This window comes from Podarcis cretensis (assembly GCF_951804945.1).
Source record: "Podarcis cretensis genome assembly, chromosome: 1".
Taxonomy (NCBI): domain Eukaryota; kingdom Metazoa; phylum Chordata; class Lepidosauria; order Squamata; family Lacertidae; genus Podarcis; species Podarcis cretensis.
The window spans coordinates 60,021,631-60,309,988 of NC_137170.1; the positions used below are offsets into that span (position 1 = coordinate 60,021,631).

General features: G+C 42.8%; 3 protein-coding genes and 1 long non-coding RNA gene across 10 annotated transcripts; 2 read left to right on the forward strand and 2 right to left on the reverse strand.

Moving 5' to 3' along the window:
• Positions 1 to 599: 599 nt before the first annotated feature.
• On the reverse strand, positions 600 to 4,075 carry FADD (Fas associated via death domain). 3 transcript variants are annotated; one of them, XM_079973787.1, is made up of 3 exons: positions 3,948 to 4,075; positions 3,315 to 3,623; positions 600 to 1,010 (listed from the first exon to the last, which is right to left on the reverse strand). In XM_079973787.1, the coding sequence occupies exons 2-3, from the start codon at positions 3,610 to 3,612 to the stop codon at positions 730 to 732; spliced, it is 579 nt and encodes a 192-aa protein (XP_079829913.1). In that variant the 5' UTR covers positions 3,613 to 3,623; positions 3,948 to 4,075; the 3' UTR covers positions 600 to 729. The 3 variants fall into 3 exon arrangements, with proteins under 3 accessions (XP_079829913.1, XP_079829912.1, XP_079829914.1); XM_079973786.1 differs by having other exon boundaries at positions 3,944 to 4,059; XM_079973788.1 differs by having other exon boundaries at positions 3,940 to 4,038.
• A 7,659-nt stretch (positions 4,076 to 11,734) lies between these two features.
• ANO1 (anoctamin 1) lies at positions 11,735 to 165,397 on the reverse strand. Of its 5 annotated transcripts, none has more exons than XM_079963448.1 (27): positions 165,302 to 165,397; positions 101,430 to 101,608; positions 93,687 to 94,013; positions 84,992 to 85,090; positions 82,707 to 82,858; positions 80,690 to 80,744; positions 76,347 to 76,398; positions 73,036 to 73,101; positions 72,478 to 72,533; positions 70,227 to 70,268; positions 66,332 to 66,396; positions 64,074 to 64,208; positions 52,232 to 52,392; positions 44,494 to 44,576; positions 39,558 to 39,629; positions 36,021 to 36,098; positions 33,733 to 33,807; positions 32,535 to 32,736; positions 31,721 to 31,832; positions 30,454 to 30,511; positions 30,009 to 30,109; positions 28,842 to 28,987; positions 26,385 to 26,537; positions 25,748 to 25,800; positions 21,958 to 22,142; positions 19,626 to 19,731; positions 11,735 to 17,549 (listed from the first exon to the last, which is right to left on the reverse strand). In XM_079963448.1, the coding sequence occupies exons 1-27, from the start codon at positions 165,324 to 165,326 to the stop codon at positions 17,289 to 17,291; spliced, it is 3,099 nt and encodes a 1,032-aa protein (XP_079819574.1). In that variant the 5' UTR covers positions 165,327 to 165,397; the 3' UTR covers positions 11,735 to 17,288. The 5 variants fall into 5 exon arrangements, with proteins under 5 accessions (XP_079819574.1, XP_079819573.1, XP_079819575.1 ...); XM_079963447.1 differs by lacking the exon at positions 165,302 to 165,397 and adding an exon at positions 147,625 to 148,313; XM_079963449.1 differs by lacking the exons at positions 73,036 to 73,101; positions 165,302 to 165,397 and adding an exon at positions 147,625 to 148,313.
• Positions 161,463 to 165,342, forward strand: LOC307216750. Its single transcript, XR_013839296.1, has 2 exons — positions 161,463 to 161,837; positions 161,980 to 165,342. It is a non-coding gene; the product is annotated as an uncharacterized lncRNA (long non-coding RNA).
• Positions 165,398 to 272,675: 107,278 nt separating the features above from the next.
• On the forward strand, positions 272,676 to 287,774 carry FGF3 (fibroblast growth factor 3). Its single transcript, XM_079953372.1, has 3 exons — positions 272,676 to 272,963; positions 282,798 to 282,901; positions 285,864 to 287,774. Exons 1-3 carry the CDS (start codon positions 272,684 to 272,686, stop codon positions 286,194 to 286,196), a joined length of 717 nt encoding a protein of 238 aa, XP_079809498.1. The 5' UTR covers positions 272,676 to 272,683; the 3' UTR covers positions 286,197 to 287,774.
• The last annotated feature ends 584 nt before the right edge of the window (positions 287,775 to 288,358 follow it).

A 288,358-nucleotide genomic window follows, 5' to 3' on the forward strand; every position in this document is an offset into this window, starting at 1 on the left:
GGTGTGACAACCACTGTTCTGCATGAGCTTCATGGTATCCCACACATTGCATGTAGTGGGGAAGAGGGATGCCATGGCGGTATTTTCCTGTTTCTGGAAATGGATTGGCTCCCTATATGCCTGACCAATGTAGGAGCCTACTTGTTGCTCAGCAATTGGCAAGAACGTGCAATATTGCTCTGGAATTCAGCTGATTGGCTCTGAAAGCCCATCTTTGAAGGCTACTGTAGCTCCTGCTCAGGTGAACTCTGACAGGTGTGGTTCCACTTGCTATCTATGTAATAGCAGCTGACTTGGCTGGTGGGTGGTTCCACCTGTCAAAGGTGGCCCACAGAGAGTGGAGGATTAAGGAATCCAGCCTGCAGTCTGGCCCATTTCCCATCCCAGTACTGGATGCTTCTATTTGCTATGGGCTGTGTGTTTTGGAGTGCTTGTGTTTTCTCCTTTTCAGCTTTTGTGCTGGGAATGTATAACATCCTGACTACATGATGCTAGTTAGCATAAGCCAAGCATAAGCTTGCTGGGTGAGACCTTCAGATTGACCCATAAATCAGTCTTGGAGCAAAGCAGAGAGCAAGAAGAGAAAGAACGAAGCAAGGTTAAGTGCAAATGCAGTTCTGTAAGTGGTTTGTCTATAGCAGCCACAGGCCCCAACCAATTTGTTTTTTTTTAATGACAGCTCAACTGTGTCTTTAATTTTCCATTTCATGTCATCTTTTCCCATTGATTTCATTGTTCAGTTTCCCGTTGCAAAGCTTCTTCAACATAGTCTGCCGCAAGTTTCATATGACAGTTCTTGAGGGCTTTTATTACATCGTCAACCTTTGCTTCCTTCCCCCTTGATTTCTGCCACTCTAGAAGCGATTGCATCATTTGTTCATGCATGTTATATGGATTGGCGGTTACAATTCTATCGATTTTGACTTCTGAGATGCCAAGTTTTCGAACGAGCATTTTCCAGTTTTTCCCAACATGATCACATATGATCTCAAATGCTTTGTCCAGCTTACCTAAAAACAAAATCATAGTTTGCGTCAACTTGCTAATTCACAATGGACCATTTAACGCTCCTCCTGCCATACTCCAGAGAATACTCTGTCTTGACCCTCCTACTTGTCCTACTGTGAAACACTTGGGGTTATGGCGTAACACTCAAGAGATGGGACAGGACTCCAGTCTGGGTGCTACTTCCCATATTTGCCACCCAGCCAACCTCATTTTTCACCTTGAGGTGTGCAGGGCCTCTGGGTATCTACATACCCAGCAAGATGTTCATTGGCCAACCTTTGACTGTACTTAAGGAGTAAGGAGCCTCCAGCCTGGGGGCCTAAATAAGCCCATCAGGCCTCCCCATTTGGCCCATGAGGTCTTTTCGGCCAAGCCACACCCACATGCCCTACACCTGACATCATACATGATGCCAGATGTGGAGTGGAACATGCAGTTACTTGGCTGTGATGAAATGAGGTTTGCAGGCATTGCCAAGCAGTTGATTGGTGCTGCCTGCAAAACCCCATGCAAAGCACTGGGCCCAGGGATTCCCAGTACTTGACAATCAGCTGATCGCTGGTACTTTGTGCACGGTGCATTTGCCCACACACTCTGATTTCAAACCAGGCTTGCATGTGTGTGTATCACCTGCCATTGTGACATCAGGTGATGGACAAGTGAGCAGCCTCACTCCTCTGTCAAACTTGGCTAATGGTGAAGAGGTGGAGGAGAGAGAACCATCAGGCCCATTGGTCAGATTTGAGAAGCTCAGAAAAGGCCATAGCTCAGAGGAGTTTCTAACTGCCTTCTGCCAGCAGCAATCAGCTGATTGTCGAATACTGGAAATCCCTGGGCCCAATGCTTTGCAGGCACCACTGATCAGCAGCTTGGCGATGCCTGCAAACATCATTTCCTGCAAGCATACACAAAGTGTCTGTTTATTTCTATATTGGGAAACAGGAAAAGAGTTACCATCTTTTTTCCTTGCAGGATATCTTAAAGCAAAAAAAGTTTAAGAGGAGTTCTGGAATGCAGATGGCATTGGCCCTATTCAGGGGTTCACACAAAGCCTTAAAGCAGGGAGGAGGCAGAGGTGCACATACAAATGCTGTCCCCAATATTTACATAGAGGCTCCTCTTCAGACTTTCAAGTGTTCAGTGTGAAGGGCTGAAGAGGATGTCTGAGCGTGTTGGAAGCATCATAATGCCTGCATTATTAGAACTCTCAATCATAGGGAAGCTTCTTTATGCGTTCAGTCAAATGTATGCAGAAGCCCCCACAAGTCCTTTATGCTGAACACGTGAGGGCCTAAATATGAGCCCATGCACAAGGGAACATGGCTTGGCAATGCATCTCCTCCTCACTCCCTCTGACAGTCTGGAGCCTCCATTTGTTTCCAACTACAACTCCTATCAGCCCCAGTCAAAATGGCCACACTGGCTGGGGCTGATGGGAGTTTTAGTGGTGAAAGCACCTCACGTGTACAGGTGTGCAAACACCTAAATAAGGCTAGTGAGCTAAGCAAATTGCTTCAAGTTGTTAAAAGCAAGAACCCTAGACAAGACAGCTTGATCAGCTTTAATAGCAGCTTGATCAAGATGAAGCTAAAGTTGAAGGTTAAAAGGTAAAGGGACTCCTGACCATTAGGTCCAGTCGTGACCGACTGTGGGGTTGCGGCGCTCATCTCGCTTTACTGGCCGAAGGAGCCGGCGTGCAACTTCCGGGTCATGTGGCCAGCATGACTAAGCCGCTTCTGGCGAACCAGAGCAGCGCACAGAAACGCCGTTTACCTTCCCACCAGAGCAGTACCTATTTATCTACTTGCACTTTGACGTGCTTTTGAACTGCTAGGTTGGCAGGAGCAAAGGCTGAACAACGGGAGCTCACCCCATCGCGGGGATTTGAACCACCAACCTTCTGATCGGCAAGCCCTAGGCTCTGTGGGTTAAACCACATCACTCAAAAAGTTGAAGGTTAGGCAATGCAAAAAGGTGAACTGAGCTGCTCCAGGTAGCATTATTATTATCATTATTACTATTAGTAGCAGTAGCATTAAGAATTTACCCTAAGCCCTACGGTCAAGTCACAACAATTAAATGATATAATCAATATTAAATCACAAATTTAAAAACTGTGCAAAACAACTTAAAATTACAAAACTAAGGTGGGTCCTGAAAATATACACCTCAAGTGTCAAAAGCCAGAGTAAGGGTGTCGAACACCTTTAGCTCCTTACAGGTTACAAACACAATAATAAAGAAACAAATTTTCATATGCCACAGCCCACTTCCTTCGATTAAACAAAAAAGCCACTTCCACCTACGTTTTTCTTGTGCATCCAGCTGATCTTCCGGGTCACCACTTCCACCTTCTTCAAACTGCCTGAGCAAAGTCAGCAGATCTTCTCTTTGCAGGCTTTTGAACGCGTGCTCCAAGAACTCAACCTTGGTCCTCGTAACTATTTCCTGTTCCAGGAAAATGTTGAATAGGTCGAGGCCACTTTGCACGGCCTCGAGCTTTTTTTTGCCAATGCGATCCCGGCAAAGGAACTTGAGATCGGCGAGCTCCTTTGGAGAAAGGCTCCTCGAGAATAAATTCAGCAGATCCAAAAACGGATCCATTTCTGGGGAACCTAGGAAGAGCAAGGCGGGAAGTTAGGGTGTCCATATTAAAGGCATCAGTATTCAGGAAACCTTTCTCCTTTTTAAATACAATACTGCTTTAATGCAATTTTTTTTTATGAGCAGAGAAACATCTAGCAAAGATGCATTTGAACCCTAGCGCGATCATTGGGCAGAAAACGCAACTTTTTAAAATCTGACTTTCTCTTTCACTTTGTTTTCTAAACTTCCCCCCCAAAACAAACGCTAGGAAACTTTTTGCGCGGCGCTGAAATCTCGATAGGAGGTTGGAAAGAATGGAAAACTTAAGTTTTTAGAAAGCTTTACATACTTACTTCCTGGTTGAAACTTCCTTGTCGATCCGGAGGCTCCGGCGTCATCCGAAGGGAGGTCGCTTCCCTTTCGGGGCCCTCCGCCCACGCCGCGCAACTGGCCTCTCTCCGGAAATCCGAGGCGAGGGAGAGAGTCGCAGGGCGCTCCGCGGACACCAGGGGGCAGCATTGGCACGGCTTTTGCAACTAGCGCCGCTGTTAACACGACCCAAGCCAGCCAGAGAAGAAAGCTCAGAAATAAATGTACGGCTTTTCTAGTTAAGCATTTCACTTAAAAATATGGAGGTGTTGTTACACACCGCATTAAAATTCTGGCTGCTCCGTTGCAGAAACATTGTTTATGCATTTCTGCAACCACCAGTTCTCCGCTCTGCATCATTTTATTTTCTAAGTTGTGGACACTGTATTGTATTTTCTAATAATAATAATAATAATAATAATAATAATAATAATAATTTATTTATACCCCGCCCATCTGGCTGAGTTTCCCCAGCCACTCTGGGCGGCTCCCAATCAAATGTTAAAAACAGTACAGCATTAAATATTAAACACTTCCCTAAACAGGGCTGCCTTCAGATGTCTTTTAAAGATGGGATAACTGCTTTTCTAAGTTGTGGACATTGTATGATGTCAAAAGGGCAAAGTCGTTGTTTTATTTCTGCACTTCTCAAACATTTGTATTGCTATATGCAATAAAAGAAAACAATCAAAATTATTAATAAATTGATTGATTGATTAACCACTACCCCCCTCCCGGTACCAATAATCAAAATTCTTTTCAGGGATTTGTATTTTGTGCATATTCTTAATTTTAATTCAGTTGTACAGTCTTCCTTCCTTCTTGTATGTTATTGAAATGTATGTCCTTTATTACATGGTTAATTTTTTTTTAAAAAAATTATTGCACATTCTAATATATGTAAATAAATACAATGGATAAAAATGCTTTGGGCAGTCAAAGCCAAGCACTTTAAAGTCACATTGCTTTCCAAGCGGAAATATTTAGAGCGCAATGTGTGCAGGTGAGTGTATATTTTTGGGCCAAGATCTATGGCTCAGTGTTAGGTGCCAGGCTCAATTTCCAGAATACCCAGATAGGGCTGGAAATGTCCCCTGAGTTCCTGGAGAGCTGCTGCCAATCCGTGTAGACAATAGTGAGCTAGATGGAGCAATGTTCTGACTCACTCCTATGTTTACAGGGAAGCAAATAACACTATTTTCAATGGGATTTCAGTACGTAAAAACACAATCAGAGGCGGATCTTGGGGCCTCAAATTCCAGCAGCACCCTGTGCAACGCCAAAATTCAGTGCCCCCCCATGCTTCTTGCCTTCCATTCTAAATCATAGTTTAAAAGTCAGTTTTAAGAAAGAAAGTGGGTTTGTTGCACTAGGGAGACTAAATCCACTTTAGTTCTGTGCTTCGTGGTCTAGCATTCAAAAGTCTAGTTTTCCGCTAGCAATATCTGTTCAAGTCCAGCAGAGGGAGTTCAAAGAACTGGAAACCACAGAAAATATATTCCTTTCTTTGGAATAACCATTAAAAAGACCAACATTTCACACAGTTTCTTCCTCTTGCAGCAATTGTAGTGTCGGATGCTGTATGATTTTTAATTGCCTTTTCCTTGCTTCTTTTATTTCTTATATTGAATGTTATTGTATTCTATAGAATTCAGATTGTAAGTGTTCTTCACAGGTGTGCTGCAGATGACCTTATGAAGAATGATCTGCTGACTACAACTTGGGAAACTCTGGTACAGGGAAATCCCTTTTGATTCAAAGGTTATATAAAGTTAGGTTATGACGATTACGTGGTATATAAATCCTGTGAAATGAAATGAAATATTCAACTGTGTTGAGCCCCCATCTGAAGAGTTACTATCCAGTCACCATTTTGCCATAGGCATTACCTGAATGACAGGAGAAATGATCTCTCCTTAACAAACATTTCATTTGTTAGCTCTTTAAATCCTACATCTAAAGCAGCAGTGGTTTGTATGGTGGGACAGAGGAGCAGCCTTCATCTCCCAGCAGCATCATTCCCTCTTACCAGTAGGGGGAGACAGTGGCCACACCAGGCCAGCCAATCCAGTGCTCTTCCTGGTGAACCTGTCTCCCCCTCCTGGTAAGCAGTGGTAAGGCAGTTGCTGTAGCTCCCTCCCACTAGGAGATCTGCTCTTGACCTAAAGCAGGCCTAGCAGAAGCAGGGCCAGTCTTGCCTTGAAAAATCTCAAAGAAAGATTAAATTGGCCCCTTTTCTTTTTTAATAGGTTCCAATACCTTTTGCAAATTGCAGTCAAGATATAGAAAGGAAGGCAAGCAGGCATGCTAGCTACATTATTTTCGTCACTTGTTTTCAACATATGTGTGTATGAATTAGGTAAAGGTAAAGGGACCCCTGACCATTAGGTCCAGTCGTGACCGACTGTGGGGTTGCGGCGCTCATCTCACTTTATTGGCTGAGGGAGCCGGCGTACAGCTTCCAGGTCATGTGGCCAGAATGACTAAGCCGCTTCTGGTGAACCAGAGTGGCACATGGAAACGCCGTTTACCTTCCCACCAGAGCGGTACCTATTTATCTACTTGCACTTTGACGTGCTTTCGAACTGCTAGGTTGGCAGGAGCAGAGACTGAGCAATGGGAGCTCACCCTGTCGTGGGGATTCGAACCGCCAACCTTTTGATCAGCAAGTCCTAGGCTCTGTGGTTTAACCCACAGCGCCACCAGTGTTAAAGACCCCCAAATCTCTCTGGCCACCTCTGCACTACATATTTAAAGCACCGTGATGCTGCTTTAACAGTCATGATTCCCCCCCCCCCCTAAGGAATCCTGGGACCTGCAGCAAAAGCAGCTGTACCTGTCAGGAGTCAGAGGTATTTGCTGAGTGAGAATATGGAAAGTCTCTAATTCCGATTTTTTAAAAAATGGTTAGGGTGTATATTTTACACTGTCTGGATATGAGCTGAATGTAAGCAGATACCCTGATCCTTTCTTTTCCTTTTTCATGAGTCACCACTTCTCCTTCCCAGGAAAAGGAAAGGTTTGTTAATATTCTGTTAGAAAGGGCGTTGCCCTTTCTATTCACAGGGAGCAGATTATCTTCAGTCCTGTCAATAAGCAGTACAGGATATGACTATGGTGGTTACTCATACCAGTTCAGAAAGAATGAATAAGAAAGGAATTCCTTTTTCATTGCAGAGCTTGCATTCAACTTTTTTTTTTCTAAACAGAAAATTGTTTTTATAATTTATTTTGCCACCAACTTCAAACCGATATTGAAGCCCTGGAAGTAAGAATCCCAGTCTTTCCCACCCAAACTTGTATTCCAAGTTGTGCAAGTAGCCAAACTGGTGTTATGGTGCAAGCGGACAAAATGACACACTAATCCCCACATCTTTAGCACAACAAATTGTCACTGTAACTTGAATTGCATGCATGCATGGCCCAGGGCAGCTTTCTCCCACCTGGTGCCTTCCAGATGTTTTTTGGACTACAACTCCCATCAGCCTCATCCTGCATGTCTGTAGGAGGTCCAGGGGCCAGATCAGGACCAATCGCCTCCTAAATCCAGCCCACGGACGGTCCGGGAATCAGCATGTTTTTACATGAGTAGAATGTGTGCTTTTATTTAAAATGCATCTCTGGGTTATTTGTGGGGTGTAGGAATTCGTTCATTCCCCCCCCCATATAGTCCGGCCCCCCACAAGGTCTGAGGGACAGTGGACCGGCCCCCCGCTGAAAAAGTTTGCTGACCCCTAGTCTAAAACATCTGAGGACATCAGCTTAGCCTAGGGAATGCATTGATAGAGAAAAACATCAGCAGTGGCTCAACCAGAAACAGCATTTTGTTGTATGCCTTACCTTTATGACCTTTATAACCCATTCTGTGTTGAGATTTGTGCATTGCAGGGGATGGACTAGATTATCCCTGGGGTCCCATTCAGCACTACAATTCTATTATTCTTCCTCCAAGAAGCCCAGGATAGTGTACATGGCTTCCTACCTCCCACCTTTTATCCTCACAACTCTGTGAGGTAGGTTAGGCTGACAGCAGGGATGGAAGAATGCGTCAGTTTCAGTTCTCCCAGTTTTGTTTTGTTTTTCATTTTTCCAATCTGAAACTCAGTTCTACACGTTATACTTTTGTCATACTAGGAAATAATCTGTAATCTCCCATAGAATTGGAAGGAACCAGAAAATATGAGGTGGCTACACCCCAGCCCAACACTGCCGACACTTGAGAAAATGGTAGGATGTCAGAAGAGGCACCACCCCTTTTCAGCCACCAGGGCATGTTTCTCACCTGCTTCAACCTTACTTTTCAGGGAAATGGACATATCAGGGTCTTAAGTCTATCCAAGAATATGTGAGCAGATCTTGAAAGTTGTGATTAATATTCCAAGCATGACCTATAGATACATTTTTAAAGGTCCTTACGACTTTCCCCTCATGGTTGTTTTGCCTAAAAACATATTTATTTATTTACTATAAAGATTACTCTTCCATCAAAACTTTGTTAAAATTGGCAAGCCATCATGAGGAAAAAAAAAAATCTCCCCCCCCCCCCAATATTGCATACGGAAATAATTGAATAAGAATAACAAGGATACATGTGAATTTGTAAGCAGACATGAAGTGATATAAATGGTTTTTAAGGGTGAAAGACAAAGGGGAGAGGTTTTCTTTGAAAGCTCCATTGGGAAGATGTGATCTCTGAGGGAAAACATCTAAAAATACTCTAGTGCTCCCACTTCCTCAAACTAGGAGGAATTTAATCATAGTTTGTTTATTCCTGGTTCCTAGAATATGTGGGAGTTTCGCCATTCTTTATTCACTGGAATTGGGATAAGCATCATGCAACAGTTAACAATCTTGTTGTTTAAAGCTATTTTAGATGGTTTCATGCTGTGTGTTTTCCCTTTCTTTTCTGGACTGTAAGATGGTGAGGAAGCCCATTGAGTTGATCAACTGTGATGGAAGCCCATTGGATTGATCACACACACACACAAACCCCTGTATATTATGCTATGTTGTGCTGCAGATAAGTGTTAAAACGCTGAGGCGTAGTTGTGTTGACTTGGGATTTATTCACCCTCAAACAAAGTAAGACTGCCAATAATTTGTGTGCTGTATCTTAGAAACACAGTGCTATGGAAATCAAATAGGGCTAGTCAAGCAATGCTAACAGAACAGGGTGTGAGTAATTTCTGGTTCAAACATACAAGCAGAAGTCAGCGCCTTTCCCACAATACTGGCTTAGGTTGGCAAACAAGTGTGTGTGTGTGTGTGTGTGTGTGTGTGTGTAAGTGATCAAATGTTCCAGCCTAGTATTTTCATCCACTTTCAAGTCCTGCTTGGCACGAGTGACTTACCAAAGAAACCAGCGTAATTCATACCAGCATAGTTCTTAATTTCCACTCAGATTGTGTGGTTTTTGCATTATAGCTGTTGCATGGAATTTGGTATCCTTGCATGCAGACAACACCCTTTCAGTACTGAGCAGAGGGTTCACTGTTTGGGACACTGTCATAACAGCCTCTTGCCTGCATGCAGGATAAAGTTGTGCTCCTCCTTTAGCAGTATGCTTCAAAGGCGAATTTATTTCTGTAGATTATGTGGGCTAATCTTTCATAAAACAAATCCTTCTTCAAACTAGCCCTTGGAAGGCACAACGACGAAACTTGCCTCCACTCGCCAAAGGGAATATTAGCTGAAGCCTCATATCTGAAGAACTTTTCACTAGGATAGCCACAGTCAACACAGCCACCAGCTTATCTGAGCTGTATCTGATGCTTTGAAAAGGTGCCCACAATGAGCTGTTCCTCTTGCTTATAGCTTGAGATTGGAACTAAGGTCAGTTAGCATCTTGATAATGCACATTTCGCAAACAGAAGCTTTGAACACTTAGCAGCCCACAGCGTTACCAATTTAAATGCAACCATACTGATTCGTGGATGCTTTTCTATAATATTATTATTTCTACCCCAGCTGCTCTGGGCGGCTTTCAACAGAACATTAAAAACAGAATAAAACTTCAAACATTAAAAACTTCCCTAAACAGGGCTGCCTTCATATGTCTTCTAAAAGTCAGATAGGTGTTTATTTCCTTGACATCTGATGGGAGGGCGTTCCACAGATCGGGCACCACCACCGAGAAGGCCCTCTGCCTGGTTCCCTGTAACCTCACTTCTCATAGTGAGGGAACTGTCAGAAAGCCCTCAGAGCTGGACCACAGTGTCCGGGCTGAACGATGGGGGTGGAGACGCTCCTTCAGATATACAGGGCCGAGGCCGTTTAGGGCTTTAAAGGTCAGCACCAACACTTACCTGTGCTACCCCTTGGGGTCATAGTGGACAACTTGATGAAGGAGTTTACTCATCTTTTTTCAAAACTAAAAAGTCCAAGTTGATGCAATTTTTCATCACAAGTTACTCCATCCTCTTGATAATTTGGGCTGCCCTTTTCTGAACCTTTTCCAACTCTACAACATTCTTTTCGAGTTGAGGTAACCAAAACTGTATGCACTATTCCAAATCCATAGACTTGTATAACAGCATTATATTAGCAGTTTTATTTTCATTCCTTTTCCTCATTGATCCCTATCATGCAATTTGTATTTTTTTTACAGCTGCCACACACTGGGCTCTGCTTCAGCTGGTTCTTCTAAAAAGCATGGTTATCTTTAACAATACTTTCCACCAGTTTTCCCAGGACAGACATTAAGCTAATCAGCCTGTAATTTCCAGGATTCCCCCCTGTTGCAAATTCAGAGTCGTAAAGTCTTTAAGTGCTTATCAGTCCCTTGTTCAGTGACAAGAAATTAGTCTCGGCCTCCGTGGTAAGAGCAGTCTTTACTGGTCTGTACTATTGCCAATGTGGGATCAAGCTGTGCAATGTTTTGGAGGAGAAAAAAAATCCTTTGTATATGATTGTGATGCCCTCATGAGAAGAGCAGCAGCTTTCAAGGAAGGTTGTTTTATAGACGTCAGGATTCATGAGTAAATTTCAGCATTATTAGAGGGGCAGTAAGACTGTGATTCTGGGATGAGAAAGCACATGTATTCAAGAAACTTAGCACCACCACAACATGGGGCAAAAAGGAAAAATGCCATAAATATTGGGAAGAATTCCATGTTGTGCCATGTTGACAGTTTCATCAGAGCAAGCATTTCAGCTTGACAAATAGAATGATTCCTCTTTTCTCCCTCCATGTATGGTTCTGTGCGTTCTCCTGAACCCCACAGAGCAAATTGTAGGGGCACAAGTGGCACACAGGGGAGGGGAAAAGCCCGGCTGCACAAGCAGAAGTCCTTGTGAGGGCTTTCATTGGTGGGATTCATTAGTTAACTGAATTCTATCAATTATATGTTGGTATGGACATAGCTAGAGAATAATCTTCAGATTTTTGAACAGGTCCAACTTTTGTTCAGAGAGCAACAGAAAGATCACACTACGTGGTCGGGATCTCCTAAAATTTCAGACTTTAGAGGAATATAGCAATAGTGTCAAAGCCATCCCAAATTTAACAGTCACTTTATATTGACATTACAAGTCCAACAACCCTTTGTTTTTGGTTTTTCCCTATTAGATGACTATAGAGTACTGTGAAATGGCATTTGCCTGAAGGAACCAATGAAGGAATATTAACTATACAAAGAAATATTCAACAAAAAACTAAAGCAGCTTTATATGCATTTACTTTTCTTTTCTTTTTAAAAAAGGAAGCATTATATAATTTTCTAGGTAGTAATACAATATTATATACAAACCCCATTGAAAAATAGTAAAGAACTATAAAACAAGTAAAAGCATTTATTATTATTTAATGATCTCAAAATAATGAATGTTTATAAGTATATAGTCTTAATATTTACAGGAATGTATTAGGACAACATTTTAAGATAACTCTTTACAATTTCTTTATTTCCCATCGCTTGTATTCAGCATATAATTCTAAACTGGGTAATCCATCTACAGTACTTATAAAATTACAAGCTGATAGAGCGTGAAATGGAATATACATTTTCTATGGGTGTGTACATTCATCCTGGTTTCTAGTTAAACTAATAGCTCAGGATACATTTTACATGAATGTAGGCTACCTAGAGAGAAAAACAGTAAGATGGAAGTCACAAAGGGATTGATTTTTTGCTCATGAGAAGAAGAGGCCGGCACCTCCTGCATTCTGTTCCTGCTGCCTTGTTTCCCTCATATTCATCCCAATCCAACAAGCATAATCTGCACATGCAAATAGGCTTCTGGAATCATGTCCATGCCATGAGTTCAGTGTGACCAGCTCCCATGTAAGTGTGCAAAGGGCTGCAGCCTACTTCATGTACATTGCTCTTTTGAATATTGCCCCATCAACGCAGAAGGAAATATCCATCTGACACCTGCACTCTGTGTGAACTTTGAACAGGTGGTCAATGCTAACAGCTCGAAGGTTGCATACAGATGCACCTGCAAACAGAATCGGGTACAGGTTTCTCCCCTCCGAGGTGAGTTCTGCTGCTTTGATTTTGCTCTTCAAAGAACACACATGCAGCCTCCAGGTCTAACGCCACACACATTGATACACATTCCATATTCTCACTCAGATTGTGCATTTGCCAAAAAAACACTTAATGTGCTATCCTGGCTGGCTCATCACTGATATTTTGTGCATCGGTTTGCATACTAAAAATACTGACCATTGGTTGGGAAGGGGTTTGATGGAACTGATTTTCAAACATTCTCTCTCTGTCCAGTAGATCATGAATGGGGAAACCTTGCTCCCCCCCCCCCCAGGTTTTGCTGAACTATCATTCTCAATATCCCTGACCATCAGCCATGCTTGCTGGGGCTGATGGGAGTTTAACTCCAGCAACACCTGGAGGGTGAAAGGTTACCCACTCCTGGAGTAGATGATGAACATTTAAAAGCTGAAAGAGCTGGCTACTGGTTTGGTGGAATGTTTAGGTAGAGATCTCTGGATTTGGGATGGCATCCAATGCTAGATAGACCCAATGGAATAAAATCCACAGATTTCAATGCATCTACTCTGGATGTGGCTAATAATGGATATCACTCTTTGCATCTGGCCAGTCCTAGCACAACCTGGGGTGTGTAGTCTAAATCGTGCCTTAACTACATTTTAAAATGTAATAATTGAAGTTTACAGGCCAAGAACAGAGCAGTTCTGGCGATCACACACAAGACTTTCTAGCCCAATAGATAACTTTTTCACCTCGATGCCAGATGCTGTGGGTAACTAGTAATATGCAATGAAAACGTAGCACCCAAATGGCATCTGGCGAAACACTCCTATCAGTTTCAAGGGACAGATGGGAATGTCAACTTGCATTCACATTATACATGCAATGTCCATGAACGGGTACCACCTCTGCATCTCATATGCATCCTCCCTGCAGATCTACATCAAAGCCCATACCTATAGGTTGGCAGCAGGATCCATAGCCAATAAACATGCACAGATGCTTTCCCATGTTGTAAAAAGCTCTTACCGCTGCCAAAGGCCATTGTTGGATCAGGGTAAAAGTGAGAGAAAATTTCTATTGTCTTCTGTGAATCCTGTATCAATAAAGGTAGACAAGGCTGACTACAATGGTAACAGACTTTTAAGCAAGTTTTTTTTAGATATAAAAAGGTGACATTCCTGCAATTCAATATATAAGAAGCAATTATAAACAAAAACAAGCCCTTTATTAAAAACAATCTTTGGTTAGATTGGTATTTTAAACATGTTGGACAACATTTTGTTAACTTCCACGTAAAGAGTGTTTCGGACAAATTATACTTAAGAATAAGTTTGCTGCATACTTTGTATAAAAACTAATAAGTACTACAAAACTATGTGATGATTTTGCTTTTATTTTCTATAATTCTGCAACAATGCTCTTTTAATTGAAATATAACACTCTTGGACATTTGGTTTTGCAACAAACCATACAGTAAGTTAATTTGCAATATAATGCCAGGCTTTGGCAGTTGTGGATGAAATTGATTTTTGTTCTCTATTAAAACTAAATTTCATCCTCAACTTACACAGCATAGGATTTTTTTTGGTATATATGATATGATGCACTGCAGTTCATAACTAGGAAGACTGTTATATGAACATTTCATATTGTAAGTAACATGAAGCAAATGTTCTATATTTTGCTTTGTTGGTTTTGCTCAAGATACACGTAGAAGGTGCAGATTAAGAGGGAGCTGGTGCCCTGTCAAGAACATACATAATAAATAAATTTAAAGACTTTTCATGTATATGGGGCAAAATTAAGAGGGGGGGGGTCTGCTCAGGGTACTTGCCCTTTTGATTCTACTTTCATCTTTGTGTCCACCTGCATCACTGGGGCTATCTATCGAGGATGCCATATTTTTGGAGCAATCGTATCCTAAGCACTAGGCCTGACACTAGATATAACTGTGGAGCGGATGGACCTGGCAGGTATGTTCTAGCTCTCGGACTTGTTATCCGGAGCTTCCTCTTGGGTTACTTTCCCTGGAGACTGACATTAGAAGGAATGTTGTCATGTGCCTTGGCTGCCCAAACCCTGTCACCAGTGCTATTTGTTGCCAAACGTGTGCAAATTGTAGGGAGGGTATGTGATGGTTGCTTAGCAGCCACTAAACAGATTCTCCCATTTCTTTCCTTCTCCATCCCAGGAGATGGAGTTATGTTGCCAAAAAGACCCAAATGAGGCTGTTGGGCCCTCAGCCTGTAGGAAGTAGCAAGCGTTACTTGTTGGGGATCAGCAACAGGTTTTTTGTTTTTAAAAATCCCTTTACATTTTGCAGATGGCATTCAAAAGGTACACTTGCTACTCATCACATTTCCACAACATAATGCACCTGAAGATTTTTTGTACTCTGGAAAGTGCCATATAAATGCTAACCGTTACTATCAAGTCTGAAGGACGCCCATGTGATCTGCTTCCAGTTGCTGTTATTTTAAAGAGGCATGCACTAAATTTTACACATACATGCCCTTCAGATGTGATGAGCGGCATGCATATCTTGTACTTGGCTGTCCGTATCCCAGTACAAACTGTAAAGTGACAATTGCAATCGAGGGCTAGCTAGGTGTTCGTAGAAGGATTTCTTTGACTTTGAAGTGTCCAGAACAATTTGTGTATGGTAGAATTGCAAAGGCAACGCGGGCTTATTTCTTTCTGCATGGCACTCGATAGGGTCATAGGGAAAACTGAACAGAAAAAGGGGATTTGGCAGGAGATGCAACATGGAAGTATTTATATGCTGATGCCTAGAAGCCTCCGACACAAGATGAGGGAACTGGAGAGCCTGATGTTAAAAAAATAAATAGTAGGCACATCAGAAATATTCTGGAATGGGCAGAATAGGTGGAACATCATAATATAAACTTTATAGTAAGCCCAGAGAAGAGTGTATTTGGGGTAGTGTTGCTCTGAATGTCGAAAGTGGACATAGAGTCCTAAAAGCTAGAAAAATTAAAAGGACTATTTTCATCCACAGAATCATTGTAGGTGGAAATAATCTGGTCCAAAACACAGCTTAGAACTCGAGTTCTATTATCCCCACTTCATCAAAACTCCAAAGGTAATATTAAGTTGCAGTCTTATATGTTCTTACCCGGGAAAATTTACTTCCCAGGTAACATGCATAGGCTTGCACTGTTGATCTTAAACTTGATTTTAAAAAAAATATCCTCAAGGATTCTCTGGAATAACTCCATACCAGAATCTATACTAGATTTGCAGAGGGACACCCTTGGCCCAGCACATGCTCTGATGGGCTCTTCTTCCCTCAACTCAGTCCGCTATGCACTCTTCCTCATGCATTTCACTTGCTGATCCTTCCTTTCTGCCATTCATTCCTACTCCTTCCACACTCCCTCCCCCTGTCTCTTTTGAGCCGACAGAAATTACAAGCTGTCACACAAAGAAACAATTGTGTGAAAGAGTACTTTCTTAATATCTCTTAATATCATGCTGCTTGTTAATTTCATTGAGTGACCCTGAATATTATGAGGGAGAAATCTCTCTCTCTCTCTCCCCTCATGCCAGTCATAATTGTATAAGATATCCCAATTTAGTAAAAAACAAAAACAAAAAAACAAAGCCTCAAATAGAGAAGATGTTCCAACCCTTTGATAAGAGCAAGAGAACTGAAAGCAGCAGAGAAGCTGGAAAGTGGCAGAGAACAATATTTGGATACCTTTGTCAGGGAACTGGGCAGTTGAGTCATCATAACTGCTGAACTGAAGGATGCTTTGAGTTACGATGCTCTGGTCAGTGAAATGATAGGGGGCTGTGGTATCTGGAAGTATGAGATGTAATCAAAGATGGGATGACCAGCTACACTGAGCAGGATGACCTGTGAATGTAATTGCTTGGGGAATAGGTTTGTTAAACATATTCCTTCAGCAACTAGGTTCCTAGGTTTGTGGAGGGCAGTGCAATTTGCTAGCAGCTGTGTGTGTGCTCTTTAATTCAGGGCACTTTTGAAAAAAGGCCCCTCAGTGCTTGGGGAAATTGTGCTGTTGCTAATATTCTTTCTTGTCCTCTGGACCCCCTCTGGAATGTGCACTTAGACACTCTGGATTACTAAACATAAATGCCCTTTTCACAAATCCTTCATCTTTCACATCGGAAGGAATGAAAGATATTCAAACAAACTGCTCTCAGTAGTGCTGGGCTGATGGCCCCACCATTTTGTTCACTGGCGTGAGTGAAGTGATGAATTGGATTCTACCCAAGGCGTGAGCCCCAGATGAGAAACAAAATCTTCTTGCCACTGCTTTTGCTTAAGAGAAAATATTGCATGTTCAGCATAGAGCCCAGGAAACACAACAGGATTTCTGCTTGCAAAAAGGCCAGCAGATTGAAGCACAGTTTTTCTTCCTCTGTCTTGAAAGGAAGAACTCCACAGGATGCTCTTTATTTGCTTTGCAAACTGTAAAGCTCCCATACAGCTTATCAGGAATGGGGAGCCTCTAGTTATTCAAAACCCTCAGCCATTTTTCAATAAATAAGCTAAAGTAAAATTCCCAAGAGAATAGCCTACCTGTTCTATTTTTTTAAAATATAAAAACAGTGATAGTTATAAGCTAACCATGAAATATAGATATATGTAAAAAAAAATATCCCTGCATTGCTTTTTGTGCAAATAAAACCCCCAAAAGATCCTTGTCAGAAACAGAATATGGTCCTCCATTTTTGTAAGAATGTAATTTCTTACATAGATATAAGCAAAATGGTTGCATATGCTTAAACATGCACCAGGCTGTTAAAGAATCAAGTCCTATCCTTTAAATAATGGCTTGCTTATGAGTGGAATGCCCCGGAATAAAACCACTTCCTCTTCTACACTTCAACATGGCATGAATGAATGGAAGACGCACTCCCTCTATGGCTCATTGACGATCTGGGGCTATGGTTGTTACAGTTTTCACCTTTCCTTTTCTCCTTGCCCCCCCAGTTTTCTAGCAGCTGCAGCTTTCCCTGTTCTTCTTTCATGAAGACTTCCACCATCAGAACTTTCTCCTTATGAATTTGCTGACTGATGTCCTTGGGAATGTCTGGGATAATCCAGTCCACAAAGTCACTCATAAACATGACCAAGTTCTGAAAAATAAGAATTTCAGAGCCAAAATTAGCAGACAAAACTAAGCACTTTGAAGTCCCAATTATTACAACAGAGAGCTCAGTATTTGCAAAAATTTGTCCCATGGAAGTCTGCGGAACATATACATTGCTTAACTTTGACTAGATTGTGTCCTAAATCATGTTCCTAAACAAGCCTGCTTGGAAGCAACCTTGATTGAGATCAATGGGAATTACTTCTACAATTATGGGATGCGGGTGGCGCTGTGGGTTAAACCACAGAGCCTAGGACTCGCTGATCAGAAGGTCGGTGGTTCGAATCCCCGCCACGGGGTGAGCTCCCGTTGCTCGGTCTCTGCTCCTGCCCACCTAGCAGTTTGAAAGCACGTCAAAGTGCAAGTAGATAAATAGGTACCGCTCTGGCAGGAAAGTAAACAGCGTTTCCGTGCGCTGCTCTGGTTCACCACATGACCCGGAAGCTGTATGCCAGCTCCCTCGGCCAATAAAGCGAGATAAGCGCCACAACCCCAGAGTCGGTCATGACTGGACCTAATGGTCAGGGGTCCCTTTACCTTTACCTTACTTCTACAATTAGGACTGATATGCTAGACATATATTTTTTATTTAGAAACCAGAGTTATGTAAAATTACTGTGCAGTTTACAAGTCTCTGGCATACATGGCCACAGATATTTAAGGCCCACTCCCAAACAAAACCAGCCTGTCATGAATAAAATTCCCCAATGTCTGACTGCATGCAACTCTCTTTTTCTAATTGTCACTTTTTATACATAAAGATTAAGAAAGAAAAAGTAAAAAGTCTGTTTTGTGACACATTAAGGACACACACGGTTTTCCTCCCTGGCTTCTCTGGTCACATGGCCAACATCTGCCTGATCTAATACATCTGTAGCAGAAGACACATGTAACACTCTTCATATGTTACAACACATGTACCTTTTCTTTCTCAGAAATTAATTTCCTGATGGGAAGTGGTAATACTTAGGCCCTCAACTCATAGAGAGTTAAATTCAACAAATATTGGTTCAGAGAATTTATTTATTTACTCTGTTTTTATCCCGTCCTCCCCCATCCCACCAAAAGGAGCCCAGGGCAGCCACCCAATACCCATAAATAAAACAACGTAATTCAAACACTACTAAAGTCAAAACTATCAAAGCACATTTCAAACAATACGTAATTCTAGCTGCTAAATGTACCACCCCTTCAAGTACAAAATGCCTGGCCAACAAAAATGTTTTAAAATGATGGCAATGTATGTGACAATCATCTTTCATCGGGGGGCTGGGGGATTTGCTAGTAGGGGTGCTGCCAAAGAGCAAGGTCATGCTGTGGGCTACCGCCCACCCCCAAATCTATCTCCATTGGTGGCACTACAAGCAAGGCCTCAACCATTGATCTTAAGGCCTTATCTGGTTGCTATTGCAGGAAGTGGTCTTTTACATACTTAGACTCTGAGCTATTAAGGGCTTTGTGATTACCAACATGTTGAATTAGAACTGGCGGCTTTACAGGAAGCCAAGGCAATGCTAGGACAGGTGACACATGACCCAGTCTGGCAGTCACAGACTTCTTTACCATCTTCCAGGGAAGTCCCATTTGGAGCACTTGACCTAGTACAAACAGGTCGCCAGAGCATGGGTTACTGGCACCAGGCTATCTTGGTTCAAGAGCAGTTGTTGCTGGCACAACAGTCAAAATGGGGCATAAGCTGCCCTAGAGGTCATCTAGCTATACAGTGATGCCTCGTATCAATGAGTACTCTTGGAGTACTAACAGGGTTTCATTCTCCCCATTTCTCTCCTGATAAACATGACTAAGGCTATTTTGGTGACAAAACCAGACCTGGAGCCAGAGTAAAATGGCTCCAGATAATATTGTTATCAATATGTGGGTGCTAAATGCTTGGCTTTAATAAATGTTAGGATTTAATTAGAACTGGATGTGAAAATGGCATGTCAGACCCTTATGTTTAAGATACGTGGATTGGGTTATATTATATTAACAAAGTATTCTCTTTTCCAAGCTCTGTCTGTTAATACAGAGCCACCTTAAATAATTTTGGGATATACTTTACCTGAAACACTATTACAAACGCTAGTCTTGCTGCAAGCACAGCCCAGAAATCCTTTGCAATATCATATTTAGTTTCAGACCACGGGGGATCTCGGTAATCTTTGTATCTGAAAAGCAGAACTGAGAGTCAGTATGTTTAAGATGGGGATCTTGACTGAATATACACAGTATGGCTCTTGCAAAAAGCATGAAACTTTGCCAAAGTTTTGTTGCTTTGTTGTACCCTTATCATATCCACCTGTTGGTGTTGCTTAATATTTCAGTTGTAGCCTTCTTAGAGATGCTGAAAAAAAATGTGTGCATGTATGTTTTGCATACGTATGTGTGTGTGTGTGTGAGTGTGAGTGAGTGAGAGAGAGAGAGAGCGAGAGAGAGAGAGAGAGCGCATTGACATTTCTTGAACAGAAAGGGCTTATTCCATGCAAGCCTCAAAATACATGTTATTATCACCAGTTATCTATGTAATAGTCTGGGTTGATTTGTGAGAAAACCAATCACAATCAGATCCTTCAAAAAGAGAATTTTGAGCTCTTTCTAAAACTCAAAGTAAGCTGATGCCTATTAAGTGATGTTATCATGATGGTAATAGACCTAACTTTGCCATTAGCCCCTCCCCTGCATATTCCATCTACTGTAAGTGAAAAATTAGGGTAGGGGGAAAGGATGCAGGTTGGCGGGGAGGTGAAGAAATGAGATGGAGCCCTTATCACCCAAAGTCCTATGAGACTTGCAATAAGAAAGTAGGCACAGACTCTTTTGGACCCATTCCTGCCTTCTCCAGCCACCAGTTGGGGAGGGCATAGAGTGCTGCCTCATTGGATGGACTGAAGCAAAATATGTAATAAAACAAATAAACCATCTCCCATTTTAAAATAGGAAGAGCTGGCTCCAAATGGAAATCTTATCCAGGAAAATATTTGCTCTGGGGCAGAAGGGTTAACACGACTTTTTAAAATGATTGGGTTGGAGGCCAGGGAGAAGCTTACTAGGAATTTTAATACAGTATATTGACTGGGAGTTGTGCAGTATATTGAAAGGTGTTCTCAGCCCTCCTATGTCATGAGCACGGAGGTACAATGAAGCCTTGAGGCACAGGAGTGCAGATTTTTGCACTCTAAATTTTCTGGACTCCAACTCCCACCATCCTTAGCTAGCACTGCCAATGGTCTGGGATGCTGGGAGTCCAGCAGCATCTCAAGGACCATAGGCCCCCCACCCCTGTCCTAGGAGATGAGTGACACCAGAGATAGCAGGGTGTGTGGGGTGGAAGATATATTTTGGTGAAGGGAAGGAAGGGGTGCTAGCTTTGGTAGACCTGAGTGGCTTGCACGTAATCCTGGAGAGATTATGCGGGATGCTTACGGCAGGAGATTACATTTGGGTTTGGGACCTAATGAAAAGGAGCGCTGTGGCTTAGAAGTTCAGATTGGCACAGGGAATGGGCGAAGCTTATGTGGTAATGAGTTTGTTCTAGCACAGGTGGAGTTGACCATTATATTTTCAACAATGCTGGGATAACTAACGAGACAGAACAGCCTAGTTTCTGGTTTAGATCTTCAGACTCCAGTCTTTGGACCCGAGGCAAAAAGCATATCCAACAATAATAGGATTATGGATATATGTTCTGAGGTTGACGGCAAGCTATCAAGCTTTCTGGGCGTTCTTTGATTACAGGACTAGATGCTGTGGTAGTAAGTAGAGCCTCGAGTAGCTGAGCTGTACTGTGTATTTGAAAGGTTGAGCAATAAAACAGTCATAAAGACAAAGGGGAGTAAGCAGCAGCCATAGCTTTTCATGCAAAGGCTGTGGGAAAGCGGGTCCTCCTCTGGGTTTGGTGGGTGCTAGACAAATGGAGGAGTCCTGTGGATAATGACCAGTTTTGGCATGTGTCCCCTAACAGGCTGGGGTTGTTAGTGTGGACACTACTAACTAGAAATGCTTCACAGTGAAGGGGGTTGTTTTAGATGGCTTTGTTATTCTTCCTTGGGTGGCAGTGCAACGGGAGGAAATGAGATCACTTCGAGGCCTCAGGTGCACTCTTATGGGCCATAGCTTTGGGGAGAGCTGGAGAAGCTCTGAAGTCGACAGTTTTCAAGCTTCGAGAAAGGTGTCAAGGAAAGGAAATGGTATGGCTCAGACCATGACAACTGAGACGAGATAGTGGATATACACAGAAGGAAGATTCATATGCAAATGGAAGGTGGTAGCCACAAATCCATGTTCAAATACATACAACCTAAGTACATGGAAACTTAAATATGAGTCCTTCTGAGATGCATGAATGGGTCAACATCCCAGGGAAAAATCTCTTTTAAGGAAATAACAGTATGTACCTGCATATTTGGACTGGGTAGCCAAGCTCCATAGCGTCATTTGGAGCTGTTCCATCTTGAAAATCGCTGACATTAAAATAGGATAGCGTATGGTTCACGAAGCCATGCATGGTGCCACTTTCACTGTACATATACAGGTACACGAGGCGTGGAATGAAGTCAGATGTGAATGAGATCACAAATGCCTAAGCCATAAGAGTAAACAATGAGCGCAATATTCAGGCAATGCTTGACTGATTTCATAACCAAACTCAACTGTCTCCTCCCCCAGTTGGGCTTATGAGCAGATGGATTGCTATAAATCAGGCTGGTTTCTGGCCATAATCCGCAGATTAATGATTTTCTTCACTCCATAGAAGTTTTGATATTCGAACTCTAGAACTGCAGCAAATTGAGAATGAGCAATTGAGGTTGGCTGAGGACATAACATCATGTGGACAATAAAAAACAGGTCCTTCATTGTTTTCTAATTTCAATATGGTTCTGCTTTCAGTGTAAGTGCAACATTTGCAGTGTTCTGCTCTCTCTGGTTCTATATCCACATTTATTTATTTATTTACTAAGGCATTAAGGGGCATGTATGTTTAAGAATCCCCTCTTGCTTTTGTTGTTGTGTGCAGCAAGCCATTTGAACCACTTTGCATTGATGTGGTCTGAAAGTAATAGCAGTTTGGGTCAGCCTAGGCAGATGCTACAAATCAAGGGCACCTAAATTTATTATAATCTTGTCAAACAATTATAATGTTGTCAAACAATAATGAATGTCCATACCATAAAGGGGATGACACACAGTAGTTGTTTAAAAAGACTCAAACGTTGAAAAATGTACCAACATTTTTGGTCCTTTATAATATTAATAAATCTTATATAATTAGATTTGCTGGTGTGAGCACAAATGGGACCACCAGAAAATTGGGGGGGGGGGAGCATTTGGGGAACATATAGTCATTTGCTCGGGGCCCAAACAATCCTTTGCCAAAGGATTCTTATAAAGCAGGAGTGGGGAACTTGTGGTCCTCCAGATGTTCTTGGACATCTGGAGGACTAAAGCCACAGCCAGCATAGCCAATGGACGGGGACAACAAGAGCTGTAGCCAAGCAACACCTAGAGGGCCACAGGTTTCCCATTTTTGTTGCAAGGGAATATTGCTGTTTTCTCCTAGCTTTCTCCACCAGTGGCTTCCGAATCCAATGTACCGATTCCATACTCAGACCCATTTGGAAGCTTAATAACTGACACATATCGCATTAAGGAAAAGGACAAAGAATGTCGTGCTTAACAAGCTTGGAAGCAAAAAGTCAAGAATGAACGTGGACACACAGAGGTGAGCATCAACCGACACAGCTTCTGACTGAGCACAACTGGGAGACAGTGCAAGAGTGGCAGAAGCGGGGAGACTTTCTTGCCTATTTCTATTCCACAGTTTCACATATTTTTCCATCACTGGATGAGCATCTTACACACATGGGTACAGGGATGGGCCACATCTGAAGGGGAAAAGGGAAGGAGGTAAGGGCCTCACATAAAGATGCAAATATGGCCGTGACTCCTTGAAGGACCAGAAAGACAGAGGAAGTAGGCACCCAGAGAGAAAAGGGTGGGCAAAGCCAGCTGGAAATAGAAGTTTAGCATGGCACTTGCTTTAGCTTCAGCTCATCTTTATGACTGCCTTCCCAAATATATTCCTAACTATTTGGTGGACATCCCGCTAGTATGTTATGAAATAATTATTTGGTGAGTTCAAGTTTTTTTTTACACTGCAGTGTTTTCCTCTACTCCAACTACAACAAATGCCAGCTGAATTATGTGAGCTTCGAGAGACTCTTGGGATGCCCTTTAAAGCGTGGCAAAGAACTGAAGACAAACCAACTCTATAAATAAACGATTACACAAAAACATCCATTTTAACAGGGCTATTAGATACATCAAGATAAAACGGACTGGCCCACTGGGCCACATGGCTTTTTCTAAACATGAAAAGTCTAATGATGGTAACTAGTTTTGTTGAGATGTTTTAAAAGAAGTAAGACACATAATACAGAACATACAACCTAGGTCAGTTATGGTTTCAACAACTCTCCCCCCTGCCCCTTTTAACAGCTATTGCAGGAATCGGCAAATTTTTTTAGCCGCAGGCAGGTCCACTGTCCCTCAGACCTTGTGGCGGGCCGGAGAAGCAGCACTGGGAGGGGGGGAGCTGGAAGAAGAGGCAAGGGGGGCAAGTAGTAGACCTCCCCACCCCCAGCCCTTACCTTCCCTGAGGCTGCCACCGCCACCACCGCCGCTTCTTCTCATGGGTAGGCAGAGCAAGCTCGTCTGCTCCACTCTCAGGCCCATAGGAGCACCAGGGCGGCGGCAGCGGTGGAGGGAAGATGAGCGGTGTGAAAGGACTGCCTCCGGAGAGGGGCTGCTTAAAATGGCACTCAGCCAGCCCCCTTCCTCCTCTAGGCAGGGTGGGGAGAAGCCAGGAGGAGGGAGGGAGGAGGCACTGTGTGAGGGTGTGTATGGGGGGGGGGATGGAATGGCGCAGAAAAAAATTGGTGCAGGCCGAACGAAAAGAATCCTCATGCCGATCCACGGACAGTCCACAGGCCAGATCCTGAAGGCAATTACGCCTGATCCGGCCAGCGGGCCTTAGTTTGCTGACCCCTGAGCTATTGCCTTTAAGAAGCAGGTGTTAGACATGAGATGGAAAGAGTCACTGTCGGACAACTGGTTGTTGCAGGTATCTGGAATGAGAGCTGCAGTCACCTGGTAGGATAGGAATGGAAAGAAGTTTTGTCAGATTTGGTACAGGGTCTAAGAAGTTTGTGAGGGGAGGCAGTCTCAGGTAGCAGGCAGTCTTTTGGGTCACACCGCCTACCTATGTGGTTGCTTATATGCTTCTGTAAGGCCTATGCACATTTGCAATGTACAACTGTACATTTGTAAAAAGTGCAAATAGAATACTGCAACAAGACGAGCTCACTGTCTTTTGCAAAGGAAACTGAAACCCTGCCCTGTGCCTGGGAAAGGGGAGTATGAGACAATATGCAGAACAATACATGTCTGCTTTCTTCCATGAAAGCTAAAATAGGGTAGGGTGAGTCAGAGGAACAAAAACATGACATTTGTCATTGTTGAAGAGGTTGCTATAAGAATTATGAAAAAGCAGGAAAAGTGTCCTCAGAGAGGAAAACAAGATTTATTATTATTATTATTTTTAAATGGAGAAGACACTGACTTCCACTGACTTGGAAGCCTCCAGATAGCACCCAACAGTCAAGAAGTATAAAAATTGGGCTGACATGTGCTGAAGAGCAGCTCACACTTTCTCTGTCAGCTTCCCACCTGCTCTATAGAACTTGCTTCACATGAAAAACTATCTGCCTGAGTGGGAAGACTAAACAACAGCAGTGTCAGGAAAATCGTTACCACACTTTACTGACAAATAGTCCTTTGCTAATAAAAGTTTCGAAAGTTATAAAAGCGACTTATATTATTTGAGCTTCAAAAGAAAGCTTGTGAAATTGAGAATAAAAGTTTCTTTATTTTTGTTCCATGAAAGCTGAAATAGGGTAGGGTGAGTTAATTAAATAAATCAGAGCAAGGTATTAGACTCACAACAAAACTTTGACAGTGATTTGCCCATGGCTGTCCAGTGAGCTTAATTGCTGAGTGGGAATTTGAACCGAGGATTCACTGCAGATTCCACACCACACTAGATGTCTATAATGTTAACATTTCCAAGTAACTGAAAAGAAATTAAGAAACGGCGTGATCAATCACTATTTGCAAAGAATTACTTACATTTATGATCACAGCAAGTTTTCCTACACCTCTGAGGATATTATACCATATTCCTGGAGGGAAAAGACAAGCAGAAGGTTAAAAGACTTTAAGATGGCTACCTATAAGAATGGATAACTATAAATAACATCACTGTACAAGTTCAAGGTGCTGGTTTTTATCTCCATAGCCTAAACAGCTAGGGGCTCAAGTACTCTAAATACTATCTTCTTCCACGTGTACTGTCTCATACACTCTGCTTCATATGTGATATCCTGCTTCAATCCCCTAATTGTTGTTCTTATTGCTATTTAGTTTAGTGATGGAGTTGTCCATTTGTTTACACTTTGTCCATTTGTGTGTTTGTGCGCGTGTGCGTATATAATTTTCCACATATAGATATATTTCCATTATTTTATTTATTTGATCCCTGCTCTGGGATTGAAACATTGACTAAAGTATCATCTTCACCACCAGTGTCATCATCTCATCACCTTATGCAGTTAATAGACCTGAATTTCCCTGGTAGAATAAAGGAGGATCGAAATTTAAGACACAAAACTAAAATAAGAGTCCTGCCTCCTCCATCACAGATGGCAAAGTGACATAAATAAGGAATAATATTAACTAGTTACTGTGCTGTTAGTGAACTGCTTACCTATATCTTTTGCTCTTACTGCAACTGGCCTTCTAAGCTCAGTAACAAACTTCTTTGCATCCAGACGTATTTCAATGATGTTGTTCAGGAGCGCAAACAAGGGAGCCAGTGGGAAAGATGCAACAAACAGGGTTACAAACCCAAACTGGATGACTGAAAATTAAAAAGAAAACACACTGTAGTTTGCATATTATGCTGTTCTAGATGGAATGTATTTTTGGAAACAGCTCCCCACAAACAACTACTGAAACCACAATACTCTCAGATCATATGCATATGAATGTAGGTAGGTGCTGACCCTGTAATGTTAACCTACAGTAGGTTGCCTGCTGGTTTATGTTTTCTAGAACTTCATGAGATAGCAACTTTCTTTGTAGGAGGATATAATACCTTTTATTTCAGCGAAAAAACAGGATCACATATTGTATAAAAATGGACTTCAAAGTTAAAACGACTGGCAGTTTTTAGAAAACCAACAACTGGTACATTAAAACTACAAATGCTCTGGGCTAATTAGTGTAGCTTGGAATGGAAATACCGTATTTTTCGCCCTATAAGACGCACTTTTCTCCCTCCAAAAATGAAGGGGAAATGTGTGTGCGTCTTATGGGGCGAATGCAGGCTCCTTGGCTTCAGCGATAGCAACGCGAAGCCTCCGAAGCCTGCGCTCTGGAGGCTTTGCGTTGCTTCCGCTGAAGCCAGGAGAGTCTGCTCTTTGAGGCTGGCGGGGGGGAAAGCAGCGCCTCCTCCATGGCCAGCCCCAGAGGATGGGGGGCAGCGGGAAGGTGCGCGATGCCTTCCCGCCACTCTCCGACCCGGGTTGGAGACTGGCGGGGGGGGGAGCAGCGCTTCCCCCATCACCAGCCCCAGAGGATGGGGGGCAGCGGGAAGGCATGCGACGCCTTCCGGCTACTCTCCAACCCTCCTGTGGGCTTTTGCGGGAGATGGGGGAATTCCCCCACCTCCCACAAAAGCAGGCAAAAGCCGCGCGCTCTTTAAAGGGGCTCCGCGGCTTCTGCTGGCTTTTCTAGGAGGTGGGGGAATTCCCCCACCTCGTAGAAAAGCCCGCAGGAGCCGCGCACCCCTTGAAGAGCGCGCCGCTCTTGGGGGCTTTTCCCCGAGGAGGGAGAAGGGACTGACTGGCTGTTTCAGTCCCTTTTCCCTCCTGGTCGAAAAGCCCGTAGGAGTTGCGCACGGCTCCTGTGGGCTTTTGCGGGAGGTGGGGGAATTCCGCCACCTCCCGCAAAAGCAGGAAGAAGGTCTTGGAGTAGCGCACAGGCTGCATGCAGCCTGTCCGCTGCTCTCAGAGCTGCGGGGCGGAAATCATATTTCCCCCCCTTGATTCCCCCCCCTGAAAACCAGGTGTGTGCTATGGGCCGGTGCATCCAATAGGGCGAAAAATACGGTAGGTCTGCTTTATTATGGTCTGAGAATGATCTTTCAAACCAGGGATTTACTTTTTTAAAATCTCACATGGTGTCTATTTGCAGTGGCCTCTATCAGTCCCTTTGGTCATGGTCAAATGCTGTACCAACACCATCCAAATAACATGTTTGTTGACATATTTATGAATTATATACAGTTAATTGAATTGGTGATCTCTTGAAAGTTTATTGAAGGCATTTTTATTGTCAGGTAATTGTTCACATTTTTGCCTTTTGGTGTTAATTGTATTTGTTTCTGTTTGATGTTGTCAGCCACTTTGGGATAACATTTGGAGACAGAATGAGGTACAAATATAAGGAGTTCAGTGAGTGGATAATATGGATTCACCATATTTTGCTTAGAAGCCTTCCAAAAAGCATCTGTTTGTAATCTTGAAGACAAAGTGTTGGACTAAATGGCTCTTTGTTCTGAACATGCAGCATCCATGTTTCACATGGTTTCACCATGATCTGCTATAATCACAAATTTAAAGCACAGGATATAGTTCTGAAAGGCAATTGCCTCAACCTCTCCTCTCCCTGCAATGCTGTTGGGCAGAAGCTGACTGGATTGAGTGGCAGGAACCCGTTGCTCAATCCAAATCATGACTCCACCAGCCCAGGGCAAAGGGTGTTTAGACTGCAGTTCAGATGTACACAATTCTGCATAGTATCAGAACTTCACTATGGGTGTCACTTTGAGATATCAAGAACATGTGAGAATTTACAATTCCAAGCAGAAGAAGGAATGATTGCTCAACTCTTAGAAAGAGGCTCTCCAACATTTTTCTTACATATTCCATCTTATGCTAACAAATCATATCCAAAATAGTTTAGAAATAAACAATCCTGCCCTTGAGACTGAGTCTATTTATTTAAAAAACACATTCCCCTACTAAAACTGACCATGACCATTACTCATCTATCACTGATTAAGGGTGTGATTCTATGCTCACTTACTCTTTGTATAGGATAGCACTGTAAGCTATTAAAAAACTGAAACCCTAGTTTAAACACTTGAAATCTCACTCACTCATTTCCATGTATTCTGGAGTAAGACCAGCAAAAGGCTCCAGATTATAGTCTACTTCATAGCGTTGTTTTTTCTTCAAATATTCCTCGTGGTCTCCAGGACGCCGTCGTTTCGATTTCAAGTATCTTATGAATTTTTTCATTTTTCTAAGACGAAACATTAAAAACAACTCTTTTAAAAGTCTCAGTAGTTTTGTAAGAGCAAAAGGCCAAAAAAAACCAAACAAACAATTTGCTGATTATGAAATTAGTTATATGGGGACTGTGGAGGGGAACGAAAGGGTCCCTCGGATGTGCACAAGACTTTCCATGAGTGCCTTCTGAGGCTTCTGTGCTTCATTTCCCAGTCTACAGTTACAACAAGGGGTCTTCCTGAAGTTTATTTGACCTTCAGAGATGCCTTGTCTGAGAGGCACACTGGAAGGGTAGGCCTCAGAAGCCTTACTGTAAGTAGGGCTACTCCTTGGATTCAGTCTAAATATTTGCAAGGCATCTGAAAAATTAAATGGGATGAGGTCAATACACTTTCTCACACTAGTCCCTAAGGATGGCAAAGCTTGGTATTATTAATAGGCTATTTTGTAAGAACTAGGCCATCATTTCTTTCAGTACTTAGGATTATTTTCAGCTTCTGCTATTACCTGTTAACAAACAAATTTAATTTAATTTGTTTTCACTGTACAGTGGTACCTTGGGTTAAGTACTTAATTCGTTCCGGAGGTCCGTACTGAACCTGAAACTGTTCTTAACCTGAAGCACCACTTTAGCTAATGGGGCCTCCTGTTGTCGCCGCGCCGCCGGAGCACAATTTCTGTTCTCATCCTGAAGCAAAGTTCTTAACCTGAAGCACTATTTCTAGGTTAGCGGAGTCTGTAACCTGAAGCGTATGTAACCTGAAGCGTATGTAACCCGAGGTACCACTGTAGATTCAGAATTCTTTTTTATTGTCCAAGTTCTGTTGTATACCACTCTAGGAACCATATGATTGAAAAGCAAAATAATAAATATTGAAAATGGTATAATAAAGCAAATGCATGTTATTTTATAGTATGTAGCATAGCTCTCTTCTTGCCTTTTGGACAAACAAAAAACAACAACACAGCATTTCTACTTTCAAGTTGATATGCAAGCATTTTACAGCAGATGGTCTCAGTCCTTGGCTACTTACGGAATGCCAATTTCGAAAAGATTGTTCTGAATCAGCTGTTTCCCCAACATAATAATGCTAAGTTGTATACACAATTCCATTAGGCAACCACCAGGAGCACACTAAAGGAGAAATAGAGATACATAGATTAGGGGGATCTAGGTAACGTAACACAGGCTTATATCAAGACTTTGGTTCATTCTCCTTGTGCCTCTTAATCTCTGTTCCTGAAAGCTGGAGGACCCTCTAGAACAGTGGAAGTAGAAGTAGAAGTAGCTGCAGGGGGTGGGGGTAAAATCAGTGAAAACTGCTTTCTCCCCACTTGTGTCAGTGGGATCCCTCAGCTGGATCAAAAGCCTTCTGTGGAATGATGTTGACCTTCTGTGTGCAGATGGTTAAATTTGTATCCACACCATGGTTGTTTTCTAGATCAGAAATAAGCACGCACAAAATGAACTGCCGTTACCTCTTCCATGCGAAAAGAATGAAAAATGTAGACATAATCTCCTGGGCGTCCAACGAATCTAGGAAAATTCAGAAACAATTATTGGTCTTTTGTTCTGCCTATTTTAGAGGAACAAGCTGTCACACTCCTCCTGCAACATCTCCCATACATCCAGATAGAATCTTTGGGAGGAATTCAGTGTGATGGTACGTCAATCGTTCCCTTGGGGCAAGAATTTCAGCATTGTTTGTCTGTTTGTTTATAGATTGTTATTCAATAATAATCATCATCCTTCTCTATCCTCCATGTGCTGTTCTGAGGAGTTATCCTGCCCCATCCCAGAGCCACTTTTGGGTGTGTGGGGAGCATGCAGGAACAGAAGACAGTGTCTCTGTGTGGTGGTGGTGGGTAAGCACCATTGCACAAGTGGATATTCTTAAATGGGCTTCTACCAGTGGGACTTATTAGTTGAAACCAGTTATATAATCTGCAGTGCATGGGCTCCTAGTCCTCATTGAGTAGAGATCCTGATATAAATGGGTGAATTTATCAATTTTTGTTTCTCACAGTTTTTCATTTTTGTAAACTTGAGTTTGGTTCTTCGCATTTCTGCATCAATTTGTGAATTTTTGTAGAGTCATGGAAATTAATCAGCATTTTGTTGCAATTTTCTGATAATATACACATTTTACAAATACAGTCAAACCTGTTCTGCGTGCGCCTCTGCTTGCGTCCGCTTCGGCGAACATCTGCAGCAAATCCGGAAGTACTGGAATGGGTTACTTCCGGGTTTGCCGCTCGCAGATAAGTGCTAAATCGCGCATGCACAGAAGCGCTAAATCATTGCGCTTCAGCGTGCATCATTTTTGACTTGCAGATGTGCCTCTGGAACAGATCCCGTCCACAAAATGAGGTTTGACTGTAAAATCTGCTTGAAAACAATGCATTTTTCTGTTATTTTCAGTACTATATGCAATTCTACACACATATTATGCTAATATATGCATTTTTGTGCGTATTACTAGCAGGCTTCCTTGGATCTCTGGGCCCCAGTAACCTTTCCACTCCCATGCCTGGGCCCTGACTTTATCTCAACAAATGTTCAGAGTCAGCCTAGGTAACTATTAAATATTTAATTAATTTCTCCTGCTACTTACTGGTTCTTGTATAAGGTCTCAGAGTCAGCTTGAAGTAGTAGTTGCAACACTTAAAGTTAAACATTTAATTCACCTTATGCAACTTACTGGTCCTTGAAAAGAGTATTGAATTCACTGCTTGTATAACTCACCGGCCCTTGAAGAAAGCCACATAGAAAATAGGCGTGTAGGCATTGACAAATTTCAAAAGGAAGGCCTTGAAGATAAGACGTTCTTCAAAACTCTTGTCTGTTTTTGGAACCTCTGTGTAAAGAAGATTAATGGAAGAGTGCTTGAAAAAAGCATTCAAATACCTAAATTTTAGAGCCTGTTAAGATTTAAGATTTTGGAAGACTTCTCTTGATCTGTTTAGCTGTTGTTGCTTTTTAAACAAGAAAGGGTACAACCCAATGGTCCTTTCTGTATGGTGATGGTGGAACTAGAAAACTTCCAGCTTCCAGCAGCCCTCTCCATGTCTGGAGCTGCATGCATTGTCATGCCTAGGTATGGACTACATTCATTGGAAACATCAGCCTGGTCTGATCACAAGAAATGTAACTCAGGGAAAATTCTGTGTTTGATGAAACCCTAAGAAGTTCATGCTCAGCAATAGCTGGACACCTCATTTTTCCAGTTCTTGATTTATTGTCCCTATGAAGAAAGCAATGACTGTAAATGAAGATGAATTACGTTACTCAGCTTCTGAAAATGGTTTGGTTCTCCATAGCAAGTGAAGAGGCTCTTGATTAATCTAAGTCCATTTCCCCCATTTTATAATCAAACCAATGTTAGTTGCTGAAAGAAGTTCATGTAATAATACCAAGTGATTATTTTATATATATCATTGGCTAGACATGCTTTGTTCTTGGCTGTGTGGCCAAAGTGAAATAATTGTGCTCTTTTAAGACAGGCCATTTAAAGAAACTGTAGCTTTAAGTCAAAATAACTTTTAAGATTTATACCTACCAATCTGGGTCAGCCATCTGGCTATGCAGCCGTATACTTCATCCAAGATTATTATCACCACCAGATTAATAATCACTGCAGTTGCTGTGACAGTTACTCTAACATTAGACCGGCCACCAGGAGTGGAGCTGATGGCTAAAGCTGCTGCAGTGGAGATTCGGTATATTATGACTCCAAAAACAATAGCAAATGTCAGTCCAATCTGGAAAGACAAAAGTAGTATGTCTTAAGAATATGCAGATGTCAGTAAAAATGTCTAGATGTCAGTAATTGTTAAAAGGGTGCCCAGATCTGGATTGAAAGGAAATGTTTAACAGTGAAACGTACTAGAGGAATAGTTCTATTCTAGGGCCCAATTCATACATCATATTTGTCCTTTGTGTGCAGTAGCATTTTTTCAGGTTGCCACCACTGCAAAAATTGCAGTAGCAATATTCAGCTCTCGTGTAAAGGAACCAGCTCACATAGGTATGCGTATATAGAAGCACTGCCTTGCTGCAACCCTAGTTGTGGGCCATGCTTTGTCAGTGGTGCAGGTAGTGTGAACCAGTCCGTGGTTTTAAAGAAAATTGCTGCTCCTAACTGAGATTATCGAGGCCATTTCTGAATGCTACTGTATCACTTTTCTCAGAAGGTGGTGTAATTCAATCAACAGTGAACCTAAGGGCCATGTAAGCTACAGAGGAATTCTGAACTGCCAAGGAAATAACTAAATCATGGCTGAGAAGCATGTCCACAGTTACACTACATGATAAACTGTGGAATAGAAAGAACAGCAAGCATATACAACTCTACTGAATGTGACCAATAATTAGCTGAAAGGCTTTAGTCTATGTGTGCGTGTGTGGAATTTGTTTCAATCCTCTTCAAATGTTTATTTGTAAAAAATAGCGCAGGAGTTCAGGTAGCATATGGCTGGCCATTGCAAGGACAGAATGCTAGACCACAGAGGTCTTTCCTGCAGAACTCTTCTTATGCTCTCATAATGGGGATGATACAGTAGTCATGACTATCAACTATAAAATCACAGTATATGAACTGAAAAAAAAAAAAACTGATTAATGAAAGTGGACCCCAAAAAATCGACTTGAGAGAAGTCAGCGAGAAGCTTGGTCCTCCAATGTTACAGAAGCTTTGCTCACCCTTTGAAAAATCTTACATTACATTTAACCGTAAACATTTACTAGGTGATACTTACCATGAAAATGATGCTCACAAAATTTGTGAAGTATGCTGGAAAACGATCTTTCCACGTCAGTTTTTCTTTTTCAGTCTATGGCATGAAAGAAAACAAAATGACCCTGCAATGTAATATAGCCACATATACTGTAGCGGCGAAAGCATTTTCTTTTTAATTTGTGCCGGTCATCCAAACTTTGATGTGTAGGAAAGCAATCAAATGCATAACTTGATAGTAGTGCAAAGACACAGGAATGGAAGTAAACATTTTAGGAGGCAAACATCAGAACAGTGTGGAGTCAATTCAGTTAACTACAACTATATAAAGGGGTCAGTATATCACAATATTTATTTCAAATTGAGCTAGTTTGTTTATCAGTGTTATGAGGCCAAGCAATTTTATTTTATTTTTTACAAAAACACAGATTTTTAGGGATTGTCAAAGCACATTTATCTCTATCTCTATTTTAGTCTATTTTATATTGGCCACTATGAAAATCCCCCCCCCCCTTCAGAACAAGCATCACTCTTGAAAATCCATTGTTTGTGGGAAAAGATGAAAGTGATACTAAATAAGTTGATTAAAGAATGCAAACGAGGAGTGTGCTCATTTGGCTTGTCTTTTCTGTTCCAAGTCAGAGGAACAGGAGCTACTTTCCTGAATATGGTAAAATTTAGGAAACTGGTACTGAGGCAAGCATATGGAACAATATACAGATATACTGCAGATGATCTCAAGGGCAAGACAGCATGAACTGGGCCAACATGAAACATGATGTGTGTGTGGATATGTGTTTGCCAAGAAAAATATGGTCAATAACATGGTCAGCGATGTGGAATCTCAGTGCCATGGTGCCTTGATACTTGTCAAACCAGTCTTGCCTGCATTAGTTTACAGCTGCTCAGTCTCAACTAAGATATGATGTAGTTCCTTTAAAAGCCCCATAGCAGAAGGACAGAATGAAACCACTGCATCTCCCATCCTATCCATCCACTGGCTCCCTTCTTCCATCCTTTTGTTTATTTTATTTATTAAAAGTAGTCATGAATTGCCTTTTCTGCCCCCAAGGCAATATACAACAACTATAAACAACACAGATTTTTAAAAAAACACCAATTAACAAAACCAATTAACAATGTGGGATTGAAAACCCATCCAGAGCCAGGTGGAACAAAATAGTTTTTTTAAGCTAGGCAAAGATAGGGACAACCTTGTGTCCCTCCTAGGGAAGGCGTTCCACAAGCCAGATGCTGCTATAAAGAAGAGTTTCTGTCCTGGGCCTTTTCACCTAGGAGTCTAGTTGTTGCCCCCTACATTTGGCAAGGAAGAAAGGTGACAAAAAGAAACGGTGGAGAAACAGAATGGGAAGCAGAGTGGCAGCACCTTCTCCTGATGTTAAAAAGGTAAAGGTACCCCTGCCCGTACGGGCCAGTCTTGACAGACTCTGGGGTTGTGCGCCCATCTCACTTAAGAGGCCAGGGGCCAGCGCTGTCCGGAGACACTTCCGGGTCACGTGGCCAGCGTGACATCGCTGCTCTGGCGAGCCAGAGCCGCACACGGAAACACCGTTTACCTTCCCGCTGGTAAGCGGTCCCTATTTATCTACTTGCACCCGGAGGTGCTTTCGAACTGCTAGGTTGGCAGGCACTGGGACCGAGCAGCGGGAGCGCACCCCGCCGCAGGGATTCGAACCGCCGACCTTTCGATCGGCAAGTCCTAGGCGCTGAGGCTTTAACCCACAGCGCCACCTGCGTCTCCTGATGTTACAGGGCCTTTAAAGGTTTGGGCAACATCTTTGGGTTCAGATATAGTAACATTAATATCTGATCGTATCTTGTTTATTTTCATGGTCTGCTGAGTGATCACCGTTGTATTTCAACACACTGTGTCATGGAGATTATTTGATTTTTAAAGCCTGAAAACAGGGAATGATGTGTTAATATTGCGATGTCATATATCATTACAGAAGGCCACTTCAAGAACAACAAGCATTTAATGTCACATGCATGTCACACGCATGCTGTCTGAGGAAAAACAAACAGCCACAGGCAACTCTGCCAAGCATCTGGCACGTGCAGAAGTGCCACACCAGTCAATATGTAAGGATTAACCATGCAGTGCCATTCTAAACAAAGAGGAAAACCAGTCCCAACAAGAGTGCTGAAGAAGGGGGCAGGGGGAGGGGGGGAAATACATATATGTGTATATTAGACAATGAACAGACAAAGTTTGGAAAACAAATCAATTTGTGTTTTCTATAGTTATTCATAGTTCAGAAAGTTTCCACAAATTTGAATGAAATGTACCAATTTCACCCCAGCCATGACTCTCTTAACTCTTTGTCGCCATTTGTTGGCTGCCTCTTCTGGCAATTGCGGGCCCTTCTGATGGCATTTGAAGGAAACAGAAAAGGGTCATGCAATATGGTTGTTACAAAGCATTGACTCATATAGGCAAATAAATCAATACCCTCAGCAAAATATGGACACGCTACAGCTTAAAAACAAATAGAAGCTGCCTTTACTTGTTATGGGCCAATGCTATGTCTTCTGAAATGAAGTAAATTACTATAAGGAAGAAAGTACAAAATAAAACCACAGGAAAATGACCAGTGTTATCTAGTAAAACAACAACAACAAAAACAACAATGCAAAGGATAAAAATGGATCTGTATTATTTTAAGGTGTCACAATATGTGTCAGACAGGAGTCTGATCTCCTTCATAATGAAAGTTATCAGCAAAATCCCACAATATTTTGTAGTGGGATGACTAGAGCCATTTAACTAACCAATGACCTGGAGTCAGGAATGAGTAGTGAGTTTGCAGGTAGAATGAACTTTTTCAGAATGGTGGAACCCAAAGGAGATTGTGGAGAAACCAAGAAGGATCTACCTGTAAGATCTTCACTTTTTTAGTTCATTTTTGAGATAGGGTGACTGGAATGGAATACAGTATTTCAATCATGTCCACACCATAGATGTACATTTAGAACATTGGCAGTTCCTGCCCCCACATCCACGTTAACTACAATTTAATACCCCCTCACCACCACCACCAATGTTGCATACTGAATAAAAGTTTTCATTGAGATATTCATCATAAACTGTAAATTTCTTGCTTGGCTAGTCATACCAGTCTATCTCCCATTAGTACATACAAAATACTTTTGCTCTTGTTCCAATCTGCATCACTGCATACATACTTACAATGAAATTTAGCTGCCAATTTGTGGCCCACTAGCCTAAGCAGTTTGGTGTTGTTTGCAAACTTGAGCAGTTTACTCCTCTCTGCTGTTGAACCATATGGTTATAAATTTATAACACCTGTCCTCTTATTCCATGCCTGCTAACTTTTATTCTCCCCATATGAACCAACTCAGACCCTGTGATCCTCATCCAAGGCCCTTCACTGTGTGCCTCCTCCATGAGAGGATTGGAGGGTGGCAACCTAAGAAAGGGGCCTTTTCTGTGGTGGCGCCTGCTTGTGAGATGCTCTCCCCAGGGAAGCTCACCTGGCACCTTTGTTACATATCTTCAGGTGCCAGGCAAAAACAGCCTTATCATCTCAGGCCTCTGACTAATTAAACAATCTATGGCCTTTTAAACTGTGGGCTGGGGGTATTGTTTTTGTTTGGTACTATGGTATGTATTTTTGTGTTTTTATATTGTAAACCTTGTGGGCCTCAGATGGAGGGTGGTATAGAAATTTAATAAATAATAACAACTTTACACAGGAGCATTTGGTGAGGGAGTTCTTTGGCTCTCACAAATTCTGTAGTAGTTGAATTTTTTTATTTATTTTTTAGTGCCAGATCGACACTGTTACAGACCACTGCATACCATGTGGCACCTAGAGATCTGTATCAGTGAAAGTGTGTCAAATGTCTATTCTTCTTCTAGAAAACCAGGACTGTAGTTGTTGTACAGGAGTTTGGTTACAAAGGAGCTTGGAGATGTTAGAAAGGGGAAACACTTAAAATGTAAAATTAAGGACTTCAAAATTAGGCAAATCATTCCATAAACCAGTTTGGGTTTCTGCCCCCCTGGTTTTAAACTAGGTTCACGCTGAAATAAATGGAACTAAACTGTTTTAAACCCTTGGTGAATTAGAATGTGAAGTACATGCTTACGTTCTGATCCTGAGGTGACAAATATCTGCAATGGTACACACAGGGCACTGATATATAATGGCCTCACAGATGGGCCATACTCATACCAATCCATGATAAAACCTTACTGTCAAAATATTACATGCATAGACACAAATGTAATTGGTTCAGTCACAGCAGAAGTGCCTTCATGTTTAAGCAAATAATCCCCAAAGTTGAACTTAACCTACTTCAATTTCACCCAGTTCTACAGCAAGTAATATTTATGTCTGGCAATGGTTGTTTCCAGTGCAGCACAATTCCAGTGTTGATGAGGCTGCTTCACTAGTCTATCTTCACAGGATATCAGGGCAAAGCCATACAGCAAGATGAGTGTTCCTTTTCTGGAGCAGTGGCTCAAATAACTGAGCCTTGCAAGCATTAACGAAACTGAAACCCCCCACAAATTAAGGTGCCAATTCTGGTATTACAGTCCAGACACATGATAACCCATTCACAACACCCGTCCAACATATGTAAATCTATTGAAAATGGCATCTCATGTAGACTTGAACCTGGAAAATAAAGAAAGTCAATGGGAAACGAAGCAAGAGAAAATAATTACTAAATAGAAATGGTCAGGGAGGGGGAAGTTTGTGGCTTCCTTGGAAATAACTGGACTGGGGTGGGAGGGAGAGAAAATGGTGATTAACCAGATGCAGATCCACTAGGCAGCTATACAGTGCAATCTACCCAGGTGTGTTTGGGCCATTTCACACATTATACAGAGGTAAGCTTGGATTTGGCATGGAGTGTATATTCAACAGACAGCTGCAGCCAATCACGGCTTTCTTATATGTGTCCCTGTACAATACATCCTTCGCTCTGGTCACAGTCTCTTTTTATGTGCCCTTAAGTACCTAGCTATGGAGGAGGCTGCCCACTGTATTCCTCCATGTAGTCAATTTTCTTCTAATAATAGATTTAAGGCAGGGTCCCCTGGAGTGAGCTCGTCAAGAAAAGGCAATTCTTATTCTTTTACATACTAAAAGTAGATCTTTTAAAGTATACCTCCAATTTTCATTCCGGGGGAAAAGACCCAGCTATCAGAACTTTGGGAAACACCAATATAGTGCGTTCAATTCTGCACACATATATTAATGCTATTTTCACAGGCTTCTGTAGTTGTTCTGGCTTTGAATAAACTGTTGTTGTTGTTGCAGAGATGCAAACTGCTATTCTATTCACGCGCCATGATTTAGGTGTGAGAACGTGCACAGAATAAGGATGCACGCGCTCTAAGGAATTATTGGAATCTTAAAACAATTCCTATGGTCACTACGCCTGTGATGAACCCACATCTGAATTAACCCTACAGAGCTCACATTATTTTACTGCAGCAATGGTCATCTAAACATTGTCGGACCCCAACTCTCACCAGCACCAGCCAACATGGCCAATAGTCAGGGGTGATGGGAATTGTAGTCCCAAACATCTGGAGGGCTGGAGTTTGCTTATGCCTGATCTAGAAGGTCACATGTTCTCCCCGTTTGTGTAGCTACCCTCTCTTGCTCACCTGTCCTTGGGTGTCCATCTCTTTGGGATCTTTTTGGGTGTCCATCTCTATCTGTCTTTCTTTATATGTGAAGTTAAAGAATGGTAATGGGGGTGGAGAGTTGTTGTTTGTTACTGTATGCCATTGTAAATGGGGAAACCTCAACTATGAATAAAAAAAAATCTACATTGTTAGCTTACCTCTTTATTTTTGGATTCTTTCCTTAGTGATTTTTCTAACACTTTAGCTTCATATTCAGCCCTGGGGTGATCCTGCAAATAAGTCAATAGGCTAGTGAGCCATGAATCCCATTTTCTACCCATTCAAATGTTCAAGAACAAAAACAAATAAAGGTTCCAGTGTAATTTAATTTAAAAAAAAATTAAATGTTAATCTTATTTGAAAAATAAAATGTTAGGATTTAATTTAAAATGCTTGCTCATGTCATTGCTCTCTGTTGGTGTGCCATTGTAGCTAAAGACCTTAAACTATAATCTGCAATGCTGCTGGCTCAGCTGATGTCCTTGCCTTGATGGTGACACTGCTGCTGCAAGATTGGCTGCTCTCCTCTCTCATATGACACAGCAGCTGCACCACACAGTTAGGGATGGGACAGAGGCAGGATTATGGCCAGCAGCAGTGCAAATCAAGTACAACCCTGCAACAATTTCTCTAGCAGCAAATGGTTTATATTGCATAATGTGCTGATTTGCAGCCTTGCAATTCATTTTAAACTGGAACCTTTCATTTCAGTCATTGCACAGAGGCCATTTGTAAGACTGTTCATCTGAGCTGATGTTACCATAAATGACCCAAGAAGGTGCTAGGACAGCAATAAGGTGGTTTAAGTTTAAGCATTCAGTTTATGGACACCTGAGATGCTCTTTCTTATCAGTTAACCTCATCAGTCTTGCCAAAAGAATGCATTTCAGATTTGCCAAACATACTGGGAAAATATGTGAAAATAATCAGAAGTTGAAGGAATGAGACAGCCAAAAGATTCAGAAAGTGCCTTAAAAATGCATTAGATGGATATGGGAATGGATATGAAAAAGTCCCAACAGGGATATATATATATATATACAGTATAGGAAGAAAGAATCATTGCAGTGGAAGGAAATCAGATGCTAGGAAAAAAGAATGAGGTGAGATCAGAAGGCACCTTTCACCACTCGACAGATCAAAAAGGTAGAGAAATTTCAAAAAAATAAATAAAAATAAAAATAAATCCAAACCTTGACTGCCTCCTTCAGGAAACCATAAAAAACACAAACAAACATAAAAATTAAAATTACTTCACTGTTGCACAATTCTGCACTGGATACAATTGTTTTTATTCATGTGAATGTGGCTGAAGGAATCAGAAGAGACATGGCTGCATCTTTGGGGAAACTGTCTTCTTTTGCATTTATATTAATGTTAAATTGGTAGCATGAAAGGAAACATATTATTGCATCAAGATGAATGAGTTTAAGTAACATGGTGGTATACAGTCTGGATGGTGACATGTGATTAAACCCTCAATGGAATAAACAACAACTACATGAAAGAACAGTTGTGCGCTGGAGTTCCAGCCAGTGTTCATTTCAATGGGACGAGAAGCTCCTGGTGATTTTGTCTCACACTATTTAACATCTTCAGTCTTCAGCAGGATTTAAATGCATGCTAAAGAGCTTGGCTCATAGGGCTGAATTAGTGGGACTGGAGTGTGTTAAGTGAAAAGTAAAATACATTCTATTAACAGCAGTTATCTCAGGTCACAGGCTGTTACCATTGCAGAGAACACTGAACATAACCCTGAAAGATATTTGCCACTAGAAGGATACAGTTAATCCTTTCCACTTTCATGTAAGCTAACAACAAGGTACCAAAAATAAAAGAACAGTTGTCTTATGGTATCCATAAAAACATCCTCCCATTGTTATCCAATAGGTTACGTCTCAGTCCTAGGTATGCATGTGGGGTTCATGTTTGCAAGCAAACAACAGGATCAGGGCCTTAGAACACTTTGATGTCACTGAGGACCTTTCAACACAATGGTCAAAAAATATTAAGGCTGTAATTTATATTTATTCATTTCAGTATGTATCACCTTTGACATTGAGTGTAGAGGCTTGATAAAGATCAGCTGACAGTGTAATCCCTGTCACGTTTGGGTGTACATGTAGACATCTGCAGGAAGCAGATGACCCACCCTAAATTCCGTTATCCCAGCCCTAAATTAATGATTACACTAAAATGAATATTTAGTTTGATAGACAAAATTGTGCCTCTGATTAATTGTACAGCATTTTAAACATTTTAATGTAAGCACTGCAGTTGGCAAACATTATCTTAAAAGAGGTTTTCCTTGTGCTCTCTCATAAAAGAGGAAATGTCTCTTCTAAGATGATGCCTAGGATGACACACATATACACAACTGAAAAACCAAGTACTGTATGCATTTGCTTCAGAACTATCGTTTTTCTTCAAATGCAAATTCAGTTGGTTTACTCAGCTCAGATTTGTTTAACTGTAAAGCAAGCCCTCAACTTAACTTACACAGGGGTTCTGGGGATCGCGCCTAAAGTTGAAATTGCGTATAGTCCAAACACAGTGCATACAATTGGCAAAGTCTTTTTGCCCTGGACACCTGCACCTTTTTATTTTATTTATATATTTTTGTTTGGCAAGTGCATAAAGCTGAATGTGCACAAGTTAAATGCTCATAGGTTATGGGTTTGCTGTATACTATGCTATGTTATGCCAAAACTAGCTGTGATTTATGGTAGTAGAAGAACCTCACAACAGTTCAATGGAACCTTGTCTGCTCACCAGTTTTAAAATATGAGAGATATGAACTCTAACCCTGGAGAGGTAGAACACACAGTGCAAAAATAAATTTAAAAAGGAAAGTGGAGGGATAGGAAAATTGCAAAATGGGAATGTTTGTTGGAGAGAAGGGAGTAGCCTCAGGGTAACCGATTAAGTAAAGGTAAAGGTAAAGGTACCCCTGCCCGTACGGGTCAGTCTTGACAGACTCTGGGGTTGTGCGCCCATCTCACTTAAGAGGCCAGGGGCCAGCGCTGTCCGGAGACACTTCCGGGTCACGTGGCCAGCGTGACATCGCTGTTCTGGCGAGCCAGAGCCGCACACGGAAACGCCGTTTACCTTCCCGCTGGTAAGCGGTCCCTATTTATCTACTTGCACCCGGAGGTGCTTTCGAACTGCTAGGTTGGCAGGCGCTGGGACCGAGCAGCGGGAGCGCACCCCGCCGCAGGGATTCGAACCGCCGACCTTTCGATCGGCAAGTCCTAGGCGCTGAGGCTTTAACCCACAGCGCCACCTGCATTAAGTAGCCTCTCCTTAATCACACCCGTTCTACTCCTGACTTCAATGACCTGGTTTTGGTTAAAATATTTGGTGCGGTTCTAATCTAACGCTGAGTGTGAGCAAAACCCACCAACTGAACCTTCCAAAAATAAATTTGAGGGAAGTTGTGGCAAGTCAGAAAAAGATAAATCCTTTAGGTTCACGGGCCTTTCCTAACTGCAAGAGGCAGTGATTGAGACATCCAAACAGAAACCACAGAAGTCCTCTTCAGGCATTCAGCCTGAACAGGCAATGGCAAAAACAATGACCAATTTTCCTGCAATAATAAGGCAGGTAATAAGAGGGAGGCTTTTAAGTACTCGGCCCTCCAGCTGTTTTGGGACTACAACTCCCATCATCCCTAGCTAACAGGACCAGTGATCAGGGATGATGGGAATTGTAGTCCCAAAACATCTGGAGGGCTGATTTTGCTTGTGCCTGGTCAAGCCGAATGTGCTCTGAAACTCCCTTCAGACACGCTGAATGAGCAAATGGTGGGAGTGAAGGAGTAGGGCAGGACATGCAGGGGTGTACGTGAGGGCTGAAGTGCATGCCTCAAGCTCCCTATACACATTTCGCTCTTGTTTAGGCTACTAAACACCTCAAAAATGTATGCAACTCTGTCTTGAACCTAGTCTAGTGTAGTAATTTCATCCACTGTGGCCCAGTTTGCATGTCACAGCAAACATAGGTAAATGTTGATCGTGAGCACACTTTTCTTAGGCGCTTATGTCCTTCCTGTTTGCATACTGAGGAAACAAATCATGATTCCTAGCTTAGCTTTATGTAGGAACAAGGGAACATGGTTTGTTTTATTCCAGGAAACCCTGATTAGTAAGCTACAGAAAGTGGTTTGTTAGGAGTAAAATGAACAATCTCTGGTTCAAATCCCCAAACTAGGGGTTATGGTTTGTTTCCTTTCAGCGTGACCTAGATCGTAGGGTTCATCGTGACATGCCATTGAAACCAGTAACACACTCAATTCTAATTTGGAAGCTCAGAAGTTATTTTATAAATAGAAGCTCACAACTAACACCGAAAAGCTACTTGATTTCCTTATAAAACTTTTAAAGCAGTATTTTAAGCAGTATTTATTCACTTTTTGAAAATGGAACTGTAAGGGATGGATTATACAAACACTGGATTGATTTACAAACTATTTCTAGGGAAATATACATTTCAGGGGAAAAATTGAAAAAACTAAACATTAAAACATAACAAAAGGAAAACAGCAGAAAAACACTCTTTCAAAACAATCAACATTTTCCTTTTTGCAGTTCTTAAATTATGTCAGTGCTCTCTAATATTTTCTACATAATTTGCTGTCTTGAATTATTTTACCTTTCAATCAACGTTTGATATGCTGAATACAAGCTATAGTTTAAAAATCTAGGCTCACACAGAAAAGACAACTGAAGTACTTGCCACCCTGCATTTAGGAGAGAATTATTCTCAAAACAGAGCAAATCACACAATTTTTTCTTACACTCCCCCTCCCGTTCTCCTTCATGGGTGTGCTCACTTAATATGTTTCCTGTATCAAGGGAGTCATTTGCAAGCTATATATGTTTTAATGCCCACAACACTAGGCGTGACCCTTATTTTATAGTTCTAACGTTATGCTTCCATGGTAACAAGACATGCTACCGTACTACCACACCCTTCCCAAACTTAGAAATAGTATATGTGCAGGATTTTCCTTTCCAATGGGTCAACAACTAAAAATGAAAGACCATTTGGCAGATGTAACAACCAATGAAACAGCACATAACAAAATTAACTTACTTCCTCTTCTTCAAACCCAGTCAGATCCCATCTGTAGTTCAGACGCATCTGTTTTCTCTTCCAGTGTTCCATGAATGTAGCAGCTGGGTGGTTAAAAGAAAAAAAAATACTTAAGAAGAGCAGGCTAATTCTACCACTTGCTATTTGTTATGGTTTCCATTAACAAAACCAGAGATGGTTACATATGCTATACAGCACACTACTTTCTTTCCTCTCCAAATAAATTAAAACATTTCTTTCAAAGCCCAAAGTAGAATGGAAGACCCTACTGCAGGCATGGCCAAACCTGGCCCTCCTGCTGTTTTGGGACTACAATTCCCATCATCCCCAGCTAACAGCACCAGCAGTCAGGGATAATGGGAATTGTAGTCCCAAAAACTGCTGAAGGGCCAAGTTTGGTCATGCCTGCCCTACTGTCTTTAAGACTGATGATTGTAAATAATTGTAATTGATTTGATAACATTGGGTTACTAGTAAGTCTAAACACGAGAGGACACTTTGCAATTTTCATTTACAAATATTGTAGGAATAAAACAAAATAAAAGTTGCCTTGACTTTATTTACAAATATATAAGCAGTACATAAGATGAGGCACTCCTAAAAGGCAGAAGATTCACTATGGCATACCAGATCCCCAGACAAATGTCTCAGCTCCCATTAAGCCTTCAGCCAACTTACCACTCTCTTTCCTTTTGCCAATTCCACAAAATCTGCCTTCCTCTCCCCATGGCTGTGTATGTGTGTTTCACCTGTCTCAAACTCTGATGGGGATCTCATTTAAACACAGGTGTTCCCAATTATTCTTGAGCAATTAGCATCCATGGAGGCTCAAGCAAGTATTCTGGGCTATTAACCCACAATTTTCAAGAGGGGTTTAATATTCAAGCTGTACAAAGGGTGAGGATGGCTCAAAATTGAAATGCCCCCACTTGCAACCAAAGCTGTGGTCCATTTTGTTTGTCAACCCAGACCCATGTTTCCTAAATCTGGATTCATGCTTGAAATGGGTCACAGAGCCCCTCTTCTCTCCTATGCCAGTTCTCCCTTCATAGGCAAAGGGATGGGGAGACTTCAGGGAATCTAGCTCACTAATAGGCAGGTTGACTGATTGACTGGTTAACTCAGACATAGGCAAACTCAGCCCTCCAGCTGTTTTGGGACTACAACTCCCACCATCCCTAGCTAACAGGACCAGTGGTCAGGGATGATGGGAATTGTAGTCCCAAAACATCTGGAAGGCCGAGTTTGCCTATGCCTGGTCTAACTCTAGAATTTGACATAGTGCTTGTGAGAATGCTCAGAAACTTATAAACCTTTATACGCTTCGAAGCATTTCAATTAAAGCATCATTTCTTGTGAGAACAATGTTGGAGAATGGAAGAACCTGCTCTCTGACACCTGAGATGTGTATTTTTGGAACCTACCTCACTTTTGTGATAGTAATTTGTTTTAAACTGTTTGGCATGTTATATTTTAAATTGTTGTAACCTGTCTTGGGACCTTAGGGTGAAGGGTGGGTAAATAGAAGGAGCAATAAATTATTTATTACACACACACACACATACATACATACATACATACACAACCACCACCACCATTTATCAAAAGATCTCAGGGAGGTGTGCAACTTTAGAAACACATTACATTATATTCCCTTGTTGCCACCTTCTGAACCTCTCTGGGAGTGGAGACATAGAGAAGGGCCTCAGATGACAAGTGCATGGTCTGGGTTTGTTTGTATGAGGAGGCAGTCTTTAAGGTATTGAGGCCCTGAGCCATGTAAGGCTTTATAGGTCAACACCAGCACTTCGAATTGAAAACTGATCAGCAGCCAGTGCAGTTATGCCAGGTTTGGTGTTATACGCTCAAACTGTCTTGTTCTGGTGAGCAATCTGGCCATTGCATTCTGCACCAGCTGAAGTTTCTGAATCGTCTTCAGAGGCAGCCCTGCGTATAACGCATTGCAGTAATTCAATCTAGAGGTTGTTGGAGCGTAGGCCATAGAAGTTAGGCTTTCCCTGTCCAGATAGGGGCATAGCTGGGCCACCAACCGAAGCAGGCAGAAGGCACTCCACACCACTGAGGCCACTTGGGCCTCAAGTGACAATGGCGATCCAGGAGCACCCCCAAGCTATGTACCTGTTCCCTCAGAGGGAGTGTAACCTCCTCAAGAGCAGGCAATCTTCCACTCATCCAGCCTAGGGAACCACCTAATACCAGTGCCTCAGTCTTATCTGGATTGAGCTTCAGTTTATTGGCTCTCATCCATTACTGAAGCAAGGCACCAGTCCAGCACATCCACTGCCACACCTGCAGATGTAAAGGAGAAATAGAGCTGTGTGTCACCAGCGTACTGCTGACAACACACACCAAAAGGCTGGATGACTCCTTGCCTCAAACTCCTTGGAGGAAAGGCAAGATATAAATGTAAGACATACATACATGAATTGGAGCACCCACCTCTTGCAGGTTAGCCCATCGCTTCATGAAAATAAGACTGTAGGGGCAAGCTATTATCTGGGTTTCCCCCCATTCTTTGAAAATATTAATAAAACCTTGAATTTTTGTTAAGCATTTGCAATGAGTGATCACAGGGGAAACCTTCCCGATAAAGTAATTGTCAGCCCGAAGCTGCAATAATATGTTTGGGGCTGCTGGAACCTCTGCATCAATCCTCAATTCCATTACTTGCAAATTTCAGCAGCAGCACTATTTGGGACTTATGCAGATTTCCTTAAGGTGAAATCATCTTAAATCCAAGCACTTCAGCTTAACTGGACAAATAACTTACAAGAAAATATGTAAAGAAGGAAATGTAAAGCAGTAATTGCGCTGGAACCTAGAGTGTGGCTATAATTTCATTTTCAATGGGGATGCTACTATAAAGGAGGGGCATAGCGACAACTCTTAAGCTGCAGCAAACACAGCTTGTGTACATCAATCTATGTGCCACTGAGGTTGGGGAATGCCCTGGGGACATGGATTTGAATACTGGGAACAGACCAGCACAACACAGTAAATAAGTAATTGTGAAAGAAGTAAGCGTGCTGAGAAAGCCTAACCCCAGGGGAATTGCTCCGAAGTGACTGCTAACAGATGTGATCAACAAGCTGTACTGAGATCCCAGTAAAACCCCGGAGAAAAGGAAAATGGGAGGAACTAGGCAAGGTCTCCACGTATCCTAATTACGCAGCAACAATGGAAATTTGCCAACATATTTTAATCATGTTTTATTCAGTTCTGTTAATCTGTTCTGTATCTCCTGTGCATAAATCTTAGAAACTCATTGCACACTGACATCATAATTATATATAATAAAAAGTATAATCCTTAAAATGGTGCTTTTGGCTTTCTGTAGCTTGTTGATAGCTTTTTTGGGGATGCTTGGTATACTTGCTGAATGGTACATGCATATAAAGTGAGAATTATGGATAATGAAAGACTTCTCTCCCCCACCCCCCTTTGCTACCAGGAATCCCTCTTTTACAGCGTTAGCTTACAAAGCCATAAATGAACTGTATCACTCTCTAACATGCAGATATCCTAGGTCCAAGGAGATGATCAGGATGTGTCTTTGTAGCTGGATGTTTGTGTTTGGGTGTGGACCAGGCAGTAAAACATTTTTTTAAAACCCTACTCTCCAAACCACTGGTTGTGCATGCATTTTTGTCATGATGTCATGCAACCTTGGCCTCAGAGAACAGAGCACAGCCACAAACCATCAGGCTGCCACTTGAAACCATAGCTCAGTGGGAGAGAACGTGCTTGAGTGCAGAATGTCTCCAAGTACGCTCCCTGCACAGCTTCAGCTCAAAGCAGACTCATGGGGAAAATGGGAGCCTTCACCTTAGACTGTGCAGAGCTGCTGCAAGTCAGAATGGATAGTACTAGACTAGAGACCTAGAGAGACATACATACCCTTTGAAAAATAAGATAAAATCTTGCCCTGTACCAAGTAGCTCAAAATGACACACACGTTTCCCTTCCATTTTATACTTGTGAGGTTGGTCTCTTCAAGGTGGACGTGGAAGACTTGCATTTGTCACAGTGATAGCAACATAATTTTTTGAAAGGCTTTAGAGAGCAAATATCAGAGAGGAAGTGTGGGGCAATAACAAGGACTAGGATTTTCATTACTAGATTACAAACTGCAATTTAGTCTGTTAGCTACTGAGCTTGACATTCTATTCATATATACTCCCTAAAAATCTGACTTCCCTTTGCACTAGCTTACAATGCTTAGCTTGCAGCTGAACCACCATGGTTAAAATGACATAAAACACAGAAAACTATTTGGGTCCTCTTTTATGCAAGAGCAGGGTGGTCCAACTTTTCACGCAAAGTTGACTGCAACAGTACTTTGACATGAGACCTGTGGGCCACATGCTACTTTGCTGTGCACACGTGGGGGGGGGGGGGGCGGGGGCGGAAGCGAGGCCAAAATTTGATGACCCCCAACCTTCATGCTGCCTTCCCAAAGCCAGTTAAGCAAGTTGCAAAGTTCTGGCAGGGACCTAGAGTGCACCCACCTCCTTCCCAAAGCTGGGAAAGTGCTAACTAGGCTTTGGGAAGGGAAAATGGTGGACTCTAGGACTGTATCAGAGCCCCTCACGTCTCCTTTCCAAAACCCTGAGCCTTGCTTACTCTCAGGCCACATGTTGGACTGCCCTGTGCTAGAAATAGCCAACTTAGCAATGCAGTGTGTGTATGGGTATGTACATACAGACTTCCCAATGTAACCAATGGCAAAAAAATTAAACACAAAGCTGAACAATCCGTCTCTGTAAAAATAAAATAATAAAAAACAAAATGAAGAAGCTCCAAAGCTATAACATATAAATAAAAAACATATAAATAAAAAAATCCCAACTAAGACCAACTAAGTTTGTTATTGGTATGAGCTTTCGTATGCATGCACACTTCTTCATAGTGATTTTGAGATACTGCTCTCCACTGTCACAGGAGAAGGAGAGAAGGGTCAAAGTGATGCCTGGCCATATAATTCATGCCAAGCCACATAAAATTTGATAGCATAGTCTCTTCTTTCCCTAAACAAACAAAAATAACAGCAGGAAATATTTTTAGCACTTACAGTTGTGGAGAAAAGTAGCATAACACGAGATCAAAATCTGCTTTAAAAACAGAAAAAGTACCAGAGTTGTCCCTACAACCAACCCTGCAACCCAGGATTCCAGAATGCTCTCTGGCCTAAGCCTAGACTAGTCCACCACAGGGCTTAGAGATAATTCTGGAAGGTGGAACACCAGTTTGTATGCAAGTGTGGACATGGAAAGTACTCTAAAATAAGAATCTTTATTTAATAACCATAGACTCAGCCGAGTTTCTTCTTGAATTCAACAGCTGCAGCTGATGGGATTTCAAACCAACAACAACATGGCAGGGGGGGCTAATGTTTTCCCACTCTGGTCTATAGGATTGTTTTGACTAATAGACTAGGCAATGGCCACTTCTGATTAGAGGAGTGCTGTTTTCAGTGTATCATATATTCTGAGTATCTGGAGACTAGACTGAGGGACTTGCAAATGTATTGGAAAGGGAGGGAAAGGTGAAAGGGAGAGAATGGATATTTGATTGCCTGGATGAAGGGATAAGACTATTTAAAGACATGACATTCTGCTTTGGCTTATATATCACATTTCTCAATACATGTAATGTGACAAGCCACTCTACATGATAACAAATCATCGATCTCTGTGGCATAGGTTGTTTTGCTCAGATTCATCTTCCTTCCTTTTTGGCTTCCCTCTTGCTGACTGCAGTATAAAATTAAATCTAAACTCCATCAGTCCATATTTCAGCTTGCCATTATCACACAGACACCCCTTACCACCCCACTCCTATTAAGTAAAATATACAGTTGTGTGTGTTAGCAGTATAAAAAAAATGATGATTTAGTCAAAAGGGGTGGTGGTGGTGGAAGAAGCCAGGTCCTGAACTCTCACAGAGGTAACTTGACTGAAATGCATTTTAATAGGAAAAAAATTGATTCCCTGTACAGCTGAGCAAATGGAAACTTGAACTGTATTTCTCATATCAAATGGCATAATACATGTCATCAATAATGAAAAAGTTTTCTACGTGGCAGGCAATTATCTTAATTTAAAAACAAACACAAGCACCATGCTACAATTTCATGCAGGGTAAGAATAATTGCTGCAAATTCTGTTGTCTAAGCTGCTGTACTTTACTCTCCATATATCTAATATTTGAAAGTGGGGCAACAGGGTGCAGACATCTTAGACAAGTGCCTACTTGCAAGCATACGCAGCAACAAGTGTTTGACACTTTTAACGTGCATTTATAATGGATTTCTACTGGACCATCTGCTCCTCCTGCTGCTGCTACATACGTGTTCTTCAATATTCCTACATTATTGACTCCACACTGGCTTTCCTTGAGTCCTCCCGGGCCACTGTTTCCATTTCCATAATCCACTCCCCTTTTTCAACAGTGGAAATCAGTTGCACTATCATGCCTTGCCACCATCCCAGTTTTTCTACAGCTACAGCTCATCAGCCCAGATCAAGTGATCTGGGGTCCTAACCAGGTGTGTGTGCTGGGGGGTGGGTGGGAATCTGGGTTATGACCACAGCCAATGGATGTGACTCTTACTTTTGTACACAAGTCTATATTTCGGCCATACAAAAGCCAGAGGTTTTCAGACAAACATCTGTCCATGGTGCATGCAGGCAAGCAGAAGCCATCGTCCAAGAATACAATTTAGCCAGGCAAAAACACACAAGGAAGGGGTGGAGACAGCATTAGCCAAATGGCTAGATACTATCAGCCAAGACAGGAAAGAATCATGCAAACAACTGCTAGTGGCCCACATGTCTTTAAGTACTTTGTCTATACCCTCAGGTTGCAACAACTGAAACCCACTCAGGCAATAATGGTGATGCAGTTCTATGGGAGCATCTTGCTTATGGACCGCATTCAACGCCACCTCCAAATTGGAATAGGTGTAATAGATTTCATTATGTGCAAACATTCATATCACATTATCCCAGGTATGTGCTGCATGTGTGAGAATGCATGTGCAAGATCCCCCATTGCACATTCAGGATCATGTCATGCTATGAAGGCAAATCCTTACTCTTTTTGAATTTTAATAGCTAGATCTCAGGGTTGTTGTTTTTTGCCATTTTACACAATCTGCTTGGTGCATAGCTTTCAATTGCTACAGCATCTCAATACCTGGATCATGGAAGGCTCTTTGCAAAAGTGGGATGCCCCTCAAAAATAAAAGGACACCTTGAGAGGTACAAACAGCATCCTATTGATAACACTAATGCACTTAGCAGCTTGGTCATTATTCAACTGTACTTTGTTAAAGGCCATTTCTATAAGAACCGCCCCCCCCAACAATAAATCTTTGCTCCAATGGTCTAATTTGGAAGCCAAGTCTGCAAATAGATTTTGTTGGCATGCTCTGCAATCCCCTTAATGCTATCTATACATGCCATGCAGCAGTTTTATGACAAATGCTTCATTTTATATTCATCCAAGCAGCTTTCTATTTTAACCTTCAGTTCAAAACATAAATATAAGGGTGGCAGTTTTATGGGAGAAGGAAAAAAAGGGGGGATCTACAGATAATTAACTGTTGAATTGTATAAACACTGATTTATCCTCCTGCTTGTTTCCTTCCGCAAGTAAGCAGATTAAAAACCGCAGCCAATGCCCGGGCCAACCAAAGTCGTGCAGACATTCTTACCCCACAGAGCCATGAAGACTGAGAAGAAGACAGTTGCTGGGTTGTCAAAGAGATGGCTTGCCCGAGATGTGGCACAAGCGGAGCTCAGCTTCCAATAGCTACAGGTTCTATCACATAAGGGACACATAGTAATATTGTTCCTCTGGTCACACATCTCCATGCTGAGGGAAAACAAACAGTGCATGTCAGGTAAATACAAACCATTCTTCAAACTTGGTGTTTTCTTGTCCTGCTTCTCCCCTGGTCCCAATCTGTAATTTATACAGATTGTATATTCACCTGACTGACCTGCCAAAAGCTCTTTTCATGAATCCACCTCCTCATTTCAGACTTACCTATGGCTGTTTATACACCATACATTGAAAACATGCACCCCAAATCCTGAGAACTGAAGTTTGCTAAGAGTTCTGGGAGCTATAGCTTTGTACACTTTAAATTTATAGTGTATATGCAGCCTATATGACAGTATTAGCTGCATGAAGTTACAGTACAAAAAAAGGAAGAAGGGAAATAGCTTTGATTCCTTTATAGAGACTCTGCCCTTAAATGTTTGTCTATTATGCTGGTGTGGCTCTGCTATTGCTGCATTTTGTGATGTCATACTGGTCTAAGTATTTTTGTGCTGGTACAATATTGTATGCTTAGGGCATGAAATGTCTTTCCCGGACACCTAGGAGCCTGCAGAACACCAGTGCCCTACGACATTCTACTCCATTCTCCTGAGACGCAACTAGTGTTGTTGTAGTTACTGAGCTATACTGGCCCAGTGTCAATGTAAAGTGGCCAATATAATCTAACATGTAGCAACAGTTAAGGAAACTGGGACAGGCCACAGAATTGTGCTCTCCCTCAACCTTTCCTCCGCCCCCTGCATTCTCCTTTTCCTTCCCTTTTCAGCATTAACTACTGCTGCACTGACATTAACCCTGGTTAATACTGGCCAGCGTTTGCTTTTAACCAGAGCTTGAAAGCAGGGTATGAATATGGTCTCCAGACACCAGTTAAAGATAATTGAGGTTAATGTTATTAACTATTACTGATAAACAACCCCTTTTATTACAGACCTCCGACGTACAACGTGCTTTTCAGAGCATTAATATTAGGAAGGCAGCTGGACCGGATGGAATTATGGGACGAGTTATTAGGGACTGTGCTGCAGAATTAGCTGGTGTATTTACGGACATTTTTAATCTATCCCTGTTGCAGGGTTCTGTCCCTACCTGCCTGAAGACATCGATTATAGTGCCAGTCCCTAAACAGTCAGTGGTGGTATCTCTCAATGACTACAGACCAATAGCCCTAACATCTGTCGTTATGAAATGCTTTGAGAGATTGGTGCTAGATTATATTAAGGCTGGTCTTCCATCCACTCTAGACCCGTTCCAGTTTGCATACAGAAGGAATAGATCTACTGATGATGCTATTTCCATCGCTGTCCATACTGTACTGAGTCATCTAGAACGACAGGGAACCTACGCAAGGCTGTTGTTTGTGGACTACAGTTCTGCCTTTAATACAATTCTACCAGACAGGTTATTCCTTAAAATGACCAATTTGGGTATACACCAGAAGATCTGCTTGTGGGTAAGGAATTTCCTGACCGATAGGCCGCAGACAGTGAGAATGGGACCTTACCATTCTTCTACTCTAGTACTAAGCACAGGAGCCCCTCAGGGGTGTGTGTTAAGCCCTTTCCTCTATTCCCTGTACACATTTGACTGCACCCCACTGTATAAGTCCAACACAATCATCAAATTTGCGGATGATACAACAGTGGTGGGGCTCATTAGTGAGAATGATGAGGCTGCTTATAGGAAAGAAGTACAGGGGTTAATTCAATGGTGTAAAGAAAATAATCTTATGCTAAACACCAAAAAAACCAAAGAACTCATAATTGATTTTAGGCGAAAGAAAAGTGTATTTTTACCATTGCACATAAATGGCGAGGAGGTGGAGAGGGTTGGTAGTTTTAAATACCTGGGCACTTACATCTCTGAGGACCTCTCATGGACTGCAAATATTAATATGGTTGTGAGGAAGGTGCAGGGGAGGTTGTATTTCCTGAGAATGCTCAGAGGATTGAATCTATCTCAGCACCTACTTCTGTCCTATTATCATAGTACCATTGAGAGTGTCTTAACCTATAGTATATTATCGTGGTATGGGAGCAGCTCTGGAATGGATAAAAAAGCCTTACAGAGAATAATTAAAATTGCCCAGAATGTTATTGGGCTCCAACTACCAACCCTGGATGAGATCTTCACGTCTCGCAGCTTGAAGAAGTCACACAATATCCTGAGAGATCCCACCCATCCTGCTCACAACCTCTTTGAACTGTTGCCTTCGGGCAGAAGATATAGGACAATGAAAACACGAACTACACGCCTTCTGAATAGTTTCTATCCAAGAGCTCTGATTGCACTAAACAATGATCTCAGGGCCAGTTGTAAGAAATAGCAAGCAGTGAGTAGTAAGGAATGAGATAGGTTTTAGGTTATGCTATGCTTCTAATAGGTTGTGTTATATTCTGGATTATGTATGTTTTAATAGATTATGTCTGAATAGGATGAGAGTGTTGGAGATACGTGCAAATGTGTATGTGAATCCGGTCTTGGGTGTTTGATTTTCGTTGTTGTGTATACTGTGTATATACGGACAATGACAATAAATTTATCTAATCTAATTAACTTTGGCTAGCACAATGCAGATAGAAAGCCATAAGATGGAAGGAAGAAATTCACATTGCAGCTAGGGAGGAAACACCAGCTCTGTAACCTGTTCTCATTCCATTTACGTACATGTTCCATAAATTATTTCTGTACCAGAACATTGCCTATCACTAAATTTCCCTCCGTCTAGGAATTATAGCAAGTAAACAAGTCAAGGCAGTTTAGGCATTTCAATGGAATTTGCCCCAGGTTGACTCCTATCTCCTGGTACCTTCATGGCACAAAGAACTTGTTTAGGCAGGCATTTCTATAGGAGTGAGGAAGACAGGGCAAGGGTGAGCCTTCTCTGGAAACAGACTTCAGAGGAACCCTCACTATGTACAAATGTACGAAGCATACATGGACTCAGAGCTTAATTTGCAGCACAGCTCTCTGAAGACCTGCTTTCAGTGCCATCCCTTAAACATGTGTACGTAACAGAATGCTTTGCAAAACGCATTCCCCATCCCATTAGTCCTCTTCAATTTGCAGAAGGAGAAAAGCATTTCCAGGCTGGTTGAGGGTTTTTTTGACACCCACTCCCTTCAACTTTTTAGCATACGTCCAAGCAGTTTTCAACTTGACCAGCATTTTCTAGGCATGGGGCTGGGCAGTTTTCTCCTTTCCCAGGAAAAACCCGCTCTTTAGCTTTAAATCAGAACAAACAGCAATCCACGGAAAATTGGGTTGCTGTTTGTTCTGAGTGAGCACTAGAGAGCAGTTTTCTCTGGGGAAAAGAAGCAGGACAAGAGCAAGTATGGATAAGCTCATAGCCTCTCCAGAACTCCTCCCAATGTGTAACCATTTTTCTTGAACTATGATGCTTAATAATAAAAATAACCATTAGAATCAAACTCATGCTTCAAGGAATATGAGAAGTCATGGGGGAAAGGGTTGTGGTGATCTACTATGTATTTTGGTAATTTGTTTGTTTGCTATGCATTTGGACACCTTTTAGAATTCTGGACTGGATTACTTCAGAGAATGACATTTCAGAAGACTAGTTCCAGGGATGCCAGTACAGATGTTTCTGGACTCCAACTCCTATTATTCCTGACCATTGGCCATTCTTACTGACGGGGTTTGTAGGCCAATAACATCTGGAGAGCATCACATTGGCTATGCCTGGTCTATACTAAGGAAACTCTTTCCTCCCACATGCCACACTAAGTTCTGAACCCCTTATGTCTAATCTTTGCAGCGATTCCATCAGCCAGATACCACAAGGAAACAAAAATGTTGAGGAAAAACAGACATTTCCCATAAATTAGAACTGCGTCGCAAGTTGCAGCACTTAACTAATATACATTATTAGCATCCTTCTATTTCCTGTACCCTATATTGATCTATTTTCAATTAAAGATCTGAAAGCTTTAAAAAGCAGCCACAGAAAATGTGACTCTTGAGAGATATAAGGCAAGTAAGCTGATATCTTTTTCCTGAATAAGACCTGTTGGTGTCAGAGTATGCAAGCTTTCAAGACTGATGACAGCAAGTTACATATAATGGATTGTCAGGGACTCAGCGGGAGCGCAGGGAGGAGAGGAGATGGAAAGCGAGGGGGAGCAATCCGAGGGCAGCGTAGGAGAATATGACAGCAGCCCGATAGATTCCATGAGCCTCTCCAGCGAATCGGAAGATTCACAGAAGGGGGCGCCGATGGGCAGGGCAAGGGGCGACCCAAGGGGGACACCCCAGAAGCAAGGGGCCAGCGGGGACTCCCAGAGCACCAGTTGCAAATCAGGACCAGCTTCCCCACCAGAGCGTAGTGGGGGGGAGGAGTCCCAGGTGTCAGAGCCCACATATGCACCACCAGCGAGAGAAGATGAGTCAGGGTGGACCACGCCTCCATCGGAGAGCGAGTTAACGGTTAAGAGGAAAGTTGCAGGCTGGGCGCGCGCGCCAAGTTCAAAGGTACAGGCGAGCGGCACAGAAGGTAGCCCGGATAGGGAACCAGGTCCTAAAGCCCGCCGGAAGGAGGGGCAAGAATCGTCAGGGTCAGCGTCAGAGGAGTCGAGGAAGGATGAGACCCTAGCGGGCAGGAGGGCCCAGAGGAGAAAGGAATTTAGGAAGAGGTGGAGCAAAGCGAGAGTCTTAAACTGGTGTGGAGGGGGAGGAGACTCAGACAGGACTTCGCCGGTCTAAGCTCGGGACGTAGAGCTGCACGCTGCGGCTTTGAAATGGAGACTGAATCTCAATAAAGACTTTTGTACATAACTACAGCCTAGCGTTGGTCCTCTGTGAGCTGGGACCTGGAGGCAGCTCTGACAGTAAGTCCTGTCTCAGATTTCAAAGAACCTCGCAACGTGAGAGGACGCAGCGAGGGGCGAAGATTGGTGCTTCGCGAGCTCACAAAAGCAGCACAAGATGACTACAGAAGAACGACTGGCAGCTTTGCAAGAAGCCGTGGTACAACTTAACGCAGAAATACGAGCGGCAAGGAGGAGAGAAGAGGAATCAGATGCTGTCTGCAAGGATCTGCAAAACAGGTTGGAAATGTTGACTAAACAGGGGCCACCGGCAGCCAAATCAGAAGGGATCGGGCTCGGGAAGAGAGGGGGGAGCCTGGTGTCGCATTTCGATGGGAGTCTGCAGCAATATCCTAACTTCAGAGCAGACGTAGTTTTTGCGCTAAAGTTGCTGGAGAAGGACTTTAGAGATGAGCAGGAGAAAGTAGGCTTCATACTAACGCATCTCCATGGAGAAGCTAAAGCGTGGTTGCGCAATCTGTGGAGAGATAATGATCCAGCCCTCCAAAACGCAAAAGCCTTCATTAAGGCGATGGACGATTGTTTTTTATCGGAGATAGATGTCGATGTCGCTAGAAAAGAGATTCACGGTCTGAAACAAGGCAGAGCCACTGTAAGGCAATATCATTCCCGCTTTTTTGCATTGGTCAATGCGCTGGGATGGGAAAAAGACTCAGCGTCCGTCAGGGACCTGTTCTGGGAGGGGCTGAACGGGGCTGTGAAAGACGAAATCGCAAGGGGGGAGAGGCCACGGAGCACTCAAGAAGTGGTCCAGAAGGCGTTGACGATTGGTGTGCGGCTGGAAGAACGTCCCTGGAGCAAAGATGAAGGGCGTTGGGGACGCACGCCAGCAAGGGCACCTCCTTTCTTCCCCAGAGACTCAGCACGCGCTCAATCCACGCCTCCACTGGGAGGGGGAGAGGAGCCGATGGAGATAGGTGGTGCCAAGGCTCAGTCAGCGACCAGAGCCCTCACACCAGGAGCAGCCAAGGTGAAGCCTCCTAGAGGGAACAGGAAGTGTTACATCTGCGAAAGTGCTCAGCATATGGCAAAAGAGTGCCCCCAGAGGCTCCGCAAGCACAATGCAGCCTCAGCAAAAGTAACAGAAGCAGCTCAGCAGAGGGAACCGCAGCAGGGAAACGACGAAGTCTGGCTGGAAGCAGAGCCACTGGGGCCCAGCCAGACGAATCAGTGAAGCAGTCCCCAGGAATCTTACAGCCCACAGACCCCCTCCCGCCCAAACCAGTGGTGCAGCTCACCGCAACACTCCAGCTTCCCAATGGGCTCACCATGGAAGTGCCTATTACCATTGACTCTGGTAGCAATGCAGACTTTATGGGGGTGGATTTCATCAAGCAACATAGCATAGCGCTCCTGCCTGCCACGATGCCCCTGAAAGTAGTGACAGTCGATGGAAGAGAATTGCTGGGGGGACAGGTGGTACAGCAAACGCCGCCAATGGTGATGCGCATTGGAAATCACCGCGAAGTCATCAGCTTCAACGTCACCCAACTGTCAGACACGCCCATAGTGTTGGGCATGAGCTGGTTGGACAGGCACAGCCCGGCATTGGCATGGTACCAGCGTAAATTGACCTTCTGCTCCTCCTACTGCGCAGAACATTGCATCATGACTAACCAGGAGGACGAGGGGCAAGAGGATGACCCACAGCTACAACTGGGCATGCTGCAAGCTGTACCCGACAAGTACAAGGCGTTTTTGGAGGTCTTCTGCGAGAAGGAAGCGGACAAGCTGCCTCCCCACAGACCCTACGACTGCAAGATTGACCTCCTGCCGGGGGCAACGCTGCCGACCGGAAAACTGTACTCCATGTCTGAAGACGAACTGCAAGAGCTCAGGGAGTTCATAGATCACAATTTGAAGCGGGGATTCATCCGAGAATCCAAAGCAGTGGGGGGCAGTCCTGTTTTCTTTGTGAAGAAAAAAGACACGCCCCAGAAGAGGCTTGTAGTTGATTTCAGAATTTTAAATTCGAAAACCAAGCCCACGGCTTTCCCGATGCCCAAGATCGACGACTTGCTCGCGACGGTGAGAAAGGGACGCATCTTCACCAAGCTGGATCTACGAGGGGCGTACAATCTTATACGCATGCGGGAGGGCGACGAGTGGAAGACGGCCATGTTCACGCCCTTGGGCACCTATGAGTATAGGGTTATGCCTTTCGGTTTACAAAATGGCTCCCACTGCTTCCAAGCCTTCATGCATCACGTGTTAGCGGGGCTCCTATACAAGAAGTGCGTCTGCTTCCTGGACGACATTCTGATCTTCTCGGAATCGCAGGAGGCTCACGAGAGAGATGTCAAGGAAGTCCTGCAAAGACTACGGGAGCACAGGCTTTACGCCAAGCTGGAGAAATGCCAGTTCGACATGACGGAGGTGGATTTCCTGGGCTACAAGCTGTCCGACAAGGGAATCGCCATGGACAGCGCCAAGGTACGATCAGTACTGGACTGGAAGAGCCCGCGCAATCGGAAGGAGGTCCAGAGGTTTGTCGGCTTTGCTAACTTTTATCGCAAGTTCATCAAGGGTTTCGCTATGCAGACGGCGGCCATCACGGACACCCTCAGCTCCAAGAAGAAGAAGTTCATCTGGACGGACCAGGCGGAGCAGTCCTTTCAGAAACTCAAGCGTCTTTTCGCTTCCGAGGAACAACTGCTGCATGTGAACCCCAGCAAGCCCATGAGGGTGGAGACGGATGCCTCCGACAGAGCCGTGGGGGCAGTCCTGTTGCAGCGAGACCCGCAAGGGGATTGGAGGCCGTGTGCTTTCTACTCCAGGAAGCTCAGCAAGTCGGAGCAGAACTACACCATCTGGGACAGAGAGTTGCTGGCCATTCATGCAGCATTCAAGGCGTGGCGGCACTTCCTCATCGGAGCCAAACACACGGTGCAAGTTCGCACGGACCATAAGAACCTGGAGTACTGGCGCACGGCGCGGTTCCTGAACCAGAGACACATCCGCTGGGCGGAGTTCTTTGCGGATTTCGACTTCAGGATAGAATATATCCCCGGAGACAACAACGTCATGGCTGATGCGCTATCCAGGAAGCCGCAGTATCTGGAGGAAGCAGCACCGGTAGCGGCCAAACACATTTTCGCACCCAAGGCGTGGGCATGCGCTTCTGCCACAATAGACCTGGAAGCGATACGGCGCGAGCTGTGAACAGATTCCTTCGCGCGCTCCAAGATGGAGGAGGTGCGCAGCGGCACGGCAAAGGACGACGAGTTCCAGATACGCGACGGACTGCTCCTCCGCAAGGGGGCCATCTACGTACCGGGAGATGAACTCCGCGCGACAGTACTGCAACAGCTACACGACGCGCCCAGCGCCGGACATTTCGGCAAGGAAAAGACGGTGGAATTAGTAGCCAGAGACTTTTGGTGGCCCAAGATGCGGGGAGAAGTCGCGGAATACGTCACGAGGTGCGACACCTGCCAAAGGGCCAAGCCAGTACACAGACCGCCGGCGGGACTGTTAGAACCGCTACAGACCCCGTCCGAACCGTGGGAGAGGGTAGCCTTGGACTTTGTCACTGACCTGCCCAGCTCGAGGGGCAAAACAGCAGTACTCGTGGTAGTCGACATGTTCACCAAGATGGCGCACTTCATTCCTTGCGCGAAGGTGGCCACAGCGGAACAGACGGCCAAGCTGTTCATAGACCACGTGTTCAAGGTACACGGCCTGCCACGGTCTATCCTGTCTGACAGGGGGCGCCAGTTCATCTCGAGTTTCTGGCGGAAGCTGATGGGGATCCTGAACGTCAAGGTCAACCTAGCGTCGGCAAGACACCCGCAGACCAACGGACAAGCGGAGAGGGTCAACGCCGTCATGCAGCAGTACCTGAGATGTTACGCCAACCAGCAGCCCTCGACCTGGGTGGACTATCTGCCCCTGGCCGAGTTTGCCTACAACAACACACAACACGTGTCCACGGGGGTGACACCGTTTTTTGCCAACCACGGGCGACATCCCAGGACCTTCCCGGGCTTAGAGAAAGAGGGGGAGGGGGAGCCACAGGGAGCAGAGGCATTGGCAGAGGAGTTACAGGAGGTCCATGAACAGCTCCGTAGACAGTTAGACCTAGCAAAACACGTATACAAGATGCAAGCAGACAAACACAGAAGAGTGGGGGAGGACATACGGGTAGGGGACTGGGTCTGGTTAGCGGCCCAGGCAGTGCCGGCCGGGTCCTTAGCTAAGAAGAAGCTAGGACACAAGCAGTTGGGCCCTTACCTAGTCGAGGCACAGATCAACCCAGTGGCTTTCCGTTTGACACTACCGGAGGGTTCCAGAATGCACCCGGTCTTTCATAGATCGGTGCTAACGCCCTACAAGGCACCTCACAGGTTTCAGGAGCCAGGAACAGCTCCCAGTCCGCTTAGAGATGCACCCATGACAGGGGGGTCGCCGAGGGCGGGGCCACTCAACGAGGTGACGGAGATTTTGGACTCGAGATGGGGGGAAGAGGGAGTCGAATATCTCATCGCAAGGGAAGGTGCCCCGGCCAGCGCCAACAGCTGGGTGCCGTACTATGCGGTGGAGGAGCACTACCTCAAAGACGAGTTCCACGCACTCTTCCCACACAGGCCCATGCCGGAGGATTATTTTGACGAATATCTTTTCACCCCCACACTCTCAGCCAGTACGTTTCAGGGGTTCTCCTCGGTTGAGGAGACGGTTCCAGAGACTACCTCGCCGGAGGGGTCGGTCTCAGACTTGGGTGCGGAGCGCTCTTATTGGTGGGACGCTCAACCCGAGGAGGAGTGGCGCAGGAGACTGCTCAGAGGGCCCTGGCACGCAGACTACCCAGAGGAAATGGGGGAACAAGGGGGCATGGACGGGTTGGGGGAGGATCCTGGTTTCGAGCACGCCGGCAACGAGATGGAAGCGGAGGAGAGCGACGTCGATGTACCCGTCACGGACTGGCAGCATGCCAGGGGGGAAGACCGGTATCCGGCATGCACCCCCACAGCATTGGAGCACCCGGAACCCACGCCAGAGGAGGGGGAGGGGGGAAGGGGGGGCTTCGAGGGGGGGATGGATGTCAGGGACTCAGCGGGAGCGCAGGGAGGAGAGGAGATGGAAAGCGAGGGGGAGCAATCCGAGGGCAGCGTAGGAGAATATGACAGCAGCCCGATAGATTCCATGAGCCTCTCCAGCGAATCGGAAGATTCACAGAAGGGGGCGCCGATGGGCAGGGCAAGGGGCGACCCAAGGGGGACACCCCAGAAGCAAGGGGCCAGCGGGGACTCCCAGAGCACCAGTTGCAAATCAGGACCAGCTTCCCCACCAGAGCGTAGTGGGGGGGAGGAGTCCCAGGTGTCAGAGCCCACATATGCACCACCAGCGAGAGAAGATGAGTCAGGGTGGACCACGCCTCCATCGGAGAGCGAGTTAACGGTTAAGAGGAAAGTTGCAGGCTGGGCGCGCGCGCCAAGTTCAAAGGTACAGGCGAGCGGCACAGAAGGTAGCCCGGATAGGGAACCAGGTCCTAAAGCCCGCCGGAAGGAGGGGCAAGAATCGTCAGGGTCAGCGTCAGAGGAGTCGAGGAAGGATGAGACCCTAGCGGGCAGGAGGGCCCAGAGGAGAAAGGAATTTAGGAAGAGGTGGAGCAAAGCGAGAGTCTTAAACTGGTGTGGAGGGGGAGGAGACTCAGACAGGACTTCGCCGGTCTAAGCTCGGGACGTAGAGCTGCACGCTGCGGCTTTGAAATGGAGACTGAATCTCAATAAAGACTTTTGTACATAACTACAGCCTAGCGTTGGTCCTCTGTGAGCTGGGACCTGGAGGCAGCTCTGACATGGATCATTAAGTGAAGTTAGTAAAACTCCCATCTTATCAGCTTTGGACCTCATGCAGAACAGTTCTGTATGTATATTCAGAAGTCCCATTGACTTCAATGGAACTTACTCCCAGGTAAATGCGTACAGAGCATTGAAGCCTCATTCTTAGAGAATATCACTGTATATAACAAGCTAAATAAAAAAAATAAAAAAGTTGTCCAGAAGTGCCTTAGAGACCAACTAAGTTTGTTCTTGGTATAACTAAGTTTGTTCTTGGTATAAGCTAACTAGTGCTTCTAATTTCAGCAGGGTGTAGATATTTCGATACTCAAAATTAATTCATCTCCCATCTATGAAATGGTCAAGCAGTTTCTGTGCATGGAAGCTGAGTACCTATTAGCACTCAATAGTTTTTTGTATATAAGCATCTCTGGATTTGGGGCAGTACTTGCCCCTTATATGTACAAGACTCATCAACAGGCATGAAATAAGCTAACGCTTATACTTTCATCTAATGTTATTTATACATTTATCTTGAGTTCAGCAGTGTTAGCTATGTGCGAGAAGTTAATATACCTGCACAGTTCATACAGCTGTACAGTGGTGCCCCGCAAGACAAATGCCTCGCAAGACGGAAAACTCACTAGACAAAAGAGTTTTCCGTTTTGGAGGTGCTTCGCAAAACGAATTTCCTATGGGCTTGCTTCGCAAGATGAAAATGTCTTGCGAGTTCCTGCGGGTTTTTTCCCCTTTCCCCCCCTTTTTCTAAGCCGCTAAGCCGCTTATCTGCTTATCCGCTAAGCTGATAAGCCGCTAAAAGCAGCTAAAAGCCGCTAAAAGCCGCTAATAGCACTAATCCGCTAAGCCGTCAATGGGCTTGCTTCGCAAGACGAAAAAACCGCTAGACGAAGAGACTCACGGAACGGATTCTTTTTGTCTTGTGAGGCACCACTGTAATCAGATGATAAACTTATTTCATGCCTGAGCATGACTGAGCAGACTGGACATGGCCTGTGTCATAAGAGGAAATGAGGACGTTTTGAACACGTGGAAGATGGAAACCCACAAATGTGTATGTTACCTTGGTATGTTCTCGTCCACTGTTGCACAGCCATACAGGAACACGATAATCCCCACAATGGAAGCTGGAATAAGCATTTGTGTATAAACGCCAAGCCAGGCAAAATACAGTCCAATCTTTTCACCAAAGTACTTTCTGAAATACATTGAAGGGGAAACATTGTGCAATGTTTACTATTTCTTAAATTGTACCATGCTTAAGCTTATGAATCACACAGCAGGGTTGACTTTGAAGGAGAAAATAAGCCCTGTTGATTAGTTGGAATGCATTTCCCCTTGGAGGATTCTTGTCTGCATGCTGCTTGGAACAGATCCAGGACTGGAGGCACCAAGTAAGTCATCCATTCCTGCTTATCAGGCAGCTTTGCTGATCTGTTTCTGTAGCTATCTTGGTCACCACAGGCTTGGCGAGGATCTCCTCACACTGGCTCAGTTCAGACACAATGATAAACCATGGTTTATTGTTATGAGGACAATAAGGCATGTCTTCTTTCCTCCCTGCCCCAAGTGCAAGGCAAGGGGATTGGGAGGCTCATCTTCCACTTAGTGGCAAAACACAGTACACTGTTTCCTTTAAGCCAGGCATGGCCAAACTTGGCCCTCCAGATGTTTTGGGACTACAACTCCCATCATCCCTAGCTAACAGGACCAGTAGTCAGCGATGATGGGAATTGTAGTCCCAAAACATCTGGAGGGCCAAGTTTGGCCATGCTTGCTTTAAGTAAAGCATAGTTTGCAAAATCCAGACACCATAGCAAACTGTGGTTTGCCATTAAGTAGAAACAATAGCCTTCAATTTCCTTCCCTCACACATGTCTGAAATGAGCTTTCCTTTTAGTGCACAGACTCTCCTGTTCCAAAAGCAATAAATGAAACCCAGATTCTAAGTGTAGAGTCTTAATTTAACAAAGTCTTCCTTTATTTTGTGCAGATGAATGTGATAAATGGAGCTGCGCAATATATTGAAGTGTCTGGCCAAAAGCTGAAAAAAAAAATGAAGTAGGAGGTTAGAGAGAAAAATATATTCCCTTGCTGATTCTTTCCAGTGAAGCTTTCATTAAGTCAAAGTATATTGCTAATGGATACTGTTCCATTCAGCCTTTTGTAGTAAGGTGGTGTCACTAGAATTTGGTGGTGGTAGCAGAGCATTCAGGTTTTTCCCAAGCTGCATCTCCCTGGGAATTGCTGAAAAGGGTGGAGTTGCAAAATAGTACCTGCTACCTGCCTTGTTACCTTTGGGGCCTTGCTATACATTGTGTTAAAAATGTGATTGGCAGTTTTGTCATTTTTTAAAAAATACAATGAAATACTAGGTATGTGGGAAGGGGGGGGGTATCCGTTTGGCATTTGTGGAAGTTTGTGGAAGTTTAGGCCGCTCCTCCCCAGCCATGATCCCATTTTCTCCACTCCTATTGTTGGACGCAGCATGGTGTAGAGGTTTGATTGTTGGATTTGGACCTGGAGGGCCAGAGTTCAAATCCCCACACAATTATGAAGCTCACTGGGTAACTATGGACCAGTCTCTATCTCTTGGTCTAATCTATGCCACAGAGTTGTTGTGAGGATAAAATCTGAGTGTGGGGGAATAACCATGCATGTTCCTGGAGAAAAGGTAGGATATAAATTGAATTAAAACAAAATAAGCATGATCTTAAGTTTGTGGAAGGATCACAGTACAGTAATAGAGAACATTATTGCATGCAGAAACTTCATTCCCAGGCATCTCCAGGTAAAAAGGTAAAGGACCCCTGGACGGTTAAGTCCAGTCAAAGGTGACTATGGGGTTGTGGTGCTCATCATGCTTTCAGGCTGAGGGAGCCAGTGTTTGTCCACAGACAGCCTTCCGGGTCATGTGGCCAGCATGACTAAACCACTTCTGGCTCAATGGAACACAGTGACAGAAAACAGAGTGCATGGAAACGCCATTTACCTTCCCACTGCAGCGGCACCTACTTGCACAGGTGTGCTTTCGAACTGGTAGGTTGGCAGGAGCTGGGACAGAGCAACAGGAGCTTACTCCGTCATGGGGATTTGAACCACCAACCTTCAAACTGGCACGCCCAAGAAGCTCAGTGGTTTAGACCACAGTGCCACCTGCATTTAGAACCACTCTTGGTTGTCAAACTGAATACAGAGAGAGGATGAACATATGACCTGGGCAGTTTGACTTTTCTCTTGAGCCTCAAGCTGTAAACAAACATTTGGAGGAAAGGGGCAAGGCAATATTTTAGGTTTAATGAGGGACCACATTCTCCTTACCTCACTAGGTCAATTGGTTGGTACTTATAAAAGACTCCATAACTTGCCCATTCCTCACACAGGAGCTGTAAAAGAAATTTAAAATTAAAACTAAAACTAAAACTGCAAGCAAGCAGTTCCTTCCTTGCTTCCACTACAGAGTTCACATTGTCCTCTGGTGTCACCATCTTGTGGGTTTATGTTCTTTAATCCACCAATACATATAATTTGCATTAAGTATTGAACATGAGTTTGATGGTTTGGCTCACTGACAGCTTCTTGTATTAATCTACAAGAGAACTAACAGACAGATATAAAGGTGCTGGGGGGCGGAGGGCGGGAGGCAAGAGTGGCCTTGATGTATGATTTGTAGCAATGCACATACTAGAAAGGCTCTTAATAGATCTGGAGGATGTTTGTTCTTTGAGTTATTAGTGTGGGTTAAGACGAAAGAACCTGGCTTATAGTCTCTGAACTAATATTATGCACTATATGAAAGATGCACACTGAACCTAAGAGTAGGACAAAATGATCTTTCTTTATTATTCTTTCCTTCTTCTATTTTTACCACGATGTTAGCCAAATCAAATAAAGACCACTATAAGTATAAACCCATAAAATTAGAGAAAACTGAGCTGGCCATTTTCTTTCTTTCTTTCTTTCTTTCTTTCTTTCTTTCTTTCTTTCTTTTTTTTAAAAGATTGATTATTCTTGTCACTGTGTAATGACAGGGAGAAAAATAACAATATTTGTGCTTGGTGCGTTATTGTTGATTGCTGCAATTCTGCCCCACCCTCAATTTTGTTCAACACCCCTTTAAATGATGGCTATTGATTTTGACTTGTGCAAGTTTGTTGGATTACAGCCAGTGAGTTTTAATATTCCACAGAGGTATGCATTTCAGTACCAAACACTACCTCCCTGAATTTACATCCAAGCTCCTCAGGACACAGGGATAAGTCTGGAGGTCAGTTGGGCCAAAGCTATGACAGTAGAATGTGCAAACACAACCCTATCATGTTGTGGGAGAGGTGAGACTCTGGAGATCTCGCCACTGCAGCATTTATGAAAATCAGAGAACCATCATGAATTTGTTATGCTTGGCATGCAGTTAATCTCAATTCTTAAATTAAACTTCTGAAATAACCAAATTCTCCAAATGTCAATGAAAGTGTTTCAGTTACTTTTGTGTGTTTGTATCACTTTTTTCATTTAGGACTTTTGGACTGACCACTTGATTCACAGTTCATAATTGAAGGTTTTATACTGCAATCTGCAGAGTGAAAAATTGCAGCTGAATGAGGAGGCCATGAGGCCTCCTTGCTTAGTAGTGTGGGAAAATGGCCCGAATGGAAGAGATGTTCCACCACATCTGTCTATGCAAGCGGACATTTAGTGGAGCACTGCTTTTCTTCCCAATTGCTGGGTGGCAGATAAAGGAGTTGCATTTGGTATAGGAAACCTTATGCAGGCTTATTGGAAGTAGCAATGCTGACTTGGACACATCAGAGCAACTTCCTGACTATACCTTTTACAACGTGGAGCAACAGTACATTTTAATCTCTGTTCTTAAATCAAAGTGCACCGAGGGTGAATACCAACACGGATATTTAAGGTCACAGAGTTCGTCTGGATTTACACCACTGTGGGGTATGTGCAAAATCTCATAAGGGCCGACAACAGCAAAGAGCGTTAATAAACCGATGCAAATGTGTCTAGCGCTTGAAGCTACATCTAATTAAACTCTCTATTATTTATTATGGAATCACAAAATGGATTAAAAATGTTGGGAAGCCAACATTTTCCACCTTTTGAGATGCTCTTCAATTACTGGGGGAGGCCAGTATGTTCTGGCCTTCAACTTAAAAGAGGCTTTGAACCCTTACTGGAGCCAAGTAATAACAAAGATACCAGGGATCTTCGCAAGACTGAGATTTCCTCTGAGCGGAATGATCTAATCTGAAGCTCAGTTATGTAAATCGCTGCTCATCCATCAGCATTTTTTAAAAAAATAAACCATAACCCAAATTTAGCCAAAGTTTTGATTCCTAAAATGCTTTGCATGTTCACTCATGCTGTTTGGAAGGCACTACCATATTCCTCTCATGTTATGTGCTCTTAAACAGCTGCGTGGCAAGCCTCTTTGGCTGCATTCACACATAACATTAAACCAAAGACAACACAAGCTTGGCAGTAAAAATACAACAATGGTAAATTAAATAGCTAAAAATGTGGTGTCCTTTCAGGGTACCCAGAATCAGCTGCCTAAAGCAACAGCATCAATTCACAGAAAGGCCAGTGCCATTAAAGCAGGAAGAGTATGTGCCTGTTAAATTTGGCATGTTTCTCTTTTAAATACTTGAGAGAATATGGTGATCATCTGTTTCTTAATATTTTAAAGGCACAGATTCTACATTTTTGTACATGTGTGCCCTTCACATTTAACCAGAAGTGTGAATATTTGGCACACAGGTAACCCACACCTGAGGATAAAATTGAGCATGTGAAGCTACCTTCAGTGGTAAGGATAGTTCACTCTGTGTATTCTAAAAGAAACTCTCTTTGCTGCTGTTTTGTTTCATGTGTCGGCAATGAGCCCAGGCACTGAAAATAGGCCAGAGGATGCAGGCCTAAGCCCTACCGGAAAAAGAAGTGAAGATGGCATTGGGAAGAGGCATGCATCAAATCCTTGGCCAGGTAGTACATTCTTCTCTCTGACTGAATGTCCAGATAGCACAAAGTGACAACTGGCGTGCTCAGATAATAGCATCTCCTTCATGAGAATCCCTCTGCTATTTATGCAGGGAAGAGAAAGTGTCGATGGAACAGAGAAATCACAACAATACCTTCCTCTGTCTGAAGGAGCAGCAGTTCAGTTATATTTAGCTTTCAGATGAATAACGCAGCAGTTAGCAATGAGAAATTGCTTATTTTGTGAAAATGTCCCCTACATAAATGGAATTTTGAAATTAGCAAGAACCACCCTACAACTGCAACTGGAAAATCATACGGCATGTGCCCTTAAAGGGGTAACATTTCCTATGACATTTGGGACAATTGGCAGGGCTTGCTCAAGCGATTTTGCAACATTAGATGGAGTAAGATTTTGTCATTTGTTCTCACCCCAACCCTTTGAGTATCATCATGTTCAATGCCTGAGTAGCAAAAGACCACACTTTTAAAATAGATTGTTAGCAATCTAGTACAACTATGTTTTTTCATTACATTACTCAAGGTAGCACATGCCACTCAAATACTGAATAACATATAATGTCTGGTATTATTAGACACATGTACTTGCTAAGGTTATTGAAAGTTACAATTGGTGGAACGTGAAGTGTACACATTGCTTTCTGGCTTCCTTTCGGCTAACAAACAAGAGCAGAGGAAACAACCAACACCAACAAAAAGGTTACTCAGGAATGGGGAACAGGTCAGCAATGGAATCTGTCTCAGAATCAGAGTTTCATGGGAACTAAGAACCTTGTTTTCAGCCTGATATCCTAAGGATATTTATTCTGATATCTCACTCATTTCTCTTTACATTTGAAAGGCTGTTAACATCCTTGTTCTATGAAGACTTATTGCGAAATAAATTTAACGAGACTTGCTTGCAATAAAATCTGCACAAAAATTGCAGCTCTAACAGTCTGCTTAGAAAAGGCTGTGGTGTCTCACACACACGCAGAAACCATCTGCCACAATGTCCCTGCTGCTGCAACATTCCCATCCTGACTCTGCAATTCTGGAATATGCTTCCAGAATACTGTTCTCTCTCATTTGCTACCCCAACCAAGCAATCAGTTAGGTGGGTTGGCTGGGCCCGAAACTTGACATGTATCCATATGATCCATACTCCAAGAGGTGACCCATAAAGCTGACACTCTGAGAGGTGAGTCCTCAAGTACCAACTTACTTTTCTGTCATTGTGCTCAACGTGTTCACCTTCATAATCCCCCTTTTTTAAAAAAGAAAAGAAAAGAGATATTATGCAACAAATCAAAAATGACATGTGTTCTTTTTTTCTTGTATACACGCAAGACCAGTAATTATGACAGAGAAAGACACAACTTCCGATTTAGCAAATCATGTCCTAGGCAAGCCTTTGCTAATCTCATATCATCCATTTTTTTCAGCAAAAAGGGAGCTGTTCAAAACATCTAGAGGACACCAGGTTGGCAAGGGCTAAGGCCCTCCCTTTGCAGACTGGGCAGCTGCTCTAGGGGGAATAACATATTTATTCATCTATTTTAAAAAGTATATCCCACTTTTCACCATGTAGGTCTCAATGCGGCTTACTACAATAAAAACATGCACAATTAAAAACATGAATCAAATCTCCAAAATTTAAAACCTCTAAAATTGAGAAACTCAAAAAAGAAGGGAAAAAAGAAGTAAAACATCTGAGAAGCATTCAGGTGCAAAGGGCTCCTGAAAGAACACAATATTGACCAGGCAACTAAACTAAAGAGGAATGGTGCCTATCTGACTTCTTGTGGGAGGGGATTTCATAGAACTGAACCCACAACACTGAAGGCATGTTCCCTTGTTGGCTTGTAGCCCACAGGGAACCACTAATAGTACGCCCACCACGACCTCAGTGATGGATCTGGGGTGCTCAGGGTAAAGTGGTCCTTAAGGTATTCAAGGATTTGCACTCTAGTACCAGAGCCTCTTAACCTGGCCCAGTGGCAGACAGGAGGCTAGTGCAGCAGTGTCATGTGTTGGCAGTAGTCTGTTCCCATTACCAGTGTAGCAGCAGCATTCTGCATTGGCTGAAATTTCTAGACCAGACCGAAGGGCAGCCCCACATAGAGAGCACTGCAATTATCCTGTCTTGAGATTACCAATGCCTGAGCTACAGTGGTCAGGTTATCCCTATCCAGGAATGGGTATCCCTATCCAGGAATGTCTGTTGTTTGAGCCTGAGTTTTCCCACTGCATGCTGGAAGTGATTCACAAGAACAAGACGACTAAAGAATGCACCCTTTTAAGAGCATTTCATTCCTTCATCTTTTAAAGTCACCAAATGACAGGTGTAACACAGCAATGCTGGAGATCACCACCTTAGTTTCTGTAGACAGGAGTGTCTATATTGTCAGTTGACACATGCATGAAAGCAAGCTGCTGCTAATGAGACCTTCTCCTACAGTAACTCCACAGAGTGTCTAAGCTGCTACAGGTTTCTCTGGCTTGGTTTGAAAAAGCCACGAAACAGCAGTCACAAGGTGAACTGGTACAGGAAAAGGAAAAGGGGGGCAGTAGCAATATAAGGTGATTCTTTTTTAAGTGCAGAAAGGAATGAAAGAATAGGACCAGAGGCATATTTCCACATTAATAATAAAAAATATTTATACCCAATGCTTTGAAATGCATTCATTTTTAATATAAAGCTGGACAACCTAAAGTAGGGGTCCAGGTACAGCCCCAGGATCACTGAAAAGCAGGTCTCAGTCTTCTTTGGGAATGTATTAATTCGACTTTAGTGTTAATATTTAAACTGTTTAAACGTATTGCTGGGTAAACACATCACATTCACACATAATAAACACATGTTGTAGTTATTATTGTTATTAGTACCATCATCATCTTCAAGCACCCAAAGTAATTAATTATATTGTGAAATATGAGTATACAATCTGCAGCCTTTAGATAGTTGATAACGATGCAGCAACAGGGTGGCCACTCCTGTATGCATGTAAATATGATTTAATATGTAGCCTGTGTTTCAAGTCATATATAAGCAATCCACCTTTACAACAGAAACTGCCCATTGAGAGCATGTGTTACATTTATTAGGAGTATGTCAAGGAGATTTAGATCAGGAAACCAGCTACATGGTGCCACAGATATAAATATGTATCAGCAATCCCAGTGTCCTTGGCAGAAGAAGGTCAAAAGCATGGTTATTTGCTGAGCAGGTCATTTGCTGAGTCATTTTTACGTCTCTGATTCATATACAGCTAAAGAAAGTTATTATTTGTGTTACAACACCCGTAAAAAGTTGGCCTGAAGAAATTGCTAAAATGTAATATGCAAGCAGAGCGGTAGGATGCTGGACTCATGAAAGGCTGAAGATGTTTAGGATAGTGTCATTCATACCTAACATGTTAAGGATTCTTGGTATCAGCTTCTAGAAACATAAAATATATTCCAAGACCACTTACATCATGCAAAGGATATGCAGCACTGTAAACGCCATTGGCAAGCAGACTGGTGATCCCTGGAAAAACAACAGAGGATATCTATTTATGCTTCCAAGTCTGAATTCCCTCACATAAACCCACTTTTCAGTTCTGGAGATTTCTCTCTCAGAACATCAGCAATTTTGTTAGAGAATGAATCTGCACCCATTAATTTGCCTTCACAGCTTTTTGAATGTATAGATTATTAAACATGATTTGTTTTAAGAAATGGAAAGCCGTGGAGAATCAGAGGAAGTCATACACTGCGGAGTCAAGAGTTTAGTCATTGCAATAAATTACACAACCTGAAGCTTCAAGTTGGATTTGAAAAGCAAGCCCATAGGTTTGGAAGTAGCAAAAGGCGAGGTTATCAGAAAGAGGAGAGTTCAGCTGGGACTGACCACCAGGGGTGTCAATAATAGCCATCCCTCCCACTCTCTTACATACACATCCACAGAAAAGAGTTTTAAAAATCAGATTTAAGCTTGATTAGAGAAGCTGTTTGGAAAGCCTTTGGAAAGACCTTGGTATTATACTTACCATATTTACCACATTTTCGTCTTTTATTTAAAAGGGTAGTTTCCTTCTTTCTTCCCTCTCCTTGCCCTGTTTACACATTTGTCTATTAGTTGTATGATTGAGCAGTTACAATGTTTGTGCGATGGGGACTCAGAGGGATGTATATTATTTCTTCAGGGGAATCATCTTTAAAATTTGAAATTGAATAAGAGAGTATATATCAGGCGCTCCTGTAAGTATAGCTGGGATTTTGCAATGGGTGAAGAATGTGCTTAGAAATTTTAGCTTGCCACAGAATTCCAGCAACTGCTTACTTACAGACTCTTGGAGACTGCAGTATTTGATTGCTGGGTGTGTTTTTCATTACAGCTGCTGGCATTAATATAGCTGCTTCCAAATACGGGATACCTGACAGACTTTGAAAGGGTCATGTTACCTCAGAAAACATGCATGCTGATTCTGATACCCTATCTACAATGGCTTGGATCTAGTCAGCAAAACCAATATTAAAAAGCAATATGAAAACAGCAGTGTGGATATTGACATGATAACAAGGCATTGGACAGGAATATGAAAACATACAGTGTGATGTATTCTGTGAGGGGAAATATTTTCAGTTTCGCACCCCTAGGTTCATTAAGTCCATTTTTTACTCTCAGAGTTATTTCACTGATAGGATACTTTACAACAAGAAGAAATACTAATGCCACAGTCTACAAAAGTTATTTGTTGCCTCTTGCAACAAACATTTCATCCAATTCTGCATTGCTACTTAAACCTTCTGCAAACTATTTAGAGCATTCATGCTCAATAACTTGGAACCTGGGATACCCTGAACCAATTTACTTCAAAGACTAAAGCATGGAATTCACTTGAGGGTGAATTTGTTGTATTTGTTGTACAAAGAGTAACATACACATACACATGAAGCAGTGAAACCGCAATGGAAGTTAATTTCTTTGGCTAAGCAAGTCTTTTGCTATTGTTTGTTTAGAGTATTTAAAAGAGTGAAGGTGTAGGTGAATGCCTGACCATAAGAAAAATTATAATCAAATTTTATTGCCTAAGCACTGCTGGCGTATTGTTATGTTTATGGCTGTAGATGGCAAATGAAGGGCTGAGTCTATTAAATGCCAAAGACCATCTGTGCAGTTGTTACTAAAAGCTCCCAGTTCATCAGAAGCTTCGATCATGCTCTGAAGAAGAAAGAAAATGCCAACACTGCTCATTTGTCTAGCATCATTAATTATTTGCACAATGGCTCCCTGCCCCCCCAGCGCCCACAGGAAACAAATCAGTAAGTATTTCTGTTAAGCATTAAAGGGTTGGGAACAACAAGCCCACACCTTGACAAAAGATTTGACAAAATGTCAATGGATGACCTACTCAAGTGGCAGACTTAGGCTAGTTTTATTAGAGTGGAAAATCTATTGCTGCAAATCCACAAGAAATCACTTCATTTAAGTGATTTTTCCTGGTTTGACAAGCCCCCACCCTACACTGATGCTGTTAGTCAATCCATTCAAATGAGGATCATATAGGAATATAGGAAGCTGCCTTATACTGAATCAGACCATTGATCAGCTACATCTACCACTGTCTATGCTGCCTGGCAGTGGCTCTCCAAGATTCTCTCGCAGCCCTAAATGGAGATGTCAGGGACTCAACATTGAATCTTCTGCATGCAAAGCTGATGGCTAGGGCCTTTCCTCATTGGGGGGCTCTTAAGTTTCCAACCGGAATGAAGGTTCCGAGGATGAAATCTGCTGAAAAGTGCTCTGGGTGTCAGTCGCCTGAAAACTGAGAAATGTGGACGTGTCTTGTCAGATTTTGGAGTTAGTGACATCTTGGAAATTCATTTCAGATTGGCTCTTGATCCTAACCAACTTCACACTTTGATATACTGTTAGGATTATATAAAATGCAGTCCCAGATGGCATTACATCACTTTACATCATTTGAAGAAAGTGCCCAACCATTATTTTTTAATCAAGCTGTGCACACTGGTGTTCCCCACCCCCACATTCACTTCTGATGGAAGGAATATATAATTTATCAGACCACTTTCTCTGTTAATGTAGTCATGATTGTTAGGCCACTTTGTGACCACAACGGCAAATTGATTTGTAAATGCTATGATCAGACACAGGTAAAGGAAATGATTTCTTAAAACCTGATTTCTCCTGAAAGAAAAAAATCACACTTCCTTTCTTAAAACAACACACAAGCTTTTAAGCAAGGGTTGATTCCATGAATATTCCTGGCTGGTTACAAAATCAACCAGTTTGATTACTGTTGTTGTATAAAGCATGCCACCAATGCATCAAACTCTACAGTTTCCTCTAACACAGTGCCAAGACTCAGGCATATGTCTGTATATTCCAATACAGGCTGTAAGGTATTTCCTCCAACAAGTTTCTCAATAACATACCACTGAAGGAAGAACCTCCATAAAAAACCCCCACATTACAGTGTCTTAAAGGCACAGCAGAAGCCACTCAACTTGCATTCTGATTTGATTTGTACTTTGTAAGTTGCCTTGATAGGGCTTTTAAAAGCAAAAAAAGCAGGGCATAAATTATTTTATAAAATAAATGAAATACTTAACAAACAAATAAAGAAGTGTATAAGAGTGCTATGGGAAATGTTGATCAAATGGCCCAGTTTAAGCCAGGGATTGATAAATAATCAAAGCTTAGTCTTCCATTATTCGAAAGTTGTTTAATCAGTCTTTGTGCCAATATTTGCACATGCATGGCAGTAATCTGGTTTCCCATACTTGTTTTCAACACCCTGTGGGTGAATGGCTTGCCAGAATAGAAATTACAATAAATTTCAAAGGTTAGCTTTGATTAGAGTAGCACAGTGAGAGATGCACACAAAGATTAAAAGCCTAAACACACTTACTAGGGAGTAAGTCATATTAAACACAGTAGGACTTACTTCCAAGTAAACATGCATAGGACTGTACTGCACATGTCTTGTTTTGAGACCTGGCAGAATTATATCCTAAGAGCATGGGAAATATGGCATGTATCCATAAAAGGTTGATGGCCTAAAAACAGAGAGATGCATAAACAATGTGAGTGTATGCAATATATTGGTTTATCATATACCGGTATGTATAAGTATATCAGCTGAGTCTTTCTCCACAAAATCAGTTTAAGCAGTTCATAATCTCTGCAAGTTAAAATCTCACGCAAATCACTCTCGGTTACACGAACTATATTAGACAAGAGAATAAAAAAACTTGCAAACTCTTCACACGTAAATTTCAAATATTCTGGAATCTGGAAAATATGCTGATCTGCAAGCTAAATAAACTTTCTTACCCATGCTATATTTGGCTTTGGTGCATGTAGTTCTTTTCAATATTTCATAAACCTACAAGGGGAAAAAATGGTTTTATAAACACCAGGTCACTTGTAGCCTTTGGGAAATTAGCAGTAAGATTTTGATTGCATACAGATCAAATTTAAGCACTGGCACGTTTAAGTTCTTGAGCACCATCATCGAATATTAAGAATTTGCAATTATTTCAGCACACAGGAATTAGTAGCTTTGTACAGTATGGGTAGAATTCAATGTAGTGATAAGGTGAGCATTCCTTCTCCTTTCCCTGCTGGGTGCCCCAAATCTTTTCTAGGGGATCTCCCAAATTTGCTGAAGGTGCAGGATGCAAGCAGGGGTAGGAGTAGAGGAGAGGGAGGGAGGGAAGTCTTGCTATGCAAGCAGAGATCCTTGCTCTAATGGGGCATGGTAGGTGAATACCTCTCCATGTCTCTTGCTTTGAATGCCATTACTGACTCTTCGGTTGCTCTCCCCCGCCCGAAGGTTGATAACCATACCTTCCCATATGTGTACATTCTCCTCTATGAGTTAAAAATCACTGCAAATGTCCACTTCTGGGTCACCATCCTATAAACTATAGCCAGTGCCATGTATGCCAGATAGTTACCATACATATATTGTATTATTTCTATCATATTACTCCTATTATTCAGGAGTTTCCTGAACAACAACAACAACAACAATGGTTCGCTCGCAACTGCCATCTGCCCAATTGAGTTGGATGATTCATCCATGTTTGTGGTTCCTTGACTTCCAAGGTGCAGGTTCAAGCCAATTAAAACATTCCAAAACAATAGGCTCTTTTCCCACTCTAATGAGCCCCAAAGTGGTGTACTTACCTTCAAGTCTAGGTATACATTTGGAATTATGCTGAAGTCATTCTTTCTGTTTTGCTAAGCACTGTTTTGTTTAAACACGTACCGTTTTAGCATTGTGGCCAAGTTTGCATTTTAGATAGATTTTTGTGTGTCACAAATAGAAGTCATATAATTAGTGGATTGCAGCTGGATTATCACGCCATGGAAACAAACAATAAAGAACTATACTTACTAACTATTCTTCCTTTGCAAAAAAAGAAAAAAGAAAAAGAAAATAAAACGAAAATAAAACCACAAAGGATAGTATTTTTGGCAGAACTGATACTTAAAAGAGTTTTGTAAAATGAAAACTAAAAAAGGGTTATTTATATTTTATAAATGTTAACATTTTAAAATACAGATATAGAGAAAACAGCAGTAAGTGATTTTTGCGAGTTATGGTGTTGATTGTAAGGTATATACCGGTACATATCTTGTCTTTTATATTTATTTGAAGCTTGGTATAAAATCAAGAGACTTTTTTTCAGCTCCAATCTTAAGTAGTTTCTGCATTCATTTGCTCATTAATTTAAGCCTTAAATTTTAAAGGGAGTTTTATGCTGTCCCTCAAAATACAATATTTGCAAGGTGGAAAATCTAGAAAGAAATAGTTTTACATTATACAGAATTAAGAATTCTGATAAGCATCTCACCAGAGGATTGTTCTTAAAAGATGCTCCACATATTAGCGACTTCTGTTCAGTTATTTAAAACAAAATTAGGGCTAATGGCTTGTATCTAAGTCTAGTCCTACACAGAGTAGACCCATGGAGATTAATGGAACCTATTGATTAAGGGTCATTAATTGCAATGGTTTTAGTCTGAGTAGGAGCAGCATACATTACCTACGTTCCCAGTTAAAGTGGCAATAGATAAACGTTGTTAACAGTTTACTTTTCTCTTTGCAAATAACAGAAAGGAAAGAAGGCAGCGTGAGAAAGGCTAGGTAACTCTATATGGGAGAAAAGGACCAGTACTGGATTACTGAAGGAGCCACAGGAAGTGAAAGTTGACATCAGCATACGAAAAATGTTGATGTTAGGAGCAGGATAATATGAGAGTGTTGGATTATTGAGGACTGATTAAGGAAAGGAGGGAGATGGAAGGACTCCACAGAGGAAGTATTTAAAAAGCCTTTGTACAGACCCTTTCATCCCATAACTTCTGACAAGACAAGAGGACCAACCACAAACTGGATGCCATTCATTAGTGACTCATTAAAGGGCATGGGAGTGCCCCTTGAGTTTACAAAAAAAAAAGTCCCACCATTATAAATTCTACTGTTTATAAAAATGACACTTACTGAGCTAATAACAGAAAACCTGGTGTACATGATCAAGCTGATCCACAGCAACAGCAAGTTTAAAGGTGCTGAAAATCAGCACATTGATATTTTTTACTCCAATTTCAAAACGTATTTCTTTCCAGTTTTCCTAAAGTGGCTGATGCATTTTATTCAGGCTTGATGGGGCATGTGATCCTTCAATGGCTTGGTGAACTTCTGAGCAGCCGTTTTCTTATTTCATTCAAGTCTATGACAACTTCTGGTACAATAAGGTGATGCGTGCATAGATCCATTTTTGAAGTTAATTTTTTTGGCCAGGAATATAATGACTGTGGAGGGAACCATATTGCAGATGCTATGTGCAATGTCTATTCTAATATAACATGGCCACATTTGGAAATGAGAAACTCCCATGGGCATGACACAAATTCAGATGGGGAGGATGCAGTGATGGGGACCAACAAAGATGTCTCATATACTCTTGATTCTGCACGTTTTATCTCCATCAAGAACCTCAGATTCTAACGCAATTCTAAATGCCTTGCAACATGCCTGCTGGTGGAAATCTTAACATAGCAAAGAATGAAAGCTTTTCTCCTGATCACAAGCACCTCCAAATCCTTTGCACATCATTGCTGATCATGGGTCATGTCTGTTAAGGCATCAGCCTTAACTTCCAGCTTCCTTGATTTGTGGAGCCAACATGTGTTAACTCATGACTTTAAACCAGCAGGGTTTTTAAAAATAAATAAATCACTGAACAGTTATCCCTCTCTCATAGAGCTTCTTCACTATGCTAATAGTCCACTCAAGAGTAGACAAGAGCAGCTGGAAATTGGAGCATTCTCTTGTTTCTGAGAAATGGGGAAGACAACAAAGGACCCTTCTTCCATGTTTAAGTTTGCTATGGAACGTCACCCGTCACGACTGCAAAATCATGAAGTCCTGGGAGGTAAGAAAATGTTCCCCTCAGTTGTCAGATGAGGAGCTGAGAAGAAAAGACTTTTAAATGAGAAAACTAAATGAATGTTTCTGAACTGTCTGTCACGCAGTGCTAGGGATGGGAGTGACTAAATATTGACCTATTTAGTTAATATTACAGTATAAGAGAGCTTAGAAATGAATGCTGGATGACAACTTTAGGGAAGAAGGAAAACAAGTGACTAAAAAGGGGAAGGGCTGGACAATTGCTGTCCCCTGCTGAAGAGAATGTCTTTACATAAGCGCATAAAAAATTATACGCTTCAATTACAGTTATGTATTGTTTATTGATAAATGCAAAAGGAAGCAAAGAAAATGTTATCTCTTTCCCACGGATTCTTTCTATGGTTGTCTTTCCACTTGATGAGAGTAAACACACTATGGAAAGAAAGGCTTGGTTCTACTCATCCTCAGCCCTTATTTGTCAGCAGTGCATAACTAGGCCTGGGTATGGGTGATTTCTTCCTATTTTAATGGATCAGTGGTTCACATGGTTGTCCAGTGTTCACTGAATTTTTCTGATTTCAAATTCAAAAAGAGAGCTGTTGTCTGGGGCCACGCTGGAACATGTGTTTGTGGTGGGGAATCTCTTTGTTGTGAATATGCCCAAGAGCCAGCTCACAGGTATTCTATGTTACATTGTGTGTGTGTGTGTGTGTGTGTGTGTGTGTGTGTGTGTAGGGGGGCATTTAGGAAATGTTTTAGGAGCACTTCTTGTCATTACTTTCTGTTCCTATATTTCATAGTAATTCTGTACAGAGGACAGGAATTCAATTCAGGATGACCTGGCTTGAGATTCATACAACACTGCCACTGACATTTCTGTGACATGGAAATGACTCATGTGATAGGGGGAAGTGAGCTCCACTAGCAAGAAAAAAAGAAAGCACTGTTTTAAGTTACTGTACATCTTTATTAGCATTTGAATGTTTTTAAATATCTGTTTTTAAGAAGGATTTTGATTTTGCATTTTATAAACTGCTTACAGGCTTACTTACAATCAAGTAGCATATAATTTTTGTTAAATTAAATAAATAAATAAATAAATAAATAAGAAATTAACTGGGAGGAAGCTCTATTGAATTCAAGCCATATTGGACTTTTTCTGAGTAGACATAGTTAGGGTTGGTTTGTAAACTGGGAATACAATATTTTTTATAATGTAAGTATTATAACATAAGTATTATATTGTAATACTTACAATGGTACTTCTGGTCTTGCTGTCAAAAAAGGAATCTCTGTCAGAGAGGTCAAATCTGTCAAAACATTGAAAGGGGGGGGGGGAGTGATTAAATGTATAATATGGATTTCAAACAAGTCAACTTTATTTTCTGGCTTTGTGTGTCTTTCAAAGGGTTATATCAAAAGAAGAGATGGCACATCTTAACGATGACTCTTTATTTCTCTGCATTTCCCTGAAAAAGGACCAGTAGCATCTTAAATGTGTTGGAATACCTGTAATAAATATCTCCTATGCATTGCTTTTTTGCTTCTAGTTCCAGATCTTTAGACAGCAGCCATTCCTCTCTAGAAATCTTAGAAGCCCCCAAATATTCTGTAGCCAAACTGAATGTGCACTCTGATGGGCAGAATAATAAACTCTGTTTTCTAGACAATGTGTGGCACCTCTTGCTGCTCTTGCAATATTAAAGTAGCTGTCTGTTGATTTCATATACTTCTGTCTGCAAATCTCTTTCTCCCCCCCCCCCCCTTTCACACAAAATAAATGGTGCAGTAAGCACACAATGGGTACAGTACAAGTGCGTCTCTACAAAACAAAAGACACATTTGTTACTCTGTGGAGAATCACTATCTATCCTATAATGATAGCTAAAATCTGCACTAATTGTCACACAGAGATCCCAAGGACACATACTTCTTATACAGTGATACTTCTGGTTATGAACACTTTGGGTTACGAACGCTTTGGGTTACGAACTCCGCTACCCCGGAAGTAGCTGCTCCTGGTTGCGAACTTTGCCCCAGAATGCAAACGGAAATCAAGTGCCAGAGGCGTGCGAGCAGTGGGAGACCCCACTAGCGAAAGCACGCCTCAGGATAAGAACGGTTTCAGCTTAAGAATGGACCTCCGGAACGAATTAAGTTGGTAACCAGAGGCACCACTGTACTTTTACAGTTTCCCAGCTATGAGGATGGGGTCCCTAAGACAGCAAAAGCTTCTCTCTTATCTCCTGCTCAATCTACATTTGGAGCAAATCCATACAGTGACTTAGCATGTGATAGTTGCAGGGGGAAAGAACTATGTCAACCACCACTCAACAACTTGGAAAGCTGGTCATCTGCAGCTTCGGTCATACAGTTAGGATTCCTAAGCATTACTTCTTGGTTCACTGCATTACCACTGGCAACCAAAGAAGCCCTTCATCTGCGGACAGTACATGATAGTTTTTTAAAGTTTTGATAACATTGAAAGCTGATTTTTAGCCCTGGAGTGTGCTGATTAGCCCAAGTCACTGAAGTTTGCTGTTTTATTTGCCACAGTAGGTGGTACCAATGGGGAACCTTAAAGGATACAAGAGACCTGAGGTCGTGTCAGGACAAGGATTGTTGCTTGCACAGCAGGACATTCTCCCCCTTTTCTGTCTCTTGCGTCTCCTAAATCTGTTCTGGGGTTCCCCAACAGATTTGGCGGGGGAGTGCAAGGTATGTGAGGATTCGGAGTCCCGTTGTGCAAACAGAAATCCTTGCACTGACAGGACTTGTTAGCTGAATTACCGCCCCTACGCATTCCCTCTCATGCCTGCTTCGGGCAAACACTGAGCATTTAACAAACTGGTTGTTTTTTCTCCCCTTGATTATACTTTGCTCCTGGCAAACATGAAGACTGAAACACAGGATGGCCACTCTATTGTTTGGGCCGCTTTGGCAGGCAAGTGACATAACCCAATTGTTTTTAGCTTTCGGATGAGAACAATTATAGCTATATGAGCTGTCTTTCTTTATTGATGTTGCTAATTTCAAAGAGGCACAAATGTTTCTTTGTTTAAGACTTTCTTAGGGAAGCTGACTAAGACAAGGCTCTTCTTCGAGTCGTAAGAGATCTTGTTTATTTGGAAAAAATGATCATCTTAGTGCTAGTTGCATCTAAACACTGGCCTACGTATTTCTATTAATATTCTCATGATTTATCTTCAAGTTGTATTCCCAGAGGCCGAGTTTGCTGAAAATGACATTAAAGATGACGAACTTTGACTTACAAGTGTTGTTTCTCCCTGGAGAAGGGGTAGGAGAGGCGTTTCACTGTCTGATGTTTGTGTTCTGCCACTTTAGGTTGGATGGGTTCCGTTATTTTTTGAATTACGGAATTGATTTTTTTCAATAGGCCATGAGGTTGATGAATTTGATATACCTGAGGACCAAACAAACAAACAATCCATTATTTATTTCAAGTCATTGACAAAGGATACCAAGGCATCAAGAAGAGAACATTCTTCAAGAGAAAATCAAAATCAAAATCTGTACAGTACAAGGGGCAATGAAAATTAGAAATAGGTGATAAGTACACCCTTTGCATGCCCTCTGCCAGTGGGAGAGTCTAGTTAGTGAAGTTCTGCTCTGGGGAACTCTGAATTGAACCCTGTTAATGTTTAAAATAATAATAATATACAATAAATGATCCCCAATAAAGGATTAAGTAAATTAGAACAATTTATACAGATTGCAGAATTTTCTTTATCTCCCACCACCCCTTTTCAGCAATGAGTATACATAGCTTTAGTTACGGTATAATAGTACTTTCTGCTTTGGTTCATGATGCTCCCATCTATTTTGGGAAAAGAACAATCCTACTTCTATGCAGTTGGACAAGATCTAATCCCTTTCAACCCTACACCTCCATAATTTAACATTCTTCAGTATAATGGCAGGGTATTGTAAAATTTAGAAACATAATTAAAACAAGTAGCATGATAAATGGGAATGGATCAGCTCCTAATCTAAAACTGAAATCCCAAAGTTTAATTTTAGTTTTACTTGCAATAAATTACTATGTACTCTCAGGCTGTCTCCTGTTCCAATAGAGACATTTCCCTGCAGAGTCTGCTTTCTGCACTTAGCATGTCATTAAATATTGATCCATTTCTCAGTTTTGCACCCTGAACAGGTACAGATACTTCCCTCAGAAGCTTCACATTCATCACATCCTCCTGTCATCTGGTGACAATGTGCTGTCACTTTTATAATGACAATTCAAAGATTCATTGGGAAGGCAGGAGTAGGTCCAACCAATCCTTTCATGCTCGCCAAATGTTGGGCACAGACATGGGACTCTTCACATGCATAAATCTATATACGGAACCACGACCTTGTTGTGTTGTTGCTGGTGGTGATAGGCAGCGCTGGAGTGAAGGACACAAAACCCACCTTATTCGTATTTGCACTTTCACATCAGAGTGGGGGGAAATCATACACAGAGAAAGGAACTCTTTCCCTGGGTCTTTTCTATCACCCAAGCGTTGCAGCTGCAATGTCCCACAGCATAGGGAGCAAGGGTGGCCTTGTCATAGACAAGAAGACATGGGATTCAATTACACTGCTGCAGCAAGACCTCTAGCACTGATGGAGAAGAAATGTCATTCACCTTGTGACTTGTTACAAGGCTTCCCCTCAGAGGATATTTAGAACTTCACTCCTGTTGGGATCCATGCAGTTGTGTCTAACAGAGAACAATTTCTCTATAAGTTGCCCTACATGAGGAGAAGCAATGGCATCTAAAAGGATACACAACCATTTTAGGTTTGCATAGCAGATGTGTGCTGTTCATGTTAGGGTTGCCACCTAACCCTATTTTGGTTTACCTGATCATGCAGATTTATGGGCTAATAGCCGTAAATAAAGATTGATTGATTGATTGATTGATTGATCATGCAGACTGTTTCTTTTCTTGGGAGAAGGGTATTTTTTGTTTGTTTCTTTTCTTTTCTTAAACAAAATGCCTCAAGTATGTGCAGAGGGCTGTTCCTTGATGAAGAGAATATTCCCTTGTTGGTCCTGAGGTTGTTTGGACATGCCATGGAACCTGGCATACTGTACTTGGTTATCAGTCTGTCCGTAAAAGGCTGTGGTGGCCTCATTAGTGTTGTGAGGCAGTCAAGGAAAACATAATAAGCAGTCTCTTGACTGAGTGTGAGAGGTCAGCTCTAGAATGGGTGGATATTAGCAATAGACTAAGGTGCAGCCGTATTAAATGCAAACCTGGGCAAGCTGCTTCGGTGCAATTCATGGGAAAATGGATATAAATGTTAATAAGCAAACTGCAAAATGGCAGCAATTTCCCCACGTGCATCTCAAACCACACATTTTTATGTCACTGTGCACAGAATATGCATTCATACCCACAACTCACAGCATTACATTATAAATTGTATAGCAAATTATATTAAGTAGAAAGCTAATTTCTCCACTTCTTGTATTTTTTTAAAAAAACACTAAACCATAAACAACTGTTTTATGTTTCCTAGTATAAAATAATATTTAAACTAACCTTTTTTGTGGGCATCTTCAGTTTCATAAATTCTGCTTCCCGGCACAAAACATTCCAAGGTGCATGTATTTTTACAAATCCAAGCCCATGTATTTTTGTCTAAAAACATTTGGAGGGAGAGAAAGGGAAAACTTTTTATCAAAGAACCTGAAACACAAATCTGCTCATTTTCACACAGGCCTGGAAGGCCTATGAGCTATTTTCCAGAAGCTAGTTTATTTGATATGTGGATGAAACTAATGACTACATTTCACAGAAAACAACGGAGGGATGCGAGAGAGATAACTCTGATTCACGTAAGACATAAACAAGTGAACAATCATTTAAAGGATAAGTCAATATCCCATAAAAATAGTTTGTGAGCATAGCAGTGACATTAAACAGCCCAGATTTAAGATTAAATAATAGACATTTTGTAAAGGAAGTGGCATCAGTTCACTTTCCACAGTGGCTAAAGTTTTCTTTACAAGGGCAGAAGGGTTCTAAAACTATAGTGGCCAAGAGAGGAAACACTTCAGCTATGTGATTTTTGGGAAGCTCTTTTGTATCTTGGGGGAAGTTGTAGAGCACCTGGTTGAATGCAGAAGGTCATGGGTTCAATTCCTGGCATCTCCCAGAGAGCTGCTGTCAGTCAGTGTAGTCAACACAGTGTTGGACAGACTGATGGTCTGAATCAGAATAAGGCTCAGTATAAGGCTCCCAATGTTTCTATCCCCTTTGGACAAGAACCAACACAGGGGTTGGGATGAATCTTTAGAACAGCTGTTGAGCCAAAACTAACCATTATTTCACATTTTCTCTTTTTAAAGGCTTGTTCTGCACCCAGCACAGTTCCTCCTGTAGCGAGTGTATATGCTGAAAGGCTCAACGACACTGCCAAGTGCTGCCTGCTGCGCAAAGCAGATCACATCAGTGCAACTGACATGTTTAAGGCAGCAGTGCTTGATTCAAGGTCTGCTGCTGGCAATCTCTGAATGTAATTAGTCTCAAGAGGAAGGCGCAATGATACCTGTTTTTAAATAGCAATATTTGAATCTGCACATACTGTATATTACGTTTCCTGGCATGACCAACGTATTTGTCTCATCAGCAAATAAACAACAGAAGCTTTCATGCAAGTTAGTCCACATAATTGACAAACGATGTCAAGAACATTGCAGAAAACTTCAAAGGACAGCTCTGTACAAAAAGCAATTCGAAGAATGGGTGTATACAGAGTTCCTCCCCCTACTTTTATCAGTTTTCTGTAAGAGGAATTTCAAGCCTTTCTCCAGAAGTCTGAGGTCTACAATGATGCTTTTTTAAAAAAAAAATCTAAAGTTTAGGATTTATTGAATTTTATTTTAGAATAATTATATATATTTAAGGGGCTAATAAGGTAGCATATACATTTAAACTACTGTGTTCTATCCAGTGTTCCGAAGCAAAGAATTATCAATGAACACATTTCCTGCATCACTGTATCTACCAAGAAAAGCATTTTCTACTGAGTTTCTGTTTCTTCCACACTTGTTGCAGACACAAGAGTCCCACTAAAAAAGGAAGAAGAAATCCTTGCTATATCTACTAGTTAAAGATTGAAATGGAAAGTGGCAATGCACTAAAAACACTGGATTAAAATTCATTACTCATTTACTTCACAGCAGTCCAATTCACTGAATAGCTGATAAACAGAAATGTGTTTTCTCTTTATAGTGCCATCTATTCCTGGTCTTGTCTATAGGATGATCGATTTAATGTCTGATTGGTTGCCTAGCGTAAATCTGGGTGTTTAAAAGTCTGCTCCTCTGCAATGTTAGTTTTGCTTGCATTAAGGAGCTGTTGGATTAGGCAATACTACAGATTTGAATTTTAGTTTTAAAATTGTTTCCAGTCTAGTAAGTAATCTACAACCAGTTTGTGAATACCAGCTCAGAGGCAAAGAGCATCTCCTCTCAGCCTTTTGTTTCACCGCTGTTGCTGCTGTACTAGTTTGCACAGGCACAAAAGCCTGTTTTCATCCTGCCGTCCTGTGCACCTGCTTACTAGAAATACATTACTCAAGGGACATAAATAGCTGCCGATCTCCAATATGGCAAAGCTTCAAAAACATGTATTAGCTTACTTCACAGAGCAGAATTTAATCAACTTAATATATGTCTTCCTTGAACAAGCTTTTACTTTTAACCAATATTAAAGTCAGCAGTAAGGCTTCAGGGAACTCTCAATGACAGCCAATCAAATGACTGCAAGCCTCCATTTTGCCCTATTTCTAGAACTGATCTCTCTCTCATTTTCAAACACTTGCTTATTGTTGATATTATATGTGGATGGATAGCGATATGTGCAGCTGCAGCACAATCACCATATGTGTCTACTCAGAAGTAAGCCCCATTCAGCATAGCAGGACTTACTCTCAAGTAAATGGGTATAGAATCCCAAGCTTAGGCTGCAATCCTGTGGCCCTCCAGATGTTGTTGAACAACAATTTACATCATCTCTGACTACTCCACAAGGCTAGCTAGCGCTGATGGGAGCTGGAGTCCCATACCTCTGGAGAATATACCCACTTGGCTGGGAGTAAAGTTCCCTCAAAGTCGGTGTGACCTACTTCAGAGTAGACATGCATAGAATTCTGCTGCCAGTCAGAATGCATGGAATTCTGCTGCCTTGAAATACTACTATTACTGTAAACATTGTATTTGGTAAAAATGATAAACTAAAGTGAAGAATACCGTCTGTCCAGGAACATGTTAATGTGCCTCTTATCAAGACATGTATCACAACGATATCAAGACATGTATCATAGTTATACTCTGGGATTACAGAGAGTAATGGTGTATCAAACAAACCTTTAATATCATCTTCAGATTTGTTTGATATAGACTGTATGTATATACAGACTGTATCTATAAAAATTTTTTAGTCTGCCTATATCATTATTGGCCTCATTTATTTTCAGTGGAAGGTTCAGACCTCCTCCCAATTTATTCCTCTTCAAAAGTGGTTTCATTATTTATTTTTTGGCTGTTGGGTTTAGAGCTTCCCTCTTCCATTGCAAGGTGGCCAAGGGGGTTGTTTGAGCTCCGCCACTCACCAACCCAGCACACACCCTGCAGCATTCCTAGCTGCCCATACTTCCTGGTATGAAAAAGCCCCATGGAGATGTTACCTTATGAAGTCTTCTCCTGGGTTTTGGTTAAACTGTGGGCACTTGGGAAGGCTGCAGAGTGCAGACCACTGGTGAAATGATTTGTAGAAGCTAAGGGACACTCACAAGCATCCCCCAGCCACTTAAAAGTAAGGTAAGTGCTAAAAAAAAGACCCCTAAACGTCATTCATTTCTGAGATTTTATCTCCCCTCTGATCATTTCAAATGCCATTTCTTTCCCCATCAACTTATGGGCACTGGTGGGGGATGGGGAACACAGGAGAAATTTTGGGCACAGCAAATATGATTAAGACTTGATGGAAACAAATTTTATTAAAATGTGCTGCTAACTTTGTAGGTTGTTTAACACATAATACCAGATTACAGATTGCATGCTCTCTCCCCTACTCCTTACTCCTCCATGCTCCAGTTCACTTAGTTATTTCTAATTTAGTTCAAGCCATAGTTTGCTGTTGCATCCAAACTGGCAAACTATGGCTTGTTCATGGCATCCAAACCAAAACTGGAAATTACATTCAAATCAAGGGCAAACCATAACTTGATGATTTGGATGTACATTAACTGGAACACTGGGGTTTGTTAACTTGAGTAATATTAAAAGACCTTATACTGTGTAACTGAATTTACCATGGTTGAATGGCATCTCCAACATTTAAATTTGACATATGACTCTTAAAATCTGATTAATTTAAATACTGAAAATGTGATTCAACCTTCACCAATTTTCTCTGTGTGGGTGTAAATGTCCATCAATCCAGACATATTTGACTTCAAACAGTAAAACACACCACTGAATGATAAGTTGTCTGCTTTAGATTCAACTAGCCATTTTTCTACCTTGTGTTCGGTAGACAGTACATCAGTCACTAATTACAAGTTTATTCATGGCAGTCTAAACCTGTTTCACTCTCCAAAAAAGAACGGTTTGGTATGTCTAAACTAATGTCTAAGCTAACTGCTAAATCCATGGAGTTAAATCTAATACTTTTTTTTATAGAACTAGCTTCTGTTTATTGCTTTCTGGAAATGAAAAGCATAATGCTGATATTAACCTATACAATTACTTGCCAATATCAAAGAGATTATTGTAAAATGTTAGCAAGAATTGCTTCAATTTTATTGTATTTTAGATATGTAACTTAAAACAAAAAAGTGCAAGACTAATAACCAAAAATAGTGCCTTAGGGTGCAATCCAAACCTGCCCACTACCCTGACAGTGCTCCACTGCCAGGGTCAAAAGAGGCAGTAAGATTGCTTGCAGGTGACATAGTAATCAGGCTCAAATTGGACCATATGCTGTTGCTCAATGGCCCTGAGACTGGTTATGGGTCCTTCTGCTGGTGCGCATCCTGCCCATGGCACTCCATTTGCCTGGCAGGCAGAAGAGGGAGGTTGGCGTTACCCAAGTGATGCTTCCAGGGTGTTGGCAGCTTAGCTGGGAGAGGTGGATGGAGACACCTCCACTCATTCCATCCCACCTCTCTGCCAGCCTAGTGTAAGGGGAGTTAGGTGGGTTGGATTGTCCTGTTCATCTGTACAAAGCAGTACAAGCACATTTGTAGAAGTAGTCCATAGTGTGGAAGACTGAGGACAGGATATCACTAAACTGCCCTAGCTCTTACCACTTGTTCTCAGATAGATTTGAAGAGAATGTTGATTGTTTGCTGTTTTCACAATCTGAGGAGGGGTTAGCAACCTCAGGCCCAGGGGCTGAAAGCAGCCTTCCAAGCTTCTCTATCCTGGTCCTTGGAACTGTCACTAGGCCACACTCCTTCACTGGCCCTGCTTCAGACTTTCCTCAAGCTCATTTGCCTGGCTAGAATGTGTCCCTGAACAACAACAATGCTTCTTGCTTGTCTGGACAAAGTTTGGAGAGATGTGTGGGTGTCCTTTTGCATGCAGCTTACTGAACAAAGGGAAGTGTCAAATCCATTGCCCCACCCACTTGTGCCTCCAGCCCCTCAGAAGGTTGCCTGTGAAGGAATGCAGTTCTCATGTGGAAAATGTTTCCTCTGCCCTGGTTTAGATTCAGACACTGAAGTTCAAACACAGCTCCTCAGTCCTGTAAATGCACACACAAATGCATATTCCACTTTCCCCTTCAGCTGATGTGTTGGACTCAATTTATGATAATATTCCTGTACCTTTAATACAGCATGAAAATGAGAGAGAGAGAGAAAAAATATGAACTGCTCGGATTTTCTGTTCTGTGAACTATTGTACACAAAAGAGTTCTGGTTCCATGTTGACTCTGGCAACCTTTAACGTGGAGTCTGAAGGAAACTGACTTCAGCAGCCAATTGAAATTGAGCCTCTGCCTTTGAAATTAGTATGTCTGGGATTCTCTCTGTTAATCATGCTGGCATTAGTTCACTCATGCCACAATTATTATTTGAGATAGGCACTCTTTTAATAGAACACTTTGCTTTGGCTAAGCAGGTGAAAGGAGCTATACTGTACCACTCCTCTTTAATCACAGCGTAATTGCATCTTGGAGCCCAGCATTTAATTTGGAACTTTTGCTAAAAGGTTCCCTTGAACAAATGGAGGTTAAAATAGCAGTATCAATACTTCTTTTTGACGGAGAGTTGGAATTCCTATAGCCGTTAGAGAAATATGTGGATCTTTTAAATACTGCTTCAGACCTTATGTGGAAGAAAGCTTGAGCATGAAATTCTAAATGCAAATTTTCTTGCTTCAGGCTTCAGTTTTAAGTCTAGTGGAACTATTTCTGTGTGCAAATGCCTTTAGTATGTGAAACTAAAACGGCACAGAATCCCACCCTACCCCACCCCATTCTGCACACCCTTATCTGTGCAAAGGTAATATTGCAGGACATTTTAATGTCATAATTCTTTTTATAGCACTTGTTGGTGGGGTGGGGGAGATTTATTCAGAGCCCTCTCTGCCCTATGACAAAGGCCACCAGATTGATGTGGAAGGAACTGGGGTGATTGTCATGTTCCAAACTTGGTGGAATTTGAGACTTGATTCTAATTTGCTTTGGGTCTGTTAATTTAAAGGGGTTTTTTTTGGTCAGTTCATCAGATGGGAACAAAAGACTTGCTCTGGATCTGCTATCATCATCAGTTTCTTAAAACACTTTTAAAAGAAAAATTATTTTTAATTATAACTAATATCTTCTAATAAAGTCATTGTAATAATCCTATGAAAATGGGGGTTTTCAGCACTGGTGTATAAAACTCTACTCAGTTTCCTATATATAAGGGTTAAGTCAATGGCATACTAGACAGTCAATTTAATGGGGTTCATCTTATTCATTCCAGGTTTTTTTTTGGCTAGGTCACAGTATTAAACCTTGGTATATGGGCTGAGGAAAATGGTGGAGAGTTTAAAACATGCTGAAGTGGTCATCAAATGCTGAACAAAAGACAGCAGATACAGCTTTCCCCGTCAATGCATCTGTTGGACTTCTGCCTGTAATGCAGCTCCTAAAGGCATAGGGCCTACGTCAAAGGATGGACAACTTTACCAATATATACTGAGTTCCCACAGCCACTAGTAGTGTGGCAAATTTGGGTTATGAGATGTGAGTTTGAAAGAGTGGTGAACGAATCACACAAACATTTTGCAATACTCCAGACTTTCTGCTAATACACACCCTGTATGTACTCATGTGAATGGACCCTTGTTCTGATTAAATGAAAAAGGTTTATGTAAGGTTAGAAAAAATCTACTGCAGGGCAAGGTCTACAGTTCTCAAAGTACAGCTGGGGTCCTGAGGGAAAGGAAGCAGACCTGGCAAGATTAAGTAAGAATATTCCCAGATCTGCAGAGATCCGCTTACAGAAGTGTGGGTGTCTACAAAGGACTCTGCTGGGATTAGAAAGCACTGGGATCTTTGTACAAAACCACAGGCCTTTCTCTTTACTTCAGTAAATAAGATTCTTGTTAAATTTATTTTGCTTTTCTGTTGCTCATCCTCACCCTTGCACGACTACCCTTCTAAGAGGCCACTAGCAGAAAGGGACACGTCCTTGTGGGAGATAGTGCTGACAAGGTCAAAATATACTTCCGTGGGAAACTCTCTTTGCCTTGGAACCATGCCCCATAACTGAAACAATATCTTCCACCTATCTGTCTCCTCTACCACACAAATTCCTGACACTATGCTGTTCATATGTAAGGTGAAACATAGGTTCTTATTATCATACAGATGTAATGTTTTAAAGCTCATAGCCATGTCCACTGTTTGTGTAGACCGTTTCTCTGGCTCAAGCACCTTCCCCTAGAGGCATGGATATAGACCTTTAAAGTTTACTCTGTGCAATCTTTTGCATGTCTATTCAAAAGCAAGCCCCGCTGAGTGCAATGAGACTCGGCCTGTCAACACATTACCAGTTTAAAACAAAGCCAGATCGTTCTTTTTCTCAATTCAGAAATTAGGTGGCTTGGGGGAAAGCACTTCAAAATGCAGCATTTCATGACATGTCTAAACCATTTCCCAAACCAGCAGTGGGAGCACGCTGGGTGCAGAGTAAACAGGAGTGTGTGCTGGTCTTACTCCCAGGTAAGTAAGAACAAGATTGCAAATAATCCTGTAATAACAGTTCTTTTGTCAGGATGAGGTTTAGTATTTTTAGCCTGTCTAGTTTGAGCCCTGGAAATATTCACATTTTTATCACTAGAATATAGTCCTTAATACAGCTGGGGGGGGCAGAATCTGCATAATAAGAAATAAAAGGGAATTTTCATTTTGCCGATAAGAATAGTTCGCTTTCCCAGTGCATGTATTATCAGCAGTATTTAATACAATACAGCAAAGTCTGCTTGCATTTATACACACAGATACACCACCTCAGAATAAATGTGGCATATATGCCATAGCTCCACTATGGCTGATATTTTTAAAAACTTTTTTTGGGGGGGCACACAAACCCAGTCTTACGAATTAAAAGTAGTACTGCATGGGAAAGGCTGGACTTGATTGTTTCTATTTGCAGAGATTTTTCTTTTTATCATGGGGGAGCACTGAAAAGTGATACCCCAACCCCAGCCCCAGTAGTAGGCAATGCTATCGTGTCTTCCCAAAGGTGTCTCGGTAGGAGAAGGGAAAGCTGTATCACTTTTGTTTCCTACTCCACATACTTATACGCCTGTCATCGGAATATGCCCAAGGCCCAGTGCTCAATAAGGTACGGCTCTGGAAATCTGGCTTTCTACACCTATAGTATGGATGGAGCACCTGTGGCACTCTGGATGTTGTTGGACTCCAAGTGTGAGCAGAACGGCAGAGCCATTATGTGTTTTCCCACCACCATAGCTGCACCACACTGACCTCTGCTGCCTCTCCCCTCTCCCTGTGTAGCACAGCTACACAGCTGACACAAGGCCAGGTGTGTGGCGCTGCCCCTCCCATCAGGACCCCTCCTGTTGAACATACATAGGAAGGTCATAGCTGGACCAGCTCTAAGTTACAGACTAAGGTTTCTGGAGCTCAGGAACCTTCCAGTACCTCACCTACCAGTCTTGGCAAATACATAGCCCAGTTAATTTTTAAAAAGAATGTAGGGAATAATTACGTCTTCATCTCTTTCCAACTCAAGGCCGGCCTGCATAAGGTTGTTTTCGTACTCTTCTCTGCGGACTCTTTTGTCATCTTCATGGTAATCCATGTGGGGCTCACTGTCGTGCATATTAACCTGCCCTGCTTTCCCAGGAAGCGGCTGGTCCTGTTTGAGGCTCCGAGGCCCCAGGTCATTGAAATGGATCCGCCTGGTGAGTGTTCTGCTGAAGGAGGACTTCTTGTAGTGGTAAACCAGGATATAATCCACTTTCCTTTTCCCGTCTCTGAAATAAAGTCCATACTTGCAGTTGGCATCAGGATCTTGCGAGAATGAATTCAATAACTGCAATGAAAGGAAAGGAAATGTGTTCAATCATCTCTTTGACTAAGCATTAAAATAATCAAGTATTAAGTATTTCTTTTCAGCCACAGCAGAAATTACGAATTTACTCAACAAAATGTTACAAGTTAATATGCTTGCTGGTTGATTAGTCAATAAGTTCAGTTATCAGATATATATTTGTGCATGTATGTGTTTTCTTGTAACCTGTGCTAGTACTGCCTTTTGCAATGAACAGTGGGCTTAAAATGTGTTAAATGGATTAATAAAATAAGCAACTTTTTAAATATATATTTATACCCCAGCTTTATTATGTGATGAATCCCAGGTGAGCCTAACATGTGTCTCCCTGGTGGTCACCTTTCTAGGCAGTGACCAGCCCCAAGTTTGATAAGGCTACCTAAGAATCTTGGAAGCTGTGCTTTGATCAGTGCTGGGAACTGTAGCTCTGAGAGAGGGAAACTACAGGTCACATGATCCTGGGGCTCTTAAACAGAAAGCGCATGTGTAGCCTAAGCCTCAGCAAGATGGTGGCTTCATGTGCCTTCAGACTATATCTTGGATGCAACTCAAGCTAATTCAGACAACCAATCTGAGGTAACTGATCAACACAAAGTGACTTGCCTCTTCAGCTTTGCACAGTGAACTGGATGTGAACTCGTCCTCATGGGGCCAGATCTCAATTTACTACATCCTAACCTTCATAATCTGACCTTTCCAACTCAGAAATACTTGTGTAGATCAACTTTAATTTCATCACCAGTTTTATCCTTCAACCAGTTTGTGAGTTCTCTAACTTTTTGTGCTTTAAAGCCGGCTGAGATCCTTTGCCCTTCTCCACCGAAGGCATCTGTGTTTTACTACTGACAAACAGATTAATAATATGCTCAAACATTTGTCACTTCTCTGCATCATGTGAAAAAGAGATCATTTTTAACAGAGATTGAAAGGAGCCAGCTGGTCATATAGCTCAGCCAAAAAGGCCAGTGGACCACAGCCAGGGTTCAGTTTTTTCATTCATTACTCTTTCTCATGGAAAATTAAAATGGAAATGCATTTACCAGTCCTGCCCCCCCCCCAACTCCATGATAACAAAATATGGATATTGCAATTAAAACTTGCATTGTTAAATGAATATGAAATTCCTGAAAGATGCATCTCCAGATGAAAAGGTAACATTTGGTTGTGCATCCAAGTGTATATTCCATTAAAAGCAATGTGGTACAGATAAACCACGCTTACACTGCATTTGGCTGTACATCTGAATTACACGTTGTTCTTTAAGAAGGCACTGCCTCCATTGCAATCTAAAGGCTCTTTTAGGTGGAAGGAGAAATTAGGCTTGAAAGGGAATTCCTTCCACTCCACACAATTCCAGGGGGGCTTTGATAATGCTTGATTGCTGTTCTTCCTTGCTTTGAGAAGAAAAATAGATGTTATCTTATATTGTCTTGTTTTGTTTAAAGGGATATGTGCGAACTCTGCTTTTGAAAAAGACTCTCTGTCCAGCCATAGACCACTTCCAACGTTGCCTCTGATGGTGTGCTAACTTCTACAGCATGGTGTAGAAGCTCCTTGTGCCAGTTGGTAATGTTCGAAGGAAACAATTATTATGTGAGGAGAATCCATTCTGTGGCTCCTTCCCCATGGCACTGCTGCTTTAGTTACAAAGACAGGAAATTATTGCACAGAATGACCGCTCCCCACATTAAATGGGGGGGCACGTTTTGAGTGGTCACACGCAGCCCCCCGGACCCTATGCGGCACCATTAGCACAGGCTTGGCTTCGCCTTCCCCAGGTGGGATACCTGGAGGTCTCCGCTGACCACAGCCAGTTGCCCAATCCCGCCTGGAGAGGCTTTGACAAGGTGATCAAGCCAGGTAGGGGGAGGGACCACCTGCCCACACAATAGGGGAGGATCCTACCTGGGAACCGTCAGTTGGCTCCACAGCTTCTCCCACCCTACCCACCCTCAGTTAAGACTTCTTTTGCAGGTTAACCTTTTCTCCACAGGTACAAGGGCGCTTTTGAAGGACCGGAAAGGAATTCTCCTGCATTGGCAGGTTTGCCTTTCCCCGTAGCAAAACGTTACAACTTTGGCGGTATCAGGCCTTGGGCGGAATCCTTTAGTCTATCTTTCCTAAATGGGGGTGGGCGTGTAGCGGTGGCCCACGTCCCCCTCCTCTTTGTGGCAGCGATACCAGGGTTCCCCGTTAAAGGGGTTCTGAGGGGAGGCTTTGGCCATACACCTAGAGGTTGTTATTGCTCTCCCCTGCGACGGCGACGTAACAGGGGCGGGCTCTCTCTGCATGAACATATGTTCTCCAGAGCCAGCCCATCTCCCCCACTAGATAACCCTGATGTTCCCCAGATCCCTGGCGGGGGACTGGGAGGGATAAATGCCCAATGCCTGAGCCAAGGCCTACCCATATCTGAAGCATAATAAGTTGTGGCCAATTTTAATCCCATAGCACGTTGTCTTGAGTCTTTATTCCACATGGGAGCTGCCCAGGGTTTGGGGGACTCCGCCTGTCCACGCAAAGGAACTGTGGCATGGACTCCTTCCAAAAAAAATGAGAGGCACAAATACAAGATGGGTGACACCTGGCTTGAGAGCAATACATGTGAAAAGGATCTAGGAGTCTTGGTTGACCACAAACTTGACATGAGCCAACAGTGTGAAGCGGCAGCTAAAAAAGCCAATGCAGTTCTGGGCTGCATCAATAGGAGTATAGCATCTAGATCAAGGGAAGTAATAGTGCCACTGTGTTCTGCTCTGGTCAGACCTCACCTGGAGTACTGTGTCCAGTTCTGGGCACCACAGTTCAAGAAGGACACTGACAAACTGGAACGTGTCCAGAGGAGGGCAACCAAAATGGTCAAAGGCCTGGAAACGATGCCTTATGAGGAACGGCTAAGGGAGCTGGGCATGTTTAGCCTGGAGAAGAGGAGGTTAAGGGGTGATATGATAGCCATGTTCAAATATATAAAAGGATGTCACATAGAGGAGGGAGAAAGGTTGTTTTCTGCTGCTCCAGAGAAGCGGACATGGAGCAATGGCTCCAAACTACAAGAAAGAAGATTCCACCTAAACATTAGGAAGAACTTCCTGACAGTAAGAGCTGTTCGAGAGTGGAATTTGCTGCCAAGGAGTGTGGTGGAGTCTCCTTCTTTGGAGGTCTTTAAGCAGAGGCTTGACAACCACATGCCAGGAGTGCTCTGATGGTGTTTCCTGCTTGGCAGGGGGTTGGACTCGATGGCCCTTGTGGTCTCTTCCAACTCTATGATTCTATGATTCCTTCCATCACTTTGGACAAGGCTAGTGCAATGAGGCATGCAGCTTCTCCCATGCCACTAAAGGGAATGTCAGCCTCGGACAGCCAAGGGCAGATGTTGTTGTTGTTGTGTCATCCAAATATCTCAAGGCAGTTCACAGGATAAAAATGTTGTTGCACTGTATACTTGAAACATTAGTGCCACACTCTTGCTAATTAAGTGCAAATCCTAAAGCAGAAGAGGCAGACCCAAGATTAAGTGCAGATGCACTGATAATTCAGTTCCAGCTGTTTTAAATAACATATAAGCCTGTTGTTTTGGTCCCTTCAAACAACCACCAGCAGGCAGGCCAGTGGGGACACACCTGTTCTTTGAAAGGAGTATAGCACTTAGTGCTTCAGCCATTCCCAGGCTAAGTTAGCAGATGCTAGCTGTGCCTCAAACACAGTTTTCCAGCTGGGTAAAGTTGACACCTTAAGACCACCAGAACAGAACAAAGGAACTAGGAATGCAAGATGGATTTGTATGGCTTGGGTGGTAAAGACAATACGGATGTTCCAGATCAGGATCTTCATGTATTACACCCACTTTTTCTTAATTAAACAAAGTACTCAGAATTATTCCTTTATTAGGCTGTAAGAGGAAAGAAAGTCATTGATGCTTCCAAGTTTGCATGTGTGGTCTCTCTCAAGAGACCACTTTTATATAAATTTGGCTGTAGTATAAAAAACAGATGCTTCCTTTTGAGAAAGAAAAAACATATTTTTGTGCCATTTCTCAAAGATGTCTTGGCCTCCTGATCTGCAAAGTGTTTTGTTCAAGAGCTTTTAATAAATTCTAGTCTTAGCTGAAGTGACTAAATGCTTTCATAATGTGGAGAGATGTAATTAGTTAAGTTCTAAAACTGTGCCAGGCTGCTGAAGAAGCATGAGAACTACATGAAAGGCCAAACCAGACATTATAAGAGGCACACAGGGATGCCACCACTCTGCGCCTCTTCACTCTATTTTCTTTGTAACGTATAATATAAATGTAATGTCTGATATGACGTCACTGTGCTGATCACATTAGACTTTAATAATAATAATAATAATAATAATAATAATAATAATAATAATAATAATTTATTATTTATACCCCGCCCATCTGGCTGAGTTTCCCCAGCCACTCTGGGCGGCTCCCAATCAAGTATTAAAAACAATACAGTGTTAAATATTAAAAACTTCCCTGAACAGGGCCGCCTTCAGATGTCTTTTAAAAATAGGATAGCTACTTATTTCCTTCACATCTGAAGGGAGGGTGTTCCACAGGGTGGGCACCACTACCGAGAAGGCCCTCTGTCTGGTTCCCTGTAACCTTACTTCTCACAATGAGGGAACTGCCAGAAGGCCCTCGGTGCTGGAACTCAGTGTCCGGGCTGAACGATGGGGGGTGGAGATGCTCCTTCAGGTATACAGGACCAAGGCCGTTTAGGGCTTTAAAGGTCAGCACCAACACTTTGAATTGTACTTGGAAACGTACTGGGAGCCAATGCAGATCTCTTAGAACCGGTGTTATGTGGCCCCGGCGGCCGCTCCCAGTCACCAGTCTAGCTGCCGCATTCTGGGTTAATTGTAGTTTCCGGGTCACCTTCAAAGATAGCCCCATGTAGAGCGCATTGCAGTAGTCCAAGCGGGAGATAACTAGAGAAGTGCAGGGGGAGGGAAGTGAACACACAATCTCCCCCCTGCTGCCCCAGTTTTCCATACAGGCTTCTCTCAGACCTTCACACGTTGAAGGTCTGAATGTGACTTCTAAAAATACTTAGACAGACAATACTGGCCTAATGACGAGTGGTGAATAAATACCCAACCTTTTTATGCACCATTCAAGGGAACATACACCATAAACAGCATGGATTTAACCAATAAGTTGACACTATATATAGTTTCAATTTCAAATGGTGCATTTTTACGAAGCCCTTCTAGTCGCTAGAATCTAGTGCCCCTTTCTGTGGCAGTATCTGAAATTCAAAGCCCTGTCTTGGGTGCCATAGTTCAAATCTGGACAAATTTCTGCTCCTAATAGCCCATATCTACAGATGATTTGAATCATCTTTTAAATTTATTTAAATGGTTGTTTTTAGCTTTTTTAAAAACAAGAATTTTAATGTTTTATTGTATATTTTTGTAAACTGCTTCAAGGTTTTCTTATACACACGTGTTATATAAATTTTGTTAAGTAAGAATAAACAAATATGTAGCATTTTCCGAGCTGAGAGATGATGTCTCTGACTTCTGCTTGTATGCATACAGCTCTACAACCCTCTTTGCACACTGTGTGCTCATTCACTGGAGTCACCCTATAAGTCTTCCCGGTGTTTATACTTGTACTTGGGAAGAAACAAACATTCACCTTCTTGCTCTGACACAGGCACACTGAGCGACTCCCAGATTCTTGCCCTGTAGCCAACTAACTCACAAGCAGACAAAGGAATCAATTCTTTCCACTGTAGAGTTTTCATCGTAGGAGTTTCATGTGAAAGAATTAATAAAAAAAACGAACTGCAATATGGCATACACCCCTAAGATTATGTTTCCATGCTAGTCCCAAGCCATTATGCCTCTGCAGGTCTAGTTGCCTGCTGCATTAAGGTTTATAAGCAGCCCATTTTTGAAACGGTGCCCATCTAAAGAAGTTCCAAAGGTGAAAGATTTGAATAAACCTGAAGGAGATAAATACCAATAAATCTGTATTCAGTAACTGATCCCATTTATACATGTAATTACCAACATGTGATTTTGAATAAAAAGGTTTCTTCTTCTTCTTCTTCTTCTTCTTCTTCTTCTTCTTCTTCTTCTTCTTCTTCTTTTATTTGTACCCCACCCATCTGACTGGGATGCCCCAGCTACTGTGGCAGCTTCCAGCAGATTTAAAAATATAATAAAACATCAAACATTAAAAACTTCCCTATGCAGGGCTGCCTTCAGATGTCTTCTAAAAGTTGTATAGTTATTTATCTCCTTGACATCCGATGGGAGGGCATGGTGAATATTTTCTCACCACAATTTGAAAGCCATACCTCAAAAGGCAACTCAGTATTTATTAATATATTCCCTAATGGAGAGAAAAAGTTCTGCTTGTAGGACGTTGCTCGAGAACAAGGACAGAGTCCTAGTTCATCCGAACTTTTTTCACTTGCTTACTAGTGCCAAGAAATAATCAACACTGTTTGTGGTCATTGTAATTCTTTTACATACATTTGCAGCACAATCCTGTGCATGTCTACTGAGAAGGAAGTATCACTGAGTTCAAAAAGGTAAGTGGGCATAAGACTGCAGGCTTCAGTCTATACTTCACTGTCTATAATTTTTGAATTTAATTCCCCTATACAAAAGCACATGACATAATACATGTATTAGCTTTTAAGGTGCCGCAAGTGTCTTGTTTTTGTAACAGAAGGCTCACATGGCTCCCTTCCTGGACATCGATCATACACTTGGGATCTTATTAGTTTGAGGTTTTCACTTTTTTATGGCTGCATAATATGCAAATGCCAACAGGTAAACTTTCCCCCTCCCTCATCACAGCATTTCTATGCCAAGGAAAGTTTTTCCCTCTGCAAAAGGCATGAAGTGTGATATTAGAGGGACAGAGGCTAATCCTTTGTGCATTTGTGTGTGATAATATCGCTAACATTTTAATCTCAAAGCGTATCTGGGAACAGCTGCCTTGAGGGTCATTTTGACAGAAAATATAAATGATTTAAAAAAAAAAAAGATATACTATTTCGAAAATTTCTTAGTATAGTACTGCAAGGGGCAGCTGAAGGCAGCACAAAAACTTCCCACAAAATTTACATTCAGCAATGCAAGTATGTGTGTGTGTGGTTCTGCTATCTGGACTGAAATACCCGCTTAAAAATGAACTGATTAAAACGAAACCTTCTCATGCAAGCCCTCATTAGGCAGTGAAATGCTGTAGTGTTTTTTAGCATCAGGCATCTGAAACAGTCTCACTTTTGCAAGGAATACTGTACAGTGGAGTGCACAGTTACAACCCTGGGGTTATTGGGGGCAAAAGGACAGAGATCACACACAGGTTTAAGTTGTTAGCAGCTAGATATGTCAACAAATAGGTGAGAAGACGCCTCCTCCACTCACCGTACTCTCGGTGCGAACGTATCCTATATCTTCAATAGCTCTGATGTTGATAATGTGGATCCCTTTCTCGTCAGCAGGTAGCGTGGAGTATTTCTCATTCACCCTCATTGTTCTTTCCTTAGGAGAGTCTCTGAATTCTTCTGGCAGAAACTCCACCCCATGAAATGAACCATCGGTGTCTGGAGGAAAGAGAAACAGGTTGTTTTAAAGCCTTTCATCACTTCTCATCCACAGTCTCTCTCTCTCTCTCTCTCTCTCTCTCTCTCTCTCTCCACCATCCAGCTGGAACTTGTCTTGTTCCAGTCGGCATCTGCCCCTGTCTTTTGTCTCTCTTCCCACCCCTTTGTGGGAAGAGAGACAAAAAAGTACCTCCCCTGCCAGCTTTGCCTTATGCTCCCTTGGTTCTACTCAGAGCGCTTTCCCCAGGTTTCTTCTTGACACTGACTTCCCTAATCAGCAGCACTGTAGAAAGGATTCTGTGTTTCAGGATATAGGCACCACCAATGAACTATTCCAAACTGCACTGGCAGCTGAGCGAACTGGATTTCTAACTGATTGTTTTAGCAATAGCCATTGCAAATTAATTGGGCTCAAATAAATAAATAAATAAATAAATAAATAGCATAAGCATTTATTTAAAACAAACACCAAAGTAAGACACACCCACAAAACACATAGCATGCTAACCTATTAGCATTACCATTATTTACGTGAATTCTAAATATATGCAATGGAAACCGAATCCTCACAACAAAACCTGTTGGCAGTCCTGTCAGTTTGACAAAACTGACCACTTTAAGGTGAAAGTCCCCTCCCCTCAAAAGATTTACTCTCACTCACCTAGCCTGCAAACAGGTGGTTAGAGTTGTCAAAACCTGTCCAACTTTTTGTTTGTGTGTCATTCCACTCCAGCAAGGGGCCCTGAATGCCCTGCCCTGGGTGATGGAAGCACATTCCTTAAAAGCACATGCAATATCCTTTGGCATGTGTGGACTACTGCATGCTGATCAATTTGCTGGATCATAGGAAGTAGGTAGTAGCTTTCAAAGATACTTCAGTACTCAGTAAAGCTAAATATGCCTTGTAACACCATCCTGTACATTTCTACTCTAAATTGAATGGGATTCACAGGTAAGTGTATTGCAGCCTGAGTCTATAGTGCCTCGATTTTAAAGTACCTGGAAACTCTGTATCAGCTTCAGCTGAAAATTCATGCTAAAGGAGTCATTCTGACATTTCAAAAGACTTCAGTCCTTTGTGCAGAAAAATGCTAATACGTGGACTGACTCCCTTATTAATAAAGAACTGAAGAACTGACTTGTACAAAATTATTTACAAACCAAAATCACATCCCTAAAGTGTGTGTGTGTGGGAAAGATTTATATATTGAAAACTTCAAATGAAGTTAACTGCAGCTAACTGCATTTTGGGACTTTGTCTAAGCCCAGTTTGGGGAAGTATGGGAATTGTCTGGAACTCTGTTCAGATGAGTCAGTTCTATTGCGTGGACAGGCGGAGTCCCCAGATCCCGAGTGGTCCCCCCCGTCATGTGGAATAACGACTCTAGACAACGTGCTATGGGATTAAATTGGCCACAACTTTATTAAATTTCAAATGTGGGTAGACCTTGGCTCAGGCATTGGGCGTTCTCCCTCCCTAGTCCCCAGCCGGGGACCTAGGGAGCATCAGGGTTATCCAGTGTGTGTGTGGGGGATGGGCCGGCTCTGGAGAACATATGTTCAAGCAGAGATAGCCGCCCCCGTTACGCCGCCGCAGGGGAGAGCAATGACGACCTTTCGGCATACGGCCAAAGCCTCCCTTCAAAAAACCCCTTTAACGGGGAACCCTGGTATCGCCGCCGCAAAGAGGAAGATGGACTAAAGGATTCCGCCCAAGGCCTGATACCGCCAAAGTTGTGACGTTTTGCTACGGGAAAGGCGAAACCTGCCAATGCAGGGAAATTCCTTTCCGGCCCTTTAACAGCGACCTTATCGTAGCAGCGCCCGCATACCTGTGGAGAAAGGTTAACCTGCAAAACCTATGAAGAAAAGATAACCTGCAAAAGAAAGCATTAACTGAGGGTGGGTAGGGTGGGAGAAGCTCTGGAGCCAAGTGAGGATTAACAATTAAGATCCACCCTCTATTGTGTGGGCAGGTAATCCCTCCCCCTACCTGGCCTGGTTTCCCTGGCAACGCTTCCCCCAGGTGGGATTGGACAACTCACTGGGGTAGGCGGGGACCTCCAGGTATCCCACCTGAGGGAAGGCAAAGCCTATGCTGATGGGGCCACTCCAGATCCAGGGCTGCACGCGTCCCCGCAAAGGGCGCCCCCCGTTTTAAGTGGGGAGCGGTCATTGCGTGGACAGGCGGAGTCCCCAGATCCCGAGTGGTCCCCCCCGTCATGTGGAATAACGACTCTAGACAACGTGCTATGGGATTAAATTGGCCACAACTTTATTAAATTTCAAATGTGGGTAGACCTTGGCTCAGGCATTGGGCGTTCTCCCTCCCTAGTCCCCAGCCGGGGACCTAGGGAGCATCAGGGTTATCCAGTGTGTGTGTGGGGGATGGGCCGGCTCTGGAGAACATATGTTCAAGCAGAGATAGCCGCCCCCGTTACGCCGCCGCAGGGGAGAGCAATGACGACCTTTCGGCATACGGCCAAAGCCTCCCTTCAAAAAACCCCTTTAACGGGGAACCCTGGTATCGCCGCCGCAAAGAGGAAGATGGACTAAAGGATTCCGCCCAAGGCCTGATACCGCCACCCGAGACCGCAAAGATTGCGGACTCGCCGCCAAGACTACCTACATCTGAAAACCCCCTTTGCCATCCTCCAACCAGTCTATCAGGCCATGCCTGATGTCGCTCAGCCAACGCTCGTTACCACGGTCTGATAGGTGCACGCCATCGGGCCGAAATAGCTCCTTCATGTAGACTTTAATGTTGGGGTGTTTTGCGACCCGACCTCCCATGCGAGTGATTGCAGCGCGCACTGCCCTATTGATTTTTCAACGGTGTAATTAAGTCTAGTGGGTTTGATGTTGCCACGCCAATGCAAGCGTGGCAGAAGTTCGGACCAGAAAATCGTGATGTTGGGGTGAGCAGCATGTACGCTTTCCAGGTCCGCGATCGCTGTTTTGATCAGAATTATGCTTTTTTGCACGACCAAGTCATTTTCGCCAAGGTGGAGCAGAACCGCATGTGGCGGATGGCGGAACGCAAGTTCGTGACGCAACCGAGGGAGCAGGGCATCCCATCGCATTCCACGTTGGCTGAACCAGGAAATGGAGATCTTTGGCTGCAGACCCAGATGTTCTCCGCCTGGACCAGTAGTGGCATGGATGGCCGCCCAATGCACTATGCTGTGGCCGAAGATCCACACATGTTTGGGGGTTGAGCCTGAAAGGAGCCAAGTGAGGATTAACAATTAAGATCCACCCTCTATTGTGTGGGCAGGTAATCCCTCCCCCTACCTGGCCTGGTTTCCCTGGCAACGCTTCCCCCAGGTGGGATTGGACAACTCACTGGGGTAGGCGGGGACCTCCAGGTATCCCACCTGAGGGAAGGCAAAGCCTATGCTGATGGGGCCACTCCAGATCCAGGGCTGCACGCGTCCCCGCAAAGGGCGCCCCCCGTTTTAAGTGGGGAGCGGTCATTGTAGAATCCCAAACAACTGTCCATCTGCCGGTGTGTACACCTGAGCCCATAGTGCCATCACCTTTGGCAATACATGACGTAAGGCAGAACAAATATAGCAGCATAATAGGCAAGGAACCATGAATCCTCTTTGTTATGGATAGCAGAAGAGATGTGAAATGTAAATATGTCCCATAATACAATATTGTATTAAGCAGAAGCACCACTTCCAGAGAATTTAACATGAGGAGAGTGCCCACAAACAGTAGGTGAATGCAAAACCCAAGATTTATATAATCAGTGGCTTATATAGTTACTGGCCTCATATGGAAGACTGAAATGAAGCACTTTAATTCCTACTCTCTTTGTCTCCTAAGTCCAACTTTGGGTGTTTTGAGAATACAAAATGCAAAGTACCACTGTAAATGTCCTCATGCCCCTCTGTTTCTCTGGTCTTTGCTTTATCAGAATCAGAAATGCAGGCAGGGTAAGATCAATAAGTAAACCATCCAACCTTTGTTCACCTTACCTAAGATTTTCCTCCCAAGGCAGGAGTTCCAATTTGTGACATTAACTTTTCCATTAAAGGATGAGAGGTTGTTTTTAGAATCAAAAAATGTATTTTAAAACGACTACTACTAGGGGTAGATGGTTCCACTCTACCAATCCTGTGGTCCACCCACGTGATCTGACCACCTAAGATTCCTTCTGGGTCAGGGTGAATTTTTCAAGATTACTATCAACTTCTATCACACTTCTAATAATCCTGAAAAACAAATCTCCCTTCAGCTGTTATGGCTGTGAGGATGGAGGTTGCTTTTAAGGACACCTCATCTAACAAGGAAGGTTGATTATGTTTTTCAGCATCCAACAGAACACCTCTTAGAAGGTACAGTCCTGAATGATATGTACAGAATGAGATGGTCTAATGAGGGTGGTGTCTGAAAAGATCCTAGTCCAGATTAGACATGCATAACTTGCTTCTCAAATGTCTTTCCCTCCATGAAGCACAAGTTATGGATGACTGCCAGGCAAATCCAATTATTTAATAACATTAACTGAGTTTCACTATGATTAAAGAAGAAGGGGCATTTCCTGGTCCTTGTGTCTTTAGTGAGAACTTCCATTAAGGATTCCAGTTCCAGTGAATAAATGATCACTATTAATAACTCTCCCTTCCAAAAAGCTGTCTTTTACACCAGTGCAGCAGTGGGAGGAGAGGTAAGCAGAAGGAGAAAAGTTATGAAAATCTACAGTGATACTGTGCCTCCCTGATAGGTCATATATTCTGAGTTTTATCCATGAAAGGATAAAATGGAACACAAATTTGGCCAAACTGGACGCCTATGTTCAGGCACAGGAAATGGACTCATAATAAGAGACTTTTAACTATTTCTTCAAGGACTGCACATAGGAACACAGTGAAAATAGGAAACTCTTTTATACTGAATTAAACTACTGATCCATCTAGCTGCAGGCGAGGAGTGTTGATACACTCCAGTACTGCTTGCAGGCTTCCCACAGGCACCTGGTTGGCCAGTGTGAGAATTGGATGCTGGACTACATGAGCCACTGGCCTGATCAAGCAGGGCTCTTCTTATGTTCTTAGTAGTCTGGAACACCTGGAGGACACAAGCTTAGAGAAAGCCAATCTACATGGACTGGTAGTAGCTCTCCAAGGTTTTAAACAAGAGTCTTCCCTAGTCCTAGCTGGAGATGCTGGGGGTTGAACCTGAGGGCTTTCAGATGCAAAACCTGTGCTCAACCACTGAGCTAAGGTCCTTCCACCTGCTTGCCTATCTTTGCATCCATTTTATGATACAATCTCTCTACATTACAATCCTTTAACATGTCTGTCCTGCGAGAATTAGTACTGGTGGTTCAAGAGTGGCATGGCATGCCCAGTGGAAGACAGCAAGTCACCTACATACGGATTCTGAAAAAGAAAAGCTTAACTGACACAAAGAGAAACTGGCAAAGCATCAGATATCATCTTAGATGATTAATTTTTCCTACCCTTTCCTGTGGTGGTGTACCAAGCACTGACTAATATAATAAAATGGTCCTTCATTTCTTTTTTTTTATTTATTTATACCCCGCCCATCTGGCTGGTTTTCTTAAGAGTCATAATCTAAAAAGATCCAAACTTCATTTCTGCTTGTATAGAACATATGAGGGCAAGTCTGAAAATACAATGGCAAGGTTCCATTCCTGGCAACTGTACTATCCTCCACTGTAGGTCACTTCCTGAGGGGTGGTGTTTTTGCTTTTGTTTTTTGTCCCACTTTTGTTGCACTATAGTGTGACAGTATCCGTCTAGATAGCAATAATGTCATTGAAGAATACTTGAAGAAGTATTGGAGAATTGAAGACTCCCTGGAAAAGACCCTGATGTTGGGAAAGATGGAGGGCACAAGGAGAAGGGGACGATAGAGGACAAGATGGTTGGACAGTGTTGTCGAAGCTACCAGCATGAGTTTGACCAAACTGTGGGAGGTGGTAGAAGACAGAATTGCCTGGCGTGCTCTGGTCCATGGGGTCACGAAGAGTCGGACACAACTAAACGACTAAACAACAACATTGGAGAACAATAAATGAAATTCTCCAATGAATTATAGACAGTATGTCCAGTATAACTACATCACTAATGCACCATTATTGGGACAATAACGTGTTGCACATCAAACCCACAAAAAACACCACCAGTCTGGAAGGATCCTTATTTACCTCATGGAATGTTTCTTGGAATATGAAGCACATATGTTGCTAATATGGGTCAAGTCCACGATCAACAACATTCAAAAGCTCCCTCACATAAGGATCCCTTCTATTTATATGGGCTGTCAGGCTTCTCAACAGCCATTCACCTGGTCACCTGTGGGAGAGTAATAATAATGTCTAGGTGACATCATGACCAAGTGACCAAGAAGGGTGTAACTGGGAAAGGGCTGTCTCTATTTTCCTTCCAGGCTGTTGCTCTGTCGTAGCCAGACAAGCTAGAAAACTTCTTTCTTTCTTTTGAGGGCTAGTAACATTTGTGGATTTCATTGCAAGGATGGGTGATGCCTCTACTGTTGTGTCCTAAGAGTGTGATGCAGAAGAATGGCTTGAGTGGGACCTGCTCCCATGTTGGCAGGTGCCTACACAATCAGAGCTGCCTGTGATGCACATAGGATAAGGTGTACAGCACAGTGAAGATAGCATGACTACAAATCCATGGTTATACAGGAACAGGCTAATGCTGTATTAACAAATGGACCATGGAGTACAACAGCAGTAACTGTAAATGACAGTGTGTAAAATAGCCCTGTTTTGCTGTTCTCCTGCCTTTTTAAGGAATTGGGGTTCCCTGGTTATCTCTTAAATCTAGCAATCTAGCCAAAGCCTGCCTGAGGGCACATTTTTTATATATGCTAAGCGGACTGTGGGAAAGAATGATGTTTGTGTGATGGCAAGCTCAATCAGGCAATTGATATTTGCAATAAAATAATCAGTCATTACCTTTAAACCTAACTGAGATCTGATACCAAGATAAAAGCACAGCTAGTTTATTTTAACGAATGCCTAATACTCAAATTCAAATACTGGACCTGCTTGAAAGGGTGGTTTTGTTTCTGTTTTCCATGACCACTGCTTGGTTCAATTAGTATAGCAACTAGCATTCCTGGGTTTAGTTAATGCATTCAAAAAATATACATATGGCTGAAAACTACAGCTGCTGTTACTAACAATTTTCTTACATTTCCAGGGGTACAGTTAGTAATTTTAAGACTGAAAAGTCTTACAGGGAAGGGAGCTGTTTAAGTTGTGATGTGTATTACTTTAAAATGCCTCTCCCCAATACAGTAGTATTACTTCACAATGAAATCAGGCCCTCTGTGTTTGGTAGGGCCTTCTTTGCTCAATCCACTAAGTGAGGTCCTGGACCAAAGACCTGCTCTGATGGAACCACATTCTATTTCAAAATATCCCCAACCACTTCTGCCTTCCCAGTAGCTGTCACTGCCTCCCTTCCTTTTGCTGCTCCTTGGGAACTCTTCATATTCCCACTTCACTCACTCACAAGTCTCCTGCTGGCCTGTTACTTCCTCCTTTCCACTCTGATCCACAAAGCCCAGAGAAACCTGCTTTCCTCAGCCTCCCCCACCCCACAAGCTCTCATCATCTCCATTCTAGGTCGGCTTTCTCTACTCCATTTAGCCAACCTTGAACCGAAAAAGAACAAGAACCACAGCTGGGTAGGTCCTGTATTCAGACATTCTATAAGGAAGTTACTTTATATGGGGAGGCCATTGGCTTACATAGCTAAGCATGGCTTTCTCTGGTTGGCAGCAAATCTCCAGCACTTTCTCAGCTTTGCTACCTGAAATGCTGTTGTAACAGGAAGAGGGTAGGGGTTAGGTCTGGAGGCCCTTCCATGAAAAACATGTTGCAAAATCAGTCTTCATTTTAATGTACTCTGGACACATATGGCATTCACACTAAATTCAGAGACAAGGAAGCACACAGAGCAAGCATGCAGGCCCTTGTGACCAGATCAAAAACAATACTCCAGACTGAGTCAGTCTGCTGTATGTAAACAATTTCAGAACGGACCACTGACAGAAACCTTTGCTCACATTATGGCTATAGAGAAAGCTGGCTTCTCCTATCTAAGCAGCATTTGTTCCCACTGTAAAGATTCTGCTTAAAAAAAATGATGCCTGAACAAAGTATTGAAAAGGACATTCACCTTTGAAAATAGAGTTGTTTTCAACATGCCCCGAGCTTCCTCCTGAAAAGCTTGCTAGTACAATGTTAAATCTTAAAAAAGCAGCATTCTTGTGTTTCGGGGATAGAAGCATGAGTTCTGCAGTAGTTTTCAGTTTTAAAATTCCACACCAATATTCATACAGAAAATAAATTCACGACTGTGTGATTTCCCTCACTCTCAAATCCTTCTGAATAAAAGCTGAGTTGTCATTTCTATAACAAATGTACCTCCCTGCCAAGTAGTTTATAAGTTCACTAACTCCCTGAAAGGAATGTCAAGATAATCCGACCTGTGCATTTAAATTTTCTTTTAACTAATGATAAACTAATTGTGAAACTCTGAGGATTGTGAAACTCTCTCCTTTGAAATTAAATATGACTGTGTTGGACTTCCTGGCTGGTTTTCCATACACACCTATGTTTATCTGATATACTAGATCCTGCTGTTGCTATGGATAAGTCACATCTTTACATCAATACACCTATCTGGATGGAATATGCATCTGTGAGTGCAGGTGTTGTTACACAAAAATTACATTGTTAAGCAGCATATACATGGTTGAAACTAATTTTTATTTATATGCCAGTCTGCTTCTAAAGGTACAACATATCCCGCTAGATCTCTTTCACTTGATATGTCCAAGTGGCTAAGATGAAATCTAAAATTCAGTTCCATGACTAAGGCCCCATCTGCACTATACATTTAAAGCATCATCATATCACTTTAAACAGGCATGGCTTCCCACGAAGAATCCTGGGAACTGTTGTTTGTTAAGAGTACTGAGAGTTGCTGGGATATCTCCATTCTTTTCACACAGCTACAATTCCCAGAGTTCCCTAACAAAATGCTTGTTCCAATTTAGCATTAAAGAGTGAGTTTTCCCTGGGGAAGGCATGGGACAAGGGGGAAACCGCTTGGAACCATGCCTCAAAAGCATGAGTCAAGTGGAAAACCACTTGGGCCTGTGCTTTCTAGGCATGGCACAAGTGGAAGTGCAGACATGACCAAAATTGCTGGATGGACCAATGGTCTGATTCAAGGCAGCATCCTGTGTTCTTAGGGCACAGTGTGTGGTAGAGGCCTGTCCTCACTATTCCCAGTATTCCTCACTCTGCTGAAGTACTTGGAAGTTATGTCCCAGACTGTCAACTTTGCCTCTCTGTACCCACAACTTTAGGAAGACAAACACCTAAGACAGTTACCCAGTACAATTATCAGCATGATTTTGAGGACGTGGGTGGTGCTGTGGGTTAAACCACAGAGCCTAGGACTTGCTGATCAGAAGGTCGGCGGTTCGAATCCCCGCGACGGGATGAGCTCCCGTTGCTCCTGCCAACCTAGCAGTTCGAAAGCACGTCAAAGTGCAGGTACATGAAAAGGTACCACTCCGGTGGGAAAGTAAATGGCGTTTCTGTGTGTTGCTCTGGTTTGCCAGAAGTGGCTTAATCATGCTGGCCACACGACCCGGAAGCTGTACACCGGCTCCCTCGGCCAATAAAGCGAGATGAGCGCCACAACCCCAGAATTGGTCACAACTGGACCTAATGGTCAGGGGTCCCTTTACCTTTTACCCACAACTTTAGGAAGACAAACACCTAAGACAGTTACCCAGTTCAATTATCAGCATGATTTTGAGTCACTGCAGGTCTTGTGTTAGTTCGTACAGACAACTACTTTATAGAATGCACACACCCATTTTTTCCTTACTGTTGTTTTTGGAAATGCAAAATAGCCCTTGGATCATTTCGTGCTATAGCAATACCTAAATTTTTATCTCCCTGCTTCCCAGCTGTTGTTTGTTTGGATAATGCTGAAAATGTGTGTGCTAGTCTGTATGGTACTACAGACCCTGGTAGCTAAATATTCAAAAGCGTATAAGAGCAGACTCTTTGTGGCCTTCGTAGACTTGACATCTGCCTTTGACTCAATCTGTAGAGATAGACTATGGAAAAAATTATATGAAACGGACATTGATCGACGACTTTTAAAAATTCTCAGAGAGTTACACACAGATACTACAGTTAAAATCAGAACTGGGCCACCGGGAACTCTTACGGACCCACTGCCATTGGGGAAAGGGGTCAAACAGGGATGCCTGCTAGCCCCATTTCTTTTTAACTTTTATATAAACGACATTGTCCAGTGCATGGCAAAGTACAAGTCATCGGCTCCAGCCCTCGAAGGTAAACGTCTGAATATATTGTTATATGCCGATGACATGGCTTTAATGGCACTCACCCGAAGAGGCTTACGCAGCATGTTGGAGGGGATCGCAGCCTACTGTTCCCATAACTCACTAAAGATAAACTATGACAAAACAAAAATTGTGGTGTTCACTAGAGCTCGCCACACTTTTAGATGGTCTTTAGACGAACATGTGATTGAACAGTGCCCTTTTTTTAAATATCTGGGTGTTACTTTCCAGGCTACATCTAGTTGGCTAGCCCACTTTAAGGCTGTAACCATCCTAACACGAAGAACAATTGGTGTCGTGCTTAGTTTCTTCCATACCCGGGGAGGACAATTGGTGATCCCGGCATTAAGAGCTTTTGTTGGGAAAGCTATTCCCCAGATGTTATATGGGATAGAACTCTGGGGGTGGAACCAGAGGCTGTTGGAACGGCTTGAAATTTTGCAAAATTATTATCTCAAGAGGATTCTAGGCCTTCCTCAAGGAACCCCGGCAGCTTTCTTGAGGGTGGAGGTTGGATTACCCTCTGTGTCTGCCAGGGCCCACTTAAGATTCCTACGATTTTACATCAACCTTGCAAACACTTCAAACACCTTATTGGCCAAACAAGCCTTTGTATCTCTTCAAAAGAACACCACTTGGCGTCAAAACCTATCTGAGATCCTGGTTAGATACACCCTACCGGAGTTTAATACTCTCAAACTGTGGAGCCCGGACAAAGTTCGGGAATGGATCCTGGAGAGAGACGCCCTGTTAGACATCACAAAAATACAGAACCCAGGGTCCTCCCACTGGTTTCCCCGACTGAAAACAGTCAAAACCTGCGCCAATTAATTGGCGAATATCACCAATCCCACCCTTCGGAGAGCTTTCACCATGGCCCGTTTTCAAACCATTCCCACAGCCTATCTGTCAGGCAGATATGCAAAAATCCCAGTAGAGCAGCGTATATGTCCTTGTCATATGAGAACCAAAGAGGATCTCACACATTACATGTTGTATTGTCCCATCTATTCGGCCTTCAGGGATGTGATGTTACAAACTATTCCCAAATCAATAGTCAACTCTGAGGACCAAGTAAAGTTTTTACTGGTGGACGCTGATCCACGGATTTCTCACGTGGTAGCGGTCTTTGTGGTGAAGGCTATGAAAACTAGGGTATGGTTCCTGGATGAAATGGTGAGGTCCCTCCCATTGCTCTCCTAACCTGTTGCTGTATCTTCTTTCCTGAATGGTGGGGTTTTTTTGGGTAGTTTCCTTTGCTGGGACAGCATAGCATGAATTTTAGCTTATTTTATAATTTTATTGTTTATCTTTTTAATAATGTTTTATGGTATTTTGTGTAAAGGCATGGACCTCACAAATTCAATAAACTTGTGTGCTAGTCTGAATACGGCAGAGCAACACTAAACGTCTGCTATGAGCAAAGTTTATCCTCTGGCATAGAAGGTGGCTGAACAGCAGGTGGTTTCTTCTTACATCTCCACTATTTGGACTTTGCCCTGTGACAGGCTGTAGGTGCTAGATTTTCTCTTCCCACTCCCCTCCCCGCACGACAAGTTTGTTGCCATCAGGACAGAAAATGGATTCAGTTACAGGCGTTTGGGGGATTGAGTTGCCCTAGAACGAATAGTAAAAACTGACACTTGCTGAAGGGGATTAATGATTTAAGGAAATTATTTTTCATGCACATGCTTGCCTCCTAGCTTTAGCTGGTGTGACATTGGCACCATTACTGCCTACACAGTGAAATCAAGAAACCTACAGTTCTCCCTGTCTCCAATGAAAACTTAAGCAGTATGGGTGGGCAGCAGCTGTTTGTAACCTATCATGACTCAAAGGTATGAGGACAGGTTAGTGGCAGTAGGCCCAGGTACACCTGACAGACTGTCCTTTCCTTCTGTTTCAGATACCCATACTATCCTGCCAACAGAGTCTACTGGCAATATTGCATATATCTATATCTATATCTATATCTATATCTATATCTATATCTATATCTATATCTATATCTATATATATCTATATATATATATATATATATATATTCTGAGTCCCAATTCATTAACATGTGTGTGTGTGTGTGTGTGTGTGTAAGTTTGTGTGTGTAACTTCCATTGAACTCTAGTGTTTTTGACTTATCGGGATGGTCCACTTACAGCACAATAGTAACCATGTCTACTCAGATGTATGTCCCACTGAATTCAATGGGGCCTACTTCCAGGTGAGTGGGATTAGGACAGCAGCCTTACCCAGCAAACTACCGTACTTATCCCATTCAATGGCAATGGGTATAAACACATATCATGCATCTACGGTAATCTGATGAAAGAACTTTGTGATTAAATTTGTATGTACCTAACCCAAATTTAAGCAATTCTCAGGAAAGAGAGAAAAGAAGGATACTCACATTACATTATTTAATTTGTATCAAAGGGCACTTAAACCTCCTCCATTACCACAAAAAGCAACTGATGGTCAGGCGACTTTATATTCAAGTCTGTAGGTCTCCCATCTCCTCAAAGGAATAAATTTTCAGTGCCTGAAGCAATTTTATTTGTGATATGATGCAGATAAAAATAAGTCTGCTGAAGACCCACAGCAATCAATCCAACCAAAGCGGTATTCCTGTAGGAGTTACTTGAGAGTAAGTCCCAAAGAATTCAGTGAGACTTACTTCAGAATAGGCATGCATAGGACTGCACGCATGCCTGCTCTCCTAATAACACTTGAAGCTCAACAGGAATCAGTGGGTTCCAATTAAATGTGGCAGAGGCAGAGTGTTAAAGCACATAGCTCAACCAAGGCATTCTTTTTAAATAAAGGGACAAGTACAGAGATGTTCTTGATTGTTGCTACATTATGTGGAATGTCCTTGCACTGTGGATTCATAAAGGACAGGCCAGATCATCTTTTGAAAACACTGTGGGGCCTTTTTACATGGGCTTGCTTCCAGAAGCTGCAGCTAAACCAACTGGAGAACTGGAGTTTAGCAGATACTGTGATCTATTTTTGATATTTTGTATATTGTACTTTCACCCACCCGAAGCATTCGGAATGAGGAGGATTAGATAGTTGGATTAATGAATAAATAAAATTTTCCTGTGCCTAAAATAACCTCCCTAGTTTTGCATGCCACATGAACACATTTCCTCATTCAGATTTCTCACTGAACTCCAGTTCTTCCCCGGATTACAATCAGTGCTAGCTACTGTACAGAAAATGAACTTTCTTGTTTTCGTTAGTAATTCTCTAATTTCATTATTATTGCTTCTTGTATTGCAGGAATGCCTACAGAGAGCAGGACTAGTAGTCAGTGTGCTGCACATACTCCTAAACATGCAGCACACCCTACTCTTAAGGGATTACATTCTTAGATAGACAAACCCACACATACAAAGGAGTATGAGCAAGGAAGTATTCTTAAAAATATTTTCTGTTTTGTAAACTGAAGCACAGTAAGATTTACATGAGTTTCCAGAACCAAACAGGAAATCTGTGTCAGAGCCAAGAGTTGAACCATCCTTTCCTTTCTTTAAAATGTATTTCAAAATGCTAGGTTAGCATGGGCTCCAAAAGTCAGTTTCATCAAAAGCAGAAACATGCCAAATGAGTTAACGGCCAGCCCCTTTTCTATTAGGGGAGACTCCCACGCTCCTTTGAAATAGTTTGGTGTTGCAACACTGACATGTTTAAATCACCAGTTCTTTTGAAAAATTGTTCTACTGTGAACCAGTATCCTGCTTTGCTTGTGCTTTGCTTTGCTGACCACAGCATTTTGGGACATTACGGCTTTTAGAGGCAAAGCCTCTGGAAAGACTTAAAACTAAAACTCAGCTTATTCTGCCCTCAAGCGTAGCTATACTGCTTACTCCATCCAGATGAATGACTCTTTATGGGGAGTTTCCGACTATGATAATGACCAGATTGGCTCCTTTCCTTATGCATATTGCTGCATCCAAGTCATTTATTATATTATCCCTGCTTAACAGGATGGCATATCACTTGTTGGCCCAATAAAAATTCTGGTGACTTGGTCTAAGAATCCAAATGTTAGTATTGCAATAAACAGAGGGAAATCATGCCTCTGTTTATAAAGTATATAAGCTTTATGATATCAGTATAGGTATCATTCATTTTTCATTTAATAATTCCTGGTATATTTGCATGAAGCCATGCTTTATGGGTAAATTCACAATTCTTTTTCTGCATAGTTTATTCTTCTGCTTTTAACTTTTAAAGTTGTTGTTTTTTGCTCTATAAGTATGAGACATAAATTGTAGGATGTACAGAAAATACTCCAACCAACAATAATTACCAAATTACATAGTTACATTAAGAAATTAAAAACTATAGAAGCCCTTTGCTAGATAATCTTGAAGACATACATACCAATATTCAAAAATGAAAACTAACTTGACACAAAAAAGTCTACTTTTTCTTTGCTTCTGTGAATTGCACTAGATGCTTGAGTTTTTACTATGTGCAACATACACCAAACCCCGTTCAACCAACCCTTTGTCTGTTGGCCTTGTTTCTCCCACCCACCCCCAGTTTATAATGAGACCTGTGTTCTTGCTGTAACAATTAACAGTTTGATCCTAACCCACCAGTGGTGATGCCTTTGGATTGTTTAGGATAGAGTGCAACCACCTCTCTACTGGCCTCCATTGGTAGAGTTACCCTGGTGAGGGTGGCTCTACTATTTCAGAGACCACAGTTCCAGTCAGGGCAGTGGACTATCACAGCAGTATTCCTAGCCAGTGGAAAGCCACAAAAAGCAGTATTTCGAGATAGGGCAGGAACAAGGATGGCTTCGGACCTCCTGGATACAAAGCCTGAATGATCCCCCGAGTGTTCAGCTACATGTGCCAAGAAAAGCCTCACAATATTGTGATGGGGCGGGGCGGGGGAAGAGAAGCGGTGATTAATCCATCTGGCTAGCTGAAATGCTTGTGCTGATGGAACGATCAGAAGAGTGTGATGTTGATTTCTCCCTGAATATTTTCGGTGTGGTAAAATGTATTTAAAAAATGAGAAAGCCGGTGTAAGGCCCCACAGAGGCAAAAAACGCTAGAGACTCAAGATTCTTCTGCAATGCAAACAGTAAGATTTCCCCTATCAAGAGAATCTGTCAGCAAAGAACAGAAATAGAGGATATACTGAAGGTAGCAAACGCGGTTCTCTCCTGATGTTGTTGAACTCCAACTACCATCAGTCCCAGCCAGTATGACCAATAGTGAAGGATTCTGGGAGCTGTAGTTCAACAATACCTGGAGGGCACCATGGGCTAGATGAGTTAATCTTTCCCCAAGAGCCACCGCTGGCTTCTTTTCCTCTTTCCAAATATCAAATATAGCTTTTTAGTCCTGTATTTCTATTCCTGGGGACCTTGAATAGAGCTACACAGACTCCTCAGCACCAAGGCATTTTCAGAAGCAAAGCCTGTGAGTATTATTTTAATTTGACTCTTTAGCCCAAATTTATACTCTGTGTGGTAGCTGCATAGACTCTTAGCAGTCCTTAAGAATGAATGTCCAGAAAAAACAAGGGTTGTGGAGCTCCCCCATGTCCCAACTCTAAGCCACAGTTATTAAAGGCTGGTACCAAAGGGCCTTCACCAGACCCCTGAAGTTCAGACTATTCCATTTTGGGCAATGCTTTCTCCCCACTTTGCCTATCACCTGTCTTTCCTAGTTTGCTTTTGGGGCAATGCTTTTGTCATCTGGTGACAGTTCTGCTAATTCTGGTCCTCCTTGCCTAGAGTTTAATTTGCATTTCACTTTAATTCTAATTACTTGTCTATTCTACTCAATCTATAGCTGCTCTTCTGCGTAGTGTGTCTAATAAACTTGCTATTATTCCTGATCTCCCCACCACCACCACCACTAAGAAAACTATTTTCTTGCTTTAATAGGAACATGATAATGTTCTTTTCAAGGGGTTAGTCCTGATGTTCTTTCTTTTATACATTCACCCTGACCTTGGTTGTGGTTATGGAGTTCCTTTTTGGTTTTCTCATCACCTTGTCATTTTCAAATCTTGTCATTTTCTTCTTTTCACTTCCACCCCCTTCTTTTTTACAGTTGATGCCATTTGTCTTGATTAATTGCTCTAATTGCCTAATCAATCTTGATTAATTGCTCTAATTAATTGCTTGATTTAAGCTTGCAGCCCTAGCAAGTTTCCATTTTCACTAAACTGAGATCGCTGCGTGAGTGAAGGACTTGTGATGGAATCTGAAGAGACTCCTGGCCTTAAGGAATACAATGGATAAGGGCTACAGTTCTATACAAACATCAAAGAAAGTGTTTTTTCTTTTCCTTCCAACTAGCATACAAGAGTATAATGCACATTCTAGGGTATAGAATAAGACCCCCAGTTATGGAGTACACAATGCTTTGTTCAGCAGGAGTTACGTACACACAAGCCATGTAGTTTCAGAAACTCTCCCTAAGGTCAGAGAACTGAACACAATGGATACAATCCAGCTGTCCTTTTCCTTCCCTGATACAACCAGATACTTTTCTCGGAGCTATTCAAATGCAACTTTCACAAACCCAAGATTTTCTTTGTTTTAAACATGATAAAGTAACCATAAAAGAGTAACAAAAAACGGAGAAGAAAAGGAAAACAAAATTAAACAATCTCCCTTAAGATAAACTACTGAGAAGGCAGTAAGGAGGCCTGCCTCTTGTCAAAAGTTATTAGGGAACAAATGTGACAGATTTGTCTGCAAAGAGACATCACTTGTACATAGGGCATACTTAAAGCCTGTCAGTGATTTCCCTCTGTTGATAGGTCTGCTTATCCTTAACGTACACATCCTTTTATATTCGCATAAAGCCCATGCATTGTCCAGGGAACTGATTTATTTGCTGAAGGAAAGAACATTGCTTTCCACCACCTAATTTTGAGCCCCTCCAGATTATAGCCTTTGTTTACCTGGATTACAGAAGAGGAAAGTCTTAGGCTAAAACCCAGGCTCTTTGAATACTTCTTCCTTCTGCATAATGACTAAAGTCAACAAGGGCAGGCAAATGCAAACAAAAATGGAATTGTTTCATCCAAAAGTCACATTCTGACTGACTGATATGCCTAAAGCAAGTATCCTTAAAGTACACAAGGAACAATGGTGATCAGCAGGTTGTACACATGCGGTAAAAGAGGGAACCATGTAATACAGATGGCTGAATGCAAAAGAAATAAAAGTGTCTTCCAACACAAACACCAAGAGTTGTATCATATTTAATGCTCAGTTCCCTCAACCCTCTGGAGCAGATTTGGGGAGGGTACAAGGTGTGCTGGGTGAGGAGATGGGGGAAAGTTCCATTGGAGAAACATAAATCCCTGTGCTATCAGAACAGGTGCAATGCATATTGCATGGGAAAAACCTAAACCGTCTTCAGGATTTGCATGTAAGGTCTTATAGAGCAGTGAAACACACTATACAAGCTTCTTTATCCTTTCAACCCATTGGATCAGCTTGCATTGTCTAAGAACTGTCATGTAGTCAGAGTGAATTTGTTCTCCTGAAACCTTATGCCCTCCAGATGTTTTGGACTACAACTCCCATCACTCCTTAATGCTTGGCTATGCTGCTTGGGGCTGATGGAAGTTGTGGTTCATAACATCCAAAGGATCTGAGGTGGGAGAAGGATAGGACTCAAACCAGTGAGCTTGAATAGATGCTGGTAACTTTAAATGAATTGCATATGTGGTTATGCAAAGCTTCTACCACAATGCAATTCTACCCACAGAGGCATGTGAAATGTGACATTGCAGGATGAGAAGTGTTGAAGATAAGCAAATGTATAGTATGAAAGGAAGAGGGTGGGGACTATGCTGTTATATGGAATGTATTCACTTTTGTACATCAATTTTGTTATTTGTCAATTAAAAAGCATTATTTGATTGCTCCCATCAACTTTTTGGGGGGCAGGATTTGGGTACTTTGAAGAACCCAGCAAGTCCCAACCACTGCAAACTAGTTTTAATTTTTTTAAGGTTTAAAAACATTGAGGCAATCAGAAACATACTATTGGTAAATGCAAACTGATTATCAGCATATCAGCAGACGTGGCTAACCTGTGACACTCCAGATATTGTCGGACTTAACTCTAATCAGCCCAGTCAGTATGGCCAGTGGTGGAGGTTGATGGGAGTTGTAGTCCAGCAATAAGAAGGTGGACACAGGGTACAGCCAACCGATCTCACGGTGACAATTTCTTTAAGTTACTTTTATTTGTTCTGAACCTACTGCTGGCAATATTTGAAGGATGTCCCCATGTGCTAGAGTCAGGGGAGAATAATATATTTCTCTAAGTGAGCTGCACGGCATTTATGGTAAACGGAAAGATCAACCATGGGAAGAGTATGTAGATGAGGCTGTTCAGTACTATAATTAAAACAGAGCTTGTGCCAAATGGGAAAGTTATTGGAGGGGGGAAAAAACCTTTGAAATCCCACATGGGACTGCATTCAACTGGGAGGATTTTATTACAAAGCTCTTGCAACCGGTTACCAAAGGAAAAGTGTTGATATCTTTTTTAAAAAATCATTTTTTAAAAAATGAGTTAAAATGTAATAACTGTGCAGATAGCTCAGTGCAAATGAGTTCATGAGAACTGGTAGAAAAATTTCATTTAAAAACAAGCAAGCAACAAGCACAAAAAAGAACTTCCCTGTGGCTAGCCATTGCACCAAAGCCATAAAAGGGAATTAGAAGAAAATAACCTTCTATAAAGATTTTGTTCGACAAGATTTTGAAGAAAAGTGTGTTCCCTTACTCATTCCCTCTTTCTTAAAAACTGAGGTCAATCTTGTAGGGAGGGTGGAGGGTAATCAGCCAAGTCAAGAAGGGCAAATTTTGTTTTGCTATATCATGTGGGTACCATAGAGGCCAAGAAGTCAGCTGGACTCTCAGTTCCTCTGGGATACATTCATGTCATCATTCACAGTGATTGCGAGATGATTCAAATGTGAACCATGGTTTGGTGCTTTGTGAACAATCCTCTAAGGGCCTTCAGGTCTGAAAGCTCTCTTATTGCATTCCCTCTTGTGCGCAATTGTTCTCTTGCTCCTTTCAACGTATACAGCAAACCATAGCTTGCCATTTTGGCTGAACCAAAGAAAACAATGGTTTGTGCTTGCCCTGCAAATCAGGACTAAAAAGCAGGATCAAGCTGTAGTGGTTTCCAATGCTGGTTTCCAGAGCAAAAGCAAACCAGAGTTTGTTGGTTCAGATGAAATTTCAAACTATGGTTTGCTGCAAATGAAGAAGTAGGGAAGGAAGGATGAGGAAGAAGGAAGCAGGCAACATATGAGCTCGAGAATCCATAAAGGTTCATTCATATAATGCCAACTGTGGTTTGTAATGTTCTGATGCAGCCATGTAAGTTAAGTGCTGAGTCTCAGGACTTGGATTAACATATAAAGGTAAAGGTAAAGGTACCCCTGCCCGTACGGGCCAGTCTTGACAGACTCTGGGGTTGTGCGCCCATCTCACTTAAGAGGCCAGGGGCCAGCGCTGTCCGGAGACACTTCCGGGTCATGTGGCCAGCGTGACATCGCTGCTCTGGCCAGAGCCAGAGCCAGAGCCAGAGCCGCACACGGAAACGCCGTTTACCTTCCCGCTGGTAAGCGGTCCCTATTTATCTACTTGCACCCGGAGGTGCTTTCGAACTGCTAGGTTGGCAGGCGCTGGGACCGAGCAGCGGGAGCGCACCCCGCCGCAGGGATTCGAACCGCCGACCTTTCGATTGGCAAGTCCTAGGCGCTGAGGCTTTAACCCACAGCGCCACCTGCGTCCCCTTGGATTAACATATACATCAGTGCAAAAGCAGCACCTTTCTAGAAAGGTTGGCTCCAAGGCAAGAATTCCATTGTCACCTTGTTTTAGTATTTTGCATAAGGTCCTTTCAGCCACTTTAAAACACTGCCAGACTACTTATTCAGTGTTCCTAAATCAACAAAACTCAGGCAATTACATAAGTGAAATTGCCTGATGTAACTAATTGCCAGAATTTGACTGCATATTTTAAATAGGGTACAGTCATTGTGAGTCAGATATACCACAATTGCTTCCAGACCCACCCAGCAGTATATTATTTTTAAGGAGATGCACAGAGCACACGCTTCTACATTCTGACTGGAAACATTCTTACATCCTGTTTTGCCCTAACATACCCTAGTTGTAAATTCAGCATCACACATGAGGGGTATATATTGTACCATCTTATTTTAATCTTCAGACCAAGACAGCAACAGGCATGCACAAGAAGAAGATGTTAGAAGGGCCAAGGAACAAAAAGTTTTTCAAAAGTGCAACTTTTATCAAATGTAACCTAACAAGATGAGAAATTCCTGAAAGCTGCCTAATAAAGTTGGGCTTGAGGAAGAAACATATTGCTACAAAAAGGATAGAGAGAACTCTCCCATTGTCTAGCTAACTCATTTTCTGTAGAAGAATAACTGAGAAGTTATTTTTAAATGACCCTCAAGGACAAAAGTGAAAGTTGCCCATAGAAATCAATGGAAGTTTTGATGTAGCTGCAATTGGACAACAATGAGTCCATTCCCCTGTCCCCCTCCCCCACAAAACACATACTCAAAATGTTCAAATTCCATTCTTATTTAGTGTAGGACATTTTTAAAATGTTAAAGCAAATGCAGTGCATTGTCCCCATATTGCAGTTGTGGCTGCGAGGGTGTAATTCATGACACCCCTGCAAAGTAGTACACACTGAATTCTGCAGGTCAGGCTGCAAACAGTTTGCAGCATCCCTGCAGTGCTATCCATTGCTTTTATCCCCTATAATGCTGGTTAGGCTGAGAGTAATAAAGAACCCTGCAGTGTGCTTCAGTTATACTTGGTGGCAAGTCGGAGGTCTGCTCTGATAGAGAGCAGCTTACGGCAGTCATGCAATGTAATAATCCATTGTTAATACTGCAGGTCAGAGTTGGGGATACTTAAACTGACCCCTCATACCTCCTCTGAGGCCTAGCCAAGCACTCTGTTGCATGCAGAAGCCTTATGCTCTACTGACTTGAATGCAAACTATTAGTACTTTTAAATGTTCAGATACATTTGTACACATGAAATAAGTTACTGCAGAGACTCCTGGCCCCTCAGCCAGGGACTCAGATAACACACACAGAAATGCCAGGGATACTCTGCAAGACAGAGATATGAGAAGGCATGGGAGACCCCCAAGATGTGCAGAAGCAGAAAACGCATTCACAAAAACCAACAACCCCAAAACCTTGAGGCAGGGAAGAGCGCCAAAACAGCCCAGCGAGGACTGAGTAGGCTCAGCGAGCAAATCATGTTGATAGAATCATAGAACTGTAGAGCGGGAAGGGATCGCGAGGGTCGTCTATTCCAAGCCCCTGCAGCACAGGAATCTTTGGCCTGACATGAGACTCAAACCAATGGCCCTCAGATGAAGAGTCTCATGCTCTACCAACTGAACTATCTTATCTAGAATTTATTTGGGGGATGGAGAAGAAAAGCTGAGAAAGAGAGGGGAACTGAATGGAGTATCTGGGGATAGGACACAGTTGGATGTCTAGAATCCTGAACAGCAGCACTTCACAATATAGCATTTCATTCCCGGTTTTACCTGTATGCTATCTGTTTCTGTCCAAAGATATGCATCCCTACAGCACACATAAATGAAAGTTGCTCTCATTCATCTTATACTTTTAAATGCTTGGTTTCCTTAGTTTCCTTTTACAGGAACTCATTAGGGCCAAGCAGGGGAACAGATGTGTTGAAAATACTGAAACTCCTCCAAACTTCATTCATGTTCCGGATAGACTACAAACTTCCACTCCCCTGTTTATATTAACACACATATCCTTTTCGGATTTGTGTCACTGCTTTATCTCTGTGTTTTTTTTTTTTTAAACAAAGTGTCATGTCTCCAGTGACATTACTAATAAAAAGGAGATCAAATGTGGAGGGATGTGTGCTTGGAAAGAAGCAGCACGGCATGGTACAAAACGTTTAATCAAAAATCTCTGGTTCTAAGAGGGCCAGGGGTTCATGCACATGATGATGGCTCAGGTTAGCCTGGTGCATTAAAACAGAAACTGCAGGTACCTGAATATGCGTCCAGGCGATGTGTCAGAAGGTGGAGGCACAGCTCTTGCAAGAGATAATGGCTAAAAGCTCAGAGTGGAGATGGGTCACTGTGAAAGGGCCGTAGCTCACTAGCAAGGCATATGCTTTGTGAAGGTTTCTTGTTCAATCTCTTGTTGTTGGGGGGGAAGGGAGACTCTGTGTAAAGAATTATGTGGCAGATGGACTAATTGTCTGACTTAGTATAAAGCAGCTTCCTATGCCATTCTTGTCATGAAAAGACATGTTGGATGAGTGGTCATACTTTCTGAGGTAACAGGGAGTGGCTATTGTTTCCAGCTGTGGCACCTCACCTTTGGGATTTCCTCCCAGTGGGAATCCTTCCAGCACTCATCTTCACTGTGTTTAACTGACAGGACATGGTATTATTGTTAGTGGCATGGGTGCTGTCAGATGTTGGTGTGGTTGCTCGAGAGCAAACAGGCAAGACTGCAACCTGTCTTTTCCAGGCTTTATTCTTAATACAAACTATTTACAGTGCAGAGCGTCGTAAGTCCATGTCCAGCTCAGTCGCTGGCAGAATCTGGGCATGGCCGGTCCTTCTACCTCCCCCAGCATAACAGTCGTGTGACCCCCATCCTTCTCCTCCCCTCTCTGCGCCCAAACCTCCTTCGCAGAGTGGGCGCTGGCAAAGGGGCACTTCCCTCCACTCCGCTTTGCTCAGGCTCGGTGTTGGGGCTCTCCCTAGCATCTTCTGGTCCCTGCATCCCCTCCCCACCGGAGGCGGGGCTTTCCTCCTCACCAGAAGGGGAACTGCTTCGCAAGATCTTCGGAGGCTCCCTTTAACACAACTGCCCTTCCACCTCTTGCCTCTGAGCTGATGGCAGTTCCCTGACAGGTGTAGCCAGGATTTTTGTGGGGGGGGGCTTTTGTTAGGGGGTGCAGAACCTCAGATTTGTATTATTGATTTGTATTGATTTAGGGAGGCAGGTGCTCTCCCTGCCCCACCCCTGGCTATGCCCATGGTTAGTGGTATTTGATTTTATTGCTATCTGGCTCCCAAATGAGTCCATTTCAGTATAATTTGTTGTCCTTGTTTTTGCTACTTTACTCATCCATAGTTTTATAATGCTGCTAGCCACTTTGGTGGTCTTAGACCAAGAGGAAAAGTAAAAGTATTTTCAATGAATTGAATAAATAAATAAAATAGAGAAAAAAGCTGAGAGGATCTGAGGTGCTTCTGTGCTACCCAAACTAGTAGCTCAGACGAAAGTGAGGAGATCAAGGTGCAATAAAAATATTTTCGCAGGGGAAAAGGAAGCTGCTGTTAGTCATCATGAGAATAACATGAATTACAATGTCTGCAACTGGAATACTAAGAGAGGAAAATAAAAGATATTAGTTGTGTAAATTTGGGCAAAGGTGAATATATTTGACGACACAGTGGAAATAAGTTACAGGGAGAGTGAAAAGAAAGTGAAAATATTTGACCAAAATAGGGGCATCCAGCCTAGGGATTCATGAATAAAGTCAGATAATAATACAGGATCATATTCCTGGAATAAGGATGGATATGGATTAAAAACCACTCAGCTAAACTATATACTGCAATAATAAGCATCCTACATTTCATTCCAGGCCTTTGCCACTCCCCTGAGCATACTAAAAATTCCTGGCAGTTGATGAGAGCAATTAATTCCCAGTTCAGTCTCTGGCAAGTAATTCAGGCTTAGCTCATCAGTTTCTTTCCACTCATTCATGTTTTAATCCATATCTTCACCACAGACTTAAACTGGGAACTATAGTTCTATGACTAGGAACAGCAGACAGAAAATTCGTCTGCATACTACTGTTGTCACAATTCTTTGGAAAAAGCTATGACACCTTTTAAACTGTTATGGAACAGGCCTTTTATCTAAATGAAGAAATCCTGGACAATTAATTGTATGAGCTTTAATTAATTTATGGATTGCATTTGCATATAAATAGAGTCAATGCTTTTGCATGGGAAAAAGCATACTTTAGAATATTAGTTGCCCACTACCTCTGCAGTAGTAGTAGAAGTCTAATATATATTTAGCAGCATATAGACTTGGTCAGCAATTACTCTTCTTGGAAGGCCACTCTGGAAATGAACCTGAGGGAGGAGTGTCAATATTCCACACTGACTACTTCTGCGGTAGAGAGAGTGGCTTTTGTGGGAATAGGGGGGACTCACTTCTACCCATCAAAGCGGCCTGCTAAGAAGTTCTGTTGTCACAGGCCCACTCCCATCCTGGATCTCCTCATAGTCAATAGCCACCAGTTGCTAATCCTTACCCTTGATTAGGGATGTCAGAGATTTCCCACGGAAATATAAACTGGAGTGGAAATTGCAGGTGTTCACTTATCCATCCCATATCCAAAATGGAAATCAATAAAGCAAATACGATAGGTTTTGCTATTGTCACTTTCAGTCTGCAAACAATACATACGTAACTGATTGCATCCTGCTTCTCATCTGCATTACATTTCCTTTACAGCAAAACAAATGGGGAAGAACAATGTAATGACAACATAATTTACAGTGGTACCTTGGTTTAAGAACAGCTTAGTTTATGAACAACTTGGATTAAGAATGCTGCAAACCCGAAAGTAGGTGTTTTGGTTTGTGAACTTTGCCTTGGAATAAGAACATGTTTTGCTTCCTGTTGAGTGTGTTCCATTTGTAAATTGAGTCCACCACTGCTATGGGAAAGCATGCCTTGGTTTAAGAACGGACTTCCGGAACGGATTAAGTTCGTGAACCAAGGTATCACTGTACATTTATTTATGTAATTAGATATGTAAATTATACAAGTTACGTAATATCGTCACATTGAAGTGAATATTGTCATTTTTGGTGGAAGATGAACTGCAGCAGAATGGAAACAGTGCTGCAGGCAATGAATACATGTGGAAAGTAAAACAATGCTTTCTTATATCCCTACCCTTGAGGGTGGACATAATGTCACTAAAATGAAGGACTATAGCAAAGGAAATGAGTATTGAATTACCTCACAGCTGAAACTGAATATACACAAAAAGCAAGTAAAACTGGTGTGAAAGCCCAGGGCTCTGGAAGTGGTGGTCCAGGCACAGTTCAACATTTTAGCATTTAAAGCCCTAAACAACTTGAGATCCAGTAACTAAGGGACTGCCTCACCCTATACACCTGCAATTAAATGACATATTTTGTGGCTACTGCACAGGCTGACACAAACTTCTGGGTCCAAGCCAAAGACCTTCATAGTTTGGAGGCCAACATATCTTAAGAGACTGCCTTTCCCCATAGCAGCCTCACTGTTGCTTGCATTCTACAGATTAGCTTTGTGCCAGGAACCTATGCTACATGCTCATGCTACATGCATGAGGACAGCTATAAAAAAGAACAAGGCTGTTTACTGCAATTGCCCCAAGGCTGTGGAGTGGTGACCTTCTCTGACTAAGATGGCAACTGCTCCTCTCTTTTAGGATGGTGCAAAACTCACCTGTTACAAACATCTCTAAGCGCTGTACAGGAAATGAAATAGAGAACTTCTACAAGAGGCTAGTTAAGGTGTGTAATGTACTTCCTAATCTTCACATGTATGTCTTTCTAATCCATAATGTAAACCCTTATTAACCAGTATTTGCATTACAAATTCAGTACAATAGTTTGGGTGGTAATTTTAGCTCTTAAGGTACTCAATTGGTAAAGGTAAAGGGACCCCTGACCATTAGGTCCAGTTGTGGCCGACTCTGGGGTTGCGGCGCTCATCTCGCTTTATTGGCTGAGGGAGCCGGCGTACAGCTCCTGGGTCATGTGGCTAGCATGACTAAGCCGCTTCTGGCGAACCAGAGCAGCTCATGGAAACGCTGTTTACCTTCCCACCGGAGCGGTACCTATTTATCTACTTGCACTTTGATGTGCTTTCAAACTGCTAGGTTGACCGAGAAACGGGAGCTCACCCCGCTGCGGGGATTTGAACCGCTGACCTTCTGATCAGCAAGTCCTAGGCTCTGTGGTTTAACCCACAGTGCCACCCGCGTCCTACTCAACCGGTAGATACATACAAAGAGGGACTTTGTTACTGTGGATACAAGTGAACTCCAAATAAAGATATCTGTAGAATTTCCAATTATCATTAATGCTGCTGAGATGATAGTACTTAAATGAGACATGACTACTGAACTAGAGACGCACAGTGTAATCTTATGTGTCATTACTCTGAAATAAGTCCCACTATGCTCAACGCCTAGGACTGCAGCCTTAAGTTTGTTCAATGTGTGCTGCTACGGCAAATGACAGTTACCTCCTGTTGCCCTGCAGTGTGGTTTTCTGGAGCTAAAACAGCATGCCCATAGTACAAGAACCCATGGGCAGGACTGCAAAATTTGCAGAAAGCACAATATAGATAATTTTAGCCTTCATGTTATATTCTAACTTTTCTGCATGCAACTCTTCACAATAAAACATTTTGTCAGAGTTGAGTGGAATAAAAATCTAATCCAACAGTACAGTTGTAAAAGAAAATAAAAGTCTTTAGCTTACATCATCCTCTGAATGAAGTGCCTTTGACTCAGCTTACATGGCAAAATGCATTTAAGCTTAGCCCCGGCCACTTGCCAAATATCATTACCGATAATGGCAGCAAATGTAAAATAATGCTGCAAATCTTCTTCTGTGCTAACATCAGCACAAAATCCCAGAAAACTGGTTAGACATTCTGCTTGCATACCAATAAGTCACTTTTCTTTCACATGCTACATTTACCTGTGGTCACAGGGCAAGACATTATTAAATATATTGGCCTAGAGATTATTTCTATGCCATCTGTCACTGAAATCAAAGGTATTCGCAAACTTGTTCCAAGGGGTTTATTCATGCCTTTTATGCTGACAATACACAATGCTATTTCGCTTATGGTGATTCAGATTTTTTTTTTTTTTTACAAAATCTTTTCTCTTTTTAAATTGACAGCTGAATGCTCAGTCCTAAGCAGTGTGATAATATTTTGGTTGAGGGAGTGCGGCAGGGCAGCAGTGAGGTTAGGGCAGCTTGGGAATACTAGCAGAACCAAGATGCCATGGTGTGTGAAAGCGAAACAGTAGTTCTCAGTTTGGCAGCGATAGGGAGGCTTCTTGGGGATGTATGTGTGTAGTGGGGTGGTGGATCCGAGTACCTCTTGGCCACTACTTATGCTCTACTTTTTGTAAGTCAAGAAAGTATTACCAAAACACTGAGTTAATGAAGTCTCAAATGGTTTGGGACGTGAGATATAAAGGACCACCTAGCCCTGAATGAATCCACCAGTCCACAGAGACCTACTGGTGAGAAACTCTTATGTGTTCCACCATCAGGACAGGATCTACGCAGTAGTGCTATCCAGATGGTGGATCTTCTTATCTCAAGAAGTTCATTTCTACACTTTCTTTCGACCTCAACTGCTGTAAATTTGGTTACTGACCAGGAGATGTTGTTCTCACTTTCAAGTATCTTGAAACTTGATATTTGGAGCATTGATGGTGTTTTAATGTTGTTTATTTTATTTCAGTGTTTTGTTTTTGTTAAAAAAAATTAAGCTTTTTTAATGTTGTGAGCTGCCTTGTTTGGAAAAATGACATATAAATAATTCAATAAATACAATAAATCATAATTCGTAACTTTCCAGTTCTCTCTCATCAAAAGGAAACCAAAGCCAGGTATAGTGCTGCCCCTGGAACTTTTCACCACTTGGGAAAGTGGAAAATACATAGCCGCAGAATACAGAGAACAAAACTATCAGTACAAGTCACTAAACCAAGGCAGACAAACCTAATCTCCACCCTTTCCTTTTGATGTGTCATCTTGAAACGAGCATACTCTGCTCAGGAGCATAATTCGTACTACTTAATCATCAGAAAATATGGTAATGCAGCCATAAGGCCATGGCCAAAGTTATGGCTCTTATGTGGGAAAGGAGAATGTGACTTTTTCTTAAGAAACAGATTCCCGAACAGGAGATTGTAGCAGAGTAAATTGCACAGACACAGTACATACCATTCGTACCAGATAACCTGAAGAGTCTGTATTGTGGAAAGCCAACAGAAGGAATGCATGGATAGAAGGGATGAGAACTCTTATTTATCTTGCAAGACACACAAGGTCAGAGGGTATTTAGCAGTGCTGTATATACTTCTAGGAGAGAGGGTCTAAATTTCTTTAATCCCTTGTCTGTACACATAAGAGTGCTGCGCGCCTTCTATCATAGGATGCAGCTATTTCAAAACAGACAGGAAGTCATGTCTCCAGACAATTCAAAGGCTGCATTTTGCACCAGTGAGTTGTGTTGCAATTCACTATTGTGTTCAAGGGATTTTGTAAGCCTTCTTTTTAGCCAGCGATAGGTATATTATACTTTCTTTCATGCAAAACATTCACATGGTAAACCTTTCCACTGATTACACATCATGACTATTGCACAAGCTTAGCACAGGTTACAACCACCTTCAGTAATTACATGCCCTGTATTGAGGTGTTCTTTCCACTGAGACTCTCTGTTGCATTAAATGAAAACAGGGCAGTGGGTGTGTGGAAACACTGCGGCAATAGGTTCCATTACCAACCCACACACATTATAGAGTTTATACAGATATTCTAGTGAATATTATGATGAATATTACGAATATTAGTGCAGGTTACAATCATCTTCAGCAATTATATGCTCTATAAGGAGGTGTCCTTTCCACGGAGACTATTTTCAGATGTTAGTGTTGAATGAGAAGGCAGGATCAGCGGGGGACCACTTCCCTGTCTAGACACAAAAGGCTTTTTCAAGTCTGGATCCAACTGAAGCTGCACTTCTAAAGCTCTCTTCTCTTAAGGAAAGGGAGGTCTCAGGTCTTAAAGCACTAAGGGTTGCATGGGCTTCCCATCCTTGTTCTACATGGGTACATGCACATAAATTTGAGGGGTTGTCTCCACAATGCTGCTCCCCTCACCAGATATACGTGCTCATTTCACTCAATGACATCATCTGAAAGATGTGCACCCTGCAAATATTTTTTCAGACCCTCCTCTTAAGGAACACGGTAGCTGGTTTTCAAAATTGTAATAGCACTTCACTCTTCCCCATGGTTACGGACTGTCTGGAGGACAGCAAACAGTGTGGTAAGTAGAATGTGGGAAAGTTGAAAACGAGTCATTCATTCCTATCATATCAAACACTTGCTCCTAGTGATATAATTAAGGTTATCCATGTGCTCTCCTTGCGGTACAGGAATTTGATCGAGTCACAAACATGTGAGTAGCAAGGTGTGGTGATTGCCCCAGCAAGGGATGGGAGAAAATAAAAGGCATTGTTGGTGAAAATGTTGACATCAGTGATATTTAGAACAGATTGTGCAGTTTGTTTAATGTCATTATGAATAATGGGTGTAAAATATAATCATAAAGAAATGACATTTGAGGGTTTTAAAATTACATAACCAAGAAGTGTTGTAAAAGAACAAAGGTGTGTATTTTGTTCACAGCAAATCTCACCCATCACACTTCTACATGTGGCCATAAAAAATGAAGTTCAACTTTGGTGGTGGTTACATATGTTAGCATTCATCTTTCATTTAGTCTGTTGTTTACTTTTCTAATATTTTGTTCTAGGTATGGATTTATTTTTGGTTTCTGCTACCATAGTACTCGGGTCACACTGTACTAGAGAGGCACAACCGAATAACTGATGTCTGTCCATCCAGCGACTGTTGCACTGAGTAACGAAGGCTAGCTGAACACTGAACAAAGTGGTCCTGCCAAGATTCACAAAACATGACTTAATAGGTGTCATTAAGTCAAGCATGGCCATAGCTGTTATGAGTTAGCACTGGTACCCAGCCTCCTAAACCCAGTCCTGTGTCATGTACTGTATGTACTGTACTTAAGCTGTTACTTAATGTGACAAATCTACACATTCCTTAAACACCTCTCTTCCTCTCCTCCACAACTAGATAGCTGGAGTGAGCTATCATTTATTTCTATCCTGCTCTTACAGGGCAAGCCTTTGGGAGTACCCACTGTTCAATTTTCTTGTGCCATTGAGCAAAAGTGGAGTGTATCTTGCTTTGGATCACAGCCTTAACATGATTTGATGCGACATGATATTTAACAGGAAACTCTGTCACATTTAATATATTTAGTATGACCTACCTTGAGGTTAAGGACCTCTCCTTTATGCATATTTAAATTTTATCTTTTTATGAGTGATTATCTGTTTCTCATTTTATGGGCATTTTATTGGCTTGGCTTTGGAATCAATGCCATCAGTGCAATTTTTGCATTGTATTGTCAGTCTATTGGCTACAACAATTAATAAAATATGATTTCATTTTATTGCTTTAGCAAGGGAATGACCTTAAGAACACAAATTTTCTTGCAACTCAGAGCTCATTCACAGCCTGTAATTCAAGGTTATCCAAGCAGTGGAGTGTGATAATTAGTAGACCTGAACATCCTTGCCTCCCAGATTAATAACCTATACTGAGAAGATGGGTCTACCAATTCCCATTACAATTTATACCAGGGATGTGGAATCTGCCATCCTCGAGATTTAGTTAGACCACAATCCACATCATCCACCCAAGACAGCTTGGCCAATGGTCGGGACAATTGTAGTCCAATCATCCCTGACTGCTGGCCAAGCTGGTTAGGGCTGATAGAAGTTGCAGTCTAACACCATTTGGTGAAAGACTAAATGTTATGCAGCTTAATCATGTTTTATGTATTACATTTGTTATAGAGCATTCTGCTCTGGGATTGAATTTAATAAAAAAATGGGTGAGAACTGCCACAAACAAACAAACAAACAAACAAACAAACAAACCACCAACATCAAGAAGGCCATACATTCCCTATCCTTGATTTATACTTTGGAGATAGTGCAAGTCTGAGGCTAGGCCCTGTAGCCCACGACATGGACAGCAAACATGCCCCCACTGTGCGCGCAATGTTTTTGTTTTTAAATTGACTAACAGACAGGACAGTCCATATGTCTCTAATAAAAGGAAACTTTTAATAAGGCAGGAACAAAATGTTTCTCCCGTCCTTATTCTGACCCTCGTTATAAATCGTCCTGAAAGCCACCAAACATTTGAATCTCAATGTTTGGAAATAGGCTGTGGAATACAGGATTTTTGTTTGGTATTTTTCTGGCACATCTAAACCATGCTACATGGATGAAAAATGCCTTAAACATTACCTATGAACACAAGCAGTCAACATGGCTTTACAGCAGGTGTGGGAACCTTTGGCCCTTCAGGTATTCATAGAATCATAGCATTGGAAGCGACCACAAGCATCATCTAGTCCAACTCCCTGCATTGCAGGAATCTTTTGTCCAGCATGAAGCACGAACCCACGACACTGAGAATCATAGCTGTCAACTTACAGATTTGAAAATAAGGCACCAGCAGCCTTGAAAATAAGGGATCAGCAGCCTTGAAAATAAGGGATCAGCAGCCAAAATAAGGGATTTTAGACAACCAGCTGAAATATGAAGTTAAAAGGGACCAGATAATTTGGGAGAGCAGCGCCGGTTTTTAGCCCTTCGTTTCCAGAGGTTGCTGCTCAAGACACCAGCTGATGAAACACTGCAATTAAATAACTACAAGCAGCAACCACTTTTCGCACAAAACGAAGTCCAAGCTATGAAGACGCTGCTGCAGTTCTGTATCTTTTCTCTTGTTCTCCATCTGCAGCTCTCAGTTCCATCAGGCAGGGCGGGAGGAAGTGAGGGGGAGGGGGAATAGCACCGGAAGTAAACCCGCAGATCAGACCATCTATGCTAGTCTACCACTACAAATCTATGGGAGAAGTGCTTGCGGCCCTTCCTCCGCTTTCCCCCTCTATGGTTAGCCCTTGGAACACCTGCCTTCGCCTCCTCCTCCTCCTCTCTCTAAACTGCTTTCTCTATGGTTGCCCTCGCTCTCCTCTCAAGGCTCCTCAGCAATTCATAGGCCGTGCCAGGCTGGCCATCTCATCCGGGTCCTTCGGTGGCGCAGCCGCAGTATGGCCTAGCGGGAGTGGCAACGGGCAGAGGGGAGGCCCCAGGCAGAGACGCTCAGTTGGGTGGCCATGAGTAGGAGGGTGGCAGAAGGGCCCGAGGCTCCCGCCAGTCCCACCGGGGGCCGAGGCTGGTGAGAGGAGGCCGGAGGGAGGCGGGCTGGGCAGCCAAGCAACACAGTTGGAGCCTCCCTCCTCCCTGGCCGGCAGAGAGGGAGGGAGAGGAGCTGCTTCCTTTGAAACCCGGGAAATTTAAGGGACATCATCAATAAGGGACAGCAGTGGGACACAGCACTGGGATAAGGGACTTTCCTGCCAAATAAGGGACGGCTGACAGCTATGCTGAAAATAAGTGTCTCATGTTCTACCGACTGAGCCATCTCAGAAGCATTGATAAACTACAACTCCCACCAGCCCCAGGAGCATGGCTAATGGCCAGGGATGTTGTAGTTTAGCAACATCTGGAGGGCCAAAGTTTCTCGACACTTGCTTTACAGAGGGGGGGGGAGGAAGCTTGCCATTGATCAGCAACTCATAATTTTATTTTTGGCTTCAGACTCAAGCGCAGAATGCAGAGAATCCTCTGCTTTATTCTTGCCAGATAGAAGATTCTCTGCCAACAGCTATATTAAGCAATAAAGCAATTTTCACTAACAAACGAAGGGCCAAGCAAGACATGAGAATGAAACCATCATTAGAAACTCTGTCTATCTCTATGCAATAAAAACAAACAACTGCATCTGTTACATACTGCAACAGAATGATTGGCCTTTCCTGGCTCCCAAACAATCTGCAGTTTCTGTGTTAGTTTCACACCATATCTTAAGATACTAGTATTCAGTCGTTGCCTCATACATGTGTTTCTAATACCTGGCCACCATAAGTCATGCTGTCATTAACTAGTGACCTATTAACACTTTCCTTTGCAAATCTATTGTTATGAATTGGGAGGGGGGGAATCCCAATAATCTCTATATTCAGTGAAGTTGTCGGAGTTTGAGCAAACTCATTGATTCCTGAATTTAACAAGGGCTGGGAACAGCACCTGCTAACTTCCATCATCAGGCCAGCCTGGTGATGGTGGGTTGCTGAAGAAACAATGATGCTGGTAGCCAGTCATTAGCCCTTCAATGGACGTCATCAAGCAGGCAGAAGCCTCTGCCAGGCACAGAGGGAGGTTGCTAGGGTAATGGTGTGTGTGTGTGTGTGTGTGTGTGTGTGTGTGTGGTATCACTGCAGGAAAAGTGAGCGTCCTTTTGCACAGAGGTTTTTTGGCAAGACATTCTGGGAACCAGAAGGATGAAGTGAGGAGAACTCCACATGGCGCTGGCTGAAGGAGGCTGCACTGAGACACCAGCGGCCATGACTGGCTGCTGCTCTGGACCCAAGCTTGCTGAAGCTATGAGGGGAGCAATGAGAGACCCTCTTGGGATGTAATGTTCTCCACTGAGGGCTCCAGGTGTAAATATGTGTGAATAAACTATATTTCTAAGACCCTGTAGACCCTGCTGTGCCTTGATTTTCCAGTGGAAACACAATCCTTGGTGAGTGCCTGGAAACCCCTGGAATCTTGCTACCACTCAGCAGAGATCCGGGGGGGGGGGGTTAACACTGTTCACACCAGTCGTCCTCCTCCTTCAGCTGGACAATGGACTTTGGTTAAAACTCTTAATATTAATAGATCAAGGCAGCTTAATCACTATTAGGAGTAGGGTTCATTTTGAAAGGCATGGATCATTAGAAGCCAGGGAGTGGATTCAACCTTCTATCACTTTCTTTTTCAGGGGGTTCCTACCCCGCTGCCCAGGACTTTAAAATAATGTGTGATCTTGAAATCTGGGGTCTCAATGGCTACTCTGTGTTTCACTGTATACTTGTGCTTTTAAACTGATTTTATTCTCTTCCTCTGCTGGTAACAACAAATGTGCTGAGATTTATTTTTAGGATATTGTATTTTAATGTTTTTGTTTTTGTTTTGGAGAGCTACTCAGAGAACTAATGCTACAGGTTGGCCTATACAAATATAGTAATCACAACTAATATAAGTTCCAATGGAATTTGGTGTGACTTTCTTCAGATTGGGACCAAACAATAAATATTACCATGAATAGGTATGGATTATTGCAGGATCCTTCACATTTTCTATTACTTTTTAGAATTAAGATTTCTTTAAAACACACACAGAGAGAATAAATAGTTGTAATCCATATACATACTTGTAAATTATATATAGTGAAAGGCTGACGTAATGTGTGTATAAGGAGGAGTTTTAGGTAGAATTGGGTTATCTGGTCCACTGACAAGAAAGATGTGATAAATGAAAAAAGAGTCACTTTTGAAAGAAGGCAGCAATGAGAGCGGAGCTGGCATAGTACATGAATGCAAATTTAGAGGAAGATTTAGGAAAACAGGCTTCAAGTGGAGTTTAACCAGATGGAAACAGACATTAAAGAAGGGTTCTCGGTTCTAAGAAAAGAAGCTTGAATGAATGCCTTCCCCCGATGTAGTTTTGAAAGGGGATAGATGTACATTTGCTATGGTGCACATGTACCAGATATTTCACCTGAATTTGGTTCCCTACCTGTTCTCATCCATCTACGCTGCAGGTGGCAGCAAACATATAAACAGCTAGGGCCCAGCAATATAGCCTGCAGAATGGGTGCAATAACTTGACACAAAAGCAAGCTCATGTTTTGAAAGCCCCTGCTTTGCTGGCTTCTAAGTGAGTGCAGAAGCTAAAAGCACAAGGTAGGCACCTCGCAGAAGGCTGGATCCTCTCATACTACCTTGGTATCTTGTTGTGAGAAAAAGGCAAGCCTTCCTTTCCCCAAAAATTTATTCACTCACTCATTCATTTATTCAATGCATAGAACCATCCTAATCCCACAGTGTCCATTCAAAATAAGAGTGCTCTAAGAAACATAAACAAATAATGGGTTGGGTCCAGACTAATTTAGCCCCATTGAAATCAATATGAAATGTTTATTCCCATATTAACTAACCACCACTAACATAAGCCTGGATCCAAAACAGTATTTATAGGAAACCTGTCAAGGCAGAAGGAAAGATGTTTTTAAAGTAAGTCTTCCAGTTATAAGCCTAAATCGCCTTTTGAAAGAAAGGTCAATGGGAATGAACATGAGTTGCCCTATGAATTTCCTCTTTGAGAACTGTGGCTCTAGGATGCACTTCTGAAGAAAGAGGAAAACAGTGTTAAGTGTGGTTACCTTCTCACTTCTTATGACTGCTAATGTTAGCTGCTAATATTTGCATAGTGGTACTCAAGACACACTTCATGTGATTAAAAGCTAGGAAACAAGGCACTTGTTAGAGTGCTAGCTAAAAGATCCATGTTTATCATCTGTTCTAAGAGAGTCACCCTAATGAATCCTTTCTCTTTCAAGCATAGTAGGCAGCAACAGTTTCTCAGAGACCTGTTAATGCAGGATGTTTCCCTGCCCCCACACAATTGAAGGTGCCTATGTAAAAGAGGCTGCCCAGGAAATTAAGATAAACAGAATAATAAAATTACAAAAGAAAGTATCTCAGAATACACACTTACTCCATCTTTAAGTGATGGGATCCTCCAAGAAAAGACAGAAACAAAAGTCAAGGTTGAAATCCTATACATCAAGGATAAGGAGTCTGTGGCCCTTGAGATGTTGTTGGACTACAACTCCCATCAGGCCCACCAACATGGCTAATAGTCAAGAGTGAAGGGCAGTTGGAGTCCAGCAACTCTGGAGGACCACAGGTTCCCCACCCGGGCAATACATATCCAGTGGCAGCCCCTTCTGAATAGACATGTAGACGACTGCACTGTGCAAGTGCAATAGCTTCTGCAGGGAGGCTGTTGAGAAGAGCATCCCTGTATCTTTTCACCACGGGAAGGAGAAGTGTTTGAATGCAAAACACCAACTGTGCCAGACCAAACACAGTCATTATACAATGCTAGCCTCCTCATGTGTCTGCAACATTGGAATGGAGGCTCTTCTTAGAAATGGGTTAATCAGAATATACCGGTAATTGATAACTGACATTCAAATACCACTCCCACAAAGGTGGAATATCAACACATGGAAGTGGTTTCCATGTGGGCCTGTAATATCTAAATCAGACTGCCAAATCCACAACTTCCAGAGAAAGCTTGTTCCTCTACTGAGATGATGTCTTTATATTTAGAGACTACTTTGCCTATATTTTATTCCTGAATTATATTGGCTTGGATCCAGATATTTCCTCCTTGTGAGGAAGGAGTCTTTTTCTGATGAAATGAGTCTTTCTACAGGTAGAAGAGCACATCTCACTGCAGACAGATTCCTCCATCAGAGGAAGGGAAACTAGTCCAATTTTTTTGACCTACTTTATTGTAGATAACCAATATTCACCATTGTGAACTGGAAAACTTTCTCTCAGTTTTCTGTATCTTCACAATATGTTTATTTCATTCTACCCTATGTCTGAAACAACATTTGTACTCTGAAGAAATGGGAAGACTGTAAAAAGCTAGAACTGACTGAATAGGAGGCACACATTTCTGGATCATTTAACACATGTATATATACCACTTACCAGGACAAAAGATCTCAAAGCAGTTTACAGTAGACATTATTCATTAAAAATACAAATAAAAAAGAAACATTAAAAGAGTTATATTATATATATACCGTGTGTGTGTGTATGTATATATATATATATATATATATATACACACACACATATACAAATCTTACACTGATAAACATTTAAGCACCACAACATGGTTGAAATACTTGCTCTCCCTGTCCCTCTAAACTTATGCAGCATGCAGATGTTATTTAAAGTCAATGTGCAACAACTGCAAGGCCAGAGTTTCCCTTTCCCAGATCACTGGCAACCTGTTCCCACATCTGTCCATGGGACTTTTGTCCATGATTCCCAGGAGAGAATCAAAATATATTAAGGGATTCTAAATTAAATTGTTTGTTTATGTCTTATGAAAAGGAAGGCTCTCTAGATGGCCATAACTGATGTTATGTATCAATTGAAACCAGCCAGCTAGAGAAATGAATCCACAGAGATCATGCCGATACATGTGTATCTGAGCGCACGCGCATGTACACGCAAATCTGCAAGCTGCTTAATATATGGATAATAAGGGTTATAGAACAAAAACCGCTGACAATGCTCTATTAGAATGCATCGTCATGTTTGATTTTTCGGTGTGAAATTTGCTCTTTTCAAGAGGGGAGAATTGTCTTCAGGGGCCTTGCTCATGGGCTCGACATCAAGATCTATTAGTGATAGGGCCTTCTGGGCTACGACTCCATAGTTGTGGAACTTACTCCCAAGCAGCACACACTTGGTGTTTACTTGGTAGTTAGCCACTGTGACAACAAGATGCAAGAGAAGATGTACCATTGGCCTGATCCAGCAGGCTCTTCTTATATTCTTAATGTTGATGATACCCGTTTCAATGAACATCCCATAGAAATAAATGCATTGCAGATGTATGACATTTGCATCCACACCTGCAGCCAAAATGTGGATGTTGTCTAACAGTGCAACATTACTAATAATGGAATGTAAATTCAGGTGCACATCCAAATACCCAAACTCATCCATGTTCTGCCCAAACTCATCAACTATGCATGACTGGATCATGATGAAGAAGCACGGACTTTGTTACCTTGGTGACAGGGAAGTCATTAATTCTTCTGACACCAACCCCCCCCCCCCCCGTTTCTTTTTTTTCTTTTGCAAGAGGATGGGAAATACCAAAAAGTTTTGCATTAAAAGTAAGTTCATGAAATGTATCTTACTATTTCAGAACAGCACAAATTAGAATCTGTTCTTTGCAAAGTCAGTTAAAAATAGCGGTCTATTATAACCTTTGGACGGTTTCCCCCGCCCCTTCCCATTTGTTTGTTTCCTGAAGATCAGTTTCTGAGGACCAATAAAAGCAAATATGGTGAATGAATCATATTTTTCCCCAGTTACACTAAGCCACAGTGTGCTTGTTTTCTTACATTTCCAAGATCCAGAGATAAAAACAGAAAAAAACACTTCTCTCCCTCTTCAACTTATCAATGTTTTTACTGGGCAGTTTTCCCAATGTTATTAGTGGGCCAGTTGATGCTTTCTTGTTTTTGTAATGAAGACTACTCTCCCCCCCTCACAATTCCTCACTATCATGCTCATATATTTTTTTTAGATGCTATGCCTGCACAAATCTCAAAAATATTTCTAATTCCCACACCCTAGAAGTATGTTGACCCCTCAGGTTTTTTAACTTTCCAGCTCTGCTAATAACCTACCCAGCCACAATAAGACCCCATGGTCCTAGAAACCCGGTCATCAAAAGAAGTTGGATGTTGGAAGGTTCAGGACAAACAAAAACATGTCCCTTCTTCACAGAGTACATAATTAAAGTATGGAATTTGCGTGTCAATGACCCCCAAGACACCCCTGAATAAAAACACATCATTTTTGTTTTGGTTTTTGGCATAATTTTGGTCACTACTTTATTGAATTAAAGTATGTGAGTGGTTGCTTAGGCATTGGTTAGTGACAATTTTGGGGACGGAGAGAATAAAGCTGGGTGCCAGGCTCACACCTCTCCCCAAATGCTCCCTGGGGCTCTTGCGTGGCCCTAGTCCTTTGTCACGGATACGGACAAAAGCATGGCGAGCCCCTGGATTCCTTTAACGGAATTCCCTTGCAGCAGCAGCATTGGAGGGGCAGGCACAGCCAACCACATCCCCTCCACCAACCAAAAAATTAACCAATGCTTAACCGCAACCTTACAAGTTGTGACGACTTGCTACACAGTAGGCAAACCCAAATGGCCCCAGCCAATCAGCCCAATGGTAAAATTCCTACCAGGCCCCTGCTCCAAAGCAGACGACCCCATGACAGGCATAGCAAGGTCAGCACAAACAAACCTTAATTAAAGGGAGGGTGGGCGGATAATCTGATGTGCGCAGCGAAAAGAGGAAGCTCAACAGCAACCCCATCAATCAAATAAAATTGCAACCATCAATTTTCCCCAGCAACATTGGGGGGGGGGCAATCAAATTCGTGGCCATCCAAAGTAACCCGCCCAGCAACAGAGGGTGTCATGGTTGCTTCCACTGCAACACGTGCACTCCTTGAAGGAGAACCCGCTTTGTCCCCGCAAGATGTGGTGGAAGGAGTTTAGAGGGTTTTAATGGGGATTAGACGAATGCATGGAAGATAAGGCTACCAATGCCTACTAGTCATGCTGGATATATATGCTACCTACAGGATCAGTGGCAGTAGACCTCTGAATACCAGTTGCTGGAGAGAACAAATGGAAAGCGGTGCTATTGTCCTCATGTCCTGCTTGCAGGCTGCTCACAGGCATCTGGTTGGCCACGATGAGAACAGGATGCTGAATTAGACGGGCCTTTGGTCTGATCCAGCAGGGCTCTCCTTACATTCTTGTGAAAAGTTTGATAAGAAAATATGGTAAATCCTACAGAACAAATGCAGGCAAGTTCCTCCTCAGTAGTGCTGTGTTGAACATGTATCAATCTCCATAAATGAATAGGTTATTATTTGAAATGAATATATAATGTTAATGACGTGCATGCCTGTTAGCTTCAGAGACGGGAGAGGAGGCCTAATTAAATCAAAGTGGTTATTAGTCTCTTGTCACTATTGATTAATTATTAGCACAAGATACTTCATCACTTTAATTTGCAATGGAAATAGGTATGGCGTTACCAAGTGCAGAAATGGGGGAAATGGAGATAAAACTACAGGCTTGGTCTTGAAAGCTCTAATCCAGAACTGGCATATCATTATTTTGGCCCAGGAAATATCCCAATACAGTGGTACCTTGGGTTACATATGCTTCAGGTTACATACACTTCAGGTTACAGACTCTGCTAACACAGAAATATTACCTTGGGTTAAGAACTTTGCTTCAGGATGAGAACAGAAATTGTGCTCCGGTGGCGCGGTGGCAGCAGGAGGCCCCATTAGCTAAAGTGGTGCTTCAGGTTAAGAACAGTTTCAGTTTAAGAACGGACCTCCGGAACGAATTACGTACTTAACCCGAGGTACCACTGTATAGAGTAAGGTAGGGGGAAAGAATGTGATGCCTTCAAGGACTGTTCACCATGAACCAAAAGAGCATTCTGCTTTCAACAGATCCTATACCAAACCTTTCAAAGCTGAGGTAGGTCATACCACTTCAGACTGAAGGTACAGTTAATTGAAGTTCCTCCACATTTGAAAAAAACAACCCAGACATCTGCACACAGAAAACTAGAAAACCAGGGAGAAGGTTAGGCAAGGGCTCTTTTCCCAAGTGCAGCACAGTTAATATATCTTCCTATATACATACAAATGTAAGGTGTGATCATGCTCTGCAGTTTGAATAGCCAAGCTACTAGGCAGCTATGGCAAGTGCCGCATAAGGAACAGCAGAAAGCCCTACGTGAGTTATTTAATGAAGGCGGGGGGCGTGCTGTGAAGTGACTCTACCTCTTCATTAAACATGCGTGCAGTGAGGTTTAACGGGGTGTGTGGTTCAAGGAAAAAATAGGTTTAAATGAGAATTCCCTGGATGGCAAGATCCAGGTTTGGGGCAAGTACTCTTTGGTGAGAGAACCTCAGCAGTGTTTTAAAATCACAAAATATATAGCAAAATAAAGAGCGGGAGAGCTTTAAAATATATGTGCCCTTGAGAGTTCCAAAACTATCCTCTTAAAAACTTTATTTCCAAAGTTTTTCTGTTCTTCCGGCACAGGAAAAGGACTACACATTTGGTAAGTTAAAAAATGATTTACTTACAAACTCTTCAAAGGTTAAGTTCATGTACTTTTCCATACATTAGTCAGAAATGTTTCACAGGCAGCAAAACTTAGTTTAGTTCCAAAGTGGTGAAGGTTCCAAAATTATTGGTATAGGGACTGAATAGTGGCTTGTAAGAGCCATGCGGTTTGAGCTTGGGAGAAAACAATAGGTCTGATTACATAGTTCCTCATGGTGAGGTAAGCCTGGCAGGACAGCTTACTCTATGGTCTTAACCCTTCATACATTAATTAGACTTAAGTTTGTTAGTGATATGAGACTGGCTATCCCATGAGAGGTAGGCGGGATTGGCGAGCAGAGTAGGCAGCAGTGACAGCCCTTAATACATATAACACACGAACATTCCAATATGTCAGCTCATATTTGCAGTATGAAACGGTTACAGCCCAGGCACAAAGGAGATTTAGGCGACCCTCCCTCGCACCCACTGCCACACACTGAAAGAACATGTGAAGGAGCCTGTGGGATTTAGCCCCACCTTCTACTACCAGCATGAGCCATGTCCACACCCATACTGTCAGTATCTTCTGCTGGCGTGAGAGCTCCTCCACATGAGTAAGGATCTTGGACCAATCAGCAAGACCACTATGTGCCGACATCTGTGCAAGCAATGCATGAATGGCGAGGAGCGTGGCCACTGTGCATGGCAGTGGTGTGACTAGCCCACATGAAACCCACAAATTCTTCTTACATGTTATTTCAGAGCTCTGAGGCTGCCATCTGAAACTCCTTATAGATTTTCCTCACCAAAGAACTAGGCTAGTATGGAGCTCCACATGCAGAAGTAGAGTTCTCAGTGGCTGAAAGGGAAGAAAGAGAATGAGGGCACCCCTTTCCTTCCCCCAATATAAGTAAATAACTGCTAGGGGAAATGCTGTATCTGGGAACACTGCAGCAGCTGGAAGTTTGTGTCCCAGCCAGCTCTGTCTTTAGCATATGCGCCACTGACAAAGTCGAAAGTCCTTTAGTGAAACAGTAGGTATACATTTCGGCAATACCTAGGTATATATGTATTTTGTTTTTCTAGTTTGATCAAAATTATTTATTATTTCATAACAGGTAGATAGTTAAGAGCTTCGGCAGCGGTCACCTGGCAACCCCCAGAATTCACCCCGCACCCCTTGCACCCCCCGGTAAAGATGGCCCTGGTCCCAGCATTCATGGAAATGCAATATATGGGCCCTTGCTCCACAAGTACCTTATCCATCTCAATGATGGTCATTTGACTAGGTTTATTAACAGCCTTGGAGAACACTGCAGTAGACCAGCTTCTCTTCTTCATCTGCGCACGTCTGCAGACGTAGCGAGAGGAGCATGAGGCTCCTCATGCTGCCCATCTCACCTAGTCCCATGAAAAGTCAGTGGGGCTTTTAAAAAGTCTTAGAATTACCGTCCTGCAATAACATCCTCTGTATACCAATTGGTGGGACAACGCAGTTCCCATAGAAACAAAACAATGTTTTATTAATGCTGCCCGTTTCAAAGCTGACTCTGCCCTGCCACCACTTGGTGGTTCACACAAACTCAAGCTCAAGATTCGGGGGGTGGGGGTGGGAACCAAAACAAAAGGGAAGTCAACAAAAGCCACTGCTGGAATTATCATTACCGCCTGCCTCATAGGACAACATGTCTGAGTCTGAAGGTCCATGACAGAGCAGGCAATCAGTCATCTCATTCACTCTTTCCCTTAATGAAACCACAAACTCACAAAGGAGAATGCCAATGACTCGGAGGGAGGAGCTGACTGTATTCCGAAATCCTGTCCCTTTAAGAAATCTGAGTAGCCCAGAAAAAAATCCACAAGATGCAACTTCTCTCTTCCTAGTAATGGAGTAAAAGGAAAAGAGCTGCTGACCAGCACCTGTTAGATACCAGGCTCTTCAAGGCTTTTAATGGGCAGCAGAACTGCTGCACATTTCAGATTAAAGGTCTCCCTAGAAGGCAGTCAAAAGTAGCCACAGTCAAAAGTAGCCAATGACTTAGTAGAAAATCAGGGACCATGTCATTATTTATATTGGTCTGATGCACTTGGGGGAAATGGCCCCAGAGGCATTTGTTGCTTGCAAGGTTTGAAACAAAATACTGTACAGTTAGCTGCTTTCTTATTTTTGCTTACTTTTGGAAGAGCAAAAATTACCCTTCTGCATACTAATTCTGGCTACCCAGATAACAAGCAAGTTATGCAGTTCAAATAAAAGGAAATCTAGTGCTAGAATTATGGTTGGGCAAGTTTGTTTGCCTTTGATGGTGTGCACTAAGTCTCCCCAACCCAGTTTCCCTCTATCTTTGCCAAATCCCAGGTTTGCTGTAGCCATCGAAGAACAGGAGCTTAAAGGAGGCAGCAGCTGCTGCTGCACAATAAAGGCCAGGGCTTCTTTACTCCCAGTATAATTAAAATATAGAGGTAATAACAAAACATTGGGTTGGATCAAGATTTAGTCATGCTTAGACTAGACCCACTAAAATCAATGAGACACTGAAATGACTTCATTTCAGTGAGTTGAGCCTAAGCATGACAAAGTCTGGATCTAAGCCATTACTTAGAATTTCTAAATATTTTAAGAGAAGCAGAGCTTTAGAGAATAAGAGTGATAGCCTGACCTAGCTCTATTAGTCCAAAGGTGAATAAAGCGTACAAATTTCTTAAGATTTTAGTGTAGTCCAGTAATAAGAATACATGCCACGATACCTGTATAATAGGCACTGATATATAACCTATCATGAAGGAATATTAGTAGCCCTTTAAAAATGCACACGCATATAATTAGTTTTATCTCATCAACAACCTCCCATGGCAGTATGTTCCACAGATTAACTGTATGTATACAGTTCTGACTTTGATTCTCTGATGAACAGAAGAAATAATGAAACATTTGCAGAGACATTTTGATACTGAAATCAGTGTATGATGGATTTGCATGATATATATCTTATCTAATTATTCATGTATCTATAGATCTGTGGATATACATGCAGATAGGCAATTTACCAAAAGAGAAAGAAAATGCAAATAACATCTGCAGGCAGATCTATATGGACACTAGCCTTTAATTTTATCAGGTAGATGCCAAGTCTAGTGCTTAACGATAAGTTAAATACCTGTTCCTTACTTGCTCATTCTCTAGTGGAGAGCTATGTACCACAAACAAATAACATGCCCCATGAGTAATGATTGTTCAGTACATTTATCAACTGACCCTTCAAACTGATTAATTAACCTATGATAGCCAGTTTCCTGTGTGTTGCCTGATCTTTTCTGATTTAAAAGCTCTCCTTCATGTTGAACCTTAGTATGAAGCTAGCCTTCTCTTCTATACAGATATGTTAGCGGTGAATACTTAATATCGAGCGAATAAGCAGTATTTTGGTATACAGCTCAGCAGATTCATATCAGGCTAATTTCCTAAGTGTTCCTTCCTCCGCCCCCAGCTCCCCCCAGCCTCAGACACTCTGGCTGGTGAGAAATTTGATGAACACTTTGGGCTGAACTCCAGTTCAATATCTGGCTGTTTTAATAAGCAGCTTCAGGATACTGCTACTTCATGGGAATTTAAAGAAGGGAGTAGAGAGAAGGGCTCCCTATACTATTCTTAGAAGCAAACAGTCAGATTTGGCAACTTGATTACAAAGCATGGAATTTATAAACTGTGCCATTCTAAAATTACTTCATTTGTATACAGTTCAGTTGGACGGTCATGTGTTGCAACATATTCCAGTTTAACAGCGCAGTTCTGTAACACCCACAAAATCAAAAGGAAAATTGAGCCACACAGTGGATGCTGGTTATGTCATGTGTTGTCCAGCAACTGGAACTTGTATAGGAAATGGTCACTGAAAGATGTGCATTAAAAATGTGTATGCATCCAACATGCCCTTGATTTATTTTTAAGGGGAAACTGGAGAAACTTCCAAACCCTCTTCTTCAAACTATTCCACTTTAAATGTCTAGCGATGCTTCACAGCTGTGTTAACACAGAAGCATTTTGCCTTCCCATGGGTCAATGAAATTTCCACACTACTGACTCCTTTAAGAAGTTACCAATCTATATTATACCAGGTACCACACTCACAACAAGTGTCATTGATAGCTTCCACAAAAACCTTTCTGGACCTCATCAAGTTGCACACATACTCAAGACAGAACAATTGTAAAGAAAACTCGAACACAGCTCCTTAAAACATTAAACGCTACCCCAAACACTAAGAATCCCACTTCACAATCACCCCAAAAGTAAATACCATGACAATACCATATGAGCAACACCAATGTAGCTTCTTCCATTTATATTGATAACATTGTGCATTTCGCTTTGCAAGTTGCATTATATACATTTCAGCAATTAATCTGTATCTTTCTGCACCCACAGAAAGACATTCTGATGAAAACGTTGTTTCTTCCGCAGCTCAAAAGTACTGTACGACAGAAACAACGGTTTCCAAACCTAGTCAGGGATAATAAACACAGATGAGCTCCTACATCCGTGCTTGCCTTTATTTTAAAAGAAAAGGCGGCTAGTGCTTTTATCTTAGCAGGACTGTCAGTCATTTCCCATTTATTACGAAGGTCCTTCCTCCTCAATGGGAGGGCAGAGAGAGCTTTAGAAATAATTTCCAATGCCACCCCTGAGGTCCAAGCTCGGTGCGGATCCTTCCCCATTCCAACTCCAGCACACTTACATGACTCGCGGGGAATTCTGTGAAGATCAATGCCATCCGTCTCCATTTCTGAGCCAAGTCTGGGAGGCTGAGCCTGGCGAAAGAAATGCTTGGCGGAATCTTTTCCTTCTCTCCCCTGAGGAGTTTCATTCAAGGAGGCAACCCAACTATTGCTGCAGCAGCCCCGTCTGGGGAGCAGCAAGCATACTTGTCCAAGTAGCAGCAGCTCCTACTTAGCCCGACCCATGCTCTTTCATCACGGCAGGGATGCCACCAACCGAAAGCAGCCTCAGCAAAGCAAAAGAGCGGCGCGTGGCGTGTTGCACTGAGGAAGCGTCCCACCTTGGCCGCAGAAATTCCCCCACCTCAGGGGAGGGGAAAAAACCACACCACACACACAAAACCTCGCTCGCTGCTTTCCCGGGCACGCACAAAAGTCAAGGGTGCAACCTTTGCCTGGCGCACAGAGCTCCGGCACTCATGCTGATCCCGGGGTTTGAGGAACTCCCTGGCAAAGGGAGAGGCGGGCAGAGGCACCGACTTTAAAATAGCAACGCCGCTTGGTCTCCCAGCCGGGCTCTCCCCGCTCTTGCCGCCGCCGAGACCAAAGGCAGCGGGAAAGAGGCAGCCCGCCACGTGACTCCTGCCGGCGAGGAAGAGCAGCAGCGCCGGGCGAGCGCCAAGCTGGAGGTGGAAGCGGCGGGGCTGCTGCCTTTTTCCCCGGCCAGGGGCGCGAGGAGCGCTTCTTATAGGACGCTCGCCAAGGCCAGCGTCGCGAACTCTTTGCTTAAGACGGGAGGGCGGGAAAGGGAAGGGTGGAGGCGGCGGCGGCTCCAGCCGGAGTTTCCATTATCACCCAAGCCCAGCCTTAACGGCCTCCAGCCACCACCTAGGCTGGACGCGTGGAGTTGGGCGGTTGGACAACGCCTTTTGGTGACTTTGGATCGCCTTCGCCTGCGTCACTTGCGCATGGCGTGGGGGAGCGCAGGGCCTGTTTTCTGTGTCAAGGCTGTTCGCATTTCCATGGAGAACCAGCGAGGATAGAAAGGGCTGCTTCTAAGGGTGCCGCTCACCCACCCTATGCCAGTGCTTGATGTGGGAAATGAATGCTTAGGAATGGGGTCCTAATTCTGTGGGGGGAGAGACAGGCACACCCCTCAGTTGCAACTTAAGAGGCACCTTGAAGACTGAATATATATACTGTATACACACACACACACGTTTTTTATGTGCCTGCACCTCAGCCATCATGCGTTGCTCCATAGTTAAGAATGACAGTCTCTTGTCTCACATTCCTTTTTATTCTGCTGTTCTGCATGTCTTTTTTCTCCTCTGCCTGCTTTTCTGTGTTGACTTACTCAAATGTTCTGGGCAGGAGCCTGGCATCAGTATTGGTCAGACGTATGCCAGGGACCCAGCATGGCGCACCATAGCTAACACCCACCTGCACACTTAACTGGGTGAGCCCTTAAAACAAACAAAAATCCCAGAGAATGCCAGGTAGCTGCATTGTGCAAAGGAGTATTCTGGAAAAACAAAAGGGGTATGCACATAGTTACCCTGTTCCGTACTGCAAGATGTAATGGTGGCTTCCAGTATGGAGGATTAGGTTATCAGTGGGTATTAGCACAGTGCCTGTGTCTGCCTCTACAGTTGAAGTCATTTGAAACTGAATGCCAGTTGATGGAAGTCACCAGTGGGAAGAGTGACATTGCACAGGGGCCCTCCTTGCAGACTTCCCGGAAACATCGGATTGGACATTGTGAAAGCAGGAGATACTGGGCTAGTAGGGCCTTTGTTCTGATTCATCCGGCTCCTTCTTATGTGCTTATAAGTACGTGAGGGAAGAAGCCATCTTTTTATTCCTTTCCCCAGTGACCCTGATGACGTGCTGCCATTTGGAGTAACTTCCCACACTCTGCAGCCACCCACCATCCTGTCAGCACCACCAAAACTGCTGCTTATCTCATATAGCCTAGTAACTAAAATTCAGTAACTAAAATAAAAAAACAGGGTGGGGTGGAATCCCAGCTCCTATTAGAACTTCCCCCAGGTGGTGTTACACATAGTTCTACAAGGGTGATGCTATCTCGTAGCTTCCTTGTAAAACACTCGAAGGCCTAGAGCAGAGTAATTTGAACAGAGACAAGATCCCATCTAGAGCTACCTATTTCCATCTATGTTAGTTTGGCTCAATCACTTCCTCAGCTACAGAGCAATGTGCTTTGGCAGAAATCTCAGATGCAGTTTCGGATGCCAGTGTCAGGCTGTTTTCATGCTCAAGCACTAACTCAGAGGTGTAGGAAACTGAAGCAGGAGGATTCTCTCCATTGACAACACACAGAATCACACTATAGACAGATACTGTATGGACGTTGCAAGCATCCCACTTTGTAGTGTGAACCGCTATAGAGAGTGAAGCCCTCTTGAGGTGTTTTAGACTAACAAAACATGGGAAGGGGCCAGCAAAGACACATTAGTTCCACATACACACCTGTTTCCATTTCAGTCACATTTGCGAGTGCCTTTTGGGTTCCTTGCACGCTTTAGACTTCATTGGACCATCCAGCTCAATATCCTTTGCATTGATTGAAACAGCTTTCCAGGTTCTCGGGCAGAGGACATTTCCAGCCCTAGCTGAAGATGCCAGGGATTGGACCTGGGATGAGTTCTGCTGCTGGGCAGCTTCTGCTGTTAGAGGTGTGGGAGGAACACCAGCCACTTTTTCTTTTTCAGAATAAGAGGCTGTGGAGGGGCCTCATGTGGATCGTAAATGGCACATGAAGTAGGAAGCTGAAGTCTCTCCTCCTTGTGCTATTTTCCTCCCCAAAATGTCCACCCCAGCAACCGTTGCCCCTACAGCAGGGTGGGGTGGCACTGCTCACCTGAGCTGTCAGTCGCAACGCTGCTGCTTTATTTCACAATTCTGCAGCTCCATAGAAATCTGGGATATGTGGATTTATATCTCCTGACTCCCCGCATCCCTTAAATGGAATCTCCTATAATTTATGGAGATTCACTCTTCTGAAATACCAAATGTTTCAAATAATGGTTACTCTTCAAAATGCGTGATCTATGATGATCCTACCACTCACTGTTTTTCTCCTACTGGAGTTGGAACACAGTGAACTTAGAGGTCTTGGGGGGTGGGGGGAATGAGGCATCTCCTGTATCGAGTTTCATAGACAAGACATTGTAAGGCAGTGTGGGAAATATTATCAATTTACGGCTCCTCCAGATGACCTGCTTATTCAGCATTCAACCTGATTATTATTTTTTTGCACAAAATTTACTTGGTTGTCAGACTATGTCCGGTCTTTTTTTTTTTTTCACTGAGTAGTCATTCTTATTTGTTTAAAGGGGTGAGTGGTTACATAACAGTGAGTGTTTATTCTGTATTCATCCTGATTTGTGTGCTTGCACCTAGCAGGGTATTTAGACATCTTCCCATTCTTCATTTGTTCATCCCACACTTTTATTTTTCATTTCCCTGTCACTTTCCAAACTGCAATCAGCCCCCTTTAAAAAAAAAGTTGATTTGTTACACTGGGGCAATAAATCTAATTCCATAAGCCCAAATTTCTGGTATGTACTTGAATCCCTCCTGCAAACTGCTGACAGTCTAGAGACACTTGCCTATGGAGCAGGAATGCTGCAAGAGCTTTTAAACCAAGCATTCAACTAATTCAAAATCCATATTGCTTTTGCCACAAGCTGAGCAATATTCCACTGAATAGTCTTACATTGCACATTTGCATTTTGTCCTTCCTCCAAGGAGTTGAGTGTGGCATATATGGGTTTTACCTCACTTTATCAAAGCAATAAAAAGAATCAAATAGTTGTATATAAAAAATAGCAAATGGCTGTGTAGAGACCTGTATTGTGTCTCTACATAGTGCTTTGTTGGGGTGCAGCTTTCACAATGAAAATGAGGGACCTGAATCTTAATACTGTTTGGATAGTGTGTTTTATAAAGGGAGTAGACTTGCATCCAAACCCAGTTTAAAATGACTGAAACAGACTCTCAGCTTCAACTGGGAATAAAGGATGCTGTCTTTTTCTACACTGTTATGCCATCACAACAGATCTGTGAGGTACCGTAGATTAGACTGAGAGACGGTGGCTTGCCCAAGATGAGCCGGTGAACTTTATGGTGCTGTTGTGTGTTTGTGTTGAACCCCAGACCATGTCTGTTTCTTTACCGCTCCACACTGGCATCCCGGTCTGTACCTATCTCAAATATGTGTCCTAAGCACAGACCTGGTTTTCTTCATTCTTTTCCCTCACTGCAGGGAATTGCTAATTTCTAACTGAAATATGAAAGGCTCTTCTGCGGATGCCAAGAAGAGACTCCCCCACCCGAGCTTGGCTGCAAGAACATTAAAGGAAGGTTGATGGCGCCTTCTTGTGTATCCATAAAACTTGGCGAGTGACATCCACAGATAAATATAATAAATTCAGCCAAGTCTACCTTAAACAAAGCAGTTTGCAGGGGGGAACTGACCTTGGGCATTTGAGCAACAGTGCCCCTGAATGATAGCAGCAGCTGACATGTGCAGGGAGGATTCCTCTTTAAAGGTCACTAACATACTTTGCCAGCAGGCTGCAGGAGAACAGGCAGCTACTGGAGACCACAGGCTTCTAGCCCAGGAGGGGAAAGAGGTGGGCTTTGAGACCACATCCTCCCCAAGGGAAGGGAACTGAGAGATCCTGTGTGCATGCTGCCACTAAGGACTGTTGGGTGAAAGATAATTAAGAGGTCTTGTTAAGAGGGTTCATCTTGGTATCTGCAAAGTGAAATGCCACTTAGAAATAGATCATTTATTTATCGATATTGATTTTTTTTATGACTGTGCATTTAGATGAAATGTAAATTCTTTCTGTCTTCACCCCCTCTCTCCCCTGCCCATGTCATTGTGTTTATTTAATCCTCTATCTAGCCCAAGTTTGATTATTTTCTCAACCGTATCAGTTTTCATAAATAGCTGAGCCACTTTGCAGGAGGTCTTATTATTTATAAACACATTAGCAGTTCTTGAGCTCAAGATCTAGCCAGAATGTTAGAAACGTTCTCACACACAGGATTTGCTAACACAGTGTCATGTGATGCAGTGAGGCATTGCTGGCCAGGTTATAAACCTCCAGTGGTCCTCTTGCCAGGGATCCATCTGCTTGGAAATCAGGGCATTCAAAAAGCATTTGGAGAGATCTAAAGTAGTTTCTACCAGCAGTACAGAAGCCAAACAAGCAAGTTTTAAAGTGTGCTTCTCTTATAGTAATTCAGAACTAGCATTTCGAAACTGCATGTGATGTAATCGTCTGCAGGTAAGCAGAGTGGCATAAAAAGATGTCCAGAGAAGAAAGTGAAAACACCACAGGTTGATGTCAACCCCCATAAACATCCTGTCCATGGATGACGATTGGCTACAGCTGGAGTAAGGCAACTATGGTGTAATAGAACGTTTAGTATGTCTAACTGCACTCCGGAAATTTTTCTTTTTTCAGCCACATATCAGCGGTCTAAAAGACCAATGGTCTTGCTCAATTTTTTTAAATTTTGCAATGAACTACAAGCCTTAACATTCCCAGGGCATTTCTTAATTATTTGGGCTGCCACAGAGTAGATCTTTCTACTTAAGAATATTTTAGTTCCTTTCCCCTCTCCAGTTTCTACAGCTGCTACAACTGTGTAGATTTCAAAGCAAATCGTATCACACAATTGAGAAAAGCTACTAAACATCATGCAAACGTGATCGTATTTGAACTGTAAGGGGAAACCCTTGCTTTGTCTTAGCCTTAGAACAAGGATGTTCTGTTGTTACCACATCTTAAAGTATACCATGTATAGTATTACTACTAGCATAGTTTCAGTCTTCTCCTTTACCTTTCCCCTTCACATACTGCTTTAGGTGGTTGGTGAAGGCCTGGATCTTTTAAGAAAATCCTTCCATTCATTAAGTCATCTTTCACGGTCTTAGTTTTCTGTTACTGTTGTGATGCTGGCATTGGATATTGTTAATTTATTGATTTCCGTATGTACTGAATATCCATTTTAGTGATTCAGCTTGGTTTCCCCCCCTGCTTTCATTACTCTCTGTTGGCTGTCTTGAATCTCCTTGGAAAAATAGGTGGTTCAGCTGAGGCACAGGTTTACCACCACTGTGAGAAATGGGCCAAAGCAGGGGCCGTTAGAAGCTAGTATCATAATTAGCATTAGAAAGACTTGGCATAAATTTCTGATTGCCACTGCTGGCACTGTTAATTCTATTTTGAAAGAAAGGTCTTGAGTGGTCTTACGTTCACTTTTAAGTTTGATTCACTTTGCTTTCATGTTCACAGTGGTATTTAAAACAATCTTTTTCAAAAGGAATTTGATAGTTGACATGATTGCATATAAAAGACTGTTCCTATAAATATATAAATCATGGTCATTTTAAAATATGGGCTTTTTCGAACAAAATGTAATCCTCAAAGACTTAGCAAAAAAGTAAAATGAGCTTGGGTTTATTTTTAATACCCATTATTCAGTTCATTGTAACTTTTATGGTTCACTGTGCAAATATGGATTTAGATAACTTTGAAAAATGCACATTATTTACTTTATTAGAGCCACAGTACAGTATGTGATGTTCTAGATTTGTGATAAATTGAAGCCTAGTGTTGCTGCATTTTACTCCTTCATATGTGAGCGGAGGCAAAATCATGACCTCTGTACCAAAGAGAATGAATGACCTTTGTCCTAACTTCATGCTTGATGAAGAGGCACGGCAGGTGCAATATGATGTTCAGTAGATAAAAATATTTTGGGAAGGATATTTCATATTATTTTGATATGGTTAAAAAGTTCATAAGTTGTTTTTTTTTAGATCTTAATAACTTTCAAAAAAATAATTGCACTGGCAAAGCAAAACGTCACAGAAACTAACTGCAGTACCTACATTCTGTGACTTGGAGGGCAACCTGTGGCCTTCATGTTGCCCTTTTCCAATTTCATATGGGTGACAGAGGGGGAAAATTAGGTAACTAAAAGAGAGAAGTGGGTAGGAGGTGGGGAAAGAAAAAGAAGGTGATCGCTCACTTTTGGCTTGGACTCCACCTCTAGTTTGTGCCCCCTGTCGGATTACCTCCTAGGGAATGCAGCCCATAAGAGGAAAAAAAGGGTGCCTGCCCCTGTCCTATGGGGAAGTTGTGTGCAGTTCCTAAGTTCCATGATCAGTATTCTTCTCACAGAAAAAGATTGACCCCTTCCCATGGCGCACTTCTGAAAATCTGCTTCAGAAGATTAGGAGATCTTCCAGAAAAAGCACAGGGGACTACCACAAAGAGGGCGAATTAGCAAAAATCAGGCTCACTTGCAAGAAGCAGAATTGTCCTTTCCAGTCACACAGGGCACCACAGAGTATCATAAAGGAGTCCCCAATCCTTACAGCACGGGTAAAGTTGGAGAACTGTGAACCAGCCTTAACAGCAGACTGCTGGAAGTCCTATATAAACTGTTCTGAACATTCTAAGGGTCTAGACTGGTTATTGTCCTGAATCATGTTATTCATAGATGGCTGGTGCTTACCATAAATAACCACCTAAAAGGGTTAGAAAATGAAATGACATTGTATAGCATAGCATGGTTTGGTATATTTCTGGAGTACTCTTTTTAAAAAACCATGGAGGGTCTATGCACAATAGACTTATGAAGAAATATATAAACAAATTTAATTCATTTCCCAGCCTAATATATAACAGCTGTAGGATGTTTTAGAAGAAAATGAATCTTCCAAGTAGACACACTGCATCTATAGTACTGCAAAAGAAAGAGTTGTGTAAATCACCAGAACATGTGTCTTTATCAGAAACCTAGTCCTTCCAAATCACCCCCTTTCTGCTTTTCTGACACAGGCTTTTTGATAATTACATTGTTTTAAAACTGCCTTTGAAACATTTCATTTGCAGTGTAAGATTTGTTTTATGGGCAAAAATGAGTAATAAACCCAACACCACTAAAAAGAACATCAGTGTTCTGGATTAATGGGTACAATGTGAAATGCTGATAACATTCCAACAAGAGTTCTGGAAAACAACACTACAGGTACAAGAAGGGGCAAGTATTATTATAATTGTTTCTGAAAAAGGCACTTAATTGACACTGAACTTTGTATGACACAAAATCAAACTCATTCATTCTGGAAAGTGCTTCACCTATTTATTATATATCAGGCTAGTTCCACAAAATGGTTCTGTTCTACCAAGGTTTTTTGTGCCGACAGGAGTTTAGAACCTAAGCCATAATTTTAGCTACAGACGCACCATGTTTTAGAGTAGCCTGCCTCCTTTTACCTTCCATCTAGGCAAAGTGATGGTCTGTTAATTCAGACAGCACACCAAACTATCTTCTGGTTTTGTATTCTGGTCTGCTGATGGATCACAAACAATGTTTTTTTTCATTCAGACCTCACACTAAACCATAGTTTAGCTTCCTTTAAACCATGGTTTAAAGGTGTCTGACTTGAGCCAGCATCTTGAGGCAGCCATACAGCAATATATTACTGATAGATTGAGTATATAAGCCACAGACCTAGGATGGGAGACTTTCTGGAGTCCAAGGGTCATGTTCCCTCATGGGCAACCTTCCTGGAGCCACACATCAATGGTGAGCATGGCAAAAGCAGATGAGGCCAGGCACACACCACACTCCTCCCCCCAGGCAAGCAAGAAGTATTATCCCAGTTCAAGGACTCATTCCAGCTAGGTAAAATTAGAGGAGGTGGGCACTTAGCAGGATAAGTAAGGATTGTGATCTGTGTGTGCAGCCTGGACAGAGCCCCAAGGGCTGGCTAGAGAGTCCTGGAGGGCCACATTTGGAAAGCAGGCCTGAGGTTCCTCACCCCTGCTACAGACATCATACAAGGTTTTGGAGACTGTTTGGAGACGGTGCATACTACATGACAAAGCGCTATCCCTTGACATTGCACCAATACTCCTAGCATCAAGAAAGAAAGAAAGAAAGAAAGGCATATTCTCAGTCTGATGACCCAAAAGCATTAAAGCATGATTACCCTTCTGTCTTCAATGAGGCCTGGCAGATTGAGAGGGGGGAGGTTGCAGTGAGGTGATATATGTTTGCCTACCCAAAATTAGTCTGCTCTCAAGATGCAGTTGAGGCAGCCTTTACTGATGTGTCAGTTCCCAGCCCAGTTGGCTTGTGTATGTGGAATTGCTTGGGGAGGGGAGGCAGTGCACCTTGTCCTTATCCTCAGGTGGCAAAATGTATTGGGCAAGCCCTAAATGTAAGTACTATGATGCAAGATGGTTTAGAAAGCCTTTCTGTGAGTCACACTCACAGGTTGTAATCAGTCCTAGCAATCTGTGGTTTAGATAGTATTCTAAAGAAAAGGTTTCTGATTTTTAGTAGAATCATGCCCAATGTAAATAATAATAATAAAAACCACCCACCACAGGAATAACCACAGGAAGCACAGTGACTCTAGACACTACTGAGTCATAGTCTCTTAGATCCCTCCTTGATTCCAGGGAAGAATCTTTAGCCCACCCTAAGCTGCACTGGCTCATTAGGTGAAAACAATCCTATTTCCTGCAGTTGCCACCCACGTTCATGCCCTTGTTCTTGCATTTCTATATCCAAAAGTTAGATAGCTGATATGGTAAAGCAGAAGGTGTGCATGTAAGAAGGGTAGGGGGGATATAATTCCCAAACTAGTACATGTATGATAAACGTCCTTCTTACGGTGTATTTTTCAAAGAATGCCACTGCCTCTCCTGCCCAAAACTTATACTTACTTTCAGTTTATACAGAAATGGATAGTAGAATCATAAAACTGTAGATTTGGAAAGGATGTTGATGGTCATCTGCTCCAACTCCCTGCAATGCAGGATCTCAACTAAAGCATCCATGACAGATGGCCATTCAACCTCTGCATAAAAACCTCCAACAAAGGGCTGCTCTCTGGATTGTTGAAACCCTTCTTAGCACAACCTGACCCTACATATCCCTCGGAATCTGTGATTGCTAGCCAGAAAGTGCATATAACAAGAGGTATGTGTACATAGGAGGCTTCCTGTGTACCCACATTATCTTCTCGAACCAGAGTAAGAGCCTCCATTTCCACCCCAAACAAGGCACAATGTGCTAACAATATGTGCCGATTTTGGCATGAATCCACAGCACTGGATGAAGGGGCAATGTGGGATGATACAGCATGGACCACAAAAGTCGGATGCTTATTTAATACCTCCCCCCCCCAACAAGGAACAGTTCATGCAGATGCACTACTTGGCAGTAAATTGATACAGTCAAGAAAGGTTATTGGAACAGCTATTAGTGTTTTATTGATTTGCTAGCACAATACATATTTTATGTCCACATTTTCTCTCTCTCTCTTCTCTCCTTACATTGTTCCAGTGAGCTCAGAAGGGACTATTTGTGCACCAGGACTCAGTGAGGGCATGTGTCTCAATCTGGACCTCAATAAAAAACACATTACAAAAAGTGCAGCAATGTATTACAAAAACCGTTCCTGAGGTATCAAATATTTGGATTTCTTTTTAATAGAAATGTAAAGTTGACTATTAGGTGTTACAGTACTGCTCTCTGCCTGGAGGCAAAATCTTCTGTAAGCAAATGCTGCTAATAGATGTGATTCAATCCCAGAAGACTGCCATATACGGAGCAAGTCAGATGGTCGCAGGGAGAGTCCATGGCAGAGAAGCTGCCATGGCAGAGAAGCTGCCACTTTTTAAGCCCATCAGGCTCATGTTGGCAAGGGCAGAAAGTTTGTATCTGTGGTACTTCTCCTCCTTCCTTTTTTTGGTACTTGGTTGTCCTGTTTTATTTACCTTCCCATTGGTTTCAGTGAATTGATTTATTTTTTTCAACATTGGGGGAACAAGATCCTGTGGATCAAAGCTCTTCCCATGTCACACACCCCTTTTTATTCCCTGCCATAATCAGAGGACCAACATCAAAGCAGTGATGGTGCTGGAGCATGGCTAATGATCAGGGATGATGGAAACTCTGAACCAGTAGTAACTGGAGTGCCACATATCCCCAGCTGTAGGACCAGATCTGTGTAGGCCACAGCGCGGTTTATTAATAAACACTCAGGTGCTTTGAGAAAATGAACCATGACATCTTCTTCAGGAGAGGATGGAAATCTTGCAACTCAGTCACCAGCTGCTTTCACATTCTTTCACATGATTATCTTACAAATGATGCACCTGCCTACTTTACTGAACTTTGCATTTCCCGATGTATCCATTTTTGATGCCTCAGGAGTATATAAAATTTGTGGCAAACATTTGGTAGAACTGGTCTGCAGAGTGTCATATAAATTGCTTCAGAATTAATATAGCTCAACTTTCATTTTTTAAAAAAGTTTTAGAATTTTAGCCTTCTGGTTTTCAGCTCTTGATTCTAGCTTCTGGTCATCAAGTTAAATATATATTTCTTTATTCAGAAACACAGTCATTTCATTAAATAAATTATGACCCTATAGTGCCAATTTAACTCACCTCATATTGATTGTATGCAAAAAAAAAAAAAAAAGGACTTCCTTTGAAAGTCTTGGAGAATTCTTTCACAGACGAACATAATTATTTGAATGGTTATGCAGTCTGGCTCTCAAGATTTTGACTTTAAATACTATCCTTTACAATAGCTGCCCCATCTATCAATTTGCCTGACTATAATACTTATACTCCACCTTTCCATTATTAAAAAAAACAACAACTTTAAGCAGTCTGCAATTACTGAGGCTGACCCACCCATGGGACAAGGTGAGGCAACTGCCTCAGGGGGCAAGATCCAGAGGGGCAGCAGATCTGACCTCTAAAGAATGCATCTGTTGCTACTACGGTGACAGCAATAGCTGTGGTGCTCTTCTTGGAAGCCATATCTGCCACCTCGGCAATGCCCCTGATTCAGAGAAGGCCCTTTCTCCCCCGCAACAACCTTTGATACCTACTTCAGTTATCAGGTAAGGTTGACTTGATTCTCACCATGTTTCTGATGTAGATTTTCACTCACCCCTTCTTCCCTGGTGGGGGAAAATGCCATTTTGTGGTTCGCCTCAGGTGCCAAAATGTGGCCCTGACAATTACATTCTATAAAATCACAGAGTCAAATAAACTGGGTGGCAATATCAGAAATCAACATCTTTCATAAAAATTGTGAACAAATTAAAACCTTGGACAGATATTCAAAAGAGAATATTTTTGGAGAGAGTATTCCACGATCAGGACACTACCAAGAAGGAGGCTGAATCCCTGGTCACCACCATCGTGCTCTCCAAGGGCAAAGATAACCCATTAGAGCAAGGCTTCTGAATGAGCAGGATCATGGAGGAAAAATCTTGCTCTTTTACCCTTAGAGCAGGGGCAGCCAATGTGCTACCCTCCAGATATTTGTTGGGCTACAACTCCCATCATCCCTGACCATTGGCCACCTCAGCTGAGGCGGATGGGAGTTGTATTCCTACAATATCTAGAAGCACTAGGTTGATTACCCCTGATTTAGAGAGGGTACTGGTAAATATGAGGCCTTCTGAGTCCTATCCATCCACCCACTGGAGATTGACAGCTCCGTCTGCTTGCCAATATTTTATTTTTTTTACTTCACCTTGTTTCATTAAGTGCCAAACCACACATTATGTGGAAGACCCATACTAGATTTCCCTGATGTTGTCAATTTTACTTTAAAGGTGCCAGGGGACTGAGGCTGCCAATTTAATCAAGGCACTGCCACAGAGGTGTTATTTAACTCTTTCTCTCCATAATATGTTCCCAGTCTAATGTCCTCCTACAGCTTTTGTTAGTTCCATAGAGGAACAAATAGGGGTACCCGAATCCCATCCCCCCAAAACCTAATGGCAGTTTGCACAGGGGTGATGCATATCAGGAAAACAGTACCAAGAGGAGATTTAAAATGTGTATGTTAACACACAGTGACTTCAAATGGCTTGGGTGTCATGCACTCAGAGGTCATAGAAATGGGCTCTAAAGTATTCAGACTTCAGGTCAGATTTTCTGTAGCCATTTACTTTGAAAACATTCTGTTCACCTAGATTATTTTCTTTCTTAATAAGAATATAAATAAGAAATAATAAAATGTGATCTTAAGAGAATCATCTGTCTCGAACATTTCAAGATGATATAAACTCCTTTCAGCAAAATATATGCTCAGATGTATTACTTATTACCAGTTCGTGGAGCCTTAAACAACAGCTAAATATGATGCATTATTTTAAACACAAGGGGGCACTAAAAAGCTAATCCTTCTCAATAGTATTAGAAAATGCTTCACTGATCCTCAAACATCTCCGAAAATGAGTGTGAGTGTTACATCAAAAGTGGTGGCATATCATGGACCTTTTTCACCAATTTGGTATAAACTGCTGGAAAAGCCACCTTGTGTGGCACATTTAAATGAAACAGTTTCTCTTGTAATGGCCAATTGGCTGAGCAATAAACTTGGAAGTCTTGGACTGATTATTTTTATTATGAGGGAGGATTTCCACTCCAGCAGTTTTCCTGGTAAAAGAGAAAGTTTGTATCCCCCAAAGTCAGCATGGAGATTCGCTTGCCATCCAAAACCCAGCCCAGAGTTATCTTTAAGCCATGAGACGATGTGTGCATAGTTATACACTAGATTGAAGACGTTGCATTCACAGTTATAGTACAACAGCAACACCACAGAGCTTAACATTTAATGCCTCTGTGTGGAATAAATTGCCCCAAGCAATTTTGCACATCCTGGGCACGCTCCAGCAAAAATTAGTCATTGCTCCTTCCCTTTGAAAGTGAAGGGATGGGAGTGAGTCACCAGACTAACTTAATTCCTATTAAATCGGACTTAGTGATGATTGACTTTAGCTGGATTGTACCTACTACATATTGCATATTCTATGCAGCAGTAATGTTTGGCGCTCCTGGACAGGAGGAAGAGGAAGGCTGGGGGGACTGGCTGTTGCACACAGTCTGGTGAACCCTCCCAACTATCTCTCTAGCACTGCCATCTGCTTAAGAGGCAAAGCCACACCAAGATACCAGGTAAGAATCTATGTGTGCACTCTTTAGACTTAACTTGTGTCACACTTGCCCCAAACTCTGACCACCATAGGCATATAGAGTGCTATGAGTGTTGGGGCAGGAGCACGTACATGTTCTTTTTCGAAACCTCAAAAAAGAAGAAGAGACCTCTTCTCTTTGGAGCAGCAACAACTGAGGTAAGGGAAAGAGGTGGATCGGTGCTTTCAACTGTACTCAGTTAATAAGGGAATATTCCCAGGGAGTGGAGGAAGGGGGGTGGAAATAAGGAAGAAAATAAGCGCCAATGAAACTGACAATTATTTCCCCTTACCTTTTCAGTTTCACCAGAAATGGAGGGGGAGATGGAAATAGCAGTGGTGAAACTGACATGTATACACACACACACACACACACACACCCAGAACGAGTGGGTGGAGTCATTCCTGGATGTGTCTGGAAAAACTGCTGGGCGGAGAGCAAAAAATGAGCTTCCTTAACAGAAGACACACATAATTGAAGAACCTTAATCTGATTCCTGCATGGTCATCAGTTGATTTAAAAATCTGACACAAGCACATTTATAGCTATTTCTAGCAGTTTGGAAGCGATAGGGCCCCTCTAGACGGCCTGTTCATTCATCCTGATTTGCTTGCACAAAGTTTACTAGATTATAGCCAGTCTTTATTGAGCATTTGTTCTAATTTGTTTGTGGGATGGTTATATGACAATAGGCATTTGCCCTGCATTCATCGTGATTTGCTTGCAGAGCGTTTATACGTCTTCTTGTTGGCCACTCATTCATCCACACACTTCCGTTGCATTTCTCTGCCACTTTCCAAACCACAAAATGTCAAATCTTTTTTAAAAGTGGGTTTCTTGCTCTAGGACAACAGCACCCTTTACTCCACTTGCAACTGTGCATGCGAAATGTTCTGCTGATACACTTGAATCCCTTCTGCAAAACTGTGAGAGTCTGATGGTGCCCTTAGTCCTTTGCATAACACATGCCCCAGCGGTACTTTGATTTTACCCTCATCATCCCAATCTTTCTTTCTCATCCTGTGAAAGTTTGTAAAGTTACACATGGAAGTGTCTATAATATCAATTTTTATTTCCAGTACAGTGGTACCTCAGAAGTCGAACGGAATCCATTCCAGAAGTCCGTTCAACTTCCAAAAAGTTCAGAAACCAAGGTGTGGCTTCCGATTGGCTGCAGGAAGCTCCTGCAGCCAATCAGAAGCCGTGGAAGCCACATCGGACGTTCGGGTTCCAAAGAATGTTCGCAAACCAGAACAATCACTTCCTGGGTTACAGGGTTTGGGAGCCAAAACGTTCTATTTGCAAGGTGTTTGGGATCCAAGGTACAACTGTATTTCTAATGCAAGATATGCTATCTGAAAAAGTGCAGTATTTAAATGAAATGACAAGGCTATCTTTTTTTTTGCAGGCGGTGAACTGCTTTAAAACTGTTGTTTGGTGTTTGCATGTTTTGCACTTATCACATGGGACTTGTAATATTTCCCTTCAACCATATCCTGTTATCTTTGGCATTTTTTTAAATGCAGGATTCCTTATTAAAATTCTCAAGATAGCTGTCTGTCAAGCCCTCTGGCTGATTTTGCACACGGAAATGGAATAAGACCTCTCCCCTGGATCAGACACAGGAAACCTTTGATTCTCTAAATGCTGTTGAAGTGCAGTCTCATTGACCCTAACCATTGGCCATGCTGGCTAGGATGGAAGGGAGTTTTAGTTCCGCAACATCTGGAGGGTGTTCATCTGCCCTAGATAAACACCTGTTCTTTTTTTTTCAAAAAACCTCTTTTGCCACGTAGGTTTGAAACAAGATACTTCTGTGTGTATTTGTGGTTATCGGTGGAGTGCAAAGCACTGTAACTACCCCCAAATTTGTCAGGTACATCTCAGGTGTTCCATATTGAATGGCTAAATCAATTTTATCACTGATTCCACTCCTAATTCTATATGCCATAGGTTATTAGGTACACCTAGAAGGGAGATTGAATTTGCCACCGTGGAAATAGTCATGAAATCCTAAACTACCAACATTTTGAATTCTGAAAACCTGCCAAAAGCGAGAGGAATTACATACAGAGGTGGTGTAGAAAGTCACTTTAGCTTTTAAAAGATTCAACACATTCCAAACCATTTCTCTTCCATTCCAGATGTTTTATTTCTACCTTCAGCTTTTTCAAAGCAAAATGAGATTTTATTCCTTGCTGTTTCTCTAAATCCTTGCTTATATTGCTGACTATATTTTGTTAGAGCATCTTGGGTTACTTAAACTACATTACAATGTTTATACATATGTATTGCACAGGATTTCATAGACCACTCAGGCAGGGTTCTTTGCATATATAAAGTCGGTTTCATAGCTGCAGAGTCACTTCAAGACAAGATTTCCTCCCCACCCCACAGCCCAGGGATTGTCATTTAATAGCAAGAGTGCGTGCCCAGAAAAGGCTAACACAACTGTTCCCCATAGTTTGGGATCACCACAGACATCCCTTGAAAAGTTCTGACATAAAATATGCACCACACATTTAATGCACATTTAAAGAATCCTGGGAATTGTAACTTTCCCCACAGAGTATATTTAATTTAATTTAATTTAAAGCACAAAGTCATGTGCTTTAAATGTGCATTTGTTGTGCTTTAACTGTATGGTGGATCTGCCAGAAAGAAGCTCCTTCTCATAGTAGCCAGAGGAAAAAATCGTGCTTTGCTGAATGTTGTCTTCGTTCAGAGTTCTTAAAAGGGGCAGAAGTGTTTTTCTTTTCAAAATATGGTCACTGTTATTCAAGTTTAGGAGTAAGCTTGCTATCTTTACCAGGGAGATAGCCATGCGGCAGCATGATTCAGAAAAGAAAAACAGTAATCCGAGGACTTTAGCAATTCCTTACATTTAAAGAAAAAGGCCCTTGGTATTTAATTATATCTATTTTTCACAGAGCATTGATTAGTTCTACTAAAATAATCTGGGTGTCATCTGAATAGCCATACGACTAAATAACCTTGTGCTTAATAATACCAGTTTTAAAAGAGGACTATAGTATGTTAGTTTTAAAGGTGCTTTTGTAGAGAACGTAAATATACAATAAGCCATTCCTACTAGCCCAAACAGTTATCACGTCCATGATCTGTCATTCAGTTTCCTTCATTTTCCAACCAAACTCGTTTTGCTATCTGGATTAAAATAAAACAGTACAGCAAAATAATCATTTGCCTAAGAAACCCTGCAAAAACTGTTTCAAATCCAGTATCTTCTTTCTTCAGACAGAGCTCTCCAGTTCATGGTGTTAGGCTCTTATCTATATTATGTTGTTCTAATGCATTTCTTTCATTCAACTGACACTTGGAACTTCCAATGATGTCAACTGAACCTTTCATCTTCAAAGAACAATTTTGTACTAAAGCATGTTGTTAGTATAATTTTACCAGTAAATGAATTGTGATTTTACATATGGAAGTTAACTGTGTGTAGCCATCAATATTTTCAGGTGATGTTAATATTAAAAGACATTCCTATTGATAAAATGTACATAGAAATTATGAAACTGACTTTAACCTCCCCACCCCCTTCAACAAAAACATAAATAAACTTGCAGTCATTGAAGATATTACAATGGAGCAGTTGTCTTACCTGTTAACAAGTGAGTGTAATACATTTTTCAGAAAGGGCAAGTTTGCTTTCTGTCTTAGTACTCCTCTCTGATAGTAGACTGTTCCAGAAATGAAAGACAAAAATGGAATTGCATCAGAAAACATGAAGGTAATTAAGGTGTGGCTCAGAGGTTTTTGGTTTTTTTAAAAAAGTGGCTTTGTAAGTTTTGAACGACTTTCAATTAATGTTCAGTGACATTTGTAAATAAGTTTCACCTGATTTGCACAAGCTGCCCAACCACGCTTTAAAATTATGTTTGATTGAGGGTTTGAAAACATGCAGTTAACTCAACTCTCTAACTGAGGTGGGGTCATACCTTAGCAGGAGAGCAAATGATTTGCATGCATAAGGTCTCAGGTTCAATCCCTAAGATCTCCAGTTAAACATTTCAGGTAACAGGTGATGCAAAAGACATCAACCAGAGGCTCTTTTGCATGGCTGGAATGTAGTCTGTAGAGCTCAATCTGTATAACATGTTTCACTTGCAGAAGGTCCCAGGTTCAAGTCTTGGCATTTCCAGTTAAAAGGATCAGGCGATGTAAGTATACAACCTTTGATGGAGATGCCAGGCACAGAGACAGCACTATATTAAATAGACAGAAAGTCTGACGTGGTACCCTGAGACTGCCAAGCACATGAAATGCCCAGCATCTTTTTAAAGAGTCTCTAATCCAAGAATTTTTCCTATCATGCAAGTTTGACCCTATATCTCCAAAACAGCTTGTTCACTGGCCATGAGCTGGCTAACTTGCTTTTTATCATTTCAGTGGCGTGTTGTTGAACTTGGTAAATCCAAGGTAATAAATGTAGACCTAGCATGTCACTTCTGTGATACACAGTGTTTAAATTCTGTCTTAATATGCTTGCTTTCCTTTATTCCAGCAAACTGCTTTGCTTTTTATTTTCCCCAATGCATTTCTGTCCCATGATCCATTGCATTGGCTGGGCAGACCATAGACAAATCTATGCATTAAGGTCATAGCATTACATCCATGACACTTCCCTGGTACCAGGACCAACATCCTTTACAGGTGCTGGGCCAAGAAGAAAGCACCTTGCACAGTGAGACAGGCTGCAATGCTGTTCTTTTTTAAAAGCAGTTACTTCAGGAGCGGGGATGCAACAAAATACTGTGTGTCAACCCAAAACAAGCCCCCTTTTCAAGGCTACTGGCTGAACCTCATCTGGTGCACTCACAGCCTAATCATTAAGAGGTGGCTGCTCTTGCCCCTTGGCAGGCCCAGAGGCGGATCATCCAAAGGGCAAGTAGGATCCAAAGAGTCCAACTTCCGGCAGAATTAATTTGCAATAGCAGCTTCTGCTGTGTTCTTTCGGCATGTTTTATCAGCAGAGGGCAGCGTGGTTGGGCAGCACCAGAAAGCCCCTCGTGTGACTACTAGTGCTGGGGCAGGTCGAGCTGAAGCAAAAACAGTTATATTATTGTCCCTGTTCTTTGTAAAAGCTGGAGCTTAAGGGTGGGGGTAGTGAGGATGGCTACAATAGCAATTAAACAGGTATGCGTGGCAGAGAGCCCTTCTTACAAATGCCCCCCAAATGTCTAGATTGCCCTTGAAACAGTTGGAGCCAAGTTCATGCAAAGTAGCCTACACATATTTATATCAGCCTCAGTTTACTTCAATTTGTATAGGCCCCATTCTCAGTTCTTGCTGCAACAAAATCGGTTGCTGTTAGCCATGGGCATAGATGGGGGGCAGCTGCCCCCCGCCAATCAAGTAAATAAATAAAAATACTTAACTAAAAGTAGAAAAAACCAGCATATTTTAAATGGAAATGCTGGGTGAGGTCACTTGTATGATGTGGTGGTGCATTCTAACGACACAACTGGCAACCCAACTGAGTGATAGGCAAGCTGACCAATTGCATCACAGATATCTTGCCCTACCCTCTGCTCCAACATAAATCCTGGCTACACCCATGCTGTTAGCCCCAGTTGTCCATGGGATGAGATTCTGGATGATACAATCCTGAAGGATCATAACAGGAGGCCTAGCAAGGCTGTTTTGTGTCTCTCTCCCTACACAAGAAGTAACTTCTCCCGTTGCAAGAGCCCCTGTGTGATAAATGATTAAGCAAATGAAGGAAGATAGGCACAGATTTCTTTTCCTTATGCTAAATGAGTTTCACTTTTTTGGTCACTGGCTAGAATAATTTCTTGTTGAGCTGATAGTTTGTTCTTTCACTTGGACTTCTATTAAAGTGTTTTTTAAGTTTTTTTAAGTTAAAAAAATGGGGATCTCTATAAATCTGTCCAAGAACCATAGCCAGATTTCTAAATGTTAGGGGAAGAACCTTGGAAATGGGCAAGAAAAGATGAAATGTGTTTTCTCCAACCATTTGAAACATCATATTTCATGCCTGTATTATAAGCAGAGTTAAGCTGTATTACCTTATATGGTAAAAAGAACCCTCACTATGAGCTAAATGGCAGAGGTTAGCCAGCCTTACTTTTGTTATTCTTGCGATATTTATTAATTATATTGTAAGAAGTTTTCACGCTGGTTTTCACACCAGACTGATGATACTGGTGTTTGAAAGCAAATATTGAAAGAATTAGTTTAGAGATAAAGTTCATAACCTCTGCTAAGATTAAAAAGGAGGCCAGAGTTTGTGCAATCCCTACAGTGCAAAACTTGTGTTTAATAAAAAGGATGTTAAAATGTGATGCATGTCTCCAAAGTCAATTCAAAATGTGCAATGAAACCATCTTACTTTTACATAATGAATGTATAAACTTTGGCCTCGTCTGCACAATAAATTTAAAGCAGAATCATAACACTTCAAAGAGTCACGGCTTCCCCTGAAAAATCCTGGGAACTTTAGTTTGTATTTAGGAAGTGAGAGCTGTAAGGAGACCCCTGTTTGCCTGCCAGAGTTACCATTCCTGGAGTGTTTTAACAAGCAATCTCTCTTACCAGGAAACTGTGGGGATTGCAGCTCTCTGTCAGGAATAGGTGTCTCCTAACACTCAGCACCTTTAACAAACTACAGTTCCCAGGATTCTTTCAGAGGAGCCATGACTATTTAAAGTACAGTCGTACCTTGGTTTTTGAACAGCTTGATTCTTGAATGTTTTGGCTCCCGAACACCAAAAAGCCGGAAGTGACTATTCGGTTTGCAAACTATTTTTGGAAGCCGAACATCCAATGGGGCTTCCACGGCTTCTGATTGGCTGCAGGAGCTTTGTGCAGACAATCAGAAGCCGTGCTTTGGTTTCCGAACATTTTGGAAGTCGAACAGACTTCCGGAACGGATTCCGTTTGACTTCCAAGGTACGACTGTACTGCTTTAAGGGTAATGCGCAGATGGGGCCTTTCATTAGGCTGTTTTCACCCCTTGGTGAAATGGGTAGGATTTTTAGGCAGAAGACTATTTGAAAATTGTGCATTAAGCAAATGGGTCATCAGCTGAGGACCACCTGTTGATTTTGATGATCAGTCTTCTCTGGGTTACTGCTCATTGCTTTGGCCAACTTCTTCATCCCATTGCCAGCTTCATACTCATTCTCAGCCTCCACTGCAACTTTTCCATATTTAGAATACAGTGGTACCATGGGTTAAGTACTTAATTCCTTCCGGAGGTCTGTACTTAACCTGAAACTGTTCTTAACCTGAAGCACCACTTTAGCTAATGGGGCCTCCTGCTGCCGCCGTGCTGCCAGAGCACGATTTCTTTTCTCATCATGAAGCAAAGTTCTTGACCGAGGTACTATTTCTGGGTTAGCGGAGTCTGTAACCTGAAGCATATGTTACCTGAAGAGTATGTAACCCGAGGTACCACTGTATAAAATAAGCCCCGTGGGATTAGGCTGAAAGTACATCTAGCCCAGCACCCTATTCCCCATGGCAGCTAACCAGACGTCAAGCGAGGGCGGCAAGCAGGACATGAGTGCAGCGGCCCTCTCTTGCTCTTTGAATCATATAATTGTAGAGTTGGAAGTGACTAGTCCTTGTTCCCCATCTGATGTTCACTGGCATTCCGCCTCTGATACTGTAGAAGAGACATCACCAGCACGACTAGCAGCCATTGTTAGCCTTTATCCTCCATGAATTTATCTGGCCTACTGCTGAAGCCATTTAAATTAGCGGCAATCATGTGGAAGCAAATTCCGTAGTTCAGCTATACGCTGTGTGAACAAGTACTTCATTTTGTCTCTCCTTAATCTCCCACTGTTGTTTTGGACGACACTCATCCTCCTGTATGATGAGAAGAAAAACTCCTCTTTATCCACTTCCTGGATCAGGCAGGTGGGCAGGTGGGTTTCTCGGCAGTGGCACCCTCCCTGTGAAACATCCTCCCATGAGATGCCAAGGAGATAAAGAACTGCACAACATCTGATGGCAGCCCTGTATTGGGAAGTTTTTAATGTTTGTTGTTATATTTATGCTTTTATATGTGTTAGAAGCCACCCAGAGTGGCTGGAGCAACGCAGCCAGATGGATGGAGTATGAATAATAAAATTATTATTATTATTATTATTATTATTATTATTATTATTATTCAGCACATCTAGTATCTTTTCTACAGACCTCTTATCATGCTCCCCTAGTTGCCTTTTTTTCTAAGCTAAAAACCCCCAGGTGTTGCAACATTTCCTCATTGGGAAATTGCCCCAGCCCTGTGGTCATTCCAGTTGCCCTTTTCTGCCCTTTTCTTTTTCTTCTAAGGTCATTTTCTCTTGCTTTCTCCCATTCACCTACTTCTGCTCTACTTCTGCTGCTCCCTCACACACCCTGGCTGCTGCACGTCTCCTTCAGGGCTGACTCCAGTGATAAATTACGCATCTGCTCAACGGTTGGGACAGCACTGAGATTTAAAGGATCAACCCTCAGAAACAGCCAGCTTTGTAATCTGCTCCATTATACACAATGAATAGCTGGTGTTAAGGAAAGCATGCCAGCTCCTGCCCAGTGTTTGTGTGGGACGGCAGGGATAACCTCTATCTCACTTAAGTGCCTAAGACAAAGATTATATGGAAGCTGGTGCACAACCTTGTCCTCTTTTAACAACTATGTTTATGAAATAAAAGAAGGCATTTATGTGACCCAACCCAGTTAATGACTCGCCGGTCAGGTATTCATACCCATGACTGTAGAGTTGGGGCATTTTGTAAGCAGTTGCAGAGAACTACTTTGAGTTGGTTCCTGCTGGTTGGGTTTTTTCTCCCTCCTGGTATAGACAAGCTTTTATAAGTGATTTTTTTAAAGCCAAAACCAAAACACAAAGTTTATTTACAAAAGGTGTTTTCACACGAGGCTTAAAGGAGTTTTTGCATCCGTCAGTTTGGAATGCACTTACATTTACCGCAATTGCAAATGCCTCTCATCTCTTCTAGGCCACGTTAAAAACAAAACAAAAAACTATTACGTAGTCATGTAACTTAGGTTTTAATCTCCCTTTTCTTCCTGTAATGAATATTCTGACTCACAGAATGAACATGCATGTGACTCACAGATGGTAGACCCGAACCAGCCTATTTGGAGGTGTCACAGATTCAAATTCGTGCTGTATGCACTACACAGCACACTGGAAGCCATGTTAACAAAAAAAGGGGGGGTAATTTTGAGGGGGGGGGTAATTTTAATTTGGGCATTTGTACCGCAAAACTCTGGAGTAATTTCCCACTGACGTTGATAACTTTATTCCTGTTGGACTGTGTGGTTTGTTTTTGACTAAGTCATAGACCCACTGAAAGCGATAGACATGAAGGAGACTGAAGCTATTAGGGGTATTAGCGGCAAAGAAATGCTGGGGGGGCAGGAGATGGCCCTCCTGCTCCCGAATACAGTCGTACCTTGGAAGTCGAACAGAATTCATTCCGGAAGAAACCAAAGTGCCTGCAGCCAATTGGAAGCTATGGAAGCCCCGTTGGATGTTCCGACTTCCAAAAATAGTTCGCAAACCAGAACAGTCACTTCTGGGTTTGCGACGTTCGGGAGCTAAAACATTCAAGAACTAAGCTGTTCAAAAACCAAGGTACGACTGTAGTAGTTTTATGAGAAAGGAGTAGGCACAGGCGGCAGCTCTCTGTCAAGGGACTGCTCAAGCAAACCACTGGCCTTGTTTTCCATGGCCATCTTCTACCATTAACATGCAATTCCCAACAGTGCTGGGGAACCTGTGGCCTTCCAGATGTTGCTGAACTACAAATCCCTTCATTCCTGACTATTGCCTGTGCAGGCTGGCTGATGGGAGCTGGAGTCCAATGAGTTCCCCACCCATAATCTAACAAAATATGTGACTCACATGGGCCGACTACTGACCATTAAGGGATACGAACCAGTTATTCAGGTCCGTTGACATTCTTCTGTCCAAACATTCATTTGCCGCAGTCTCACAGCAAATTCAGAGCAATTACCGATTGTCTTTGGATGGATACTTATAATGAATAATGAAGTCAACCTTCTGGAGGTAGGGTGAGAAGAAAGTTACGCAACAAAGAGACATGAATAAGCGTAACTAAACAGCACTACCGAGGACTGTGGTTTCTGAGAATCCCCTGAAGGTTCATCTTCCTGGCACATAAAGTCACTGGCTGAAGTTTCCAGGAATAAACATCATTTAAGAGTAAACATAATTCCAAACTGGTTTAGAAGATCTCATCACATGGTTATATTTTCCCACGGAGTTAGATACAAAACTGTGGAGGAAATGATTCTTTCAAAGTTATATTTCCGTTCCAAGGGAGTCCCTTCTTAAAGTCTAGTAGGCCATTGTGGAGTTGATTTCTTTGGTTGCCAGGAAGCATCTGATGAGAAACCAGTAACTCTGGAAATGAAATAAAGACATTTTTTCTGCTATTCTGTCTCTCATAAATGATGCCTGTAGCAGTAATGACCACTATCTCTTTCTTTCTTTGGGGGGGGGGGCTTGGGGAGAATTATTTTTCTTTGCAGATTAAATCTGCATATAAATCAAGTAATATTTTTGCTTGTGCAAAAGGGACACCAGTGGGATAATTTAGAACAGAGATTAAAACACAATTGTTCTGAAGCAAGATTGGAGGCTTCTGGGTGAATTTTGCAGTAACAACCAGGAAAGCAAATTGCCTAATCCCCTGATAGACAAATTTATTTGTTGAGGACTTGCCTCCACACCAACTGACCTTGCTTATGTTTGATAAATCATGTGGCCCTCACATGTGATCTGATGCATATAGCATTAATCTGACCATTTAGTTTGTCCCGCAGTTGGGTTACTCTAGGGTAAATTAGATGTCTCTTGGGATCCTTCCTCATTTCCTTAATTCTTTTTAACATTTCTTCCAGTTTTTCTAATGTCTTTATGGGAAATTATACGATATTCTGCTTGCATTAGACCATAGCCTAGAAGGCACTGTGTTTGAATTTTCACAATTGCTAATTTAGAATATAATATTTCACAAGAGGTTCAGGGCTTGACTTTATTTTTGTACAAAGTTGTAGTCCTGCCTGCCCAATTCAATGCTTGTGGCACTTAATACTACATAATATACACGGCAGTTGCAAATGTAGTAACTCTTTTGTAACTCTGGTACCCATCTCTTCAAATTTTCTAGCGTTGTCCAAAGATTAAGCTTTTATAGAAAATTATTTTGGAAATAAATAAATAAATAAATAAATAAATATCCCTCAAAATCCATCTTTGCCGGGAAGTCTTCTGCAAATATTCTATCAAAAGTTGCAATTTAAATATATATATATATATATATATATATATATATATATATATATATATATATCCCAGTATTTTTTTCTGTCTTGACACTCATTCAGTATCTGATATCTGACAATATATCATAATTATCATGTAATGGTACTAGCATTTGACAATACTTGTAGCCTGATATGCAGTAGTGTACAAACCTTGTGTTTTTCAAAGTTTCTGACTTCATGGGACACTTGACATATCCATTTATCTGCCATGGCAGAAGATTTTGGAGCAATTTTGGTGTGTGTGTGTGTGTGGTGTGTGTGTGTGAGAGAGAGAGAGAGAGAGAGAGAGAGAGTGTTTAGTAGTTCTCACTGTTACCAGTTATAAACTGAAAATGGCCCTGTTCGCACATCACAGTAAACCAAAGTTTACCCTGATCATGCCAAAGGGGGCTCTTTCTTTGCTTGATTGCATAGCTTTATGTTACATCTGGACTAGAGGTTGTGGTTTGTTTCATTCCAGCAACCACAATCCCTGACTTTGCCATGTTCTCCCAACAGGAAACACCAGGAGAAGAGGAAATATTCAACAATGTGAACAAAAAAGAGGAGAAGTGCAACTGAAAGATGCTTGAAAGGATTAGTGTTTATTATTGTGTTAGCCTGATGGGCTCCAGTTCAATTCAGCATTCATCAGGGGCGAGCTTACCTCACTTACGTCTTTAAAAGATGCTCAGAGAACATCCTCCTAACGCAAGTGGGGAGAGCAAAAGAGCCCTCTGAGGAATATTCATGGTAAAACATTAACTGTGGTTTACTGTGATGTATGAACTGGATCAACATATTTTATATCCTAATATTCTCCTTTGGCTGCTAATTCTAGAGGATGCAGGGCAAACAAGATGAGATGCATTCATTACCTATGTGTCCTTGCTATTCACATATAAATAGGTGAATGTCGTTTCCCCTGTTCTTTAAATATATATGTATTGCTATGCATTGTTTCCTCCTCAAATGAGAATTAGAGTCATGACTTCAGTTTACTTTTGTGAATGTGACACAAGAAATGCTGCACACCACAATGTACCCAAGCAGGTAACTATTTATTGTTCCTTTTCTGCTGTGATTGTACTTTTACAGTCTCTCTTCACATCCCGTTTAAATTAATTTCCCAAGGGACAAAAGAATATCTATTTATTGTGCTTAATAGGATTCTTTCTTCTTCTTCTTCTTTTAAAAAAAGACCTGTTATGGGCTGCATTCTTGCTTCTGGTGATGATATGATGTCATACACAAAAGAAAAGAAGCAGCTGAGGTTGCTATTATAAGGGAATAAAAAGAAGAGGGTATCTATTCTGCTTGCAATGAAGGTTCTTTAATGGGGAAAGTTAAACATTCTCCCATTTTTTCCATAGATAAATTACAAAGCCTAGAGCTATAAAGAGCTTTCATTTTATTTACTTTCAAGATTAACTAATATTTGCTATTTATGGACTCCATATTTTATAACATTGCAACAAGTCTTTCTACGATGATGAGATTCAGGGGTGAGAATGATGAACAATTAATAGTTTCATATAGTTTTATTAGGTATTTTATTTCTTTATGATTGCCTAGATCTGTTTTGGCCCACAAAAGCATATGCAAATATATCTTTCTCCTCCTTAGTCATCTGAAAAAGGATTGTGTGGGAAAGGGTTTTTCTATTTGCTTCACACTAAATTCAGTACAATAAATTTGTGATCTACCAATCGGCTAATTGACCAGGACGTTGCTTTTAAGTATGCAATTAGAGTGAAGAATTAGTCAAAGATAAAGTGATTATTCCTTTCCAAATAACTATGATATTGAAAGTGGGCAACAACAGTGGTGGAGCTTCATGCTCCAGCACTGGGGGCGGAGAGCAGGAGGGGGTGGGGCTGGTGCGCATCCTGGGGGCAGGGCGTGCTGCCTGCGGGGGCGGGGCACCCAGCACAGGCGGGGGGAGCCACAATGGCACCCTGGGTATCGTGCTGTCGGGAGCAGTGTGCTCCTCCCGCACTCCTCTTCCTCCGCCAGTGGGCAACAATAGCAAGCCAAAATATATACAGCAGAACCAAAAACAACAAGTCCAACAATGGACAAAGTTACCTAATAAAAACAATGTCACAATAACATATCAGTAAATATAATTCAATACAAAATTCATAAATATGGAAGGTGGTATTAGTGTCGAGCTCTTCCAATTGTTCCCTGAGCACAAGTCAAAGGCAGTGAAAGCATTGCAGGAAGACAGTGATAGTCTGAGCACTGGGAGGATGTCCTAAGCCTGACTTTGGGGTCATTATATGTCACGGACTGGGCAGAGGAGGAATGGTGGAGACCGCCTCCCCAACTTGACCCTTCCAGGCAGGAGGAAGATGAAGTTAGTATAGATTTACAACAGGGGTTTGAGGGAGGTCATGGCTCAGAGGCAGATGAGGGGGGAAGTTGGAAAATCATGGGAGAGCCAGTGCAGCTGGCTGACACGTTGTCATTAGAAAGCATTCCAGACCCACCATCTCCCAGAACCCAGCAGTCCTTAAAAGTAGGAGAGCAAAGAGCTCGAAGACAGGGGGCACTCTCTGTAAATATTGGAACAAAAAAGGACTGTAAGAAACTTTTCCTTGACTTTATAATTTCCTGGGCAACCAGCCAGGTGCCGCTGACAGCATCCTGACACTAAACCAGATTGTCCACATAGTGGGAAATGTGGGGTATGTTACTTCATTACAGTCAATTACAACATGCTTTACTTCCTAGAGTGGACAGAGACAGGGGGATATATAACTTCCTGTTCCTCTTGTAAATGACCCAGCAGATGAGTGTGACTCTATAAAAAGCAGAGTCACACAGCCATTTTTTTCTTCTGTTCGATTTCAGCTCTGTTCGATTCAGTTCAGTTAAGTCTCTGGATCATGCCAAGACCTATGGATGTTAAGGGGGTCCAAATATTTTTGGGAATGGCACACAACTTAGCAAAATTTTGCAATGGACTAGCAGATCAGTGTGAGCCACTCTGACAGCTGACATACAAAGAGCCAGAAAGTCACCAGCAGGCATTTGAGAAGATTAGAATCATAGAATCAGAGAGTAGGAAGGGACCTCAAGGGTCATCTAGTCCAACCCCCTGGAATGCAAAAATCCTGCCCACAGCCGTCCTTGGGCGAGATTGAACCACCAACCTTCTGTTTAGCATCCAAGCGCATTGACCAATTGCACCACTGAACAGAACCTGAGGACACAATAGCTAGGAGTCCTGTACCAAAGTATTATAATCATGGTATATTATAATCCTGGTGAGCAGTTAGTATTACAATGTGATGCATCTGTGACAGGTCTAGGAGATGCCTTGCTTTAGAAACAGCAGCCAGTTGCCTTTGCCAGTAGAGCACTATCAGAATCTGAAAGAGGATATGCACAGATTGAAAAAGAGCTGTTGGCTGGAGTGTTTGGAATGGAACACTTCCATCACCTTTCGTTTGGCCAGACTCTGTACGTCCAATCGGACCATAAGCCACTGGAAACCATTATGTAGAAGCCATTGCTGAGTGCCAATGTGGCTTCATCGCATGTTGATGCAGTTACAAAACTATGACAGGCACATCCGTTATCACCCAGATGAAGCTCTCGTACTTGCAGGCACTTTATGCTGAGCTTACCTCACCAAGCTCAGTGAAGAGGACTCAGTAGAAAAGGACATGGAACCAATAAGTATGCATATGGGCAGTACTTACCAATTTCTCAGTCCTGCTTACAGGCAATACAGGACAAGAGCCTACATACAGTTAAATGTTTTGTGTTTGAAGGCTGGCCAGGGTAAAGCATGGACTCCCAGTGGAAGCTGCAGCCTATTTTTCAATGACAAAGGAGCTCAGTTTAAAAGATGGATTTTTAAAAATAGGGGCAATCAAGTTTTCATTCCTGCAGCATTACACTTAGACATAATGAGTACATTCCTCACACATGGGAATTGAGAGCTGTCTCCAAAGAGCAAGGGAATGTGTATACTGCCCTGGCATGAATGCCCAGCTGAAAGCAAACAAGAAACAATCAGTGATTTTTGTAACTTGCATGGAAACAGACAACAAAAAGAGACTTTACACCCACATGAGGTGCCAAGCTGACCTTGGGAGAAACTGGGAGTAGGTTTTTTCACATGGGAAAAGAAAGATCATCTCACACAGCAGATTATTAATCCAATATTTGGGAGATAGATCCACTGCCCGATACAAGATCTCAGACAATAATAAAGAGATTTAAGAAATACTTTGTGGGTTATGGAATGGCAGATAGTGTATTCTTTGATAATGGACCACAATTTGTGTCAGAACGTTTCAGAACATTCCAAAAGCGGTGGGAATTTGATCAGCAGACATCTTCACTTGCTCATCCCCAGAGCAATGGGAAACTTGAATCAGTTTTCAAAATGGCTAAGAGAATTTTGACCAAAGCTGGAAAATCAGGGCTGGTTGCATATCTAGCTATCCTAGACAACAGAAAACACCTTCACAAGGTGCAGATGGGAATCCAGTGCAGGGATTGATGGGTTGAAGGGCAAAATTTTGTGATCAAAGAGGTGCCACTTACTATAGCCAGATGACTAGAACAAATGAGCTGAACCAGTTGATCAGAATACATTAAGACGGGCATATTACTATAAGAAGTCAGATAAAGACCTACCCAAACTACAGGTGGGTGAGTAGGTTTGGATACAGCCAATGGAGCAACACAATAAGGAGTGGAAGAAAGCTGAGGATCCAAGCAACAAGGCGCATTGACTAATGAGTGCAGCCTTGTCTGGATTTGGCTTCAGTATTCTTGTTGATAGACCCTAACAAGAGCAGGCAATAATGGAAAAGCACTTAGAATGGCAGGAGTTGGGTGTAATGAAGGCATCCCATACCAGCTCATCAAGTGCTATTACTCAGTGCCCTCAAATAGAGGGTGGATGGTAAAATGAAGCTATGTGCACATAGGGGCTCAGACTGACCTTAACTCTCATCTTGCCAGCAGCCCACTGAGAAGTAGCAAATGCTATCTCAAATCTGGCCAGGCATTGAAATACTACACAGGCTGTGTAGGAGTCAGAGACTTGTGTGTGTGTGTGTGTGTGTGTGTGTGTGTGTGTGGTGTGTTTGTAGGTTTTGAGTCATGAGATCACGGTCAGGAGGCACAGCCAAGTAGCTCCAAACCAGAACAATGAAGACCATTATCATCTTTTTATAAAAGGAAGCATTTTATTGCTTTTCATTGCCTAAAGCTCAGCTCAGCTGCCAAGTGCCCCAAACCTGGTAACTGCCCAAGCAAATGCTACAAAGTGCAGTATTGGTGCATTTTGCCATTTCTTCATAGTCCATCATTTTCTATTCCCATTCTTTTATTGTTGGTATCTTATCTTCCTTCCACCTTTGGGCTAGTAAGATCCAGGCTGTTGTTATTGTGTACATAAACAGTTTTTTCTTTTGCTTTGGGATTTGATTTTCTGTTATTCTTTTTTTTGGGGGGGGGAAAGGTCATTTTAAACATTTTCTTCAGTTCATTATATATCATTTCCCAGTAATTTTTAACCATTTTACACTCCCACCACATATGGTAAAAAGTACCCTCTTTTTCTTTACATTTCCAACACTTATGAGAACTTGTTCTATACATTTTTGCAAGTTTTACCGGTGTTATGTACCAACGATACATCATTTTCATATAGTTCTCTTTCAGTGTTGTACACGCAGTAAATTTCAAATCCGCCTTCCAAAGTTTTCCCCAGTCACTCATTTGGATATTATGTCCCAAATCTCTCGCCCACTTTATCACCACACATTTAACCTCTTCATCCTTTCCCATTCTAACAACAAACTATGCATTTTCTTCAATAGTTTGGTATTGTCCTCTACAATTTCTCTTTGAAATCTAGATATTGTATAACTGAATCCTCTTTTTTGTCTTCAAATGTCTCATTTAATATTTTCAATGAAATAAGAAAACTGGCTATAATATTTCAATTTTCTATTAAATGAAGTTTGTTATTTTATACCACCCTCCCCTAGACTGGGCCTCCAGCTTTTGGGGCCTACAATTCCCATCAGCCCAAGTCAACAAATATACTCACAGTGGATGAAAGCAACTTGGGGGATATTTGGTACTCACACAACTATAGTGGCTTGGGAGGGTGTTTCAGTAGATAAATGGCACAAGGGAAAACATTGTGAATACCTTACTTCCATGCCTACACTAGTAATCTACTTCAAATTGCAGTTTTTGTGACTGTATTGTACTAAAAAGGAGGTTTCTCCCACAAAGAGTAACAGAATGACACATAATGTACGCGTCTATCCATAGCCTTAGAAGCTCACCTTAGAATTTGAAAGGGGTGGCGCGGGCGAACACATGATATCATTCTGAATGAATGTTCATTCTGCCCGAGGACAACAACATATTAAAATTAAATTCACAGAAACTAAATCCATTGGAAAAACAAAACTCAGCCGTTATTGAAAAGGGTGCTAAAAATGGTTATAGCTCCAGGGCAGCGGTAATGAACGGGAAACAAGTTAGGCTGGTTTGAGATTATTCAGTTTGGTATTTATGTCTGAAGTGGCTGTATAAGCAGAAGTGGCATGTTGTAATACTCCTCCCTCATGTGGTGTGCACTTGATTCCACATAAGCCACTCTGCTTTACCAGGGGTAAGAATGAGTCTTCTGTACAAAAAACAAATGAACACCCTCTTATATTGGTTATCAGAAGCAATTAATACAGTCCACTGACCACTGAAGATGAGGAAAATAATGTTATAGTACTAATGTTCAAAGCAATTTACTTATATTGTTTTTAGTTCTCTGATTGTATTGAATGTGAAGATCAGGGGTCAGGTGTCTCCAGCACCGATCATGCAGCAGGCCGGAGGGCGGGGGAGTGCATGCCCATACGCGTGCGCACATGCTTTTTCCGGCACACTTCCGGGTCAGAGGAGAACTGGAAATAGCTTGTGCTCATGTGCACAGGCCTCCTCTGACCTGGATGTGCTCCACAAATAACGCTTGCGCATGCGCAAATAATGCTTGCACATGCACAAATAATGCTTGCGCATGTGCACAAGCTATTTCTGGTGCTCCTCCAACCCAGAAGTGGGAAGCCGCACAGCGCAGCGCTGGTAAGAGCAGGTAGCGGGGGTTGCTGCGGGCTGGATAAATGAGTCCATCGGGCCTTATCCGGTCCACAGACCTTAGTTTGGGAACCCCTGGTGTAGATCATGCTTAAACATTGTTCTAAAGTGGTGTAGGACCTGGAAGGCATTTTCAATGAAGACTTTGTCCCATGCTCAACACCATTAAAATGACACAAATTTTGCCTTATTTATTTACATGAAGTTGTCATGGTAAAAGGCTACATTTGGCCACACTCAGGCAATTTGGTTTTGGTATGTGTTACTTTGAATATTTTTCCTTGAAAGCCACACTGGCCCTCTCACAAGGTGGTCTCATCCAGTTAGCTCCATCACTCAATTATCTAAGGCAGATAATAGCTGATTAGGTATCACTCCTCCTTTGAGCCAATGATAAAGGTAAAGGTAAAGGTACCCCTGCCCGTACGGGCCAGTCTTGACAGACTCTGGGGTTGTGCGCCCATCTCACTTAAGAGGCCAGGGGCCAGCGCTGTCCGGAGACACTTCCGGGTCACGTGGCCAGCGTGACATCGCTGCTCTGGCCAGAGCCAGAGCCAGAGCCGCACACGGAAACGCCGTTTACCTTCCCGCTGGTAAGCGGTCCCTATTTATCTACTTGCACCCGGAGGTGCTTTTGAACTGCTAGGTTGGCAGGCGCTGGGACCGAGCAGCGGGAGCGCACCCCGCCGCAGGGATTCGAACCGCCGACCTTTCGATCGGCAAGCCCTAGGCACTGAGGCTTTAACCCACAGCGCCACCTGCGTCCCGAGCCAATGATAGGATGTAACTAATGTCTGCAGTTTAAGCAAAAAGCATCAAGATTAGATTTATGAATGCAAAAGTGCTTCTTACAATGCAAACATATTAAATCCTAGGAAGCAAGAATAGTGTGCTTTAGGGGATGGTTTTGAGTCTCCATGATGAGATTGGTTGGCAAAAATCATTGGATTGTTTTTGCCTTGGTGGCTCTTTGCCACGTGGTTCCCCTGGCAATAAATTCTATTAAGTATAGATGAAATCATCATTGCAATTGCTCATGAAAAGGTAGGACAAATGGCTTTTGGGAAGATTTCCAGCAAAAAGATGTTGACAAGAGAAGTTTTTGCACTAAGAACATAAAGACTGCTGTGCTGGCTTAGACCAAAGCAAAGCTTCATCTAGTTCAATGCCTCTGCCTCTGACCAGCTAAATATCACAATATAACCAATATATCGAGATGTTTAAAATAGGGATGGAACAATAGAGGTGAACAGTAGGGCCAGGTGATATCTGATTTTCAACTTCATGATATATCATCAGCTAAACATCATGATATACTGATATATCACAGTGAATGAAATAAGGATAGAGCTCTATAGAGGTATTGGTTGGCTTCACGGTTTCCCCCACATTGTGATTTTTGCATAGCGCACCCACCCACCCACGCACATGCGCGCGCGCACACACAATTCATGATATATTGCCAAGTCAAAAACTATGAAACCGATATCACAATACAGACTTTAGATTTGGACTATATATCGCCCAGTCCTACCTCTGACCCAGCAGGTGGTAATCAAAATATAGAAGCCTTGTTTTGGTCATGGCTACCAGCCATTGATAGGCCTATCTTTCATCAATTCCTCCAATCTTTCAAAAGTGGTGCATATGCTAACAGCTTTTGCCAGGGATCTCCATCAAGGGTTGGGTTGCTTGGGTATCTGCCAAGGGCCCACATCCCAGCAGGGGGCACATGAATAAGAGCAGCCTGGTCCTGCTGCACATAGACTCCCCGAGAGAGGGGAGACCATAGAATTGTGGGAAGATTCCTTCTTCAAAGTCAGACCATTGGTCCATCTAATTCAGCATTGTTTACACTGACTGGCATCAACTCTCTATGATTTGAAGCATAGAGTCTCCCCCAGTCCTACCTGGAGATGTCAGGGATTGAAAACTGGACTCTCTTCATGCAAGACAGATTCTCTAAAACCAAGCTATAATGTTTTCCCCATCATGACTTATGGAGGGTATCTTGCCCCAGAGCCATCCAAAAACTTGGAATCAACTCTGGTCACTGACATGTGTTATGGCAGGGATGGGAAACTGTGGCCTGCTAGATGTTGTGGAATGCAGCTCCCATCATCCTTATCCATGGAGAATGCTGGCTCGGACTGATGGGAACTGGAGTTATCTCTGGGGACTCCAGTTCCCTGACTTATGGCAATACATGTACATTGTGTGAAATAGAATTTCTAGGGTTGCCAGATGTCCAGAATTTCCCGGACACATCTGGAATGCTGCATTTGGCATGCAACTTTGCCACCCCCAGCAAGCTCTATAACTGTGCCTAAAAAAGCTCAACAACTTTTCCATCCGGATTTTCAACTCTGTAAAAGAAAGCTTGTGTGTCAAACAGGGAGTGTGAGCGGTAGGACTGCTGGAGCATTGCTCCAATGGAATTTGTTGAGAAATCAGGATGTTATTTGCATATAAGTATCATAATGGCTGTCAGTTTTCCTTCATGGCAATGGGCTTTACTTCCTGACTAAGATAATATCCTAGCAACTCCCTCTATTAACTGAAATATTATAGCAACAGTGTTTTTACACAGTGCTTTTACAGCACTTTAAAACTGTTTTCAGGGTGATGAAACAATTCTTCTGTTTTCTAAAATTAAGTCTGGACCTCAGGCTAAGAATATCTGTGAGGGTTTTTTTTTTTTAAAAAAAACTTCATAATAAACATGAAAGAAAGTTGAGAGTCGAACGAGTAATTATATGCAAGTGATGAAGCCCAGATTATGTTCTTTTTCAATGAAAAGCAGCCTTGGGAGGCTGTAGCAGGTGAGAGTCTTTTTAAACACTTCCTCTGCTAGTTATTTTTTTCTGCTCAAAATCACTCCCAAGTTTGCTCCCACTCCAAGGTTCTAGATCAGTCAGTCTAGAGCCCTCCAGATAATTTGAACCACAACTCCCATCAACCCCAGCCAGCGCAAAGTTGGGGAAGGCTATTCCAGATGCATGTTTCTCATTGTAAATACTCCACAGGAACCCTCTGTTTCAGCCTCCCAGGCTGCTTTTCATTGAAAAAGAACACTGTGAACTTCTTTCCTGTGTTTGCATGTCATGTTGACGCTATCTGTTAGACTTTCTCTCTTGAAAGTAAAATGACCCGATATTCATTCTTATGCATAGAATAAGAAAACAAATAGTGTGGTAAATCAGGGAACCGCTGACCCACAGACTGAATGTGGCCTTCGGGGGGTGTGTGTGTGTGTGTGTGTGTGGCTGTCTGGCCCTCAGAACTCCCTGGGAAGACGGTGTGTGTGATTATTTTGAGAAGTGTAGCTCTGTGAAGGGTATAGCGGTTTCCTAACAACTCGCAGCACCCTTAACGAACTACAGCTCCCAGGATTCTTTGGAGGGAGCCACGGCTATTAAAGTGGCCTGACACAACTTTAATTGTATAGTGCAGATGAGGCTTTAGATTGAAAGGGATTTTTATTTTTGTAGTAAAACTGAAGAAGGCATCAGCTCGCATTGCAAAATTAAATATGCCCCTACGAAGGACTGACATGCATTCACAAATTTAAGAAAGTGCTATCCTAGGGCATCTTTGATACTAGTGAATTTGGCTAGAGTCAGCTAGATGAAAAAAGAAAGAAAAAAGTTTAACCTATTTTTATACTGAAGTATTGCCACTGTTGAGGTAATCCCAGGAAAATAAACATACGAGAAACCACAAGAGTATCCAAAGGGAAGACCACAGTGGTGCCTATTTTCAGGAGTATGACTAAGTCCCTCAGGAACCCTCCCTCGTTCCCCTGTTCTCTCAGAAGCGCGGCCAATAACATCCCAGGCCCAGAGACATCCTTAGGTCACAACCACAAGCACAGGCTCTGAATATGCTGATCAGCAAGGCTTTTTTTTAAAAAAAATCTCCGCACAGGAAAAAGCCAAAACCCTGCAGATGGCATCTTATATTTGTCATCAGACACAAACTAAGATACTTTAAAGAATGGGTCTTGGTGACCCATGAGTTAAAATTTTATTTGGTAGGACATCCCACCCTCTTTATATTGGAACAGGTCACCCTACAAAATGACTGAAGCCCTCCTGATCACTCAGGCAAGCAGGGTAATAATGGCTTGTAACTCTGAAGTAAATACCTCATTAGCATTGAGCATTACCAAGGGCTCCATTCCACAAACCTTGCTCAGGGCCCTGTTGAAATTCACTTAAGTGCAAATTTAATTGATGCATTGGGGAAATGCTTTGGCAGAGACTCCTGAGTGCAAGAGCAGGCCTTTCCCAATTTGCCATTAGCGTAATTAAAGAAATAAAGAACAGCCTGGAGAAAAGGCTCAACCTCAAGCTTGCAACTCAGCTCCCTGGATATGGAGAGCTGGCAAACCCTGACCCTACAAACAACTCCCATATCCAAGTGAACAATGAGTTCAGATGCATGACTTATCTAAGTCACAGCATCTCTGGTTCCCTCTTCAACATGGCATCCTGATTCCCCCACAGTATGGTGGAGTTTGGTACCTGCATACATAGGAGCCAACTCCTAGAGGCCGAGCGGTCTTCAGCTCCCCCCCCCCCATGAAATATTTGAAGGTGCTGGGTCCCCCAATGTTGATGGGCATTGCCATTCAAGTGCACCGCATCATGTGATGATGTGGGGTGGGCCTTACCTGCCTCCCCAATATTTTATTCAGGTTGGTACCCCTGCCTGCATGTAAGACTCTCCCACTTGCATCTGGGATCAGTTACCTGAAGCTTAAGATCCTCTGGGTGCCACAGCCAAGGCCTTTTTAGCAGTGGCCCCTTGACAGGAGCAACTTTTCCATCTAGTTCCATTTTTATGCACTTTTTTTTAATGCTAGGGAATTAAAAAAAATTACCCAGACTTTTAAAACTGTTTTTAACCCAGACTGTAAATGTGCAGCCTTTATGCAATGAAGTATTTTGCTGTCATTTATTGCTTATTGTTGTTGTTTTTCATTCTTATTGTTTATCATTTTTGGGAATTTACTGGGCAGCTATATGAATCTATGTAGTAGTAGTAGCAGTAGTTAGTATAATTCATAATAGTCCATTTTGACCAACGTTGCAGATCTAATAACTTTTTTAGTCAACGTTAGTGGCATGGTTTGTGCAGGAATAACCAAATGTGATTTAGTGTCTTTTGGAGACATTTCTTCCTGCGCTTTTGACTTTGTGCTAAGGTACTTAAGAAGTGCATGAAATTTCCATAAAGATCTAGGTAAAGGGCAATTGAGCAGGTGTTAGCGCACCCTTCTTTTATTAAAGCAATACTTTAAGAGATTTGGGTCATTTCCAGATGACCTATTAAATGAGCATTCGGCCGAATTTGCAGCAAGATTAGAAAACTATGGCAATTTAATTAGCATTCATCCTGATTTGTTTACAGGGAGATAGGATGGTGTTGCGTTAAGCAATATGCCACACTTTCCAGTGTGTTTTTCCACCGCTTCTGCAAAAAAATTAAAAATCTTCTCTTTTGGGGAAACGGGTTTGTTTTGCAAGAACTGCAGATCGACTTTAATTACACAGCCTCAATTTGCCAGGTTGTGGTTGAATCCCACCTGAAAAATACTGACAGTCTTGAAGCACCCACTGGTTCCCCAGTGAGATGTCTTGGTCAGAATATAAATTAAGGGCAAGTATCCTATAAGCTTCCACCTCTGAAAATGGACCTCTATTGTAGTAAAACCATGTCCCTCGAAGTCTTACACAGCTCGGAATTGGAAGCCTGCCTTTTACCACACTGGAGATGAACTCTCATAAATTTCTTGACTGTAAGACTCAGATCCTAATATAACTTGGCTATATCAACTGATCATACAGAAATGAGATTATTATTTTTGACTTAAAATATAATTATATGCTGGACATGTCAGCAAAATAGATCCATCTCAGTATAATATATAGAAGAAATTCTGATTAAACTCATTACTGGGTGGATATACCAAGCACAAGGCATGTGGAAAACCTATTTGCTATATGTGAGGATTTCTTTAAGCTTGTTAAACATCCTGGGTTGTCTCCAATGGTGACTTTGTTCTATGATACCTTCTGTAGTCCTCTGTGCCATATCCCATACTATTCTGTAGAGACAAGAGACGCGGGTGCCGCTGTGGTCTAAACTACTGAGCCTCTTGGGCTTGCCTATCAGAAGGTTGGCAGTTAGAATATGCGCAACTGTGAGCTCCCGTTGCTCTGTCCCAGCTTCTGCCAACCTAGCAGTTTGAAAGCATGCCAGTGCAAGTAGATAAATAGGTACCACTGAGGTGGGAAGGTAAACGGCGTTTTCGTGCTCTTTGGCTTCTGCTGTGCCAGAAGCGGTTTTATCATGCTGGCCACATGACCAGAAAAGTTGTCTGCGGACAAACACCAGCTCCCTCGGTCTGAAGTGAGATGAGCGCTGCACCCCATAGTTGCCTTTGACTGGAATTAACCATCCAGAGGTCATTTACCTTTTTACCTTTTATTCTGTAGAGTTCCCCCAATCCTCAGGGGCAGCTTTTGAGGATGTGTAGGGGTACGGTGGGTAAGGGTGTGTGTGAAAGGTGGGTGCTCCACATCACTTTCTACTAGTGCAAAGCCACCATTGACTCCAGTCTGCTAACAGCAGGCCCCAGGAGGAAACTAACCTCTTCCAATACTTCTCATACATACTATATTTCTTTTTTTTTTATACATATTTATTAAAAATTTTTGAATACAAATGCATAAATAATAAACAACATTACTTATATCATAACATAATTTCGTCACTTCTTTGGACTCCCTCACGTCTCCCGCTCGCACTTACATCGTTACAAAAAAATTTTCCAAGCAAATTACCCACTTATTTGCAATCTTATCTCCGCTCATTTAAATAAAATCTAGCAATTCTCCAAAAAGTTTGTATTTTCCTTAATCTCACTTATCGTCAAATTCAGATCTAATTCAGTGGTGGGCAATTATTTATGATCTAGCATCCTTCTCAACATTCAACCAAATTACAATATTTTTGTAAATAAATCTTAAATTTCCTCCAGTCTTCCTCAACCCTCTCCTCTCCCAGGTCTCGGATTCTACCAGTCATCTCGGCCAGTTGCATATAGTCCATCAGCTGCATCTGCCACTCTTCCAGTGTGGGTAGATCTTGAGTTTTCCAGCTCTTAGCAATGAGTATCCTTGCTGCCGTTGTTGCATACATAAAAAATGTTTGGTCCTTCTTTAGCACCTTCTGGCCGACAATACCCAGAAGGAAGGCCTCTGGTTTCTTAGTGAAGGTATACTTAAATACCTTTTTCAACTCATTATATATCATTTCCCAGAAGGCCTTCACTTTAGGGCAGGTCCACCAGAGGTGAAAGAATGTTCCTTCATGTTCTTTACATTTCCAACATTTATTATCAGACAAATGGTATATTTTGGCAAGTTTAACTGGGGTCATGTACCATCTATATATCATTTTCATTACATTTTCCTTCAGAGCATTACATGTAGTGAAGTTCTGCCCAGTGGTCCACAACCTTTCCCAGTCCTCAAACATAATATTATACCCAATGTCCTGAGCCCACTTTATCATAACCGATTTAACCATTTCGTCTTGTGTATTCCATTTTAACAGCAAGTTATACATTCTTGATAATACCTTAGTCTTTGGTTCTAACAATTCTGTTTCCAACTTCGATTTCTCCACCTGGAACCCTACCTTTTTATCATTTTTAAAGACTTCTTTAATCTGAGCGTAATGTAACCAGTCTCGCACTTTATCCTTCATTTTTTCCAAACTCTGCAATTTCCAATTGTCTCCATCTTTTTCTAATATTTCCCAATATTTTGGCCATTTGGCCTCCATATTGGGTCTTTTTCGGGCCTTAGCTTCCAGAGGTGAAAGCCACCTTGGAGTTTTGTTTTCCAATAAGTCTTTGTATTTTGTCCAGACATTAAATACTGCTTTCCTGACAATATGGTTCTTAAAGACCTTATTGATCTTAACCTTATCATACCATAAGTATGCATGCCAACCAAAAGCGTTGTTAAAACCTTCCAAGTCCAGTACATCAGTGTCTTCGAGAAGTAGCCAGTCTTTTAGCCAGCAGAAAGCTGCAGCTTCATAGTACAGCTTTAAGTCTGGCAGGGCAAAGCCCCCTCTTTCTTTCACATCAGTTAGTATCTTAAACTTAATTCTGGGCTTTTTGCCCTGCCAGACAAATTTAGATATATCTCTCTGCCACTTCCGGAAGCACTCCGTCTTGTCCACAATCTGCAATGTTTGGAACAAAAACAACATCTTTGGCAATACATTCATCTTAACAGCAGCAATTCGGCCTAACATACATACTATATTTCACTCCTTGCATAGCGTGCCTAAATTAATTAGGAGCCCACATGCACTTCTGGGAGACAAAACAACAGCATAACAGTTGACTAGGGAAAGTCTTGACTCATAGTATCTATCCAATCATCAGATAAGGATGTTAAAATAGACATGGAAATAATGACTAATCATATCTGGCAAGTGAAGGATAGTATTTTTGGTTTGGGTTTTTGAACAAGTAAGGTGTCTTAGCACGTCTTCTTCTTACAATCTCAAGCCTTTAGTTTCAGGGCGGAGAGTAACCTACTCTACAAAGCCAAGGAAAACAAATTATGAGGGTTCTTTTTCAATTGACATGGGATACAGGGAAAACATTTTAGGATACTCAACTGAGAAGAAATTCAGTCTTCAGCTGAGAGCTGGAGTGATCAACAGTATGTAAGTTGCACACTTCTCTCCCCCTTGCTCTTAGCTTTTTCTTTTCTTTTTAAAAAAGCAGTTTGACTTTCATTCCCCATTTACCAGAAAGTTACATTCACTAGCGGTTTATGCAGTTCTGCTTCTTCCTTTGCCTTGATGCCCCACTGCCATCTTTATTTTGTTTTACTTATTTAAAGTATTTCTTACCCATTCTCAATTGCAAATTGAGGTTGCAGAGTTGGATACATCATACAAGTTCTACAAATTTGGATACATCATACAAGTTCTACAAATTTGGATACATCATACAAGTTCTACAAATCACCCTGCTATTGCACTATTGCGATGAACTGTAGCTAGCAGCTCCAGAGACTAAAGACTATTTCAAAAAAAGGGAAGAAGTTGTGTAAAGATTTATTGCTCACTCTGATATGAAGATGGGGCTCTTGCACTATCACTCACTAATGGGACAATCCTATGCAAGTTACTAAAAACATAAGGTCCACTGAGCCTCAAGCGACAGCAAAGGATCTAGAAGTACCCCCAAGCTATGAACCTGCTCCTTCAGAGGAAGTGTAACCCCATCAAGAGCAGGCAATCTCCCACCCTTCTGGTCTAGGGAACCACCCACTAGCAGTGCCTCAGTCTTATCTGGATTGAGCTTCAGTTTGTTGGCTCTCATCCCGTCCATTACCGGGGCAAGACACCGGTCTAGCACTTCCACTGCCTTATCTACAGATGTAAAGGAGAAAGAGAGTCAGCATACTGCTGACAACAGAGGTTAACCCCACCCAGCGGTTTCATGTAGATGTTAAACAATGTAAGGTATAGGATTGAGCCCTGCAGAACTCCATATTGAAGGTTCCACAGGGCTGAAAAGCATTTCCCAGGCAACACCCTCTAGGAATGTCCATCCAAGTAGGACTGAAACTACTGCAAAGTGGTGCCACCTAACCCTAGTTTGGACAGTCGCTCCAGAATGATACCATGGCTGAAGGTATCGAAAGCCACTGAGAGGTCAAGAAGAATTAACAGGGATATGTTTTCATTGTCTCTCTCTTGACAGAGGTCACCATACAGGGTGACCAAAGCAGTTTCTGTGCCAAAACCAGGCCTAAACTCTGATGGATCCAGAAAATCAGTTTCTTCCCAAAGCGCCTGGATGTGATCTGCACTTGTTCCAGAACATTGGTCAGGAAAGGGAGATTAGCAACTGGCTGGTAGTTAGTTAGGTTTTCTGAATCCATGTTGACCAGCGAGAAGAGGGCAGTCGTTTCACTTGAAAACAGTCATGTATTACCTTTCATTGTAGAGAAAGAGGAGCAGGAATTAAAAATGAAATTCACAAAGCTTTGTGGGTGGCCTAGGCCACTTTGCAGAATATTCTAGTGTGTGCTCATGTCTGCTGCTGCTTTGAAAAAAGAGCTTTTTATTTGAAGAGCAATGAACCGTCGAGTCAGAATGTTTATATTCATAAATACTGTATCATATTTCTTGACTGAAATAAACAGAACACCCAGATTTCTTCGGAAGTCACAGAATGTTACCAGTGTCTTGCAGTTTCAGGCTAGGGTACCAGGCGAGTGTGATTGTTTTCACGGAATACAAAATTTTTGCTGGAATGTTGAAAATGTCAGCTAACTATAAATAGATCTTAGATACACTTACATGCAAATGGGAGTTGCCAGTTTCCCAACATCACCATTAGTTTGGAATAAACATTGCTCCAAAAATATTTTGTGTGCTTACTTGAGAATTCGCATTTAACGTCCCCTACCCGCAAGAACTATGGGACGCAGGTGGCGCTGTGGGTTAAAGCCTCAGCGCCTAGGACTTGCCGATTGAAAGGTCGGCGGTTCGAATCCCTGCGGCGGGGTGCGCTCCCGCTGCTTGGTCCCAGCGCCTGCCAACCTAGCAGTTCGAAAGCACCTCCGGGTGCAAGTAGATAAATAGGGACCGCTTACCAGCGGGAAGGTAAACGGCGTTTCCGTGTGCGGCTCTGGCTCGCCAGAGCAGCGATGTCACGCTGGCCACGTGACCCGGAAGTGTCTCCGGACAGCGCTGGCCCCTGGCCTCTTAAGTGAGATGGGCACACAACCCCAGAGTCTGTCAAGACTGGCCCGTACGGGCAGGGGTACCTTTACCTTTACCTTTACCTTTACTACCCGCAAGAACAGTGGTCTGAGTAAAAATTGTGTATCTACAAATGAGCATAGGCTCATTTGATATCACATTTGCCATAGTACAATGTGCCTGTGTCAAAGGACCCCTAGATCTTTCGATCCAATGGATAAATGGCACTACAAATGTAATAAATTGTAATAAATTAAATAACTAGCAGCCCGCCACAGTTTAGCGATGTCAGACACTGTCCTGCGTTTGGGAGGGGGCTACTCCTCTCTGCCTAACCACCACTACTTAAAATGACTTATTCTGCTGTTGCTGATGATCAAAGTTTGAGGCGACATGAACAAAAGGAATGAACCAGATAACCAAGCCATCGGGAGAATACTGTACACACAGATATTTGAAAACTGAAATGCTCCCCCTAGTGGTAGACATAGGAATGAGCTCAAATGTGCAAAATTTCACTTTAGTTTTTTCTGCAAAAATATACAGCTCGCCTTTCCTAGTAATCTGCAGTGAATGACAGCAGCACGTAAACTGTAGAGGGAATTGAATGGGTTCAGGTTCCAGCCTGAGTCTATATACTAGTAATGGTGTATTGGTGCTTTTCATACACACACCCCACCTCAATTATTAACCCTAAGCATAGCTGGATGTATCATGAGTTTCGCTGAGCCACATGTCTCAGGTGGCAGATTGGAATAGGCAGCAGAATGGGAGTCCTGCCTGCTCTGCCTGCTCAACTCCCACTGGGCACCCAGAACAAGGGCACTCCTTTGCCAGCCACCGCCATGCTACTTGGGCTCCCACTGTCTCCAGCTGTGTGCTGAGCACTTTGGGAAAATCTCACAAAACATGTGGTCTTTACAGCAATTAGCAGCTGCCGCTGCTGTGGGGTATAGTGGTTGGTTTAGTTCAGTGGGTGGAAAGTGGGGTGTGTGTGCTTGCTTGTTAATGTTGCTTGGGCATGTTGACAACAACTCCTTAGCACTGGGAGTGAAAGACATGACGGGTTACAAGGACGGGTTGCACAAATGGGTACAACACAGAGGCTACCACCATAAAGCTAACACAACAGAGCCTCTCCCAACTCTCTTCTCACTGCACTCAAACCTTGTTTGGAACCACATCTTTTCTCCTCTCAGTGTCCCTCCCTTCTTGCTCCCATGCCATGGGCAATTGCTGCTGTACAACCTGCTTTCTCTCTTGCATCCTCTACCCCACCCTGACTTCATGCAAATCCAGGACAGTGATGCAGCACTACAAACCCTCCAATGTGGGCTGCCTGATGACACACTTACATTTTTATTCTATGCAAGAAATTATCCCTGTACTGCTTTTACTGAAAGTTCAACAAAACTACAGTTTAAAGCCAATATCATAATGACATTATTGCACAACCACACAGAACAATCACAGAATATAATGCTGAGAGCAAGACGTTTGTACATTAGCAGACATCTTGTAGATCTTACATCTGTGCATCATCCCAGTTTTACTGAGGACCAACTGAATGCCATAGGGCAGGGGTCAGCAAACTCCTTCAGGAGGGGGCCGGTCCACTGTCCCTCAGACCTTGTGCGGGCATGGACCCCCCTCTCCCAAAAGGACCCCCCCCACTCATGCCTCAGCTGCCACCACCACCTTGTCTTTGGCAGTGTCATCGTCCTCTCCATTGGCCAGAGGTCCATGGGGCGCAGAGCCCAAGCCGCTGGCCTGGGCAGCAGAGGCAGCCTCCCCGCCGCTGCTTCCTTCTGCTCTTGGCCACATGCGCCGCCTCAGCAGGAAGGAAGGGGCATAGCCCAGAGGCATCCATAGCTTTGGATTGGCTGCAGGAGCTTCCTGCAGCCAATCGGAAGCCGCACCAGCGTTGCCGCCTGCTCAGATGCGTCCATGGCTTTGGATTGGCTGCAGGAGCTTCCTGCAGCCAATCCAAAGCCGTGCCAGCATTGCAGAAGTCAGTCCCTGCGCAGCGAGGCCTTCCCACCGTGCCAGTTTAGCGCTGGGAGTGACTGAGTGGGCCGCAGGGTCCACAGACCGGATTTATGAGCCCAGTGGGCTGTATTCGGCCCCCAGGCCATAGTTTGCTGAGCCCTGCCATAGGGCAAGTCGCTTTCAGGCTCAGTTCTTCATACATAAAATGAAGGTATTAACAGCTTGCCTCCCAGGGTTGCAAAATGTAGGTTACACATTCGAAGTTCTGTGAAAACAACAGTTAATAGCTATTAACTGCCCCAGTGTGGGATGCCTAAAGAAAACCTTATGTTATATTGCTTGGGGGAGGAAAATAAGAGAGAATCAAATTTACCATCACTGCCAAAGAGGATTCGGTTGAGGAGGCCTCCTTTCTCTCTCTAATGGGATCTGAAAAGACTTTTATGTTCTTTGGGGAAAAGAATATAAGCAGCATTTGGCGTTAATGGCAAAGAGGTTTCAGCCGCGCAGGCCTGCCTCTTCATTCTTTCAAGACTTAAAAAACTTCAGTCTGATACAACTGCAGCACCAAATAATGACCTGCATGTTGCAGTGCAATCACAAGGTAATTAGCAGCAAGAGAACTTTCATATGGCCTGCTGTCAAATAAAACATCTATTTAAAATGGACACATTTTATTTACATTGGTTGTCTATTAAAAATGGACATGTTCCTTATAAGGAATGGTCAAAGGAGCTGGGTATGTTTAGCCTGGAAAAGAGAAGACTGAGAAGAGATATGATAGCCATTTTCAAATAACTCAAGGGCTATCACACGGAAGATGGAGCAAGCTTGTTTTCTCCTGCTCCGGAGGCTAGGACTTGAACCAATGGCTTGAAGTAATAAAGGAGATTTTGACTAAACACCAGGAAGAACTTTTTGGCAGTATGAGATGTTCAACAGTGGAACAAACTCCCTTGGGAGCTTGTGGACTCTCCATCCTTGGAGGTTTTTAAGCAGAGGTTGGATGGCCATCTGCCATGGATGCTTTAGTTGAGATTCCTGCATTTCTGGGGCTTGGACTAGATGACGCTTGCAGTACTTTCCAACTTTCTATGATTCTATGATTTGGTTAAGAACCACCTAAAGCTGAGCCATCAAATAATGTTAGTCCTGTTCTTCATTTGGAAATTAACAAAGGACATACATCCTTGCTGATCCTTAATCACAAAATTGTAGAGTTGGAGGAGATCCCGGGGATCATCTAGTTCTAGTTCAGCTCCCTGCAATGCAAGGGATCTTCTAAAGCTTTTAGCATCTTTTTGATATGCCAATATTCTTTTGGATGGATGGGAACATATTGCGGATGTCTCAGGGAAAGTGTTTTATTCGGTTTGCTCCTGTCTCATTTATGCCAACAGATTAACAAGCATTGAGTTCACGTTGAGGCTCCCTTTGAGCTTGAGACTCTAGGTCAAGTGCCCCCCTTGCCCCCTCCACTTGGTCCTCCTGCTTGCCCTTCTTCATACATAAAAGGAACATCCATTTGACTAAAAAATTCTATGTGGCTAAAGCATTAATAGAAATATCAAGAGTCAAATCCCTAAAAGAAAAATGTATTTGCAATGTACTGTGCCATAATTATTATGGGCCGGGGTAACGAAATTAAAAGACGCCTGCTTCTTGGGAGAAAAGCGATGACAAACCTAGGCAGCATCTTCAAAATCAGAGACATCACCTTGCCGACAAAGGTCTGTATAGTTATAGCTATGGTTTTCCCAGTAGTGATGTATGGAAGTGAGAGCTGGACCATAAAGAAGGCTGATCGCCGAAGAATTGATGCTGTTGAATTATGGTGCTGGAGGAGACTCTTGAACGGGGGTAGGCAACCTAAGGCCCATGGGCCACAAGCAGCCCACAGAGGTGGTTTAACCGGCCCACGAGCTGCCCCCAAACCGAACCGCCCACTCAGTAAGTCCCCGCATGCTGCACTAAATTGGTGCACCGCGGGGACTCGCTTCCGTGGTGCCAGAAATCACATCTGCGCAGATGCTGGAAATTGCGGGCATGTGCGCAATCCGGCCCACGGAGGGATCTTCACTGAAGTGAACCAGCCCAGGCATGGTAAACCTTGCCGACCCCTGCTCATGAGTTTGACCAAACTGCGGGAGGCAGTGGAAGACAGGAGTGCCTGGCGTCCTCTTGTCCATGGGGTCACGAAGAGTCGGACACGACTAAACAACAAACAACAACAACATTATTACATCATGGACAATAAGAAGACACATTTCTAATTAAAATGGAAAAAGAAGCACTTACTTAATATATTCAGTATGATGTGTATTCTATAATATGCATGGGGATGCCATACACTAACTCAGAAAAACTGGTTTAGGACTACCACTGATTTATCCAACTGATTGAAGAGTGTCTTGTTGCTTTAGGACATACTGAAAATGAGTGAAACACACCTTGGAAAATGTTGACAACAGTGGCAGCAGTGCATAGGAAATTTGATGTGTAACAGATTTTGGAACAGTCATGAAGAATGACTTCCTTACGATGATGTCTAGGAAGTCATTCATCATTCCTCAGAGGACTCTGGCACTTCAAGTATTTATCTAAGGAAAGGAAATGAACCCTAGTCATGACATACAAATGTTCAACGCATCATTAAATAATACAAGGCACCAGCAGTTGACTAAACTGTATATTGCCTTCAGGAAGCTCTCAAAGAAACAATTCGTTCTTGTGGTCTTCTGCTACTTTTCTTATGTTATACACACTCCATTTTTGTTTTACAATAAGAGCATTAGCTTGAAATAAGATGTGTCTGTACATTATATCATTTAAAAAAAATATATTAGAGGCATTTGACAAATACAAATTGCTCCATCAGAAACAGATCCTGCTCTAATTCAAAAGATAGAACTGCTAAGAAATGCAGAAAAAAATATATAATTAAGCTACTTCCCTGCTCCACTAGCTCTGGCATTTAAATGGCTTTGTAGGGTATATTATGTACATTTAGCTTCTTCATTTCTGTGTTTTTCCCTAGGCAACACATACTTTTTGAATGAAAGTGGTCTAATAATGCACAGCTTGCAAGAATATGAGAGTAGGCATCCCCAGAGATCCATTGCCAACACATTCATTTTGCAAACTAGGTATACACTGAGATGTGATTAATCTTTAATACATAAAATAATTCCATACCAGTACTATTTGCTTTCTGTGATTCTTCAGAAAGGAATTTGTAGAGCAAGCTTGTATAACAGATGCCCTAGAGGCAAATCAGAACCTAATCTGCAGCCCACAAGAAATTGACCTCAATTAGCGGTAGCATTATTTATTTTTGTACTGTATCTTTATTTTTATTTTTGTACTGTATCTTTATATCTCTGCTTTAACTTGTTGGAAGTGCAACAGCAGGGATCATTCAGTGTGCAAGTTAAGAGTTAATTCTGTTCTCAGTGTTAATCAACTACCCAAGGGTGTGTGTGAGAGAGTGTGTTGCTTAGCAACCAATGAGAGTGGCATGATCTTTGCAGAGGTAGCATTCATTCTGACTGAATGTGCCCTTCTGAGGGAGTTTCTTCCCTGTATGTGTTCAGCTGAATGTTGCCTTGCTATGTACAAGGCCTGAACTAAACCTATCTGCTTATTTCTCCTCAGATTGCACACTGTTTTTGTCCAGTTTGCTCAGTAAAGTGTTGCCAGGAGTTTTCTCTCTGTACTCTGTTTGCATTGTTTAAGTGACTTTGCCAACACAACTCATTTGCCCAATCCCAGCATTTGTTGAGCATACCTCTGATATCCCCATTCACACAACCTCTCAAGCATATGTCTGTATTTGCTTCTTAAGCTTTCTAAGACTGCGTATGGCCTCAGATTTCAATAAATTCTTGAGCTTCAGGAACATCTGAACCCTCAGTTACATCACTTTTCATATCTGCCAGTTTAATAGGAAGTGTATGGAATGTAAAGTGACTAATTACTTGGAGAACCAGACTAGAAGGGCAGACTTCAAGAGGTCCCACTATATTGACACATCATCTATGATTTGTTCAGTTATGAACACAGATACTGGGTCTTCGTTCACTGCACAGTACAAACAACAGCACCAGTGTGCATTCTACGTGTGTACAGCAAAATGTGTGATCTAGTGGCTGTGACGAAATCTTAATTGGCACTGGCTGGCTAATTACTTTATGGCCCCAATTAGCCCCAGTATAATGCGGTCCGGCACGCTTCCCAGCCAAGCTGCGCAGACCTTCTTCTCTCCGGTTTCGCCTTGCAGAGTAAAAACACAGCGGAACAAAACTGTTGCAGTCTGCTTCAGATCCAGACGAACACACCAAGCACTGTGTGTCCAAATTCATCAGTTCTTTATTGCAGCAAAAAATATTTACAGCTCAGCATTTCTCAGATTCTCCTGGACTGCTAGCATTCATGGCGTCCGTCTCTCTCAGAGACCAAGAGAGAACAACAAGTAGAGCTCCTCCCTCCTTCCACACGTCAGAATGGGAGGCACAACTCAGAACAAAATTAACCCAGTAAGTTCTGAATCCCAACAGTGGCTGCATGCTATGACTCTAAACGTATTCAGGCACTTCCTCCATGCAGCTCAGAGAAGAGAGAAGGACCTTGCTTGCTGGCCCTGCCTAAACTGTTGCATCTCCCCCTGCCCCTTCCATATATTGAAGAAAGGTCTGTAAAGGGGAGCCTGCTGTAAATGTGTTGGACTCCCCCATTCCGAATCACAGGGGCACAACAGCGGAAGAGGTAAGTAGACCGGGGACCCATGGGTGTGGCCATGCTCCTGTCCTGAGGAAGGAAAGCCCAAACAAGAAATCTGACCATGCTGTATATGACTGATGGGCAGGGAGGAGGCGGAATCAGGGTGGGTAGTTTGTGATCCATACAAGAGACAAAAGGGCACGAGGGAGAGAGCCTCACACAGAATGTCATCTTTTCCTGTGGTCTTCAGCATGGAAGTTTCCATTGCAGAAGGGTTAAGCCACTTTTTAAACTGAGCAAGACTTTGTTTCCTCAGCCACAGGAACTGGATTTGAAATGGTTTGGAAATGTTTTTGTTTTGTTTTGTTTATATTTCTCAATCACTTCAGAATGTTTCATGGAACATGGTTCATAAATGAAATGAATAAATAATAAAACAGGAACTGCTGTGGCAGAAGCATCAAGGAGACCTCTCGCTGTGCTCATTGGTTTCCTCATGTTTGCATCTCCCTTCCTTAGACTGTGACCATTTCTTTTTCTTCTTGCTCTTGTTATTGTTTCAGTGCAGTAAACATTGAATAATAAAAAGAAGGAAACAGGTATCATATGCTATTGAATTTTTCTGTGTGTGTGTCTTTCAACATTCTTCACAAATCCTCATATATCAAAGGAATCCTCATATATCCTATATATATATATATATATATATATATATATCTACAAAAGAACTATATATATATATATATATATATATATATATATATATATATTTCTACAAAAGAACTGAAAAGAATGATGTCTGTACCTTATGATCCAGCATTCATCATGATTCTTCATATGTCGAAGGCTCATTTTTCACAAAAAAACTCTCAAGAAATTGAGAAGAATTGTATCTGCTTTTTGCCTCGTATCTCAGGTCATAAAAATGCTAGAAACTTGTGGGTTCCTTCTTTTTTCCTTAAATGAAAGCTTGGAATCTGGAGATTACAGTTCAGGCGCAGAAGGTTGGTGACTCCTGAGATATTAAAATCACAAAATATGAAACAATTGCACTGGATATGTATTAGGAATGCCGATTACAGTGGTACCTTCAGGGTACAGACTCCGCTAACCCAGAAATAGTACCTCGGGTTAAGAACTTTGCTTCAGGATGAGAACAGAATTGTGCGGTGGTAGTGCGGCGGCAGCAGGAGGCCCCATTAGCTAAAGTGGTACCTCAGGTTAAGAACAGTTTCAGGTTAAGAACTGACCTCCAGAACAAATTAAGTTCTTAACCCAAGGTACCACTGTAATCCTACAGCAAGCATCAGAAAAACTATGCTTCAGGCCACTCCTATCTCACTTTTTCCTCCCATCACTCACCATGGGTGGGAAGGGGAAGGTTCCACCAACAGACCCTGAGGTAGGACACATTCCCACTGAAGCCAACCAGTCAACAGACACAGTACTCATAAACTCATATTATAATAAACAAAGCCTGGAGGGGAAAGGGGGTGGGAGCAAATAGAGGCAGAGGTGGGAATGCTACAAGCAAAATACCTTACAGCTCCCACTTCTCTCCTGTCTCCCACCTTGAGGGGCAGAGCAAGACCCACAACAGCAGCCTGTCACCCTGAACATGAAAAAAATAAATAAATTATCCCAGGCAAGGAGAGCCCAGGCGATTTCGAACATCTCCTCTCCGCAGATTCTGAAGAAGGTTGCCCTCTTCTTGGCGGCGTCTGTGACGTCTTTTGCCTCTAGGAGGAACTGAAACTGGGTGGCATGCACTTCCCAGTCTCCTGAAGCTGGTTTGAATGCCGTGAAGCTGCTGTCGGTTGCCATTCTGGGTCCCATGGGTCCTGGAGCTGGAGCCTAGATGCATGGTGCGATGCAGCGGTGCGGTGCAGTCAGCTCAGCAGGATCCCTTCTTCGTCGCCAGTGGAATATACCCAGAGTGGAGTAGTAATTTCATGCTCTTTATTTCAGCTCATAGGAACAGTGATTGAATTTCCCCCTAAACCTCAGGCTTTATATACATTATTTACACAATGAGTACCGTCTGATTGGTTGATTATGTTTCCCTCCTGGGGTCTGATTGGGCTGCTGCTGCAGGCCAATCAGTTGTTGCATCCTAGTATCCTACCGGCCTAATAGGCTGATTAACTTCCTCCTGGGGTCTGATTGGGCTGCTCCCGCAGGCCAATCAGGTTGCTGCATTCTAGGATCCTACCTGCCTATTGTTCTAGGATCCAAGCTTAGTACATAACACTCCCTCAGCTAGTTTTCCTACCAGCAATATATAAACAAATCATAACTAATCGATCTTCTAATAACTGATAGCTTGCGGCTTTGGTTTGTTTATTATTTTCCAGGTTTTAGGGCTTGATGATATATGGAGCAGGTTGGCTCTGGCAGCTTTGAATTTCCAACCAGAGTCCTTAGCCTCAGTATAAATACAGTTATGAGGGGGGGGGGGTTTGGGGGGGAGGGGAGGTTGTATGCCTGAGCCCTTGGAGAATGGGACAGCATGCAACAATATGCTGCATAAATATGCTTTAGTGAATAAGGACCAACACAGATTTGGGCATGGAGCCATATGCACTATTGAATAGGGCATTTTCCTACAAATCCATTGCCATGTTTTGTGGAAGCATTGTGAAATGCTTGACATTTAGAGGAGGCCTCTATTTGGTGGGTTTGTTGTTTAGTCATCTTAGTCGTGTTCGACTCTCTGTGACCCCATTAACCAGAGCATGCCTTGGAAACTCTCACTTTCTTCTCAAAGCTTCTCCTTTTTTTGTGTCCATTGAGTTTTCTTGGCAAAATACTGGAGTGGATTGCCAGTTCCTTCTTCAAGTGGATCACATTTAGTCTAAAGTCTCTGCTATGACCTGTCCATCTTGGGTGGCCCTGCATGGCATAGCTCATAGCTCCTCTGAGTTATTCAAGCCCCTTCACCACGACAAGGCAGTGATTCATGAAGGGGATTTGATGGGTTACCAGGCCCAAATATGGTATAAAGATTAATAAGCATCATAAGTGGGATGGGGTACCTTGAAGTCACCAATTAACAGTAGATGCCTGGTCCAAGCAGGCACACAACTCCCTTGTGTGGCTCCTTTGCCCTCCCGACTACAGGGTGTTTTTGTTTTTAAGGCTTTTAGAGATGGCTGTCACATGGCTGTTCGGGACTGCTGATACTTCAGGACCATAGCAGAAGCGTGTAAAAGTTAGAGAGGAGCGGACTAGAATGGGCATTGCTAAATCACGTGATTCGTGAAAGAAAGAACAGTGACTGGGCATGCTATTTATTGAGATTTCAGCAAATGTGTTCTTCCCAGTTTTTCAGCAAGAACTAAACCTGCTCTCGTCTTCCAGTGGTGTGACTAATGAGGGTGAAGCATGATTGGTATGACTGACAAGTGGGAAAGAACTGGCACCCCAGTGTTTTTACATTGTAAGTGGGGAATTGCAATGAATTTTAGAGTAAACCTTTGGAGATTGGGCTCTTAATACTTCAGAGTAAGTTAATTAAACAAAATGTAGGGAGTGAGGAATATCTGTATCCATGTGCACTGTGGGAAGAAACTAATACCGGGAAATGAAAGGGATTTTGGATTTTATAAACTTTTAGTTTTCAGCTGGAAACTGGATTCTATGGAGAAGATAATCTGAGGGTTACTGATAAACTGTTGAATGAATATCCCCTCCTAAAATAGATCAGAGAATTGTTTAGGAGAACATGATGGGCATTGAAATGTCTGCGGTCAAATTCTTGCAATGGAACATCAAAGTACAATCGAGAAAGAGAAAATATGAAAATTCACACTTTCTGTGTTCTGACACAAGGTGGCAGCTTTTACACACGTCCATGAAAATAAGAAATTATCTTTGGATATTCGTTCATAAAAACAACAACCCTGGTGTTACTTTGTAGCTATCACTAAAATGATTTAATTTTATTAAAATCACAACTAGCCATTAGAAGTCTTGTCTTGTGTGATGTTATATTTTAAACACATAAGACAGCTTATCATGATTTTTTTAGCAACACTGAATTGGTCATTGATTAGTTTTTCTTTGTCATTTGTAGCAAATTAAAAAAGACTTTTCCAAAACTGAGACAGCTGGAAGCTTACTTTCCATCAACAAAAGCTGAGATTGTGCTAGGCGTAATATATTGCATATATTGTGAGTTTAACCTTTACAAATGTTACAGGGACAATTCTGCTTTGTATTTGTAAGGTAACGGGACCCCTGACCATTAGGTCCAGTCACAGACGACTCTGGGGTTGCAGCGCTCATCTCACTTTATTGGCTGAGGGAGCCGGCATACAGCTTCCGGGTCATGTGGCCAGCATAACTAAACCGCTTCTGGCGAACCAGAGCAGCACATGGGAATGCTGTTTACCTTCCCACTGGAGCGGTACCTATTTATCTACTTGCACTTCGTGCTTTTGAACTGCTAGGTTGGCAGGTTTGTACTTGTAGATATGTATTATTAGGCAATGTCTTCCTTAAACAAAAGTATTCAGATACTGTACAAATCTCTGTGCCTGAACTAACTTTCGCAGGAAGGGAGCTTGAGGAACTGAGGCAAATAATGGCGACTAGAGATGAAGTTCTAGGTCTAATTGACAAAATAAAAACCATCAAGTGCCAGGACCAGATGAAATCCACCCGAGTATTCTTAAAGAACTCAAATGTGAAATTGCTGATCTTCTAATTAAAATAAGTAGCTTGTCCCTAAGGTCTGCCCCCATCACTGAGGACTGGAAAGTGATCACTGTAACTTTATTTTTTAAAAAGGAATCCAGGAGTTTTTCCTGGAAATTACAGGCCAACTATTTTAAAGAATGTTCTAGGGAAACTGATAGAAAGTATTGTTAAAACGTTTAAATAAACAGGTGTAAGATAATGCTTTGTGCAATTCCTTTGTGCAAGAACGGAACAAAACCCAAACTATTGCTGTCAACAGATAAATGGTCCAAGAGATCAATTTGGTATTTGGTATTTTAAAGAGTCATATTTCTTTCGCAAGCTTATCAAAAGCTTTGTAGTATTTCTGAAGCCCTGCCTTGGCCAAGAGAAATATGTTTGTGCATTTGCACATTGTGTATTCCTGCTGGACTCTGGGATTAAGTGTGCAAATTGACCTGACACTCTGTTGTCAGCACAGCCTGCTCATCTCTGATACTGCTGCACACAACAGTGATAGGTGCGTGCCACCCCTTCTAAAGATAGCAGATTATGAGCAAGCAGCCTTTTCTCTTGCTTCAAGCTCCTTAGATGAGCAATGACTGAGCATAGGAGAGTGAATCCCCCTGTGGGCAAACAGCAAGCAAGACCCCCAACTGCTGCTGTCTGCTACAATTGATGTTGCCTTCAACCACCTTTTGTAAAAGGGATTACAATATAAGGGGCAGAATTCCTTGTCCAGTGGTGACGTCATACCTTCCAGAAGAACGTAAATAATTTCAAGTAATAACAGCTTTGTCAAAAATTACAGAGTCAGATATTGTATTTTTCCATCCCCATGTATAAGACGACCCCTATTTTTTTGAACCCCAAACTAAGAAATCAATATTTTAAAATAGTTAGGATTGCCAAAGTTAGGGTTGCCATATTTTAAGAGCCCGAGCCCAAACTCTTGTGCATTCACCATCCATGTATAAGATGACCCCCATTTTTTGACTAATTTTTTTTTTAGCAAAAAACATCGTCTTATACACAGAAAAATATGGTAGATTTTCCCCTCTTCAGGGCAATTTGCTTACAACATAAGTGATAAAGTAGTCTGTATGGTTGATAGGTGATTTAAAAAACATATATTTCTATTATGTTTATATTCCACATTGTCTGAATAATATTACAGTCATACCTTGGAAGTCAAACAAAATCCATTCCGGAAGTCCGTTTGACTTCCAAAGCATTCAACTTCCAAAGCACGGCTTCTGATCAGCTGCAGGAAGCGCCTGCAGCCAATTGGCAGGGGCAGAAGCCCACTGGACGTTCAGCTTCTGAAAGAACGTTCGAAAACTGGAACAGTCACTTCTGGGTTTCGATCTTTTGGAAGCCAAAATATTCGAGAACTAGGCTGTTCGAAAACCAAGGTAATCATTCAACTGTACTGATGGATAATGTTTGTTTGTTTTGTTATTAAATTTGTATCCTGTCTTTCCCTGCAAGAGTTCAGGCTGGCATACATGATTCTGCACCTCCTCATCTTAACCTTACAACAACCCTTTGAGTGGGAATGGCTACTACTGACTCAAGATCACCTAGGGAGCGTCCTAGTTGAGTGGAGATTTGAACCCTGGTCTCCTTGGTCATAGTCCAACACTCCAAGCAAAAATGCAAATGTGGAAGAGGGTTACAATTATTATATTGCACACAGCACCTAGAGCAAACACGTTGAATAACGTAACAAAAAAAGAATTCATGCGTGGGATCAGCGGCGTAGCGTGGGTTATCAGCACCCGGGGCAAGGCAAGTAATTTGCACCCCCTAACCCGGGGCAAGGCAAGTACAGTAATTTACTCTCCCAAGCAGCAGCAGCAGCGAGGCTTCTCTTTCCCCCGCGCTCTCCCGGAGCTGCCTCTTTTCTTTCCTTTTTTCCCTTTCTCCAAGGCTTTTCGCTTTCTCTCCTTAATTGATTCCCCCTCCACACCGCGGCGTTTCCTGGCTGCTTCCCCCCCCCTTCCCCCCTCTCTCCTCCTCGCTCTGCTTGCCTTGCCCTGCCCTGCCTGAGGGTGCCCTGAGGAGACTCCGCTCTCCTTTTTGACCAGGCGAGGTGGAAAAAAGGGGGGAAAGTCTCTTCCCGCCCCCTCGCCAGACTCCCTGCTCGGCTCGGCTCACTACCCAGAAGGCCAGTGGAGAGAGAGCCGCAATTACCATAAAGCTCCACTCCCTCCGCTTCGCCAAGCTGTCAAAGCCCGGCAGCAGCGGCAACGGCAGCAGCAGGCGCACCCAGACCCCCGCCCGCCCGGCTTCCTCTCCTTTTTTTGCCCGCGGCAGAAGGCTTCGCTCTCCCCCTTCCGCAACCTCCTCGCCAAGCCGAGCGAGCGCGGGCTCCCTAACCTGTGGATTTTAGTAGGGGCAGAGAGCTGCTAGTGCGAGCGCGCCCCCCGCCCATGTTGTGCCCGGTGCAGCCGGCACCCCCTACACCCCCCACGCTACGCCACTGCGTGGCATTTAAATGCAATAACAAGAATGATAAATGTGCTTCCTTAAATAATCACACTCCCCCAATAAGAACAGAGACAGGAATGTGTAGTAGAAAGTTTAGTATCGCAGTTGCTTTGATGCAACATTATCTACCTTTCCTGCAATCAAATCAGGATGAATGCTCAATAAACAGGCATTTGGTAGCACACAAACTTACATTGTATACATGTGGGGAGGATCGGTTCCCTATTGTTCCTGTAAATCTTACACTTTGTAAGCAACATACGATGGACTGTGCAGAATCCCAATAGGTTAGGGGATAGGGTTTGCCCCGAGCCCCTTCTCATCCATGACCTCTGAGAGGTGGGAGCACAGAGTGGGAGGTAGAAAGATCCCAAACTCCAGAATGTATTAAACAATCATTTGTTTCCAAGTTGTCTTGCTCTGTGGGGATGGTGCTTCAGGAGAAAAGCTCCTGGGAAGAAGCTTAGCCAGCATGAGAATCCCCTGGCTTTTTATCCCGGGACTTTTGTTCACATGTCTAGTATTGTTCACACGTGATTTGTTTTCTCATTTAACATCTTCTGGGTTGTTTTGGTTTGTGAGGTCAATGGGATGAGATTTTATTAGCACAGTAAGCTCAATAATAAATAAGTGCATAAATAAATACGGCACTAGAAGCAAATCTGATTATGATTAAAGCACATCTGCTCCCCTTTTCAGGGTTTCAAAATCTGGATTCCCACTACGCTATGTGACCTTTGTCTGGCGCTTAGATCAGCCATGCTCAATGAACTGCAAAAGGATGGCAATATTAGTAGCTCACTGATTCAGCCTAATCTGTTACTCTCTTTTTTAGTTTGCAAAAGAAGATAGTCCAAAATCAACAGGGTTTAAGCAATCATAGCAAGACCACTTCCCCATTCCCAAGGAGCATTTCGCACATTGTGGTGGCTGCTGCAAGGACTCAGTGACATATCAGAGTTTTGTTTTCCTCCCATGTCCTTAATAATAATAAATAAATAATATTTTTTTATTTGTATCCCGGCCTCCCAGGCCAAGGCCGGGCTCATAGTGGCTAACATCATAAAAACAACACAATATGCATAAAAACAGGCATCAATTAATTAAAATACACCTTAAAATTAATTCAGACAAGTTAAAATCTGGGCAGGTGGCAAATATCAGGGTGGAATTGAGAGTGGCTAATACTTGCCAGGACCAACTGTTTCCACTGATCATACAAGAACCTGTGAATGGGTTGGGGGCCTCCTTCGGGCTTGTTTTATACAAAGGAAAGTAAGTCAAACTGCATCGTGCCCAGAGGCCTGGCGGAACAGCTCCGTCTTGCAGGACCTGCGGAAAGATGTCAAATCCTGCAGGGCCCTGGTCTCTTGTGGGAGAACATTCCACCAGGCCAGGGCCACAGCTAAAAAGGCCCTGGCTCTAGTCAAGGCCAGTCTAATTTCCCTAGGGCCCAGGATCTTCAAGGTGTTGTTGTTAGCAGACCATAAGATCCTCCGTGGGGCATACCAGAAGAGGCGGTCCCATAGGTATGAGGGTCTTAGGGTCCTTTTTACAATCTAAAAAACAATTGTATATGAATTCACTATGTTGAACTCCATATATTCAGACTGACTCCATATATTCAAACGGAAATGCCTTTCTGAAGTCAGAGTAATTTACCGTATTTTTTGCTCTACCGTATTTTTTGTTATCAGACAACTCACTCTTAATCTCTTAATTGTGGTTTAGATATTACTGTATTTTTTGCTCTATAAGACTCACTTTTTCCCTCCTAAAAAGGGGAAATGTGTGTGCGTCTTATGGAGCGAATGCAGGCTGCGCAGCTATCCCAGAAGCCAGAACAGCAAGAGGGATTGCTGCTTTCACTGCACAGCAATCCCTCTTGTTGTTCTGGCTTCTGAGATTCAGAATATTTTTTTTCTTGTTTTCCTCCTCCAAAAACTAGGTGCGTCTTGTGGTCTGGTGCGTCTTATAGAGCGAAAAATACAGCGCTTAAAACTGACATTTTAGCCCTGTTGAAAATCAATGGCTGTCAGTCAATGAGTTCTCACTGTGGTGTAAATATTCTAAAAACCAAATACTGTGGAGTAGGGGTCTGTCATTCTCTCTCAGCGAGGCTCCACTTATGGCTTCATCTTGTGCAACACTGTCATATGAGGAGATCCACAGTCTTGTGTGGCGAAGGTGCAAGCATTTTTTTAAAAAATATGCAACAGGTCGCAAAAGTGCCCTGTCCCTTATTCCTACTTCCATACAGTGCCAGAAAAGACATTTGATTATGCTCATCTTAAATTTCTCTAAACACAAGTATGAATCTGTGGTTGCAATTTTATATTTACTTACTTGGGAATTAGTCCCATTGAACTTATTATGACTTATTTCTGAGTAGACGTGCACTGCTTGTGTAATGAAACAGCCAACTAAAGAAACAACTTTTGGTATACAGGTATAAAAACTCTATATAATAATACACACTTAATATTTGTATAGTGCTTTAAAAACACTTCATTTGTATCTAGGTGTAATCTTTAAAATGACTCTAAGGTAAGTCAGTATTATTATTCCTCATATTCCAGATGGATGGGGCACACAGAGAGGGGGGGGGGAGGGAGGCTGCATGGGGTTTCCAATGTGTGTGGATGCTGTGCTGCAATAGACCGGATTGAGAGACAATGGAGTTTGCCTCTGGGAGTGAATTCAAATGGCTGTGTCTGCGGCACTGAAGTCACCTCCCTGGGTTGCAAGCCTAGGCAGTGTGTATGGAGCTCCTGGACTGCCCAGACAACAAGACTCCCCCCACCCCTCTCGACCTCACTGCTATGGTTCAAAGGAAAGCAGAGCAATATGTCTGGCACCAGATTGGCTGCAAGAGTTGTCAGAAGGAGGCATACATGGTGCCATCCAACCGACTTAGGAACTTCACTTCGGATTTGTGTAGGGTTCACTCCTTAGCCTTTTCTTCTTTCAAAGATATCCTGCAATGCAGTGGAGGTCAGTGATGGATTAAACCCTGTGGAAATCTTAGAACCTCCTCTCAAATTGTTCCCTAACACATTTTTTTTTCCTACCAACACTTTTAATAAACCAAATCAATATTATATTATATTGATCCTTTGTTGCAGGGCCCCTAAAAGGCATGGGGCCCATAGGCCAGGGCCTACCCTGCCTAATTGGCAGCGGCGTAGCGTGGGTTGTCAGCACCCGGGGCAAGGCAAGTAATTTGCGCCCCCTAACCTGGGGCAAGGCAAGTAATTTGCACCCCTAACCCCTAACCTGCCGCCGCTGCCAGCTTCTTCTTGCTGCTGCCTGGGCTGGGGTATTTACAGTAAGGTAGCCACGGCGGCGGCGGGTCCGTGTCAGGTGATCTGAGGCGAGTTGCCGCTGGCGCTGCCGCCCAAATGACACCGCTTGCCCGGAGGAGGAGGAGGGCAGAGAGGCGAGGAAAATGCAACATAGCCCAGCAGCTGCAGCAGCAGCAGCGGCGGCGGGGCTGTGAGGAGGGGCTGCCTGGCGCGCCCTCCACGGCCCTGATGTGCGGGGACCGTGGCGAGCGCTGAGAGCCGCTGCCTGCCGGACGCCTTCAGCTCGGACGCACGCACAGCTCGTCAGTTCCGCGAGACATGGGGCTCTGCTCCAGCCTGTGCCCGAGGCTCTTCGGCGACTCCAGATGTTGCGCCCGGTGCGGCCGGCCCCCCTGCACCCCCCACGCTACGCCACTGCTAATTGGTAATCTGGTACTGGTGAAGGTTTAGGATCAGAATTTTCCTTCTCCTAGATGGGCTTCCTTCCCAGGTTGACAAGCCCCATCTGCCCCTCACGTCCCTCTACAGCATGTGTGGACTGGTTTGAGCCTATAATATTTCCATGACTTCTATTCAGAGGGCATTTTTACCTGTTAGGCGGGTGATGCTCACTGACCTCTAATAATCCCAACAAATAGCCACGTCAATATAGTGGAATTTTATGGGACTCCTAGTAAATCTGCACACCCACCCACACACCCCTTGTTACTCACTTTCCATTATCAGCAATAAATAAGATTGTTCTCATAAAGCTTTAAAACTGTAACTGGCAGTGAAAGGCAAATGAGAGATAAAGCCCATTGCTAGGTGTTTATAACTGATGAACTGATATCTCACCTGTGCTTCTGTTCAGTTTTTGTTTCTGTAGCTGCCAACTTATCTCCCTTGAAATACTCATTAAAGGTGTAGGAGACAAGTGGTGTGACTTTCCTACCTGTCGTCAAAGTTCAGGTGGGAAAGGCTGAACAAATTCTGTGCCTGGATCATGTGTGCTTCGACCATCATAATTAAAGAACAATAAATGTTTCACCTCTGAGCTCCTTCCAAGGAAAGCAATAGCAGGAGAGGGGGAGGATGAGGGGGTGGGGGTCCTTTCTATACATGTGTGACATAGCAGGGCCAGAAGTTCCACAGCTGGCCTATCACAATGCCTTCTTGCTACATGGGGCACCCATGTATAAGGGTGAATACATGCACCATACAAACACCCAGATTATGTAAGGTCATTTGTAAATACTACTACTTCCTTTGTTACCTTTGTGAAGTAAAATAGGACGGAACTACCTGCTGAACGTCAGTGCCCAGTTCTTTACCTTTTTTCATTTCAACAATCTTTATTGTTGTTTTTCAGTTTATTGGAACTAATTTCCTTCCTCAGGGCATCTGATATGTTACAGTGTCTCTTGCTCATTGTCTTGGTAGGAAAGAATGCCAATTTATTAACAAGGGAGTGCCTGGTGCAATAGTTTAGGTGATGTTCACATTGATTTTTGCTCTCTGTGGCTTTGTGTGATCTTGGGGTCAATTCTGAATGACAGCCCTATGCTTTCAGAAAAGTTCTTATCCATCTTTAGTATTCCTTTTTTGTTTTGTTGTCTATTTCTTCTTGCTTGCTTCTTTTAATGCACCCACCTCTTCTACCTTTATTTTCTGTTTCTAAAAGGAACAGTCATCATGTCCTTAGGGACATGTGACGCTGTGGTCCTCCAGATGTTGTTGGATTCAATCTCCCATCCAACCACACCAGTGAGGCCAATAGCCAAGGATGATGGGAGCTGTAACCCTGAAACTTCTTCAGAACCATGAGTTCCCTGCCTTATGGGAATCAGGTTCACATTTTGAGAACCCAGGGTTAACTTTCTATATTTTCATTGTCGATCACTTTATGTTTCCAATCCAAGCAACAGTAATTGCACTGTGATCAGATACACAACATGCATCAATATCACAGTATTGAATCTGATGGTGCAAGGATGCTGATATTAAGGAAAAATCCAACCTAAAACAATTTTTATGTACTTGACTATAAAACATAAACTTCCTTTCGGTAGGGTGCCTTAAGCACCAAGGGTCAACCAGATTCAACTCTTGCATGTACTTTTTGAGAGTTTCTCTAATTAATGAATTAATGAGTGTGGTCAGAGAGAGAGAGAGAGGAGTTAGAGGTCTTCCTATTTGCCTTAAGGTGCAGCCAGGTACTCTGTTTGACTGTATGAACTGCTCATGAACTAGCCCGTAGATATTTGTATATATATAGCTCACAATAAATATACTGCACTGAAGAACCTGGAACTCTGAGCATTTCTGCTAAAGCGCCGCGAAGAATTCACGACAAGAAGTCCCACTGAATTCAATGGAACTTCCGAATAGACATGTATAGGATTGCACTTGACGGCTTCAGTCCTATGCACACTTTCATGAGACTGAGTTCTCAACAAAGTGGGACTCTGAACAAGAATGCAGAGGAGTCCACTGTTAGTATGTTTTTACATCTGACTCAGAACACCACCTACCTGCCAGCTGTATATGCCATGACCCCAACTAAGAAGAAAGCTAAGAAATGATTAGTTTATTAGTCATTACTTTATCGGGCAATGGCTTGTGTAGAACACATTCGTTTACGTATCTGCTACATCCGAAATCTAATGTTCAGCCTATGGCTATTTGTTGTTGTGATGAATTCAATTGCCTTATTACATCAGTGAATCACAAGGTGAGAAGATTTAGCACCTAATGTTTCCCTGTATTTTAGCTCTTGGGTATCTTTTGAGAGCAAAGGTTAGGAATACTGAAATAATGAATCACAATTTGATCTTTTAAAATATAACTCACCTGGTGTTCATTGAACTGTAGGATCTCTCTACCTTTTCCTGATTCAAGTGCAGCTCTCTTTTTCTTGTGGGAGAACAGATAAAAATAAGTGATTCAGCCTGTGGCTAATGTTACACATTATATTGATAAACTATTAATAGATAATGCTCAAATGCAGAGTGTGGTTTCCAACAACCCATAGAATTACGCTTGAAGATGGTACCATATATAGAAGTGCTGGGTTTTGTGGCAAAGTAAATTGCTTTCTGCATTATGTTTGTTATGCCTGCTCAAGTTTCCAGCATTAGATGGCTGTTATTTTACTCAGCCAATGCCACTCAGCTGGTGTGACTTTCATATAATGAATAATAGTATCTGGGATGTAGAAGCATAACAGGAATGTAGAAGCAGTCGTAAAACATGGAAAGGTGGGCTGGGAACATGAAAAATGTTAATTGTTTCACAACCAAAGTAATTTTGTTGTTGTTGTTTAGTCGTTTAGTTGTGTCCGGCTCTTTGTGACCCCATGGACCAGAGTACGCCAGGCACTCCTGTCTTCTACTGCCTCCCACAGTTTGGTCAAACTCATGCTGGTAAAGCGTGTTCTCCCTAACAGAGAGCACGTGTTGCGGTTGGGGGAACAGGCCACCCTGCCATGACTAGGCAAATTTGGTCAGCAACCCTAGCCTTTAAGGGGTTAATTGGGTTGCTGGGGAATTTTGATTGTTGCCAATTCAGAGGAGGGGTCAGAGGCTTTAAATATAGGGGCCAGACATGGGGACGTCCTCTTGGCCATTTTGCACCGGATCACATGGAGCACTTGGACAATCTTCTCATTGTCTGGTTACATTTCTTTATTTCTTCATTTCCCCTTTCTTTTTAATCCTCTCTAGTCCCTTAAATAATTTAATTCCCCCCCCCCTTTTTCCTGTTCGATTTCCCACCCCACCCCTTACCCTACCCTGTGGGAAGATTCTCCCTATATCCGTGGCATGCCTTTCCCAATAGGGAAAGAGCCCCCGTTAGGGGCTTTCTTTCGCAAAAGGTTTCCCCCATTTTGCCTGTTTAATTGTGGGGCTAGTCAGGGCTGTTCCCAGCTTAGCTGGAATCCCTTTCGTTTATAGTATCCCCGAAGGTTGGCTTTATTTTGAGTGTGTGCAGCGCTGTTGGCCAAATTTTAAGCTAGCCTTGGGTGGGAGCACTAATTTGGCTTCCTTTAATATTGCCATGAGACTAAGATTCTCAAGAGCAGAAACAGGGAGGCCTATTCGGCCTGCACATTAACATCCAAGCCTGTCTGCTACAGGTAGCAGTTACTTGTTAAGTCTCTGCCACGTGACTCATTCTCGCTATAGGAATGTATCTGCTTGCAGGCCCAGTTGCTCCTAATGTATATCTGAGGCAGACAAAGGGCCCCAGAGGCTCTCTGTGCCTCCAAGGACTATGAGCACTCTGTATATGCTCTTGAACTATGCCATTTCTGAACAAGTTTATTTTCTTTAAGTTTGTTTTGCCCTGATAGTGGCGAATGCCATTTTAGAGACGAGCCATTGTGGCTTACTGGCTAAAGTGTAAGACCTGGGAGACAGGGTTCATATCCCCCTCTTAGCCATTGTTATAACAAAACAAAACTAACTGCTCCTTTTAGGCTATTCTGTTGCTGGGTAGTTCTGCCCATTTGTGATAAAAGAACTTTGGGTTTTCTTGAAGGGGTGCTTCCCTCTAAAAGGGCAAGCAGGGGTACCTGGACAAGCTGTGGGCTACCTCAACTCTCCTATTTCACTGGAATTTATGCCTGGCCTAGCAGGTGATCCTAGGGCTTTGCCCTAGAATTTGATGGCCTGGAAGCGTTTCCGGCCTGAATAGTGTTCCCATGTGGTCTATAAGCATTGGTTTCACTGGGTCAGCGCATAGTGCCGGTAATGCCTAGGTTGCAGGATTGGTCCCTGTATGGGACAGCTGCATGCTCCCCCATTGCTCTACCTGGACACTTAGGTCCTTTTGGTGGTTACCTCACTGCGAGGGATGTAATGGGCGCCACATTTGCAATATGCAAGTGGGAGAAAGCACCTTTGCATGCCCGCATTGTAGTTTGCTCTGTGCATTGCAGGGCACGGCGCTGCACGGGCTGCAATTGCATTGCATTGCGTGTGAGATTTGCAGTTGCATTGCACGGACGGTGTGTTTGCATTGCACGGAGTGTATTGTTACATTGCACGGAGTGTGTTGTTGCATTGCACGGAATGTGTGCATCGCATGGAGGGTGTAGTTGCATTGCACAGAGTCTGTTTTTGCATTGCAAGGAGTGTGTGTGCATTGCACGGAGTGTGTAGTTGCATTCAACGGAGTGTGTGTGCAGTGCACAGAGTGTGTAGTTGCATTGCATGGAGTGTAGTTCCATTGAACGGAGTGCGTAGTTGCATTGCACGGAGGGTTTGTGTGTGCATTGCACGGAGTGTGTATTTGCATTGCACAGAGCGTGTTTTTGCATTGCAGGGAGTGTGTAGTTGCATTGCACGGAGTGTGTAGTTGCATTGAACGGAGTATGTAGTTTCATTGCATGGAGGGTTTGTGTGCATTGCACAGAGCGTGTTTTTGCATTGCAGGGAGTGTGTAGTTGCATTGCACGGAGTGTGTAGTTGCATTGAACGGAGTATGTAGTTGCATTGCATGGAGGGTTTGTGTGTGCATTGCACAGAGCGTGTTTTTTGCATTGCAGGGAGTGTGTAGTTGCATTGCACGGAGTGTGTAGTTGCATTGAACGGAGTATGTAGTTTCATTGCATGGAGGGTTTGTGTGCATTGCACAGAGCGTGTTTTTTGCATTGCAGGGAGTGTATAGTTGCATTGCACGGAGTGTGTAGTTGCATTGAACGGAGTATGTAGTTGCATTGCACAGAGGGTTTGTGTGTGCATTGCACAGAGTGCGTAGTTGCATTGCACAGAGCGTGTTTTTTGCATTGCACGGAGTGTGTGTCGGAAAAGGAAGCTGGCTCGGCGGCAGCTTTGTCAGGACTTCTTTAGGGGTTCTGGCCAGCGTCGGCCCTGTAAATTTACATATCATGATGGCAGCACAAGATGCCCCCTGCCCAAGCGCTGGAAGCTGGAAGCTGGCAAGCAATAGCTCAATACCTTTTGCCCATATTCCCATTTTATTTAGGGATCCAGTGGATATCGTTGCTAAAACAAACCACTTGCCTATGGAGAACCTGTCTGCCTTGAAGGAAGTTATTTTGTAAAACTTCCTCTGTAGCAAGTGATGCTTCATCAGATCCGATCTTGCTGGGTCACTTAATTAATCTTCCCACTAGGCCAGGCTGCCTGCGGCCTGAGGTCCCCTTACCTTTGTGTATGCTTACCAAGTGTGGTGAAGGCAGATATCAGGCGATGGTAGCAATTCCTGAATGTATGCAATAGTAGTTCGCCATGGCAGGATACCTTGAACCCGCTCAGGGATTTTCAGGTTCATGCTGGTGCTGCTGGATCTTTGCCCTTTGGTTTTATTTCAAGGGCCACTGGTGTGCAAAGCTATGGCCTCAAGCCCGGTGTGGTGAGGCAATCATGTGACATAACTTTTCTTGAGTTTTTCCCCATTGTAGTAGCAGTTCACATGTGGCCCGAGGAGTCCAGTGACCATCGGATCTGCTTTTGGTCTGATAACCAGGTAGTGGTGAGCATCTTGGCAAAACGGTCCTCACGCTCCAGCAGATTCTCCGCCCCTCCGCTCACGCTTTCGAGCTGCGCCGCTTAAGGTTTAATATTGTGCTTCCTACTCTCCAAATTACGGGATCCTCTAATGATGTTGCTGACATTCTATCCCATTTTCAGATGAAGCGCTCCAGATCCTGGGCTCCAGACTCAGTTGTTGCCAGGCTTTTCCAGACCACCTGTGGCATTTTGACAACAATTAGTATTTACAGAGAGCAGCAGCCATTTCCCCTTCTGCTTTTAGCTCTTATGGGATGGCCTGGATGGATTTCTTAGCCTTAAGCTTGCAGTCCTCGGCCATTCAGATGAATTAGCCCCCATCCTTTGAGCAGATCCTGCAGTATTTGGTCCACCTGCTGCAGATTGGGCGTGCTGTTATAACTATCAAAATTCAGTCTGCTGCAATGTCTGTTACACTGAAGCTTTAATTTTCAGAGACCCTTGTATAAAGTTTGTAGTGCGCAGGGCCTTGGAAGGTTGGAATAGGCTCCAACCTCATAGGACAGCGGGCAGGAAGTTGGTCAATTTTACCTATGTAGTATCTGCAACAGTTAAAACTTGTCTGCTGGTTAAAGATCAAGGCGAGATTCCTTTCAGTAGTCCATTGCATTTTCGCACTGAGGGTTAGGAAAATGGTTGTTGGTGCCAGCATGGGGCTGAGAGTCTGGAGGCTTATTGCTTCAGGACTTTTCCTTATCCTTTGGAGCTTGTCTTTAGAATCGGGAACTCTAAAACAGACTTAGTGGGCAGGAGTGCCACAATCAGGGTTCTCGCCACAGGTGAGGAGGGCCCTTGCCCGCTTATGGATAACAGAATATTTGGCTTTTCATTCCCTGGGGGCTGGCCCGCTCCTAGTGCATGAAAATGGGTTCCCGTTAGCCAGGCATCAATGTGTTTACGTTGTGCAACAGTTATTACGGCCTGCGGCTTCCTTACCGCTGAACATGCCTCATTCCTTCCGAATAGGACTGCTGCAAAGGCTGCAGACTGGGGGCCTGTCAGTAGACAGGATTGTGAATACGGGTCATTGGAAGTCTTATGCTGACAAGGGTTATATCAAGAAGTGTCAAATGAGGTCTGTGCTGATGCTTGTCTGTTATTTCTTTTTCATAGGAGCAGCTGTGCACATTTGGGTCACAGCATCATACACTAGGCTGGCAAGCATGTTGACGAGTTTGGACTGGGGCGCCATCTCAGTCTTCCTGCCCATGTGAACATTTACTGGATGTCCTGATGGGGAATGCTTTGGGAGGAGATCCTTCCTTTGGTGTGGTCGAGTGTGACCTGTGCTGGTCCTCCCGCAGTGCTGGTGGTACAGCTGGGCGAGAATGTTTGCTGTCTTCCTCCAGCTTAAGTTTGCATTCCTGCATGCAAGAGGGCTTGGATTGAGTTGATGGCAGCTCTCCCTGGACTCATAATAATTTAAGGCATTGGTTCAAGGTGGTCTGGAGGGGGGGTTGGAGCACCTGTCCCCTCCAATGCGCAAAGATATTCCATTAAGGGAATCCAAGGATTCGCTATGCTTTTGTCAACCCCTTTCGAGGGGTAGGGCCACACAAGAGTCCCTGTGAGCATTTGGGGGTGAGCTTGAGTCTGATCCTGTTTCATTGCTCCCCCACGCTGTTTATTTGTACTGACGATATGGTGGGGCCCAGTCGTCAGTGCTGCCCTGCTAAGGTCAGGTGCAGCTAGTCGGGAACCAAGGCCTAGACAAACTACCACTGAGCAGGCCAGAAAGCATGTTAATAAGGGCGGTGGACAATAGAATAAAATAAAGTAAATAAAATAAATAAATTAACAAATAACAAATAAAATAAAATAGGTCCTTGCTTTAGGTGGTTCTGTAATATTGCACCCTGCTATTTTCTTCAAGGCTGTTGCCCTCTTTAGGGCAGATGGGGTGCATCTTTCCCCTAGGGGGAACGACACCTGGCGGGATGCGATTGCCTTGGGATTCATTGTTCCCCCCACAATGTTTGCTGGTACTGACGGTATGGTGGGGCCCAGTCGTCAGTGCTGCCCTGCTGAGGTCAGGCGCAGCTAGTCGTGAGCCAATGCCTAGACAAACTACCACCGAGTAGGCCGGAAAGCGTGTTAATAAGGCAGTGGGAATAAAATACAGGTTGTGGGAAATCGAATGCATTAAAAGGTTATGTTCGTTAACATTATTGGTGTCTTACAATTTTTGCTTGTTTTATCTTAGAGCGGGTCCAGGTCTTGGCCTTCCTCCGCGTGTTCAGTTGTCCTGGCTGTCCAGACAGGGAATGCGCTGGTCAGAGCTCCTGCCACGGATCCAGGGGCAGTTGCTACGTGAACGACCTGGTTTCTATGGACTGTTTTTCTCTGCGTGCTGCAATTTTGACTGACCTGGAGACACTGCGGGCAATGGTGCCAACAGCTAAAATATTTTGGTTAAAGCTTTTGCAACGATGCGTGTGGAGGGGCAGTCATTGCCCAGCCGCCACTGAAAGGGCCAGAAAGCGCATCAATTCCGCTGTATCTAAAAAGATTTTTGGGCTGGGTGGAGATGTGATTTCTCACCCTGAGATTCTTTTTAAGTCGCCATCCTTTTTCCGAGCTGATGGCGTGCACCTTTATGCTTCTGGGAATGAGGCTTGGATAGGTGCGGTGGTGGCCAAGCTGAGGTCTTGGTTGGGTCTGTGAGTGGTTTGGCGGTGAGCTGGAGGCTCCATGGCGGTTAGGCATTGGTTAAAGTAGTGCTTGGAGGGGTAAGTGCCTACCCCTCCAAATGATGCGGAGGGAATTCCGTTAAAGGAATCCAGGGGCTTGCCATTCTTTTCGTCCTTGTTCATGGCGTTGGACTTGGGCCGTGCAAGCCCCACAGGAACATGAGGGTGAGAAGTGAGGGACTGTTGCCCAGCTTCATTTTCTCACCCAATACTTGTTTCCCACTCTGGCTTCCGTTGGTGTCCGGAATGCCAGCTCTGTCCCTGAGGGCATGGACAGATAGTCATAACCAATGCCTAAGCAACCACTCACATTTTTTGTATTTGAATAAAGTTGTGGCCAAAATTATGCCAAAAACCTTAAACAAAAATTGATGTGTGAAGTGTGAATTATTTTGGGGGGTGGCACTGTGGGACTCAACACACAACTTCGAGAACACTGTCCACATGTCTATCTAAAACCCCTCGCCCTCTAAAGGCTGTTAAGGGCAACACAGCTTCTGTCTTTCCTGGGGATCTGTGCTGGGGAATTTTCACACACACCCCTTTCCAGGGAAAAGGGATTGTTGTATCCCTAAAAACCCATGGTAGGGCAGAAGCCTTAGGGTACAAACGTCCTTGCTTGGGTGCTGGGGACACTACTCCCATTATCTTTTAAAGATTCATTTTAAGTTGTTCTTTTATTGATTGAAATAATGTGATATAATTGTTTTTAATATGTAGGAAATGTCTAAGTGGACAACATCAGGTTCTAGCTTATAGCATATTGTGGCAGAATTTGGCCTACGCTTCCAAGCATGTATTCTGATTTTTGGTGTGGTTTTCTGTTCACCCTGCATTGAAATAACCTGGATTTACCTCCATAACCTCTGCGCATCTATAATTCGTTCATTAACTTTTATAGGAATTGGAAAGCTGTGATTTATTACTCATTAGAAATCCATTTCACCCCTCATTACTAGCTTTGAAGTTCTAAAACATAAAGATGCCTTTCAAAGGATGCTATAAAGCAAAGTGTTAGTTAATGAGTCACTTTATGTCTTTACCAGAAAGATTGCTACTTGTTTTGATTGATACCTTATATCATGCTAGTGATTGCCAACCTTTGAGAGGTTTCACTCACTCCTAATCCTTTGGAAAATGTTTACATCTTTATTTCCTCCAATGAAAATTGTTGGGGGGTCAAGCTGAGGTTTATTCTCAAAATGCAGAACAGTGTTCAAGGAAAATATTGCACCAGCCTGGATCCAGAACAATCAGTGGAACTTAACTAAGTTGTTGCTAACTTTTCATAATTATTTCAATGGGACTTAAAGTGTGACTAGCTTTGTCTGAATCCAACCCTTTCCATTTTACTTTATCCTCTTCCCTTTGAATGGAGGTGTGGGGGAGCTGACATTCAAAGATGAAAGTAGAGTTGTGCCCTGACTGTGTATACCAGTTGACATCTCAGGGTTCAACAGTTATTGTGTTGCAAAGAAAGGTTCGTACAGAATGTTGGGTGGTTAAATTAAACCAAAGGCCACTTTGTAGTGATTCCACTGAAATGCAGACATGAACTTGGCGTTCCATTTTTCCTTGGTTCACACACTACCAGTGGTAAAAGGTAAAGGTAAAGGACCCCTGGACGGTTAGGTCCAGTCAAAGGCGGCTATGGGGTTGTGGCGCTCATCTCGCTTTAGGCCGAGGGAGCTGATGTTTGTCCACAGACAGCTTTCCGGGTCATGTGTCCAGCATGACTAAACTGTTTCTGGTACAATGGGACACTGTGACGGAAACCAGAGCACACAGAAATTCCGTTTACCTTTCCGCCACAGCGGTAACTGTCTATCTACTTGCACTGGTGTGCTTTCGAACTGCTAGGTTGGCAGGAGCTGGGACAGAGCAACAGGAGCTCCCCCCATCGCAGGGATTCAAACCACCGACCTTCCAATCAGCAAGCCTAAGAAGCTCAGTGATTTAGACCACAGTGCCACCTGTGTGGTAGCATTCATCGGTAGATAGCTGGGCAAGCTTCCTTACTGGCAGCATGTACTTCAAAGTATGGGTGAGATCATGGCATATACACCTCATTGATCAAGAATGGAATTGTAGGAACAGGGTCTCTACATGACCAGGTGTTGGTGTGGAGACTCTGGCTTACCTGTTCTCTGACATGTGTGGCATAGATAAGGGAACCTGCTGGTAATGCCTAAACCAGAGCTTTGACTCACCATGAGGTATTAAGCTTTGTCTAACCAGTACTCTCAGCAATACACAATCCAATTAATTGCATCTTCCTTATACAGTGGGATGCGGGTGGCACTGTGGGTTAAACCACTGAGCCTAGGGCTTGCCGATCAGAAGGTTGGCGGTTTGAATCCCTGCGACGGGATGAGCTCCCATTGCTCGGTCCCTGCTCCTGCCAACCTAGCAGTTCAAAAGTACATCAAAGTGCAAGTAGATAAATAGGTACCGCTCCGGCGGGAAGGTAAACGGTGTTTCTGTGCGCTGCTCTGGTTCGCCAGAAGCGGCTTAGTCCTGCTGGCCACATGACCTGGAAGCTGTACGCCGGCTCCCTCGGCCAATAAAGTGAGATGAGCGCCGCAACCCCAGAGTCGGCCACGACTGGACCTAATGGTCAGGGGTCTCTTTACCTTTACTTTAAATAACTTTAAATCACTTTCCACTCTCCGGCCCTGGGACAGAAAGGCAAAGAGATAGGCAAGAACCTATGGATCATTTGGAATGGCTCTGAGTAGCATATGCAACAAAGTCACTGTGTTCCCAGAGCCACAATGGAACTTCCTCTCCCTTTCCTCACCGTGAACATTCCCTGCCCTAGGCACATGAGCCAGAGCCCACGAAAGGAATTCACATATTGTAGGAGGCAGCAAACTTTGTCCTTGCAGGACAAACATTGTGGGCACACTGCCAATGTGCCTGCAAGCATGCATGTTTATGGGCAGAGGCGGAACCCCACTCAGTTGAGAACCCTGAAAAAAGCATGATTCCTAGTAGGGTGGAGCGCTGCCTGCGCATATGCGCTTATACACATTGAAGAACATGTTGGATGTGCCCATAAATGCAAAGGTAGTAAAGAAGATGGAGATTGCCACTTCCTGTCATACGTGTGTGTGCACAGAAGCTGTTATATTTAAAGGGCTTTTGTTTTGCCCCCAACAGCAGACCAGTGTTGGCATGAAGGTTTTGATAGTGCTGACTCCCTCTTAGGTGGACCAGAATGGTGCCACAAAGCAGGTGTTCTCAGATATGCAGTTCCAGATGTGTGCAGCATCCCTCTCGCTCTACAATTGGCTTCTGCAGATCTAGAAGGCCAGTACTCCTACAGAACACAACCCAAACACTCCTGTTTCCTCTGCTACTGAACTGAGACCTAAAGACACAAATCTCTGAATTAATCTAAAATCTTGTGACTAAAAATATTAAAAATAATACCTCAGCGCTTAACTTCAAAAAGGTTCCGGAATAGCAGATGGATATAATATTCCTTTATGTCTGCAGGGCCACAATTTGTTCCTGCTTCAACATCAGACAACACATGCAAGCCGTGACTGTTCTCGTCTTCAAAATGTTTTTCTTATCCAGGAGTGATTAAGTGGAACAAATTAATGGAGTAACTTTCAGATTATTTATTGCTCCTTGTCAGATACTGTACCAGACGGTCCATGGTTCTCAGGAGCATATATCAACATTTTATTATGTTATTACTACTAGCTAACCTGGCAAACAGATGATATAACTATCATAAGGTACCATAATGATAGAAATATGTACATTCTAGGATTAGCAAGCTTGTTCCTCAAGCCATTCCCTGGAATGACTGTGTTTTTGTTGTGTTGTAAATTTCCTATAAAGAAATAACATTATAGTGAGCCAAGTTCATATCATGAACATTGAAGAGAAGGTGAAAATTACACTCAGTGCAAGCTGATGTTACAGATTCAGTTTAGGTCTGGCTTAATAAAATGCATGCTCCGTAGATGTGCAGAAGAATAAATGCTGAAATAGTCTGTAGCAGTACAAAAACAATGGGGAGTCTTTTGTTACATTAAAGACTAATACATATCTTCTGGCATACACTTTCGTGGACCAGAAGTCACTTTATTATTATACAATATAGAGCATCAAAGTGCTGCTAAGGAAAAGGATACTGCATTTAACACTCAATAAAGTTCTTACAGTATTGGAATAAACTTATCGCCACAAGGTGGCACTGTGTATCTCCTTTACAGATTTCTGATTTTGTTCCACCACAACAGCTATGACAATCCCCTTTACTATTCCAACTTAAAAGTAGAGAGTTTAAATAATATCAACTTCTGCTGGTATAAGAGGATTTAGGATTTCTTTTAAGAGAAATTCAAAGTGCTGCAGTACCAATGACATAGCGGGCATGATTAATACAAAGTATTTTATATCCCCTTCAAATGAATGTTTAACATTTCAGAAAGAAAGAATAAAATGCAGCAGGTTTGTAAGAAAACTTTGGAAGACACTAGATTTCATATCAAGCATCTAAATGGTGGGTTTAAATGAAAGAGAAAGCACTGATAAGAAAAACAGATACTCATTGACGGCTTTGCAAATATGTTATTCGTGGCGAATAAATGCCATTGTGTGTTGCCCTTTCTCTATATGCTGTTTTTCTGCCCATTCATTTCTCTCTGGGAACTCCTCATGTTGCCTGGAAGATAAAAATGTGATTGACTTAAGTGTAATGACCAGGCTATGGGCAAAATTACTTCATCTGTGTAACATACCCCAAAGTGCCTCTTCCTTTCCCCCTCCCCCTTCTCTTTTAGATTCATATATTTCCATTCTGTTTGATTAATAATAATAATAAGCTTACCCCATCAAACTGGCTGTTTTATACTTCAGATTAATCAATTGCCTGACACTGGGGATGTGTACAGCTGAGGTGCTATTGTGGAGATCTAGAGGGAGCCAGGCTGAGGAATGAGGCTGTAATTGGGGTGGTCATGAGTTCACTTCCAAGAAAACAGCCTGAGCAGGTAGAGAATAGACATACAGACCATATATTTGAAGCAAATTAAAGGCACATGCCAGTAGTGAGGTATGGAAGTGAGAGCTGGACCATAAAGAAGGCTGATCGCCGAAGAATTGATGCTTTTGAATTATGTTGCTGGAGGAGACTCCTGAGAGTCCCATGGACTGCAAGAAGATCCAACCTATCCATTCTGAAGGAAATCAGCCCTGAGTGCTCACTGGAAGGACAGATCGTGAAGCCGAGGCTCCAATACTTTGGCCACCTCATGAGAAGAGAAGACTCCCTGGAAAAGACCCTGATGTTGGGAAAGATTGAGGGCACAAGGAGAAGGTGACGACAGAGGACGAGATGGTTGAACAGTGTTCTCGAAGCTACAAACATGAGTCTGACCAAACTGCGGGAGGCAGTGGAAGACAGGAGTGCCTGGCGTGCTCTGGTCCATGGGGTCACGAAGAGTCGGACACGACTAAACGACTAAACAACAACAAAGGCACATGACTTCCCCCAAAGAATCCTGGGAACTATAGCTGTTAAGGGCAGTGGGAACTGCTGCTGTGTGCAGGGTAAACTACCATTTCCAGGATTCTTTTGGAGGGAGGAAACATGTGCTTTAAATGTGTGGTCTGTACACAGCTAAAGAGAAGTAGGTCACACAGCTATTGGGCTCGAGGAGCAAGGAGAGATTTAGCAATTCATATGATGATGATAATAATAATAATAATAATAATAATAATAATAATAATTTTTATTTATATCCCGCCCTCCCCAGGCGAAGCCGGGCTCAGAGCGGCTAACAACAGTAAAAGTAACACAGTTTACATAAAATCACAATCAATTAATTGAAATACATTCTAAAATCAATTCATTCTAAAATCAATTCAGAATCAAAATTAATGGCAACCATTGGGCTAGAGTTCTATGAGGATTACCAAAGGAGGGGGTCAGACTGTGCCTTGACCAAAGGCCTGGTGGAACAGCTCTGTCCTGCAGGCCCTGTGGAAAGATTTCAAGTTCCGCAGGGCCCTAGTCTCTTGTGACAGAGCGTTCCACCAGATTGGGGCCACATCCAAAAAAGCCCTGACTCTGGTTGAGGCCAGCATAACCTCCCTGTGGCCTGGGACCTTCAAGATGTTTTTGTTTGAAGACCGTAAGGACCTCTGTGGGACATACCAGGAGAGGCTGTCCCATAAGTACACTGTGATTTCCTGCAAGATTCTGTCAGTGAGGGTTCTGTCAGTGCTGGCCACCCCTGAATATCAGTCAGGAGCAGGGGACGGTATGTCTGAGCATAGCACTTATCATCATCTAGTGATTCCCCTCAGAATGTGGGCCTGTGGTGATCAGGCAGCAGGGCAGCATAATGAATTGATGCACCCAAGGTCGGGGAGCTGGCCAAGAAATTTGGTTGAGGAATAAGACAAAGGCGTAGTTGGGATACTAATTAAAGTTCAGTTCCAAGAAAGCAGTCTGAGCAGGCAGGGTGAGACAAAGGGAAGTCCATCACAGACCATTGGTGCTGCAGAACAAGGAGAGGTCCAGGAAGGCTAGGGAGCAAGAAAAGGCCAAGACCAGGGACAAGATATGCCACAAAATCTGCTGGAAAGAAGAAGGAGCATATATAGAAACGGGGGAAGCAGCACTCTGTGTGGGTGGGATGGAACAGCAGAGAGTGTTGATGAAGGTGCTTGAGGCCCAGAAGATGGGTGGCTTTTCAACAGAGGTCCCACTTCAACTTTGAGAACACCTCAAGACCTTCTGCGTCTAATGATCCTGACATTTATTCAGGGTTGGTTAATGGAGCTCTCATCCATATTTGAGAATTAATACAGTGGTACCTCTGGTTACATACTTAATTCGTTTCAGAAGTCCGTTCTTAACCTGAAACTTTTCTTAACCTGAAGCACCACTTTAGCTAATGGGGCCTCCTGCTGCTGCCATGCTGCTGCTGCCCAATTTCTGTTCTCATCCTGAAGCAAAGTTCTTAACCCGAGGTACTATTTCTGGGTTAGCGGAGTCTGTAACCTGAAGCGTCTGTAACCTGAAGTGTATGTAACCCGAGGTACCACTGTACTGAGCTATATTTAAAGACCAAATTTGTACAAATATTTTGCCATATACCTTATTTGGTTTCATAGTGAAGCAGTCACAGTTATGGAGGGTGATGACAGAGCACTTGGGTGCAAGTAAACACCCAAATCTCTAGTAAGTCCAGGTAGGGCTTGGAAAAACCCTGCCAAACCATTGCCTGAGATTGTAGGTCAATACCAACCCCGACTGATCAATGATCTTTCCTGGTATAAGGCATCTTCCTCTGGTCCTATTTTACCATGTCATATCCCAGCCCACTTTTGGATGCTTTTAAAGTTCACCTGTGAAGGCATGGGGTCGCAGAATATGTTACATCCAACCAGAGGAGAGTAATACCCATCTGGATAACCTCTTGATTCATACTTGGCAACAACCAATGCCCACTTAATTGGGACAATTAGTAATGCAAGACAAGGATAGTGCCTGGGAAGAGAACTCACAGTGTTTTCACACAGAAGTGATTCTCTATGCACACTGACTTGAAGGAGCATTTGCAAGCCTAATTTGTTGTATTTTACTCTCCATGATGCTTTGCCATTGTGATGCTTCTGCAGAATTGCCCTGTTGCACCATTTGCTTGATCAAAGCCTTTCTTGTTTACCTCACTGTTGTGGCAGTGTTTGGTTCTAAGGTTTCCAATTCCCACATCTGGTGAATGCCAATGAACTATAAAATAATTAGCTAAGAATTGGCTCAGGCAACTTAAATCATTTTATGATGCTACATGTTCCCATTGACCAGTGGGTTGGTTCACATGCAGGTGAGACCACTCCATTTGCATTGTCATTACCTGCTTTTAGTTAGCAGGTAGGTACCCACATGTCCTATCTAGTGGTTCCACAGAGAGTCATATAAATTGGAAGATGAAAAGGAACAGCAATTCACTGTTGTTGAAATCTGTACAGCTGCTCCACCCTGACATCCCCTTACTAAATGTTCAGGCAATTCCTTCACCTGACACTTGGGGGTTGTTTGTTTAGATAAATCCTTGTCTCGTTTGCATATCAGCCATCGGTTAAGAAGGACATACACTATTCTCCACAAAGTCTTACATGGCTTTCGCTCCAGTTCAAAACTAATGAGATCTCCTTGCATACTAGAGGATATGCCTGCTAATGTGATTACTAATAACTGTGCCTTTTAAAATTAATAAAGTTTACCAGGAAATTTGCACGAACTGATAACTCAGTGTGCTACTGGCTATCAGGGTAACGTACAACAGCTGAACCATAGCCATCCAAAAGAGAGAGGTTCAGGTTGTAATAAGTATTTAAATTGGTCAAGTTGGTAGCCTAAATTTGCAATGCTACAGACAATTGCCTGGGTATAACTCTTCGTGAACTCACTGAAATATGTTGGAGGTCATCTTTGGTGGAACAATCAGTAGGTGAATATGAAGGTTGGTTGTTCAATATATTGGTGCAGGACCTATGTATGGAAATACCTTGCTCAAAGGAAGACCGAAAAGGAAGTGGGGTGATTTGTTTCTCAAATTCAGCCATTCTTTGTTATGTTTTTAGGTTCTCCTGAAAAGAAATGGGGCGGCACTGCACCCATTTCATTCCACTTGAAATACCTTCTGTGACAATTATGAGTTTTGCTTTTGCTTGTATTATGTTACAAATGCCTTTTTATTTGTTCATAAGCTATGCTTGTATCTTTTTTTTTGTCTTTTTACAATAGAATAACAATAATCTGATCTACTTTCCCAAAGTCTGAATTCAAGAAACTAACATTATGGTTGGATTAAAACAAACAAATTTAGAATCCATTGGATATCCTTCTAAAAAGTTTAAGAAATGTAAGCCTAGAGATTTTGGGTTGGCATAGTACATGTGGTTTCCAGAGTTAACTTTCTCCCAAATTCAGAGTTATTTGGATAAAGGTTTGGGAGCTATAATGTGTCCCTCTCCCTAAGGGTCAGGCTAAGTTACTGCTGTCAGCTGTTGTTAACAGATAAGGGCCATTTGCCATAGATGGTTGTAATTGTAGCTTGTGCCTAGGTCATTTGCCTTTTGCACCAGACAATATTAGTTCCTATCGATATGCAAACATGACGAGTTTGGTTTGCATTTAGTGTAAGTCTTGTGCACTCTGTACACATCTCTATTATTTTTCCAGAAACTATGCTTAATTCTGCTTCTTGTTCCTTTAAACCAGCCAGTGGTTACAAAGGCTTTGCCTGTGATCCAGCAGGATTCTTATATATGGGTTAAAAGTTGCTCCTTAGCAGTTAAAACAGTCCTGTCTTATAACACAAGAAAATCTTCAATAAAAACTATTTAAAACAACCACTACCATCAATTCCTCTTCTCTGGAAATCTAGGAATTGTAGCTGTGCAGATTTCACACATGGGCAATGTTGAATCCACAATAAACTGCTGTGGGGAGCGCACCCCAGTTGGTGCGGTACTTTGTCCAAGATTATATAACTCATTTCTGTGGCCATGATTCAGCACGTGTATGGTGGTTATTGTTCTGTTACTATTTGAGTTATAACCTGCCTTATCACAAAGTGCAAAGTCCTTAAAGTGATTTACAGCACACAGTATCCCAGCATCATCAATAAAACATCTACATTTCAGACTAATAAAAATCATGATGAGCCTAAACAAAATAAATAGCATAATATTTTATAACAGCAAATTATTCTCCCCTCCCGCCACCATTCAAGTTCCTTAAAAGAGTGTCAAAAATGCCATTGCTCGCATTGATGAAGATCAGCAAGCCCAAGAGGGGTTTAGACCACAGCGCCACCCGCATCCCTGTTTCACTAGTAGAGCATTTGCAGAAGACCCCAGGTTCAAAAAGAACCATCTCTTGTTCAAAGGGTCCCAGCTTGAGATTCCCGAGAGCTGTTGCCAGTCAGAATTCATAACACTGCATTAGATACCTGAAAAGTCTGACCTATATCAAAATACACAATGCTGGGTTCGATGTTTGAACACTTTGACCTGTATACATCATCTTGCTTTTACATTTCCATGTCAGATTTTTTAGGCATATTGAAGTTACAGTCAGACTAATCTTTCAGCCCATTATGAGGTTGGCTGGCTGGGAAACAGGCATAGGATCACACCCTCCATTTCAGATCTTTAAAACAAATACCATCCTTCTTGTTATATAAACACACATATATTTAAGTGGGAAGTTGACCCTCTGCCTTTAATCATGCCAAAATTGCTGTTGTTGCCACCAGATTGCATGTGTTCATAGACTGGGGTTGCTACCCAGCCATTAATTCTGGCTAAGCCAAGTTAATAAATGGCTAAATAAAGAATTTTGATTAGTAAAGGACCCACTCTAAGTACTAGGTTGTTCCTTATTTTCCTAAAATAAGTCATCTTATTTCCTCTATTACTTAGCTAGCATTTAAGCACTTTGAAGAATTAAAGCACATTATAACTTGCACAAGAGGGATATTCTGATAGGAAGTGTTTGTAGTGGTCATATAAATTACCCACAGTTATCCAAAATAACTAAGAACAGCTTGTGAGGTTAAGTGGCATCTTGCAATGAAGTTTCCACAGTTAGCTCAAAGTCTGATTTGGTTATTCCCAGCATTGCTTTAATATAATTTGTTGTGAATGATGGGGTCAGATTTCATTTAGATTCTTAATAAGTGCAAAATTAATTCTATAGGAACAAAGCATTTCCTTCATGTATTTATTCAAATACAAATCTAGGGCTCATTAGGGCTGTGCACACAACCGCCAGTTTAAATAATGCAGCTAGGTCAATCTTTTTCTCAATTCAGGCCAAAGCTGATTTGGTGGCAAATGCATCGTTCCATAAGAAACAACGGGACAGATACAGGATACATATTGACTGTGGCCAATGTCTTGTGTGCACTGCTTTCTGAACCAGTGGCAGGAGCTCACTGGATGTAGAGTTACAGGGAGTGTGTACGCAGCCTAGATGGTATCTCTGCAGTTGTCTAGAGAAAGTTGTTCTGTATCCCAAGACTTATGGTAGCATATCCTGCTATGAAGTTGCGTGGCCTCTCAATAAAAGGATATCAGGATGCCATACTACGAGCACAAACTCAAAAGTCCATCCCAATGAATTCAATGGGGATTTGTGCTAGGTAAGTGGTTAGCCCAGGAATGAGTAGGGCCACCCACATAATCCATACAAAGGCATCACAGACTGTGATAGAGACAAGATTGCTTTCTCCATTTCTCTCTCTTCCAGTATCCATATTTTCTCCTCTTCCTTCCTATTAACACATGGTATTCCATAGGACTAGTCCTTGTTCTCAAGGAGTTTACCCTCCACCTAGGAAGTAGCTTTGTATAGCTCAGTCTGCATAGTCTGACCAGTGGTGGCACCCCAGCAGCATCTCAAGGTAGAATCTTTCTCAGCATTGGCTGCTTCTGACATCTGCTTAGCTGAAGATGCTCAGAATTAAACCAGAGACCTCATGCTTGCAAAGTATGGGTTCTACTACTTAGCCATGATTACCTCACAGAAAACAGATCATAACAAAATATTTAGAGGGTGCCATCCAGTATAATAGGTCAGCCCTGTCGGGCATTGCCAACAGTCTGAGCCCCTGGGGGTGGCTAACAGCCTACCCTGCCTGCCACAAGGGATGGGGAGAAATTTGGTGAATGCAAATCTGCTGAAGTTACACTTCTTGAAATGGTATGCCAACTGAAAGACAGCTATCCTTTGGCAGCTGAGCTTCTCTAAAATTTTAAGTGCAGTTCTCTCATCCGGAAAAAATGAATCGCAAGTATTAAGGGGAAGTGTGCATTAAACTGCACATATTAAAAGAAAATGTTCCAAAGCAGCTGCAGAAATGTGAATAACTGAATACTGGGGTGGGGGTGAGAGTGCTCAGTGATGGTGTAGTTTTCTGGCCACAATATTCCATGCAGATCAGAGGAAGGTTCAGAGGGGAGGCACCCTCTGCACTTGGACCACTCAGACCAGAGGCTGTGGTCTTACCAGACGCTTCCAGCTTGGAGGCCACTGCTTCCCATCCATCCCTCACTACCTCCACACTACAGGAGCCAGTAGTCACAGAATAGGTCAATGCCCCTTTAAAAGAACAGACAGCCCCTCACAGGGGTGGAGCTAATAGGAAGTTCAGACCAGTCAGCTTTCATAAAGCCTCAGAAGAGCTTAGTGCATGGGTAGGCAACCTAAGGCCCAGGGGCCAGATCCGGCCCAATCGCCTTCTAAATCCGGCCTGCGGATGGTCCGGGAATCAGTGTGTTTTTACATGAGTAGAATGTGTCCTTTTATTTAAAATGCATCTCTGGGTTATTTGCGGGCCATAGGAATTCGTTCATCTTTCCCCCAAAAAATATAGTCCAGCCCCCAACAAGGTCTGAGGGACAGTGGACAGGCCCCCTGCTGAAAAAGTTTGCTGACCCCTGGCTTAGTGTGTTGCTGAGGTAGTAGCTCTCCTTGGGTGAGCCCTCAGGAGCAGGGCTGCTGTGAGCTCTCCAGGGTGCTGGGATGTGTCAGTATTTATTAGATTTGACTGGACTTGCCTTGTTGTGAACCTGGTGATGATGTAGTCAAGTGATAAATGTATATACTGTATGTGTTTAGGACTGCTTCATATATTACATATGTCTTTCCCCTACACAGTCAAGCAACTACCTGAATTTCAGCTAGGCAACTATTTATAGGATTAAGGGGACAGGGGGGAAATTAAACATAACCCTCTTAACTTTTTCAGAGGCGGCCCTTTTCCTTTGTACAGTACAGTAGTACCTCGGGTTACATACGCTTCAGGTTACATACGCTTCAGGTTACAGACTCTGCTAACCCAGAAATATTACCTCGGGTTAAGAACTTTGCTTCAGGATGAGAACAGAAATTGTGCTCCTGCGGCGCAGCAGCGGCAGCAGGAGGCCCCATTAGCTAAAGTGGTGCTTCAGGTTAAGAACAGTTTCAGGTTAAGAACGGACCTCCAGAACAAATTAAGTACTTAACCCGAGGTACCACTGTATAACAATTCTCCAGCTTGCAGAATTGTTGACGATCTTGACGTGCAAACGACACATTTCTGACACAACATTTTATGTGTGGCCAAGACAGTGATTCCGAAAGCTACCCCACTGATGTGAAACATGATGTCACAGCAGTTGAGGCTTGGCTTCCCCAGAAGCAGTCTTTCCCAAGTGGGTGCATTGCAGCGGTTTTGACTACAATCTGTATCAGCCCCAGCCGGCATGGCCAAAGGTCAGGGATGATGGGAGTTGTAGTCCAAAACAGCAGGCAGGGATGGCTGCCCTAAAGGCTGTAGTAGGTCACAATATTTTTAATTACCTGTGAACAAAAGAACTCAATCCCATGAGTCACTGCTAAAAAAGAAGGACATGCCTACCAAGTACATCTGATCTGTCTACCTACCTACTTAATTTATAATGGAAGGTAGAACCGTTGAATCCTGACAAGACAGAAGTACTGTTTTTGGGGGAAAGGAGGCAGGCAGGTGTGGGGGACTCCCTGGTGCTGAATGGGGTAACTGTGCCCCTGAAGGACCAGGTGTGCAGCCTGGGAGTCATTTTGGACTCACAGCTGTCCATGGAGGCACAGGTCAATTCTGTGTCTAGGGCAACTGTCTACCAGCTCCATCTGATACGCAGGTTCCATCTGGTATGCAGACCTACCTGCCCGCAGACTGTCTCACCAGAGTGGTGCATGCTCTAGTTATCTCCTGTTTGGACGACTGCAATGCACTCTATGTGGGGCTACCTCTGAAGGTGATCCAGAAACTGCAATTAATTCAGAATGCGGCAGCTAGACTGGTGACTGGGAGTGGCCACTGGGACCACATAACACCAGTCCTGAGAGATCTGCATTGGCTCCCAGTACGTTTCCAAACACAATTCAAAGTGTTGTTGCTGACCTTTAAAGCCCTCGGTCCTGTATACCTGAAGGAGCATCTCCACCCCCCATTGTTCAGCCCAGACACTGAGATCCAGTGCCGAGGGCCTTCTGGCAGTTCTCACATTACCAGAAGTGAGGTTACAGGGAACCAGACAGAGGGCCTTCTCGGTAGTGGCACCCGCCCTGTGGAACGCCCTTCCATCAGATGTCAAGGAAATAAGCAGCTATCCTATTTTTAAAAGACATCTGAATGAAGCCCTGTTTAGGGAAGTTTTTAATATTTAATGCTGTATTGTTTTTAACACTTGATTGGGAGCCGCCCAGAGTGGCTGGGGAAACTCAGCCAGATGGGTGGGGTATAAATAAATTATTATTATTATTATTATTATTATTATTATTATTATTATTATTAACACTGATTTTTCCCTTGTATTTGAAGAGTCTGAATGCAGCAGGTCATGACCTAAATCGAATGCACGCTGGTAGAACTTTCTGGCTTTCTGACAAAAGACAAATTCACCCCAGTAGCAACTGGGCAGCAAGTGTGGAAGAAAATGTGAATGGTAATAACTACAAAGGAGGTCACTAAGACTTTTTGATTCCTGGCATGCTTTGGTAGGTATATAGACCGTGCCACTTTAGCATTCCTCTCACAAAGGGGCTGCCTTTGAACAAGCCGAAATGGACAGCTTTTTTTCCTGCCTCTGTGCGAGTTCAGAGTCCGAGACCTGGCACTCATGTCATTGGTGCATGACCAAAGGGGGAGAAGTGACACTTTAGGAGCACACTAGCTTTTCTGCCCCCCCCCTTTGTCTCCTAGACAGTCCAGTGTTCTTGGTTATCATGGAAAAAAAAATACAATAAAGGTGTCGTTGGGGCCCGAGGATGAAACTGGCATTGCAAAACTGCAATGATGCAGAACTAATCTGCGTCCAGACCCTTCCTGTGTGATAAGCCCCCACCAAGTAACCTAATCTGGGATGGGAAACCCCCCCCTCCCCAAAGTTACCCAGCATTTATTGATGACCTGGATTTTTTCACAGCCATTTGAAGGTTTCCACTGGGACCTTTCTGGTCATTTGATGTGGCAATTAGCAAGGGGACTTTTGTGCTCTTGGAGACAAGACAGTCTCTTTCAATAATTATGTTTATGCCTTGAACAAAAACAAAGTGAGACCTGCAAACATCAGATCACTTGGGCTGGTTGTCCTTTATTATGTTTTAAGCAAGCAAAGTGTGACTTTTCCCATGAGAAAACGAAAGGTGCAATTCACCACTCCTCGAAATCCATGCGTAAAACAACCGTTGAATTTAATGGATTTTAATATTCCTTTCAACTCTCTTTGATTCTATCCCCCAATGTGGGTTCTTAATATATACACCCCCCCATATGTGATCTTATGGTGTGTTCTCTTTAAACTAAAACAATTAGCATTGCGGAACATTAGCAATTATGGGTTGAAAATTGCTCTTCTTTTGACATCAAAGCAAGGGCAGAAATATAAATAATGCTGCATTGGGAATCAGCACCACGCTGAAAGTTGGTATGCAGAACAGTCTTGCTGAATGACACATGTTTGTGAATTCATTGATACTGTTCTTTAGGGTGATCAATCCACTTGATAAAAATGCAACAAGGCATTCAGTGATATTTCAGCGTCCGCAATCTCAAAACAACTTCAAATACCCTCAGAAGAAAAGTAGCAATGGAATATAACTGACCAAGTCATGAGGGAGAAATAGCTTGTTAGTTTTAAAACTGAAATACTGACAATCAATGAATGACTTTTCTCTTGTTTTACATCATCATCATAATCATAACTACTAATTTCTTGCCCACTCTTCACCATAGGGTTACAGCAATTTAAAAATGCCATATTAAAACAGTTTAAAGCAAATGACAGTCACAAAAATAAAGATTACATTTTATTTTCTTCCCGCGACGGAGTGAGCTCCTGTTGCTCGGTCCCAGCTCCTGCCAACCTAGCAGTTTGAAAGCACGCCAAAAATTGCAAGTAGATAAATAGGTACTGCTCTGGTGGCAAGGTAAACAGCGTTTATGTTCACTGCTCTGGTTTCGGTGTTCCATTGTGCCAGAAGTGGCTTGGTCATGTTGGCCACATGACCCGGAAAAACTGTCTGCAGACAAACGTCGGCTCCCTCGGCCAGTAAAGCGAGATGAGCGCCGCAGCCCCAGAGTCGTCTGCGACTGGACTTAACTGTCAGGGGTCCTTTTCCTTTTTATTCTGTTCTGACAACTCACTGTTGACCCATGTAGTGTAGGCAGAATCCTGCTCATATGATTTTAAGATATGTATATTTTACCTTTTGTGTGAGGGAGAAGATCTGATGTCACGTGGGGGAAGAATATTGTTCCCTGAGAATACACAACAGGCAGGTATTCCTTTTGTATTCCAAGTCTTAACTGATTGTCATTTTTGGAGCCATCGCTCCTGATCCCCCCCCCCCCATGTGAAGAATCTAATATTTAAGCTACCTCCTGGTTATTATCCTTGGAAAGGCCTGATCACATGATCCTCCCATCATTCCCTGTTGAATAGCTATTAGAGGCCACTGCACTTTCTAGCAAGTGGAAGTTTTGTCCTCATGTGGCTATTTCCTGCATTGTTGTGTGAAGCATCAAAGCAGCAGCATTAGAGAATATTCTCTCTTGAGCAGGAAAATGGTTGCTTTTATTTTTGTTTATTTAACATAATTTGTATACCTCTCAATTGCAGAAACCTCTAAGCAGTTCACATAAAAGATAAAACATACACCAAGACTATCAATAGTAACCAAAACATCTTGACCCCCAAAATTCAAAATATAAATAAAACCAGCAGGTTAAAATATGCATTATTTAAAATAAAATCACATATTTTATCACACACACCTGTTTTACACACCTGGGTAAGCTTGTCTAAACAAAAATATTTTAGCAGGCACCAAAAACAATACGGTGGAGGCCCTGCCAAATGTCAAGTGGCAGGGAGTTCTAGAGGGAAACTGCTGCAACACTGAAAAATGGATTCCTTACAGGTGTTGGATGAATATTGTGTGGCACTTGTAGAAGTGGTTGTTTTACAGGCTGGGGTGTTTGAGTGGGTCAAAGCAGCAGCATTAGAAAATATTCTCCATTAAGCAGGAAAACTATTTCACAGGGATCCCTTTCCTAACATTGCTTCAGTACACCTTGAGTGGCACTTCAGGACAACTGGTACAGAAAGCCAGGCTCAAATGCGCTTGAAGGTGGATATCACATTTTAAGTGTGGTTATTATTGTAATTTCAATAATGATTTCTTGAACATTTAGCAAAATCAATTTTGAATGTCCACCCCCTTTGCCATTCATGATGTGTATGTAACTCTCATTATGTGTACTGTTTCTCTCATTCGCCATTTGGAATTCATTTTCCATGCCAACAGGAATATTTACATTTGTAAATATTTGCAAATACATGTAAATACATTTGTAAATCTTCCTGTTGCCAAAGGTATTGGCTAGAAAGCTCTGGAATGCAGAGAGAAAAGGATCTTGAACATAGGGGTGGCAATTTTGCTGCCATGTCTGAATACTCATAGAAATATTTTTCAACATATATTCAGCTGTAGTGTGAATTCTTTGTGGATGGCGTGTGTGTGTGTGTGTGAAAGAGTTTGTGTGTGCCTTCCGATGGGGACTTAATATTACAACTGTTAGCATCATCATTATTTTTTAACCATTTGGATTTTTCCTAGAAAGGGTATATCTACATTAAAGAAGGAAAAAATCCAGGCTGGTATTTTGATGACAATAATGTTACACGGACTATCGGGGTGTGTATGTGTGTGTGTGACGACAACACCCTTCCATGCATGAGTACCGATCCCACAATAAACATCCGCCTAGAAAGAGAGGAAGATGAGAAAGAAAGAGAAACAAAGAGGAACGGGCTGAGAGAGGCGGGAGATTAAATAGCAGTCTGTTCCAAAAATAGGAGATTATTCACAAAAGCACAGGAAATCGTACCATGATCGTGCAGTGACTAATCATACAGGCACATCTGGATTTTTTTAAAGCAAATGACCAACACAGCCTTTAGATGAAATAGGGGTAGCCGCAAATATGGTGTGTTTCCTGAAATACTGAACAGCATTTAGGACTGTTACATCCTGATCTTAATCACCTTACTGCCCCCAAGTTATTTTCATTTTTGTTCATTTCCAAGAAACTGACAAACTGATCAGCAGGAACATCTTTTGTAGCAAATTATTTTTGAATAGATTTTCTTTTGTGGGGCCTGTGGAGGATGTAGCTCTTGAATCCTTCATTATAGGGATGCGTAACCAGGGACCCTCCAGATCTTGCTGGCCTGCAGCTCGCATCACCCCTAATAATTGGCCATGCTGCCTGGGACTGATGGGAGCGGGAGCAGCCAAAGGTTGTTTTAGTAGGACTGTAGGAAAGAGCATTTTGGCAGGCTCTTCTGGTCAGGCAGAGGTGAGAAAAGCACAAAGTGCCAAGACGACTTCTTTTCTTTAACAAAGTAATGGACTGGAACCCTGTTTTCCTTTGCATGATCTTCTCATCCTATAAGAGGGAGGGAGAACCTGTGTCCCTCCACATGGTTGTGGACTCCAGCTTCCATCATCTCTGACTATTGGTTCTGCTGGCCTGGACTGATGGGAGCCAGAGTGCAACAACATTGAGAGGACCTTAGGTTCCCTGTTCCCATACTAGAAGATAGTTTCTAATGGATTTTGCCTAAAATATCACTGAAAGGAGGACAGTAATTAAGGAATGCACTGCAGCCCTATCAATTCGTGTATAAGACTGCAAAAGGGACTTGAGGCAGGGCTTTCTTTTCTCCTTGCTTAACCCTTTGTTGGTCTGCCTGTGTATGTTAGCTGGTGTGTAGCCCAGGACCATTGAAATCAATGGGATTTTGCTATTGCCTTTCACTGGAAGTAGATGCTTCTTTGGTTTGCTTGCTTGCTTACTTGTTTATTTATTGCATTCCCCCCCCCACAGGTTTATGGGGTGTTAGGGGAGGGGGACATGCTGTACTCCTTCTGGGGCAGTTTGGTCCCCACCCTGCACTCTGCTCTCACCTGTGGCTCCTAGAAGATGTCAGCATGCATCAGCGGTCCCACCTTAGGAATGGCAAGGGTAGCTGATGGGTCTCAAATTTCCCCTGCATGCGAATCAATGGCAGCAGGCAGTTAAAGGCTGAAGATGATGTTGATTTCAATATCATTTATTTTATCAAGGAATTCCTATAAAATCTGAGCTTACCATGAATAGGGAAATAGGTGGTCAGATGGCTTAGGGTAATGACATGTCTGTGCAACTTCTTGGGTGATCAATAATGGAGTCTGAATTCATGGTTTCACAAAAGGTTGCCCCTCAAAAAAAAAAACCACCCAACCTTCCACAAACCCAACCCATCTCCATATGCCAGCAGGGGAGGAAGGTTTCACTGACAAGCACTGAAGTAATTGGCTTTGTAGCTTTCCTGTAAGATGCCAATTTGCCACCTCATTATCAGTTTGATGGATGGCACCAGTGTCTTAAAATTTCTGTGAAACATTATGACGGTCAGATTGTCACCTCTTGGCTGAATCCAGGTTGCCTTAAAAAGAAACTCTGATATGCATGACAAAATGTTCTCTTTGACAAGACGCCATTGACAAGGGCTGAAAGAAAAGTACAGTTTCTGCAAAAGCCATTGAGAACAGGGCTTTGAGGGTTGTTTTTTTGTTCCCCTCCCCCAGCTTGAGTACGGCACAAAGCACTGTTTACAGAGGTGGCTGTTTTTCTGTGGCTGAATCCATGTATTTAAAGGTTGTAAAGCCCAACAGGATGACAGGTGCTATCTAAAAACAAGAGATTATACTCAGCTAATATTGGCAGATGTCATTTTAAAGGGTTTTTAACAGCCAGTTCTTAGTGAACAAGGTGATAGCTGCTCCACAGAGTAGGATAGAGATGTGTGTCAAATGTCACTGCTCCATAAAACAAACTCCACAAAGAGTCTCACACCTTCTCTGTTATTCATTTTTGACCTGGCAGCTCTGATTGGCCATGCCTGGGAAGCATGTGGGACCTGACTTGCTGTACAAATGCAGCTTACCGTACAAATTTAAGAATCATACCTGTTGCTTCACTCACTTTTGTCTCTGAGCTCACTCACCACTGGCATGAAGAGCCTAGAGGCTGCCCATGAGGAAATATGGCAACCTTGGACTTGTTTATTGCTGCACAAAATTATAGCATCATAGCATTGGAGAGATCTTGTAGGCTGCCTAGCCCAACCCCTTGCTTGCTGGCTGCAGGGAATCCAGAGCTTGAGCATCCTTAGCAGATGACAGACTGGGCAACCTCAACTCAAAGGCGTTCAGTCAGGGAGAACCTACCTCCTCTCCCAAGTCACTGGTTCCCTTGACAAATTTGCATATTAGCTTTATGTTATACATTGCCTTGGACTTAGATAAGATGCACTGTATAAAATATTGCAAGCAAGCAAGCAAGCAAGCAAGCAAGCAAGCAAGCAAGCAACCAAACAAACAAACAAAGAAACGTACTCCATGTAGGCTTAAGGCCTAAAATCCAGGCAAATTGTCCTGCATTAAGAAGAGCCTGCTGGACAAGACCAATGGCCCATCTAGTCCAGCATCCTGTTTTCACATTGGCCAAGCAGCAATTGCAGGCCTCAGAACACACTGTGAAAGGTACAGTGTACAGAACAATTCCTGCCACTCCCTACAGGAGGAAGAGATGTGTGGTGGTGGTAGGTGACGCCCTGCTGCGTGGGACAGAAGCAGCAGTGTGTGGAGGTTACAGGATGTCCTGGGAGATGTGCTGTCTTCCAAGCTCACTGACCACAACTCTTTCCTTCTGATTCATGTAGGTACAAATGATACTGCCAGAAGCAGCCATCAATGTTTAGCAAGGGACTATGAGACTCGGGGTAGGAAGTTGAAGGGCACTAGGGTACAGGTGTCCCCCCCCCCCATCACTGTTGAAGGTCATGGCCCAGGAAGAGAGAGGATAATTCTGTCATGGAAGATGGAAAAAAAATGAAAAACACTTGTTCTCGCCTGTTCTGGAGGCTAGGATTCAAGTTACAAGAAAGAAAATTCCAACTAGTCAGGAGGAACTTTCTGACAGTAAGAGCTGTTCAACAGTGGAACAGACTCCCACAAGAGGTGGTGGACTCTCCTTCCTTGGAGGTTTGCAAGCAGAGGTTGGATGGCCATCTGCCATGGATGGGTGGACTATTTAATTATTGGGGAACCTTCTAACTCTACAATTCTATGATTACATGTTTTAAAACTGAATTTATCAAATTCATGCTATGTGAACCAAAGCACTTATCTCAACTTATCCAAATTTCATGATGCAGTTCTTCAACCAGTGTTTTCAAATAGTAAAGGAAAATGTGCACAGACACACCCATATATATTAGGAGACATTTGCACATATATTCTGAAGAATCTTCATGAGAATTATGTATTTAAAACATCATTGAAGAAATATGGTGAACTGTATTTAAAACTGGAGAAATTAGAGAACTGAAATTGACATATCCTTCCATTCCTAGGGGACAGAAGCAGGCTTTAAATATATGTGTGAGGTGGGGAATATAAAATGTGAAACAGCCCCTAAGAAAGAAAAAAAGTGATGCAGCACACAGAGTGCAGGAAACAAAAAACGGACAAAATAGCAAGTTGAATCTTACATTCCCAATTGTTACAAACACAGGGGCATGAGGAATCTGCCACTTCATAATTGATGCCCCTTCTCCAAAGGACTGAGTGCCCCCCCCCCAGCATTGGAAAAGGGTCTTCTTTTTCTTTCTCTTTTGTTTGTTGGCTATGCCAGAGTAGCACTGTTATTCTCCCATGGAGTTTGAATGAGTCAAGCATCTTGTTAGACAAGACTGATGACAAGGCAGAGGCTGACTGAGCAGCGACTCGGGTTGATCATTACAAAAGGAAGGAATCTGCTGATCTGTTAGGGAAATAGAAGACGCATCTTCTCCCGTGAGCTCTTTTTGGGGGGACAAGGGAAGTACAGCCTTTGTTCGGTGCCTTTCATCTACATGAAAACAGGCCTTGCTGATAACATTTTGTTTGTATCATGAAAGGGGCTAGAACGGTGATTGACAGGGGCTACGGTGCAGATGTTCCCTTGAATGCTGGGTGCAAAGCTTATATCCTGAAAGATGATGTTAGGGGCAAAAGACATCGAGAATGAAATGTTCATAATGCTCTCCTGTGAAAATGGTGTCAGATCTTGTTCCATAAGCACAGTATTCAGTCACTTTTCATTGGCTGGAATGGTGAAGTCAATATGTTCCCCAAACAACCAAGGTAGGTGTTGTTTGCATAGGGTGGAAAGATAAAAAGGAGGATAGGGCTCTTGCACCTTTAATAGAAATTCCCTCTTCTCCATTACTGTTAAAGATGCAGAAGCCCTATCCTTTTTTGCATCTGGTCAACCTTTATTTAAAAAGTCTCGAACCAATTATGATACATATATTTCTCATTTATTAGAATCAATTATTCAACTGTTGAAGAACACAGTTACACGTTCTCTTCTGGTTTTATGCATTTTCTGTGGTTGTAAGCTCTCCCTGTCCGCAAAAATTGCAACGCTGTAACTGCAGGGGGGAATCGTTTTGGTTTTCCTTTCTTTCCTCCTCATTTTTTCAGTTAATGCCCTAGAAGATGAAGAAAAGCGGAAGTCGGTTATGCTGCAATCACATTCACTGGGGCAATTTCTTTCTAGTTGTCACATGAATCCATTCTTCTGAGCTCTGACACAGTAGGGCAGGAGGTTTCTGAAGCAGGTTCATGATTTAATGGACAGCAGCTGCAGCTGGAAGGATTTTGACTCTCCTTCTGGTGGCATGCACCCAGGGAGAGGTTCCAAAGTTGTTTTATATCGCATTACATAGCAACAAAATACACAAGGGCCCTGCACTTCTCTCGCTGACTTGGACAGTTGAGAGGCAATAAGAATTAGAATTAATAACAAGGAACTAACAACTAACAAGGAATGACAACACTGTGCGCTGCGGCGATGCCTTTAAACCGTGGCGCAAATTTAATTTGAGGTGCACAAATGATTTATTTCATAATGCAATCAAATGGGTCAGAGGCCTTATGGATCTCCAGAGAGGCTTTATATGGGAAGCAATGCAGCTTCTCTAACGCTGCTAGATTAGGTAGTTAAAAACTTGAATTGTTATTCCTTATCAGATTCCATTCATCAGCATCCACATTTAACCCCAGCAATCACTCCCCCAATGCAGTAGCTCTCAAACATTTTTCTCTGGGCCACACATTCAGAATAAAAATTTGCTCACACCATGTTTTTTAATTGTTAAGACATACCTTGGAAAACAAAAAAGAAACAACTCCTAGCAGGGCTTGATATATAACATCAAGCACAGCTACTTTATTTTATGATCATGGGACATCCAGAAAGTAAAAAACAATGGAGCTCTATATTCCCAAAATATAATTATAAATGAGTCTTCTCCCATACCGTGTTCAAACAGCGATTCTGGATCACAGCTAGGATTGTCCTCTGGATCACTTGATGCCCTTGGTCTCATTTTGAAAAGATATCAGTCCATATTGTGCCAATATTTTAAAAATAATACTATACTATATTATACTATGCTATACTATACTAAAGTGAAATGTTTAAATGTATCTTGGATTGTTCTTGAATCTTCTTGCCGCATTTACCATCCTTTCCTTCCACACCCTTTGAGAACCACAAGGATTCTCTGCCCAGCTGATGACCACTGCTTTGATAGCTGTGTCCTTGGCAGCAGATTTTGGGAAGGGAATTGGCATCTGGCAGCAACCCAGCCTTCCACACATCTAGAAAATCATTAGCACAGATCCTGCGGTCCATGGGCAATGCAATCATAGGCCTGCTAATCTCTTAGCAAGGTTGGAGCAGTTGCTTTATGGTGCCTCGACTGACTGCCTAGGAATTTAACTGGGTCGGTGCCAAACCCCACTCAGATATGTCCCAAGGCAACTGGAGTAGAGTTAAGTTACAAGCAAGGGCTACAGGTGACAGACCACAAGATTACCAGGTTCAATTTCTGGCATAACCAGGTAAAATGGATGAGTTTGCACGGTGATATGAAAGATCACTGCCTGGGGCACTGTAGATCAGAAACTGAGAACCCTGAACCCTCTAGATGTTGTTCTGTTGCTGCTGCGAAGAGGGGTGGTGGCAGCAAGACTGTGGCGATATTGTTGCCACCTCTCCCACTCCAACCCAATATGCAGCAGTGACACAGCTGGAGGGAAGACAGGTGAGTGGCACAGTCCCCCCAATGCCATCCGCTAGGGCTTCTCAGTGGTATTGACACTGAGACATTTCTAGAAAGCAAGGCATGTGCTCTGGACTGCTGGTTGTGCTGACTGGGGCTGGTGGGTTTTGGAGTCCCTCAACATCTGGAGGGTCACAGATCCCGTCACTAGTGGGGAGAGAAGGGCAAATAATCTGAGCAGCTTCCTGTGTTTGTAATCAATACAGCTGCAACTGCAACCCACAAAACTTCTGCAGCTCCATAAAATTATAGCCTCAACAGTGTATGTGCATGTTGTAGAATGGACTAGCTATGACAAAGATGATGGTGACTTTTCCTTCCCTTCCTATACATTTGTATGATGATGATGATGCTCAATTCTAGACTGGTGCTGCCAACATGTCTTGCCTGAAAATTCATGCCCTCTGCGATTCAGTTTTTCAGTTGAGAACATTTGTTAGAATCATGGGTCATGTTTTGCTTTTCACAATAGTAAGCTTCAACCTTCACTGTTGCAAGAAAAGGAATCTTAGAAATATGTTGACAGGTTGTATGTGGCCACCAGATGGTGCTCCTGTGGTAAGAGAACTTCTCCCAGTAAACTGTCTGATTCCTCATATCTACAGTAACCTGTAGGATTATTTCAAGTTGATTGAAGTTGGGCTGAGCTTGGATATGCAGTATAGTGGTTACCGACCTCCTCGTTGTCCACTCATATACAGTATCAGCTTCACAATGTAGTTTTACTTTTTACTAGGCCGTTTCTAGACCACATATTTCTGGTGATATGTTTAAATGTCAGTCTGCAGTGAAGTAAGACTTAGGTGTGCATTGAAGGAATTGCATGGACCATTCAAACCACATTCAAACCACATTCAGTCTGATCAGGTGATGAACCAGACAATTTTTGCCACAAATGGAACTATGTAACTCCATAGGCAGCAGAAATTTTTGACCATATGGATTGACCCATGGACAAAGTCACACAACCAGATCTAAAATGAAAGTGACATGGGACTTAAGGGAGACAGAATCTCAGGACCAGTTTATTCATTTCTACATACCACTCAGCCAACTAAGATCTCTTGGTGGTTTACATAAACCAGGGGTAGCCAAATGCTTTCCTCCATATGTTGTAGACCACAGCCAGCATAGTCAACAGCCAGGGATGATGGAAGCTGTAGTCCCTAACATCATGTTTGATCATCCCTGATTTAAAATTGCCTTGCTGGGAAATGCAGAGATGGACATGAAAAAAGGAAGGTCCCTAGCTCAGTGGTAGAGCATCTACTCTTCAGTCCCCAGCATTTCCAGGTAGAACAGGCAATGCCCTCTCTGAAAGTCTGGAGAGATGTTGTCAGTCAATGAAGACAACATGAACCAGATAGATGATGGTCAGACTCTATATACCGGTAGGTCAGCTTTCTATGTAAATCAGAGGAACCGTTTGGAGTTGGAAGGTGGTTACAATAGAATCAGGGTGCTCTTGAGTATCTAATAGCCCAGGGGGGAAAGGACATGATGGGATATTAAAAGGTTTGGAGTGCATTGCTGCAACTATGATAAAGGTACCTTAATTGATGGGAAGATGGCCGTTTTCAAGGGCATAGGCCTAACTATTATATTAAGAGAATAGAAAGTATTAAAGTATAATTAAAGATCACAGAGGCTTCTGATATCTCAATTCAGCATATAAATCAGCATTGTCCAAAATATACTATTTTGTATGTACACAGAATACCTTAACACTGGTTCACATGCTATGGAAATTATGTAATGTCATTGGAAATTATGTAAATAGTTTAGATTTATTTCATTGCATTAACAAGGATTTAACACAGAGACTCCCTGAGAGATTACAGTCTGATCGCTAAGTATACAATAGCATATTTATGCAACATTTCTAATTATTCATAATGATAGGCTCAGGGTGAGTGAGTAGTTCTGAAAATGCATGTTTTAGATTATATCATCCTTGAGTTACTTCCACTGCCTCCCCTTTACCCTCAGAGTCTATGAAGGGGTGTACTGAGAGAAACTTTGTAGGTTACTACAAAGTTATTATACTTGCTTATTATATCTTTTGTTTATAGCTTGGTAATGGTGCCCATTCTCCATAATGCTCTCTCCCCTGCTATTCATCACACACCCATAGCAGTGTGATTCTGAAGACATTTGTTTCCTCAGGATTTCCCCAACTAGTTTACTAGCCCATTTTAGATATTGTGTATGTCTCAAATGTTGTTTATTGTTTGCTGTTGGTTACACACACACACACACACACACACACACACACACACACTAGGAGGGAGTAACCAGCATGACCAGAGATTTTTTTAGAAACCAAAAGGTATCACATTTTTTAAAAATGCATAGTGTAATTTGTGAGTTTGGACCCATCATACCAAAAATCAGGTGAAGCCATGCCCAAATCACATTTTGTTCCACCATCTTGATTCAAAATGGGGCCTGGTGTCGAAACATCAACAAAGGCTCCCACCTTGGGAACGCTCATGCTGAGTTTGACGATGATATCTTGAGTGACAGTCAAACCTATGCCAAAAAACGGTGAACTGAAGTTACAACGGCGTCATATTTCAGTCCACCATCTCGATTCAAAATGTCTTCTGATCTCCAAACAGTGACAAAGAATTCCACCTTGGGAACCTGCATGTTGGGTTTGGTGATGATATATCAAGAGATGGTTGAACCTATACAGAACAGACAGACACATAGGCAAGCCACCTTCCAAAATATATTGTAGATACTTATTTGATTGAATTTGGGTTGGGATTTTATCATGTAAACTGCTTCAGGATCTTTGAATGGGAAGTGGTTCATAAATGATTTCAATAAAATAAATAGTAATAGTAAGAAATTGCACTTAAGCTGTGTTCACCTAGAATCTATGTTTTATACCCAAAGCTTCAAGTAATGAAAATGGATGGTTGGATTGGTTTGCCGCTAAAATGGTGAATTTAAGAACAGCTAATGTAATTTAGGGACGTGGGTGGCACTGTGAGTTAAACCACAGAGCCTAGGGCTTCCCAATCAGAAGGTTGGCTGTTCGAATCCCCGCAACAGGGTGAGCTCCCATTGCTCGGTCCCTGCTCCTGCCAACCTAGCAGTTCAAAAGCATGTCAAAGTGCAAGTAGATAAATAGGTACCACTCCAGCGGGAAGGTAAACGGCATTTCCGTGCACTGCTCTGGTTCGCCAGAAGCAGCTTAGTCATGCTGGCCACATGACCCGAAAGCTGTATGCCGGCTCCCTCGGCCAATAAAGCGAGATGAGCACCGCAACCCCAGAGTCGGTCATGACTGGACCTAATGGTCAGGGATCCCTTTACCCTTTACCTTTTATGTAATTTATGGCATTGTAAATTGGATTTATTTTATTATAGTCACATTCTATAGAATAGCATTTACTTTTTAAGAAAAAAACCAAGGGGGTTGTGTCCCATAAATGCTAAAATATTTATTATGGCATATCCTTTTGCAGACAATTGTCCGCATAATTGTTATTGTTGTTGATTAGATTTGTTCCCCATCCTTCACCATGAAGTACCAGGGCAGATTAGATCCTTCATTATCATCTGAATCCCACGGTTCACATTTTTCTTCTTCTACATCTATGTATAAATTTGCCAGCTAAGGATAACACTTCCTAAAAGAGAAGGTGCCAACTGTGATGGTAGACCATAGACTTCATGGTTGGTAGCTGTTGATTTGTCTTGATAAACCAACCCCCTGAACAGCTTTTCATAGGACGCAGGAGGGGGGGAGTAATTAGCTTTAGGGGGAAGGAATAATTAGCAAAGATTACTTTCTCCTTCTTCCTCTGAGTCTATGATCAGAATGTACACTCAGGGGAAATCTGGATCCAACCCAGAATCTTTTGCAATATAAATGATTCAATGGGAGTCGGTTCTTAGTTTTATTTGCTACTGGGAATGACTTCTTCTAGTTTGCTATTCCACAGATGACCAATGTGTATCATATTCTCACTCTGTAAGACCAGAAATGGTGGCTATAGCAGGCTTTATCTCATCCATTTTGATCTCCGCTGTTAACAGGAAATTTATCATAAATAAATACATACAGAATTAAGACAGCAATACTATACTTACCTAGAGGCAGGCTGAAAGGATGCAACATATGGGAGATTCAATGAGTGAAGAGGGAGTTCTACCTGCAGGAAGAACACTTAGCCCCTAGATAACAACCAGTACACAGACAGAAATAATACTGGCAGAGATGTTTCCCCAGTGGTGTTTTATCTACAGGGCTATGAGGGGACGCAGGACTTCTCAAGGCATCTTGGGGTCAGCTATGAACATTCCACTTAAAGCTTCATTGCTTCCCTGACATACCCACAAAAATAAGTGAGACCACGACTGCCTGTGCGACTCATGTAGGTAATTGCCTTCCATTGGCTGCAGTGGGACAGATGAGGAAGAATCTGCCCTTCCAACCTCCTGCCCCACAGGAAGTGAGCTGGCAGGGCTATGGGTGCAGTGGTAGCACCACCAATGGATCTGTTGCCTACACGGTAAGTCAGTGGTGGCCAAACTTGGCCCTCCAGCTGTTTTGGGACTACAACTCCCATCATCCCTGGCTAACAGGACCAGTGGTCAGGGATGATGGGAGATGTAGTCCCAAAACAGCTGGTGGGGCCGATTTTGGCCACCACTGCTGTAGGAGTAGGATTGCTCTGCTCAGATGTGAGGTGAGGGCATCCCCTTTAAATCAATTAATTTGCCTAATGTAGACAGTGGATTAGGATGTGTGAATATTTTTGTTTATTGGGATGGAATTCTTGATGTTTAAGCTGCTTTACACTCCTTATCTGCATTGTTCTCAAAGCAGCTCCTAAAGGGAGGTCATTGTGTTTCCTTCTGATTTCCCCCACCTATTTCCATCTTTTTTCATTTATGGTCTAATGATTAGACCAATAGTGCCTTTAGTGTCACCAGGTGAATCTGTGATGGTACAGCTATTTTAGCTCAGTCCCTTGCAAATCCAAATTCAGCATTCTTCACCAATGGCAATTCTTCAGTGGACGTGTTTCAAAGTATGAGTGATTGCACACAACAAAGTTCTGTTGATGCAAAGGTTTTTAGAACCTTTGGTAAACAAGAAATATGCCCACATCAAAGAGACCGTGGGACTGCTTTCCTAAAAGCAATTGACAAAACAAAACAAAACCCAGGCATTTGACTGGGTCACTTGCTATCATATGTCAAGAAAGCTAAAACATGGGTGATACTGGTACAACCTAAAGGTTTTCATTGGATGCTCACATGGCTCCAGATTATTAGGGGAACAATAAATTATTTTACCTTGAATTCCAGATTGATGCAGGTAAATTAGAGAATGTATAAGGGCTTCCCCAGGCAACCTGTTTATACAGCATTCATCCTGATTTGCTTGCACAAAGCTTATGTGGCAGTTAGACAATGTCTGGTCTTTATCATTCTGATTCATTTATGGGGCGATAATATGACAATGAGCATTCATCCCGATGTGCTTGTGGGGTGTTTACACATCTTCCTGTTAATCAGTCCTCCTGCTTTTCAGTGCTTTTCCCTGTCACTTTCCAAACAACAAACAGCTCTTTATTTATTTATTTTTAAATGGATTTGTTGCTTTCAGAGGAGGGTCTCAGGTTCACCCCACAGGCAAAACATGGGAGCTGCCTCTATAATATGTGGCCCCTTCCCACTATTCAGTCAGCTGCCGTTTCGCTGCTTGTTCTGTCAATGAAGGTTTTTCAGCTATAAGAACTATTTTTCTCTCTTCAAAAAGCTATTTTCTGTGAGCAAAGTACGCGCGCACTTCGGCTAATACACAAAAAGATTTGCATCCTGGTTTCCATCCTGTCTGACACAATGGTCTAGGAAGAGAGGTTTCCCCTTTACACCTCTCAAAAGTTATTTCCTTCTGCTAACAATGTGTTAAATACGGTCATATTGCACCTATGGGAAACCTGAGGAAGCCCAAGGCCCCAGCTGATTGGTTGCTTGCTCTCCTTCATCCATGGTCTGACATTGTTTCTGTAATTCAAGGTAAAAATAGATAGCTTGGATCATGCTTTTCTGCAAAGTCTCTCCATTACCTGACAACTTTAATAAATGTAGTTTAAATCAGAAGCCTGGAGTTCTCTCTAGCCATAGGATGATTTCACTTACTCGTTTTCCTAAACCACTTTTCCATGCTAGACAATTTTAAGGAGAGGTAAAGAAAAAGGTGCCTATTGGTCCCTTATCTTGCCACACCAGAAGCCTTCTTAAAATATTACTCTCAGGAAACCCTGTAGCTCTGATGTGTCTCCAGCTTCAAGGCCGGATAGATTGTAAAGGGTGAGGGTGACTGATGACAGAAGCACCTCTTCCCTGAGAATGAACACTCACACTTTACATTGTGGGTGCCCTTTGTGGGATTGCACGTGGTGCTACAGTTCCCAGGGAGCTTACTGGCAAACAGGGGCTGGCTTACCTCTCAGTGTTAATTTTTGGAGGTTCACGCCCAGCTTCAGTAACCAAGTTTCTTGCTGGGGGGTGGGGCCAGCCCCATTTATAAATAGGTTGTGGAGCTGACAATAGCCAGGCAGTCAGCTCTGGAGATTCACCCTCCCTACCCTCCTTTTGTTTAATGTTTCTTGTTTGCAGGTTAACTTTTTCTTCTTGTTTAGCAGGCGCTGCTACAGTCTTTGACTGGTTGCTGTTGAGGAACCAGGAAGAAATTTTTGCTGCCTTGGCTGGTTTTGTCTTCCCCATAGCAATGTGTCACAACTTTGGCAGTTATGGCCTTGGGTCTTTTCTTCCCTATATGGGGGGGGGGCGTGAAGTGGTGACTCACCCCCCTGCGGCAACGATTCCAGGGTCCCCCTCTTAAAGGGGTTATATATATGGGTGTCACTGGCCATACACTGAAAGGTCGTCAGTGAGCTACCCTGTGGATATGTGCTTGGCTGCCTGCTACACTTACGTCTTGCAGAGCACCCCCATATCCCATTTACCCTGATGAGCCCCAGTTCCCCCCAGCTGGGGGGCTGGGAGGGATACACCCCCAAGGCCTAAGTCAAAGTCTCCCTACATTCGGAAGTTTAATAAAGTTGTGGCCTAATTTTAATTCCATATAACGTCAGATTTATTCCTTCCTTATGATCCCTGGGGGCTGCGGCTGTCGCCACCTGGTCACGTATTACATCCCTGCCCATCACATTTTTCTGTATGATTGGATGATGGAATGGATGGGAGAAGCTACAAGGACCTTGTCTAATGCTGCATGGAAATGAGTTGTGACCTGGCAACTTTAGACAGCACAAAAAGAATACAATGAAATCTTGTTTAGAAGTTCACAGGGCCTCAGCTCAGTTTGCAACTTCACTTGTAGTTGCAAAACGCTTATTCCACCCTTCCCTTTAAGATTTGTTTTTTAAATTTACTATTCGTTCTAATAGCCACAGAGGTACAGGAAATCCCAGTGTGCACACAGTGCAATAATATGCATTGTTACATGGAAGGAAGTCACACTGTCTTCAGTGGAGCTTATTCCCTTCTAAGTGAGTTTAGGACTGCAGCCATAAACAAGAGATCGAAACTAGCTGTGCACTGCTAGCAATGCCACAGATGAGAAATTATTCTGGGAGCTTTAAATAACGCCAAGTTGTGACAGGTTACGTCTAGGTTACATGATTCAAAATACTTTTTCTGTTCTGCCCTTTTGTTGGGACTCTTTGATTTAATAACACAGGCCTCTTTTTGATCTGGCCATACCTTGTCAGTCATTGACGTCCCACCCATAGACTTTTGATTTCTTTTTCATCTCGTGACACTGGCGGAGGACTCTGACAAAGGCCAAGGGAGGGATTTGGGAATTGTCACATAAAACCTGCGTTACTCAGCTTTCAATATCTCATTGAGACTCTCACAGCTTTGATATTTTAAGTAGGCATCGCACACAAAAAAGGAACCACAAATGCCCGGACAGGTAATACAGTAGATGTGGACTGTTAATGGCTCAGGAAGACCTGCTGAAAGGAGAGCCCCTTCCCAGGAGTGCTATTTAATTTCATTGCAAGGGTTTCCCTGGTGAATTCCGCCTGCTGCCTCTTCTCCTGCTTGAGCTCCATTCTTTTCTTCTTGCTGAAGTTCCTTTGTTTCATTGAGAAAAACTTCATCTATAACTGCAATTTGAGGCTGGGCTTGTTTGTTTTTAGAGACTCTATTCATATGTGTCACTGAAGCATTCCAAAAAGATTTTTTTTAAATAAAAATAAGTCCTACTTCTATTATTATTTATTAACTTTGTACATCACCCTTCATCCAAAGATCTCAGGGTGGGTCACAGCATAAAAATACAAAATAAAAACACAAAATATCCTGTTCTCTGCCACTGCCTCTCTCCTGTTGAATCCAAGATGAGGGAGAATGACATATTGTAATGCTCAACATTTGTTCCTTGATTGTAACAATTCTCTTTGAATTTGCTGATCCCCAGATTGCAATACGAAACCTAGAATGTCCCAAGCAGCTACTTCATATATCATTCTGACATGGACTTTGGACCCTCCCAACTGGTGGTGTGTCCACGCAGGTGTATGTTGCAGCATGCCACTGATGCCATGACAGTCCATAAGTGGCTGATTCATACAGGACCGCCCACACATCAACATTATGAGTTGTTCTGCGGCACTTCCCCAACATTACTGCAAGAAAAGCAGGACAAATAAAAATCTCAGGAACCTTTAAGGTATGATACAGGATTTCAGCAGGAAGCTGAACTCAACATGGAGTAGATGTTGCAGGACCCAACAATATTGAAAGTGGGATTGTGTCTAACTGCCCAAATACTACCATGAGCACAAATTCTTATGAATGCACAGTCCAAAGGACATCTAGAGGGGAGTTGGCTTGGCAGTATCTGAGACTTTGAGTGTTTCCAGATGGGTGTTTATTACAGGATCAGTGCTCCTCATGCATGCCTGTTTATCGCAGCACCTACACAAGATTGTTGGCATCAAAGTGCTTGCTCATAAGTTTCACCCACGTAATCCAGATTTACCATTTGTGGGGAGAAGCCGATGCTTTTTTTAGGAAAACAAAACTGTTGCCAATGACCCATTTGCAATAGCTGAACAATGTATTTTCAACATTAAGCCCGTGTCTAGAAGCCCCTCATATTTATATCCTTCCTTCCTTCCTTCCTTCCTTCCTTCCTTCCTTCCTTCCTTCCTTCCTCCCTCCCTCCCTCCCTCCCTCCCTTCTGGGATAGGACAGCAATGTTTCTTTGCTGCCCTTCCTGCTGTCCATTGCCCTGAATGATTTTGTACTGGAACATTGTCTCTTTCCTTGTAAGGAATGGGAGTGGGTGGGTGGGAGGGAGGGGGGTCTGTTAAATCACATCTACACTTCTAAAGAGCTTTTCCTGCCTCTGCCAAATAGTTTGGGGCAGGCAGCAGCTGCTACCCAGCAAAATACTCTAAAGGGGGAGGATTTGAATGAGTGGGTGAAGTGACTGGGATGGTGAAGCCGGTGGAGATGGTTTCACATTGAGCATGTCATCATTTGATGTATGCAGCACCAAGGATTGGCATATTGGCTCACATCACCCCAAAGACAATGCTTTGCAGTGGTTCAGTTCACACATTGAGCTGCCTGACATTGTCTGCTAAAGCGTCAAGAGCTGAGGGTCTCTGCTTGTATGTGTGGAACCAGCCCTAAGTTGTGGCAGAAACTGCTCTGCTGGGATTGCAATGCGGCATCTCAATTCATCCGCACAAATGCTTGTCACTTTTTGGCTTTGCAACCTCTGCAGTGCAGATGACGCCAACTACAGAATGCGTGAAGAGCAGAAACACTGGAGCTTGATTGATGGATTGCAAAATGTCAGAAGAGATCCTTTGAAACTCTCTTGGAATCCTAACATTATCTACAGTGAGCAAAACCCAATGTGTGTTTGTGTGTGTGTTTCTACATGGACTCTTATTAATCGCACAAACCTCCTTTTATACATAATACCAAGTTTGTTCAGCTAACTTTTGCTTCAATCTTGTAGAATTCTGCATAATAGACCATTTCCAGTTGTAACAAGAGACGTCAGCCATATAAAGATCTGAGCAATGTGAGACAGAAGCTTAAGACTATCTCCAAAACACCTGTCTAGCCTATGACTGACAAACAATCATGTCATCATTCATCTCTGAATTTGTCAGCTACTTCCCCAGGGTCTGATATCCTACCGCAACACGAAGTTCACATTTAGTTAAACATATTATATATAGCTCAATTAATTATCATACAATGCCACGTCTGGGGGGGGGCATTTCCTCCCCCCCCCCCCCCCCCAGTTCTATAGCATTTAGTTTTGGAGTTATTGGAAAATCCTCTCAGAGATTCATCATTTTGAGGAACCATAGCTTTATTGTTGTTGTGGACATCCATATACCAAAGAATTCTGAGTGTTTTTTTAAAAAATAATATTTATTACTTTTAAAGCTTACAAAAAAGAAAAAAGAAAAAGAAAGCAAAAAAGAAAAAAAAACAATACAATACAATATATAAACAATACAAAACACAACCTTAACACAATAAACTAAACAATACAAAACAAAAACAATTTAAAAACATACATCATACCTTTTCCATATTCTATCTTTCATTCCCTTGTTTCATCGACCTCCTCTCACCTCCCTCTTTGTATTCCACTTCCATTAATTGTTTCAGCAATTCCTTCCCATCTTTCTCTATTTTCTATCATATAAATGTCTTAACATATTTTTAATCTTATTTCCATTAAAATTAATATACTTATTTAAGCTTAACTCCTTATAGCATTTCTACTAAGGCCATAAAATTTCATTCCAACATTTTTCTATCACTCATTAATTTTACAATATTTCTATATATAGACTTTAAATTTTCCAATCTTCTTCCACCATCTCCTTTCCCCGGTCTCGGACTCTGCCAGTCACTTCCGTCAACTCCATACAGTCCATCAACCTGGAGATCTTACGTCTGAGGTTCTTAACTCTTTTCCAAGCCCCTTCTGCAGATCTTCTTCATATTCTTTGATGCTATAGAGCAGATCTCGGGGAAACTACGACCTATCAATACTTTTGTTCCTTCTCGACAGGTCAGCCAAATTTCCATAGTTAAAGCTAACGTCCATGAAGTATTTCAGAACATGTTTCAAAATTCCTCCAAATCCAAAGGCCCCCAGAACTCCAGTCTCCTCCTGACCCAGGTCCATGTCCCAAAAGTCAGTTAATCCCTGCATGGGGGGATCTTTCCAACTTTCCTTCTCCAGTCCAGGCCAGGCTTCGATCCTCAAAATCTGACTTTTTCTGGATTCAATCATAAAAGGCCTCAACTTATAGTCCTCAATTTGCCTCTGTAAGGCTACAACAACTTTATCCTCCTTTTCCACATTTTGTTCTGCTAAAGTAGATTCCTGCAGCAAGTCCTGAATAATTTCTGTATTGGTGCTCACTTTTTGTCCCAAATTAATCACTTTTTGTCCCAAATTATCAATTTTAGTAGCCATAACATCCGTCTTTTTGTGAAGCTGTTCCAACGAATAGCTTATCTTGCATAATGCAATCACTAAGGCTTCTCCTGTCAACATTCTTAAATGGTCCAAGGTCAATCCTTGATTCTCACAGCTCTTATCCTGCAGCTGGAGATTCCCCAGCTCCACTCTTATAACAGTTTCAAAAGTTCCCTCTAGAGGGAAACAGTCTCCACTTGTATCGATCCTTTCAAGCGCAGTTCCATAAGTAAAGTTAGTTTCAATTTTCAGTTACTTTTCCTCCTTTTTAAACACAGAAGAGGACAATGGAAACAATATATTTCTTATTTAACTAATTGTCAACATACGTTTTATTCACAGTCAATGAGCTCTCCCAAAATGTCAATCTACTGGCAGCCTGTTCTAGGTTCAGAGCAGTGGTAATTTAATTTTTGTCACTTTCTCCTGCAGGTTTACACGATGCAAAATTTCCCCCTTCTTCTCCTGCTTCCAAGGGGGGTTTAATGATTTTAATACATAAGGCTTTCCAAGACCTTAGCTTGCAGCTTCTTTGCTTCAATCTATTTACAAAAGGGGAAGGCGGACTTCCTGTTTGAGACCTTCCCGTTTCGGTACCAAATTAAGACGTTTGTAAATCCAATTTTCCGTTCTACTCACGGGTAGTTGTTTAGAGTCAAATTGTCCACAGGAAAAAGTCAACGCTCTCCAGCAACAGCAATGCGGCTTCCCTCCGTGAAAAAAGCAGTCAATTCGAAGCACTGCGCCGCTCACCCCACGTCGCTCCGGATCCCCAAAACTGGGTCTCCCCGCGAGTAGGGGAGGCGCAGAAGGTGCCGGCCGAATCCCACGTTCACAGGGTTCTCCCGCCTGTGATTTTACTGGGTCTCCGCCTTCGCCGTGGCGGTCAGACCCTGATTTCCACGGAGCAAATTCCTCCCGATCGGAGGAACTCCGCCATTGCCGGAGGCGCCAGCCCGGAAGTCCCAAAGAATTCTGAATGTTGTACATACCGGTTGTTGTTTTATCCTGTCAGCAGCACTGACCCTGAGGTCGGTTAGTCTAAAAACTGGTAACCTAGCAAGGCCATCCAGTGAGCAGGATTTGACAAAGTCTCCTAAATTAGCTACTTTATCTGTTACTCGGCACACAACAAGGTGTCTCCAGATGTTGTGGATTGTAACTTCCATCATCCCTAACCATTGGCCATGCTGGCAGGGGCATTGGGAGCTGGAGTTCACAACAACTGGAGGGTGCCATGTTGGCTACCACTGTTTTAGATGTGTCTCTTCCAGATTCCACGCATCTCCCAAATGTGCCTTAGGAATGTCCAGTTTGCTTTTGCATAGCAGTGGCATGTAGGGTGGCTTCAAGAAGCCACTGTATATCATGTGGCTCCGCTCCTCTGGGATCAGGAAATTTCCATGGCATCTACCTCAACACCAAGGCCCCAGTTGATAATTCTCGTTATCATTTTTATTCATCCTACTTTTCCTCTATGGAATTCAAAGTATATCCTGTGGGCTTATCTCAATTCCACAAGCCACCAAAATGTCCCAAGAGCATTTCACCAGTGGCAGGAACACAGAAAGCTGCCTTACACCAAGTCAGACCATTGGGCTACCTCAGTATTGTCAACATTGCCTGGCAGGGATTCTCCAGTCTAGAGTCTTAGCCAAGAGTCTTTCCCAGCTGTACCTTGAAGACACCAGGGATTGAACATGGGACATTTTACCAACAAAACATGGCTAAGGCCATTTCCTTCTGACTTCAGAACATTCAAAATATGTTTGTAGCTATTCCTGAATTCAGGGGATCTAGGTTCCCAAACTTTTTTCTGCCATGGACCACTTGAAAATTTCTGAAAACGGCAGGCCACTTCATGACTTTTTCTGTCTGTTGTAGCAACGGTAAGGTGCTATTCCAAATGCAGTATGATTTTTAATTGTATTCTTATTGCTTCTTTTATTTCATATGTTGTATTTTACTGTAATACAAAAAATAAAAGAAGCAATGAAAATACAATTAAAAATCAATGTTGTGACAGGTTCAGGTGGGATCCTGACACCAGTGTTACATACACAGAAGTGCTGTACCAATATGAATTTTAATGCAGACAAGCCATGGGCACCTGAATGAAGCTCATGGAACACTGGTGGTCCATAGGCCATAGTTTGGGAACCTAGAGAACACTTGGATGCAGATTATCAAAACATAGCAGCACATTCCTAGGAAGAATGCAGGGATCCCAAATAATGTTTTGTGAGGATGTAGAAAATGTCCTAGTATGGGAGGAAGAGTATGGGAAGACCTGTCGTAATTGCCATGTAATAAATGCAAACACAATTTTGGCATGGAATCAAATGAGAAATCTGAAATTTAAATAGAGGCTATAACTATATTGATCTAGATGATTTAAAAAATATTGTTTATATACTTGTCTTTAATCCTCCCCCACCCTCCTTTAATCCTAATTTTGCTTAACATGGTGGTACAAGTGGACTTTAAAACCCATCTTATGTTTGGGTTATTCATCAACTTCAAACTCCATTAAAGTATGGACTAACAAAGTTAGTTTTTCTCCATTAGTTGCATAAACGGCTGAATCATGATTAGTTCTCTGCCATATTAGTCTCTGGTTTGTGAGAGAATGCTGCAGCCTTCAAAAATCAATTATCTTCAAAGCTCCAAAATGAAAAGGAATGAACAGGGGCCAGTCTCAAGAGCATCCTTTGCGTGCTGGAGTTAACATTAGTTAAGTACTTTAAATGATCACTAATTAGAGCCTTCAGCAGGCACTTTAAGGACCACCCGACTGAAACATCTTATTGTGAAAATAACTTACTGGGTGAAATAGCCCAAATTAACTCTTTGATATGGAGTACCAAAATCCACATTTTTGTTTCTGCTTCTTGTGAGAATTTCTGCCTTATTTAACCCATTAATAATTCGGTTTACCTGTAGGTTCTCTAAGCAACAGAGGCCTGCTAAGAAAGCATATACCATATTTGAATAAAATTGAACTTTTTAAAGTTTAAGTGAATTCACGTGTATTCTTTTTTGAATCATGCTTCATATCATCACAAATTTGTAAAAACAAGCAAACTCTCAAGAGTATTTTAAAAAGGATCTTACTATTTCCCTTTTCTAATTACAGTATTCCTTTTATTTCTGCATTTGCAGCCAACAGTTTGATCACAGCTGACTTCTTCCGCACTCAGTAGATTTTATTTGTTATTTATTTTATTAGCTAAATTTATACCCTGCCACTTCTTCCTGAGGGGGGTGCCCAGGGCAACATAAAATCAAATCAAAAACTATCCAACGTGCATTAATTAAAACGACAGTCATAAAACTCCCATGCCTAACAAGCCTTTTACAAGAGTTCGCACAAAGGAAGACATCTTCAGATTCCTGCTAAAGGTGGCCAGGGAAAGTGACAGGGCAGCCTGATTTCCCCCTGAAATGAAGTTTCAGAGACAAGGTGCTGCTAGGGAGAAAGAAGGATAAGGAGTCATGGAAGATAAGACTATCAGTGGCTACTGGGCACAATGGCAATGTTCTACCTCCACTGTTGGAAGCAGTATACAGTGGTATCTCGGGTTACATACGCTTCAGGTTACAGACGCTTCAGGTTACAGACTCCGCTAACTCAGAAATAGTACCTCGGGTTAAGAACTTTGCTTCAGGATGAGAACAAAAATTGTGCGGCGGTGGCACAGCAGCAGTGGGAGGCCCCATTAGCTAAAGTGGTGCTTCAGGTTAAGAACAGTTTCAGGTTAAGAATGGACCTCCAGAACGAATTAAGTATGTAACCAGAGGTACCACTGTACTTCTGCTGGGAATCTCAAGCTGTTGCACTTGGATCCTGCTTGTGGGCTCCCTGTGGGAATCAGATTGGCCAGCGTGAGAACAAAGTGCCTCACTAGGCAGGCCTTTGGCTTGATCCAAAAGGCCAGGTTTTATGTTTTTAGAAAGCCCTATTGCACATTCCCACACTCCTGGTCATCCTCAGCCATAGCACTATTGCAAGAAGCACCTCCTCGTCCCAGGCTAGAGGATGAGAAGCATGGAGAAAGGTGCTCCTTCATCTACTTGGGTCATTTGACTTTGAACACTAGTACCACCACCTTCAACTGGACCTGGTAGCAGTGGCGGAGATTCATGCTCTGCCACCAGGGGCAGAGCGCAGGCGGGCACGCATCCCAGGGGCAGGACACGTGTCCCAGGGCTGTGGCATGCCGCCGCAGGGGCCTGGTGCATGTCCTGGGGGCATGACGTGCCACCTGCAGGGGTGTGGCGCCCAGCTCGGGGGGCAGCCGCGATGGCACCCCACCAGCATCGTGGTGCCAGGGGCGTGCGCTCCCCCCTGCCCCTCTCTTCCTCTGCCAGTGCCTGGTAGCAGCCAGTGAAGGGCTTTTGAAACGGGAGCGATGTGCTCTTCTCTGGTAGCTACTCTCAACAGCCAAGTTGCCAGACTCTGCGTCAGCTGCAACTTCCAGACCATTTTAAAGGGCAGTTTCATGCAGAGGCCAATGCAGTAATCTGTACTGGAGGTCATGAGAGCATAGGTCATGGAAGTCAGACTATCTCACTCCAAGGAACGGTCATAGCTGGACAACCCGCCATCCCTAAGCATACCAAACCACCTGTGTGTTAAGTGCCATTTTTGCACCAAGGAGCATCCCCAGACTATGAAACGGCTCCTTCAATGGGAGTGGCCACTGGTCCCATCCCCTCCTGGCAAATAGAAGGGGAAGAAATGGAGGCAGTGAGAGATTTTACTTTCTTGGGCTCCATGATCACTGCAGATGGTGACAGCAGCCATAAAATTAAAAGATGCCTGCTTCTTGGGAGAAAAGCAATGACAAACCTAGACAGCATCTTAAAAAGCAGAGACATCACCTTGCCAACAAAGGTCCGTATAGATAAAGCTATGGTTTTCCCAGTAGTGATGTATGGAAGTGAGAGCTGGACCATAAAGAAGGCTGATCGCCGAAGAATTGATGCTTTTGAATTATGGTGCCGGAGGAGACTCTTGAGAGTCCCATGGACTGCAAGAAGATCAAACCTATCCATTCTTAAGGAAATCAGCCCTGAGTGCTCACTGGAAGGACAGATCCTGAAGCTGAGACTCCAATACTTTGGCCACCTCATGAGAAGAGAAGACTCCCTGGAAAAGACCCTGATGTTGGGAAAGATTGAGGGCACTAGAAGAAGGGGATGACAGAGGATGAGATGGTTGGACAGTGTTCTTGAAGCATGAGTTTGACCAAACTGTGGGAGGCAGTGGAAGACAGGAGTGCCTGGTGTGCTCTGGTCCATGGGGTCACGAAGAGTTGGACATGACTAAACGGCTAAACAACAAACAACAACAAACCCCGTCCACGACAAGTCAGGTGCCAAAGTTCTTTGTATACACATGTCCTGGGTATGCAGGATGCGATCAGAAAGGGATGCCATGGATCCTTCTTTCCAGTCTCCCCTTCCCAGATGGACCTTGGTCCTGCGCTCACCAAAGTGCACTGGTGATTGCTTTCAACAAGAGATTTGCGCTTAGTTTTTACTTCCTACATACACACCACACTCTGGAGCACGAATCACTAGCAGGGAAGAGGATGCATATATATGCAGGAGTATATATATGCATATATATGCAGGAGTACTAATGGGATTTCCAGGGATGTGTGGAGCCAGGAACTAGCAGGGAGGAAAACAGGTTGCAATGAAAACTATGTTGAGCATGCCTGCCCTTTTGAAAAGGACATCTGCTAATATTCCTAAAAGAATCCCATGAACATGGTAGTAACATAAACCATCTTGTGTGCAGAAGTTATGGATGAAAATATTGAGCAGCAGAAACATTTTGCAAACATCCACAGTCACCAGGTATGATGCCATTAATGACTTGCATTTCCAGAGTACCTTTGATTGATCATTTGAAGGAACCCTTCACATAAGGGTTGGGCCACGTTTTCCAGAAAGATCATACCTCCCTATATGAACCTGCCTGGGTGCTAAGATCTTCAGGGAAGCACCTTCTCTTGGTCCATGATTACATGGAAGAGGGCTTTTTCTATCATCTGGGTAGATTACAAAAGTGTATAAAAACATAACTAAATTGCATCATGAGCATTTATTTATTTATTTGCAGAAAATTATGTACTGCGAACCTTAAGAAAAAATATATAATGGTGGTGGTGCACAGCATAAATTAATAACATTTCATTCATAAAACAAGTACAAAATGCATCACAAATTAAATAGCTCGTATCAAACATCAAAATCAAGATAGTGCAAAAATGAAAATGCAAAAATAAAATATGAAACCAGCATATAAACAGATTAAAACCTGCATTCAAAGCCAGCACAGCAACAGCATAATACCACAAATCTATGTGAAAATTGTGGTGAAAAAGATAAGTGAAAACAGAAGAGAACTTTATTAAAAAAAATAATAATTAGCAGTTCAAAATTGCTGTGCAAATAATGCAAGCTTCCCAGATCCAGAAATTTATGCTGCAATCCTATACCCTTTTACCTAGGAGGAAGCACCACTGAAATCAATGGGACACCACTGAGCAGACATGTCTAGGGCTGCACTGTTTATTTCAGTTTCTGTTTGAGCTAAAAACAAACTAGCAGCTCAAACATTTTCCTGTCAATCTGGGTTGGCTGGACTGCAATTTCATCAGCTGTATTTAGTGAGCACAGTTGACCAAGGAATTGTTTTCTTCATGATGTTATGAGTTAGGGGGAAGATCCCCCCTAAATCCTTAAATTTAATAAATGTTATAATTTAGCTAATATTTGCAGTATTAAGGGAAGATGCCAGGAGCTATAGCGATTTCCTGTTCAGGAGATCAACTGATAGAGGTGCCATTAAGAAACAAAGAGAGACCAGAGTAATGGGCCATTGAACTGCATATGTGATCCACTGCAGTGTTATATTGACGAAACAAATTTAACATAGCAAGTGCTAATGCAATATGCTTTGTTTGGCTTTTCCTAGAGCAGGGATGGGGAACATCAGGTCCAGGGTTCAAATGTGGTGCACCACACCTCTCTATCAGGCCCTCAGGACTCTTGCCAGGCCACATACCCTTCCAGCCCCACCCCACCACACCTGCTGTGCATCCTCCTTGAGTGCTTTTGCCTGACTGGAATGTGTCCAAAGGTAATGGTCACATTGATTGTTCTGTCTACTTTTGCCTCAGACCCTGCCCACTTCTTCCCAGGCCCCTGGAAAGTTGCCTGAAAAGAATGTGGCCCTCGAGCTGAATACCATGGCAAGTAGACAGCACCAACAGCAGATACACTATAGCCCTTGTAAAAGTGTGGGCTGACCTGCCAAAATTATAGCACGGGTGATGTGTGGGGGATGTGAAACACAGAGCAGTCAAATACAACATTCCTAGAGAGGGATGTTTGTCCTGTTTCCTGTTTCCTGTTTCCTCCTGGGCTGGGACAAACTTCCTCTACATGTGACCAGAGGTGGGTGTGACCTTACCTGTGCAGGTAACAAAACAGCACAGAGCAGGCAGCCATCTCTCTCTGACTCCATTCCTTGAAGAAGCAACATCTCCTTAGCCTGAGATGCTCTTTTGGCTTCCATCTCTCTTGGCAGCCAAGAGAAGACAAAGGAACTATCTCCTTATGGGATAGATTCCACGTGTATATATTTTGTAACTTAACTCTGCCTTCTGGGATCCATCTGTGAACAGTATGTGTAAGTAAACTATTTTATACCTTTTATACAAGACTGTGTTGTATCTATTCTTTTTAGGAGGGAATAAAGGGGAATTATCAGGAAACTTATTTTAGAGGCTTAAACAAGCCTGGAAACAACTTATGCACTGTGTAAGTTTAAAAAAGGGAATGTTACTCTGCTAAATTATAGAACTTGCTAACGCAAGTTGAGAAGGATATTATTAAACAATATATCCTCTCCTGCCTCCCTGAACATTCCCACAAAGTGATCTGTGCCATGTGTTCAACAAGGACTTCCATTTGCAAATTAGCCACGTGGTACAGTATCTTTTCCTATGTATATGTATAAAATGAATCTTCAGTGGTCATTAAAATATGTCCCTCCCACCAGAACACACTTTTGGAAGAAATGGGGGGGGGGGTTAAAGAAAACATTTTAATGTTTTTGTTCTGGTGAGGGAAGGGAGCACTGTGGCTCTCCAGATGTTAGATTCTTAATTCCAACCACCAGAGCAGATGGTGAGGGGTGCTAGGAGTTGTAGTCAAGCAACTTCTGGAGAACCGTATTTGGCAGGTGTGGAGTGTCCTGTTTCGCTACTTGAAGTGAAATGGCAAGGGCTGCCCCACTATGGTGTGTAGCCAGTGCCACATTGCCAGCTCCTCAGCATCCCTTACCTAGGTTGTGTAGTGGTGGCACAAAGCAGCAGCAGCAGGTTCCAGCGAGATTTTGTGAGATCTCACAAGACTTTGGCAAGATCTCATGAGATCTCACTGGAAATTGACACCAAAGCCGGTGGTGGAGACAGCAGGACAGGCAGGGTGCCCACGGGGGTTCCACTTTGGGGGCTTCTACTGCCTGAGGTAGCTGCCTCATGGATGGGCTGGTTTCATTGCTTGATGCAACCCAGTTCCACACAGGTCTCACCACAAGTTAACAACAGCTTCAAATTCCCTCTCAGTTACAGAAAGACTCAATATAAAGACCGTTATTCCACTTGACATATATGCATCAAGATTTTCTAATGTACTGTATTTGATGTTCATTTTATTTTGTGGTAACCATAGGAAGCAGCTTAATCTAACAGCACAGAATGTCCAGCTGCTGAACATCATGGCTAAGCAGGCTTTTGACTCTGTGTAAACCCAACATTCTAGCGCCATTGCACCACAGTGGCCCTCTGTATGTTGTGTTATAGAACTGGAGGACATGGAGCTCAACTATTTTGAGGGACTGGACTTCATTGTTAGGGTGGCGGCAGAAATCAACAGTACTGATGACTTTACATTTGATTTCAGCACTTAGTGAAACTTTGCGGGCAGCAGAAGTAGGATTGGTTTCACTACTTGTGTAAAAAGTAGATCTATTAAAGGATTAATGCCCTCATCCTAAACACAGTTACAAAGTTCAGTGAACCTTACTTCCATGTACACATGCTGTGAATCACAGCTTAGAACAGGATACATCCTGTTCTTTGCAAATGAACTTCCATGGGAAAAGAAATTGCAGTCTAACATTGTTTTTCCCCTGAAACGGTAAATAGAATCCTGAGATTTTCTTTTGTTGCCCACCCTGCTCCAAAAGACAGAGAAACTGGGAAAGCAATATGTCAGTGACTAAGGTTGGGTCTTGGAAAAGATTCAGCTGGGACACTAAATACACCAATGATTATTTACAATGGGATTAATTTCATTCACATTGGAGAATACCTATTATGTTTCCATGGTTTATGCCCAAGCAGCCACCTAATTAGAAGGAATTTATTTTCCACAAAGCTTGCAGACACATTGAGAACCATAATATTTTAATATGTTGTTGTTGTTGTTGTTGTTGTTGTTGTTGTTGTTGCCAGTCATCTTCTATTTCCACTTCCTCACTGCTCCACTTTCTTCCTATTTGCCACCATAAGATGCTATTCGTATATCAAATTCCTGCACTGCTTCCTGGCACTCTGGGTCAACGAAAGGGTTAAAAATTCTCTATCTCTATCTTGATCTTTGTTGAAATGGTGTGTATGGGAATGAAATGGTTGCCAATTTGTTTGTAATGCATTCTGACTGTACGGGAGTTCTTTTTTCTCCTGACAGGCAGGTGAGATCAAAGTGGCACAGGACAAAAGGGGCTCAGCAGTGATTTGTCAGGGGACGAAAGGCAGTCTTGTCTGGGAAAGTGGCTGTAGCCCAGAACGAGCCTTCAGATCACTAACACACTAAAGAAATCATGGCATGAGAAAAAGTACAGCAGAAAAGGTTCAAAGGTCAGTTTTATTTGGTTTAGATTGTTGGTGCCTCCTTTTAAACCACAGACCAAGTTGGGGGGGCAGGGGGCGGGTGGGTGGAAAGAACAGGCTAATAACCGTTGTTATTGTCCGGGTGGTGGGGGAACCCTCTTTTGTACACACTGAACAGTCTGAGATTGTCTGTAATTAAAATGCTGTTGTTCAAGCCAAGGTCTGCTTCTCTAAGTCTCTACTCCCTTATAAGTAATTCTTAACCACAAGTATAGCCGACTCTCCAGTGGGATTGCTTATGCAAGTTAGGGTTAATTTTCAGGACTAAGGGTTTGTTGACTTGGACATCAGCCTTGCTTCTGTGTGTGGGTGTGTTTAATGGAAAATCCATTACCACTATTGGTTTGCTGTAGTTTATGAAAAAGTTGCAGGTCTTTCTCAACTCATCTGCAATGCCTTGTTTTGGAGATGACAAAGCATGCCAGATTTGAATTGAATATAAGAAAACCATGGATGAAACATATTCTTAGAGGAATTTGGGTGATCAGGCTGAATTTTGTCAGGTGCTGATGGAGACTTCCCACAAAATGCAAATAGCAGCTTCAGAGAGGACAGTTTGGTAGGACTGTGGCAGGGACAGAAAGTGTTCAACCCTGCTCTGTCAATCACCACAGTCTCCAAGTTGCAACTGCTATTTGCATACCTAAAAAATCTGGATATTAATTGCATTCACACAACAAACACCATATCTAGTCTGCTCTTCCAGATACCCCCGGTCTCCATCGGTGGGAGAGATCTGCTGTTGGCAAGGAAGACTATGTGCCTACACAAGCTTGTTCATTTAGTCCAGCTTTTCTACTCTGGTTTGTCATTATTTGGGTTACCAATTGCCCCCAAAAGTGGTTGGCTCACCCTTGCTGAAGGTCTCCAAACAGAGGCTGTACACTCATCCATTGGGGTTGCTGTAGCTCTGGATTTCTAGTATCAAGCAGGGGGATAAGGTTCGCTCTTACTCTATGATTCAGTGTCTGCACTGGGCAGCCATGCAGGTGGACAGGGTAGTCATGCCCAACAGGGACATGAGACATGATGCTGGTAACCTATACTAGATGGCTCTGGCCAGTTAGCACTGTAGTGATAAAAACATAAGAAGAGCCTTGCTGGATCAGGCCAATGGCCCATCTAGTCCAACATCCTGTTCTCACAGTGGCCAACCAGATGTTTATGAGATGCTCAAAAGCAGGACCTGTGATTCACAGCAACTGGCATTCAGAGGCGTGTTGTCTCATACAGTGCGGGTAGAGCATAGCCATCACAGCTAGGAGCTGTAGTGGTTGTCACTAGGTTCCTCCTCACCTAGCAGCCTCTATACTTTCATTGTTGACTTGCAATGTGTCACTGTGGGTGCCAGACCTCTCCATACCTGTCACCAATCCACAACCACACTGGGGGAGACTGCTTCTTATTCCCTTATCCCTATATCAGTTTGGTAAGAAAGGGGAAATTCTTGCAGAAGTTGTTCTATGTGGCCCTGTTCTTGGCAAGAATCTGAGGAATATCCAATGCAAGAATTTGCCCTTTCTCTCTCAAAAGAATTCCAGGACTGGATCTTTGCAAACTCTTAACAAACACAATCCCTGAAAGTATTCTCCGATTCCAACCCCTGCGTCCGCTAAAGGACAAGATTGTGTTTCGAGGCAGAGATAAGAGAATGACGAAATTCTTACGTCTGGCCTAGAAACATTTAAGATGGTACAAGTATCTCACCATAACCAAGAGGAACTCCGATTCATCTTTCTGTTACTGTGTTATCTTTGGTAAAATATCTCTGGATGGATTCAAATGTCTGGCTTTGCTAGCATGAAGGGAGTTTTTGAAGTCTTATAGCAGAGATCTTTAAAAGACAAAGGTTATAAGAAGAGTCCTATTCATGATGGAACTGTGAACAGACAAAAGCTTGTTTGAATGCTGCCTTTCAAAAAATGTGATGAAGTAGCATTTGAAACAGGCAGGGTTCTGACACCAGATTCCTGGAACAAGAGCTTCTACCAATCCTCCATCGTGGAATCATGTTGGATGGAACTCATAAAGTCCAGTCCATTGGGTCCATTTCAGTTTGCAGGATTTTCCCACAGGGCTCTCCAGAAACACCTCCCTGCCAACTTCATTTTCTTGAGCCTACCAATGCAGGAAGCAAGCAGCACTGTGAAGACTGGAGCAGAAAAGTCCCAGGCTTCAGTCCTTTTCTGCAAGCTTCAGTGAGGGCACGTCAAAATATCTGGAAAGGCTGATGGCGATGGGAAAGTTAGTCACCCTGCTTCACAGTATCCTTGAAATGAGAATAGTGCAAGAACATCCTGGATTGTCTTATACAATGGGAAATGTAGTGTTCTAATGGTGATGTTAAAACATGCAAAGTATGTTGATGTATCATTAAAACAAGAGGCCTAGATGATTCAGAACAGGTCCAGTTCACATGAAGATTTATTTTTGACCACGAGCTCTCAAAGCTGAAGTTGACCAGGGTTAAAATTCCCACTGAACTCCTGGTTAGCTGAAATACTACAAAATAATGGACAGCGCACATCATCCTTATCCGAAGATCATTCCTGCCTGAGTATTAAGGTCTTCTTTTATTATCAGCACAAATGCAATGGCGTTTCTGCTCTCTCACCACCCTCTGCACACTCCACTGCTCCACATCTGCCCTGGAGGGTTGGAGAAAACCCCAGAACAGACCTGGGGGAGGAGAGGACAATAGGTTCCTTTGAGTTCATGGAAGGTGTTCCATGCATGTAGTAACTTAGCTTGATGTACATCATACATTTAAAGCACATTGAAAGCCACCCCCCAAAAACCAAGAACCCCCTCAAAGAGCTACAAATCTCAGCACCCTTAAGAAACTACAGTTTCCAAAATGCTTTATAGGTGAAATGTGCTTTAAATGTATGGAAAGTACACTGCCTCTGTTTCTTCTTTTAAGAAATGATGTTTTAATGTTTTGCTGTATCTGTAGTATATTATTATTTATTGTATTCTCTATCTTTCTATCTTGCTTTTTAAACTTACCCACCTTGAAGTTTTCGGGAGGGCAAGGCATAAATACCTTAAATAGCAAACAAGTTAGTAAAGTGACCAGATAAATGAGAGCAGAGCATTACACTACTGCTATATTCTCCAGATGGTCCAGAAGGATTTGATTTTCAATAGTAGCAAAAGCCACTGAAAGGTTAAGAAGGGTCATATCCATGCAGCCCTCCACCCCAGTTCTTCCCTAGATGTTGACCAGGACAGCTAAAGCAGTATTGCGACCAAATCCTGACTCAAAACTGATTGCAATGTGTGTTATCCAGAAGAGCCTGGATTTCCAGGTCATATTGCCTCCCCAAAGAAGCAGAAAATTATATTAGTATTCATTTGACGAATCCAGAGAGGGCTTCTTGAAGCATTGACCTATCAAGGCATCCTTCAGATCAGACGACATGTAAAGAGGCATCTGTATGTCCAGGCAAGGAACCAAGCTTTTCTTTAAGCTTTTTAAAAATACCGTTAATGTGTTTTAATGATCAAGTCAGCAGAGGTTCAAGGTTCCTGTCTGCACTGTCAGGTAAGGGAGTCTGAAACCAATTAGCTAACATTATTTTGTACTTAGTCCTTCAAAGTCCTTTTTCCCTTACAGAACTAAATAAAAAGAGTTCAGTGATTGCAGCAGGTATGATGGGAAGCATTTCAAAGATTCCTTTATTTTTTTCCCCGTTTTAAAAAAGGGGGTAAGTTTAAAAATCAGAATCTGACCTTGAAGCAAGTGGATTGGACCTATATAATATTTACACTGGTCTGATTTATGATGGGGCTGTGGATATCTGGGGTTTCACCCTTTAAGGTTGAGCAATATATTTTCAAGATCACACTTACAGTGGGCGATATTATGACATTATCTGGATATGGAAAGGATGTCATTCCAATTAAAGATATAGAGATTGATTCCCTCCTCACCTAATTACAGGTGGTAGGATTATTGGAAGGTATTGGGGAAAGCAAATCTCTCGAATGCAAGAGATTGTGAAGGGGAAAGAATGAAACTGACTGGGACTATTTAAATTAATGGTATCACTTTACAACATTTTGGAATGGGAGATTTTGCACCAGATATAATGTAGATTCATTATTTTGCTATGAAAGATGTGTCAGTGGTTTAGTATTATTTGAGCAGACTTGAGCAGTGATAGCAAACGATAACAAAAACATGAAACTACATTTTGATTCATGCTATATGATATTTGCATTTTTAGATGCTTATACATTAGTTACTAGTGTAAATTGCCCCAACATATGTGTTTGGGAATGGTGATAATAATCTGTGACTTGGTGTGTATTATACAGAGCGCTGGGCGTTTTATTCTCTTCAGCTTCTGTACTCCGAAAAAGGACTCTCCTTCTAAGCAGCCTTGTTAACTCTAGGTATGCATCAAAAGCAGGGCAAAGCGAGGCTGTGTGGTCTTGGGAAGTCATTTCAACCAGATTAGATTGTTCGCAGGGTGCAGAACTACCCCACTGGGGAAGCGACAAAGGAAGCTGAAAGCGGCTGGGTCCCCGCCCTCCCTTCCAATCCCGCCCTCCCCTTCCCAAGCCAGGTGCAGCCTCACGGGGGCGGGAGGGGGAATATTTCCAGGCAGGGAAATGTAACTTGCTGGGCTGCCCCGTCTCCCCAAGAGCGCACCTCGGACCTGCCTCGGCGCTCCTTCCTCCCTTCCCACGGTCCGTGTTTGAGTTAGTAATGGGTGTTTAATTGGGGGAGGGAGAGCAATTGCCCTCTCCCTGAGGAGGGGGCCCGCCTCTTCGCCTCGGCATTTATTGCCCTACAAATTGTTACTTCCTCCTCGCCTTCGACTTCACAGCGCCGCTTGTAAATCATGCACGTCGAGGCGCTCCAGAGGAGAAGCGCAGCAGCTGGGGCGCGCGCGGACCGCTCAGCCAGGCGCAGAGGAGCGTCGGATTCAGGCGCAGGCTGCCGGATAGGTTCGGGGGCAAATTCTGAAGTGCTGGCGCTCTTCAGGACAACCTCCGTGGCCACCTCCCCCCCTTCCTGAGAATTTTTGGACAATGCCTAGACAGCCAGTTTATCTCCCTCTCGCACCCCCAACTCCCGCTTTGTTTCACATCCAGCCTGACTAAGAACTCTGATGGAGTCGAACGCTTGCTCACTATTTGACGACAGGTTGGTCCTAATAAAGGGCCTTTGGACCTTTCCCAAATAAAACTGGCAGATGGACCCTTAGCCATGCAGACTGATGTAACCCCTCGCTTCCACCACTGAGATTATTTTCTGGTTTTCTCTCTGAAAGAGGACGGTAGGGGAGATAAGTGGCTTGCCAGTCTCTGCTTCGCGGCAGCCCTGGAGAGAGGATGGAGAGATGAACGAGGTCCTCAGTCCAGCCAGGAGGCAAATATGGAGAGGAGAGCGTAAAAACACACACCCAAAAAACCACAACCTTCCACGCCACCCATGAGCTCCAAAGGTGGGGTGCGCTTGTCTCTTTTCTTCCCAGTTTACGAACCAATACCTCACCCCTCCCATGCGTTTTCGACTATGCAGATCGCATTTCTTTCAAAGCTGGTATGCGGTTCAGGACACCTAGATCTGAAACGGAATGATGCTGGATCCCTTGAAATAACGGGCCTCAATGAAGACTTTAGGCTAGGCGCTAGTGCTGCGTGGTTTCGACGAAAAGTGCGCAGCCTGATCCTAAGGAGGCTGACTCAGAAGCAACTTGAATAAAATATTGTGGGGGTCCAAGTAAGCCCTGCCCCGCATAATCGATTACATGGCAATGCCCCTCAAGTGTGTGTGTGGGGGGTCCCCTCAAATATTTTATTGGACGGCGGGCAAGGCCCCTCGGCCCCTAGGAGTTGACTCCTATGCTCAGAAATAAGTGGGTCGAACTAGGATCTGGGAAGTCAGGGTTTAAACCGGCCTCTCGGCCTAGCCTAGCTCTCAGGGTTGTCATGAGAAGAAAACGGAGAGAGGCGGGCGAAGAACCCTGTACAGCACCTTGCACCTTGGAGAAAAGATGGGGAAAGAAACGCAATAAATAAATGAGCGTTGCTCCTCATCTTCAAGAAGGACAGGCTCAACATGGTTTTCTTGGTTAAGGCGCTTTGGGGCTGCAGCGATTTGGGATCATTCTTCTTCTTTTTTTAAAAAACAGATTTCCAGAAAGAATCGCTGACCACATCCGACTCTCAGCCCTCGCTTCGAATCCGACCACATCAAAGTGGTGCCCCCGCCCCAAAATGTCCACCGGACAAAACGACCACGTCCCCGAGTGGGACGGCGCGTTGTGGCGCAGACGGGCTGCCTGGCTTCGGGCAAGGGCTCTGCTGGGGAAATTTCACTGGGGGCCACATTCGTTGTTTGGGAGGAAGAAGGGCCGGTTCAGCCCATCTGCATCCCTTGCCCTAAAAAGGAAGGTGTCCCCCCCCCCCCGCCCACGAAAGAGCGCTGGCTGACTTGCGGAGGGGGAGCCCGCCGCTGCTCGGCGCCCGGGGCCGAAAGGGGGCGGAGAACGTCTGAGGTGCTCAGCATGAAAGCGGCCGCGGTAATACGAGCGAGACGGAAGGCAGGAGCTTGCTGCTCTGCCGCCCACGCCGCCCTTTTTCTTTCCTTTTCTGCTTTTAAGGCAGGCAAGGGCGCATCAGGATGAGGAGAAGGTGGTCAGGGGTGGGGCTGGGGCTGCACACACACACACACACACGGTCCTGGCGTCCATTCCAGACAGCTTCTTCCACAACCCTCCCCAATCCCCAAAACCAGCCCTGGAATGTGCTTGGCGAGGGAGAATTCGTGCCCAGCGCCTTTCTCCTGCCTTTCCAAGCCATCGCCCCGCCCCTCCCGCTCTACTAAGCAGGTATTCCGCTTCACCCGTTACATATACACTGTACACACACACACACACACACACACACACACACGTGTGTCCCATTTGGAAGGGGGGAGATTTCACCCACAATCCCGGATTCTCACCGGCACTTATAATTCCGGACGCACAACCCAACACTATAGTTAAGCACCGTTGATTTCAGTGCGCTTGACTTTACGTCCCGTTTTAAATCCATGGGGGAATTGGTTTGTTGTTTGTTTGTTTGTTTGTTTGTTTGTTTGTTTGTTTGTTTGTTTTAAATGCCTTAACAGTGGTATCCCCCCTAAAAAGGTGAACTAAAGTTTCAATACTATGATGTTAAAAATGAGCACGCGTTATCAGTGGCGTAGCGTGGGGGGTGCAGGGGGGGCGGCCGCACCGGGCGCAACATCTGGGGGTTAGGGTTAGGGGGCGCAAATCCACGCGTTAGGGGGCGTAAATTACTTGCCTTGCCCCGGGTGCTGACAACCCACGCTACGCCACTGCGCGTTATGGGTGATATCCAACATTCATACGCAGAGTAGACCCAATGGAATAGCTGGACTGAAGTCAGACTTAAAATTGGAATAACAACAACAACAACAACAACAACAACAACAACAACAACAACAATCCCCTGTCTGATCGATTTCTACTTGTGAGGTAGAAATCGTGGGAAAAGGAGAGATGGTTGAAAAATGTGTGGCTGAGAATCTTTAGTATTGTATTTTATTTCACATTGTTAACGGAGAAATGATTGGGTGTCTTTTAGGTTTTTAGAGGGGCAGTTCACCAGGCTGCATCCTAAGCACATTCCTGAGTGGACTCAGGTTACCCAGGTGAAACTGACTAGATTAGTTTACTCACCTACGACCAGTCCTTCAGGGAAGTAGGTTTTTCCGGTTACCCCCAGTGCGTCATCTCTTGAAATCTATACAATCTGTAGCATTTAAATTTTTTTGTATTATAAACGGCACTGGGTTCGATCATATTGGGTAATATCACAGTAGCCCGATGTTATGCATGTTTACTCGGGAGTAACTGCAGTACGTAGGACTGCTGCCTTACCCACATTTTGGACACCGCTCCAGTTATAGGTTCTTTGAGCAGATCAGGACATTTCACCGGGCTACTTCTGTCCTCACCATCGTTTTTACCACTCGCCATTGAACAAGCAGGCGACTGTATTTAACAGGTTACACTACAGCCATTGGGGTTTTATTTTCTTTATTTATAGAAGCTTTTACAAAGCGATTGAAAACAAACGAATGCAAAAGGAACCTCTCTTTACGAACAGTTCTGTAAGGGCGGACAGACGCAACATACGTAATTTACCACATAGAGACAAGCACATCTGTGTTTTTATTTATTTATTTATTTATTTATGCATCCATAAATAAATTTAATCCGGTCAATTGTATGACAGCCATGCGACGTTCCCATCCCTAGTGGAAACCAGGAAGCTGGCCGAAATTTGGCTAATTGATTGAGCCACCAAAAAGTGTTTCCTTTCATCATTCCAGACAAAAGGAAATCGTTTAAATCACCAAAGGCTGTCTGTGAAATCTTTGAATGCTGTTGGTGGTTGGTGGTTTCTCTCTCTCTCTCTCTCTCTCCCCCCCCCCCCCCCCGATTCTTGAGCTGCTGTCCAAACCTCTTTTCTCATGCTTCCTTTTCGTTTTAAACGTGTATTTGGACGCCAAGTCGTCCGTCCTTGTCACGCATTGTGAGCCTGTGGGGATCAAGAAAAGCCGGTGCCCGACTCCAGGAGCATGTTTCTCTCAAGGTAGACATTTTCACATGCAAAATCACTTTTTCAGTTAGGAGTTGAGGGGTTTTTTTTGGGGGGGGGGGAGAGAGAGATAGGAAACCATCCGCCCCATCCCTTGTGTGGGTGGCTGGGTGGGTGTGAGGGGGCGATGTGGTGCTCTGCAAAGGGCCACCCGGGAGCGTGCGTGCGCGTGTAGATGCGCGCGCCCTCGCGGCTGGACGCGGTGCTGCGAGCCTGTGCGCTCTAATCCTGGATGCGGTCTGGAAGATCACCCGGGACTTGTCTCTTTTCCTCGCTTGCGCTATTATCAGATCAGTCTCCTGTGGCCGGGAGCGCCTTTCCTACGTACGAGCCGTCGATTAAGGCGATGCCCCCCTAGCCTCTCTCCTGGCATTTCGGGACCCCTGTTTCCCTTCCTACCTCCTCTCCCCTCCCCTCCTTTTCCTCCCCCGCCTCTCTCTCTCCCTCCCTCCCTCCCTCCCTCCCTCTCTCTCTGTCATTCTGGAGCCCTGAAGACTGCCCTGATCGCAGCACCGCCACTTAATCCAAACAGCTGGGCCTCTCCAGTTTGCTTTCCTCGACGACGTCTATTTACTTAAAGAGATCTAAAACCAATTAAGAAGGGGGAGAGGAGGAAGAGGGAGGGAGGAAGACGAGGAAACCGACCTGGATTGAAGCAAACAAACAAGCAAGCAAGCAAACAAGCGAGCGAGCGAGCCAAGGAGCCCCCCTCCCGCCCGACGAGAACCACAACCTAGCGGCCGCCTAGTCCATGCGTCCCGATTGGACCCGGCGTGCCGGTGGCCACCTAGGAGAGCTGCCTCGGCCGCTGCAGCCCGGCGCTCTTCCCTGATGGGCCCGTCGGGGTTGTGCTGTGCCCGGAGCTGAGCGCCGCTGCGGCCCCCGCCATGCCACAATGGTGACCGCCTGGCTCGTCCTGCTGAGCGCCTTGCAGGCGGCGCGGGGCTCCCCCGGGCCGGCGGCGACCGACGGGGCCCCCGTGGGGCCCCCGTGCGCCCGGGGAGGGCCGTCGTGCGACCCGCGCTGGCGCAGAGACGCGGGCGGGCGCGGCGGCGTCTACGAGCATCTCGGCGGAGCGCCGCGGCGCAGGAAGCTCTACTGCGCCACCAAGTACCACCTCCAGATCCACGCCAACGGCAGGATCAACGGCACCTTGGAGAAGAACAGCGTCTTCAGTGAGTAGCGCTTGGCCCCCTGCCCGACCCACACCCGCTAGCCGAGCTCCCCGAGACCCGACGTGGAAGCCAGCCCCCCCCCCCAAAAAAAAAATCTGGCTCCCAAGTCGAGGCGCGTTCAGCCCCGACGACCGGGCCTCGCCGCCGCCTCTCGGCGATTCGACGGCTCCTCTTCGGCCACCGCTTTTCGGGACCAGGTGACGGGACACCTGGAGAAACCCGCCCGATGAACCCCATGAGCCGTAGAGAATTAAAGGCTGCCGCTTAGAGGCATGCAAGAGGGATCCGGCGTGTGCGCTGAGAGGTTACCCACGGAAATTTCTCACCCAATTTTTTTAAAAATAAAAATAAAAATCAGATCAAAGCGGGCGGTTTTAACGCAGAGGTTGGACGGCCATCTGTTAGGGATTCTTTTGCGGCGATTCCTGCGCTGCAAGGGGTTGAATTAGATGACTTTCAGGGTCCCTTCCAACTCCACATTTGCCGAAATCCCCGTGCCCGTCCCGTCCTTTGTGCAATCTTGATAATTTGTAACAATACCTTCTCTTTATTTGAGCCAGGGACTAAAATTTGAGCTCAAGACCCTGCTTGAGGCTTCAAGCACATTATGTTTTTTGGGTGGGGGAGGCACGCTGAAAAAGAATAAATAAATATTCGCACCTAGCTCCGGAAACATACCGTAGCATGTGTTGACTTTTGCCAATTCAGCTTGAGCTAAACGTAGAGGAATAACAGTCCCTATTGTACACAATAGGGAAGAAGCAGGCATTTTCTGGCTTTGCCAGTCCAGCCTGGAAAATTTTAAGCAATGATTGGCAACCTGTACAGAGAGATGCTTGGGATAAAGGGTCTGGCCAGGGCAAGTGAGAACCATAAGGATAGGACAACAAGACCATGCTTCTGGCCATGTGCAAAGTATTTTCTGCTGGCCATTGGATAATCACCACCAGCTTCCATATAAGGCAGTGGCTGAAAAAATGTGCATGATAGATGGTTGGCAGTGCTTGTCTTTTTAGGGATAAATTTTAGAAAGGTTATTCTACCCACCCACCCTCAAGCAACCAGCTCAGAAGACATTATAAATATAACCCTCAAAGGAACACAACAAGTAGGTTAAACATCAATTTCATGGAATATAAAGGCTGTCAGTGGTTATACTCTGCCTCCATGGGTGCAGGCAGTATGTTTCTGAAGTTCAGCTGCTGGAAGCCATGGGAGGCCCCACAGGCACTAGGCTTGCCAGTGAGAACAGGATGCCAGGCTGGACGGGCAACTGGCTTGATCTGGCAGGGCTCTTCTTAAGTTATGTTCTTGTGCTTGTCAGTCATCTTCCAGTGGCTACCACTGATGCAGTGGACTAATAAATGTATTAGTCTTTGAGGTGCCATGAGACACATTTGTTGGTTTTGCTGCAAAGAAAGAAAGAAAGAAAGAAAGGAGAGAGAGAGAGAGAGAGAGAGAGAGAGAGAGAGAGAGAGACTACCAACACTACCGCTCTGGAAATTACCGTAAATCTGTTTCTGCGGCAAGTCTTAGTCTAAGAATTGTGGCTGTTTTGCTTCCACGTATTTAATTTCTAATGTTTTTCTTTGTTTTCTGCCTTGCACTTTACATATCAAATACTCTCTGCAGCCAAACATAAGACACAATGGGAAACAAACCTCTCTCTCTCTCTCTCTCTCTCTCTCTCTCTCTCTCTCTGTCTGTCTCTCTGTGTGTGTATGTGTGTGTGTTCACATCCACACTATCCAGTTAAAACACTCTTATGACACCTTAACTTTAACCATCATGGCTTCCCTCAAAGACACCTGGGAACTGTAGGAAGGGTGCTGGGAACTTTAGCTCTGCAATGGGTCTCCTAACAACTCTCGCACCCTTAATAGCCTACAGTTCCCAGGATTCTTTGGGTGGGAGCCATGGTTATTTTAAGGGCTTTAATGGATGGTGTGGATAGAGAAAGGCTAGTTCCATCATGACTAGGACTAATGAGGCTGAGATCCTTTTCTTTGCCTCTGGATGATGCGAGTGGGGAATATATATATTTTGAAAGCAGCTTCTAAAATTACCCCCACACTAGGCTGTTCCTCTGCCGCTCCAGACAGAAAGCAAAGGGCACAAATGAAGGGGCTGCCAAGAATCCCCAGCAAAGGTCTTTTCAGGTTTGTCTCTCCCCAAAAGGAGAGGAGCGGGTGGGAGCTCAAAGGACTTTCCTCTCCTCTCCCTTTTGTTCCTCCTCTTCCTGGAAATCTTTCCTGGACTTAACTTGTTTCTCTCCCTCTCACTCCTCCTCATCCCTCCAAGTATACATCCCTGTGGGGAGGAGAATCAGTGCTAGAAGAAGCAAAGAAGCTCTCTGGGATTGACAAAAGTTGAAGATCCACTGGGGACTGCCCCTTAGTTTATCGTCTCCTAAGGTGTTAGTTCCCAGGACCAGCTTTCAAATCCCTCTTCCCTTTTATGACACCAGGTCAGATTGCAGCACTAATCCTGGAGAGGGAGGCGGCTGGTTTGTAAATAATGTGTCAAGATGACTTTCACACTTCCGTCTGTTCATCTCAGCCTGTTTGTTTGGTTTCCCTTCCCCTCCTATTCACCTTGTTTGATTTGTCTTTGGAGAGTTAGGGCACATTTTCTGAATGGGCTGCGGACATGGTAGGATGGGCACATTTGCTTATCAAAGGCAAGCTGCCTGTGTTAAAGACTATCCTGTGCAAAAGGAGGAACATTGCAGTCAGAAGTCAGGGCGCACTCAGACACGGACACCCATCACTCGGTGGCAAGGGTGCAGGGGTGGCATAATAACTGTCATCTCAAGCAGTGCTTTCAGGCAGCACAGTAATTTTCAGTGGAAGCAGTTCAGGCCAAAGCAAAGCACTCTAGCAACTCCTGCACATCAAAGGGACTTAAAAGAGCTTAGCTTTGGCTCGGTTTTGCCACACCTGACTATGTGCATCACATACCTGGATCATGGAATCATAGAAATGTAGAATTGGAAGGGAGCTCAATGGTCAACTCCTCGAAACCCCTGCAATGCAGGAATCTCAACTAAAGCATCCTTGACAGATGGCCTCTGCTTAAAAACCTCCGAGGAAAGAGAGTCCACCACTTTCTGAGAGAGTCCGTTCCACTGTTGAGCTGCCTTTCCCATCAGAAAGTTCTTCCTGATCTTTAGTCGGAATCTCCTAACTTGAAGCCATTGGTTCGGGTCCCACCCTCTGAAGCTGGAGAAAACAAGCTTGTTCCCTCTTCCATGTGACAGCCCTTGAGATATTTGAAGAGGGCCATCATATCTCCTATCCTCTGCTTATATTCATTGTATAAAACTTTCACGAAGTTTCCTCAAGACTCTGTGGAAAGAGGAAATATAGTTCAATTAATGTATAGTGGGCAGATATAAGTGAAGCAGATTAAATGAAACAGATTAAGCAGATAAGAATTAAACTCATTGAGATGTTCAAATCTTGGTCAATTGTGTACAGCATAACCCCTCCATTGTACCACAACATCATAGAATTGTACTGTAGAAAGTGAATCAGTCCTAATCTCTTGCTTCAAGAGGTTTAATCTCAGGCATCTTCAGGTAGGGCTGGGAGAGGCTCCCTCCTGAAACCCTGGAACGCTACTTTCGACCAATGCAGGCAGTACTGAACTAGATGGGCCAATGGTTTAATTTGGTTTAAAGCAGCTTCCCTCTTGACACATGCCTACCCAACTTTTTTTCCTTTGATCTCAAAGGAAAGGAATATCATTTCTGGAATGCTTGCTGTTCAGAGAAGAAGTGAAAAACTACTTATGGGTAAATTTACACATACATCCACTCAGTGGCACTCATTCAAGTGACAGCTTGAATGTGTGAAACAGCCCTCACTGATCAAACACTTCAGACAGAGATTTAATAGCACAATACTTTTCAGTGGTGGCAGATCACACAAGTAACTTAAAATCATCAAGTGACGCCATAGCACAATGGTGAATGTGCCAATTGTGGGATATTTAAAATGCAGTCAAGTCAACAGTTTTGCTAGATAGGCATAGGATAGGAGCTGAAGCTCACCGAGTTTTCCTGTAAACTTGCTAGAATGAACCCTGTGAGAGACACTCCCACTGTGCCCTGACAGAAGGAGGGCATAGCTATATATTCTCCTACCTGCATGGGCACACCCTCTTTCTCTCTTTCCATTTCTTTCTGCTCTGCCAGCAACATGAGAACATCTGCTGGGTCTGAGCTCCAGTGCTTGGACTTCATCTTAAGCTGGACTTAAGTATGTCTTTGTAACTGAATTACCATTTTAAGCCTGAACAAAGCTGTGGTTATCTGTTACTCTTCAACAAGTATTCTGAGTGAGTAAATGTTATTTCTACCTGTTAAAAGATTGTTATTGCTTTAAGGGGGAGAAAAGAGGGAAATACAAGGAGAATCCAGTTTGCCTTAAATCATCCTGGATCTCTTAAACTAAAAGGCTAAAACTAGCCTATCTAGCTTCCCTTTTAAGCTGCAAAGGGGTAGCACTCTGCTGAACTCACAAACGTGAGGAAGGATGATAGCTACTAAATATACCCTCTCCTAGCATCTAGTCACATCCCAGTGCCAAGCAATTCTATGGTCCTGCCATGCTGGCAGCCAGTTTATGCCCACATATTGTCAGTACATTACCCACCATCACATGTGACTTGGGTGAAAAGGATATATGCACAGAAGGAGCAGTATTTAAAATATGGCTTACTTCTTCATTGCCATAAAAATCCCAAAGCAGGTTACATTCAAATAAAATGCAAGATGTATATTAAAACAAACCGGGCAGGAAGAAAATTGGTTCATCTGTCTATATCTATCTATCTATATCTATATCTATATCTATATCTATATCTATATCTATCTATCTATCTATCTATCTATCTATCTATCTATCTATCATCTATCTATCTCTCTCTATCTATATCTATCTATATCTATCTATCTATCTATCTATCTATCTATCTATCTATCATCTATCTATCTATCTATCTATCTAATCTATCTATCTATCATCTCTATCTATCTATCTATCTATCTATCGTCTATCTATCTATCTATCATCTATCTATCATCTATCTATATCTATCTATCTATCTATCATCTATCTATCATCTATCTATCATCTATCTATCATCTATCTATCTATCATCTATCTATCTATCTATCTATCTATCTATCTATATCTATCTATCTATCTATCTATCTATCTATCATCTATCATCTATATCTATCTATCATCTATCTATCTATCTATCTATCTATCATCTATCTATCTATCTATCATCTATCTATCTATCTATCTATCTATATCTATCTATCTATCTATCTATCTATCTATCATCTATCTATCATCTATATCTATCTATCTATCATCTATCTATCTATCATCTATCTATCTATCTATCTATCTATCATCTATCTATCATCTATATCTATCTATCATCTATCTATCATCTATCATCTATCTATCTATCATCTATCTATCTATCTATCATCTATCTATCTATCTATCTATCTATCTATCTATCATCTATCTATCTATCATCTATCTATCTATCATCTATCTATCTATCTATATCTATCTATCTATCTATCTATCTATCATCTATCTATCTATCTATCTATCATCTATCTATCTATCATCTATCATCTATCTATCATCTATATCTATCTATCTATCTATCTATCTATCTATCTATCTATCTATCTATCATCTATCTATCATCTATATCTATCTATCATCTATCATCTATCATCTATCATCTATCTATCTATCATCTATCTATCTATCTATCTATCATCTATCTATCTATCTATCTATCTATCTATCTATCTATCTATCATCTATCATCTATCTATCATCTATATCTATCTATCATCTATCTATCATCTATCTCTATCTATCATCTATCTATCTATCTATCTATCTATCTATCATCTATCTATCTATCATCTATCTATCTATCTATCTATATCATCTATTTATTTATCACTATAATGACAAATGATTCAGGAGTCCTCACAGAAAAGCCTGGACAAATAAATAGGTCTTTATCTGGAACTAAAAAGAGTTTCCTCTAGCCATAACTGAGAAAGGAGGGAATTCTGTAAATGGGGTGTCAGTACCATGAAGGCCCTGTCTCTCCATTAGGTATCTGTGTCCTGAGCTGTAAATATATATATATATATATATATATATATATATATATATATATAATCTTGAACTTAGCTCAGCAGCGTATTGGAATTCTTTTAGAACTGGTGTAATATGCTCACAGTAGATAGCCCCACACAACAGCCTAACTGTGGCATTTTGTGTTACCTGCTGCTTCTGAACTAACCTTAAAGATGTAGAGCTCATTATAGTAATTCAGAGGTGGGGAGCTGGTGGGCCAGAACCATATAACACACCCCAATGAGCAACTTTGTTGGTCACCTGGTAACAGCAGGTGCGTCTTTAGTGCCAATCACCTGTTTGGTGCTGGAAGTGCACCTTCAAAGAGGATCCCTGTAACCATTGATCAGCTGGTCATCAGTTACTGGGAGCCCTTTGAAGTCTCAGTAGTGGAGGAAATACTCCTAAAATGGAACATTTTTAAAGGGTCCCCGAAGGGGAAAACCATAGTGCAGCTGATTCCAGCTGATTGTCAGGGCTTTAGTTTTGCAGGGCTCTATTCAAGCACTGACCACCAGCTTATTGTTGGCATCCATGCTGTGCTTTGAAGCCCCAACAATCTCTTGAATGGGTTTCAACAGAAAGCATGGCTTGAAAGTGCCTTGCAACTGTACAATGATTAGCTGTAAATCCCTGTTTGGTCCAGCCATGACTTTATTACAGGGCAGGTGACTGGTCTGGCCAGAACAGCCTGGCAGGCCAAATCAAGCCCATAGGCAGGTTTCTCATTTCTGCAGTCATCCCATGATATCCACACATTGAGTCTGGACTCCTATTAATAGTCATATTCTTGTTTAAATTTATTAGTATCATTTTCTTGCCGCAGGCAGCTCAAAGCAACTTGACAAAAAGCTAACAAAACAAAAACAAGAAACCCATACATTCATAAAGACCAAGAAAAAAATTACATTAAAAATATCCATACAGGATGAAAGCCTGCCTAGAAGCTGAAAGCCTGCATAAAAGGCTACACAGAGAGAGGGCTACGCTGGTTCAGAAATCCACTTGTAACATGGACATGTCAGCATGGAGCATGGGGAAGCTGCATGATATTGGCAGCATGGAGAGTGGTCCATTCTCCCTGTCCTGTCTAGGCATGGTCCCTCTTCACATTATTAGTACAGTGGTACCTCAGTTTAAGAACAGCCCTGTTTACGAACTATTCGGTATACGAACTCCGCAAAACCAGAAGTAGTTTTCCAGTTAGCAAAATTTACCTCGGTCTACAAATGGAAGCCAAATGGTGGAAGGGCACCTGTGGCGGGAGGCCTCATTAGGGAAAGCCCGCCTCGGTTTAAGAACGGTTTTGGTTTAAGAACGGACTTCTGGAAAAGATTAAGATCATAAACCAAGGTACCACTGTATAGGAATGGGGCTATAGCCAGAATCCTGTTCTATGTAATGACATTGCAGGTGGACTGGGAGAAGGTGTGGACTGAGGCTATTCCTGCCCTGACATGCCCCCATTGCTACCACTCTCCAGTACTTCCACTAGCAGAGTTGCGTCAGTGGTGGGGACTTGCCAGCATATCTCTGCTTTGCCAGTCCATCCCCGAAGTTACATCAATGATGTTTTTCTATGATCTGCCAGTGCAGAGGACTTACACCAAGTCTTGAGGCTTCTTTGCCAGTATAGGATGATGCTCTGAGTGATGTACATACATGCAGGTGAACTGGCCATAAGACAGTTTCAATGCAAAAGAGAGTACAAAATAGCTCCACTATCCTTCCTGTGAAGGAGAAGGCAGTATTCTTCAAAAACTATTAAAAGACCTTAACTGAGTTTAAGCAGGAATAATTTCTTAGCAAATGAGATACCAAATACAGTAATGAAAGCAACAAGCTTTTAAACTACTGGTGTCATAATCTGAAACGAAAATAATAAATCTGTGTGTGAGTAGTGTTGATTATTCTGACAGCATCTCCCAAGTGCTTTCCTATCTGTTGGGTCTCCGCACATATAACATTTTTTCAGCATACATATAAAATCAGTTTCCCACCCCACTCTGTGGAATGTCTAAAACCATCATGTGACTTGCATGAATGTGATGGACAAGTGTTTGAAAGCGTATGTCTAGGTATTTGTTTTTACATGTTGTGTTTTCTACTGTTTATTGTACAATGCTTTGTGAGTCTTGGGCTTTAAAGGCAGAATGCATTTAAAACACACATGGAAGCAAGCAGGCAAATACGTGTCACATTGCTACTCTGCTCAGAGAGCCAGGCTTGCTTTCACACTCTCTTTTGGATGTGAACATAGTGGGAAACACGAGTTGGTTGCTCTTTAATGTGTGAAGCAGTCCGGGATACATGCATACCTTTGGCTTTCTTGTTGTTTCACTTGTCTGGGCGATGAGACCCTTTCCTTTGATGGTCTGAAATACTTCCACTCTTTGAATGTGGCTTAGACTGCCACATTGTCCTTCCCTGCAAGGGCTGCGCTGACTTTCTAAATGACAGACTCCATTCATGGTTCCATACGTGGCTTCTAAGATGCTTCAGCCTCTCGTCTGAACTCCATTTTGCCCTCTGGAGATCTCAGCCGAAGCATTGTCCCGAAATGGGCAGCTTTGTGGTTTGCTTCAGTAAGTCAAGCACCCTTGTGTCCCCTAAGAAAGGCATTAAAGGGGATTTAAACTTTTTATAGACATATAGGATTAGGTGGCCCTCTAGTTCAATGTCAGATCTTTCTTTTTCTGAGGCAGTTCAGTCTCAATCAAACAGCTGGGGATTTACTAGCAAGAGTTTGCTTCAAACAATTCCCATGCTCTTATTTTTCTTCCCCTTCCCTTTTTCTTTTCAATACAAAAGGGTTTGCTTATGAACTAAGTCATGAATGCAGGTATCTTGTGAGATGGTGTTCTTAAACGGGATGTTTCCCAGATGGAAGTAGCATTTGGGCAATTTAATATTAACAGCTGAAGACACAGCCCATTCCCTGGGAGACCCAGCTTCACAATTCTTGCTCAGTTCTAGATTCAGTCCATAGCCTTGGACAAGTGCATCATTTTTTCTGTGGGAATTGTAATAATCAACTTCATCAACTTATTGGGAGGATGAATGGAACCAGAGCTCCTGACAACCAGTATGATGTAGTGGTTAGAATGTTGGACTGGGACCTGGCAGACCAGGGTTCAAATCCTCTCTCACCTGTGAAGCTCACTGGGTGGCCATGGGCCAGCCATCTGCTCTCAGCCTAACTTACTTCACAAGGTTGTTGTGAGGATAAAATGGGGGGGGGGGGTGTGTATGCCGCCTTGAGCTCCTTGAAGGAAAAATGGGATACAAATGAAATAAATAAATAAAATGAAACAAATCACTTTGCAGAGCAACATGTCAATTATGAACACAATTAAGTGGGAGATGCAGAGATTTCTGGGATGCCTCGTCCATCACAGTGTTGGGTTTCATATTTGCAATCCGGTGATCCCCAGAGCTTCTGGGTATGAGTGCCTGGCAGCACAGATCTGAGACAAGTATGTAGTCCCAGTGACAACAAGTGGTTTTACCTGCAGGTAAACATGGGAGGTTCATGATGTAAAAGTGCTATAAAATTTGTTGATAATAATAATATTAATAATAATAATAATTCATTGTACATCATTGTATATCATTAAGCTAAAGCCTTCCTTTTCTGTTTTAGGCATCCTCGAGATTACTGCAGTGGACGTTGGAATTGTTGCCATCAAAGGCTGTTTCTCCGGCAGATACCTGGCCATGAACAAAAGAGGCAGACTTTATGCTTCCGTGAGTGCTATTTACAACAGAAGCATCTTAACTATGGCAAGGAAACTGAAACATCCTACACTGGAGTGCCAGTCATTTTCAATGGGGATTTAAATACCATTGTAGTCCAAAGGACGCAAATACTGGTGTCTATGTACAAACGTTTATAGAGAACAGAAATATGTCCTTTGGCTTTAATGTGGGGATTAAGTAGCCAATGCTTGGAGGCCTCTAGATAAACTATTATGGTAAGCGCCAGGCACGCTCATTTTCCTTTCATGTGTGCTGCTGATCAGCCAAGGAAGGACGGAGGGAGGGAGAGAGAGAGAAAGAGAGAAAGAACTAGCAAGCGAAGGATTTATAACTACATAAATTTACATGTCAAGATATCCTTTTAGAGACTGTAAGTAACTCACTCAGGTGAATAAGTGTACAGAGGTAAGGAAGTCTACAATTCACATTGTGATTAGGAAGGTTTCTCAAAAGAAAAATCTCCTGGGGATGTCAATGGGAGTCCCATTTGCACAATGCTATGAATGGGCTCCCAGTGTGCGTAAAGTAATTTAAGTTGGGATCTAACACAGCAGAGAGGTGCAGCACCAAAGCTGCTAACAGACGGAAAGAATGTGCAAATGAAATGAAGTTTTCCTCCAACACTTTCCAATTACCCTTCTGTACTTTAATCCGACTTCCTTGTATGTATATGATAGGATACTTTACAATGAGGATTTGAGAGATACTGCACTGCCAGATAAGGAAGGCTGAAGAAGGGTTTTAATACACATTTACTGTACATATTAATTAATGGAACCCAGTGCAATGTTGGGGGGGGGTGAGAGAGAGAACTGGGAGAAAAGTAAGAGAAAAGCATTAATCTGTAGTGTTAAGATGAGGAAACCACCCCATCTTCCCTCTCAATAACCCAGGTGCAACATGTGACTGAGAGATGTTAGGTGACTCCTCACAGAGCTACCACCCTTAAAAACCATCATTCCCAGGATTCTTTGGGGAAAGCCATGACAGTTAAAATACTATACCACTTTTAAAGAGTGCTTTAAAAGTATGGCATGGATGTCAGTTGGCTGCATTAGTTAATTAATTACTGGATTCCAGGGTTAACCAACCCCCCCCCCCAAAAAAAAACCTCAGAATGGAGCATATGAGTTTCCCAAGTATTTTCCCAAGCATTAGGGATTCTTGTGCTCTAGATCAAGGGGCTCCTAAACTACCCTTTGGACCCCTAGTGGTCCATCAGTTTTGTTTCAGTGTCTGTAAAAATACATTTTTAAAAAAACCATACAGCATCTAGCACAGCGCATTAAAATTACTACAAAAGACCAACAAATCATTGAGTGGTCCCTCAGGAATTCTCAAATGGTCCATGGGAAGAAATGTTCTGGAACCAATGCTCTAGATGAGATGTTAGAATCAGTGGGTGAACTAGCTAGAGCAGCAGCTGATTAATTGCTGGAGGCCAAACTGCATCATTGAGGACAAATTTTAATTAGTCAGGCTGAGAGAAGATAACTTTCCTTGTAAGAGCAAATGGCAGACTTTTGTTCTTTTGGTTTTGGTAACTTAGGCGTCTTTAAATATCTCCAAATGCATACACACAATATAAATCAATGCAATTCAGTGATTATAAATTTATACAAGTCATTGATTCATGAAACATTGACTAAAGAATTATTTAGGTCAACAGTCGCAATTAAAATTCTACCTATTTTTGTTAATTTTTCATCTGCAGTTTCCACCTGCAACTTTCTATCAGCAATAGGTATTTTTCAGCACTTATCCTTCAACTTGGAGGGCCACAAAAATTGTGACCCACCAAGCCAAGCACAACCCACTTTTCATAAAGAGATATATAAATATGCCATATTTAGGGGAGGATCTACAGTTCTTTTATATATGAGGAGTTGTCCACAACTCTGCCATATCTCCATAGACCTCTATCCTGTTAGGCAGCTTTCCCTAATAACTATAACTATGGTTAGCTGAAAACAGAAGCAAAATGTCTGATCTTCCCATGTCCATGCCAACAGGGGAGAAGGTATGGAGCAGTGTGTGAGCCCAGGCCTTACCCAGCCTTGTTGCCATAATGGCAAAGTATGGTTTAGCATTAAGTCTGAATGCAGCCACTTAGGCTTCATTTTGTCTTCTGACACTGTTGCCTTCCTTGTTATGTTGTGTTTTAATGTTGTAACCCATCCTGGGACCTTAGCTTGAAGAACAGATAACAACAACAACAAGAAGAAGAAGAAGGCACCTTGTTTGCCTATAGAAAACCATTATATAAAATAATTGCAATTGCTTCATTAAACTTCTCTTTATTAGTGTTTTTCTTATGCATTATCCTTGTGAGTTTTGCACCCTTGGATTCACAGCTGGGGTCTACCTGGGGGTCCCTGATGAAGTACAATTGAAGAATGGACCTATTGACTCCCTCTGCTGGGCTAACCGATAATTCCCTTCTTGTAGCCTTTTCAATCACATCATGCTAGGAGAGTAGCCAGTGGCCGTGCTCCCAGTTCCAGGAGAATCAGCGAGCATCAGAAGTAAAATATGTGGAGAGCTACAAAACAGATGAAGGAAACTATGGAAAATGGGCATACCCTACAGACAGTTAGTCAGTAGACTATTGAACTGGACATCTCTACAAGTGCTGATTTTGCAGGAATTTAAGCATGTCTAATATTCCCCAGAGCAGAGGTAGAGAAGCTAATTTTCAGCCTCAGGTCCACATTACTTCATGGGCAACCTTTTGGGTCACATGCCAGAGCCCTTAGTTTTGCTTAAATTATGTGAATAGTTTTCAAATTGATTCTGCATGCATACAGAGTTTTTGATCTTTGGAGGCCCCAAGTACCCTCTTTTATGTGCCACTGTTAGCTTGCATGAAGACAGCTACATTTGATCTGAAATAGCCATTAGTTCTTCTTTAGGATTTCTGGAACTTATGGTTCTCCTCATTACATTACAGGAAACCTACAATGCTGAGTGTGAGTTTGTGGAAAGGATTCACGAGCTAGGCTATAATACATATGCATCCCGCATATACCGGACTGTGCCCAATGGAGCCAGCGGTAGGCGCAAAGCTAGTGCTGAGAGACTCTGGTATGTCTCCATCAATGGGAAAGGACGACCCAGAAGAAGCTTCAAAACCCGTCGGACCCAGAAATCTTCTCTCTTTTTGCCGCGGGTGTTGGATAACAAAGACCATGATATGGTCCGACTATTCCATACAAATGCTAAATACAGAGAGAGCCTGCTAAAGCCTCCGAGCAAGAACCAGAGGAGACGCAGAGGAGACTAAGGGATGCTCTGTGGGGAGGGCAAAGGATGGAGAAGCAAGAAGACAAGTCAGTGTTCATAGTGCTACTAAATAACTAACTAACAAATATGACTGCGTGATCAATGTGGACTCAGAAAGTAATGTTACGCTGTATGTATATATTTTACCAGTTGTCTCACCAAACATACTTGCTAATAGGTGTTTTAGACTTATAATCCATTGTTAAGGGCATATGATATAATAAATCACAGCATGTCCACGTGTAAATTAGATGGATGCAACAATTCTCATTGTTTGTCTTTGACTATTCTTTCTCAGTTGCTTTTTCATTAAGTATTGTCATTTTGTTAAATTAAGAATATTTAAACACAGTCATCTCCATTCCTCCGTAGGGTTGTCATCTGTTCAGAGAAAACTTACTTTGATGGAAATCAAATTAGTTTTAATCAATTACATTTGTATACATTTGCTTATGACAAAACAATAGTTGAAGAAACCCTTCCTCCCTCCCTCCCTCCCTCCCATCACTTGAACCTAGTTCCCACTGAAATTATGGGATGACAGACCTGTCCCATTGATTTCAATGAGACTTTGGGTCAACTAATGTTACATCTTTACATCTGAATCCAGCCCAGTGTTTTTAGACAGTGTATGTATGTGTCATGGTAAGTACCACCTTAGAGGAGGCATAAACGTGCTGTTATATATTTTTTAAAAAATAGCTTTGAAAAAAGAAGTATTGCCCAGTTAATTTGGGATACCCTTTTGAGTTTATTAAAAAATATCATACAGTGCAATTCTGTATGCGCATACTCAGAAGTAAGTCCCATTGAATTAAATGGAGTTTACTCTCAGATATGTGGGTATAGGCAAAAGGTTGCAGCCCTGGCTTTCAGGTACTTATCATTGTGCAAACATAATATTCCCCTGCTCCAATTTAGAACCAATATTAAGAACTGCAATTTAAGAATGATTTATTTTGTAAAATCTTCTTTAAATTAATTTGCCTTTCATTTTAATCAACAGTAACTACCAGATATTAGTCATTACTCTTTATTAATGTGAAATGCTAAGCAGAGTGCATTTCGGGAAAGATGCATGCTGCTAAGACTATTGTTCTCTTTTTTAAAAGTATGTTTTGTTTGTTCAAAACTTGAGGATATTTTTAAATAACTTCCTGTGCATCTATAAAGCTTGCTGAAGTGTAATATACATTATTTAAAATCAGGCTTCAGGAGAATATTCAAAACAGGTTGCTAAATGCTATAACAGCTTCTCTGCTTTGACGTTTGACGTATGTTAAATCACTTCATTGAAAGAGAATAGCAAAGTTCAAATATCATCTCACACTACATTAAAAAGTACATTGGAGCCTTTCTGAAATGGTGTTTGTGCCACTTGTTAACATATTCAATGCGAGATAGAATGTGGGATGAGATCAAATGCAATACTGGCCAGTGGCCGCTACAGGATTTTTCTTTTCTTTATAAACCCAAACTAATTTCAGAGTCTTGTGTGTAATTTTATTTAGGTTCATATCAGCAAGGAGGTCAAAAGAGTTTTGGTACCTTAGATACTCAATTATTGTGGTATGCCTTTTCCCAGGCAAGGGCTTGTTTCGTTTGATGTATGAAGCATATATAAATAATATTTTTTAAACTTCTTTTGATTATCAGCAATGCTAAGCTGGTTCTTTCTGTTTCTCTCTCTCTCTAGCCTGGATCACATGTTGTGTTAAGCCAGAGTAGAGGGGAAAGGTTTGTAGGGAACACAGCGCTTGGTTGGAGATCTGGATCATCTGATCTGATGCAAGGATAGAGAACCACTTTAGCTCAGTGGGCCAGATCTTTATTTCCTCCCACTCTGCAGGCCAACTTTGACAGGTGAGCAGGGCTGCCCACATGTCAAACATCTGACATCATGATGACTGATAGGCAGTCCCACTCACCTCTCAAAGTTGACTCACAGGGCAGGGGGTCCACTCTGCAGCACATTCCCTGCAGAGAACATGCTGACAAAGCAGCACTGAGCAGGATTGACTTCTCCGCTCATCAGTCCTGCTCCCTGAAGCTATGTGGATAGGATTCAACTTTAAGGTGAAAGGAGAAGTTTCCTATCTGTCAGGGTCAAGGATGAAGGCTGCATATACACCATACGTACATTCAAAGCACATGACTTCACTC

What these genes read in the sequence shown, in the direction of transcription:
- ANO1 (XM_079963447.1), bottom strand. Translation starts at nt 147,670, where the DNA reads ATGGAGACGGATGGCATTGATCTTCACAGAATTCCCCGCGAGTCAT. An exon ending in GCAAGACCAGAAGTACCATT is followed by an intron (nt 76,399 to 80,689) that starts GTAAGTATTACA and finishes TTCCCCTTGTAG; the next exon opens with GTTTATGAAATATTGAAAAG. An exon ending in AAGAATCCAAAAATAAAGAG is followed by an intron (nt 36,099 to 39,557) that starts GTAAGCTAACAA and finishes AAATGCCATCAG; the next exon opens with AAGGGCCCGCAATTGCCAGA.
- FGF3 (XM_079953372.1), top strand. Translation starts at nt 272,684, where the DNA reads ATGGTGACCGCCTGGCTCGTCCTGCTGAGCGCCTTGCAGGCGGCGCGG. An exon ending in GGAGAAGAACAGCGTCTTCA is followed by an intron (nt 272,964 to 282,797) that starts GTGAGTAGCGCT and finishes TTTCTGTTTTAG; the next exon opens with GCATCCTCGAGATTACTGCA. An exon ending in GAGGCAGACTTTATGCTTCC is followed by an intron (nt 282,902 to 285,863) that starts GTGAGTGCTATT and finishes ATTACATTACAG; the next exon opens with GAAACCTACAATGCTGAGTG.
- FADD (XM_079973786.1), bottom strand. Translation starts at nt 3,992, where the DNA reads ATGACGCCGGAGCCTCCGGATCGACAAGGAAGTTTCAACCAGGAAGTA. An exon ending in AAGTTTCAACCAGGAAGTAA is followed by an intron (nt 3,624 to 3,943) that starts GTATGTAAAGCT and finishes TGCTCTTCCTAG; the next exon opens with GTTCCCCAGAAATGGATCCG. An exon ending in GCTGGATGCACAAGAAAAAC is followed by an intron (nt 1,011 to 3,314) that starts GTAGGTGGAAGT and finishes TTTTGTTTTTAG; the next exon opens with GTAAGCTGGACAAAGCATTT.